Source organism: Arctopsyche grandis, chromosome 1, assembly GCF_051622035.1.
Source record: "Arctopsyche grandis isolate Sample6627 chromosome 1, ASM5162203v2, whole genome shotgun sequence".
Lineage (NCBI taxonomy): Eukaryota > Metazoa > Arthropoda > Insecta > Trichoptera > Hydropsychidae > Arctopsyche > Arctopsyche grandis.
Genome location: NC_135355.1, coordinates 969,662 through 1,258,019, shown reverse-complemented (window position 1 = coordinate 1,258,019; position 288,358 = coordinate 969,662). Strand labels below are relative to the sequence as shown.

The 288,358-nt window shown below is 32.3% G+C and overlaps 2 protein-coding genes across 2 annotated transcripts; both read left to right on the top strand.

The window, feature by feature from the left end:
* The first annotated feature begins 59,548 nt into the window (after positions 1-59,548).
* On the top strand, positions 59,549-225,231 carry LOC143911065 (uncharacterized). The gene is given in 28 exon segments (XM_077429792.1): positions 59,549-59,680; positions 119,702-119,730; positions 191,018-191,173; positions 193,468-193,618; positions 195,761-195,979; positions 205,619-205,867; positions 215,022-215,174; positions 215,257-215,391; positions 217,108-217,181; positions 218,038-218,191; positions 218,268-218,429; positions 218,818-218,917; positions 218,995-219,133; positions 219,203-219,366; positions 219,432-219,511; positions 219,597-219,776; positions 219,852-219,968; positions 220,127-220,625; positions 220,656-220,831; positions 220,880-222,284; positions 222,440-222,539; positions 223,160-223,245; positions 223,324-223,433; positions 223,505-223,890; positions 223,960-224,153; positions 224,235-224,412; positions 224,594-224,858; positions 224,932-225,231. Coding segments are annotated over 28 exon segments (6,093 nt in total).
* Positions 206,389-214,295, top strand: LOC143922415 (uncharacterized). The gene is made up of 2 exons (XM_077445641.1): positions 206,389-207,196; positions 207,323-214,295. Exon 2 carries the CDS (start codon positions 207,759-207,761, stop codon positions 213,018-213,020), a length of 5,262 nt encoding a protein of 1,753 aa, XP_077301767.1. The 5' UTR covers positions 206,389-207,196; positions 207,323-207,758; the 3' UTR covers positions 213,021-214,295.
* Positions 225,232-288,358: the final 63,127 nt, after the last annotated feature.

Genomic DNA, 288,358 nt, shown 5'->3' with positions numbered 1-288,358 from the left:
GGTGTCAAACACAGGTTTGACAGTGATCGATAAGGGTGATTAATATATTTGATGAAATGTAGAAGAAACTTGTCAAAATAATGAGCTCGTAAGAATTAACAAGGACATGTGGATACGCCCATCACAGTTGGAGACTTCCTAGACATGGCGAGCCGTATGATTCGGTGTGTTTACACCTTAAGAGGGTTGTACACCCGAAACCTTAATTTTGTTACAGTTCCTTTCTTCGATATATATATATTGAGTGTATGTATATATTGAGTGAATGCGACAATATATATCAATATATATATTGAGTGAATGCGACAGTTTCGCTTCGACCAGATAAAACGTGTTTTAAATTGACAAAATCGAGGTTTCGTATTCTACTATTTTCTCCCCCAAAACTGGACCAATTTTAAAAAAAAATCATCATCGGTATGAGAAAGATATTTTCTGTGCATCTATCGGCGTATTTTTTTTAAATCGACCGTTAAATAAGCACGCTAGACTCTTTTCGTGGGTGTAAAAAAGAGGCGATTTTATAGATGTTTGGTGGCTCCTAGCTCCTATAAAAAATAATTAATCAAAAAAATAAAACGATAGATGCACCCCAATGGTGGATATCCATAGTATATTAAAAAATAATTTCTCTAGTGCCATAATTGAGGTAGGGAGAAGTATAGTACGTTTGTATGGACAAGGCGCTGCTGTCCAGCCCTCTTAAGACCACTCCATAAGCTAAGGGAACAATTTAAACATCTATTTTATAAAATAAATGTGTATTTAAAAAAGCAATTTAAAAATAAATAAATAACTAAAGAAAATATAATAATTTATTGTTTATTAGAATGAAAATTCAACGTACGTAGTATGTAGATTACCTATGTAATGCCAATGTTTGACGTCACCTTGCGAATCGAAAGGCTGTACGAGATCATTGTTAATTTGTTACTGCGATGGGAAACTGAAATTAACTGACGTGGAAAATGGCCGTCGACTTCGGTTTTATGACCAACCTTAATTGCGGCGTTACCGTTATTTACCGTCCACGCTTTAATTACAGACGGGCCCCGAGAAAACCCCCTCACACCCCCTACCCCCTCGTGCGCCACTGCGTCGACTCTACATATGTATGTATAATATAATATGTAAGGATGTATATATGTAAGTACAATATGAAATGCTCATTTCGTCACAATGATGATTGTCTGATGATCGGTGCTCTCTTTTCATCAAGTGCACAAAAGCGTGCACCCGGATACTAATATGAATATGATAGGCCGTTTTAAAATTAATTCGTATAAGTGACACAGGACATAAACAGCAATACGAAAAATATTCTTATATATGGACGCATTCATATGTTCCGTGAAATGTGTGTGGCGTAGACGAAACACCAGTAGCTGATACGGTCTATTCATATTAATATGTGTAAAATAATATGTGGTTGATTTGCTTCTTCACCCTTATAGTCTTTCTTTTTCTTTTTTACTTTATCTGTATCTTTTTCTTTATTTGTTTCTTTTCTTTTTTTTTAAATCTTGATGTTTTTGTAATTTTACTTTTTTATATCACCATGTGGTGCTCACTGTAAATGGAATATTATATTTTTATTTATGTTTATTATTATTTTTTGTCTCATTGTACAACTTTCTTTTTATATTTTATTCTGTATGTGTGCCTATTTAAATAAAATAAAAAAAAAAAAATAAAAAAAAAAAATATTATACAGCAGTACATGTCACCGTAGCGTATCAAGCAAAATATTTTTTTATCTATTTTTATTTAATCAATCTATGTACAATCGTAATTACAGATCGAGTGTGACAATGCGATGAGTGTACTATACAGATCAAGAAAATGTGGATTACAAACATCGTATACATACAATACGATCAACACATATATGTATGTATATGTATGTACATATATACAACAATACGAATTTTTATACAATAATCATCCACAAACACATCTATGGAGAAAATCGGCGAACCTTGAGATATAACACAATAACTCAAGATTTTGGGAGAGAAATGGCGAGGGAAAGCTAATTTTGTAGGAATCGTTTCAATGAAAACCGGAAAAATTGACAAACTCTGATAGGAAACGACCGACTTGGTCACAAACCAAGGTCTGCCCAGCAGCAACCAGTGTGACTCCAACTTGTAACCACACTGATCATAGCAAGATATGCTAACTTATCCATGCTGCTTGTTGCGCAAAAGGCGTGACGTCATAGTGGCGAGTGCACGTGTACTAACGAAAGTGCGCATGCGCAATATTGACTCGACGACACGTCATGTATACGTTTGTAAGTCGATTTTGATTTCCACGTGGTCAAAACTTGTCTGAAAGTTCGCTGCTGTATAGTATGAATAGAAATAGTCTTTTCCGTGCACTTCTGTTGACGTGCAGTGTTGGATTATATAAATAGAGCTTAAGTGTTTACATTTTTTATTTAATTTTATTGAATGAATTTGAATGTTGTGAAACAATTAATAGGAGATGGTTCGCACGGATCGATTTCACTGGGATTTTCACACTTTCATTTTAATTATTTTAACAAATTTCGTTCTAATGAATCTGGTTGATTGAATTCGTTCATTATTCGGTGCCATTTCGGAATAAAGCGTTCTTGAAGTATGAACGTATGTACATATGTATATCGGATTTATATATAACTAGCTATATTACCCGGCTTCGCTCAGTGTTTGTAATATAAACCGCTTACACATGACTAATCTAATAGTAAACATTTTATTAAATTTATTTGAGTAGTTTTATTTTACATAGAACAGTAATGTGCGGTTGTTGTGCGATATTCATGAACAACCGTCTCGTTCTCCGACGAAAGGGTCTCTTAGACTGTATTAATTGGGGGGGGGGGGGGGGGGTGGTGGCCTCATGTTGAGGGCTTTGAGGGTCAAATTCCTTGAACTTTAAAGTGGGCTTAGTATTTTATATAAATTTATTTGAATACTTTAGAGAGTCAAGGTTTTTGGTTTATTGAATTGAAATTTCATATCTAGAAGTTTAAGCTTAATACCAAGTTAAGTATAAAATTTGGTAAGCATCCGTCAACCGGAAGTGGCAGTTTACTCTTGTTATAAATTTTTTTCGCCTTCTTAAGCATGTGTGCTCTTCACGAAAAAATTCAAGTATAATTCTTGTATCAATGTGATGACAATAAAAAAAAAATCACTAAATTTTATAAACCGGAAGTGAGATTTTTTCCTCTTAGAAAGGTCAAAAATGTTTTCGCCTCGATTATGTCTTCACCCCTGAACGTATTAAGCAGACAATTTATATTTTTATTCTCTATGTACGAACTTAATTCGTAGACCGGAAGTAGTATTTTTTTTAAAACAATATTTCATTATTTTATTTTGACCTTTTAAATTATTTTAATCTTCTTGATATTTTTGTATATAATAAAGACAGTGATTTTAAGTAAAAATAAAAAAAATCATTAAATTTAATGAACCGGAAGTGGGATTTTTTCCTCTTAGAAAGGTCGAAAATGTTGCAGCCACATTTTTGTCCACACCCCTGAACGTATCAAGCTGAAAATTTATTTTAATATAATACACCCGCCCCCCCCAGAAAGTCATTGTTAACTGGTCAAAAATTTTGCCCTCCTGGAAAAAGCTGATATGACGCCCTTGTTGGATATCTTCTGCATTACTTTGGAAATTGAATGAAATGTATTTGCCATATATATTAAGTATAAAGATAGTCGAAAGAAATATGATAAGTGTGAAGAGTTTCTTGGGAACGTCAAAAGTAGAAATATTGCAATTCAAAGCTCCGAAGTAACTTTTAAAACATTGGATATCCACAGGGAACTTTTTGCGGATGAAAAGCGGTGAAAGGCAAAAAATAAAATAAAAATAAAGCGAATGCAAAAAAATGAAAGGGTTCGCGCGCGAACGAAAAAGTTGGCGCGAAAACGCGTGTGCTGAAAGCGCGAGTCGAATTCATAATAAAATCGTTTGTTGGATTTTAAGTACTTTTTTTTGCGGCGAACAGTGGGCTAGGGATTTATAATGAAATTAGGATTGCGGTGGCGCAGTTTAATTTCGGATTTGAAAAATTTGCAATGCGCATTTTTTCCTTGAAGAAGTTTGAAATGCCGCAACGAAAAATTCAATCAATCAGCGATTTGGATTGGAAGTCGTGTTCGGGCAGCGGTAGTAAACCTTTTGTGCGGGGGCGAACCGATAAAAGGACGAGCGCTTTTTATTGTTCAAACACTTGAGCTCATCAGCCCGCCCAATCAATCAAACTGATCGAGAGAGTGGAAAAGCAATTGACAAGGGGAAACTTTTTACTGTACACATTCATTATCGGAAGCAATCTATTATTGCCGGATGCTGATGGGGGTGGGGGTGCAAGGGTGGCAATATCAATTATACAAGCAAAATTATTTCAACGCACAATAAAATTTTAGCAATAGTCCTTGTGAAATTGTTCCAGAGCTGAAGCTACCCGTCTTTGTATGTATGTAAATCAATTTTCAAAACAAATTTGAATCGCAAAGTTTGAATAGAAAAAGGTTCGTTTATGTATGTACATGTATGTTGTGATTATTTTTCAGCTCACTAATTCGAACATTTGAGAAGCTTTAGTTAGTTTCATTAAAAAAATGTAATATGCTATCCATTTATATATAGATATATTTATTTATTTTTTTAAACAGTTAAAAACCCATCTAATTAAATTACGAAAGAGATTAAATTATATAATTTCGATTATTTTATAGAATCCCATTTACATAATTATATAATTTTGAAAGAGACTTTGCATATATGTATGTATGTATGTATGCATGTAACCTTCGTTCGATGGTTCGTAGACGACACATTCGATATATTTATATTCGATAGATATATAAGTCCCTGGGGGCGAAGACGCCGAGGGCGCAGGCGCCGGATTCTGGTATACATATAATTTCGAAAGAGACAGTATCTATGTTTGTTTGTTCGTGATAGTCAATTTAATAAAAAAACAAATGAGTATTCACATAAATTTATATAAAATAAAACTATACAAATAAATTTAATAAAATGTTTACTGTTACATAGATTAGTCATGTTTAAGCGGTTTACGTTACAAATACCGAGCGAAGCCGAGTAAAACCATTAGTAAACAATATAAAACACCGATAGAAAAACTAATTAATTAAATAAATTTTCAATAGATGGCGGTGTATTATTTCTAAATTATTTAGGTCTATTTTCCTAGTGGAAGCATTCGTATCAAACAGTATATATAGAACTTTTTTTCTTTTGTTATTATTCGTATTATATTCGTACGTAGTTTTTTTGGAAGAGGTCTAGCTTACGTACATATGTATGTATGTACATATGTCGAATCGAAATGACTATTTATTGTACGGCGAACGTTATTTCAGACGCACAGACGGAATAGCGAAATTATATATAGGTATATGATGTCATAGTCAGACTCTGGAGCAACTCCGACTCTGATTTCTCTATGTACATACATATATGTATGTTCGTAGTAACAATATATGAAGTTTTGTGATCATTTAATCTCAGAATCAATCACTGATCACGATTTCATGATTTAGAAAAATATGTGTGTGTGTGTAAGTATATGTGGCCGTGTATTTTGGAGATTTTTTGAACACCGTTTTATCGAACTGAAATTTAGTATCGGTTATTAAAATGCTCATCAATAATACCGTAAATTTTTAAATTGACCGGAAATGGTACCTCCCCTTATAACTGTCCTCTTATTTTTTTTAAGTTTTTGGATTCAATTATCTCCCAAACCGCTAACTGAATCAGACTGAAATTTTTTTACATGTAATGGAAATTATAAATTTTATACCCTAATATTTTTTGAATATTTTTACCTGAACCGGAAGTAGTACTTTTACTCTAGTTTTTTTCTCATTTTTCGCATTGTGTATTAAATACATACATTATTGATGTACTTACTTATTTATACCTATTTCATTACCGATAATTCAACAAATTGGGTAACTTGTAAATTTTTAATGATTCTTCAATTCTTTTAATTTTTAATATTCTGAAAATCGGTATTATTTTTATTACTAACAATTTTATTCGTTGGCAAGAAAAATCAATCTTATTAAAATCGTTCAAGTTGGAGTAGAAGTTTTTGGATTAAATTATCTCCCAAATCGGTCAACGGATCATATTGAAATTTTTTTACATGTAATAGAAATTATGTATTTTTACTAACCTTTTCTTATTTTTACTTTGTACGTATCTAAATATTTATTTACTAACGAATTTGAAAAGCTCTTTGTCTTTTTCTAATGTTCAGGTCAAATTGAGAAAGAGGATGATATTTGATAAATAAAATATCAGCCAAAGTCAAATTGATTCATTTTATTAGTTTCATATACAAAAAAAAACAACAGATTGAGGAAAACTGTTGGAGTTGTGTTTTTGTTAAAGACTGTAGAGCCCTGATTTTAATATAAGATATAATACAATTGAATTAATTTCACACAACGTTAACAACCATATATAAAATTTTTATTTTTTAAATAATAGACAACTTCGAGAATTTTATAGAATTTTTATATTGTTTAAGGTTTTATATCGTTTAAGATTAAGATATTAGATTAGGCGAAGATTTTAACTTAATAACTGAGTTGGAATTTATGTAGATCCAGTTTATTTTGTTATCTTATAATAACGAACGAAGCCAAAGTATGATAAAGCGCTTGCATCTCCTCGTTTACATAAATAGTTACTATAGGTATATTATATTTTAATGATGTTTGCTGAAGTCATCCTGCCGTGGAAACTTGTTCCATCTATACTTTTATAGTTTGACATTAATGGTAAACTTGTTTATAGTGTGCATTTGGAATTCGCAATATACATAAATTCATATTTACAGATATTCTTGGCATATGTTTCATAAAAAACCCACATTGATTCCTTTTTCTTCTGAATTTTTTGCGAAGAAAATACATAATCCAAGCAAGTCAAATCCAATGATCGTGGAAACTAATTTAATTTAGAATTGTTTGATAACTTGTATGGAACGTGGTGCCATCTTGTCGAAACCAGAACTGATTTACATAAACTTTTTTCAATTTAAGTCATAAATTATCAAACTATTAGAATAATCCCATGTAAATTAAGCCTTCATAGATGTATGTATGAATGGCATTGTGTTACACATGCAATTACCTATTATTCATTACATAAGGATGTTTATATTATAATTGTTTTACATATTATGTGTATATGTGTTTGTTTTTGTATTTTCTATTGTATGTTCCATTGTGGATCATCACTTTGAGGATCACCAGTGTAACCTGCTCGAAAATTATAATCCCTCATTTTCCGAGGTTTCCCAGTTTGTAATTATTTTTACATTCAGGGTTGGTTTTGTTTTCAGACGGGGATATATTTTACATATATTACGAGTATATGTACGCAGTGAGCGTAAAAAACGACGCTTTATTGTATTTTAAAAGTATCCAAATTCCACACTAAAGAATGGTATTAATAATAATCAAATAACTTGATCGTGATATAATAATCAAATATGATCGGCGTATAATTTTTATTTTTTTTACTACAATGGTCGTTTTTAAATCTATATTTATTCTCATTATAATTTTCGTTTGAAAATGGGGTACAAAGTTGGGAGACTTTGTCTTTGATTTGTGTACGTAATGATAAAATGATTTAATTTACTTCCAGTTCAAAATACTATTATGTATTATAATATATATGGATATATGTATGTATGTATGCATACAGCTTTATTCCAATGTATATAAATCATAATCGATATTTTGTTTTTATTTATTTTATAGCTATAGTCAGATCAATCGTTAGAACTTTCTGCTTATAATTGAGAGGTTCCAAGCTTAAGTCCTTGTATATGTAAGTCAAAAAACTTATAACATTGCCTCCACGTATTCGAATAATAGCTGCAGGCAACATTTGCAACATTCAGTTTGCACAGTTCACATAGTTAACTTTAAATTTAAATTTGGTTGCAGTTTAGTTTAGCTTTAGTGGAAAGTTCTATAGCTTTGTTGACATAAATTGTATGCATTTAATTTAATATGGCATGTCTATATACATGTATATTAAATGTATACACTTACAAACATATATAGTCGACTAGTGTTTTTACCCGGCTTCGCTCAGTATTTTTAATATAAACAGCTTAATCATGGCAAAACTAATGTGACGTACATAAAAACATATGTATGTATATCGAATCGAAACGACTATTATAGTACGGTGAGCGTTATCTCAGATACACAAACAGACACACAGAATGGCGATATTATATATATGTATGATACATTTTCGAAAAACGAAGAAAACGTGATCTGCGATAAATACTACATACATACAGATCAGCCAAAATTACAAGACTTCATATATTGGTCCTTTGTATAGAAAAGTAAAAATCATATTTATTTATTTTATACATATATACCAGGAAGGCCTTACAGGTAACCCCATTGCACCTTCCTGGCCAATTACAAACATTGCAGCATTTATTTTTACAAGCCTCCTTTATGTTTCACTTACAATTCAGGAAAAAATTTGCCTATTATCCGATCGTTTTCATACTTTGCCATATTGCTCATTTTGGTCATTAAATGGATCCTTCGCCATTACTATAGAGATAAAATATCGTTTAAGACGCGTTTGAAGTTTGCAAACTTGAAATCTGGGTGACGTCTATGTAGTCTTTAGTTTTATACATAGATGGCGGTAGTAAAATAAAATTATTGGTATTTTTATTCAAAATAATAATTTATATATCTTAATATTATATACAAAACTAAAAAAGAGGTTTGTTTTTAAAAAACTTTTTTTATAGTTTGTTGCCGAAATTTCCCCGATAGCGAATGACGAGAATAAATAAAGCGGAATTTAGTTTGTTTTCCCGGCGATATTTACAGATTTTCACCGTTTCATTGTTATTATACAAGTCGCTGAATTACGAGACACTGAAAAACTCGTAAATTAACGGGACATCTATGAATTTTACATACATTTTATTGTAAATTAATCAATCTGCAAATTAATCAAGACGCCGTTGCTGTTATATATGTATATGTATACATATATATATATATATATATATATATATATATATATATATATATATATATATATTTATTATTATTTTTTTTAAATATATACCAGGAAGGCCATACAGGTAGCCCCAATGTGCCTTCCTAGCCAATTACAAACATTGCAGCATTTTTTATTTAAGTCACTGAATTACGAGACACTGAAAAACTACTAGCAAATTAGCGAGACATCTATAAATTGTACATTAATCAATCTCAAATAATGGTGACATAGTAGGTAAGAAGGATATTTGGCCAATTTTACCGGGAACCGTTTCAACAATGAAATCAGAGAAAATTGGCAAACTCTGATAGGAAACGATCGACCTGGAGTCAAAAATATCCAGGTCTGACAAGCAGCACTACAGATATACTCTTTTCATTTTTCATTAAAATTCTTTTCAATCGAGGTCAGCTCATGGGATCGAACCCGGCACCTCTCAACGCTAAGCAGAAACATTCATTCAAACAAACATTCTTTCATTATTTGAAAAAGTCAGAAACCCTACGAGACTTTCATTTGTTGGTAAATCTTTAGACGAATTTTAATTCGATAGAATAAATGCAGAAGATTTTGTGTTATTAGGCTTAACAAAATGGCGGACAATTATGATCAAAATGGCGGATTTTAAAGATAGCCCCTGAATTTAATTGATTTTAATTTGTATCTTTTTTTGTACCCCCTCATCTTCTTCCGTGTATAAATGTAATGTATTTTGTATGTATATATTGAGGTTGCGGGTTGTCTGCGTGTGTATAGTCAGCAGAGGACGTGCGCTGTAAACGTCATTACGGCAATACGTGACAAACCTCACCAATCCGCGCGATAGATGGCAGCACACGTGCGCCAAAATCGCACCAATAATATTACGAAACGATAAAATTCCCGCTGCGACCATTCTTATGTACACGACAGCACTTTTCCCTAATTCGCATTTATTTTTAGGAAGCGAGGATTTGGCCACCGATCTCACGAATGTGCGGCTACCGAAACACTATGGGCGAGTTTTTCCATCTGGTCCGTTTTCGATTTTATTTTTGGTTATTTTATTTGAAATCGAAATATGTAATATTTTATATTAATTACACCGAGCAACAAAAATTATATCTGGGCGAAAACTCATCAACCGTTACTAAGTTTGACCCACTAAATTCAAATATGACAATGATTTTTATTGGATTGCTCTCGTTTAACCCTTTCGCGGGCCGTGGGAATACGGTTTCCCAGTGACTTAATTTGCTTCAAAAAGCCGGTGGGTGTACATATGAGAATTTTTAAAAGCAATGAAATTTAGCAGAAATCCCCACCAACACGATGCAATAGATTCCTTCTGTATCGATTGTAACATAATCCTAATTCGTCCGTGTTTATGGTAGGCGGCGCGTGCGAGGGTTTGAAAGCTGAATAAATACCAGTTTTTTCAACGTAAAATCTTATTTTTTAACTATATAAGAATTTTAACGATCGATTTATGTTCCTTGCACTTTGTTTTATTATATGTACTATAAATTATTATTGAACTGTTCCATATTCTTACGATTTTAATTGATGAGAATACATCTTCCCACGGATCTAAGTGAAGAAGTGGATGGAGTGGGAACCCACTTTCTAATAAAGGGTTCGAAGTATAGAATACGTAGATATTGTAGTTTTTATAACACAGAGAAAAGATCAAAATATATTTGTAATGGTTGTGAGGTTCCTTTATGTGTATCACCGTGTTTTAAATTATTTCATAATAAATAATGTTTATTATTAGAATTGTTTTGTTGTTATTTTTTTGCTTGTTTATTTATATGAACAGGAAATGGTGTTCGATGTACCATTTTGTTTTTAAATTTTTTTTTACTTTTCAAAATAATGTTTTTTCGGATATTATTATTTTTTTTTTTAAATTTCATCTTTTGTTTGTTTATTTGCTCTTTTAATTTTAAATATATATGATTTTATCTTAAAATGCATTTTTTTTTAATTATATTTTTGCACCACCCAAAGATCCGTGGGAAGTATACTTTCCACTTTTTTTTTCTATATTTAAAACATATTTATTAATTTTTTTTCCATATTTGCCTTAAATATGTATTTTTTAGTAATACTATCGAAATGAAATTTGTAAAAATCAACTAGAAATAATTCGCCCGCGAAAGGGTTAACATAAAATATAGAGTGAAAAAATAAAAAGTTATAGGCGTTCTAACAATTTAAATCTAACATAGCGAGATGGCGGCGAAAAGGGATATAAAGTGAGAAGAGGCTAAAACGAACAAAATGGACGAACAGTCTGAACGATTAATTCGGATGATAGACGTCAAGAAGAAATATGACGGATTATTTTCAAACGTCTCGATTACGATTATTTTTTACCATCGTAATGGCTGACGTCATTTCCACTTATATTGACGACCAAACCGAGCAAAATGGCAAAGTTTGGAAACGATCGGATAAGAATCCAAACTTTGTCACAGGACCAACTTTACTTGAGGTGTGCGTGCATTTGCACGGCACATTTCAGGTATTATTTCCTAACGCATGCGCGCTTTATGTGTTCATGCGTTGTTGTTTATTTTGTACTTGGTTATGTACATTCAGTGTGGTTTTTTTTATTTATTAGAATAGTGATGTGCGGTCGTTTTTGTGCGATATTCATGAATAAAGCTAGGACCGGAAGCGTGTCGTTTATTGTTCAATTGTTGTAAATGCTTTGTAAAGGTTCGGCAAACCTTTAACAATGCATTTACAACATTTGAACAATAAACGGCCCCCTCAGGGTCCGGGCTTTATTCATGAACAACCGTCTCACTCTCCGACGAAAGGGTCTCTTAGACCAGCGGTTTCCAAACTGGGAGGCGCAGACTATTGCCAGGGGAGGTGCCAAAACTTTTTAATAAAAAAATAATTTTCATACCATAATATCTACAAATAAATAAAACTTCATATCGTAGCTTAACAGTAAAAATTCAATGCATGAATCTTTATTTTTCCTTCATTTTTATATACACATTTAAATAGCAACCTTTCTCGAAGAAAACCAACATGAAGTGGCACATTTGTGGTCGAACGATAATTTTATTGTTAAACTTGCCTATTTGTTTGAAATTTTTGGAAAATTGAGCGGTTTAAATAAATCAATGCAGGGATCACAAAAACATCCACTTGTTCAAAAAGATAAAGGAACAGCTTTCATTAAAAAGTTGAAGTTATGGAAATCAAATTTAACAAAAAAATGAGTTGGATATTTTTTCACTTTCCAAAGATTTCTGGGCCACAGCCAATATTGAAGCAAGTAAAAATCATTTTATTGACCACTTAGATGGTTTAGTGCTGCATTTTTCCAATTATTTCAAAGACCTTGATTTCTCAAAGTTTTTGTGGATACAGAATCCATTTAACTACAATGAAGAAGACGAATTCGAGCTGGCAACCATCGAAAAAGAAAAATTGATAGAATTATCATGCGATAGCTCACTAAAACAAAAGTTTCAAAATGAAACCATAATTAATTTTTGGATGAATCTTAGTGGAGAGTATGAATCTTTGTATTGCAAAGCAATGCAAGTGCTTCTACCGTTTGTAACGTCTTATTTATGCGAAACGGGCTTTTCGGCACTAGCTGCAATGAAAACCAAATATCGAGCCAGGTTAATAGTCGAAAAGACGTTACGAGTGGCACTCTCCATATTGCCCTCAAGATTTGATAAGCTTTGTGCCAATAAACAACAACATCCTTCACATTAAATTTTGATGTAGTTTAATTAGTAATTTAATATAAAAATAAATATACGTGTTCGTATAAATTTATGTTATAGTAAAACCTTTTTATTATTCTGTCTATTGTAGTGTTCAGTATTTTTTTATTATTTAAAACGTGTCTATATTATTATATCTATCAAAATATAAAAGGTATGGAGGCGCGGAAAAAAAAATTTTTTTTAGGGAGGCGTAGTAGCATAAAGTTTGGAAACCGCTGACATAGATTCATTTAAGATTAGGTTGTTAGGGTCGGTATTTTCTTCGCTGCTGACGATATTTTGATAGAAATGCTTCGACATCATTATGAGGCAGCAGGTAAAAACAAAAATTATAATAAACAGTAAACGTTGCTACGATGCAAATAAAAAAAAATAATCGACTACGATTCAAAGGTAGACCGCATACTAAAGTAGCACCGTCTATTAAATATGAAGATTGGCATTTTGTTTAAAACGCTGCCATAAATAATTAGATCTTCGACAGTTATCACTTGTACATGTTGCTCTAAGAAAGCGATATGATTGAAAAGTAGTCAATGGATTGAGTCCGATTTTCATCTCCTATTAAAGTCAACGCGGTTTGAGTTCCGTTCATACAATGCAAGTACTCGCCCGGGTGAGCAGCACACGGTCCAGTAAATCGCATCATTTGAAATTACACGGTCTAGAATTCGATTGAAATTCGAGATATACATATACATACATACATATATAATATTGCATACAATTTCCGAATTATGTAAGTGGGTCGTTGTCACTGTTAATTATAATGATAATACCGATCGCTCGTTATCTCACCTCCCCTTCCTATTGAAAATTCGCGTGGCGGTTAATAATTATAATTGATATCCCCGGTAAATGTATGCGATATTGAAGCCGTTTTATCATTCGTCCGATAAACGATGATTTGTTAGTCGTTATTAACAGACGTGATAGCTATTTGTTGGGCGGAATTTATTGCACGAGCAGTAGGAGAGGCAGGACGACTGCTCGACGCGAATTTATCTCAGGGCGAATAAATCTCGGGGCCGCGGCCCTTTTTGCGTCCCAATGACATTATCGCTTCGCGAGCGTTTTCCTCGCGATTAACTTTTTCTTTTGTACGAGGCGAAAAAAAATTGTCGGTGAAAAAAAACCGCTCGCGTGCGTGTTACTGTAACGTTGGCACATCACCCGTTCGATTTTATGTCGGGTGAGATCTAACAGAACGATATATTATATCTGAAGGTGGCGTGCTGAAAGGTTAAAGTCACGAGACGATCAAGTTGGATGTCTCATTTTATCCTAACCAACAATATAGCTCAGTGGTTAGCGAATAATTCAACTGAGAGGTCATGGGTTCATTCCCTGGGCAGGTGCTACTCGCCAGACCTTGGATATATGTGTCTCCAGGTCAATCTGTCAGAGTTATCAAATTTATCTGATTGAAAATTGGCAACCTATCCCAGTTTCGCGCAAATCCATGGTTCTAACATCTCAAATTTGTTGGTTATTATAAATAAGCTACCCGCCTACATTACTCTATAATTATTAAATTGACTGTCACGAACCAACAAACATATATACTGTCTCTTTCGAAATTATATGTATAATATAAGGTAATTTATAGGCGCACGGGCACGTAACATTAATTGTAATAAAAGTGGCACATTATACACTTAGCAATCCAACCCGTTCGAAATGATGAATGAATGTGTGTGTGTGTGTGTGCCCTAGGGGTTTCGCCCCCCACGCCCCCGACGCCCTGGGGGCTCCGGTGTGATTGGTTCCCCATACTGGTTGATCGTCCGTCACGTACAAAAATATTTAGCGACAGTCGGTTTTTATATATATTTATTATAGAGTGAAAAAATAAAAAGTTATAGGTGTTTAAGCAATTGAAATCTGACATGGCGAAAGTGAAAAAGCAAACGCTGGATAAACGTCAGGCACTTGTTCGTAAGAGAATTTTCAAACGCATCTAATACGATATTTTTTCATCACCATAATGGCGGAGGATACATTTACTTATATTGATGACCAAAATGAGCAATATGGCAAAGTTTGAAAATTATCAGATTAGAGGCACAATTTTTTCCGAATTGTAATCGTTAGTGAAATGTATAAGAGTTATGTAAAAGCTGTATATAATAATAATTTTTTTTTAAAAACATACATCTTTTTCAGAATTGTAATCGTAAGTGAAATGTATAAGAGGTATGTAAAAATGATTGTATTATATTTCTCGCAAAAAAATTGGTGTTATGGAATTTGTCCAAATTCATTTATTTACAGTTAAACAATAATGAAATTACATATACATATACTCTAGGTCGTCACTATATATAAAATATATTATAAAATAATTTCTTAATTATGTAATTCATTGCCGAAAATTTCGGCAATTGTGCTATAGAATCCTCTTTCGTTCGGTTCGTTCGTCGAACGAGTAGATCGAACGCCGATGTCTGAACATTCGCAGAAATTCGAGTTAAGAAGGGGTTAGGTTAGGTTAGGTTTGGCTGAAAATGAATAATAATAATAAAAAATAACCAGACAAATAAATAATTATAAATATCTTAAATAATAACCGGATTTAAACATTGAATGTAATATAAATATCCATGAAAATTATATTGTAAGTCAATTAAAAAGTGATTCGTTAACAAGATTGCATCTTTGGAACGACATCCAAGCATTATTTCATGTATAAGATTTCAGAATATTGAAAACTGATTGAAAGGAGAATTTCATAGCCTCAAGGCATTGTCAACGATATGCTAGTTGTCAACGATATCTTTATGTCAGTATTGCCTTTTAATATAATAATATACGTAAATGTATATACATATTTGTATATTACCGTCGTGGATGTGTAGAGGGGTTGCTGAGATCGGAGTGAAATACGCAGCAAGTAGTGGTAGGGGTAGTTTATTGTTGTTCCGTTGACGATCCAGCTCTGAATGAAGCACGGAACAGATCCGCCGAATATTTATACACAGCGGGTAATCTCAGCACAGAGAGGTCATTGGTCGATGGTTCGCGGGATCTTATTGGCTGTTGTATACATATAGCTTGTTCATACGTCGAGGTCTATTTGGCGCGAACGCGCGATCAGATGATTGGTGATGGTAAACTAGCGGTCTATGATCACCAATTACCTAATCTCTAGGTTACAATACGTTTTATATATTAAAAATATATCATCATCTCCCTTCACATATTATAAAATGTATTTTATTGTTTTCAGAAATGGTAGGTGGTATTAAGGTATAGATTTGCCGGTGCGCTCTGTTTTACCGACTTGCAATTGCTCAAGATTTGTTTTCTCGACTTTTCGACTTGAACTTGTTTCTATATTGTAAATAAAAATATTTTTTAGAGATATATTGTGATCATTCAGAGATTTTTAAGCTATGAACACATCTTTAAAATATTTAAAAACGTTTAAAAATCAATTCTTACATCTTTCAATCTTTTGTTCAATATGTTTATATCATACTAGTGGTGCTACCTGGCTTCGGTCGGTTCCATTTTTCACGATCTCTTCCGTTTTAGCATGAATTTAATAAAAGTAACTTGAAATGGAAATGCAGTCTAGTAGTGAGCATACCGTCAAACCATGAAAACTATCTTCACATATTTTTTTATTAAATTTGAAAAAAAAATATATTATTTAACGACCGACCAATCATAAATGTCCTTAGCCAATACAGCCAATCAGAAACGACTTTGACGACAGCCAATCAGAAACGAATTGCAGACGCCGTTTCTGTTGAAATGGCGAATGATTTTTAAACGAGTCGAGCCGTATGTGTGGTTGGCCAAACTGCTAGGGATAAAAGTGTGTGTGGTATGCATGGGAGAGACCGGATGCGTGTTGTTATGGTCACTTGTTGGACAGGCCGGACGACATGTTATAATAAATAGTTCCGACTGAATCTGCGCTTTTCACTTGGAATCCTTCACATCCAGATCCTATATATGTATATATTTATTATTATTTTTTTTACATACATATATACCAGGAAGGCCATACAGGTAGCCCCAATGTGCCTTCCTAGCCAATTACAAACATTGCAGCATTTTTTATTTAAGTCACTGAATTACGAGACACTGAAAAACTACTAGCAAATTAACGAGACATCTATAAATTGTACATTAATCAATCTCAAATAGTGGTGACATAGTAGGTAGGAAGGATATTTAGTCAATTTTACCGGGAACCGTTTCAACAATGAAAGCAGAGAAAATTTGCAAACTCTGATAGGAAACGATCGACCCGGAGTCACAAATATCCAGGTCTGACCAGCAGCACTACAGATATACTCAGATAAAATTATTTTCAATCGAGGTCAGCTCATGGGATCGAACCCGGCGCCTCTCGACGCTAAGCAGAAGCTATATAGAAGAATATATATATATATATATATATATATATATATATATATATATATATATATATATATATATATATATATATTTTTATTTTTTATTTTATTTTATTTATTTATTTTATTTTACAAATATACCAGGAAGGCTTAACAGGTAAACCCCGAATGCGCCTTCCTGGTCCACATAATTACTACATAGATACATGCAAATCTAAATAATATCTGACATCTATGGTCAGTATACATATATTACAAACATCGTATTAATACGATAAATAACGATGAATAGCTTTCATGTAACAATACGAATTTTATATTCGATAAACAACCACAGAGACATCTATGGTGAGCAATATGGCGAAACCTGAGATATAACAATAACTACAGGTTCGCAACAGAAAATTGGGAAGGAAACGCCAATTTTACAGGAATCGTTTCAATGAAAATCAGAAAAATTGGCAAATTCTGATAAGAAACGATCGACCTAGACAAATCAAGGTCTGGCCAACAGCGAGACTTAGCGGGGAATCGAACTCGTAACATCAAGTACGAAATAATTCAACATTCACCACTAGACCACGCTGCTATATATATATATATATATATATATATATATATATATATATATATATATATATATATATATATATATATATATATATATATATATATATATATATATATATCGTATTTTATTATGTAAAACATTTTCGTATCTGTTTTATATTTATAGAAACTTGACGACGAAATACACCGAAAAAGTTGGGCAAACGAGTTTCAAGAAATGTCAAGTTGGTAGAACGCGGTAGACTTTGCCTAGCGGACAAACAAACAAACATTCATCTTTACATGTACATATGTATAGTGTATTATGTAGATTGCGATACATAATTGTGTTCTGATAGTGCATACTAATGAATTTTCAATCTGGTTAATAGTAATTTCAAATATCGATCATTGCGAAGTTGCGATTATATTTAGTGAATTAGTGGAGGCTTTAGACGACATAGAGGTTTTCCTGGGATCGGTAGACCAAGCGTACGTATATTATTGAATTTGTGAGCAAGCGTAAGTTACGAAGCTTACGCTTCGAAAATCTGTTCAATAAATACACAAACGTGCGCCACTTCGACAGGTGCTCAAAAACCGGATCGGAATAATCCGGATTTCAATATCACCCTGTGAAGATCCGATATGGTGAATAAAGTGAGGATTCCGATTCGAGCTATTTATTGTCGACAGTTTCCCAGGAAAAACCCCCGGATTCGACCGCTAGAACCATCGACAGTTGATTGCTAGGAATTGACTGCAGCACCTACCGTTCGTTTAATGACGTCAAATCAAATCAAGTCAAGCCGTAAATTTTAATGAGCAAAATACACACTGTCATGTTCCAAAACGCAGTTTATGTATTTTTTTAATTATTTGGTTAACAAACCAAGATTTCTTGATTATCATAAAAACGTTACATTTATGTTATTGGTAGATATATTCGCAAACTGCAGATTTAATTATGGAACGATGATGAATTTAAAATGAGATACGTAGAACTTTGTTTCACTAATTAAATTTGGTTCACCCTGTTCTGCTGCTGTGCTGACCGTCACTTGCTGGGTCGATATAAATGACTGCCACTCTCGGAGTCTCGATGGTGATGACCGACTGTCACTTACGGAGTTGATGGTGATGACTACCACTCTCGGAATCTCGATGGGGATGACTGATTAATGTGATCGAATCGTGATCTACATATATAAATGATTTCTTTATCTCTTGGGTTGGGCAAAGTCCGGCATTCCTATATTATCTGAGGGATGGCCTTTACAGGAATTTCAATGGACTTGTTTCTCACGTATATGAATGTGAGAAAGTGAATTCGATTATTGTGGGAACATATGTATACACTTAGAATTGCTGGGGTGTGATTTGAAAAAAAAATAATAATGTGAACTTTTGAAATTGAAGTATAATACCATGTAAGAATGCTCTCGAAGTTTTAGAATTCCAAGGCATACGTCGCATTTACCGCATGCTTGGCACGTTATATTATGTTTAGCTTAAATTTAAACCGGGTAAATTTAGGTCGGTTAAAAACAGTGTTTTTATGTTATATTTTAGAACTATGTACTTCTAGGTTATCTTTGTGTGAAACTTTTTAAACTTTAGCTGTAAAAAATCCATATACGTATGTAATGTAAACGTCGATAAAAAATTGTTATTTTTCATAATATCAATAGATTTTTTATGATTTTGGAAAGTTATAATGATAGACTTCGATTTCTAATGTACACAAAAATAATAATAACGATATATATATATATATATATGTATATATATTATTTTATTACTTTAGCCTGTTTAATGTGTGTTATTTTTATTTGTATTGTGTATTTATTGAAGTTTTTATATTTTATTTTTATTTTATTTTATTTTATTTATTTTATTTCATACCAGGAAGGCATTACAGGTAAACCCCAATGCGCCTTCCTGGCCAAATTACAAACAATACAGCATTTTTTATTATATACATAAGTCGCTAAATTACGAGACACTGACAATCTCGACAATTAACGAGACATCTATGAATTGTACATACATTTTTATTGTAATATTTACATTAATCATACTCAAATAGTGGTGACATAGTGGGTAGGAAGGATTTTTAGCCAATTTTTAATCGGGAATCGTTTCAACAATGAAATCAGAGAAAATTGGCAAACTCTGATAGGAAACGATCAACCAGGAGTCACAAATCCTGGTCTGACCAGCAGCATTACAGATATACTCAGAAAAATTCTTTTTCAATCGAGGTCAGCTCAAGGGATCGAACTCGGCGCCTCTCAGTGTTAAGCAGAAGCTTAACGACCGAGCCACGCTGCTGGCTAATATAAATATAAATATAAATGTTCGAGCGACACACCCCCCCCCTGATAGAAATGAGGGGTGCCAAATCACTTTTTAAATAATAAGTTTTCAGGAGAGACTTTAAATAAATAAGTAATGCATAAATTCACTTTGATATTTTAAAATAAACTATTATTCGTCTGTGAGGTATTATTATCATTAAACTATTGGGATTTATTTGCCGAGTTGCGAAGCCCTTTAAGAATCCCCATACTCTGATTCTACTCTATTACAGTCTAGTTCGTAGTAATATGGAGTATGCCTCAATCATATGGTCTCCCTATTACCAAACTCACATTGAGCACTTAGAAACAATCCAGAAGCGTTTTCTGCGCCATTTATCCTATAAGACTGGTCTTAAAAAACTGTTACCATCTTATAATGACAGACTTTCTTTTTTCCATATTGCAAGTTTGTCTCAGCGTAGAAGGGTTTCTGATTTGTTAATTTTATATAAGATTGCTAATGGTATTCTTGACACGTCTGTTTTAAGCGAGATTAATTTTAACGTTAATGCCCGATTCACCAGATGCACAAATCTTTTTTATCCACCTATTTGTCAAAGCAACACCTCTTTCAATAGTGCAATCGTTCGTATATGCCGTATTTACGATAGCTTAGATGATTGTCCTGACCTCTTTAGAGACTCTTTTAGTATTTTTAGGACAAAGGTGAAGAAAATAATATGTGGTTGATTTGCTTCTTCACCCTTATAGTCTTTCTTTTTCTTTTTTACTTTATCTGTATCTTTTTCTTTATCTGTTTCTTTTCTTTTTTTTAAAATCTTGATGTTTTTGTAATTTTACTTTTTTATATCACCATGTGGTGCTCACTGTAAATGGAATATTATATTTTTATTTATGTTTATTATTATTTTTTGTCTCATTATACAACTTTCTTTTTATATTTTATTCTGTATGTGTGCCTATTTAAATAAAAAAAAAAAATAAAATAAAAAAAAAAAAAATAAATTAATAAATCTAAGATATTGGGAAAATTAAATAAAAGTAACAAAACCTTTTTTAAGTACCACCATTTGTGTCACGATTAAATGCCACAATAATATTGTATGTACCATTTTCATAATAATAATGATCAATTTATATAGCCTTGTCTCTCTCAACTCTCAGATGCTAATCATCTCTTTAGCAATATTAATCCAGTTAAAATGACATTACAAATGAAAAGTGGAAATCCTTGAATTAGTAAGTTGCGACTTCCCTATTCAAGCTTTCAGAAATTTCAAAATTGTTTTAAATGTGCAAGTAAAGGCTGGCACATACACCGCGAATCACGAATAAAATGTATTTGAGCCTATGTGGCACTTACAACGTTATGGTTTGGCACCATTGAAATTTACACATTCACAGCATTAGAAATGAATCTGCATGGAATAATTTAGTAATCATTAGTATAACAATAGAAATTTAGTTTTGTGATATTTGAAAACTATTTTAATATTCGATGACATCGGCCAATTTTTTTCGTGAAGAAAGCGCTTGGGTCGCTATAACTGAAATAATATAATTTATGGCAGGATATCGCGTCAAGCTTTCTCCTCATTTTTCGCAAATAATAACGACAGTTTTCTCAGAATTTGCACATCGTCGTCTCCACTGGTGTACTGTTTACAATTGTTTTTACGACAGTGGCAGATAGCAAAAAACTATAGATAACAAAAAAACCTCTTAAGACTAGCATGTGTACACAAACGAAAGTTGGATTTTGCTACCTAGACATTATCTACTACTTAAAACCAGAAACAAATACATACTTAATTGTTCAGTGATTAAAGCCCGAATATGATCATACAAACGTAAGAATTTTTCTCGCAAAATTTTGAAGTACATATTATTATTATTTTATACATACGTTCTTTCTAATTATTATTTGACCGTAGTAAACCCTGCCATATCAAAAAAACGCCAGTGGAAAGACGATTATGTTGATTACGGATTCACGTTTACAACAGAAAAAGATGGTACACAACGATCTTATGCAATTCTCAATGCATCTTATTTTTCAAGTAGTTTTCAAACTCCAATCTCAAACCATCAAAGTTGTTAGAACATTTCAACAATGTGCATGGTGGTGAAGGTGCAGGTCATAGTCTGAATATCTTGAAGTCAAAGAAGGCTCGATTTGATGCCAGTGGTACAATCACAAAATTATGTGGTGCAACAATTCAAAAGCCTTTTTTAAAAGTGTCCTATCAAGAAGCATATCTATGCTAAGAAAAAAAGCTTGCAATAAAATTTATTTTTCTAAATTAAAGATTCCAAAACTCATTTTTCAAGGGGGTGCGGGAACATATTTTCAGATTCAAAGGGGTGCGGCTCACGGAATAGGTTAAGGACCACTGATATAGTAGGACAGATTTTCACATTCGATTAGTATTACTTTGGGTAAGGTTTTGTTAGATTTATTTATTTACAAATATACCAGGAAGGCTTAACAGGTAACCCCCAAATGCGCCTTCCTGGTCCACATAATTATTACATAGATAAATGTAAATCTAAACAATATCTGACATCTATGGTCAGATATTACAAGCATCGTATTAATACTATAAATAACAATGAATAACTTTCATGTAACAATACGAATTTTTATATTCGATAAACAACCACAGAGACATCTATGGTGAGCAATATGGCGAAACCTAAGATATAACAATAACTAAAGGTTCGCAACAGAAAATTGGGAAGGAAACGCCAATTTTTACAGGAATCGTTTCAATGAAAATCAGAAAAATTGGCAAATTCTGATAAGAAACGATTGACCTTGACAAACCAAGGTCTGGCCAACAGCGAGACTTTAGCGGGAATCGAACTCGTAACATCAAGTACGAAACAATTCAACATTCACCACTAGACCACGCTGTTGGTTGAAATTAAATTCAAGGTTAGATTAAATAAGAAAAAGTTTGTATGTGTATCTAATTTTGTAACGACACAAAATTGTATATGCTCGCCAAAACGAAATGATATCTAATTGGTGGTTAGGTTGCAAGATTACGAAAACGAAAACGTCTTCGTTCGTATCGATAACGGTTGTTAAGGGTGGCATGTAACGAAATCGATACGATTTTTCCGGAAAATGTATACACTCGTACGTATGCTTGTATGTTTAACTTGTCGTTGTCGGAAAAATTGATGGAAAACGAGACGGTTGTCGGGGGGAGGTGGGAAGGGGGGAGGGGGAGGGCGCAATCGAGTGTCACATTTCGGCTGTTGTAATAAAAAGGACACCGTCTGAACGAGGGCTGGTAGTCGTTACTCATCGTAGCCTGTCTGTCTGTCTGTCCGTCCGTCCGTCGGGAAACGGATTCAAATCCGGTGGATGCTTGTGGATTTCCGGTAAAAATGAGATTTTCCCGCCGCTGTATAATTGATAGCCGTCGTACAGTTCGACGTTTCGCAACGCGAGCTGTCACCGCACCTGTCATCACCTGAGCTTTTCATCCGTGAATTTTCCGCTTCGATCTCTCTCGGCTTCCGGTTTTTATTCCTCGGAAAATTTTAATACATATTAAAACTTCGCATTGAAATACAGCCTGCTCCCGAAAGATATACAACGTATTCAATACTAAAGTACGAAAATTTTTTTGCAATGTTTGTATGTAAATAATATTTTGATGGAACATTTTAATGTCTATTCTTATTATACAGCACTGCAGGGCAACAGCGCGGCACACCAGTGCACAGAAAATACTGCTTCTATTCGTAATTCATATTAGCCAGCAGCATGGTTGCGTTGATACTAAGCACCGAGAGGTCACCGGGTCACGCGATTGAAAAGAATTTATTCTGAGTATAATCTTTAATGCTTCTGGTTAGACTTGGATGTTTGTGACTCCAAGTCAATCGTTTCCTATCAGATTTTGCCAATTTATCTGATTTCACTGTTGAGGCTGTTCCTCCATCAAATTGGAAAAAACCATCCTACCCACTATGTCACCATTATTAGAATATTATTTCAAAAATTTATTATCTACATACATATATGTATAATATATCTGACTAATTTTCTTTTATTTTTATTTTTTATTTTATTTAAATAGGCACACATACAGAATAAAATATAAAAAGAAAGTTGTATAATGAGACAAAAAATAATAATAAACATAAATAAAAATATAATATTCCATTTACAGTGAGCACCACATGGTGATATAAAAAAGTAAAATTACAAAAACATCAAGATTTTAAAAAAAAGAAAAGAAACAGATAAAGAAAAAGATTTTATTTGTAGTATTTGTATTGTGCTAATATGACCGGTCACAGTGACGCGCTAGAGTATTCTGTAACGTCACTGTGGCTAATATGTAAATAAATAATATACAGCAGCGCACGTTTCAGTACGCTTAGACTAGTTTGGCCGAGTGCAAGGCAAAATCGGCTTACATATACATACATACGGAGCGCGACGATATGGTGCAATATTGCTTGCGCCGATATGTCGCCGAACCAATATGAAGTTTCACAAATAATATTCATATGCGCATGCGCACTTTCGTAAGTATGCGTCCACATGCTACTATGACGTCACGTATCTCCACAGTGGCCAAAGATAACCAGCTTTGCTTGATACGATACGGTGACATGTACATACTGCTGTATAATATTGTAACATACGCCGCCAATCGGATTAGGCCGAGTAGCATCCCAGAGACTGTGCGACCGTTATAATTGGTTCCGAGGATTATCTCCATGCTTAAGTGCATTCGGCTAACAAAGGAAACTGCCGAATGAACTAAGTGGTCAAGCACGGTATCCCGTTAGATTGGCGTGGGACTGCATATCTGGTACGTGACCATAACAATAGGTAAACAAACTCGTCGTCGAAGATGCAGTGAGCGACCTACCTTTTATAAGAAGGTACTTAGGCCATATGAAGGCATTCTGGACGGAACACTGGCCTTTGACTTTGGCCTTTTACTTGGATCCTCCACCCACCCCTACGCAACATTATGAATAGATCGTGTTGGCTACTGCTGCTAAGTCTACGCCACGGAACTATTACGGAACATATGAATGTTACGTGCAGTACTGTACTGTGCTAGTGTGAATAGATCTTTATGCGTTCCATGTAAATGAAATCCAACATACATATGTATGTACATACAGTTCATATAAAGCTATCAAATAGTGTGATACCATTTTGCTGCGGTCAAAATATTACTCACATGGGTTGGATCTTTTCAGCAGGACCGCCTTACTATTATGTATATATTGTATTATATATCGGCTCGTGTTGCGCAACGTGCAATTTTCCGGATGGGTCCGCAAAGTTCCCGGCGAAACGCGCGGTCACGTGTCAGATTATAACGATCCGGATATTGTGAATTAACGGAATTTCAAGGACGAAAGTGTCCCTATCTTTTTTTCGCCGAGGAAAGTCCGTGATTTATTATTATTCGGGAACTGTTCGTCGGGTATGGAAAAAAATGTATAACTACAGCTGGCGGTCGGAAAATATCTCGCTGTCATCTTTCATCATGTATATATTTTTTATGTATTTGTTTTGAAGGATTCTTTGTCTTGAAAATTTTATCAGGACTATATTAAATATTTTTAAAAATAAATACAATATGGTGATGAAAAAATATGTGACGTTTTTCTCTTTAATCGTAATTGGCTGAAACTTTTTTTATATTATACATAGGTATAACGAGTTTCATAAAATGGGGTCACGGATAATTGAGAACTATGTATGGTGTGATCTGTCAATTTTCAAATATGATAACGAATTTTTAATGCATGCAACGGACGTTTTATTTATAAAGAAAAGTTATTTTTATTATTGTTATTTTTGAAATCTCTCGACATTTTTGTCTTCATCGATTTTCTTATTGATATACAATTTCCTAGAGAGCTATTATTATACTGCTATTTATAAATCTTCATTGGTCGATTCACTTCAATTTATTGTCAAGTTTTCAAACTCGTTTTCTTTATCTGTATTTTTAAAATTGTCGTTAATGAAAAAATTTAGAATTTTGATTTGCTTCAAGTTCATTAGAATTCAATGAATCTCTTTCTACGAACATGCATATATTTGTGAAAATTATCTTCCACATAGAATAAAATATTCTTTTCCACTGGGTCGATTTTGTCGTATCAAGAATGTTAAGTGAAAAATTTCATTAATTTTAAATATCCGTGCCTCCAAATAATCAGTTTATCTTAAAAAAAATTTCGAAAAATTAAGTTTTTTTCATATATCTCTTTTTACAGAATTTTATTACTATTAAAAAAGGTAAATTTGATACATTTTGACTAATTAATGAAATTTAAAAGTCAATATTTCGCTTGAAAGTCCGTATACAAATCGCGCCGCACTCACAACGGCTGTTTGTACTGGAAAGCATTATTTTTAGAAAATCGTCATTTTTTTCACGTTCCTGTCATTATTTTGAAAATAAAAGGCGTTGAGAGATTTTCTTGAGTACAGTACGTTTAATTTGACCACAAAAATATCCAAAAATATTACAAACTTTATGAAATATAAGGAGGTCAAAATGACCCATTTTGATGCAAATTATCATGTTTAAGGAAACTCCTAGATTCGTGGTTTAAATTTAAATTAAATCCGCTAATTGGATATTATCGAGAATATATGTTCTGTACTACTAGTGTTGTGTCCGATGAAATATCATCGCATGAGTGTTGGCATATTAAGTTATTAAATAAAAAAAAATAGATGTGTCGGTTCTGTGTTGGATCCACACGCGGTCAAATTTTTTTCAAATACCTTTTAAATTTATTTAATCTAAAATTTATATTAAATTGTTTAATATGAAAAAAGCTAAAAACAACCTACATGTAAATAGAAAACACAAATGGAAAAAATAATTTATTTAATTATTTATATAATTTTAGCTATCTAGCTAATTTAAAAATACATTCTTAATTACTTAACTCTAAAATTTTATATATAAATTTATATGCACTGTCCTTCACAGAGGTGTCTCTTTGCACCTCGCCAGAATGCATCCACGGTCTTAGCAGACTTGATGCACTCAGGTAGGGCATTATACATGAGCACACCCCTGTGAAAAACACCCCCAGCTGTCTTATTTTTCCTTACTCTACCTACAACTAAATTGTTCTTATTTCTAGTATAATAACTATAGATATATATTTCTTATTGTATAATCCTTAAAATATTTAGGTAATAACTTATGATCTAAATTATGAACAAAAGACAATGTACTAAGATTTATACTACTTCTAACACTCATCCATGCCAATTCATCTAACATACTTCCAATACTTTTTAATCTACCCACATTCAAAATACCTCTCATAGCTTTATTTTTCAATTTCTGTATTTTTCCTAAATCTTGGCCATTAAACATGTTCATTTATTTATATATTATCAAGCTAATTTAAAAATACATCTAAATTACTTAACTTTAAAGTTTATAATTAACTTATATGTACTGTCCCTCATAGAGGTGTCTTTTCGCACCTCGCAAGAATGCATCCATGGTCTTAGCAGACTTGATGCACTCAGGGGTGTGCTCATTATACATGAGCACACCCCTGTGAAAAACACCCCCAAGCTGTCTTATTATTTCTTACTCTACTTACAACTACTTATTTCTAGTATGAAAACTACAATGTTTATCTTTATTCCTTATACAATATAATCATCAAAATACTTAGGCAATAACTTATGATCTAACTTATAAACAAAAGACAATGTACTAATATTTAGACTCTAATACTCATCCATCCCAATTCATCTAACATACTTCCAATACTCTTAAATCTACTCACATTCAAAATACCTCTCATAGCTTTATTCTGTATTTTTTTCCATTTTTTCTAATTAATTAATTAATTAAATAAATTTTCATAAAAATCAATAGATGGCGGTAAATGCTCAGAGACTTAGCGCCGTCTATTTTTTATATACCTAGAGGAAAAATTGGTAGCAAACAGTATATGTATATAGAAGTTTTTTTCTTTTGTTTTTGGAATAGCTGTGACGTACATATGTATGTCGAATCAAACGACTATTATAGTACGGTGATCTCAGATACACGGACAGACACACTGAATAGATATATCATATACATATATGATGTTTTATCTATAGTATGTTGTATTTTTCCCCAATCAGTAGTACGATTACCCATGCTTAGTGTAATAGAACTTGAAAGGCGCCTCATGGGAGTATTGAACTACGTACAAACCTACGTTCATAGGTAAGAGTTGCATTTCTCCGACGAGTAATAATGGAAAAGTTGTGGAAACTTCCCAGTCGATTGTGATCGATCTTGGCGTCTGGTGCTATGTACATACATATGTATTATACGTACATGTATGTATACGAATCGCATTCGAAGTTGGGATTGTCGTGTGACGTCACGCGTCGCATTACTATTTTGTGCGTCGTCGTCTAGGATTCGTTCTGGGATGTGTTTTTCTGTTGTTTACCACCCCGGTCGCGATCGATAAGGGCGGTGGGTCAAGGGTCTCTCTCTCGGAGGAGGCAGTGGGTGGTAGAATCTCCCGCCCATCTCACCAGTCGACCGCCCCTGTCTTATCATTCCGGAGGAGCGGTGTTGAGTTTTTTTTTTTTTTAATAGACCGCTCTCCCGCCGACTCCAAATTGCCAATTTGCCATCTCGCCACGGTTATTTAAACACTTTATCCGTTTATCCGGGTTTGGCGCTGATTACGAAGCGGATGTGGAAGTTTCTCGAGCCGGAGATGCGGCTGTCGGATGTTCCGATGTCGTCTTATTTCAATTTTTAAAGGGTTTTTGTTGATGTATGCGGCCCAAAATCTGGCGACGAAAGCAAGACTGATTTTGCTCGAGATTTAAAACTGTAGTAGAATCTTTTCGTAGTTTGACAAGTTGATTAAATATTTGCTATTATACATATACACAAATTTGCAGTCGATTTTGTGTAAATGAGCAACATAGATAATGAAAAATATGACATGGAAAGTTCTCATATTTATATTCATAAACCGCTAATCTATTTGAAGCAATTTTTTTGTGTAAAATGTTGTTAATTTGAATTTTTACATACCTGCTTTCAAAGCCATGTCGTCAAAAACCAACTGGTTATCGTGATTGCCAACAAACAAATTTCCTTGACTACACAATATTGCTTCATACTTTTGCGTCTATAATGCAAATAACGAATCGTAATTACGAATATTATTATCAAGAGGTTTTTTTCCGTTTTTTTTTCACAGTAATCTTTCCAGACATGCACACAACAAATCCTGAAAGTTCCATCGTATTCACTTCAGTGGTTTAGGAGCCTATTTAAGACAGACAGACAGACGAACATTAAATTCTATATATATAGATAATATGTTTATGTATATAAAATTGAATGTCCGTTTGTTTGTCTTTCTGTCTCGTATAGGCTCCAAAAACACTCAACCGATTACGATGGAACTTTCAGGATTTGTTGTATGCATGTCCGGGAAGCTAAAGGTGAAAAAAAAACCTCTTTTTTAAAATTTAAAATTGTTAATTGTTAAATAATTCACTAGAAATTTGCTATTTAATAATAAATAAATAATGCATTTACGCATCTCCCACATAGCATCCCCGCACCGATTTTACATATATCCGTTGAAATGATAATAAAATTATTCGTTTATATTAATTTAAAAGTTGGGCCATAGTCAATCCTATGTTAAAATTTTAATATGTCTATGAAAAGAAGCACAGTTAATTAAATTATGACAGAGTGAAAGAATTGTAAAATCTTAATTTATTTTATATGAATCGTGAAAATATAGTAAACAACTAGAAAAAATGTAGAGCATTATTTACATAAACGCTCGTAATATATTGTATGTGCATATGATTTCTTTTAATGTTTTATTAATTTCATACTATTACATATGAAAATGTATTTCTGAAAAAAAGTTTGAAATGATTTTGAGAGTATGTACATATATGTGCATACTTATGTATGTATGTATGTATATTTCGCGCTTGTTCTTTAATACAGTTTAATACTTTATTCACAACTAGTATTTGGCGTTGTAATTTAGCTGTGTCATACAGGGTGTCTCTAGCAGGCGGTGCGAACGAAAAGGTTAATAGAAAAAAATCTCAAGATAGACCATTTATCGTGTCATGACCAACTGTATCCCAACAGTTTTAGGTCTCACCGAGAGTCTTCCCCTAAGTCTGTCGATACAAAAAATTCTACAACATATCGATTTACATACACATGCATACATATGTTATATATAACGGGAGGGTTTCTTAAATAAAACACACTATATGAGTGGATATACATAATTAAAAGGTTTATTTTTTAGTTTCACTTCGTTCGTTAGTACGAATAAACTTCCTACATTCTTCCAATGGCTTTAAAACTTGTTTGTTTGACTTTCCGCCCCGCACTCATTTTGTCAGATTTTAATTGCTTAAACGCCTATAACTGTATCATTTTCACACTATGTCTTATGAAATATGTATTATAGGCTCTCATTATCTCTCATATATATTTTTACTTCACTAATATTATATAATGAATGATATAAATATGTTTTTATGAAATTGAAATGGTCGATGCGGTGTTTATTCTTTGGCCAAGACGTTCTCGCCACTTGCTTTACGTCCTCCTTTTCGATCTCATCTATGTTTGTTTTTATCTTTCTGATTTAAACTTTTTGGATTGTTTATGAACTGAGAGCGTCTCTTCCGAACTGCGATATTCTACGAACCTTTTATCATACTAAATTTTTGTCATCCCACAGTCCAAGGTTAGAGCTTCGTTGTTGAAATAGTGAAATAGAAAATAGAAAGTACTTGCGAGATACATATGTACAAAAAATGTTATCCGAAGCAGGCCCAGATATTAGTTTTAGTATTGTGTCATCGATTTCGTTTGACAGTCATCGGCGAATGTATACATAACCTCAAATCTGTAAATCGATCTGTTTCTACCGTTTCTGTTTTAAAAATTAAAGCATTACCAATAACCCATAACTGAATGTGAAAGACAACGATTGAGCTGTTATTGCTTTATTTACGAAAATTTTGATGGTTGCCAAAAAATCAATCAAATATGTATCATGTAAATATATGTATGTACGAATGTAATCAGATGATCAAAGATCGATTTTTCTGTAATCGATTTTTTCTTGTTCGCATTTTTCATGTGCGGTTTTATCAGGTCATGCCGTGGTCACAAGATCTACAGGACTAGGGTTTATATGATGGCAATTTTTCGTTATGAGACTTGTCAAAGTCTGAGTTTTAGCACGTCGCTATTTTTGAAGCCGGTTTTCGTGTTTAATTATTATTATGAGATTACGTTGGACCTTCGTAGGGCCCTTTTGATACACAAATTAGTCGTAATTTGGACTTTGTGTTGCAGTTAAGGCATGAAACTTTCTTAACTACGTTTCGAAACCCGCGTCAAACGTTGAAGTTAACTGCTATTAAATTGTAATTTGTCTTGTCATATTTTGCATTTCATTCATGTTGGCAATTTAACCGTTGCCTATTTATGGCGTCACTATTGACAAATACCGGGCGTTTCTCGGGACTCAGACACGACTAATTATTTCGTAATCGGATTACGTACATATGTACGTACGTATATACATATGTATGTACATTGGGTATATAGGTACCAATTATTCAATCTGCTTTGAATGTTTCCTAAAAATATATAATTTTTTGTGTCTATTTATATACTTATATGTAACCATCAAGTTGAGATGTTTTTTTTTCAATATGATCTCAAAAGAATCAGGTAAGAGTATAATTATTTTTTAAACAAAAGATTATTATCAGAATCAAAATTAAGAGATTTATCTCTTGGTATGTTTTTCATATGGTTATGACAAACGTCATACATATGTAGTCAAATCCTATCTGCCCAAAAATTTGTCGGTGAATGCTCTCTTAAAGGGTATGATTTCTCGTGTGAGCGATTTTTGAGTCTGTAATTGAAAGTATATGAGATGAGAGTAAATCAGAATGAAAAACGTAACTTTTACCATTATTTAAGTGAGGTGTGAAAGGGTGGTATAAAGTTGCGTTTGGATAGCTAGCTGTAATATAATACAAGATTCCGATTTAACTTTTAATGAGCTAATTAATGAATTCTCTATCTTAATCTTATTTCATTGTTAGCTAACCTCCGTATGTCGGTAAAATATCAAAGCGATCTAAAGTGTGGAAATGGTTCAAAATCAGTTCACAAATATTTGACGGGCAGGAATGTCACTGAACTAACAGAGCGAAGCTAATAAAATGTCTGCAAAAAAAAACTCCATTCTCACGTCTCCAATGAAAAAATATTAATATTTTTTTTAAATATCGTGGTATAAATAGTATAAATTAGCGCAATATGCAAGCTGTATACCTTACTGTTCAAATATACAATGCTGTGGAAGATGAGGTAATTATATACATATGTAAGATTTAGTAATTATAGTTTTGTTAATTTTGTTAAGTATGTTAGAGTATAGTTGTTAGTTTAAGTTTGCAATTGTTAATTGTAAAATTGTGAAATAATTCATTAGCAATTTGCTATTTAATAAATAAATAAAACTGGTGGGTGTGCGTGAAAAATGCAGGACCTGTGCATGTCTACGTTTCAAAAGATCAAATATAAATTATATTACATTATACTAGTGGCATGTGTGCACATACTTGTGCACTTTCAGGGTTGGTTTTATTCATTTTATTCAAGATTAGATTGTTAGGGTTGGTATTATTTAAGGGTTAGGGTAGGTTAGGTTAAGTAAGGGTTGGCCCTATTCATTTAAAATTGCATTGTTAGGGTTAAATTTATAGTTAAACGTTGTAAATTCATTGTTTGATACATTTTTCACTGCTTGAATTGGTGAAAATATACATATTTTCACTTGAAATGTGCTTTCACTGTAACATATGTATATGCATATACGTATATGTATAATTGCTTTGACTTTATACCTTCATGTGCTAAAAAATCCTAGACGTCCAATTGAAATGTGTGTTTTAAGTTGAAAATATATACATAAAAAAGTTTTTTAAAAACATACCTCTTCTATAATTTGTGTATAAAATTATTAATTTTAATAAAAATACCAATAATTTACCGCCATCTATGTTTAAAACTAAAAACTGGATAAACGTCAGGCACTTTTCAGAAATTCAAATTTCAAACGCGTCTAAAACAATATTTTTTCTCGATCGTAATGGCGGAGGATACATTTACTTATATTGATGACACAAATGAGCAATATGGCAAAGTATGAAAACAATCGGATAAGAGGCAAATTTTTTCCTGAATTGAAATCGTAAATGAAGCTAAAAGGAGGTATGTAAAAATATAAAACATCAATAGAAAAATTAATTAAATGAATTTTCAATAGATGGCGGTAAGCGCCCAGAGACTAAGCGCCGTCTATTTTCCTAGAGGAAACATTGGTAGCAAACAGTATATATAGAAGTTTTTTCTTTTGTTATTATATTCGTATACGTTTTGTTGGCAGTGATTAGCTGTGACGTACATATGTATATTTATATGTCGAATTTAAATGACTATTATAGTACGGCGAGCGTTATCTTACACAGACACACATAATAGCGATACTATGTAAATATATGATTATAATCAATTTTGTAAATAAATAATCGCTTCTCTAGCGAGCAAAGCTTGGTCTTCTCGATATTAAGTTGAAGGTTTATTCTAAGTTGAAAATTCATTTTTAAATGTCATGAAAAATCGCTACAAACTTATGCTAAATTAAAACAACACTTGATGTATAGGTATCGGTACTTTGTATAATAGCATCCATAATGGAAAAGCGGTTCGACTGATCTTTGTCTAAAACGTTGAACATTATTTAAATTTATACGTTTTTTTGAGGTTTTTCTTTTTTTAAATGTCTGGGCGAATCAACCGAATATTTCACGTACACGTACAAAAGTTGAAAATTTATCGCATACATATATTAACATTATACCTATCTTGCGGTTTCTCGTTTCGCTCAGGAATATATTTAATGGAGTATAAGTAACGCACTCCGTCTGAAAGTTTTTTGAGATATCGACGACTCATTTCATTGACACATTCGTGTGACAACCAGGACTGTGAGGACAAAAAATTAAATGAAAAAGCGTAGATCATAGTCAGAGCATTTAATATGTGTGTTTTGATTCGTTTTAAATATCGTTTCGTTGCTGTTTGAACTAATTGTTCAAATGCTCGGTCGAAAATGTCATGGGATTGTATAGGTAAATAGTACGCAATGTATGGTAATTGAGGGAAAGGTCCTTTCTCATTTGCATTCGGAGTAATTTGTTCACAGGCGATCAAAAAGTTATGCAACCGATGGAAATTTTAGACGTTTAACCTTTCTAATGTGCCGAAAAGTGATTCCACAAAAGTGAACTCTTTTTACAAGCTTTATAATATTATTGGCTTTACTCTGTTAGTTTAGTGATATTTCTATGTTCTTTTGAACCACTATTTATCGTGTCACGACATAAGGTCCAAAGCTATAAGATCCAACGACAAGGGCACCACGAAAGAAGATCCACCCGTTAGAATGCCCACCTGCTAAGTGATCCAGACAATAAAAAGCCCAGATGATAAAACGTCCAACCGAAAATCGTCCACCCTGTTAAAGGTCGGACTTTTTGTGGCTGGACCTTTAACAGGGTGGACGATTTTCGGTTGGACGTTTTATCGTCTGTGCTTTTTATTGTCTGGATCACTTAGCAGGTGGGCATTCTAACGGGTGGATCTTCTTTCGTGGTGCCCTTGTCGTTGGATCTTATAGCATTGGACCTTATGTCGTGGAACCACTATTTATATAGGGTTTTCAGGCGTCCCGATTGATCGGGATTGTCACCAGTTTTAAGTGTCATTTCCCGGTATCCCGAACAAACCTCTGGGGACGTCTAAATGTCCCAGTTTACTACTTTTTAAATTCCCACAGAAGTTTTTAACTCAGAATTAACATAAACTATAAACAAAATGTCGATGTCTGGACCAGGCAGTCTGGTAAACACTGCAGCAATATTCAACAATGAACTATTTGTCTCTGTCTTATACTTTCTGGAGAACTATGTGTAGAAGGGAGACAAACAATGTTTATGAGGCATTAATCAATTTATCTGGAATTGATAATTTTCTCACATTCAGAATGAATGACACGTAAACGCGGAATAGACAACGTCAGAACAGAAAGATTAAAAGATTTCTGTGATTTTGGTAATATTGAATATAAGAATCTACTCTCACATTCAAAAAACTAGGTGAGTATCACTATTACCTGCAATAGGACGCACTTTAAAGCTTTTTGAAGCTTTAAAAGCTATTTTTTTAGCTGAATAAAAATAACTAAAAACGTTATTAGATTTTTTCAGTAATCTTCTCAGTGAAGTCAAAATTTGGTTTCTTAATTGTAATTGTAGCAATTTTCATTTATTAAAAATAGAAGGGAAAAAAATCTATTATAGATATTCTAAATATTATCAATTCAATTGAAAATATATCTATAGAAAAGTGAAAGATCTGATTTCTGATCATGCAAGTAAAACCGAGGGGTGTCCCGGTTTGACTTGCATGAAATCTGACAACCCTAATTTAGATCACTGTGATATTTTACCGACGTATGGCGAATGGTATCCGGACATGTACCCCCTGGACACACACCCCCGGGCAAAAACCCCCTGGACATACTGGACGGGGTTGGAAAAACCCCGTGCAAATAGCCCCCGTCATGGATAAAAATTGTTTAAAAATAGTAATAAATAATTATTAATTACAATTAAAAAGTAATAAATAAGAATAAATTAAGTGTGGTAGAGTGTATTTAAATTCAATTTATATAGAATATTTAATTTCAATTTATTGTTGTAAATAGAATAAATACCAATTTAAAAGACTTTCAGTCACCAGTTAGCGTTTGCGTTCTGTGGTATTGAGAGTAAATTTAATAGAAGTATATAGTGGTTTTACCCGGCTTCGCTCGGTATTTGTAATATAAACCACTTAAACATGATTAATCTAATAGCAAACATTTTATTAAATTTATTTGAATAGTTTTATTTTATATAAATTTATTTGAATATTCATTTTTTTTTATTAAATTGACTTTCACGAACAAACAAATATATACTATACTAAGTCTCTTTCGAAATGATATGTATACCAGAATCCGGCACCAGCACCCCCGGCACCTTCACCCCCGGGGACTTCGAATCCTTTGAATCGAAAAAAATCGAATCGGTGCCAATGAAACGAAAAAAAAAAATCTGTTTCAAGAAAGAAAGTGAAACAGAAAATGTGGTTTTGAAGAATGTGTTGTCTACGAACCATCCAACCAAGGTTACATATATGCAAAGTCTCTGCCGAAATTATATATGAGATTGTTATTATTAATTATTATTAATATAATATTTTAAATGTTTTTAGAGTATCCATGATGGAATTAGTAAAATCGAGAAAAATGAAAAGAAAGAGAGATTGAAATACAATTGATTTTGGAGATTTGTATATTTTAAATTATTATTATTGATTCCTGATTTTTTATTGTTGATTATTGATTATTTATAAAGAATCTGATGTATGTCTTATTGATATCTGTATTTTTCTGGCTGAAATAAATTAGCATTGATACTAACTTTTTATTAAAGATACTGTCAATTTTATAAAATACTAGCTGAACCCGGCATGCATTGCAGTGAAAAACACAGGCAGCGAACACATGACAAACAGTGAGACAGACAGATAGACAAACAGACATTCAATTTTATATATAATATATAGATTTGTATCCTCCACCCAGGGGGGTTATTTGCACGGGGGTTTTTTACATGGGGGTTAATGTGCAGAGGGTTTTTGATCGGGGATATGTGTACGGGGAGTATATGTCCAGGGGGTATCCTAGAACCATGGCGATTGCCTAACATTGAAATAAGCTAATGTCTCTAACATGAACATAGAAGAGATTAATCATTAACGAAAATTACATTGGAATCTTTTGTCAAATCGAAGCGATGACAGTTTGCTATCCAAATTCGGCTTTCTACCGTCTCTTCACAACTCAATAAAACAGTAGAAAAAGTTACCCTTTTCACTCTCATTTATTGAGGCTATTATTAATAAACGAACATGATCAGGGATCGATTATGTACATATACGTGATAAATGGTTAGTATCCAATGTTTTCGGTTGTGTGGTCACGGATTCCATCCGTGGTGTGTGCTGCTGGCCAGATCTTGGATTATCAGAGTTTGCCAATTTATCTGATTTGATTGAAACGTTTACAACAAATTAGCATTGCTGTCCTATCTCTTTCGCAAAAATTCGAGTTATTCAAGCATCTAGAATTTTACTGATTCGAATAAATGCTGCAAAATTTTGTCCATGGATGTCTCTGTGGATGTTAATTGATGTTTGTATTTGCTATGTATAATACTAAAAATACTTTTATACAATGTTTCACCACAGATTTCGTGTTAAATGTGAATATATAATTAATTATTAATCTTTATAGCACACGCAATCTGTTAGACGAGTGTAAATGATTGATTGAATAATAATTAACAAAAAATTATACATACACACACACACACATATGTATATATATATATATATATATATATATATATATATATATATATATATATATATATATATATATATATATATATATATATATATATATATATATATATATATATATATATATATATATATATATATATATATATATATATATATATATATATATATATATATATATATATATATATATATATATATATATATATATATATATATATATATATATATATATAGTGCAAACAGGATCTTTTCTTAGGCAAAAACCAAATGATCGCAATCAGATCAGAGAGTGGAGTAATAATTAGGAATAGAGAAGAAATCATAGACAGAGTTTACACGTTCTATGCAAAACTATACGAGAACGACAACGGCCAATTCCCCGCTCTGGAATCGACACACGGCCAAAGGGTTCCTGCAGTATTGCCTAGCGAAGTAGAGGCCGCGCTAAAAACTGCAAAGAACGGTAAAACCCCAGGGGAAGATAATATTCCCATTGACTTACTAAAATGTGGCGGCCGACCCCTAATTAATATCTTAGCTAGGCTTTTCAGCAAATGCATCCAGAACCAAGCTATACCAGAAGGATGGAATAACGCAACTATCATTTTAATACACAAAAAAGGCGACAAAAGCGATATCAAGAACTACCGACCCATTAGTCTACTTTCAGCGGTCTACAAGCTCTTCACGAAGGTTATTACAGAAAGGCTGAAGAATATCCTCGACGAGAACCAACCTATAGAGCAGGCAGGGTTTAGGGCAAATTTCAGCACAATGGACCACCTCCAAGTAGTTGGCGAACTAATCGAGCGCGCCAACGAATATCAACGGCCATTGTGCCTAGGTTTCGTCGATTATGAGAAAGCCTTCGATACAGTTAGTCATAATGCAGTACTTAACGCTCTAAAAACACAGGCAGTACCGGAACCCTATGTGGGACTGTTAGCTGCAATATATAAGAATGCCACAGCTTCGGTTAAAATTTTTTCAGGTACAGATAGATTTAGCATAGGAAAAGGAGTAAGACAAGGAGATACAATCTCGCCCAAGTTATTCAATGCGGTGCTTGAGGGAGTTTTCAGGAAATTGGATTGGGATACAGCCGGAGTAAGCATCAATGGTCGCTTTTTGAGTCACCTTCGGTTCGCAGACGATATAGTTTTAGTAGCTCTTGATTCAGCTGACCTACTTATCAGACTAACACAGCTGGACAGGGAAAGTAGAAAAGTAGGATTAAAAATTAACGTAGATAAGACTAAACTAATGTTCAATAGTTATTGCATGCCTGATAGCATCCCCTTAGATGATAAACCAGTAGAAGTAGTAAATAATTATTTATATTTAGGTCAAATAATTGACATGTCTGGTAGTAAAAATGAAGAGATAAAGAGACGTATGAAATTAGGGTGGAGTGCATTTGGACGGATGAATGCTGTTTTTAAATCAAAAATGCCACTCTGCCTGAAGAAAAGGATCTTTGATCAATGCGTTTTGCCAGTGATGACGTATGGATGTGAAACTTGGACACTGAACGCCAAGATGCAAAATAAAATCCAATGCACTCAAAGAAGTATGGAACGCTGTATGCTTGGTATAACGAGGAAAGACAGGAAGCGGAACACGTGGGTGAGAAATATGACAAGGGTAGTGGACATAGTGGATAGAGTGAAGAGATTGAAATGGCAATGGGCGGGTCACGTAGCTAGGAGGATGGACGAAAGGTGGACAAAAGAAGTGCTTGAATGGTACCCGAGAGAAGGCAAAAGAGTAAAAGGAAGACCGCAAGGAAGATGGGTGAACGAAATTAGGAAAATGTGCGGAATGAGATGGATGAGTGTTGCGCAAAACAGAGACGAGTGGAAGCGTGTTGGAGAGGCCTTCATCCAGCAGTGGATGGCGAATGGCTGTAAATGATGATGATGATGATATATATATATATATATATATATATATATATATATATATATATATATATATATATATATATATATATATATATATATATATATATATATATATATATATATATATATATATATATATATATATATATATATATATATATATATATCTAAATCAATACCTATTGATAATGTAAATAAAAACATAGCAGTAGTTTATGTACAGTGGTCGTTGAATTACTTACAGTGAATTTTTAAGGACCAGATAATGCGCTTAAACATGGAAATTTTACCTGTATATGTATATGTAAATTTACCTGTATATTGAAAATTCCTAACGAGATGTTTCTTAAATTGATTCCGATTGAGGTAATTCGCGTTTGGCGTTAGTTAAATTTTTGCGATTTTTCTCCTTGCACGATCGAAGGCTTTCCCGGCGTCGACATTTATGCGTCGGAAAAGCTTTTCACTTTGATTTTCGCCTTTTTCACCCACTCATCCCTCACGTAATATTATTTGATTTTGTCGAAAAAGCTATTACAAAGTTTGTCCGTCGATAGGAGCGTTCGGAGGATAAGTTTGTTTATAAATAAAATCAACTCGCGTTAAGGAACGTTCTCGCGTTCGACTGTGCGAGCAAATTTTTTCCTCATGGTTAGGTTATAAGGTTGTAGGTGTCGATTCGTTTACCACCACCACTTGCCTGTCCTCGGCGAAAAGGGGAGGGCCTTTCCACCCACCCCACTGGAGATGAGTTATACTCATCTCCACAAACGAGATACGTATTCGTATTTCTCGATCTGTATGTAATAATAACGTGTGGATACGCACATATATGTATGTATATATGTTTATTACATTATATTTTATATACGGCTGTGTGATATTTTCCATTTTTGGCCATAAATACGGCACTCGCGAAAAGCCCTCTCGCATCCTTTTTATAAATTGCACGTAGTTTTTCACGACGATCCCCCGGCAGCGAGCACTTGTCGTTAACCCTTACGCCGAGAGTACGCAAATAAATACAGTGTGTGTGCTTTGAAAAAACCCTATACCACAACTGACGTTTTTGCCAAGGGTCTCTTCTGTACTGTGAGTGACGTAGCTGAAAATTGGAAGCTGGAATGTTTGACTGTCGACACTTACCGGAACTGTAAACGTTAAGGTTTCAGCTTAGTGCCACGGTGATTTATTCCATATTTGTTTGTTTGTTTAAATAAATAGAATCATACGGTTATATGTAAAGGTTAGAGTTTGTCCTTGGATCTGGAATTTGAATATAAAATAACTTCATAGAGAATCATTTTCTGAAATATGGGATTTGGGAATCTTACATGCACTTTTATGTCCTACTAGTGTTGTGTCCGTTGAAATATCTTTGCATGTTTATGGCATATTAAGTTATTAAATAAGGAAAAATTAAAAGAAATGTGCCTGTTTTGTGTTCGTTCTCGTTCCCGTTCCCGGTCTCGTTCCCGTTCCCGTTCCCGTTGCGGTTCTCGGAACGCATACGTGACAGACAAATAGACAAACAGTAAAACATTGATTTTTATATACATATATAGATATGGCGTGATGTAAGCAATTTCTAACTTGTATTATAGTGATAGACCCGATGAAAATTTAATCGGCTGTATTTTAAGTAAAAACTACTTACCTACCTACATATGTATATATAATATGAAACACCAATAGAAAAATTAATTAATTAAATAAATTTTCAATAGATATACAGTATATATAGAAGTTTTTTCTTGATCTGTTATTATGTATATACGTACGTTTTGTTGGCAGTTTTTTGACGTTTTGAAACGACTATTACACAGTAACACACAGAATAGCGTTATTATACACACACATATATATATATATATATATATATATATATATATATATATATATATATATATATATATATATATATATATATATATATATATATATATATATATATATATATATATATATATATATATATATATATATATATATATATATATATATATATGATATATTATATGTACTACATCTTTGTATATATTTTAAAAATTTTAATATAAATTTATTGGGATTGTGTAAATGAATGTCGGAGGCTTTTATTCAATATTCTTTTCTGTTTGGAAATAATTGATCGGTGCGAACATAATTGACGTGGAACGACCCTTTTATAATTAAAGAAAAACCTTTGAAATATGCCGATGAAATTTAAAGGCTTTCATGAAAGGGCTGGAGGGATTCGCGAGCTTGGATTTGTCTCCGTCTCAAGCTTGGATTTGCGGAATCCATAAATTAATTTTACCACGAACCAAGACGGCGAATAAATTGCGTAGTCGTTGTCGTTAAAATTTCACGTTTGAAATTTTCCTAGACTGAAATTAAAAAAAAAATCATTTTGAAAGCGTATCTCTGATTCGATGTTTTCCTTAATTAAACGAAACAATAATTGAAAGTCACCCGTAAAATACTTCACTTAATATAAGTAGCAGTAAATGAGAAAATAAGTGGAGAAATTATATTCGAGAAATGTATAAATTAAAACGCCGCGAACTTTGCATTGTTTCAAGTGTTTCTACCGGGTAATATATTATTGCAATTAACTGAAAGTTTAATTAATTAAAACTGAAAAGTTACATATACCTACATCGGCTTAGTTTTCGGAACAAACATTAGTACAGCCTCTCACTAATTATTCGAGTCATTCGAAGTGGAAATACTCGCGTTTTTGGGCTTACACCTGCTAATGGCGAATTTAACCCTCCCTTCCTCCCCTTTGAACATTTATGAACGATCTATGTATGTATGTACATATGTTTTAATGCTCTTTTAATCACGTGATGGAATCTTTGTCAAGTGTGTTGTGATATTTTAAAGTGCTTGTTTTTGACTGGATAGCAAATGCTAATTAATTCTTTAGCTACATATTTTGTAAGAAAAATTAGAAAAAAAATTAAAATAAAATAAAATTTGTTGAAAAAGTTCTTTGAAATGTTTTATATTCTACATATATAATATATCAGAGTTGATAAACTTTTTTGAAGTTACGAACTAAATAGGGTTCGCAACTTTTATTATATTTTATTATATAAATTTTCAAATACTCAATATTCTCGTATTATCTGTATGTACATATGTGTACTTTCAGATTGTCGAGATTAAATGGAGATTATATACCCATCGGCAGCACAGTAATACACACTCGTATTTGCCGACCTTTTTCTCCGCCAATTCAATTAGTTATAGGTGTACAGTTTCACAATCTGGAAATGAAAGGGATTTTTTATGGCTTATTTATCATATTTATCCGGAACTCGTCTGGGATAGTGAAGGTTCTCAAAATAAAAAAAGGAATCTTCAAGGAAAACGGGAATTTTTTTCACATACAGGTAGAGAAGCTTTTGGGTCCCGTTTACCCAAATGGTGCCTGGGATACTTAGAGTCCTTTTTCGTTTCATTTATACATATATGTCGTTGTGTGTGTGTGTGTGTGTGCTTTAGGATTGGGGTAATAAGATAACGCAAATATTTCGGAAGTGGAAAAACGTGAGAATTTTACTAACACATTTGTCTGCATGAGAGCTTTTTTTTCGTCTCCTCGCACAGGAAACGCTTCGTTCTTATAATATATAAAGAAGGTGCCTTTAGTCGAACGTTTAATGTTATGTTTTTCAATTGTCGTTTGTCACGATTTGTGTACGGGCACGTTTCAGGCGAGAGTGAACGAACTCTACACAACTGAATCAACTTACATATACATATATGGGCATACATGCATGTTAGGCATGTTGATCGAGACTTCATACTGCTTGTGTACTTATTTGTTGATATATTGTACTATTTACATTTGACTTATAAATCAGTTGAAGGCCAGTGGTTTTGAACTTTTTTTTTAGTCGAGGTAGTCTTGTTTAAAATAAAGGATTTTATGATTGAATAGCTTATAGTTCATGACAATTTATGTACACAGTACACGATATTGATCATCCGAGGTGTTTGTGCTTGTACCAGGATTATGTTCGGGATCCAGAATGATTAAATGAAATGCTTGCTCCTCTCTTTGTCTTCAATTTATTTGTAATTTAAAAGTACACTTTTCTTTGTTGCTCCATAAGGTGAGTGCCGACGACTGTTGTGTGTATGAGTGGGTCTTGAGTGACTACTTTCACGTATCTCTGTTTCCGAACTGCTCAGTGATGCGAGTAGTTCGTCTCGCTTGACCACCTCTACGTGTCTGTCTGACTGAGCGTGAGCATTGCACCTTATAGAGCATTACACTGAATGGAGGGGGAAATAGGTCGTAACAGCCATGAATGTAAGTCTGTCCGCGAGGGATGATGATATTGATTGAACTTCAAGTTAAGTGATTGCTTGATGACTTGTAAGTGATGTTGAAATCAAAACAGAATTACACCCCAATCTAGGCCAAAAAATAATTCCAATTATAATTTCAATGACTGAGGTCGATTTAGATATAAAATAAAGAGTTACAAAGTTAAATAATATTGTAGCGTGACGTGAAGAGGGGTTGAAGATGGAAGTTGAAAATGGAAAAATATAAAAAAAACGATTAAAATTCTAATATTATGTTTGTAATCAATGGGTTGGAATTTTTGACGATGAATTAATCTCTTTCTGTAGAAAATAAAGCAAAATGTTATTTTTTTATATCGATATTTTTTCAGTGGGATTTTTATTACATAAAAAAATACAGGTATAAATAGGTTTTTAAATTTAGATTAATTGATCAATATTCTATTCTCAGAATGTAAATATCTCAGTTGAATTCTTGTTTGTTCCCTATGCAATCCACATTCTTTGATTCGTCCGTCGATTCCAAGCTTTATTATCTATTTACTCGGTGATCCTTCAGGTCTGAGCTAAAATAATCAAAAAGGTAAAGTAACCGTTCAAAAAGCCATCAGGGGCTGTAAAATGTATGAACCATTTAATCTTTAAATTTGTTTCGTCAGTAATTTTAAAAGTAAGCGACGAAATCTCCGTTTTGCGAATTTATTGACTTGGCTTGTAACTATGTAAGTACCTAGATGGTTATAAAAATGAATAATGTCTTGGTTATAAAATATACGACAAGATTTGGGCGAACGCACACAATCTTGCCTTTTTAACGACATTCTGCATAACCTTTCAAAGTTATAGTATTCCTATCAAGTTAATCTCAATTCTAATTTTGGATTTAAAGCCTCCTCAAGTTCGAGGATTATTCGCGTAAGCCGGTCTTTTTAGGAAATTTGAAACCTCAAAGGAAAGGAAAAAAAACACACAAATCCTATTGGATTCACTTAGAATGAATACATAAATTTTGATCCGTATAATTCGTATATTGTATGCATTAAAAGAAACGTGTTATACATATAATTAGCTGGCTATATTATGTATTAAGTAAATTTTATGTATATATTTTTGTCAATTTTTCTCGAAAATTGAACTATTTCTGGACAAAAAAATCAAATGAAATCAAAAAACTATGCAACAAAAATCTTGTTTTTAAGTTACCAGACGAAGACTTATAAATCTTTAAGTGTAACCGTCAATTTTTCGTTAGTTCACTCTATTTGATTATGAGTGTTTAAAAAAATGCGTAATTTTTTTACTTTTGCGGTCTCTAACTCAAAATTTAGCCCTGCCTTATGTAAATATTATAATCACTATTCAGATGAATTCTCTATAGATCGCGATTTTTTATTTCCTTGAAATACTTATAATTAAATATCTAGTGAATTTTAAAAGTTAAAAATATATATTTTCTTCCGTGATATAATAAGTTTATAAGAAATGATTTTCTATTTCAATATATATTTTTATTTTAACGTATTAATGATAAATGATTTAATTCGTTCTTCTTAGTTCCTGATAAACCAACGAATGAACCAACCAGAATCATCATATTTGAATTCAGATTTATATGTAAATCTCCTCTTTGTCGATTTTTTTTGTTGCTCGGTGTTATAAGCACCTTAATATACGTATTTAAATTAAACATATCTTAAAATTTGATTTTCGAAGCATTAATATAAACCCAATAAATTAATCTAATAATATCTTGAATTTTACGATCGGTTATCGAAGACAGAATTTTTAATTAAATGAATAAATAAATCTGGATTTAATATTAATGCGCTGATAGTGAGAAAAGCTCGGTTAATTTGTCACGTAACACCATGTATCATATGTAAGAATTATTGTTAATTATAACATATAACAAGACGATATTAATCTTTTATCAAAATGGTGTTTTGTACACTAGAGAACCATGCTGAGAAAATGTAGCTCCCCTGGGTCTATAACACACTCATTCTTCTCTTATGTTCGCATACGAAATTTATGCTTTTTATGGCTCGGTTGTACATAAGTGTCTGATTCACTTTATCTGACGCTATATTATTTAAAGCTAATTCAATATAAGGTAATGGTCCTAGTCTCCGTCAGGTTAAGGCATATTTATATTCAGTCAAATGTTTCACATTACTATTATGATATGTATTACATAAATAAAAAATAAATCAAAAATAGTTTCTCGAAAGTAATGTAATTGCAAGGCAATTTGACAAGAGGTTTCAGAAAATATTTATGTAATTTTGAAAAAAAGGTTTCGGGAATCTCTTTCGCTAACAGTACTGGGCTAATCAAATAAAGTCAAATCCACTTGAAAACTACGACTTTGAATAAATATTTTTATCTTTCTATATTTTATCTTTTTATCCTACATATTTCTGCTTTAAAATTTATTATGAAATGGGTCTCAAGTTTAGGAAAACTCATTAAGAGGATTAATTCACCTTTGAAACTTTTGAGTCCCGCATACGCACATTTAAGTAAGACTATGCACATATGAAAAAAAAAATCGACCGATTCGTACAAAGAGATGCCAGTCACAAGCTCAAATGTCAAAATGACAGTTGAGCCTGTGGCATTTGGCCATAACAAGCATATCGAATTGTCACCATTATAATATAAACATTTTGACATTCATTATATAACCTACATATTAATGAAGTAAAATATATATATATATATATATATATATATATATATATATATATATATATATATATATATATATATATATATATATATGTATATATATATATATATATATATATATATATATATATATATATATATATATATATATATATATATATATATATATATATATATATATATATATATATGTATATATATATATATATATATATATATATATATATATATATATATTCAGACTAAGCCAAACATTATGTATTTTTGCGTGAGTAGAAGTAGTATACTGCTCTGAATAAATGAAACGAGTAATTCATTGACTTTTTATACAAAAAAAATTTTTTTTATACTTTTTATACTAATTTTTATAATACACTAGATGGGTCCAGACGTGTTATTTTGGTCGGAGATCTTGTCTTCACTAACTGAGGGGTGCGGGGGGTTTAACTACCGGGGAAGTTGGGTTTTTTCCCTACGACGCAGCGGTACCTACATACCTACTAACTAAGAGAAACTGTGCATGCGCCATGTATTATGCATACGCCAAAAGGGAGACAAGTATAACACGTGAGGGCGGATCTAGTGTATTATACATCAATGAAATGTATACGTAATGCAGTGAGATCTATTGGTTGATTAGTCACAAGACTTCATTGGTTGCTGAGCGCAGCGAGCTCATAGGCCGTTGAGCCCCGGTCGCTGATTGGACGAAGAGTGCTAGTCACCTATTGGTCGACGGGTACCGCTAGTCCAGTATTCACATTACTGGATGTCACCTAATTTTAGCTTGTCCGATTTTCGCAAAGGATTTTTTCAGATTTCAAATTGGCAATTTGTCTACGTAATTATATATGGATTAACTTATATAAAACATAAAACATCGTAGAGGTTACATAATATTTGCGACTAATCCGATCGGTGTTGGGCTCGATTATACCGAAGGGCCTCGGGCTACTAAGGCCCGAAGTTTGTCCTGGGTTTTAATAGGCCATTACGCAGGTAGGCACACTCAGTGTGTATTAAACACTCTTCAATACTCCATAATGCCACGCGTTTTAGTTTCACTCTCAATTAACACGTTCGATGGCGTATTCAATCAACAATGAGGCATTTTCGGAATTCATCCCAATGTAAATTCAAATCACAGCTTTTGCATTTGCATTTCGGCAAATATGTATGTTGCGGTTTTCGTGACCCGATAACAGGAAATTAATCAACGGTCAAAAGTCCACAATTGTCCCGTATGTACATACATATATACATACATAAAATTAATTAATACTGTATGCCCGGAGATTTTACCGTGAACGCATAATTGGAATTAGCGGTCCTTTAGAAATGTCCCGTGGCTGCACCAAATTTTCATTCAATGTGATTTAAAATTGAAGCTAATTTGATTTACTTTTTTTGGGAGCGAGGGGTGCTTATTTTAGAATTTTGAAATCAAAATATTCCTCTTTTTACATTCCTCTTCTTACATACCTCTTTTATACTTCACTTATTACAAGGCTTTTTCTTCTTATATGAAAAAAAAAAATTTTTCGCCAGTACTTATACATTGTTTTTGAAATCGTTGAATATTTTTTCCTTGAAATACCATATTATTTTGCAGTCTAAATCAGTAAAAGCTCGATTTATTTTACATATTTATGTAATACAAAATTTTCAACTCGGGAATTTTTAAATTGCTTTATAATAGTAGAGGTAGTTTATTGTTGTTCCGTCGACAAGCCAGCTCCGAATGAATGCATGGTACAAAGCCGCCGAATATTTATACACAGTGTGTACTTTCAGAACAGAAAGGTCATTGGTCGATGGGTCGCGAGTCCTTATTGGCTGTTGTATACAGCTCGTTCATACGTCGAGGCTTAGTGACAGTAAACCAGTGGTCCACGAGCACGAATTACCATAAATACAGATTAAGTTTGTGATGTGCTGTAAAAAATCTTTCAAATTTTTGTTTGGCAGCTGCACCATCATTCATAACGGATCAAATAATATAACAAAAGAATATAATATTATCAACTATTTAATCAGGATCAAAATGAAAGGCCAAAGTTGCTTCACAGCATTTATTGAATGATTCAGGAGGTCCATACGTAACCAGCACTCGCTTCAGAATAATCTGATATATGTAGCTTATCTATGTACCTCATAAAATACAAGTTGCTCACTACAGCTTCCTCAATCCATTTATGTATCTATTGTCTAGGCACGTACAGTTTTAAGTGAGTCTCAAGCTCTCGTTCAGGTTCTGAGAATTCTAGCGGGCACTTACAGAGTCCTGTTAAGCCAATTCGGGAGTCTCCATTGTTCACCCCCGAATCCAACTAGACAGCGGATACTCTCTCTGGTTTTCCTACGTTACAATACTATATGGACATTTATTTATCTTTTATTTTTGGCACTGGTCCGTTCATCAATTGATAGGCTAAACTTTTTCTCTTTAAATTTTAGGCGTTTTCATTTTGCATTAGCTCATCTTTTTTATTTACACAAAATCCCATCACTAATCTCAGGTTATTGTAGGATTACGAGGGAGAAAAAAATCTATGGAACTCATATTATATCGGTTATATTGCAAATTTGATTATTGTTTGATTATAATTCTACTTGTACAGTCTGTAAAGACTTGTCATTATTGTTTACCCAAGAGTTTTTGAAGAAATATTTCACTTTGTTTATTCCTTATTGCCATTTTTAAAAATATTTCCAACAGTCTTTATAACTTGTGCTCATGTTAATGAACAAAGATGTTGAAGTTAAAATTGGAAGAATTAAATTAAATTAATATTTCGTTTTTTTTATCTGCTTAATATGTATGTATATATGTGCAATAAAAACAAAATGTTTTAATTATAAAACTATTTTAATTGTCAAGAAATGGGAAAAATAAAGTAGGCTCCTTTCTTATCTCCTGCACTAGGTGTCTCTTTGCAAGTATTTATTTGGCTTTTTTAAGCAAGTAAATTGGCATCTGTTCCAAAATATGTAAGAGTTGGGTTTGACTGCTAGTTAAAAATAAATAAACTATAATATAATTCCCAATTTCGAAGATACATAGAATGTCTCAAATAACATATGGTGTGTTTGTGTCAACCTTGTATTTAATTGCGTAGAATTTATACGTTTGTGGGGTCGCATTTGGTCTGGTAATGGGTGTGGCGTTTAATTTTCCGCTTAGCATTTTCCAGATCAAAGCGAGCCGAGTCCAAGTTAGGTTATGGTCGGTTGCGAAATTTAAGACGTTTCTCAATTCGACAGGATTAAATTCAATCGCCTCGAGGAGATTGCTACAGTATTTGGGGACGGGAAGGCGAGGAAGTATTTGTGTTAATCGATTGTCGATTAACTCGGAAAATATCCCACGGCGTTGACCGAGACGATGAAAATTTTATTACTGGGTAAATTAAATTGCTTAAATACTCTCGGTCCTGCAAAAAAAATTTAATCCATGTATTCGAAACACGGAACAAAAAGTTTCAAGTAAACAGAATGCCGTATATATTTTATTATATATTAATTGATGGGAATGTAAATCTTTTGAGACTTGCTCTATCAGTTTATGTCAATTTGAAATTACTTCGGTGAAATTAGAATTAAATCTTAGTTAAATCAGATTGGAAAAACTGATATTATCATCTACTGTCAACATTGTATTATTCAAGGCCAATTACACTGAGCAATAAAAAATCACGTTTTTGAGTTATCAGAGCGGAGACTAACCAATCTTTACTAAGTAATTTTTTTTGTTGCTCAGTGTTATAAACATTGAATATATATCAAACATTACTTTCATCGTAGAGATACACAAATTATAATATGCTGTAAATTTAAATTTTGCAAGAAATAGGACAGGATTGCTTTTTTGTTGAAACCGTTTTCAATGAATTGGCAAACTTTGAGAGGAAACGATCGATCTCGGAGTCTCTTATCCATGGTTTGGCCATCAACAAAGCAAGAAATTGAACCCCTGACCATTAGACGATAACCACTAATCTATGTTGCTGGTTAAATGAATGCTGAATGTAGCAAAGAAAATTTATTTTTATGAAAAAGAATCACCAAAAGCGATAATCAAAATTTCCGATTCTTAGAGAAAAAGTGTTGCTCTCAATATTGGAAACTTTCCTATTGTATTTATCTGTCTACTTTTAATTTAAAAATTTGTTCCCCACCTGCTTAAAATATCTACATACTTCACATGTATTTGACAATACGAGAATATATATATGTACATATATGTAGCTTCTCAATGCACAGCCTATAAAAAAAAATAATGTAAGTTTACTCTTCTAAGTGTTTTGGAATACCCTATTAGATTTTTTCCCTTTGAGATAACCGATAAAATTGACTTCGGAAACCTTCTGTCATTCAACCGTAAAATTTGCCCCAGTAACTAAAAAGGGTGTAAGCGGCTATCAATAAGTATGGGTTTAAATAAGGGTTTTTTTTTGAAAAAAAGGTGCCAGAACGCACTTCTTGTTAATACTCAAATACCATTTAAATAAAATTTAAGGTAGCTACTTTTAAGCCACCAAGTGCATACAAAATTGAAAAAATTTGTCATATATTTTATTTTTATTTTAGATATGTCAAATCTAAAGTTAAATAAATAAATATGAATTTCTTATAACTGAAGTAAAATAAAATTGTAAAACATCATATATGTGTATGTATTTGAATGAAATTGTATAGTAATTTCCACAGCTTTCACCAAATTTTCATCTGGAAAATCGTCTCTATTCACAGATCGATGTACTTTAAAGGGTCGAAAAGTGTCAAAGGTTATCCGACGAGTTTGATTGAGATTGAGTTTGAAGGAAAGTGCTTTTAATGGGTAATTTTCGAAAATTTGCGTATACACTTGAAGAAATAGGAATAGAATTCAGAGCATATATTAATCGCAATAGTTAGGATTTGTCTTTTCAAGAATGTATTTGCGAAATCCGCGAATCATTTCAATTTCGTTTAGTTGTAGTCTGATTGACGTGTTTCTAATTTCCATATCTCCAAATGATAACTGATGATCAATATTTGCAGGCCAATATTATCGGTACTCAAGTATAATAGAGTAAAAGCCTATAGTGCAAGCTAAACATCTTTGATTTTCTTGATAAGTAAACCGTATTTTATCATTTTGGATTATTATATACGTAAATATGGATTGTGATAATGTATGTATGCATGAATAGTGTTTCGTTTAATTGCTTTTGAAACATTAAAAATACCGTGAAAAACGTTCTCAGTGAATAAAATAAATAACATTGAGGATAACAATAAAATAAATTTCCATTATGTATGTATCTATGTTTGTTTAAAATAAATGGTGTAATGATCTTGTGCTGAATTAGTACGTCATTAACTTTCGGTTCGTTTTAGGAATGAAGTATCATTTTGCATGTTGAAAATTTTAAATAAATTTATATAAAAATTAATAAAAACATTATTGAAATATAAATGAAAATGCAAAATACAATAATACTCGTCATAGACTTTATAGTTATTTAATGTAGTGTGAAATACTTAAATACATTTTTGGTGCCAATTTTCTCTTTTCGACAGATAATAAAATTCCTTTTGGGTAAATTTTATGTCGAGAGATTCATTTATGACTTTATAATACTGTCTTTGTAAGTATTTTTCCCATATAAATGTCAAACATTTTCCAAAATCAATGCTCTACGTGTATGAATGTATGTCGTTTAATTATTTTTTATGCATTTCGAACGTCATCACTAAAGGCTATGGATAAACTTTCAATTCTAAACAAATTGTTCCAATTATTGTTTATATTTAAATATTGAACTTTCAATGCCGGAAAAGAGAGGCTTAAAATATTAATAAATGGCAAAAAGATTGTCATCTAAATTTTTCGAAACTTTACACGACTTTTATTTTTGACGCTTTTTGGACACAATTTACAAATTTAAGCTTGTTACAGTCTGTATAAAAGTTACATTTAATATTGAAATTCAAAATGCTGAAACTTACGAGGGCTAAGGGTCACTTTCGGTCGACGGAAATTTATGGTAAAACGATAAATTGTAAACTTTTCGGTCGCATAATTTTGCATAAAAATGACATCATATGTTGACAAACAGATTGGTAGTATTATATGTACATATGTATTGTATGTATATGTTGTAGCGGAACTGTAATTGTCAGTGAAATTATAATTTCACTGTCTCAAAAGTGAGTACAGATTCACTACTCAATGACAGTGAGTTTCTAATTTGAATTCGAATTTATTTATTTTATTTATTTATATAATTTTAGCTATTTAGTTAATTTAAAAATATATAAATAAAAATTTGTTCAAATTAAAATTTGAACGTAACGACGATTACATAAAATTGGGTGAATATTTCTAAATTTTATATGAAAAGCTGTGCTAACGATATGAAAATTATCATATTCACGAATTATGATTAAACTCAGTGAAAAAATTTCAGAGGCGGATCATTTAAAATAAAACGTCAATTTATTTTAACCTTTGAAGTACGGAGCGTCGAGATCGAACGAGTGTCCCGAAACGGGGTCGAGAAGAGCCTAGTATTTTTTAATCGAAATACAGCTTTTCTCAATACAAATGGGTTCAATATATATTTTATTTATCATTTAATACATGAACATAAAAAAGTTTTAGTCCTATAGCATTTTTTTGACTATTTTTTGTATTAAAAAATAACGACAAACATCAACACGTCAATGCACATAGGTAAGGCCAACAGGCGACTGCATGACTCAATAGCCACGCGCCAAAAGCGACGAAAACAATAGCTTACAAAAATATAGCTATCTTTTTCTCTCGCATTGATTCACCGATCAACAGGAATATGCAAGCGAACAGTTAAAAACATGACTTATCGCTACCGCCTTTAAATCATACATACTTTGGAACGTACATTAAGTATAAATTAATTTTTTTACGATGTACCCCTTTTCTAAATCATACAAAATCTATTAAAATAAATTTCTTGTAGTTCATTCTAGAAATACAAGAAATATAGGGTGTATACAAGCTTTGAAAACCACATAGTTATTAAGAAAAACGTAAAAATTGGGGCACTTGCATACCCCACTTCGTGAGGGGGGGTTCAGGTTGGTTTGTTAGGGTTAAATTTATAGAGTTAAACGTTGTAAATTCATTGTTCGATACATTTTCACTGCTTGGATTGGTGAAAATATATTTTCACTTGAAATATGCTTTCACTGTAACATATTATATTATGTATATTGGAAATAATGGTAAAAACGTATTTCAAGTGGCGACACTAGATGTGTTAAAAAAATAAATAAATAACAAGAGAAAGTGAAAAAAATATATAAACAGAAACAGACTAACCTAGAGATATACTCCATTTAAAATAGACGGGCATTAGGGGTTTGCGTTTTGTTTTATTGTCGCGCTGCTGACTTTGGCGGATGAAACCCGTGACAATTTATCCCTTTTGTTTTACGTTTTCGTCGCTTTCGGCTTCCGTTCCATTGTTTCCACAAACGTATATATGTACATATGATAGGTATGGGTGTATCAGTGATTCTCAAACGATGCTCTGGTTGTATGAAAACAAAGCCGTGCAATTCCCGAAAGAAATAAAATTCAAATTTATTCCTAGTCAGTTCTACTCGTCGCTACCGTACTGTACCGTACAACTGTATTATGCGTACTGTGCAAAAAACACGTTTCTACGATTTACTATACATTCGAGTTTCGTCTTATTGAAAACAAAAGTCAAAAATAATAACAGCTTTTTGGGTAAATTTAGGTAACTCAGGTTACGCCAGATTTCTCTCCATATATGTCTCGATGGATGATTATTGAATGTAATTCGTATTGTTACATGAAAAATGTTATTGATCGTATTTTGTACGATGTTTGGAATGTCTGACCATATATGTCAGGTGTTGTTTCGATTGACATGTGTATGTCTGTAATAATTATGTATTTACTATATTTATTTATTTATATATATATATATTTTAGCTATCAAGCTAATTTAATGATAACTAAAAATAATTGTATGTGATGTATGTATGTAAGCTTATTGTAAAAAACTAAATGTATGTAAGCTTATTGTAAATCATATTAACAATTAGATACAACATAACTTCTTATTGAATACTTATCTCGCAGATAAAACTCCGTGAAGAGATATACTTTTAGCCGTGAAATGTCAGATCTGACATATTTGGCCAAAAATCAATATTTATTTTATTTATTTTATTGTCACAAATCAATACACACTCGCCATTACAGATTTGCTCCAATGCGACGGGTGTACGTTAATGAAAATACATAAACAATCAGAAATCAGAAATACAGTAATACATAAATATACAATCAGAATATATAGAATATAACAATTAATCAGAAATAATAATCATAGTGACATCTATGGATTTCAGATTACTGTGTATAATTAATACAAATTATACACAGGCAAATTTTTGTGACAACAGGATTAGATTTTTTAATACCAATTTTCAGGAACCGTTTCAGCAATGATCAGATAAAATTGGCAAACTCTGATAGAGAAACGATCGATTTGGAGTCACAAAACCCCCAAATCTAACCAGCAGTGGCGAAGACACGAACCTATGACCTCAGTGATGCTAAATATATACGCTATCACTAAGCCAAACTGCTGGCTTAGTGATACTGCTGCGATATATTACATTATGTAATGTAATATATCGTGTATTACATTACGTGAAGCTAGACGCCAAATTTGAAATTTAAATATATGTACATATGAGAGATAAAACTATAAATATTTAAATATTAGAGATAAAGAGAACCTATAGAGCAAATTTTATAAAATATAGAGTGAATTATAGGCGTTTAAACAATTAAAATCCAAAATGGTCATATCAAGGCGAAAAGGTTGAAGATAGATTACGGTAGCTTACCATACCGTCATAGATAGAGGTAGGATAGTCACAGTGCTATCTATTGTTCGGCAAACCTTTAACAATGCATTTACAACCTTTGAACAATACACGGCCCCCTCAGGCTCCGGTGACTAGTCATAGACGTCACCGTACCCGAGATTCTGGATATTTGATACGCATTGTATACGATATTTTATCTCCAACGTAATGGCAGACGATACATTAACGTATATTGATGACCAAAATGAGCAATATGGCAAAGTATGAAAACGATCGGATAAGAGATAAGAGATATAAAAAATACTCAACTCTAAAATTTATAATTAACTTATATGTACTGTCCCTTATATGTAATATATAATTTGTCGAGTCTTAATCTGTTTAGCACTCTCGCCGCTTTGGAGCAATCTATTAATCGAGTGGGCATGATTAATTGAAATAAAAATAAAAATAGCAATAAAATAAAACTTGACAATTAAACATGTCCAAATATTCATCTATCGCATTAAGGAACCAGATAGCCTTTAAAAGAGAAGAGTTATTGAAAGCAGACGTTTTCGCAAGAATAGGTTGGAAAAGTAAACGATGACGCAAAGCTCTACCGCATTCAGGCGCCCAAGACGAGTGTGCATGATTAATTGAAATAAAATAAATAAATAAATTTTAATGCATGTTATCAAAAAGAGTTAAATCGCATGTCTTGAAGATCAATTGATCTTTCTGTTTCGGGAAATTATGCGATCATTAAACTTTGAGCGCAATACAGCGGTTGTTTGATGACTTGAATGGAATGTAGTGCCATCTGGTTGCAACCAGAGATGATTTACCTCAGTTGAGTTTAATGTTCATACATAATAATCGTAAGTGAAACGTAAAGGAGGTTTTACTTTTGGCCCGTACCCAAGATCAAGTGATCAGTACTAGTAAATCAACGGTCGACGAGCACCAATCACCTAATCTCTAACATGGAATCATCTTTTATAGAAGATTTTTAAACGAAATTTAAAATGTTTTAGACACGGTGGTTGCTTCTTTTAAAATGCTTTCACCACTGGATTAAGAAGATGACTGTCGTATTATACAAAAAAAAGCAGCCTCGATTTTCTACCTCTATACGCCGAGTGGCTTAAAGTTCCTCTTCTAAATCCTCGTTAAAAGTGTCTCAACTTAAGACGTCTTTAAGAGTCTACGCAAAGTTCGTGTGACTTCATTTGCGCGGTTCGTTTTGTTCAAGATGTTCAAAATTTAATTTTATAATAAAATCACCTTAAACAGATGTTACAAATTCAGAGTGTGTCTCGCGAAAGGGTCGAAATTAAGGTCATCCGCACATAAAACAAGTATAGGTCGTTTGTTCCACATGAAATAAACGACGACTGAATTGAGCACACGATAGAATGACGAAATTAATATAAAATGGATCCTTATTAATTAAAATGAAAATGGATGAGTTTGCAATTTATTTGTGTCGTTGAAACTGTGTGTCAGCATTTTGAACAAAAGCTCATAGTTAAAATGTAAAGTTTTATATATGTATGTTTCCCTTCTATTATAACCCTTTGGTTTCCGAAGTATTATATTTTGAAGGTCTCATAAAAATAGCATTAAATATACTCTCCAAGGAAAGGGTAAGCTTTTGATATTTTTTGAAGCTGTAATTTTTTTTAGCGAAGTATAGAGCGAATGGGAAATAAAACGTTTTAGAGAAGTGAGTTGCAGTGGCGACGCCTATCGGTTGTTTTGGAAATTTCGAATATTTTGGGTTTGACCTCTGACTTTTCGATGCGCGTTCGTTATTTGTGTGTCGCTAGCTCGTATTCGCGAAGAAATTTGAAATTTTGATAAGTACATCGACGCTCGTCAGATTTATATGTATGTATATTTATTTATTTATTTAACATACTTGGGGGAGGTGGCAAAGCCGATATACCCAAGGGGTTATTTAAATTAAATGAGAAAAAAGTAAAATACGTTCAAAATAACAATCTATATATATATGTATATATATAAAATAACAATGTTTGTCTCTCTGTCTGTCTGTCTCGAATAGGCTCCTAAATCACTGAACCAATTACGATGGAACTTTCAGGATTTGTTGTATGCATGTCCGAGAAGATTACTGTGAAAAAAAAACAGGAAAAAACCTCTTAATAATAATATTCGTAATTACGATTTTACCGACGCGAAAGTATGAAGTGCCAGTGTGTAGTTAAGGAAATATGTACGTTAGTAACCAACTTGCGCGCACGCATGCCAACCCTTACATTACGTACCACTCATAACAATCCTACATATATATAAAAATCAATGTTTGTCTGTCTGTCACGTATGCGTTCCCATTCTTTATTATAATTTAATTTGATTATTAAGTATTAATTTGAAACTGAAGCATTCACTTATCGAAACGCATCGAGAAATGGGAACGGGAACGGGAATTGCATGCGTTATTGTACGATGGAACAATGGAACTTTCAGGATTTATTGTATGCATATCCGAGAAGCTTACTGTGAAAAAAAATCGGTCAAAAATGGGAACGAAAACGGGAAAAACGGGAATGAGTGGCATGGCAACGCAATAATTTCAAATGTTTTCGCGACATGCGTTGTTAGGATAAAATAAACAAATAATTGAATAATTTCAAATATGTTCGCTGCCTGCGTTTTTCCAACAAACGGGAACGAGAACGGGAACGGGAATGGGAATGAGAACGGGAATGGGAACGGGAACGGGACCTGGAATAGCATGCGTTATTGTGGCATTGCAACGCATGCCAGGTTCAGCTAGTAATAAAATAAAAATAAGAGAGAAAAAAGTAAACAAGAAATAGGAATAAGATATTGGGAAAGAAGAATTATGAAATCCTTTAAGTTTAAGACATAAAATTAGCTTATTCTTAAAAATATTAAGATTTTCAGAAATTACTACGTTATTGGAAAGACTATTCCAAACTCAAACAACTCTGTTTGAAAAGATGGAATCATCAAAGGGGTATGTAAGGGGGTATGTAAGGGGGTATGTAAGGGGGTATGTAAGGGGGTATGTAAGGGGGTATTTAAGGGGGTATGTAAGGGGGTATGTAAGGGGGTATGTAAGGGGGTATGTAAGGGGGTATGTAAGGGGGTATGTAAGGGGGTATGTAAGGGGGTATGTAAGGGGGTATGTATAAAAGGGGGTATGTATAAAAGGGGGTATGTAAAAAGAAAAGGTTGTAGGCATTTAAACAATTAAAATCTGACATAGCGAGAGGGTGGCGAAAAGCAAAAGAAACGATCGAAACAGTGTGGACAAATGCAATACATATGTGGAAAATAGACGTCACCGAGAAAGATGATGAAGTATTTTCAAACGTGTCTGTTACAATTATTTTTCAAAATCATAATGTCGGACTTCATTTCCACATATATTGATGATCAAACCGAGCAAAATGGCAAAGTTTGAAAACGATCGGATAAGAACCCAAATTTTGCCAGACGAAAAAATCAAAAATGAAGTAAGAGGCTGGTAAAAAAAAATCGAAATTGAAGTAAGAAGAGGCTAGTAATAAAAAAAGAGCACTCAAGTGTTCTTGACACGTAAATAAATAGATATGTTTCCATACAAAAATTACGAGTTTTAGCGATCGGTTCCGAAGGTCGCCGATTCCTCGACCCCTTGTTCTTCAGTTAGTTATTGCTTTTATGTGTGAGAGGATCGTTTTAAGAGGAGCCGCCACTGCGTGTGACGTTATATGTGATGTGCTCGGCAGCCAAAGGGTAGATTCATAAGCGTATTGAAAGCCACACGGGATCAATACAAGGATCTGGGTACCGAGCAATATCCTTCAGTGTTCTGACAAGTCTCACAGTCCTAGAAGTTGGCAAGCCGTAGTTATGGCTCAACTTTAAACTTGTTTCAAAGTAACGCTTTGTTCGATATTATTAAACCTGTACTGGAACTCTAGTTGAATATTAACCGTTTAGGTGGCGCACAGCACTCGCTGTTGGACACGTGGTCACGTCTGCAGCCACCGTGTGAAGACATGAAGCAGAAGCCAGACTGGAGATGAAGTTGAGCGTGTCAGCTTACAGGGCGCACGCTTCAGCCCACAAGAAGATTCTGTCGTCCAGTTATCAGCTCAACTATGGCAGCACAGCTCCAGCACCCTCCTCCTGTGCCACTCTACCCCAATTCACGGTAAGAAATCCATTTATATTCGTAGATTTTTTTTATATTAATAAACGGAAACGGTTCCTGTAAAATTGGCTTTTCCTCTCCAATTTTCTATTGCAAACCTTGAGTTATTGTTATATCTCAGGTTTCGCCATATTTCTCTCCATATATGTATATCTGGGTGGATGATTGATTGTGAATTGTCGTTTGTGGATGACAAATTGCCCCAATGCGTCACACGAAATACGTCTCACAAAAAAAAATTATCAATCATTCATCTCAATCAAGTAGACTCATGTTGAATCTCATGAAACTGACCAGTTCATTAACCAGCAGCGTGGTCTAGTGGTGAGTGTTGTATTATTTTGTGCGTAGTGTCACGGGTTCGATTTCCACTAGAGTCTCGTTGTTGGCCAGACCTTGGTTTGTCGAGGTCGATCGTTTCTTATCAGAATTTGCCAATTTTTCTGATTGAAACGGTTTGTGTAAAATTGGCTTTTCCTCTCCATTTTTTTTATTGCAAACTTTGAGCTTTTGTTATATTTCCACCTTGGGGAGCGTAGATTATCGGATATTATTTTAACATATTTATCTGGTAACCTGCGCTCATCATTACTTTCTTAATTTGAATGTGATGTATGAGTGGAATCTTAATCTACTCTCTTCCATTTGGGCCTCGCTTTGATTTTATTTTTTATTCATATTTTGTTTTATTTTATTTTATTTTTTCTTTCTCCTTTGTACATTTTTATATACTATTTCAATTTTGTTCAGTGTCAACAAAGAATGGGATTTATGGATTTTATTTTTGATTTTTACACTTTTGTTATTTTTCGCTCTGAATGATGTATTATTTTCCTTTTGTTACTTTTTTTTTATTTTTTTATTTTACCATGTTTTCTGCTTTTGATTTTTCCTTTATTTACAGTTTACTTGTTTTTATATCTTTTTCAAATGTGGGCCATTGTGGCGCATTAGGTTCTTCCTGTAATGCCACAATGGTCCAAAACTATTAAATAAATAAATAAATAAATAAATCTCAGGTTTCACCAGATTAATCTCCAATTATGTCTGGGTGGATGATTGATTGATTGTCACCAGTCTTAGAAAAAAAAGAAAAGAACAATAACAATTACAAATCATTCATCTCATTCAAATAGAATCATGTTGAATCTCATGAAACTGACCAGTTCATCAACCAGCAGCGTGGTCCAGTGGTGAGTGTTGTTCGATTCCCACTAGAGTCTCGTTGTTGGCCAGACCTTGGTTTGTCGAGGTTGAGTCAAACCTTGAGTTATTGTTATATCTCGGGTTTCGCCAGATTTCTCTCCATAGATGTCTCTGTGGATGATTATTGAATGTAAAAATCGTATTGTTACATGAAAAATGTTATTGATCGTATTGTTTACGATGTTTGTAATGTCTGACCATAGATGTCAGGTGTTTGTTTCGATTTACATTTGAATGTGTGTAATAATTATGTATTTAATATATATGATATATAATTTGTCGAGTCTTAGTCTGTTTAGCACTCTCGCCGCTTTGGAGTAATCTGTTAGGCGAGTGGGCATGATTAATTGAAATAAAAATAAAAATAACAATAAAATAAAACTTGACAATTAAACATGTCCAAATGTTTTTCTATCACATTAAGAGGGCTGGACAGCAGCGCCTTGTCTATACAAACGTACTATACTTCTCCCTTCCTCAATTATGGCACTAGAGAAATTATTTTTTAATATGCTATGGATATCCACCATTGGGGTGCATCTATCGTTTTATTTTTTTGAATTAATTATTTTTTATAGGAGCTAGGAGCCGCCAAACATCTATAAAATCGCCTCATTTTTACACCCACGAAACGAGTCCAGCGTGCTTATTTAAAGGTCGATTTTAAAAAAAATACGCCGATAGATGCACAGAAAGTATCTTTCTCATACCGATGATGAAATTTTTTTAAAAATTGGTTCAGTTTTGGAGGAGGAAATAGAAGAATACGAAACCTCGATTTTGTCAATTTAAAATACGTTTTATCTGGTTGAAGCGCAACTGTCACATTCACTCAATATATATATTGATATATATTGTCGCATTCACTCAATATATACATACACTCAATATATATATCGAAGAAAGGAACGGTAACAAAATTAAGGTTTCGGGTGTACAGCCCTCTTTAGGAACCGGATAGTTTATCTAACACATTAAGGAACTACATATGTTCATACATACGGTGTACTCTCGATTTTCCGGTCAATAATTATAAAGGAGACACAGATAACTGAAAAGCGATGATTGTATGAACTAGTAATTCAGTATTAATTAATTTAGTAATCAATTCTTGTCCTGTAAATTTGCCAGATTTTTCAGATTTTTTTAAAAATTTTCTAATTTACCATCACCAGGGTCGTTTTTAAAAACATAACTCTTCTATAATTTGTATATAAAATTATTATTTTGAATAAAACTACCAATAGTTTTATTTTACTACCGCCATCTGTGTTTAAAAATAGAAATTAAAATTTCAAACGCGTCTTATGGTCCGTACGCACCAAACCAATGACGATTTTGGGCCAACTTTTAAAACCAGTAGCGTACAAAATATCGAAATAAAAATGAAATAAAAAAATTGAAATTAAATATCAAAATTAAGCTAACGAGCGAGATTGAGCTAAAATTAGATCATCGTTGATGTTTTGAATTACAACAATGTTTTGAATTACAACGATATTTTTTTAATTTTTTATTTATTTATTTAACATATTAGCCACAGTGACATTACAGAGTTCTCCAACGCGTCGCTGTGGCCGGTCATTCAGTAATAATAACATGATAACAGTAATAATAACTTATAATAATAACAATATTAACACAACATCATTAAAATCATAAAATCATAAAAAAAAGAAAAAACATAGATAAAGTAATAACAATCATTAATATTTATAATAGGCAAAATCAACCACTGGCATTCCTCAACAACCACTCAACCAGATTAGTATATTTTATATTGAAGAGGTCAATTTCACCAGAAATCCTGTTAAGCAGATATATCGCTCTAGATATAGGAGCCGTTGACAACATATTTGTGCGAGCCACAGGAGGAACAAACAAATCACGATTTCTCAAGTCCCTGAATTTACAAGGTGCATTAAACCTAAATTCCTTTAGAACCTGAGGATTGTGTATTATCCCATTCAACAGCTTAAAAAAGTGTCTTCCCAGTAACATATTCCGACGAGACTCCAATGAGTTGAAACCTAACGCCCCTAATAGGAATGCACTAGGATATAGCCAAGGATAATAACCATACTGTTTCAAATAAAGATATCTGAGAAACCGTTTTTGGATTCTCTCAATCTTCAATGAATGAGTTATATGGGTAGGATTCCATATAATAGAAGAAAATTCTAGAATACTACGTACTAAAGATTCATAAAGAATTTTAAGCACCAACGTACTCTGGAAAGGTTTGCTAACTCTTAGTAAGAATCCCAGCATTTTTGTTGCACGCAAACAAATATTGTCTATGTGTCGTTTAAATTGAAAATTATTCGAGAACAAGACCCCCAAATCACAATATTCATCTACAAACTTTAATTCAACACCACTTAGGCGATATGGATAAATCAAGCGATTTGAAGATCTTGTCACATTGAGAACACAGCATTTTTGAATGCTAAAAAATAATTTATTATCGACAGACCAACTTGACAGCGCATCTAAGTCCAATTGGAGAAGGGCTGCGTCACTATGAGACTTAACTGTCTTAAAAAGCTTAAGGTCATCGGCGAATAAAAGATAGTCTGAATACTTAATTATTTTTGAGATGTCATTAATGTAAATTAAAAAGAATCATGCACAGAGTCGTCAAGCCAGGTTTCCGTTAGTACCAGGATGTCAGCACATTGAATAGCCGAGTTAGAACCTAATTCATCCAGTTTAGATTTAAGGCCTCGTACATTTTGATAGAAAATGCTTATATTATGCATTACAACCAGAGAAATATTATAATTACGAGCGAAAAAAACCTTGTTATTGTTTCTTATAAGTCGTCACGATACACCAATGTGTTTCGCCGTCGATGAAATATTTAACAAAAAAAATGTCGGTGATTTGTCAAAGGGTTTTTTTTTCTTTCGTCGAAATAAAATTAATAATTACACATTATCCGATAAATTTTACCTCTGAGATGGATTTAATTATTTGATTTATTTCGACGAGAGAAACAATTGAAGACATTATCCGATAAAATTTACCTCTGAAATGATTTAATTAATTGATTTATTACGACGAGAGAAACAATTGAAGACAAAAGAATTTCCTTTGATAAAACCGACAACGTCTCGGGTTGAAGAGATCGAAGACGTCACCCATACTTACACATAATATATGATCAGTAGCTGCGCATTACGGGGAAGTAAAAATAATAATTCTTTGATTTTTTTTTCGATCTTAGTGCGCATCTACGTAAGTCAAAGCATCTTCGACAAACAAAAGTCGAGGATTATCTGTATGTGATTGTTGATGATCTAATTTTAGGTCAATCTCGAAAATTTATTTAAATTGGGCATGTTCTGTTTTAACTTTCAATATTTTATTTTAATTTTAATATATTGATTATGATTTTATTTTGATATTTGAATTTAATTTTAATATAATAATAATATTTTTAATTTTGATATTTAATTTCAATTTTTAAATTTAATTTTTATTTCGATATTTTGTACGCTACTGGTTTAATCCTGCTGGTTAAATCGTTGGACCAAATTCGTCGTTGGTTTGGTCCGTACGCAGCATTACACGATATTTTTGCACCATCGTAATGACGGAGGATCCATTTACTTATATTGATGACCAAAATGAGTAATATGGCAAAGTATGAAAACGATCGGATAAGAGGCAATTTTTTTCCCGAATTGTAATCGTAAGTGAAACGTAAAGAAGGTATGTAAAAATCCATTGAAACTTCTTAAAAAGAGTTACTCCATATATTTTATGTTAAGTATTCTGGTACGTTATAATCATCATTGATAGAATAAATCGTTGATTTATTGTTTGATAAAAGTTGTTAACATGCACGGATAATCTTCAGCCGGATAATTGAGAGTAAATTGTATATCATTTTCGAAATGTATGAGTTGGGATCGCTTCAAGTACCAAATGATCGGATTCTATAGAATTTATTCCGCATGGAAAATTTCAAAAAATACGAGTTGAATAAGAACGATTGCGTTACTCGTAATAGCGTCTGCGTTTTCTCATATCTATTATACATTTTTTAAATTAAATTTTCATATAATTTGCAGAGTCTGTGCGCGGAACGAATTATATTAATCGGATGGGAATTCAAATTAGTCTTATTTAACAAGTGTTCCGTTGTCATTCGGAACTCGATATCAAAGCTATCATTTTACGTGAGTCGTGAGTAGAGGAGATAACTTATCGACAATGTCTGCGACAGTTTCGTCCTCTCACTTCATTCGCGACTTTTTCTCCTTGTTGATAAATCGTCCTCAATTTATTGGAGACGGGAGATTTAAACGCGAATCCTTCATTTTGACACGGAGAAAATGCGAACGTTTAATTTATAAAATTTCCCCGCGGATTTCTCGAAAATATTACGCGGCCGTTTTTGTTTACGACCCAAAAGCGATGTTTATTTTCGTTTTCGTGTATAATTAAAGATACATATTCGGCGTTCGTTTGCCACAACGATAATTATTATTTATGAGCTTGTGCTTATCATAATTACGGTTATTTGAGGGGCGAAATTAATTCGCCCATAGTGTGATGTGTTTTGACGTGTTGACGGCTTTTCCCTTTTGAGATTAAGGTGTAACCTATGCCTATCCCATTCAATATTTACTTTCGAAGATTTGGATTAGATCAGCGGTCGGGAATCTTTTTCAATTAAAGGACCAAGTATTTAATTTGAAACCACCACATCAAATGGTACTCTAACTTAAACATATACCGGCTCAGGAATGGTTTGGAGTCCGGGATCGATGAACTCCATGCTAAAAAACCCTGATAACGCCAGGCAAGTTCGCTGTGATTTCAATATAGATCCATATAATGAATTCACCTGTATGGAATAACGCCTCGAATACTAACCTTTCCAAGCTCCAAGTAATACAAAATAAATCCCTTAAAATAATTTATAATACACCCATATATACTAACCTGAAAAAACTGCATGCTATATATAATATTCCGTTTGTTACAGACATTACTAACAAACTAACCAGTAGATTCTATGAAAGAATCACTAATAACCATACTAACACACTTGTGAAGAGTCTCGGTGATTACAACAAAATGTCTATACCCTTCAGGTATAAACACAGATTACCTAAACACAATCTGCTTTAGGTCATCGACTTTAGATAGTCTTTAATTAATATTATGTATTAGATGTATTATGAACATTTATAAGGATTGTAAATAGGTTTTTGAGCTCTTTTTCCTATTATGCTTTAGATTAACATTACAATAATATAATACTGTGATTACTAACCAAATTAAATTAAAATTGTAAAATAGAAAATGATCAGTAGATCAGTAGCTATTAAAATAGATATAAGATGTATTGTGAACATAAATTCGTAATAATAAAAAGCATTTAAAAATCAAAATCAAATATAATGAATTATGTATATATATATACACAATTTATCATGCTTATATGGTTTCGCATGTTCTCAACCACTGGATTAGACAGATTCGATCCGAAAGGTTAACGTACGCTTTCCCTATACAGCTTTTATATATGCATGTAAAGTTCAAGCGTAGGTGTTTGTTTGCTTGGCAAGCTTATTAAGAAAATATTTACAAGACCGGACTGAAATAAGAGTGTGTTATCATTTTAATATTATATGCATAAAATGTGTTTGAAAAAACTTAGCCCTGAGGCGAGGGATTTTTCTATTTTCCAGTTGTTTTTCATTTTTATATACATATATATTAGATGAACTAGCTGAACCCGACATGCGTTGCAATGCCAGAATATGGCATGCAATTCCCACTTCAAATGATGGTTGTAGCTCTACTAATGTCTCTTCAATGCCGTGTCATCATAAACCAACTGGTGACGTGGTTATCAATGATCACATTTCCTTGACTACACAATGGCGCTTCAAACTTTCGCGTCGGTAAAATCTTAATTACAAATATTATTATTAATTATACGAGGTTTTTCTCGTTTTTTTCCCGTTAGTAAGCTTCCCGGACATGCATACAACAAATCTTGAAAGTTCCATTGTAATCGGTTCAGTGGTTTAGGATCCTATATGAGACAGACAAACTGTCATTCAATTTTATACATACATATATATATGGATGTACAGGGAAGAATTTTCATTTGAGAGAAATTATTTCAAAATTTTATTTATTTATTTTTTTAAAAATACATGGTTAGGGCGACAAAGGCGATAGCCCCACGGGGTTTGACTTATGTAATATAAATAACTAGTGTTGTGCTCGTTGATTTCAATGGGTGGCTTTGGAAAGAAATTGATACACGAATTAAAATAAAGTTATATGTATGTTATATATGTACATATATAAATATAGTGTAAGGTAATTTATAGGCGCGCACGCTTATTACATAATGCGCATTTCGCATGCATGTGTGAAATGATGAATGAATGTGTGTGTGTGTGTGTGTGTCTTCGTTGAAATGTGTGAATGAGTGTAGGCTCCCGCGCATCTGACGCTGACCCCACCCGTTCCAAATCGCGTAATATCAGGAGCACAGGAGTATAGAACACACCAGGTTCCCACTCCCACGCGTCTCCTAGACATGATCAAGTGTCACGCCACAACCCTATACAAAACGTATACTCTTGGCATTCTAAAATTAGATTTTTTGAAGTATCCATACCCGTTGACGCGTCCGCCACATACCCGTACACCCACATACATACATCGCGTCCTTTTTTATATACGTATATTATAAAACAAAAATATTCATAACAATAATAAGATAAACTACGAAATAAGAGTAAATACCGAAAGATAAAAAAAATAAAAATATCTGGAACGGTAACATAATAATTAAAAGAAAACAAAAATATAGAAAAGATATTGGAAAAGAAAAATAATAACAAGAATCCTTTAAGATAAGACATCTAGCTTGTTTTTAAAAATATTAAGGATTTCAGAATTTACTACATTGTTGGGAGGATTTCATTCCAAACTTTAACCAACTCTGATTTGTCGTAACTTTTTTCACTTTTCATTAAATTTCGGCTAAAAATAAATAAAAATTTGATCGCACGGTTAATTTAATAAATTTTGAAATATTTGAGTTAATTATTTATTTCCGATAGTCCCACCGATAGTATTGTGTTGTGAACAAAAGCCTTCATAATTGACAAACAAGCTTCAATATATAGTTTATTTGAAGCGAACTCTTTGTGAATGCGTTACTTTAGAAGTCCACGGAAAATCATTAGTGGAATTCTTTTCTAAATGGCAAATAGTAAATTATCACAAAGCAATTATGTATGTACATTTTAAATGAAAGAAAAACCGCACAAAATGATTTAATAATAAATTGTGAAGAAACTTTAAAACAATCACTTTACGTCTCTGAGATCTCTTGAAATGCCTTTTACATTTCTTTCATTTCTGCGACTCAATTATATGTACATTTTCATTGTGTTTTGAATGTTGTTTTTACTTTATTTTTTACGTAATTGTGATAAAAGGATGAAGGACGCAAAAGCTACTTACGAAAATACTGACCAATGTAAAGGCAAGCTTGTTTGTGCAATTATAGCTTTTGAAAATAATTCAACCCACCTGGGTACGAAATCCTCTCTTTCCTGTTTACAATAAAGGGTTGTTTTAAAACGGAAAACTCTAAACGATACAACTTTTCATTGTGAGAAATCGCCCAAAATGTCCGCACGGTTGCTAATTAAATAATTTTAGGCAAAAAACATTCAATATGGAAACCACGTGTTAACAATATAAACTCTAATATTGAAATAGAAGCTTTTACATGTACATTATTTTGTGAAAACAAAGTGACATTTGAAAATGTTGTTTTACTATTTGGTATTTAATGTTTTATATTAAATGTTGTGTAGTTAAGTGTGAATTTATAATCAACGAACCACGAAGTCAAATGCATATTGGCAGATATTTTTACCAAGTGCAAATGATTAATAAATAAATGCAATTTTAATACAAGGGATAAAATTGCATCTTTTGATAACAAAATACAATTTTGGATTTCATCTCGTTGAATCTAATAATTTTGATAGTTTTCCTGCCTTACACGAATGTTTGAATGAATTCAATTTTAAAGTAGATGAAGAAGTTTCCAAAGTATTTTTTAGAACACCAGTAAGAACGATTCCTGGGTTCGGAATCCATTTTCCGTGACAGCCAAACCAGTAGGCTTAAGCGGAAGTAAGTATGAGAATCTAATTAATTTAATTAGTGACTGATTTGAAACAAAAATACAAAGATCAACCTTTAAATGATTTCTGGGTGAGTTTATCAGAAGAGCACCCCAATTTTTCAAAACAAGCTATTATTTTTTTACTTCCGTTTTCTACAACCTATTTATAGGAAGTGGGATTTTTATTATTATGCTACAACGAAGTCAAAATGCAGGGACAAGATCGACGACATACCAGATATTATCTAGAATTCATCTTACCAATATTGTGCCTGATATCAAGAAGATGTGCAATTCAAGGACTTAAATCATCAAAGTCATTAAGTGCTTCGTATATTCATATTTTTATGTTTATATTAGCCAGCAGCATAGCTCGGTCGCTCGGTCAGCAGAGGCGCCGGGTTTGATCCCATGAGCTGAACTCGATTGCAAAGAATTTTTCTGAGTATATCTGTAGTGCTGCTGGTCATACTTGGATATTTGTGACTCCAGGTCGATCGTTTCCTATCCGAGTTTGCCAATTTTCTCTGATTTTATTGTTGAAACGGTTCCCAGTAAAATTGGCTAAAATATCCTTCCTACCTACTATTTCACCACTATTTGAGATTGTTTAATGTACAATAAAATTTATGTACAATTTTTAGATGTCTCGTTAATTTGCAAGTTTTTCAGTGTCTCGTAATTCAGCAACTTGTATAATAAAAAAAAATACTGCAATGTTTGTAATTGGCCAGGAAAACGCATTAAGGTTACCTGTAAGGCCTTCATGGTATATATGTATGTAAAAAATACATAAATAAATAATATTATATTATTTTAAGTATTTTTTTATTTTTAGTTTGTCATTGGGCCTGAAATTATTTGAAATTATATTCCTCTCGGCGGCCCTGGGAATTACCCAACCTAAAACATAAGTATTCCGTTAAAATTTCCGGGTTTGCGAAGGATTCCATTGCAGAAAAAGTTTAGGAAACCCTGGCCTAGAGGAAACATTGGTATTGAACAATATATATATATATATATATATATATATATATATATATATATATATATATACATATATATATAGAAGTTTTTTTTTGTTGTAATTGTATTCGTATATACGTTTTGGCAGTGGTTTAGCTTTGATGTACATACGTATGTCGAATCAAAACGAGTATTAAAGTACAGCGAGCGTTATCTCAGACAGACAGACAGACAGAATAGCGATATTATATACATATACGATACTGTCAGTGATGAAATTAAATATTTTGACAACATCTAGTCCCACCATATCCTATTAGGGGTAAAACATTTCGAAAAAATATGACTTTTTGGCAACAAAAATAAATAAATTTTAAAACCCAAACCGACATTTGTTACTTTATTTTTTATGTATTCGCACATACAATACATAAATATACTCACATAAGCGATGAGTGAAGGTTTGCGATCAATCATTATTGTGTTACGGTCGTCAGTGCTGAGTTTCCGAGTGTCGCTCGACAGCAATGGGGTAGTGGGTGGTTGGGTGGGATTTCTCATCCCACCCACCTCATCCCTTCGCACTCACCCTAACCCAGCGTGGAAATTCTCTGGGGAGGGCCGCGAGCATTGTTCGTGTCAGGACTGCGACAATAGCACCTCCACGTTGTTTTCGAAGATTTATTTCAAGTGTACAGCTTCACTAGAGTCGATAATCACAACCATTTCAACGTAGTGTGGTGGCGCTAGAATCGCCAAGTTTGTTCGGAAAACTTCGGAAAACTCCGGAAAACCGACGCGTTTCCGGTGCCCCTACTGACACCGGATTAAATCTCGATCGTTCGACTTTCAAGAGGATGGAAATAATTTATTAATTATGCATTGGAATTACTTCAGTGTCTCAATTTGCCTCAAAGTTGTTCGGTCTAACACGTACTTACATACATATATCACGCGTTAATTGAGCGTGATGCGAGGCATTGTACTTTGAGTCAATCTTTGTGCTCGGTTTGAGCTACTCGTTTTGTTTGAGTTCTATCAATAAACTATACTATATCTATATATACAATATGTAAATACCTGTTGGCTTCATATTGCTCGAATGTTTGCCTGGCATCATTTTAAATTAACCATTTTAGTCTAGAGGCAGATTTCAACCTAAACCAATAGATAGCTGGAGCAGCGATTCTTATATTTGAGAAAATGTAGGAGAAATTTAAATGAGAAAATAAGATCGTATGATATAAAACACGCCTATTCACAGCTGGCGTCTACCCAGGCATACCGTGCCGTAAGATTATGTGTGTCTTAACACTGCTTCGTAACGTGTTTTCGGTTCGAGATGCTTCGCGATGATGCCTCGAAATATTTTCGGCTGTAAAAATTGCATATTTAATCAGCAACATAGATCAGTAGTCAGCATGTAATGCTTTTGATTGTATGGTCATGGGTTATATACCTGGCTTTGTTGCTGGCCAGACCTTGGGTATGTTACTAAAAGGTCAATCGTTTCCTTTGAGTTTGCTAATTTATCTGAAATTAGCAATCCTGTCTTATTTCTCGCATAATTTGAATTGACAGTATCTCGTTGTATGTTGATATTTAAAAATGCTCCAAAAATGCGTCCGTAGATATCTCTATGTTGATTGTAGTGTTTGATGATCAATCGGCCTTAAATAATACTAAGGTACAATTTTGGCCATAGAGTTTGCACAGAAACAAGGCCGGTTGGGCTTACCTTTTACCTTTCTCAACACTTGACACATGATAACGTCACTTTGCGTCAAAAAACAGCAATTTTTCGTCAAAAACAATTTTTCGTCACTTTGCGTCAAAAACAAAAATTTTTGTTATATTAACCGAATAATTTTAAAACCATATAAAAAAAAAGATTATGTTAAATTATGTTTGTGATAACAAGAGACGCTACGGGCAGATTCTACGAGAGACGAATTTCTAAATTTTATTTATGAAAATAATTTTTCGAACACAATATTCTTTGCAAGAATCTCAATAGTCTAGCATGTTGGGAATTTAACTCCTCTTCTTGTTCTTTCTACGCTGTATATATGTACATATACATATTATATTGGTTGACACTATCGCATCCATTGCGCCTCGATCGGTTTTTGTCATCATTGACCGCAATCAAATTTGTCTGTTTTATTTAATATTATGTCAATTCATATTGAGTACAATTTTAATATGTTAGTTGTTATGTATTGATCAAAACGTTTGGCGTGGTAGTTGAAGAGGAAAAATTGAAAATGTGAAGTGCTTGCGTTTGACACTTTTCTTTGAGAACTTTGCTCAAAGAATTTATGTATATCCTTTCGGGAAATTTATGCAGCTAATTTGAATAAGGGGAAAAATATGCGAGGAAAGATGAAAGGCCGAATTCAATGAGTTATTATACTAACCATACTGTACATTATTCTTGATTAGCCACTCAAAAGTGGTTTAGCAATTTTACGTGTATATAAAGATTTTTTTATAATATATAATTTAACTATTTATTAATTATTTTTGATACTACTGTATATGCAATAAATTTTTCTCTCAATATTTTATTTTATTATGTATTTTTCGACTGTTCGACAAATGACGACTTTTTATTTGGTTCAGAGACGAGATGATAATAACAAAAATTCGTTTATTTTATCGAAGTAAGCCAGTTATCAATAGAATTTTAAACATGTTTTAAACAATTTGAATAATAAACAATTTGAAACATAAACAATTTGAACAATAAACATGTTTCAATATAAAATAGTATTAACAGTGGGAAAAAATCCCAAGTGAAAATACGTACTTTTGACTTTTGATTTAAACTGGACGACTACTTAGACAGATTTGAAAGCTGAAAAGTACTACAAATGAAAGATTAAATACATAAATTACAGTATTCATTTTGAACAGGAAATTGACATATTTTGAGACATCGACCGAACAACACAAGTATAGAAAAATCGTGCGATTTAAAAAACACATATACATATCTCCGAATCTCAAGCCAATCAACATTTTTTATTACCAGATTCGTGTTTACTGGACATAGATCTATAAGAAAAGTCATATCTCGTCTCTGAACCATTTTTCGTCTCGAACAGTGTTATTAATATATATTTTTTACATTTAAACATCTATGATCAAACACAGTACAGAAGCGTAATATAATTCAAATACATATGTTCAACGAATCAACACCCACAGAGACACCTATGGACATTTTTATAGAATTTATTGAAATCAGGGAAAATGCGAGATGCTGAATAGATCGAATTTTGCGAGAGGGATGCCAATTTGTTGGAACCGTTTCCATGAAAATCAGATAAATTGGCAAAATCGAATAGGAAATGATCGACCCGGAGTCACATATCCAAGGTCTGTCCAGCAGCAACCAGTAGAATTGAACCCGTGACCACTTTGTTCGAAACCATTACATACTAACCACTAATCTATGTATATAGCCAGCAGCATAGCTCGGACGTTAAGCTTCTGCTTACCGTCAAGAAGGTGCCGGGTTCTATCCCTGAATGAAAATGAAAATGAGTATGCTGTTGGTCAGACCTGGATTTGTGACTCCAGGTTGATCGTTTCCTATCAGAGTTTGCCAATTTTCTCTGATTTCATTGTTGAAACGGTTCCCGGAAAAAAAATTGGCTAAAAATCCTTCCTACCTACTATGTCACCACTATTTGAAATTTGATGGATGTACAATAAAAATTTATGTACAATTCATAGATGTCTCGTTAATTTGCGAGTTTTTTCAGTGTCTCGCAATTCAACGACTTATAATAAAAAAAATGCTGCATTTGTATTTGTAATTGGCCAGGAAGGCGCATTGGGATTTTCCTGTAAGGCCTTCCTGGTATATATGTAAAAATAAAAAAATATGATATAACAGAAATTTGTATTATAATATTATAGAATATTTTAATCATATAAATGTATAAATGTTACTTTATTACCATTTGTAATGTACTGAATTGAAAACTGTAGATTTGCATAGCGGAAGATCAAACGAGGATTCATCACTATATATATTATAGATATATACATACATTTGTATCTACTTTTCAATGTCTTGTAGATATTATATATGAAGCTGTTTGGATGATAACACGTTTGTCACATTGTAATATTGAAGTTTGCCGCTTTCAAATGTCAAATCGTTATAATATTATATCGCTGCAAACGATCACATTGTCAGATATATTTTTGCATCCAAAACTTCAAATCTACGTATATATGTACACATATTGCACATATAATACATTCTTAGGAGATTTATAAAGTTCCCAAAGTAAGCTAAACACTTAATTTGAGACTATACATATAATATGAGCGTTAGCAATTTTGAATCTTATTTAATAATTTCTAAAGGTGCTGCTATGCAGTTTGAAATTTTATTTTTAACCACAAACATGGATTGAAATACTTGGTTTAACAGTTGTAGAGTTTACAGATTCGGGAATACTATTATAGGTCTATTCATACAATCCAGCACTGAAAGCCAATCCAGCAATTAGTGCAAGTGTACTATCATTAATATGCGTGCACACGCTTCTATGACGTCACGTCACGTCTTGCATATTTCAATAGTGGCCAAATCAACCTGGTTTTGCTCGATACGTTACAGTGACATGTACTGTTGTATAATATGAACAGACAATGCCGGCTAATGCTGCTCAATGTCAATGCCACAAAACTATTACGGAACATATATGCTAACCAGCAGCGTGGACTAGTGGTTACAATCACGGTTTGATTCCCACTAGTAGCCGTGGGCCAGACCTTGGTTTGAGACTCCAAGTCGATCGTTTTCTTCGAGTTTACCAATTTTCCTGATTTTCATTGAAACGGTTCCTTTAAATTGGCATTTTCTTTCCAATCTGTATTGCAAATCTCGAGTTATTCAGCGTTTTGAAGTTCATCAATTTCTATAAAAAAAATGCTGCAAAAATTTCTCTATAGATGTCACTGTGAATGATGTTTGTATTAATTCACATTGTGATTTTTTTTAGATGCTTTTTATTTTTACTAAATTATGTTCACAATACAACTTATATCTATTGAAAAAGATACCGATTTACTGATCAGTTTATTTACAACTCTTAACAATCAATAAAACCTATTTACAATTCTTATAAATGCGCATAATACATCTAATACATAATATGAATTAGAGACTCTCTAAAGTCGACGATTGTGTTTAGGTAATCTGTGTTTATACCTTAAGGGTATAGACATTTTGTTGTAATCACCGAAACTCTTCACAAGTGTGTTAGTATGGTTCTAAGTGATTCTGTCATAGAATCTACTGGTTAGTTTGTTAGTAATGTCTGTAACAAACGAAATATTATTTATGGCATGCAGTTTTTTTCAAGTTAGTATATATGGGTGTGTTATAAATTATTTTTAGGGATTTATTTTATATTATTTGGAGCTTGGAAAGGTTAGTACTCGAGACGTTATTTCATACAGGTGAAGCATAGCATTAATAATGGTAATATGAGTGTGCGATATAATTTTATTTTATTTTGAGTTGATAAAGAACTACGGCGATTAAATATTAGGTATATTGAGGATATACTACGCATCGCCTTGCATTTCGCTGCCTCAATGTGAGGTGCCCATCTCATTCTTTTATCGAACGTTACTCCTAAATATTTTATTACTGACTGCCATTTCAGACTTTCTCCAGAGGGGATTTCCAGATCTGAACTTGGCTTATGCTTTCTAACACTAAAGAATATCGCGTCTAAACTTATCCATATATAATATGCAGATTGTACCAAAAAATACTTTTTGTAAGCTGTGTCAAAGGTAAGGATCAATAGCAATGCATGCTGCTACCTTCAGTTTAAGAAGAAAATTATTATTGAATAATGCAATACACATTGTAATTCAAACTTTTCGACACTGCATGGAAACGTGTTTTAGCTTGTTTGAAGCATATTTTGAAATGAAAAAACACTTAATTCAACTTGAAAGTCTTTTTATTTACATTTTCCGCGAGCTTTTTGAGCGGCCGCCGTACATTAATACAAAAGTGTTAATCTGGTTTAGAGATTTGGCGGTAGAAAGAGGCTCATTTCGGCGACACTGGCTAATGGACAAACTTAGCGTCGTTCAAATTAAGTGGGTCACTAGAAAACTTCAGATTAAATATCCTTCGCACGAGGACGATTTTCGCAATTCTTCTTGCGCCGACTGAAACTTTCTATCGCCTAAAAAAATTTATAAAGGAAAAAAAAGGTCCAGTATCCCCAACCCCCCTGACTGTTTTAAGCGAATCGATGGGGTTGGGGGGGGGGGGAAGGAGGTGGGTCATGCGTGGTGTGAAATTTAAGCAAAAATCGCGACTAGAGAGAGAAATATATCGAAAATGAATCGGTATTGATTGTATTACAATATTCAAACGTCGCAAAAGAAACGTTGTTTTATTTTTTTTATTCCCTCTAACTTTGATCGATCGTTGAATGAAACAAATGTTTAATAATACAATTTAAGACTGTGGCGTTTAATGCTATACAGTACACTCTCGATTATCCGTGCTAATGCTGGGGAGGAAGGGCACGGATAATCCGAATCATCAAATTTTGACTTGGTTTCGAATATCTAATATATGTATAATTTCGAAAGACACTTTGTATTGTTGTTTCGTAAATCCTTGACGTCATCGATTTATTACTTTCAATTTTTTTCGATTCAAAGGATTCAAAGTCACCGGGGGCGCAGGCGTCAGATTCTGGTATACATATAATTTCAAAAGAGACAGTATATATGTTTGTTTGTTCGTGACAGTCAATTTAATAAAAAAATAAATGAGTATTCAAATACATTTATATAAAATAAAACTATTCAAATAAATTTAATAAAATGTTTACTATTAGATTAGTCACGTTTAAGCGGTTTATATAACAAATACCGAGCGAAGCCGGGTAAAACCAGTAGTAATATCATATTTACAACGCAAACTTTTGTTTCGTAAATTTAATACTCATTATTTATTAAGAAAAACGCTCATAGTTAAGCAGATAAGTGGCCGTTAGTAGTTAGTGCTAGTTTTGTACCGTTTTATGACTAATGTAACCACTGGTATCTTCTTCACTTGTAGTGTCACTCTCAGTTCCTTTTGAGAAGCAAAATAAACGATGTTAGCATCACTTAAATCGTGATTTAAGTGATGCTGAACCCGTGACCTTTTAGTTGAAAGTATTATACATTATACAATTGAGCTCTGTTGATGGATATATATTATTAAAAATTGTATATGCCTTCTGCTTCATTTGAAAAGCAAATATTATACCTATACATACATATGTACATATGTAAAAACTGAAATTGATATGGCATATATTATATGTAAATACATAAGATTTGTTTAAAAGTTTATTTTTTTCGTTTCCTGAATTTATATGAATAATAATAATGACGTTTAAGAATATTCTCCGAGTAAAAGTTAGCTTCATGAATTATATATTATATTAATTACACATCAAAAAGTTTGGCAGTAGGAAAAATTTTTCCTCAGGTCGTATTTTCTTTAAATTTTGAAGGTATTTAATTTGATTTTTTTAGGATTTCAGTACTACAAAAGAAATCTTATTTTTATTTACATACATAATGTTTAATCTTATGTAGTGGATACCTCACACTTCAATATGCCAAGAAAAATATTAATTTAAATCGAATAAAATATTAGGAGCTTTGCGATGATAAATCCAATTAAAATTTGAACGTAACGACGATTACACAAAATTGGGTGAATATTTCTAAATTTTATATGGAAAGCTGAGCTAACGATATGAAAATTATCATATTCACGAATTATCATTAAATCTCGGAGGCCAAATTATTTTAACCTTTGAAGGACGGAGCGTCAAGATCGAACGAGTTAGACCCCAGTATTTTTTAATAAAAATACAGCTTTTATTAATACAAATGGGTTCAATATATATCTTATTATTCATTTTATACATCAACATAAAAAAGTTTTAGTCCTAAAGCATGTTTTTGACTATTTTTGTATTAAAAAATAATGACAACCATCGACATGCATACGCACATAGGTAAGGCCAACAGGCGACTACATGACTCAATAGCCACGCGCCAAAAGCGACGAAAACAATAGCTTACGAAAATATAGTCTCTTTCTCTCGCATTGATTCATCGATCAACAAGAATATGCAAGCGAACAGTCAAAAACATGACTTATCGCTACCGCCTTTAAATCATACTTTGGAACTTAGAAATGGATTTTTTACGACGTAACCCTTTTCTAAATCATACAAAATTTATTAAAATAAATTTCTTGTAGTTCATTCTAGAAATACAAGAAATATAAAAAATTGGGGAACTTGCATACCCCACTTCAGTGAGGGAGGGTTAATTCATCGAATATTTAGGCATATATTATTTCAATTACATATGTAAATATGTACGTCTTTTCGAAACTGTGCAAATACTGTTGAGGATCGCTGATCGCGTTTATGAAATATTCATTGGGAGCCCCTGTATATATTGACAATAACGTCTAAAGAAACGGATTCCTTTGGAAAATCCTATGATATATTATGCATATAATATATCATAGAAATGTGTTATTTCTTGAGACGATTGAATTTTCTAAGAAATCAAGAATAATAGACGTAGAAAATCATAAAACGTCAGTGCTACGATATTATGTATATAATATTAATTAAAATTCACGTAATTTTGTTAAAAAAATTAGAATTGATTGATTTGTAATCCATTCTCAAAATATTAATTTAAATCGAATTAATATTCATATATTGACTATACATAAAATTATTTAGGGGTTCTTATTTTTATAATACGCACCGAAAACGCGTTAACACGTTTCTACCCGTTGCGGTTAAGCACCCCCCCACCCCCTCCCTATTCTCCGTTATATAATTTATAACGCCGTATTGGCTTTAGTAAATCCGAACACAATTTATCACACTGTCAAAACAAAAGACCCATTGTTCAATTTTATTTAGAATTTTACGCCAGGACGAGTTGAAACTTAAGCAAAAATAGCAGCGGTTTCGTTCGCATGGCAAGCTATTCGAATTGAAATTAGTGCGAGCATTGAAATTAGATGGTCATTTTTATAGGTTTAATTGAATAAATAAAAGTTAATTATACTACTGATCAAGTTTTAAACCTGCGAGTTTCAAAAAGGCTGGTAGAAAGCTACGTTTGAATAGTTAACTGTCATCGTTTCGATCTGCCACAAGATTCTGATGCAGTTTTGAATGAGTTTGTTTATGATTAAACCCATCTAGCTTCTTATCGGAAATATTTGCTAACTTCAATGTTAGCTAACTAATGAATATCAGTAAAATATCAAAGCGATCTGAACAGTGGAAGTGCATGACAATTAGATCATGATCAATAATTTCACTGAAGCTTATACAATGGATGTAAAACAGCTCAATTTTCAAAAAGACGTTAAACAATGATACATCCAAGGCTATGTGAGTTATTTAATGTTATTGTATATATGCATATATGTACATATGTACATGTGCATATGTAGATATAAATACATATATACCAATAATAAAAAAATCAGAACCTAATATCTATATTTAAGTTATTAATACTTAAATGAGATTCCAGTTAAGTTGTGATTCCAGTTAATGATCCAGATAAGGCATTCGCTAGTTTTTAAATGAGTCTATAAAATATAATTAAGTTCTATTTAAAGTCCATTAAAATCTAATTAATGAGTCCATAAAGGCTATTCATATTATCTAGCACTGCACGGCAAAAGCTCAGCATAGTAGCGCACGGAGAGTATTACTTCTATTCATACTATTCAACAGCGCACGTGTCGGCACGTTCTGACTTGTTGTGACCGAATGCGAGGCAAAATCGGCTTACAAATACTATATTACAGAATGCGACGATACTAATGAATGCCAATATTACTGATGAATGTGTCATATATAGAATGTATCAAATAATTCTGTTTACGTGTAGTTGCTGATCTGTGCTGGGCCAGTATAAACATTCTTTAATGAGTCATTGATTTATTCTATCTACATATATTTAAAATGATGAAATTACTTGAATAAAAATTGTATATTTTTTAATTCGGAAAACATGCTTATGTGAAAAGATGTACATTTATTAAAGAAAGAGTTTCTTTTTAAAATTAAAATACAAGAAATGTGCTACGGGCGATGTAATTATAATTTAATACAAAGAAAATACGTCAAAAGTAATTCTTTTTAAATAATGAATTCCGTTATAATAATATTTAGTTCCTAAAAGAAAAAATAAGGGGAAAAACGACGGGTTATTAATATAGCGAGGCAAATTTAGTAATGATACCTTTGAGTGGAAGCTTTGGATGCATCTGAGTTGATGTGACTATTGAAGTTATCATTAATTAATCCAAAATCCATATTTCAGATTATACTGAATAACTAAAAAATATAAACACAGTGGAAACTAATCAATCATTATTAAGCTTGACTCACTGAATTCGAATATGACAATTATTTTTGTTGGTGTGCTCTTGTTTAATAGATATGAGCGTTTAAAAAAATGCGAAATTTTTACAGATTTTTAATTCAAAATCTAGTCGGATGTTTTTTTTCAATTAATTGCTATTTTTTTGTTTCTTTGAAATGCTTATAATTAATTATCTAGTGATTTCAAAAGTCAAAAATCTGCTTTTTATTTTACATATTTTTTCCGTTATATTATGGATTAATTTCGCAATTTTTTCACTCTACCACGTTAATAAGGATTGAATTTTAATGTAAATATTTTTTTTTATCGCAACGTACTAATTCGAGTTGTATATGAGTTAAAAAAATGTTGCTGTTTAAAACCGCGTGGATGATGCAAGAACGAGATTTAGAATACAGAGCGCATCACTCCATCTCACTCGCTTACGCTCACTTACGAACGATGAGCACCTAGAAAATTTCATTTTGTATTTTGAAATCATTTACCGGTCAAATTAATATGCTCAGATAAAATGAAAAAAACTGAGATTGAAAATCAACCCTTATAAACGTGGTTTATAAGGGTATATGTAGAGTGAAAAAAAAAGTTATAGGCGTTTAAACAATTAAAATCTGACATAGCGAGAGGGTGGATAAATACGGCAACTTTCTAATACACGTCACCGAGAACGATAATGGAGTATTTTCAAACGTGTCTATTACGATTATTTTTCACCATCGTAATGGCGGATTTTATTTCCAAATATATTGATGATCAAACCGAGCAAAATGGCAAAGTTTGAAAACGATCGGATAAGAACCCAAATTTTTTCAGACGAAAAAATCGAAAGCAAGCTAATAAAAGGGTAGTAATAATAAAAGTACCTGACTATTGATTGAAATATTCAATTTTGGCACAGAAATAATAGATTTTGAATTTTAAAGACTGCAAAAACTAAAAATCTGTAAAAATTGCCGATTTTTTAAACGCTCATACATATTTCTAAAACAAACATTATTTTCTGATTTCAACAAAAAACTGATTTTTGTTGCTCTGTGTTTATACATTGCACAAAATTTAAGCGTTATTTTATTTTTTTAATTTAATTTAATTTATTTATATACTAGCCACAGTCACATTACAGAATACTTAGCGCGTCACTGTGACCAGACAATATATAAGGATAAGAATACAAATACTACATATACATATGTATTAGAGGCGCCGGGTTCGATTCCATGAGCTGGCCTCGATTGAAAAATAATTTTTCTGAGTATATCTGTAGTGCTGCTGGTCAGACTTGGATATTTGTGACACCAGGTCGATCGTTTCCTATCAGAGTTTGCCAATTTTCTCTGATTTGATTGTTGAAACGGTTCCCGTTTAAAATTGGCTAAAAATCCTTCCTACCTACTGTGTCACCACATTTGAGTATGATTAATGTACAATAAAATTTATGTACAATTATTCATAGATGTCTTGTTAATTTGCGAGTTTTTCAGTGTCTCGCAATTCAACAACTTGTAATAAAAATGCTGCTTTGTTTGTAATTGGCCAGGAAGGTGCATTGGGGTTTACATGTAAGGCCTTCCTGGTATATACATACATTGTAAAAAATAAATAAATAAGAAAATTAGCGAGACATCTATGTTATAGATAATAATTTTTTCAAGTCATATTCAAATGGTGGTGAGTCACCAATGATGACATAGTGGTTAAGATGGTTTTTGTCAATTTGATGAACAATGAAATCAGATAAAATGGCAAACTCTGATAAGAAACGATCGATTTGGAGTCACAAATACCCAAGTCTGATCAGCAACATTAAATATTATCCTCAGAATAAATTATTTTCAATCGAGTTCAGCTCATGGCATTGAACCCAGCGTACTCTCGGTGTTTAGTATAAACGCACCACCAAGCCACGCTGCTGGCTAATTAAATGAAGTATAACATTGCGCATGCGCCGTTTCTGTCAACTGACAGTTCGTCATGCCGTGCCACTATTTATCAAGTGCACTATGTCACTTGTATAGTATAATGGAGAGAATCGAAACACGAAATGGACGGACGAGAAGTGTTAGTACGATAATATTTGTCATAACTTTATGCGGCAGTTCATATACGTGGTATCTACTTAGCCATGCTGTGCGCTAAATTGGCAAAGTTTATCCGCGTTTTTGCACATAAGCCTCAACGCCAGAAAAGCTTGTTTGCATAAAGAGGCCACGAGTGATTAAATTATACTGTGGATGTGGGTCGGAAAACTCACCCAGTTGTCGCGGCAATCATCGCCGTTGGAGTGTTCTGTTCAGTCTTCCCTCTGTTCCTCACACCCAGTTGTCCTCCTTTGTGAGATCCTCTCATCTCTGCTCCAGGGCCGTACGAGGGTCTTTAGTCCCTCGCATTACAAAGAATTGAACGAGGTCAAAATAATTCCGTTATTATTGCTCGTTTTACATTCGTACGAGGGTCTCTCCCTTGTCCCGCAATATGGCAGTTAGCTCGCGCTTATTAAACTTTTTTTTTTGGTTCAACGTACATAAAGTGCTTTGAGAATACAGCACGCTTTTGATTATCCAGCATAATGACGGGAAGAGATGATTAAAAAATAAGATAACATATCGCGTCCTTAGAGCGCAAAGGTGAAAACTCCACGAGATCTAATTGTTTAGCGTAGTGTTTTATAGAGTTCATGAGCTAGACTGAATATAAACTGTCTTTTCAATCTGCATACATTTATTTTTTATTTTTATTATAATAATAATAACAATAATCTGACCAATGTGACCTGACAAATTGCCCCAAAGTGTCACACTAGTCTTACCAAACAATAAAAAATAGCTTTCGATAAAATAAAGTTTTCTAAAAAAATACCTCTTCTATAATTTGTATATAAAAATATTATTTTGAATAAAAATACCAATAATTTTATTTTACTACCGCCATCTATGTTTAAAACTAAAAACTGGATAAACGTCAGGCAGTTTTCAGAAATTCGAAAAACGATTTTTTCTCCATCGTAATGGCGGAGGATACATTTACTTATATTGATGACCAAAATGAGCAATATGGCAAAGTATGAAAACGATCGGATAAGAGGAATATTTTTTTCCTGAATAGTAATCTTAAGTGAAGTTAAAGGAAGGTATGTAAAAATTACCAATCATTCATCTCATTCACATTATTTCAAATTATCTACCATTTTGCCAGCAATATGGCTTAATGATAGCGTGTATGTTTAGCACCAAGTGATCAGTGGATGCGATCCGCCATACTGCTGGTTAGATTTGGGGGTATTTGTGACTGCAAATCCTATCAGAGTTTGCCAATTTTATCTGATCATTGTTGAAGCGGTTCCTCAAAATTAGCAAAAAATCATCTTTTCCGCTGTCACAAATCTTCTGTATTTATTGTGTGTATAATTTGTAAAAATTATGTACAAAATCTAAATCCATAGATGTCTCAATGGATTAATTTTGTAATTATTTAATAAATTAATTGTAATTTCGTGTTCTTCAGCCTCTGGAAATACAGTGATTTATGTAATAATAAAATGCTGCATTGTTTGTAATGAATTGTCCAGGAAGGCGCATTGGGGTCTTCCTGTAAAGCCTTCCTAATATATATCTATGTAAATCTCATGAAACTGACCAGCTCATCAACATGACAATTGAACAGGTCCAAATGTTCATCTATCACATTAAGGAACCGGAATGCCTTAACAAGAGACCAGTTATTGAAAGCATACGTTTTCGCAGGATTAGGTTTGAAAAGTAAATGATGACGTAAAGCTCTACCACATTCAGGCGCCGAAAATTTAAATTCCAATAAAATTGAAGGGTTGACAATTCTTCCCTTTAAAACTCGAACTAAAATTGGTACATCCGAATTTTTTTTATGTAGTAGATATTTTTGATACGCAATACAATGAGTGTAATTCACTGGCTTTAGGTTGGACCCATATTGAGCTATGTTTCAGAAAACCAGTACACTAATATTGAATTACTGAGAGTCGTTCGTTACCAACAAGCATTAATTATTATTTTTTTAAATATAGGTAGTCGAGGGTATACGTTATCTTATTTTTGAAGTACGTGGTATGCATTATCTCGGTTGGCTGCGAATTTTCCAGTGCCGTATCACACGTATGTACTGTCTAAATCAATATTGAACGCTATTCGCTCTGGTAGACAGTGTAGCAAAAAGATCAAGTAAACACTGGCATGAGATGAAAATAGCAAGCGAGATAGTATTGTGAATATCGATTTGTAGACTGTCAAACAGTGCATTGTAATATGTGTACGCATGTATAATATATGTACATATGCACATATATGAATGAATGCATATACTATGCTCTTAAAGGGGTTCGTATTGTACGCTAATTTGATGGCATTGTTTCATTGATTTGAAAGCTTTTATAACACCTTTTTGATTTCAAATTGTCAGTAGGATTATATTTATGTGCGATAAACCATGATTTTCACCAATTTTATTTAACAAACGACTTGAAAGATTTCGATAAAACGAAAATAAACTACCCAATTCGGACACGGAAAATGACTTTGTGGGAACTCTGACAGCTGTGTGAAGTTGATTTCTACAAACAAATTATATAATAAAAGAAACTAAAAGTTTCGTTTGTGTATAAAATTAAACGCGCAGACTTACAGGTATCAAGAAATTGATGAAAATTTCCCGAATAAGTGCTTTATTTAAATTTTTAATGCACGAAAATTTTGTATGCTAGTGTTAAAATCACATTTAATATCGTTGAATGTGAATAAACAGGATGTGTGCACTTTCAAATGTAGGCAAGTCCACTTTGAGTTCAATGCATGGAATATATGAGGATATTTCTACGCAATTTATTTGATTGAGTGCTTTTTTTTATCCGAAGTAATGTTATTGTAAAAATATTCTTTTGTCAAAATGATCTTCGATGAGTTTCCAAATGAATCCCAAACGCAGATATTAATTTATGTTTCTCAACGTATTTAATGTTTGTACAGATAAATGTGGGTATACTATGTACGCGAATATTTATAAAATAATGAATAGCAATAGTTTGAAAGCGCCAGTCTTATTTTCTTCATTATATTCTGTGTGTATTAAAATGAAATTCTACAGAAACGTTTTACATAAAACGTCCCGTTTGATCATTAGTCAAACGTATAATTTGGGCACACAAATTCAACGTCAGAAGTGGTATTTAAGGAGATTATTTTCATCGTTTAATGCAGACGGTAACAGTTTTGTAAGTGATGTGTAAGTGTTTTGTAATGTGTAAGATGAAAACACAGTGAAATTTATATCACGTATATATATACGAATATGTATGTATGTAGCACACGTGTTAATTTTCCAAGCTCTGTTCGAATGTTTCCCATTGATAGAAGTGAACAATGGATATTCTTGATTGTGAAATGCATTGAATGCATTCAACTGAAAAGATCAAATAAAGCAAAGGACACTTGCATGTGCAATGTCGAACACCGTTCAATTCATTTATAGAGTTGAATACACTTCATCCATTCTGTGATCTTTTATTTCTTTCGCTATATACATAAATATGTATGTAGGTGTGTAAGTACATATATGTATGTACATATGTTTATGAATATTACATGCAACTTAAATAAATGATTATCTTTGTCTAATTCAAATGATTTGTCATTTAAGAAGTTTTTTAATGAATTACTGTCGTTGTAATAAAGAATGAGTGCAAGACATTGTTCAAAAGGTCAAATGAATGATTTTTTAATTAAAAATTAGTAATGTGCGGGTCGTTAAAAAAATTTCCATTATCGACGCTTTTAATTTGAGTCGTCCTCGTATAAAAGCTTGTTTCAAGTTTGAATCCAATTTGAAAACGTTTTAAGTAAAATATTTTCGCATTTTAATTGAGGGGATTTTTTCGTACTTTGGTGGAAATATACGCTCTGTTGGAAAAATAAAGAAAAACAAACGGTAACTCTTTTCAGAAATTTTTAAATATAATAATAAATACAGAGCGGATATATTTAAACTGCAATAAATGTTCTTTCTTTTTAAAAAATGTTATCTTTCAAGTGAATGTTGTAGAAAAGTATTTTCTGAAAATTTTCTCTGCATTGGATTTAATGATATGGGTATGTATTTTTAATAAGATTCTTCTTCATTATAAAATGTTTTCGTTTTTGTAAATTAAAATCGAAATAGACACTTGTAGAAAATAGCACGGCAGAATTGTAAATATGATGAAGGATGAAATTTGGATTGAGTACTTTATTTTAATAATTTATTTTACATCTTAGTTCGATCAGTCTGATAAGCTTGAAGAAGGAAGTTTTTGATTGATGTCTTTTATTCCAGAAAGAAGAATGGAAATTTGTACTTTTGGAGTAATAAGAAGTTTTCAAAATAATACATACACACATGATATATGTTTATGTAAATATAGTGGTTCTGACGTGATTAGAACTTATTTTGAAATTTCAAAAAAAAAATTTTGCTCGTTCGATATTTTTAATAATAATAAAATATTATTTTTAATAGCCTTGATATAACCACATTTAAGATATTATTTAAATGTCAAAGGCAAAATGATAATTTTTTTTTCTATCCAAAATGTTTTAGAAATATGTAAATTGTAAATTTGAAAAAAAATAAACTTTTCCCCCAGCTTCCTTTTAAATTTTTCTTCAGAAGTACCGTTTATTCCTATTCTTTTATGTACTTTTCATGAGTTGGTGGCCACAGTGGTCACATTTGAGAATCAGTGGTTTAGAAGGTGAAAATATTAGAATACGACGGATGAACAAATCAATTACTCTAATGTTATCTACAAAAAGAGGATGCATATAAGAAAGCATGAAAGACCAAATAGAATTTTTAATAAAATCGCACAAAGTAATTTCAAAATTAATTTGAACAAAATTATGACGTAGTAAAAATAAGTGAAAATTTTTGTGTTAATGTTTCTATTATACAATAATAGAAGTGTAAATAAAAGACTTTTTTGATGAGGTGTGGCTAAATTGGTTTCGACCGGAAGTGACAATTTACTCCGCAATTTTTCTCTTTGTTTCCGTGTTTAATCGAACCTTTTCTCGGGAATGTTCAAACCGTATCCGGTTGAAACTTTATACTTATGTATTATGAGAAAGACAAGACAGACAATAGAGAAACTGGAGGACATATTGAAGATCCAGAAACGGGACCATATATATTGAAATCCGAAGTGGAACATTCTATAAAACTAGTAAAGAGTCGGAAAGCTACTGGACCGGATCTGATTCCTGCTGAATTCCTCAAGTTATTGGACGACGATGACATAGAAGATCTCACAAAACTCTTCAATAAAATATATTTATCAGGCGAACTACATACCTAGCGATTGGTTACAATCCATATTTATCCCGTTGCTAAAAAAGAGTAACGCGAGGACGTGTAGCGACTTCAGAATAATTAGCCTAATGAGTCACACATTGAAGATCCTATTAAGGATAATACAGGGCAGAATTTACTCACGGTGTGAAGAGGCGATTAGCAGAGAGCAGTTTGGGTTCAGACAAGGCTTGGGTACCCGAGAGGCCCTTTTCTGTATGAAAACACTACTCCAAAGATGCAGAGAAGTCCGTAAACCTGTGTACATCTGCTTTATAGACTTTTCGATGTAGAACGTGTCGATGATCAATTCACTGGTGAGATTCCTATAGAACGGGGCGTCAGGCAAGGATGCATCCTATCACCTACTCTTTTTAACACCTACACCGAATCCATCTTCCACGATGCTCTCCAAGAGGCAGAGGGCATCAAGGTGGGCGGCGAGACGATCACCAATATAAGATATGCTGATGACACGGTACTAGTCGCTGAAAATTTAGCAGACCTGCAAAGATATCTAGACCGTGTACATCAAGAAAGCAATCGAAGAGGTCTGCGCATAAATCTAAAGAAGACAAAATTTATGATAGTAGATAGAATGCAAACAGACAACGGTGATCTAACGTTGGATGGAGAGGTGATTGAAAGAGTAAAAAGATTCAAATACCTGGGTACCTGGCTGAATGAAGAGATGGACCCAGATGAAGATCTAAAAATCCGCATCGAGATGGTTGGAACAGCATTTGTAAAAATGAAGGCGGCGCTTACAAACAAGCATCTCAATCTTCATACGCGGTTGAGATTCGCGAAGAGCTACATCTGGACAGTATTACTACACGGATGTGAGACGTGGACTCTGAAGACCAAGATGATCAGCCGCATTGAAGCTTTTGAGATGTGGGTCTACAAGCGTATGCTGAAGATTCCGTGGACCAAAAAGATATCAAACGAAGCTGTCCTCGGCATGATGGGGAGAGACAGGGAACTTGTTTCTGTCATCAAGCGGAGAAAGATGGAGTACATCGGACACATGCTACGGGGTCCAAAATACGAATTTCTCCGTTTGATAACCATGGGGAAAATAGAAGGAAAAAAATGGATTGGCAGAAAATAGTTATATTGAATTTGAAACATGCGCATGTGGACTGATATGAGCGCCAAAGAGTTGCTGAAGACCGATGCGGATATCTTCAAATAATCGACGAGGTGGTCGCCAACGTCCGGATGCGGACAAGGCATTAACAAAAAGAAGAAGAATTTGATGTTTAAAGGGTGTTCATTAAACACTTTGATGTTTAATGAATTACGAATATTATTATTAAGAGGTTTTTACCCCTTTTATTTCACAGTAATCTTCCCAGACGTGGATACAACAAATTCTGAAAGTTCCATCCTAATCGGTTCAGTAGTTTAGGAGCCTATTTGAGACAGATAGACAAACATTAAATTTTATATATATAGATATAATACGATATTATATATATGATTATGTACTTAGTACGAGTGAATTCGTTTCGGCCAGTGTTAATTTTCTTTATTTTTTATAAGAATTCCAACAGTGGCAGCGTTTGTAAAAATGTTTTGTTCAATGTTGGTAAACAAGCGGATGTTGAGTCCGTGGTACCGAATTTATTAATTGTAACCAAGTGGCGGAGCAGGTAATCAGCGTTGATAAATGCCTGTCGGCTCAGATTCAACCGGAAGATGGCTACGATTCTAATGTCGCGTCGCCAGAACAAAAGCGAGTGGAAGTTGAACTAAATTAATCGTCCAGCCACCAATTACCGGAGAGTATATTAGATGTAATTCAGCTGAGTGAACCACTCGGATGAGAGTCAGCTTTGGAGTGGCTCCCCTAAAGCCGCCTTGGGCTTTACGAAACTTATAACGGGTGATCCAACGGTTATGTTGAAGTTTTCTGATAGAAAATACACGCTGTATTAAAAAAAAACTAGAATATATACTGTGACTTTACATAAAGCCAAAACGTGACTCGTTGGTTAAGTAGAGAGGTCACGAGTTCAAATCCCATTAAATAAAAATTAATAAAAAAATCAATTAAAAATATGACATTATATGGCAGAATGATTTTCTGTTATTAATCGTATACATATGTAGTTAAGCATAATGTCTTTAATAAAATCTGACATAAAGTTTGAAACAATCGGAATAGTGTGGAAAAGAACCCAAATTTCGTCAGACGAAAAAATCTAAAGTAAAGTGCCTCTTCTATTAATAATAAGAAGAGGTTAGTAAAAAATGGGATGCGGTGCATCCGCTCTAAAATCGCCAGACAAATTGAACGACAGATTAACGGACGGCTGCTTTATATACAATTCTCGTCTTCTCGAATGATAGTTTGCACATCAGATGACGGGCAACCTTTCGATGTGCACAGATGCAATTATTAAAATGGTAATTATTAAAATTGAGTTGGATCTTTCAGGCGAGTTTAATAAGGCAAGATTCGATAAGTTCCGAATCTTGCCTTATTAAACTCGCCAGAAAGATCCAACTCAATTTTAATAATTGCATCTGTGTACATCGAAAGGTTACTCGTCATCTGATGTGCAATCAATCATTCGAGAAAACGAGAATTACGTTTAAAGCTGCCGTTCTGTTAATCTGTCGTTCGTTTGTCTGGCGATTTTAGAGCGGATGCACCAAACCCTAAAAAATGGTACTACGACGTAAACAAAAACACCAAATTTCCAATTATTGACATTATCGCTACTGCAAATTATGCTATAATTGAACATCGAGCGCAATAGAGCTATTGTTGAAATCAGAACTGATTTATATCTATTAAATTCAATTAAGGCCAATAAATTTTAATAATTGGATTGAAGTCAGTTCGAATGACTGTCGTATGAAAGATATTCGTGTTAGTGGTCATTTTTTATATCTCTTATACTATTTTTATAAACCTCCTTTACGTTTTACTTATTATTACAATTTTAGGAGGACTTTTTATCTCTTATCCGATCGTTTTCATACTTTGCCATATTGCTCATTTTGGTCATCAATATACGTTAATGTATCGTCTGCCATTACGTTGGAGATAAAATATCGTATACAATGCGTATCAAATATCCAGAATCTCGGGTACGGTGACGTCTATGACGGTACAGCAAGCAACCATAATCTATCTTCAACCTTTTCGCCTTGATATGGCGATATCAGATTTTATTGTTTCGCCTATAATTCACTCTATATTTTATAAAATTTGCTCTATAGGTTCTCGTTATCTCTAATATTTAAATATTTATAGATTTAACTCTCATATGTATATACAAATTTGGCGTCTAGCTTCATGTAATGTAATACACGATATATATGTATTGATTTTTGGCCAAATATGTCAGATCTGACATTTCACGGCTAAAAGTACATACATATATCTCTTCACGGAGTTTTATCTGCGAGATAAGTATTCAATAAGAAGTTATGTTGTATCTAATTGTTAATATGATTTACAATAAGCTTACATACATTTAGTTTTTTACATTTATCTATTGTTATATTTTTTGTGACTACTTCTACATTATTAAAAACTTTTCTGCTCTCGTTTTTGATGTATGTATTATTAATATATTATATTTTCGATGATTAAAAATTCTTGGTAATGCTACAATAGTCCAAAATTTAATTAAATAAATAAATAATATACATAATATGAGGTTTATTCATGGAAAGCCTCCAACACCACTCGTTATAATATACGTAGCTTAGGGTGTTTCTCTCTATGGTCAGCTATGTATTTGCGGATGCTGCTTATCATCAACACGTGGCCTTACATACGTAAGTTGGGTTGGGAGATCTTGCTAAAAATGGAAGGTGCATATTTATAGATGCTTTGGGTGGACGAGTGGGTGGCTTTTGTCCGAGGAGCTCTTTCAAGTCCAATTAACGGCAAGGCAGTGATGCTTTGTTCACTCGATCTATTTAATTAATGTCAGCTTCTGAAGCTCTCGAACTCGATCTATGTCAAAAATAACTCGATTTAAAATATGCACAAATATGATTTACTGAGAGATTCGTTCAAAATTTTAGCACTGCTTCTTTCTGCTTTATTTGAAAATGTATTGTTTCAATTGATCAAAGATGCTAGTTATATAAATGGTTCATTTCGGTGTGGTGCTACTGTTTAATCATCATCGTTATCATTTTCAGCGAAAGGCTTTCTAACATTTCCATTCATCTAATCCAGAGTTCTCGGAACTTTTAAAACTCTTGATGATTGCAGAAAACCCATAACCGTTATTATTCATCGTAACTTCAATATGGAGTTATTTATATTAGTTGTGAGACATTTGATCCAATTTTACAGAAGAGAACTTCTCATGTACATCTTTCGTCCAGATGAATCTTCCATTGCCATTTCAAAGTCACTTCAATCTGATTTCATTCGATTCTTTTTATCTCTTCTTACTTGATTTTTAGACATTTTGATGACTCTCTAAACATGTATTGTGATAATTTATTCTAATTTTCAGAACTCTGATCTAATTCTAAATAATATTCCTTGTGATCTTCTTATATGTATATAATACCCTGATAACTGTTCCATTGACAATTCGAAGTCACTTCAATCAAATTTCATCGGTTTATTTATCTCTCCTACTTTATATCTGGATATCTTTATTACTTAATACATATACGTTCATAATTTAATTTATAGCATTTCTTGTGTACATATTATTCAAATACTATTTTGAATTATTAATCTGAAATTTGGGTTTATATTTGTAGTAATCACCTTATTTTTTTTGCCTTAAATTTTTTTTGTAAAGCTCGACATATTTTTCCATAGAATTATTTATTTATATTTATATAGCAAACTGCTAATGAATATATCACAAAATAACAACTAAAATTATAACTACAAAATAATACAATTAACAAGAAAAAAACTGTAATTAGTAGCTGAAACATAAAATTATAATGCTAAACATTGCATTTATTAACTTATATAATTACATCATCTTCCACAAAGGTATCCTTCAAGAAAGCACTTCTAATGCTCTCGGGAAGGGCATTATAGATTTGAACACCTCTGTGTAAAACACTTCCTGCAGTTCTTGATTTCTTAACTCTGCCTATGATTAATTTATACCTATTTCTAGTTTTATAATTATGTATGTCTCTATTCCTAACTATGTAATTATTAAAATATTTGGGTAATTGATTCTTATCTAGCTTATATATAAATTTTAAAGTGCTTAATTTAAGACAATTTCTAAAATTATCTATTACTAAAATATACCCAAATTGTCTTGATAGATCTAGAGTCTGGGTTTATTCTTTAATTCATAATCCTCCTCTTACAGATAAATACATATTAGCAATGTAATTGTTAAAAAATAGTTGTAATACGTATAATTTGGAGTCGATATTTTTCCTATTAGGTTTATTTTTTTATGCCTCAGATATCCAGATAAATCGCTTCATAAATTTAATACCAATATAAGGGAACGGTTTGAGTCACTAGTTTATTGATCCCGTGTCCCAATTCAACGGGTTTGTTGGTTTTAGATGAGCTTCGTGCTCCGACCTCAACAAATCTCCGAAAGGCCGAGTTCCCGGAAAGCGTTCAATTGGAAGACGTAAATTTACTTCAAATCTTCCCCCTCATTGGTTTCATGAAGTTTTGTTTCCATCGTCGGCGTGTTCTACACGAAATCGGTGATCGATTCGATTTTGATAACGTCCAATATGTGTAGTAGTACATGTGTCGGAGATAGGACGGGAAAAATTCCCGGGAAATTTGGGGGCTTTTGATTTATGTGTGTATATATGACACACCTAAAGAATCGTTTAGAAATTATATATTGTAACCACTTACATAATTGATATTTAGCAAAAATTTCCTTCGGTGGGATTTAAAATAAAAATAAAAATAGTAGTGTTACGTGACAAGGATAAATTTATGGAAAATGTGCTGTGCTAGAGGTAACAGTGAAGTTTTATATTTTGAGTTTGCTGTTTTGAATTATGAGTTTAATTGTTATGAAGTATTTTTCCAGGGGCATCCCTGAAAGTTTCACGAGTGCTATTATGTATATAATTATATGTATGAATACACGTGTGTTTGCAGGTGTGCAAGTGTGATTATTCAGTTTCCACTTCGTAGCCGGATGTCGCTATTGGAGGCACGTGTCGTGTATCTCGGAAAATGCTTCAGGTTTTTCTTTTTTTTTTTCGCACTGAGAGCAAAACGTAAGCACGTTTATGAACGGAATTTCACGCGAGGACACATCCGTATGAGCTTTTGTTTGTTAGTTCTTTGGCTTATTTGTTTGATGTCCACATATGTATGTATGTATTATATTGTAAATCAATTTTCGGAGTCGCATATACTATTAATCCGATTAGTTCAATCGATGAGGTTGTTAAGGTTAATGGCTTTGTATAGAAACGTATATTAATATTCACCAGCTGGATGTATTCTCCATATCAATAGCTTATACGTATTATATATATAAGCTTTAATAAATTTTAGACGTATTATACATATATAATATTATATTATATATAATACGTATTATATATACGAACTATCAATGGCTGATATTTTGTGATTGTGAGAAAGTTCGATCAAAATATTTTGACAGGTCGATCGTTGGTCACGTATTAAGGTATATTCATACTACAGCAAAACGTACGGGAAATATTGCGCCGTATTTTCGTGGTATGTAATGTATATGTAAGTCGATTTTGGCTTGCAATTTAGCCAAAACTTGGCTGAAAGTAAAAGTATGCAAAGAAACTGTGCTGTGCTGTGCTGTAATTATGAACTGCTGGATGGTTTGAATAGATTTTTAATGGTTTCTAATTTTTATTTATTTAAAAAGGAAATTAACTTGTAGTTTTATTTCACTTTTATATATATTTATGTATAGTATAATATAATAATATATTAATTAACTAAAATGAGGTTTGAAAGGATTTGTTTTTTAATTAATACTAACTATATACAATTTTTTTTTAAATAACAATTTTATTGATTATCACTTCACATTTTTAATGATAGATTTTTTTTTAAAATTAAAACACTAATTATTCTGATTGTATTAAAATGTACATATGTACGTCTTGTGGTCTTGTTGATTTTAATCACATAAAATAATGCATTTTATGGCAAATTTATTATTGGTTTAATACTTTTAATGGATAAACATTGACAGGAAATAAATTTTTTATAAATACATAGGTAAATACTCAATAAAATATTGAATTATTAAATGAAATATTTTAAAATCATGTATTAAAAAATTTTGAAAATTTGCTTTGAAAAATCATTTATTAAAATTATTAATACTTTTATGCACTATTTTATTCAATATAACATTTGATCATTATCGAAAATATTGAATTATTAAAGCCAATTATTTAAAAAAGTAGCTTTGAAAAATCCACATTTATTAAAATTATTTTTAATAATAAATACTTTTGTGCATTATTTTATTCAATATAACATAATATTTGATTATTATCGAAAATGAATACAATAGAAATATCAAGATTATTCAATTAAATTTATAAATCTATATTCATTGCATTAATTTAAAGTAGTATGCAATTACAATTAGATTCAGGAATTGTATTTTTTTCATAGATTTATCTTGATTTCGCATATATTATATTTGAAATAAAAAAAAAATACTCTGAGGCTATAAAATATTTGTGAGTCAACAATATCAATATACTTTAAAATTCAGAACGTAAGTTTATTGTAGGAAGTACGTTTTCTTCGTTCAATATAAAGCTTTACGTCATGTGAAAAGTCTCACAGCTTTTACACGGGAAATTGCATATTTGACATGAATATTCTGTATGAAAAATATTTGGTCTTCAATACGTTTCCAAGGATTTTAAATGTCAATATTGGACATGAAAATAGTTTTTCTTTATGTATGAAATGTACATATGTATATTATATAAACCAAACGTATTCTGTATGGCGTGAATAAATTATAATAATAATATTTAGAACAATAGGAAGTGTATGTATGTATGTAGTCTGTATTCTCGGTAATTCAACATGCATATACATATAATATTATACAAACAAATTCAAATTAAACGGCCGAGAAGGCAGAGGAAAAGTAAGGGTCGTCTGTGTGTGTGTGCTTACATATGGATGGTACAATAATAAAAGCAACTCGACGTCAAAAGTTTGTCAGATAATGAATAGTTGGTGTCATTAATCCCAGGCCTCCTCGCGTAAAGTTAAATGCGAAATAACTTTTCAACTATGTAAATATTTTCCACGTTTATTGTCCTGAAATTAATTCCGGCAAATTTTGTTTTTCGCTTCGATGTAAGTTTTAATCGTTCCCGTCTAAGGATTGAGAATTCATAATAAATTGTCTTTGCGTATTATGTGAATGTTTAATTAACAAATGTCGGAAAGCGAGTTGCCGAAACGAAAATCAATATCAATAACACTGTTCGAAACGAAAAATGGTTCCGAGACGAGATATGCCTTTTCTTATAGATCTATGCCCAGTGAACACGAATCTGGTGATAAAAAAATGTTGATTGGCTCGAGATTCGGAGATACGTGTGTGTTTTTTAAATCGCGTGATTTTTCTATATCTTGGTGTTGTTCGGTCGATATCTCAAAATTTGTCGATTTTCAGTTCAAAATGAATATTGGAATCTATTGTCGGATATTTTATCTTTCATTTGTAGTACTTTTCAGCTTTCAAATCTCTCTAAGTACCTAGTCGTCCAGTTCAAATCAAACGTCAAAAGTACGTAACGGCTTTGCCGCCTCCCCCAAGTATGTTAAATAAATAAATAAATAAATAATATAGAGTGGGGTGGAGACTCTTGGAAGATTAGTTATATACTTAAAAATTAATATATAAATTTAAAAATAAATATTCATCCTCTAAATAAAAACTGCACTAGATTGTAGTAGAGCACAATGTTACAAAGGCGTGTTTTTACATACCTCCTTTACGTTTCACATGGCTTTCGTGTTAGTTGGTCATTTTTATCTCTTATCCGATCGTTTTCATACTTTGCCATATTGCTCATTTTGGTCATCAATACACGTTAATGTATCGTCTGCCATTACGTTGGAGATAAAATATCGTATACAACGCGTTTTAAAAACGGGGCCCGTAAACCTTCCTGACGTTTAATAAGCGTTCGTCCCGTGTCTTCCAACCTGTTCGCCTTGATATGGCCATATAAGATTTTAATTGTTTAAACGCCTATAATTCACTCTATATTTTATAAAATTCGCTCTATAGGTTCTCGTTATCTCTAATATTTAAATATATATAGTTTTAACTCTCATATGTATATATAAATTTCAAATTTGGCGTCTAGCTTCATGTAATGTAATACACGATATATATTGATTTTTGGCCAAATATGTCAAATCTGACATTTCACTGTATATCTCCTCAGTCAGTTTTATCTGCGAGATAAGTATTCAATAAGAAGTTATGTTGTATCTACATAATTGTTAATATGATTTACAATAAGCTTACATACATTTAGTTTTTTACAATAAGCTTAAATACATACATCACATACACTTATTTTTAGTTATCAGCTGATTTAATTTATCCGATGATTGAAAAGTTGATTTCTGTAAATACATAAACTCATTTATTTACAATCATACATTGATAAACTATTCTTAAAGCAAATCATTAAAGCAATCTTAGTATTAATAAACTATTCTTAACTGTAAGGTTCCCGGCATAAATGAGTATACATATTTCCGGCATAAATGAGTATACATATTAGGTTGGGAATTTCTGGTTTGGAAATGTGATGGAAAATGTTCGAAACTTGCTAATGTATGTATGTACATACATATACAATTATTCAATTAAAACCGTATATGAGAAATTATAAAGGCTTTTGGAATTAAGTTTATATAAGATGAGGGTGCAAATAGTAACTTTTACCACTGTTTAATTGAGTTTTAGTAAGCCGGGCTTGGATAATTAGTTGCATCGGTGCGATCTGATACAAGATTCCGATTTAATTTTCAATGAGTTCGTTAATGATTAAACACTCTAGTTTCATGTGTATAAGTTTACATACTTCAATGTTTGCTAATATGCCATTCAAATATCAAAGCGATATAAAGAGTGGAAGTGTTACAAAATCAGATTACGAATTTTTGATGGCAGAAATTAACAAAAATGCTTGTAATAATAAAAAAAACTGTGGCGTAATTCTATATGTACGTAGTTTTTAAGTTAAATTAAAGATAAATAAACGTACGATATTACATATGTATGTATATGTTACAGTATTAGTGTAAAGCTCGAATCAGTATACACTGAATAGTCAAAATCAACCAGTAATAGTATATATTTATACACTAGCTATCCTTACGCAGTAAATGTTTACGAAAGGAATAACAACTTGACAGTATTAACAAGTATATATGTAGTCGGCCTATGACGGATAAAACTAAAAACTGAAAGAATGCAACATTATTAATGTAAAATCGTAGGTAAAATGGATGTATGTAATTGTATAACTCCTACAGTGAATTTGACCTTATTAATTATTGTCTATTTCGTATCAATTCGACAGTAAATTAGTTATTTGACACAACCAGTTATATTCTTGAGCATAAAAGTCATTGGAAGAGCAACGTCAAACTTTGGTCAGCTGTCAAACCACTCAGATTTCATTAATTGGCAGATTTACTAGCAGCAAGTGTATACTTTGTATAGTTAAAGTATCTGCGGAATATAATAAAAACCAAAGCTAGTGTACGCACTTACTAGTCAGTGTATACTGATTAAAAATTTGACGCTCTTCCTGTGTTAGTATACCAAAATTTGGTGGACTTGTAGATATACTTTCATATTATTATATTAGTAGCTTCACCTGTATGGAATAACGCCTCGAATATTAATCTTTCCAAGCTCCAAATAATACAAAATAAATTCCTAAAAATAATTTATAACACACCCATATATACTAACTTGAAAAAAAACTGAATGCCATATATAATATTGAGTTAGTTGCAGATATTACTAACAAACTAACCAGTAGATTCTATGACAGAATCACTCATAACCATACTAACACACTTGTGAAGAGTCTCGGTGATTACAACAAAATATCTATACCCTTCAGGTATAAACACAGATTACCTAAACACAATCTGCTTTAGGTCATCAACTTTAGAGAGTTTTTAATTAATATTATGTATTAGATATATTATGAGCATTTATAAGAATTGTAAATAGGTTTTTGAGCTCTTTTTCCTATTATGCTGTACATCAACATTATAATAATATAATACTATGATTACTAACAAAATTAAAATGAAATTGTAGAATAGAAAATGATCAGTAGATCAGTAGTTATTAAAATAAATATAAGATGGATTGTGAACATAAGTTGGTAATAATAAAAAGCATTTAAAAATCAAAAATATTAGTTGAAAATTTACAAACGCAGTAAATGAAGCGAAATATTGAAAGTTTTGAGAAAAGCTTAAACGATTTTAAAACAACCCTTATTTCTTTGATCGCAGAAATAAATCCTAACCACACATTTTAAGTCGCAGATAGCATTTTACATTACTCACGTTATCAGGATGGCTATTTCACGCTAAGATTTAATCTTGAAATCGTTACTTTCGAAAGACATCTCTATGTAGATCCAGCCACGCTGGATATTCTTTTCTGTTGAAATATATCAAGAGAAGCTACTCGACGCGGTGCGGAAAATATGCATGTATATATGTACATATTTTTCACAAATCGAAAATTTCAAATATATATGTACATGCTATTGAGATTTATTTTTGTATCTTTCTATGGCTGTGCCAAAGAAAGAGAATGTACTTACATATATTCTCGTTGAGCGCGTCGAAGTAAGTAGATTTCAATTTATGTCAGCACGCTTCTGTTGGCCGGCGATATGCGAAATGGTTGCTATGGATGTACAAACAGACGAGTAGATGAAACTCAACGACCCTAGTGTATAAATTAAATAGGTAACGTTCGCTTTCGAGACGTTCTGAAAGCCTTTTTAACCGTGAGACGATTGTTTTATGGAGGTAGGTTAATGCAATTCCAAGGTTAGCTACGTAAGTCTTTAATGCATTTCATTACAGATGCATTTTCAACGATATAAACCACTTCTATGTATAACAAATATAAATACCTCTTATATAACACTAGCTGAATCCGGCGTGCGTTGCAATGCCAGAATAAGGCATGCGATTCCCGTTTCAAGTGATGGTTGGAGGTCAACTCGTGTCTCTTCAAAGCCGTGTCATCATAAACCAACTGGTAACCAACGAACACATTTCCTTATCTACACAATGGCGCTTCAAACTTTCGCGTCGGTGAAATCGTAATTAAGAATATTATTATTAAGAGGTTTTTTCCCGGTTTTATTTTTCACGGTATGCTTCCCGAAAATGCATACAACAAATCTTGGAAGTTCCATCAAAAGGATGTAAACCAGCTTTTTAACAAGATGGCCCCACATCCTATACAAGTCGTCAAACAATCGCTTCATTGCGCTCGAAGTTCAATGATCGATAGTCAATATTATGTGATTCAATTCTTCTGGATCTAATAATACTAAAAACAACGTAATAAAATTGACTTTCATATAACAAATTTTGAGCTACAAATTATAGTGTCTGAACAACTACAATATGTACATATGTAAAGCCAGAGTGAAATTTGGATTTTGATCGATGGATCTAAGGAAAAATTATCATCGTATCAAGGAAATGTTAAATAAAAAGATCATTAATTTTAAACAATGTCCTGTGCATCCGACCAATCGATTTATCTCGACGAAGATTTCAAAAAATAACGTTTTTCATATTTTTTTCTTATGTTAGAATAGTTTCGATTTGTAAAATATTAAAAAAGCAAAATAAACAGTTTACGGAAATTTATTTTAGTTTAAATGAGTCATTTATGAATTGTTTTGACTGATTAATGAGAATTCAAGGATTTCTTTTCGCCCAGTCCCCATACGTTTGTATGAGGGAAAGTATTCTTTTTTCAGAATATCGTATTATTTCCATGTTGCCGTAGTTATTTTGACAATTAAAGTCATTTAAAGCTTTCTTGAGTATATATTTTCGGTTTAAATACAAAAAATTTACGAACTTTCAGAAATATAATGAGGCAAAAATAACCTATTTTGATGCAAAATGTCATGAATTATATCAAAACAGGTCACTTGGTCTCCTTACATTTCATAATTTTTTTCGACATTTTTTGTATTCAGACTGAAAGTATATACATACTCAAGGAAGCTCTCAACAACTTTTCGTTTCAAAATAATTACTGGAACATGAAAAAAATTACGATTTTCTGAAAAAAAACGCCTCCTCCATACAAACAACTATTTTGGAGGGCAGTGCGCTTTGTATTGGGATTTTCAGGCGAAACGGCGACTTAATTCTAGTTAATTAGCCAAAAATAATCATAAATGACTTATTTAAACTGATATAGATTAATGTAAAAAGTTTATTTTTTAAAGAAATAGTTCAAAAATCAAAAGTATTCTGGAAAAAAACCTACTTTTTCGAAAGTTTCGTCGAGGTGAATAAATTTTTTTGGGGCACCTTTGAGTTTTCCATCAATTCCATCGAAGAAAATCCAAAATTCACGTATTTCGCTCCAGCCTAATGTTATTTTTAAATGCTTTTTATTATTACTAAATTATGTTTACAAAACATCTTATATCTATTTTAATAGCTATTGATCTACTGATCATTTTCTATTTTATAATTTTAATTTAATTTGGTTAGTAATCATAGTATTATATTATTATAATGTTAATGTACAGCATAATAGAAAAGAGAGCTCAAAATTCTGTTTACAATTCTTATAAATGCTCATAATACATCTAATACGTAATATTAATTAAAGACAATCTCGAGTCGATGACCTAAAGCAGATTGTGTGCCAGCCTAATGTAAATATTTATGTATGCATGCAGAATAGTCAATATATTAGATCTTAATCATTAGAAAAACACATATTAATTATTACGACATTCAACTATTTTACAGTAAATTCCAAGATAGTACAAAACTGTATCTTTGTATGTATGTACATAATTGTAAGGTATAATATGTAGGTGGTATAAATTTCGAGAATTCAAAGCACATAAAGGAGAGTATGCTATTTGTCGTCAACGTGTATCTGAACATCTAAATATGTTCGTACGTACATATATTTGATAAGTAAAACATAATCGTGTTTATATTGTGAATTTTCCCGTCGTCGCGTCGGTGAAAATGGGAACGTTCGTTTCTTGGTTGAAAGCAATTTAGCATCGATATCGCATAAATATCGTATTTTCCGCGATGATATTCAGGTCGCCAGCTTAGGATGCTGCGTGTCGGAATTTCCCCATTTTCATTTTTTCACTTTACGGAAAACGCGGTGCCGTACAAGTTAACGGATTCCGGACGTGCGTCGCTCGCGACTCCAATTTAATTAATTTGTTTAAAGCACCAGAGAATGACACACCTGCTTTGCTTGTGTCGAATCTTATGTTATAAGTAAATTATTTTATTTTTTGCATAGATATATATATATATATATATATATATATATATATATATATATATATATATATATATATATATATATATAAAAGGAAGGCTTAACAGGAAGACCCCAATGTGCCTTCCTGGACAATTAATTACAAATAATGCAGGATTTTTTATTATTACATAAATCAATGCATTTCCAGAAGCTGAAGAATAAGAAATAACAAATTAATTATTTAATTCATTACATAATTAATCCATTGAGACATCTATGTAATTAGATTTTGTATATAATTTTTACAGATTATACATACAATAAATACAGAAGATTTGTGACAAGAGGAAAGATGATTTTTTGCCAATTTTATGGAACCGTTTCAACAATGATCAGATATAAATCAGCTGATAACTAAAAATAAAACTATCACTGTTTGATCTGTGTACATATGTATATTAAGCTTGTATTGGTTAGAAAGTTTGTTTTGGAAGAATAAACAAAGAAATTTGAGGTTATGAGTTGCTGCCGGAAATATGTATACTCATTTATGCCGGGAACCTTACAGCTTAGAATAGTTTATTAATACTAAGATTGTTTTAATGATTTGCTTTAAGAATAGTTTATCAATGTATGAATGTCCATAAATGAGTTTATGTATTTACAGAAATGAACTTTTCAATCATCAGATAAATTAAATCAGCTGATAACTAAAAGTAATTGTATGTGACGTATGTATGTAAGCTTATTGTAAAAAACTAAATGTATGTAAGCTTATTGTAAATCATATTAACAATTAGATACAATAATACGCGGTACGTCTCTATAACAAGCACGGAATATAATCAGGGTCATCACATATTCACTACAAAAATTAAAGTTTTTTTTATATAGATTTATTTACAATTTGAGTATATGGTGGTGTTGACGGATTATTTTTATCCACTTTTTTGTATTTGTCTGTCCTTGGGAACTCTTAAATTAACGTATAATGTATGTATACTTTCAACAAAAAAATGTATAATAAATAAGCTTATTGAAAAAAACTAAATGTATGTAAGTTTATTGTAAATCATATTAACAATAAGATACAAGATAACTTCTTATTGAATACTTATCTCGCAGATAAAACTCCGTGAAGAGATATACTTTTAGCCGTGAAATGTCAGATTTGACATATTTGGCCAAAAATCAATATATGTCGTGAATTACATTACATGAAGCTAGACGCCAAATTTGAAATTTATATATACATATGAGAGTTAAAACTATAAATATTTAAATATTAGAGATAACGAGAACCTATAGAGCAAATTTTATAAAATATAGAGTGAATTATAGGCGTTTAAACAATTAAAATCTGATAATGCCGTGTTATGGCGAACAGTTTACGCCTTGTTAAACAACGCTTGTTAAACGTCAGGAAGATTTACTTTCTCCGTTTTAAAAACGCGTTGTATACGATATTTTATCTCCAACGTAATGACAGACGATACATTGACGTATATTGATGACCAAAATGAGCAATATGGCAAAGTATGAAAACGATCGGATAAGAGATAAGAGATATAAAAATTACCACTAACACGAAAACCATGTGAAATGCAAAGGAGGTATGTAATAAAAATGGGTAAGCTCTGATAAGAAACGATAAATTTGGAGTCACAGATACCCCCAAATCTAACCAGCAGTATGGCGGATCGAACCCACTGATCACTTGGTGCTAAACATACACGCTACCATTAAGCCAAACTACTGGTAAATATACTATATGTATATATGTATATGTATTTGCTGAAGTCTATAAAGGTCTATTCATGCTATCCAAATATTATAGAAAACGATCGATCTGGAGTCACAAACTAAATTCTGGCCAGAAGCTACCAGTGGGAATGGAACCGTGAACACCTTTATATGCTCGAATACATTATATGCTAACCACGCTGCTGTTTATGAATATTTTATTTTAACATAGATATTTTCCAGAAAGGCTTGACAGGTAGACCCTAATGAGCCTTCCTAGATAATTAATTACAAACGTTGTAACATTTTTATTACATAAATCCAGAGACATGTTATAATAATAGAAGTGGCTTTAGGCGTTATATTATTGTCAAGTGACGATTGTCCACAGACATTCCTAAATAATTTTAGCATCAGTCGTATTTTCGTATAAAATATTTACGTATGTTCGATAAAAACTTCTCTGGGCGAGGGCAATGGGCAAGTGCATCGTTAAAAATTGCACAATGCATTCAAAAACACACACTAAACAACATGGGATACATTTTTATAAGTAAATTGATCATGGCGATGATCAATTTACTTACAGTGTCATGGCGATCGCCTGCATTCTACATAAAATTTCAGGGGTGGCGGCACCAGAGAAATGTAAAAATTATTTTTAAATAAATGTAAAAACATTTCTCTTGGTGGCGCCGAATACTCAACTATATCAATAACCAATTATTTAAGTTTATAATATAAGCATCGTTCAATTTTTATTATACATATTTTTGTTGAAAGTATACATATGTACATACATTACACGTTAATTTAAGAATTCCCAAGGACAGAAAAATACAAAAAAATCCACCAACTGAGAAAAGAAACGGATTGGCCACCAACACCACCACATATTCAAATTATAAATAAATCTACATCATCTGTAAACTGTAAAAACAGCAATTATACCTCAATCTCATGCTTGTATAGCTTTTATATTGTATATTTCTATATTCGTATATGTATGTATATACATATGTATGTACATATGCATACCTAATGTTTCTGTCTATTTGAAATTCAAGTATTGCGATTATGATTGTTATAGGCTTTGGTTTTAGTTTAAATTATAGTGTTTACAAAAGGATAAACATAATTTCGACTTCGTTGGAATGTCGGGAGTTATGACCCAACATCCTTGTTTATATTCAAATTCAAAGCAAACACATCCATCTGAAATGGAAAACAGCAATCGTCTGCAACTACAGTCTATTACGAATCGAAGTAAATAAGGATACGACTTGCAACCTCTACCATAAATGAGGATATTGCAATACGTACATATGTATATATATATAGAAAGATATTTACATATGTAAAATTACATAAAATTGTTAGTAAAATCGACATTGGAAAAATTCATTTATGGCGTTAAATTCCCTTCCTGGTATAACGTATGTACATATGTATATATGTGTGTGTGTGTAAGCATAATGCAATATTTATTGATTTATTTCTACAATATGTGTACCTTACTTGATTGTGGGCGAGTGAGATGCAAGATGGTTGCCACGCCCAAATAAATTTGATACGATTAATGAGATAATTTAGTACACAATTTATTCAAAAGCCATCGCATCACTCAATTAATCATAAAATAATTAAACATTGTCGTGAGGGCGATCGAGACAATTACCAAATGTGTTTTTCTTTTTGTCATTAGTCAATTTGCATTTTCATCATGATGGAGTTGGTGACATGATTAAACGATAAAAGGGGGCTAGTCATCCTCCCCCCCTCCTCAGTCCGGTAACGGGCCGTTAACGCTTTAACGGGCCCAGTGAAGTTAACGGCTCGCCGTTACTCTTTTATTATTCAACGTCGTCGAAATATTTTTTTCTCATCTCAAGATAAACGGACGAGTGATCCCCAGAAAGGGCATTTTTTTCCGCAGAATGCGGTAAGTTTTTTTTTTTGATCGACAACTTCGTAACACGTGAATGGGGTAAATAAATCGAGCGACCTGCAAATTGATATAATTGGATGTAGTCGAATTGTATAGGTATAAACAGAGAAATGTTATAATAATAGAAGTGCCTTTACGAATTAAATTATGTCAATAATACGCGGTACGTCTCCATAACAAGCACGGAATATAATAAGGGTCATCACATATTCACTACAAAAATTAAAGTTTTATTTTGATATAGATTTATTTACAATTTGAGTATATGGTGGTGTTGACGGATTATTTTTATCCACTTTTTTGTATTTGTCTGTCCTTGGGAACTCTTAAATTAACGTATAATGTATGTATACTTTCAACAAAAATATGTATAATAAATAAGCTTATTGTAAAAAACTAAATGTATGTAAGTTTATTGTAAATCATATTAACAATTTGATACAAGATAACTTATTATTGAATACTTATCTCGCAGATAAAACCCAGTGAAGAGATATACTTTTAGCCGTGAAATGTCAAATCTGACATATTTGGCCAAAAATCAATATATATCGTGTATTACCCTACAAGAAGCTACACGCCAAATTTGAAATTTATATAAACATATGAGAGTTAAAACTATAAATATTTATATATTAGAGATAACGAGAACCTATAGAGCAAATTTTATAAAATATAGAGTGAATTATTGGCGTTTAAACAAGTAAAATCTGATATGGCCATATCACGGCGAAAAGGTTGAAGATAAATTATAGTAGCTTGCCGTCACCGTCATAGACGTCACCGTACACGAAATTGTATGATTGTCCATAAATGAGTTTATGTATTTACAGAAATGAACTTTTCAATCATCGAATAAATTAAATCAGCTGCTAACTAAAAATAATTGTATGTGATGTATGTATGTAAGCTTATTGTAAAAAACTAAATGTATGTAAGTTTATTGTAAATCATATTAACAATTAGATACAAGATAACTTATTATTGAATACTTATCTCGCAGATAAAACCCAGTGAAGAGATATACTTTTAGCCGTGAAATGTAAAATCTGACATATTTGGCCAAAAATCAATATATATCGTGTATTACTCTACAAGAAGCTACACGCCAAATTTGAAATTTATATAAACATATGAGAGTTAAAACTATAAATATTTATATATTAGAGATAACGAGAACCAATAGAGCAAATTTCATAAAATATAGGCGTTTAAACAATTAAAATCTGATAATGCCGTGTCATGGCGAACAGTTTACGCCTTGTTAAACAACGCTTGTTAAACGTCAGGAAGATTTACTTTCTCCGTTTTAAAAACGCGTTGTATACGATATTTTATCTCCAACGTAATGGCAGACGATACATTAACGTGTATTGATGACCAAAATGAGCAATATGGCAAATTATGAAAACGATCGGATAAGAGATAAAAATGACGACTGACACGAAAGCCATGTGAATCGTAAAGGAGGTATGTATGTAAAAATGAACGATGCTTTTATTATAAACTTAAATAATTGGTTATTAATATAGTTGAGTATTCGGCGCCACCAAGAGAAATGTTTTTATATTTATTTAAAAATATTTTTTACATTTCTCTGGTGCCACCCCTGAAATTTTATGTAGAATGCGTGCGATCGCCATGACACTTTTAAAAACTGTCAAACTACGATGTTAATTGAATAATATGTTACTTAAATGATCAATTCACTTATAGAAATGTATCCCATGTTGTTTATTGTGTGTTTTTGAATGCATTGTGCAATTTTTAACGATGCACTTGCCCATCTTACGAGTAATATAAACAAACAGAAAAGTTTTTATCGGATATATAATACGTCGAGTACCAAGCATCAAATACGACTGACGCCAAAATTATATGAAAAGGTATGTAGACATTCCTCACTTGACAACAATATGACACCTAAAGCCACTTCTATTATTATAAAATTTATTTGGGTATAAAGAACAATGAAAGGCTGTGGTCTTTACATGTAGAAATTCCGAAATGAAAAGCTTACTTCCGGATGGGTGTTACTGTATTGAATGAGTTTTCAATAGATTATAAAATTGACTGTTGCCGATTAGTGACATCCTGGAAAACCTTATGTAATTGAATTTTCCAATGTGAAGGCGTACAGGATATGTACAGGATATTATCAGGTCCAGTTCGTAAGCCAGTGTGCTGGATGAGAACACATGTCGTTATCAGATCAGTGCAATGTCGGATAGTGGGATCGTTATTTGTATTGCAACGTATACGTTTGTATATACATATGTACATATATATAAATTACGTTTTACACTCAGCTGTATCCATCCAATCGGGTAATAATGGCGTTTTATTCTGTGTCGACGTTGATTTATTTAAAGTCCTTCCGGCATATGTACTTTTCAGTTCGATTCTTAACGCCCGTATTCACGTGCAATTATCTGAGGGGATTTGTACTGATGTAATCTCAAATATAGGTAAGAGCGGATAATTTGAATTGGTGAAAAATAAAGAGTGAAAAAAGAAAAAGTTATAGGCGTTTAAACAATTGAAATCTGACATGGCGAAAAGTAAGAAAGGTCTAAACAAACGCTGGATAAACGTCAGGCACTTATGGTAGGAGAATTTTCAAACGCGTTTATTTAAATGATATTTTTTCACCATTGTAATGGCGGAGGATACATTTACTTATATTGATGACCAAAGTACGCAATATGGCAAAGTATGAAAACGATCGGATAAGAGGCAAAATTTTTTCAGAATTGTAATCGTAAGTGAATCGTATAAGAAGTATATAAAAAAAGTCAGAAACCCTACGAGACTTTCATTTATTGGTAAATCTTTAGACGAATTTTAATTAGATAGAATAAACACAGAAGATTTTGTTTTATTAGGCTTAACAAAATGGCGGACAATTATGATTAAAATGGCGGATTTTAAAGATAGCCCTTAAATTTAATTAATTTAAATTTGTATCTTTTTTTGTGCCCCCTCATCTTCTTCCGTGTATAAATAAATTCATACTACAAAAGTGAAACTTGGGGAAATGCATCGTTAAAAGTTGCACAATGTACACTTAAACACAACTTTTATTATTATTACTAGCCTCTTCTTACTTCGCTTGCGATTTTTACGCCTGATTTCGCAATTACGAAATTTCGATTCTTATCTGATCGTTTTCAAACTTTGCCATTTTGCTTGGTTTGGTCATCAATATACATATGTGGGAATCAAGTTATAAAATTTTAACAATAGACGGCTCTTATACAGGTTGGAACTTCCAAGACATCTATGCGTGTCTCGCGCGCTGAGGGCATGTTCGCTAGGACATGTATAGTAGTCGTACGTGGTGGAAAGGTTAATGGGACTAAAACTATTTCAGATACATTTTATCTCACCGGTGTTTATACATAGTTTCTTCAGAGTGAAACTGATATATCTAACTGAAGTCTGCAGTCGAACCTAGAAAATGTTGTGGTCATTTATAGTATTGATTACCTTTTCTAAACTTTAACCAAAAATTTCAAAGATTTGTTTTAACCTTTATATTAATGTTGCGTTTTTTTAGATATAATTATTATCATAACATTTGTTTGCATCAGACAATACAGAGTTTGTGAGGCAATTCTCTGGGGTGTAGAGTAGTAAGGGAGCAACTTTTTGTGGCATGTTCAGCAGCATAAATTCAATTCATATATAAACCAGCCATATCATATAAAAACCATATATGTAAGTATTTCGCCAGCATCATGGCTCGGTGGATGCGTTGATACTAAGCACCAAGTGGTCGCTGGGCTCGATCCCGTGAACTGACCTCGATTGAAAATAATTTATCCCATTATGAAAGCATTTTAAGTAATGAACAATATATTAATTCTTAAAAAGCAACTATATTAATTAAAAAAAAAACTAATTTTTTTCACGCTTCTCCTTTAAAAGCTCCCAAATCACAAAAGCTCACGAGTAAAAAGCTCAAAATTTTGAAAGCTCGCTTTTTTGCACCTGTTTTTTGCTATCATACTCGTAAAAGCTCCTTGATTAAAATGCTAACTAATTTAAAATCTTTCAGTTTCATGATTTCAAAGTTTACCATAGTTAAAAGTTCAAAATTTAGATAGCTTTTTTTTTCTCGTAAAAGCACGCTTTTTTACATACCTCCTTTACGTTTCACATGGCTTTCGTGTCAGTGGTCATTTTTATCTCTTATCCGATCGTTTTCATACTTTGCCATATTGCTCATTTTGGTCACCAATATACGTTAATGTATCGTCTGCCATTACGTTGGAGATAAAATATCGTATACAATGCGTAACAAATATCCAGAATCTCGGATACGGTGACGTTTATGACGGTACGTAAGGCTACCATAATCTATCTTCAACATTTTCGTCTTGATATGCTATTTCAGATTTTAATTGTTTAAACGCCTATAATTCACTCTATATTTTATAAAATTTGCTCTATAGGTTCTCGTTATCTCTAATATTTAAATATTTATAGTTTTAACTCTCATATGTATATATAAATTTCAAATTTGGCGTGTAGCTTCTTGTAGGGTAATACACGATATATATTGATTTATGGCCAAATGTGTCAAATCTGACATTTCACGGCTTAAAGTATATCTCTTCACGGAGTTTTATCTGCGAGATAAGTATTCAATAAGAAGTTATGTTGTATCTAATTGTTAATATGATTTACAATAAGCTTACATACATTTAGTTTTTTACAATAAGCTTACATACATACATACATCACATACAATTATTTTTAGTTACAAGCTGATTTAATTTATCTGATGATTGAAAAGTTCATTTCTGTAAATACATAAGCTCATTTATGGACAATCACTCATTGATAATCTATTCTTAAAGCAAATCATTAAAGCACTCTTATTCTAAACTGCATAAATGAGTATACTTACATATGTATCTCCGGCTGCAACTCATAACCTCAAATTTAATTGTCTAATCCTCCAAAACAAACTTTCTAACCAATACAAGTTATATACATATGTACACAGATCAAACAGTGATAGTTTTATTTTTAGTTATTAACTCTTCTACTCGTAAAAGCGCCGAGATTAAAAAACTCACAATTAGAGTATAATCTTTAATGCTGCTGGTCAGACTTAGATATTTGTGATTTGTGAGTTGGGAAGGTAATTTTATCACAATCGTTTTTCAGGTTAATTTCATAAAATATAAAAAATAACTCGTTTATGGGTAGGCTATTTGTATGGACGTATGTAAATATAAAATGTTCTGTCGGTTGTTTTCGCAAAAAACGAATTACTTTCTGTTCAGTGTAGTCGGTAAGAAAAACATAATTGAATTTCGAGAGAGTGCACGTATTTGTGAGGCTGCGTTCCCCATTTAGGAATGAATTGCATTTGAAGTTGCATAGGAAGCCCTCGTTGTGCATCTGCAGTGGCTCAGATACACAGATGCACCCGTTGTGCTTTTCGAAAAAGGAATACGTTGCGTTCTCATACAACTTGGTATTTGCATTTTAAACTTTGCAAATATCATTTGAGCACTCTTTTCACATATTCACATATGTGATCACTGGTTCTGTGAAATTTTTCCCTTCCGCTCTGGGACCATACATAGTTTGAGAACCCCCTACTGTAGTCTTTTATTAAATCGGATGCTGTTCAAATCTACTCAGTTATACATTTCGGTGACCACTGTCGATTTATTACACAATCGCTATTCAATCTGCATAAATAACACGCTCGCCGGGACGGGTCCAGTTCAATTTTAAACGCAACCGTTAGACCGTCTTTAATAATTCATTGCGACGATTGTGATTTATGTATTGGGGGTTTAATTGGATTACAAAAATCAAATTTAGTTGGATCTTTTAGCCGGAACAGATTTAGATAGCTCACTCGATATTTTTCGTATTAAATCTTGCACACTTATATATATATTTTTTAAGTTTGTCATACATATTTATTCATGTATGCAAACAGCAGCGTGGACTAGTGGGTAGCATTTTATGCTTTCGAGCGGAGTGGTCACGGTTCGATTCCCACTAGTAGTTCTTGGTTTGTGACTCCAGCTCAATCGTTTACTTTCAGAATTTTCCAATTTTTCTGATTTTCATTAAAACCGTTTCTGTAAATTGGCATTTTCTTTCCAATCCCTCTTGTAAATTTCAAGTTATTCAGCGTTTTGAAGTTCGCCAAATTTCTATAATACAATTTCTCCATAGATGTCTTTGGATGATGTATTGTATGAATTCGCATTGTATTTGATTTTTAAATGCTTTTTATTATTACTAAATTATGTTCACAATATATCTTATATCTATTTTAATAGCTACTAATCTACTGATCATTTTCTATTTTACAATTTTAATTTAATTTAGTTAATAACCATAGTATTCTATTATTCTAATGTTAAAGTACAGCATAATAGGAAAAAGAGCTCAAAAACCTATTTACAATTCTTATTTGCTCATAATACATCTAAGACATAATATGAATTAAAGACTCTTTAAAGTCGACGATCTAAAGCAGATTGTGTTTAGGTAATCTGTGTGTTATATCTAAAGGGTATAGACATTTTGTTGTAATCACTGAAACTCTTCACAAGTGTGTTGGTATTGTTATTAGTGATTCTGCCATATAGAATCGATTGGTTAATTTGTTTGCAATGTCTGTAACTAACGGAATATTATTTATGGCATGCAGTTTTTTCAAGTTAGTATATATGGGTGTGTTATAACTTATTTTTAGGGATTTATTTTGTATTATTTGGAGCTTGGAAAGGTTAGTATTCGAAACGTTAATCCATACAGGTGAAGCATATGTTAATAATGGTAATATGAGCGCGCGATTTAATTTAATTTTATTTTGAATTGATAAGGAACTATAAAAAGCTTGTATTGTTTATATTGTATCTTGTAATGAACGGTTAGCGCGTGTTTATACTGCTCTCGCTGTGGGAGAACAGGTGGCGTAAAGCGTCGTCCTTCCAGGGTCGCGTTATAGGGAAACGTGAACTAACGTTGGGATAATGTTTAAATAGTCGGGGAGAATCCTGACTGCTGGCTCGTCTCGTCGATAACAGCTTCCTCGTGGTCGGGACAGCTGGCTCTCCGGTCCTCTGGTCGGTCCTCTCACGGCTAACGCTTCTCCAGAAACTGTGTGAGGAATACAGGGGACGTTGTGCTGGAACCCAGGGAGAGAGTGATGATCCACTCAACCTCACGGCGGTTCTTCAGCAAGATGGCGGACTTCTGAGCTCCGTTCGCGATGGGAATGGACGCGAGGGGAGGTCGCGGGGAAGGTCCTTCCCTAGTGGTGGTCGGGATGCAAGAGATCCACTCTCGAGGCGATCGTGTGCTTTTACCGCGCGTTTCTCCTGTGTTGCCACTCGAAATAAAAGCTAGTGTGGCCCGATGGGACAGCGGGGAGAACGTCACGTTACAATCTATATTTGTATACTCGTCGTTTTAGAGCGATCTGTAAAGGTGAGTGTGCATGTTCGATTGAAATAAAATAAATATGTATTATATTTCGGTTCTGAGTTTGGATTATTTTGTTTAAATTTGTTAAAGGAATAAAAACGAAGGTGATGTTCTTTTGAAAAAAAAAAACTAAAATTATGTTATGAACCAATTCCAACCAATTTTTTATTTTATTCAACCAATTTCCAACCAATTGAACTTTCAACCAATATTTTATTTTATTTCAGGTAAAGTCATTTTTTGTACATAAGTATGAACTGTAACGTAGATATAAGGTGATTGTGCTCATGTACCACCAGATTAACGGTTCTGTCGAATTTTATATCCCCCAATTTTGATTTAACATCACATAAATTAGACTGTGTGTGGGCTGGATGCAAGGACGTGCTTTAATAATTTGGATGCAAGATGCAAGTCACGTCCAAGTTAATACAATAGCCATGTAATAAGTTAGTACGTGTGATAAGTTTGATAAAACACTATGGTCGATAAAACAGTTTTCATTCTCTCCTCTATGTGTTTTTGGATTTTCGTGCTTAAGCTGGGGGTGAATATTTTGTATATTTATATAAAAAAAATAAATCCGTGTTCGCTACCGCAACAAAGGACGAAGAAATTCATAAATGTATATATATATATATATATATATATATATATATATATATATATATATATATGTATGTATATAAACGGGTAAAATGTATACATAATAGGTGTTTTTGAAAAAAAGTCTCGTATTTGCGAAACCGTAGAAAATTTCGAGTTAAAAGTTTTCAAAGAAAAATATCGAAATAATGAGTTTACATTGTTAATTTACGCGGCCTACGAATATAAACAAATTATATAAAAGGGAAATGTTGGGAAAACTCGCGCGCCCGGTCCTGGAAAATTAAGAAATTCCGCGTGTACAAATTGATGTCTGGCAGAGATTAGTTTCTCGAGAAACATTAACGAGTTTGAGAGTTGCTTAATCAAGGAAAAGTGAGAAATTCGATTCAGTTACACAAAACCGCAGATTTCGAATTTCCCGCCGAATGACCGGCCGCATTCGATGGCTTTTCGCACTCTCGGAATCGGTTCAAAATCCCCACACAGACCGAATTAAAGTTCACAATTATCGGAAAACAAATGTTTGCGCTCTCGCAACTGCCCAATTATTGCGTTATAATTTTGCGGAGAGAAACAGCGGAGTGTTTCGGCTTGAAAACACTTGTTTCGTTTAATAGACCGTTGTATATTTGCCGTTTGGCAAACTAGCAAATTTAATTTTCATTTATATGCTAGTACGATGACCTCGCCTTCGTATATCTGTTCGAAAGTTAATATTGAACTTTGAATGTAATGAAGCGATTGTTTAATGACTTGTATGGGATGTGGGATGTGGCGTCTTGTTGAAACTAGAGCTGATTTACATTCAGCTGGGGGCCTAACCCAACCTTTAGGTTATAAAAATGATCGAAAAAGATATATGATCACATTGATGTCAATTACAGCTCGTAACCGGTTATATTATAAAACAGGATACGACAAATTAACTATGAACATTGCGATTACCAAAAAATTTGGTTGATGAAAATTGCACACATGTGCAATTTTAAAAATTATCATCTTTTTTATATTGAAAATATATAATACTAGTGTTGTACCTAAATATATAATACTAGTGTTGTAAATAAAAAAAATGTGTCATGTATTCGATCACCGCGTGGTCGATTTTTTGCAAATACCTTTTAGATATATTTAATTTAATATTTATATTTCATTGTTTAATATGAAAAAAAATATAGTAAAAACTACCTACCTATGTACCTACCTACGTATAAACAATATAAAACACCGATGGAAAAAATAGTTAATTTAATAAATTTTCAATGGTGGTAAGTTCTCTGCCAAGAGGATACATTGGTAGAAAATGGTATATATGTATGTATACATATACACAATATATATGTATATATATATTTTTTTTTTCTTTTGTTATTTTATTCGTATATATGTATGTATGTACGTTTTGGCAGTGACTGAGATACGGCGAGCGTTATCTCAGACACACATACAGACAGAATAGCGATATTATATACGTATATATATATATATATATATATATATATATATATATATATATATATATATATATATATATATTTATATGATATCATTTGATGGTTGTACCGTCTGCTCGCATATTTTATTTATTTATTTTTATTCTAAACAGACCATTGTGGCATAACAGCAATTCCTAAAGCGCCACAATGGTCAAAAAATATAACACAAAAAAACAAAATAACAACTAAACATAAATTAATACATAACGAAAATAAAATACTCATCAATTATACATAAAAAAATACATTTGAACGTAAACATAAATACATCCATACATAAACATAAAAAATAGCATTTAATAATAACAGATAAAGTAAAAATATCAAATAAAAAATATAGCATAAGGAATGCCTTGCACCTACAGCCAGTTCCAATAAATTTGTAAGAAACAACTACAAATACAAAACATCCCTGTAGGCCCAAATGGAAGAGAGTTAATCAAAATTTCACTCATAAATCACAATCAATCATGAAAACAATGATGAGCACAGACTACCAGATAAATGGGTTAGAGTAATTTCCGACAATTTACGCTCACTAAGGTGGAAAATAACACATTCAGTCTCGGCAGCAACGATTTCATTAAGAAGTCGAATAGCTCTTGGAATAGGAGCCATTCGAAAAAGGACTGTGCGAATTTCACGAATTTCACAGTCACGAACAAAATAGTCACGAATTTCGTCGAGACGAAAAATACCGAAATCGAAATGTTTTGCAGCGATTCGTAGCGAAGCGAGTGTTGTTGTATAGGGGTGAATTCAGGATCCAAATGAAAGGCCAAAGTCGCTTCACAGCATTTATTGAATGATTCAGGAGGTCCACACGTAGCCAGCGCTCGCTCCAGAATAATGTGATATAGCACATGTAACAGTTGGGCTGAAAAGTTCGTAGGCTAGCATAGAAAAAATCTTTTTTTTGTTAGAATTTGATTTTATTATTCAATATAGTTGCCTTCGAGGGCGATACAACGATTATAGCGGTCATACAATTTTTCGATACCATTTTTATAGTACGATTTGTCTTTAGCCTCAAAATAGGCTTCAGTTGCGGCGATTACCTCTTCATCGGCGCAAAATTTCTGTCCAGCGAGCATCCTCTTGAGGTCTGAGAACAGGAAAAAGTCGCTGGGGGCCAGATCTTGAGAATACGGTGGATGCAGAAGCAATTCGAAGCCCAATTCATTGCAATTTTGCCATCGTTTTCATTGATTTGTGACACGGTGCATTGTCTTGATGAAACAGCACTTTCTTCTTCTTCAAATGGGCGTTTTCCCGCGATTTCGTCCTTCAAACGCTCCAATAACGCTACGTAATAGTCGCTGTTTATGGTTTTTCCCTTTTTAAGATAGTCGATGAATATTATACCATGCGCATCCCAAAATATTGATGCCATAACCTTGCCAGCCGACTTTTGCGTCTTTCCACGCTTTGGAGTCACTTCATCACGTGCAGTCCACTCGGCTGACTGTCGATTGGACTCCGGTGTGAATTGATGGAGCCATGTTTCATCCATTGTCACATATCGACGCAAAAATTCGGGTTTATTACAATTGAACAGCTCCAAACACTGCTCAGAATCATCAATTCGTTGTTGTTTTTGGTCGATTGTGAGCTCGCGCGGCACCCACTTTGAACCGAGCTTTCGCATACCCAAATATTCATTCACGATATGTCCAACAGGTTCCTTTGATATCTTTAGGGTCTCAGCTATCTCAATCAATTTCACTTTACGGTTATCCAAAATTATTTTGAGGACTTTTTTGATGTTTTCGTCGGTTTTCCACTGCGTGCATCGTCCTCGGTTCTCATTTCGCCTCGTTTAAACATAGCAAACCACTTCTCAACGGTTGATTTTCCTGGTGCAAGGTCCGAATAATGTTTATCAAGCCAAACCTTGCCTTCAATAGTATTTTTTTTCGCCGAAAAACAATGCTTTATTAACACACGAAATTCCTTTTTATCCATTTTTTCAAACTAATAAAAGTTGCTTCACTCAAAATGCTATAACTCACAAACTAATAGTACGACAGCTGTCAAATTTATACACGTGTCTTTTTAAGGTTAGGGCTAACTAAAAATCATATGGATTTAATACTAGTAGCGCTATCTATGTGTCAGTCTACGAACTTTTCAGCCCACCTAATACCTCCTTGTAAAGTTGCTAACCACAGCTTCCCCGATCCATTTATTTATCTATTGTCTAGGCACGTACAGTTTTAAGTGAGTCTGACTCTCTCGCCCGGGCTCTGAGAATTCTAGTGGGTACTTACTGAGTCCCGTTATGCCAATCCGGGGGTCTCCATTGTTCACGGATACTCTCTCTCGTGTTCCCACGTTACAGTATGAATAGAAGTAGTCTTTTCCGTGCACTGCTTTGCCGGGCTGCTGCCTTGCAGTTGTGGGTAGTATGAATTGACCTTTGCAGGTATATATGTATTCATATAATGTAGTATATAATATTATGTGTGTGGAATAGTTATTCTGAAAGTTGCGGTCGCGGGTTCAGTGTGGAGGATTGTGGGATTTCCCAATGGGAACTTGTGGACCATTCGGTCGGTCGCGACGGGGAATCGTGTCGTCAACTATTTGCAATTAAAATTTGTTAATTTCCGAATGTGATTAAATTCGTGAGGAGGGTTTCAAAGGGGCCACATGGTAAGATACGTCCCCTGTCAAGAGGTGATCGATAGTGGTTCACTTTTACATTTATAATGTATCAATTTCATATCTAACGCATGAACCATGTACATATGTACTGTCACGTTTCAATGAAAGATTAAATAATTTTCCTTTTTTTAAACTACTTCGTCAACTAACCAAGATTTCTTTATTATTATTAAAGCGTTATATCTATCTTATTGGTAGAATTTAATTATGGAACGGAGAATTTAAATGAGATACGTAGTACTGTTTTACTTTAACTTTGCTTCACTATTTAACTTTGTTTTGCTGCTGATGTGTTGACTGCTACTCTCGGAGTCTCGATGGTATCAACTACCACTCTCGGAGTCTTGATGGTGATGACTTACTTAAATTCTAACAGTAATGAGTTTATATACTCTTCTTTAAAACAATGAAGCATCGAAGACACGTGTTGTACAATTTTGGTTAGTCAGTGTTTAAGGTGTGCTATAAATTAATGGTGTTACTTAATAAATTAGGTGTGCCACAAATCAATGGTGCTACTTGTTAAATTAGATGTGCCACAAATCAATGGTGCTACTTATTTAATTAGGTGTACCACAAATTTATGGTGATACTTATTAAATTAGATGTGCTACTAATTAAATAAGGTGTGCCACAAATCAATCCCTACTACTTAGGGACTACTACATTGATAAGCGAGGTACATAACAGTACATATGTACTCGTATATATAAATTAATTTCGAAAAAGTTCTCGAAAATTTGCTTGGCTTACCTGTAGGATGATTAAAACTTAGTTTATACGTTGGTTGAAATTAAATTGGATGAGTTGGCAATTTATCTGGATTTATCGTTAGTTTCATTTATGAGAAAAGAGCACGTGTGTTTTATCAAAATGACGTTGTTGCATTTTAATTTTTTTATTCACCTCTCGGGAATATATTCTATTCTTTTAAACGAGATAATATTTATGTATTCTGGATACATATATTTGGCTATTTTTTGTCAAAAAAGATTTTGCCAAAACTTTTCGTTTCCATGATTTTTTGCTTAAAATTTCTAATGGAAAAATTACGTTTCAGAACACCATAAAGAGTGAACATATCGCATCATTAGAGCGCAATGGTGATACAAATTATGGATTTGGTCAAATTGAGCTCTCAATGCAATTTTGTTCATGTTTTTATAGAATTCAAAGCAGCGTCCTATTCTTTTCGGCAATAAATGTATAAAATGAAAACTTTGGCTTTGATTTGAAATGAGCTATTTTCTAAAACCACCTATTGGTTCAATGGAAAATAAAGACTAAAGGGATTTATGTAATTGGATGATGTTTTTTTGATTTATTGCAATGTTTAAAGGTCTATTCATACTGATACAGTACACACCGGGAACTGCACGTCAGCAGCAGTTCGAAAAGTATTCTTTGGAACATTCTATATATATATATATATATTATTTTTTTTTTTGATTTTTAAATGCTTTTTATTATTACTAAATTATATTCACAATACATACATCTTATATATATATATATATATATATATATATATATATATATATATATATATATATATATATATATTTTTTTTTTTTTTTAATAGCTACTGATCTACTGATGATTTTCTATTTTAAAATTTTAGTTTCATTTAGTTAGAAACCATAGTATTATATTATTCTAATGTTAATGTACAGCATTATAGGAAAAATAGCTCAAAAACCTATTTACAATTCTTATAAATGCTCATAATACATCTAATACATAATACGAATTAAAGACTATCTAAAGTCGACGATCTAAAGCAGATTGTGTTTAGATAATCTGTGTTTATACCTGAAGGGTATAGACATTTTGTTGTAATCATCGAGACTCTTCACAAGTGTGTTAGTATTGTTATTAGTGATTCTGTCATAGAATCTACTGGTTAGTTTGTTAGTAATGTCTGTATCTAACGGAATATTATTTATGGCATGCAGTTTTTTCAAATTAGTATATGTACATATATGGGTGTGTTATAAATTATTTTTAGGGAGTACATTCTATATGGACACATTCATATGTTCCGTAATGTGTACGTGACAGTAACGAAAATGTGCAGGGGCATAATAGGATACGACAACTTATGAAAACTTGTCTGAACCTGCTCCTGCTGTATAGTATTGTTGCGTAGGGGTGGGTGGAAGATCCAAGTAAAAGGCCAACAGTCGTTTCACAGCATTTATTGATGATTAAGGAGATACACGCACTGGCAGTGCTCGGTCCAGAATGACATGATATCGCCTACGTACCGCCTTATAAAGGGTAGATCTCTCAGGACGCCTAATCTGTTTACCTGTTGTATAGTCACGTATTCGGATATGTATTTTCACGACATTGGGTCTCCCCGTACCGATTCTGAGAAATAACTAATAACGGTCATTGTTTAGCCTAAATGCACTTAGAGTCCAGATATAATCTTTGGAAGTAAGTGCATGCACTTAGTTAATCCGATAACAGAAGTAAGTGCAATTCGCTCAATCCGCGGCGTACGTAACAGTATATTATTAGAAGTTGTCTTTTCAGTGCACTGCTGTGCTGAGCTGTTGTCTAGTAGTGCTGGTCAGTATGAATACACCTTAAAACGCCACCCTGGACAATTAGGTCTTATGGACTTACCACCGTTGTAAGTGTGCGGTAGTTATTATGGTACTTGACCAGTTTTATTGTTGAGTGAAAAATATGTGAGGGGCCCTTTCCTATTTTCTGTACGTGCAGAAATGAGGACGAGCAAATGATTCTCGCGAGCAGTTGTGACTAATGACGCATTATTACGGTGGGTGGGTGGGTAGGAGAACCAACACTGTCTATCCTCCCAATGGTCTCTCTTTCCATTCTCACCCTTATTTCAGGGACAATAGCGCACTCGGAACTGCACCTCGTCTCCGAGGAAGGGTGGGCTGGCTCTTTCCACTATCTCAAAGTTTTTTCCTTCATTATCATGCGCCGTTTGTAATGACGACGCTGACACTGCTACCTCCCCGCGGGACTCGTCTTTTGATTCTTTGTTCCTCAAAAACTTGGTTTTTAACTCGGGAAAGAGACTCATTGTACGATTTCTACGAATCGCTAGTGGCGCTAATTTAAGCACCACTGAGAGTTTCTCTCTTTTTTATACAAAAGCGACATTATTAGCATGCGAAACAGAAGGGATTGCACTCTTTCAACGGGTGCTTTTGTTTTCTCGTCGATCTTCTGGGTGACGAATAATACAATTATCTGCGGTTCCATCGCATTTACGAAGCGTTCAAAGTTTTCGTATTTTTGGGGAAAACAATTTACTTTTCACCCGGCGCTACTGCGAGGCCGCTCGGTCGATCAAGTTGAACCCTTCGTCAGATGTGTCTCATTCCAATTTTCCCTCTAGAAGGTTCTACTGTCACCGTTGAGACACTTAAACCTCGTTTCTTTTAAAGAGAGTGGCCTTAAAAATAATTGGAAAGAAAATTGAAAATTTTCGTAATTTTCGCCGACTCGTTGATGCATCGATTTTAAATTTGATCTAATTTCGTCGAATTATTTCACTTCATCAATGTGAGGGCTTCAGAGCTAGTATTTATTCCGTTCACGTGCTTTTTTCACCTGAAGGCTTTACTTTCTGGAGAACAACCGGCAGTAATCGATTTTTTTTGCTGGCTGGAGCTTTGCTACGGGCTAATTTTAAAAGAAGGCTTAGTAAAGCAACGGCTCCAGTTTTCACCAGATTCAGGAAAATTTCACCGGATGATAAAAACTATTTTTATAAACCTCCTTTATGTTTTACTTATTATTACAATTTTAGGAGGACTTTTTATCTCTTATCTGATCGTTTTCATATTTTGCCATATTGATCATTTTGGTCATCAATATACGTAAATATATCGTCTGCCATGACGATGGTGCAAAAATATCGTATAAGATGCGTTTTAAAACGCTTCCACGAAAATGTGTTTGACTTTTATCCAGCGTTTGTTTAGACTATTCTCACTTTTTGCCATGTCAGATTTCAATTGTTTAAGCGCCTATAACTTTTTCTTTTTTCACTCTATATTTTATAAAATTTGCTTTATAGGTTCTCGTTATCTCTAATATATAAATATTTATTGTTTTAACTCTCATATGTATATATATATATGTAAATTTTAAATTTGGCGTATAGCTTCATGTAATGGCATATATCGATTTACGGCCAAATGTGTCAGATCTGACATTTCACAGCTAGATCTACATCTCTTCACTGAGAGTTATCTGAGAGATAAGTATTCAATAAGAAGTTATATTGTTTCTAATTGTTTTGACGTTTAACCCATAACCTCAAATTTCAGTTGTTTCTTCCTCCAAAACAAACTTTCTAACCAATACAGGCTTAATATATGTACATATGTACAGTTATCGGCTGATTTAAAAGTTCTACTCCGGTTATATAACTAGTAAACTAAAAATTGTAAAATAAAAACCGTGGTAAAAAGAACTTTTTTAAATACAAACCTCCTTTTAGTTTCGTAATAATATTAAGATATATAATTATAGAATAAAAAAAACTCAGGTAAAAAAAACTGTAGTAAAAAAATCAATGTATTTATTAAAAAGGACAGTTTTCTTACAATCTGATTACATTAATTCGTAATAATGATAACTAGACAGACTTGGAATAAGCATCTACATGCTCGGTAAACGAATTTTTTTTGTCTCGATTGTCCAAATGCAAACGAGAGATGCTTTAAGTCTACGTTTATATTATAATATGATGAGAATGTGTGTGGATTGTAATTTCCACCGTTGCTATTATGTATTAGGGGTGATTAAGGTCATGCTAATTATAATAGTAATAATGACGTGTCGGAGAGGGTGGTTTTGCGGTTGTGGCAAACGTCCGCGGAAAAGCGTCACATTGCGAGACGTCTATTCATTATATTACGTCGCATTTCCCCAAACCGTATCTCTCTCTCTCGTCGACGAAACGGAGACATCTCTTTTATAAAGTGCTTGTTATACGAGATAACTAACCGCCATAACAGTGATGACCGACTGCCAACTTAGACTTTGCTAATGAAGTTTTATTCTCGTGTAATATTTCCCCTCTTTCACGTCGTCAGATTCGCCCCTCTGGAAAAACACAATACCTTCACTGGTTTTCCTTTGCTACCGGCGAGTGTTTGCTTCCATTTATTCTCGGAGAAAATTAGCGTTATTAAATCGTTGTAAAGTCCCCGAGACGCAAAACATGCCAATGGAAAAGTACGGGTTTTTTAAAAGGCTTTATTATTTAAAAATATTTGAAAATGTTCAACTTTAGAAACAATAGCATTAATTAGTGCTCTGGTTCTAAGCTCTTTTGGGGCCATGGAACACTTTTAATGATATAAGATATTTAGATATTCTATCTCCTTTTATTATAAATAAATAATATTTAATTAATATATCGACTATAGAAATAAATTAAAAAAACATTTCAAAGTATACGTCAATGTTGCCAATTAATTTAAATTCGTATTTCGAACAAAGTGACTAGGGATTACAGAACCAAAAGTACTGATGCCAGTATTATCGGTATTTGATTGAAAATAAGCCTTTAGTAATACTGGTATTAAAAAAAGAAATACCGATTGTTCATTTTATTTGTCGAAAACGATATCTCCATGGCTAAAAACTACGAAAACAATGATGTGTATATACGTATTTTTCATACGCGATATTGAGCGAGTTATTATTTTATAAATTGTTTTCGATCTCTCTTTATTTTATAACGCCACACGTCTGTAAAATTGTTTTAATTTTTACTGTTTTCCGATACAAATCGTTAAATACAATGTTCGGCAACATTTTCGGTATCGCGGCCCCTTACAATGTGTCTCAAGTTTGTAAACCTCTCCATACATTGAAATTGTTATACACATGTACATTGAAAATGGGATAAAATATATTTTTTGGTACATTTTTCAGTATGTATACGATGATGACACGACAGGGATTATTTTTCTAATTAGTGTATAATTTGTATTTCAACAACTAATTCCCAAGCTGATGGTTACTCTTAGTTTGCATCTCCAGTGAGCAATGATTGGGTATCTGATAAGCTTAAGTCGGAATTGAAAGAAAAAAATCTAAAAAACAGTAGTTTCTACGAAACTCAATAATCCTTTATACCTGGGACGTACCTACTTCACAGTTTTGTATCCGAATATCCTGTATTTGAATGTTTGCGTTTGGCATATTTTTCAGTGAATATGTTGAAACATGCAAACGGTGCTCGGGATATCGGAAACAATGTTTTTTTTACTAACAATTAATTAATTCGTATGTTCTTTTTATATTTCGATAATACCGATATTATTTCAATCCCTAACAGTTAAATTTGGAAGATTCGAGCAATTGATTAGCAGATATCGATTTTTTGAGAAAATTCAACCAGATTTTTTAAAATTTATTTATAGATTATCAAATCAGCCCAAGTTTTTCGAACAAACTTTATTACATACCTCCTTTACGTTTCACATGGCTTTCGTGTCAGTGGTCATTTTTATCATCAATACACGTTAATGTATCGTCTGCCATTACGTTGGAGATAAAATATCGTATACAACGCGTTTTAAACACGCGGAAAGTAAATCTCCCTGACGTTTAATAAGCGTTCGTCGCGTATCTTCCAACCTGTTCGCCTTGATATGGCGATATAAGATTTTAATTGTTTAAACGCCTATAATTCACTCTATATTTTATGAAATTTGCTCTATTGGTTCTCGTTATCTCTAATATATAAATATTTATAGTTTTAACTCTCATATGTATATATAAATTTCAAATTTGGCGTGTAGCTTCTTGTAGGGTAATACACGATATATATTGATTTATGGCCAAAGATGTCAAATCTGACATTTCACGGCTAAAAGTATATCTCTTCACGGAGTTTTATCTGCGAGATAAGTATTCAATAAGAAGTTATGTTGTATCTAATTGTTAATATGATTTACAATAAGCTTACATACATTTAGTTTTTTACAATAAGCTTACATACATACAATTAGTTCAACAGCTACCCATAACCTCAAATTGCATTGTTTATTTCTCCAAAACAAACTTTCTAACCAATAAAAGCTACACATGTATGTACACAGATCAAACAGTGATAGTCTTATTTTTAGTTATCAGCTGATTTAATTTATCTGATGATTGAAAAGTTCATTTCTGTAAATACATAAACTCATTTATGGACAATCATACATTGATAAACTATTCTTAACTGTATGGATTACATTGCAATTTCATTGTTAATATGATTACAACTTCAATTTTATCATTAAAGCAATCTTATTTTCATTATGCTTTCTTATGGGAAAAAAACAAATACTCGTAACTCATAAATGAACTCCTTCAAATCTTGATCTCATATAAAGAGCTTCTCAACTATTAGTAAAGCTTCTCAATTTTTGGTTAAAGCAGAGAACATTACAAGTATTATTAGTTCATATATTTATAGTCTAAGGGAAGATTTGAAGCACATTTGTAGAGCGGCAGTATTCCCCGAAATATCGACTAAGAACCACTGAATAGTCAATTGCTTGTTAATTACATACTTATTGTAATATTAAATTGACAAACTAGTATATGCTTATAGCAGGTTATATCAATTGAATTCAGTTGAGATAAAATACATTCGAAGAATTCAATAGAGTTTCGGAAATGAATATTTTTTTATTAAATTCGAAGTGAAATTTCATACACAACTTGATTTAATATTATGTAATCTTCTTCGCGAGCGATCGCACTACCGACTTGACATTTATAAACGATCTTATTTTGAATTCAAATACACTCTGGTAATGTATTTTACGTACGATTTACCGCGTTTGAATATTAAATTAAATAGCCAAAATAAATCACACAACAATGTGTAACGAAGGTCGTAAAATCTAAATTCTGATGGTTTCTAAAATAAACAGATGCTTTGAAAATACATAGATCAGATATTGTTTATCTACTTCGAGCACAGGCTAGTTGTGGTACACAAAATACATCTTCATAATTAATTTTGAACCACAATGTGCATGTTTCAATTTTGTTCGTGAAAATGCAGTTTGATTTTAGCCGACGTTTTGCGGAAATTCCTCGTGAAATTGATGTTATTGTACATGATTGTTGGATAATTAAATTACTAAAATTATTTCCAGTTATAATTTTGATAAGCTTACAAATATATACATAGGTATAATATGTACAAAATCTACAGCTTTATACTTCGTAATTCCAATTCTGATATGCTATTTCAGGATGCTCTACCTTGGATCGCAGACGATTTGAGAAGGAGCATTTTACATTATATAAATAAAATTAATTTAATGGAGTAAAATGCAGTAATTATTTTACAATTTACGGGTTTTATAAGGGGACCGAAAGGAATAATTGATCTCTATTAATAGAATGGTAAATTTCTCTCGTTGTGATAATTTGATTTTGACCAAAATAGAATCGTCTTGTTTATTTACGTAAGATTTTAAATCAATTATTTATTTTTAGTGTTAAAAATTTAGTATGAATACGTGATTGTACGGATAATTTGTTTGGTTAGGATATTTTCGGTGATAGTAAATTTTCACGTGTTCAAACGTTCCAAAAACTTAATTCTCATGGAAAATCCATCACTGTAAGTGTTCCTCACAAATGCGAATTTTATGAGTGCTTGCGGGAAAGTTACTCTACGACTATAATGTAGACAGAGTCCACGAACGGCCCTGAAGTCAAATTCCCTTTATGGGGATGGGAAACCACGTAACCCTAAATGACATTATCTCGAATAAATCAAGGGTACAGATGCGGCACGCTTCTTACAAACACAAAAAAAGGTCAGTAGGCGAAGCTTTAAATTTAATTCATATAAAAATATTAGTAAATTGAGATACTTTTCGGTAAATAAAACGTTAAGTCAACTAATCAGAACGATGGATTAATAACACTGTTCGACAAATGACGATTTTTTTTTTTGGTTCAGAGACGAGCTATGACTTTTCTTATAGATCTATGCCCAGTAAACATGAATCTGGTAATAAAAAATGTTGATTGGCTCGAGATTCGGAGATATATGTGTTTTTTAAATCACGCGACTTTTCTATATCTTGGTGTTGTTTGGTCGATGTCTCAAAATATGTCAATTTCCTGTTCAAAATGAATATTGTAATCTATAGTCAGGTATTTTATCTTTCATTTGTAGTACTTTTTAGCTTTCAAAGCTCTCTAAGTAGTCGTCCAGTTCAAATCAAAAGTCAAAAGTACGTATTTTCACTTGAGATTTTTTCCCACTGTTAATACTATTTTATATTGAGTATTTTCTATTGAAACATGTTTATTGGGATAGTATTCCGGCCACACTATTTTTTGTTTTCGTTAAAAAGGATTAATTGGAAGTGTGCTGAATTTTAAATCGGTAAAATTGCGAGCTAAAAGCTCATTCCAGTATTTATTCGTATTTACACGAATCTGAATTTAATTAATAGGGATAATATATTGAATTGACTTTATATGAGAATTAAATAAAATTCCACTTAGAAAAATATTTCGACTTTTCTTGATGATAACAAACACTCTATTGAAATGGTTTACCTCGATAAAATAAACGAATTTTTGTTAATAGTCAAATAATATTTAAAACTTTAAGCAGAGAAAAGACATATTCAAGGAAGATAGTGACAAAAGGTTAGGAACATTGTGCAAGTTTAGGAAAAATATTTCCTTAAATGGAATAAATTATCAATTCAAATCGATTCTATTAAATTTTCCAGCAACTTTTCGAACGCCCTTCCCTTCGTACGTGTCGACCTGTCGGAAAATATGAATGAATCGTTTTGAGTTTTTAATTAAATTTTCTGCATTGTAGTTGGAGTTAAATTTATAGCATGGTTTCATTGGCGTTTTCGCAAAATTATCTTTTTCAATAAGCTTCTACTTCTAGTCGTTATTTTATATGAATAAGCTAGCTCTTCTGTTGCAAATTCAATATGCTCATGAACGATGTGCGCATTTGCGGAAAAATATCCGAAATTTATTTTGTGAGTACGTTTGATACATTCAATCAAACGTTTATTTCTTGTGGCTTTGTTGTGTGTATCCTGTTAAATTTGCATTTCCATGGTTCGATGGTAAACAAATAGGAATCGGAGTGGAGACAAAAGGAATCCTTTGAGTGTTCAATAATTTATTTATGACGAAGAGATAAAAGAATTAATTTGCATAACAAATTTATCGACTATAAGTGAGTTTCGTTATGATTAATCTATTCTTCTCAATCTCGAGACGCATTGATTAGAGTTTCTCATTTGAATTTTGATGAAAATTCATCAATTCGTCGCGAGTCGTTTTTCCGAATAGGGAAAACAACAAATTGTTTATTGTTTAGTTCCGAGATTTGCGTAAAATTAGATGTAAAAAGTAAAACGAACTCGTCCGAAAGGATCTTAGCGTCGTGTCGGTGTATTTGTTTACGAAAACTTATTCGTTCCATTGACGGCGACGGATATTGGGAAAAGTCCCAGTTTTCTCAGCGAATTTTCCGTGCGATATATAAAATATTCAGAACATTTAAGTGGAAATTTGTGTTAAACGTTTTGCAAAATAAGTTTTTTTTTTCATTTAAACGCACTAGACTATGGCAACTTATTTTTACTTCACTCTCACAAAACTGTAAAAATTAAGCTCGAATTCCTTCAAGTTGAAAACATGATGTTATTATAAAATAATATGTACTCGTAAATTTTAAATCAAAATGTAATATTTTGGATTTATATTTTTGATTAAGTAATTTTCTCAGAAAAGCTCAAGAATTCAGGGCTAAAATGTTAATTTAACATCTTGTGACAAAACATCATATTTTTTATGACACTCTTTCAGGCTTTCTCCATTCAGTACCAGTGTGGAAAGCCTCTCCAACTCCATCTCTCTATTGCTATTATCACTTTTATCCCTATTATATTTTTCCAGCGTCTTCAGAATTCGGAGAAGAAAAATGTAAATGATTTTGATTGAAATTTATTATGCAATTTCAATCAGTGACAAAAATTGGAATCATTTTAAAAAAAGATTCTTTCGTGTATATTAATTAGTTTTAAAAGAAATGAGGGCCGAAATTTTCAATATAGTTTTTGTGCATTATGGCTAGATCTATATAATATTCACCAATACATAATATTATCATATCATCATCAGCCATTCGCCATCCACTGCTGAATGAAGGCCTCTCCAACACGTCTTTTTTTTGCGCAAATTTCATCCACCATTTTCCTTATTTCGTCTACCCATCTTCGCAGCGGTCTTCCTTTTACTCTTTTGCATTCTCTCGGGTACTATTCAAGCACTTATTTTGTCAAGTTTCACATCCATACGTCAGCACTGCTAAAACATATTGATCGAAGGTCTTTTTTTCGGGAATTATCATATGTATATATATATATTTTTTTTATTCTAAAATTCTCTTGCTGTTACTTCTAAAATTACTCCAAAAACGTATTTTTTAGAATATGAACATAATTCGAATTTTTGTAAATGCATTTTTAATTCGCAAATTAAAATTCATTGTTGACTTCTATACATATATAATATTTTATTTTAAGAACGGTGCGAGTTCAATAGAATCCGACTTCTCCCCACGATTCTGAAAAGGGAATATTTCCAGAGAAAAATAGAGAGCGCCAAAGCAAAATATGTAAATCAAAAGCGACCTTCAGCACCGTGTGATGCAAATTATTATTATAAAAAGAAAATTGGCGCTGAAGGCAATCACAAAATTTATTTTTCTCACATTTTCCACGCAAAGCGACGAAACAATCGCCGCGAAAGACAGACGTCGATATTAAAAATAATTATTTGGCGTAGGAAATCTCGATGAACGTAATATTAGATATTTTTCCACGTACATAAATATCGGGGTAGATTTATAGCCCCCGATGTGACACATTCGGATTTATTTCATTCGGGGAAAAAGTCTCAGGCTTTATGAGCGCAACATTAACTTTTAACGTATTGCCGTCGTCGTCTTCTCGAGTCAAATAATTAGAGTTTTTACAGCAGTCGACGAGATAAATAGTGAGCTATAATCGTTTGTTACTGGTCACATAATGCGCGACAACGGACAATCATTCGTTAAAGTGTTATTATTATCATATATTATTATATAAAGTTGTGCTCTCTCTTTGGTTTACTGTGCGCGTGTCGGTCGCCATGGTGATGCGCGTGCGGAGTGCGGCTGGGCGCTTCCTGTTTTGCCGACCGGTCGGCGCCAACGTGGCGCACGCGCCCTTTTACCTTATGCCCTGTCTACACGTTATAAATTCAAATCGTGAGAATAAGTTCAAGTTCTCAAGGTGTTAAAAAGTTTTACCTGTCGCGATTTTCGAAAATTCCAAAAATCTTTCCTTTTAAATCAAAATTATGAAAAATTTCCGCTTGAGTATTTTCATGTGCATAGATTTCATGTTCAATTTTGCAAATAAAAGCAGCAAACGACTATATCCATAGCGTACGACTGATCCCCTCGCTACTAGTGACTCATTTCATACACGCACAAAAAAATATGATTTTAAAAATCAAATTTTCTTAACGGTAGTCGACTGCTATAGTAAAAATAGAGAAACACACTTGATATCTTGCGGTAAATTCGTGGAGTCGGTCTAAATCGGATGTGAAACGAAATGCTTTAGCATAGTGGTGCTTGTCAGCTATTTTAAAATGTTTGACAACTTTCATCTGGCCTCTGACGTGTTGACACGTATGTATCCCGGGAAGAGGTGAGGAGAGTCAGGGTACGTGGATGGGGATGATACAAAAATAACCCATTGAATGTTTTCAACGCCGGGTTAAACCGTAACATAATATAATGTTCCAAATAAGGTAATTCTATATTGAAAAATGTTGAATTACATAGGGAAAAAGCACACTTGCAAGGCATCGCTCGGGCATATTTTATAAATTTCCAATACTTTATAAATTGCTCATTTATGTATATACTTCATACACTCATACACAAGTATGTATGTAATATATGTATTATACTTCTCATTCTCTTATCTGTCGTTTATTTCTTTTTCTTTTCCATTATCGGAGAGTACTTTTCCCAAGACGTTTCGCTACACGTTGGATGTTTGTTGTAGTGGAGTATCAAAGCCTAAAAGTCGATTGGCCAAAAAAGGTTTTTATACATTGAGCAAACTACACCAACACTGTTGAAATGTTGATTCCAAATGTTTAACCGATAGACGATAACTCAAACTAAATGTCAAATAGAATTATAACACTATTAGTTTATTTTTCAATTCAAGCCTTAAATCCGTGATGCATTGTGTTAACTTGGGCATGGTTTGCATCCTGCATCCTGTACGTACACACACCAGTAAGGCACAAAGCTTGCATGCTGCTAAAGTAAGACTATGTATGACTATATATATATATATATATATATATATATATATATATATATATATATATATATATATATATATATATATATATATATATATATATATGTGTATTAAGACTATATATGAGTATACGAGCAAAATATCAAAATGCCACGAGTTACACACATAATTTAAAGCACTCCAAATAAGATTTAGAAAGGTCAATACCCATTCCATTACAAATTTTAAGCTAGAAATACATACATAGGGAAAATGATGAGTTTCGGAAAAATCGTTTTTTTTTTAGTTTTCGAAAATTCTTCATATTATTTATATTAAAATTTTTATATTTCTGTATCCGCATTGTTTCAAATCATTCTTACGATTTGATTATAATAAATACTAATTGTGTAAGAAGTTTAATAACACTGAGCAACAAAAAATCACGTTTTTGAGTTACCAGAGCGCAGACCAATCAATCTTTACTAAGTTTGACTCACTGAATTCAAATATGATAATGATTTTTGTTGGTTTCCTCTGGTTAACGAGATTTGAGTGTTTAAAAAAATGCGCAATTTTTACAGTTTTTTGGCTTTTGCGGTCTTTAAGTCAAAATCTAGTATTGGTGTGTTCAAAATGAGAATTGGAATCAATAGTCAGATGTTTTTACTTATGATTGTGATAATTCATTGCTTTACAATACTTATAATTTTAAAAGTCAAAAATACATATATTTTTTTTTACACATTTTTTTATGCTTTTATGCGCTTAGCTGGCCAGTTTTTTTTTATTTCACAACGTTTATAAGGATTGGTTTTCTATCTAAATATTTTCTATCTCAATTGGTAATTGCGTTAGAAAAGCTTTCGTTGGTGCCCGAGTGTATATTATAAGTATTTTTAAGTAATGAAATATCATATTCAATAGGAAAAACATTTGACTTTTGATTCCAATACTCATTTTGAACACAGCACTACTAGATTTTGAGTTAAAGACCGCAAAACCCAAAAAAATGCAATTTTTTAAAATTTTTTAAATCACTCATAAACGAGAGCGAACCAACAAAAATCATTTTCATATTCGAATTCAGTGGGTCAAACTTAGTAAAGATTGATTAGTCTATACTCTGTTCATTTTTTTTGTTGCTCAGTGTAATTTTTGTACTTATTCATCACTGTTATTATACGCAATCCAATCGGTATAATTGAGAAAAATCCTTGTACGTCCCACAACAAAAAGTACATACAATGCAAATACCCGAACCCAATGTAAAATCCATGATTTAATTTCACCGTGGATTTCATCCCTGATTAGAGTCTCCTATCTAGTCAAATTTCCTCAAACCATTTCTGCAACACATCCATACATACATACATTCTGTACATAATACGGGATGGACGTTCAAATAGTTACTGAAAATTTTAATTAATCGCAAAATAAATTTCAGAAAGTTTATACTCGGATCTAAGTAATTATTTATTTAAAAGTTTAGAATATTGTGGCTTTATAGATAATCATACTGTGTCACGTTGATCAAAATAGAAATTTAAAGAAACTATACAAATAGACAATATAAAAATAAAAAATAGGGTTGAAGGTTCAAGTAGATGAGAGACATATATGTATGATTAGCATGTATTGCTTTAAATTGTGTGGTCACTGATGCCATCCCTGGCTTTGTTGCTGGCTAGACCTTGGATAAGTGACTCCAAGGTCGATCGTTTCCTATCAGAATTTGAAACGGTTCTAACAAATTGGCAAACCTATATTCCTATTCAATATCTCAATCAGAAAGTGCTGCAAAAATTTGTACATAGATGTCTCTGTGGCTGTTAATCGTTTGAGCGTAGATGTCATTTTTAACAAATGGGTTTAAATAATAATGTATATAAAAACGGACGCGATGTATGTATTCCAAAACGCAGTTTATGTATATATTTTTTAACCAAGATTTCTTTATTATTATAAAAACGTTACATTTATGTTATTGGTAGATAGTATGTATATTCGAAAACTGCAGATTTAATTATGGAACGATGATGAATTTAAAATGAGATACGTAGAACTTTGTTTCACTAATTAACTTTGGTTAACTTTTTTCTGCTACTTTGGTTACTTGCGTGGTCGATGTTAATGACTACCACTCTCGGAGTCTCGATGGTGATTACTAACTTAAATTCAAACAGTAATGAGTTTATATACTCTTCTTTAAGACAATGAAGTGTTGAGGACACGTGTACAATTTTGGTTATATATATTTATAGTACCATCTCGGTCGTTAAGCTTCTGCTTAGCGTTGAGAGGCGCCGGGTTCGATCCCTGGGTCCGGACTTCGAAAGAAAATAATTTTTTCAGAGTATGCTTTTGGTCAGACCTGGATTTAAGACTCCAGGTTGATCGTTTCCTATCAGAGTTGAATAAAAATACCAATAATTTTATTTTACTACCGCCATCTATGTTAAAAAATATAAACACACGGTGGATAAACGTCAATGACTATCTCGCCGGGCAGATTTTAAGCGCGTCTAACACGATATTTTTGCACCATCGTAATGGCGGAGGATCCATTTACTTATATTGATGACCAAAATGAGCAATATGGCAAAGTATGAAAACGATCGGATAAGAGGAAAACTTTTTCCTAAATTGTAATCGTAAGTGAAACGTAAAGGATGTATGTAAAAATAGTAACGGTGTTATCGCTCTTGGTATATATAGAAGCCATCCAATAAAATCTGTACGGGAAGCGGGAAATATATCAATGTAGGATCTCTACTTCGCAAAAAGTTATTTAAAATATGAATACAATAATTTTATAGAATACAATAACTTTTTGAACGCCCTACGTGTACGTGTACGTTTATAATTTATTATTTTAATGCGAATATCGCATTCGTACGTAGTTTGTGCATACACATGCCGTATTGCGATTATCTTCCGTATTTAAATTATGGCTTCGTAAGTGAATCCGTTTCAGTTGGCCGTGTATACTGTCACGGTTAAATTATGTATTCGAAATTGCGGCTTTCGGTTATTTCAGGGTACGAGTTGACGAACAAAAACGGGGGGGCGAATCTTCGGAACAACTTGTAACTTAGCGCAAATGTTGATTTATACAAATTGAATCTCTTCAATCATGTAACGCGATTACAAAACGAAGATATGTATGTATGTATCTACGCGCACTATTGTCGCATAGTTTCGCACAAAAGGTACAATTTCTCGATTCGAAAACTGTAATTTATATAATGTAATACAATGCGAAGAAGGCCGAGTGTTTGTGGGCATGTTGTGAACTTGAGAAATAAAAAAAACTTTTCAAGAAAGGTTAAACTTTGAAATCCCTCAGGCATGCACCTCGGGGAGTGCCTCTTCTAAATTTTATTTCCGTTGTTTGAATTTGTGCTTTATTTTTTCTCGACATGTATGAGTATTATTTAGACAGTGAAACGGAATGTTTATGTGGGTTTGGACAGTTTTACGAGGTTTAAATACATTTCTAACTGTTTTGGCAGTCCGTTTCCAAAAAGTTTACCCCTCATATTACATACATATGTACATAGGTTTGTAATAGCCGATTGATGATCGCTGGTTCTGTACATAAATGCCGATAGAGGTTGATTTCTGATTTTTATCTGGTTTAAACTTTAAGGTAGTCTCATATGTTACTCCAGATTCAGATCCACCCCCAATTGTACCTTTCCATATCTTGTTGGTAACTTTTTATTAAACTGGATCGATTCAACTGTTGATCTTGGGGTTGCATTCCAGAGTGACCTAAATTTCTCTGTTCATATCGACTCTGTGTGTTGCTCTGCCACACGAATGCTTGGGTTTGTCTTTCGTAATTCTCGACACTACCATAATCCCGTTGTTTTGAGATTGCTGTACAATGCTCTAGTTAGGAGTATCTTGGAATACACCTCTATGATCTGGAATCCTAACACTAAGGCTCTATCTGTGAAGCTTGAACTTGTCCAAAGACGATTTCTCAAACTGCTTTATAAGGAGCAATATGGGATTTACCCATACTTATTTCCTCCAAAATTCGTCATGGGTATGGTCGGTTACACTTCTCTTGACCACAGGAGGAGTGTTGCCCTCATCAAGTTCTTGTTTTCCATATTTAGAGGCTGTATCTCCTGTCCGTCTATCCTGGCTGAGTTGGGCCTTCATCCTTCATGATATGGACCCGCCATCGTCCCTTTTTTCATACTCCTTTGGCTAGAACTGTGGCTTTTAGTTATGCTCCCATTCCTCGCGGCCTCCGTTTCTTAAATTCACTGGATTTCGCCATTGACATTTGTCACGTCTCTCTTCATTCTCTGCACCACTTCCTAAGTTATGGAAGTCGCGACCATTTAGAAAGGTTGAGTTAGTGTTTTTAATTATGATTTTATTATGATTTCATGTTCTATATAGTTATCTTTTCTTTATTTAATTTGTATATTTGTATATATAATTTGTTTATTTAACTTGTATTTTTTCCTTTTGTACTTCTTAATCTTTTTAGCACATTCGTCGCTTTGGAGCAATCTGTTAGACGAGTGTGCTTGATTAATTGATTTTGTAAAAAAATAAATAAATAAATAAAATATATATAATGTCTCGTTTTTCATTCTGAAGGCAATTTGAAAAGTAGCCCTTCAATATCGGTACATGTTCTGGTAAAAAGAAGAGAACTGTTTTATTTTTTTAATATTTTAAATTTCATTGTTGAAACGGTCCCTCCATCAAATTGGCAAAAATTATCCTACCCGCTATGTCACAAATATCCGAATTTTATTTATGCACAATAAGTAAAAATCAATGTTCAAGTATAAATCCATAGATGTCTCCATGAATAAATTCAATAATTAGTTGTTAATTTCGTGTTCTTCAGCTTCAATTTATGTAATAAAAATGCTGCATTTTTTAAAATTAATTATCTAGTAAGGCACATTGGGGTCTACCTGTTAGGCCTTTTTGATATATGTATATATCTATGTGAAAATAAAATAAAATAAAATATATATAAAAAAATCGACCTGGAAATGGTTCTAAAAGATAACGTGAATAATATATTTAACCAATAATTAATTTAAGAGCTTTATATAGGTTGACGAAGATTGATTTACATATAAATTTTACCGTATTATTATAAAATCACTGCTCATTTTGTCATACTATTAATATACATATGTACAATGTACACACATATGATGCATTTATGCACTTTAAATATGGCAATTTAAAGCGAACATCAAAAACGAATAAATATGAAATGCTTTTGTCGGCACTATGTAAAGTTCATGATAAAGGTTTGAATAAATAATACACAAAGTGATAATGTATGAACAGTTTGGCCTGTTTTTATTTGGTCAGTACTCATTGGCTTACTTTGATCGTTACCTAAAGGGTCAATAAAATACTGAAACCAAAGAGCAGTTAAATTACATCACCATTTACGTATGTTATAGCTAAAGTAGATGTACAATATATGCATTTAATTGATTTTTGCATTTAATGGTTAGTGTGTGTGTTATATTCATTACCATTTCTATAGGCATACTGATCATTTTGTTTATTGCCGTTTTTTATACGGCATTTAGTATGAAAACTATTATCGGTACCGAGCATTCTCTTTTTTATATATACATATGTTTGCGGTATTAATATTACTTACATTGTAGTATTTAATTTAGTGCAGTGTTTTTATTTATTTTTATTTTATATTATTCAATAAATCAAAGTGCACTCGTCATTACATATCACTCCAATGCGACGTGTTTACTATACTATATATTTTAATACATAATCATTACATAATTCGAAACCATACATGAAATATATGACCAGACATTTTTATTTTTTACATACAGACATATATACGAATTAATTTTAACAATTAATTAAGTACAGAATCAATCCATTGAGACGTCTATGGATTTTAGATTTTGTGCACAATTATTACAATTTATACACAGAATAAATACAGATGATTATTGAGACATCTATAGATTTAGATTTTGTGCATAATTTTTACAAATTATACACAATAATACATACATATGTACGCTTTTTGTGTCAACAGGAAAGGATTTATTTGTCAATTTGAGGAACCGTTTCAACAATGATCACATAAAATTGCCAAACTCTGATAGAGAAACGATCGATTTGGAGTCACAAAACCCCCAAATCTAACCAGCAGTTTTATGTAATTATTTTTTTAAGCATCGCCTTGTCTATGTAAAGCACTGCGGAAATTTTCAACCAAACAGTTTTAGCATGATGTATTGGTCAATAATGCAGATTTGCACAGTGCCTGTACACTTTATGCATTTTTATGACCTTTATGTTGCGATTTATAATCCTGAAAGAGGCACATAAATCGCGAAGAATAGTTTCACGCGTATATTTGTATGACGCGTGCTCGTACATCACATGTTATACTTTATTCGTCTCGTGTGACCGGAAACTTTATATATTATCATAAACGAGTTTGCTTCCGAAACTCTATACATTTTCCGCAGATTTTTCACGTTTGGCGCGGCGGAAAATTGCCGTTTGACAAGTCAAACGCGTATAAAATTAATACGAGTTCAATTTGAAATATGCGTATTTGATTTGCTTTCCAGTGCGAAAGCCTTTTGTTTTCAGCCTGTTTTCATTTGTTTTTCCCTCGTCTAAATCGGAGAGGCATTTCACGTCTATAAGCTTCTATCGTTCCTGAATAAATCATACATTTAAATGAGACGTAACTTCTCCGGGACCACACTCAGAGATCGAACGTTCAGTCAAGTGTTTGCACTGTTTAGAGTTTGCTCAGAAGTTGTGTCTTTTATATTCGTATTTATATATGTACGAAATTGGTATACGAGGAGCGTTTAAAAAGTTACTTAATAAGCTTATTGTAAAAAACTAAATGTATGTAAGCTTATTAAAAATCATATTAACAATTAGATACAACATAACTTCTTATTGAATACTTATCTCGCAGATAAAACCGACTGAGGAGATAAACAGTGAAATGTCAGATTTGACATATTTGGCCAAAAATCAATATATATCGTGTATTACATTACATGAAGCTAGACGCCAAATTTGAAATTTATATATACATATGAGAGTTAAAACTATAAATATTTAAATATTAGAGATGACGAGAACCTATAGAGCAAATTTTATAAAATATAGAGTGAATTATAGGCGTTTAAATAATTAAAATCTGAAATAGCATATCAAGGCGAAAAGGTTGAAGATCTACTGATCATTTTCTATTTTACAATTTTAATTTAATTTGCTTAGTAATCACAGTATTATATTATTCTAATGTTAATCTAATAGGAAAAAGAGCTCAAAAACCTATTTACAATCCTTATAAATGTTCATAATACATCTAATACATAACATTAATTAAAGACTCTCTAAAGTCGATGACCTAAAGCAGATTGTGTTTAGGTAATCTGTGTTTATACCTGAAGGGTATAGACATTTTGTTGTAATCACTGAGACTCTTCACAAGTGTGTTAGTATGGTTATTAGTGATAGAATATACTGGTTAGTTTGTTAGTAATGTCTGTAACAAACGGAATATTATATATGGCATGCAGTTTTTTCAGGTTAGTATATATGGGTGTATTATAAATTATTTTAAGGGATTTATTTTGTATTACTTGGAGCTTGGAAAGGTTAGTATTCGAGGCGTTATTCCATACAGGTGAAGCATAGGTTAATAATGGTAATATGAGCGCGCGATATAATTTTATTTTATTTAGCGTTGATAAAGAACTATGGCGATTAAATATTGGATATATTGAGGATATACCCCGCATCGCCTTGCATTTCGCTGCCTCAATGTGAGGATAAGAGATAAAAATGACCACTGACGCGAAAGCCATGTGAAACGTAAAGGAGGTATGTAAAAAGGTTTAATGTATTCCTTGATGAATAGTTCCTGCTATGAATGGCGCTTGATGATGAACAGTACGCAAATTCAATACTAATAACACTGAGCAACAAAAAACCACGTTATTACTTATTTATTTATCTACAATTTCGCCATAGTGATATTAGAGATTAGCTCCATGTCGTCACTATGGCTAATTTATTACAAGATATTGAAAACTCATAATTAACGAGACATCTAAATACATAATTATCAAATACATACACATGTAAATCGAAGCAATACCTGACATCTATGGTCAGATATTATATGTATAAACATCGTATAAATACGATTAATAACATTTTTCATGTAACAATACGATTTTTTACATTCGATAAACAACTACAGAGATATCTATGGTCAGAAATCTGGCAAAACCTGACATATAACAATAACTCAAGGTTTGCAACATAAAATTGGGAAGGAAAAGTTAATTTTACAGGAACTGTTTCAATGAAAATCAGAAAAATTGCCAAATTCTGATAAGAAATGATCGACAAACCGAGGTCTGGCCAATAACGAGACCATTAGTGGGAATCGAGCCCGTGACATCAAGCACGAAAGAATTCAATACTCATCAGTAGACCACCTGCTGGTTAATGTAAAGGCAGCGAAAATAATCAATATTACTAAATTTTACCCACTCAATTCAAATATGCTAAAGATTTTTGTTGACTTCTCCCTTTTATAGGATATAAGGGTTAAAAAAAGAGCACGTTGTATACAAATTTTTGTCATTTTCATACATAAACTCAAAATTTAGTATTACTGTTTCAAAAATGAGTATTAAAATCAATATTCGGATATTTTTTCTATTGATTGTGATTTTTTTTTATTTAAAATACTTACAATTAATTATCTAGCGAGTTTTAAAAGTCAACAATCTATTTATTTTAACACTTTTTTTTTTCGAGTTGTCATGCATTTATTGGACGAGTTCTATTTTTCTCTACGTTAACAAAGGTTGGTTATTAATCTCAATATATATTTTTATTTCATCTGATCGTAATAATTCGAGCGATAAATGAGTTTAAATAATAAAATGAAATGTTCTATCTTTCGTAAGTGAACGTGAGCGAGTGAGACGAAGTGATGCGCTCTACATTTTGTTATCTTGTTCTTGTCATATAATATATGTAGATAAGTTTTAAGCAAACGTATTTTTAAATCAATTTAAAATAATTTACAGCTCGAATTAGTGCAATAAGATAATTAAAAACAAACATTGAGATAAAAAATCAATCCTTCAAATCAAACGTGGTTAAGTGAAAAATTATCGAAATAAGCTCACAATTACGGAAAAAAGTAGACTTTTAAAATTTGCTAGATAATTAATTAAAAGTATTTTAAAGAATTAAAAGATCACAATCAATAGAAAAAACACGTGACTATTAATTCCAACACTCATTTTAGGCACAGAAATTTTTTTGAGTTAAAGTCTGCAAAAGCCAAAAATCTGTAAAATTACCCATTTTTAAACGCTTATATTTTATTTTATTTTTTACATATTTTTTCCACAATTATTTTACTGAATACTCGTCACTGTGACCAAAAATATAAATATAATGCAAATACCATATACAAGAATATAGACATACATACATATAAGCTTAATACAAATACTATATTAAGATGTAAGAATTACATCTTAATAATAGTATTTGTTAAATACTATAATACTATACTACATATATAATAAATACTATACTTAAATACTATATTAAGATGTAAGAACTACATCTCAATATAGTATTTGTTTATTAATAATTACATATAAATACTATACGAATTAGCAAGATTATAAATTTAGCATTGTGTTTATGAATGATTATCAATTTCTTGGAACTTTTTGAATATCCTGCGAACATTTTTATATACCTATACATACATACATACGTTTTTATTGTGCGTACAAAGAGTAGAATTGTGTCGGAAATATTAATTTAGAATTCTCGAACAAATACTAAAGGCTGAGACGAGCAGATGCTGGAACTTAAAATGCTCGTTTCGTTCGCTGAAATTGAAAAAAAAACCGACTCGAATGGAGTTAGTTTAACTGCCTTCGGTTTGAATTAATAGCAGTTCGAGCTAATTAATAATATAGGTCAAAATTGGAAGAGAAAAGATGCCATCTTTTCATCAATATTAATATTCAATGTCGTAACGTTTGTATGTACATTGTTGTCTTTTGAATATTTTATCATAGAATATCATCTGATTTAGACGGTATTAAGCGAGTGTTATAAAATACACAGATAATATATAAAAAAAAATAATAATACATATAAGAAAAATGATTTTATTTTCAAATATACTTGATCTTTTATATACTTTTTTAAAAACTTTTTATTTTTCATATATGTATTATACTATATCCGCAATTTATCTTAAGTCTATTATTAATTTATATAATACCTACTGATCCAGTTATCATTATCTATTTTATTCATTATTTATCTAAATATACACATGTACATATTTACTATATACTCTAAGAGAGTTATTTCAAAGAAGGTTTGATATTTATTAATTTCTGTCACCTGAAGAATGTCTATTATTGTTTTAAAGATTTGAAAAAAAAAATATTTATGAAGCTAAAATACCAATGCTAATGTTTTATTTAGAAAAAGAAAATTTTGCATAGTTTTTCACTTAAAAATTATTTTTTTAATTTATATATAAATTTTCGTTTCTTAAATCCGAAATAAATACCATATTTTATAAAGGTTTTTAAATATTATATTTTAATATTACCGATGGATTTATATACAGTTGACGTTTTAATATTACCATTTTACATGTTTGTTTTTCTATGTGCCAAATTTTCCATTTCCACAATATTGCAAATGATAAATCCGTCAAAATTGATAATCACAATTTAATTTCTGGAAAATTTCCCCTATTTATTTTATAATTGATTGCTTAAAAAAGAAGCCCAGGAGCTAAAGCTTTAATGTATTAAATAAAACATTTATTTTCGTTTCCGTGGAAAAAGTGCGAAGGATTAAGTCATGACGGCAAATGGAACAGTTATTTAACCGATTTATATTTATTTTATTAATAAAATGCATTTTGAATCGAAAATAATATTATTTGGTTCAGAATTTCGACTGGGGTAAAAAATTTATTTCGCCACATGTGCACCAGAAAATGACCCCTCGAAATCGGTTTTATTTAATTACAGACAATTTCGTTTTCCTTTCAGTAAATGATCTCTCACTGAGTTATCTCTCAGTCTTTGTACACTTTTTTTTCGTATACATAATTGAGTTTCAGATCGAGAAAATAAACAAAACAACAACAAAAAAACACTCATCATTAGAACGATTATATGTAAGCTGCTTTATATGAATATAAAATATTAATTTGTAAACACTGAGTACGCACTCGTTTGATATGCGTGAGGGATTTTGAATATGATTTTATTAATATTGCGAATATTCAGTTAGATAGTCAATATAATGATAGATAAGATAAGTAAAAGTCAAGTGGCGTGACTATTATACATAAATCAGTCGACTCTATACTGTTCTGGTGTATATACATTTGCCGTATTTCATACTTTGCCGAATCTGTTGTCGATGTTGGGATTGACGTGGGTAATTTCAATTATAAATTTAACCTTTCCATGTGAATTCTATAAATAAATATAGAACTCCATATATAAATCTATATGTAATATTTCAATCGTATCAATATCATAGCGAAAATAAAAAAATTAAGCTCCTTTGGGGTGCTTTTATTATTGTAAACGTATCTCAGAGGGGATAATCTTTTATGTATAAACAATTAAGCCGATTATATATTATTGATGATTTCAAAAAGAGAACAAAACACAAAAGAAGAAAGGAAACTCTCCCTATTCGTAAAAAATCATACGTGTCAAACATTTCAAAACAAAATTGATATTATTCTAAAAGCACTCTTCCGTTTACAGTTTCATATTATCCATTTTGAAAACTTTATCCTGGATAGTTTCAGGTTCGTATATTGACGAGAAGTGATATATTTCATTTTAAAATTGAGTTTGATATTTAAACGCTTTTTATTATTACGAAATTGTGTTCACAATACATCTTATATCTCTTTTAATAGCTACTGATCTACTGATCATTTTCTGTTTTACAATTTTATTTAATTTGGTTAGTAATCATAGTATTATATTATTCTAATGTTAATGTACAGCATAATAGGAAAAAGAGATCAAAAATCTATTTACAATTCTTATAAATGCTCGTAATAACATCTAATACATAATATTAATTAAAGACTCTGAATACATAATATTAATTAAAGACATCTAAAGTCGATGACCTAAAGCGGATTGTGTTTAGGTAATCTAAAATTGAGTTTACATTTACTGTATTGTAACATTTTTTATTTAAAAAGTAAATATGTAAAAGGAGATTTCACGCCATATCATTGCTTACCATCAATTTTCACGAAAGAATTTATCTTTTTGCAACATAGTACTTATTTGAACTATCTTTTCAAACATGTTTACGTATGTATTATGACACAAAAATATTGATGGGTTAAAAATGCATATGAAAAATACACACACACAGTGTTTATTGGTTTAATTCAGTAAAAACGCGTTATAACGAACTTCTAGTAATACATATTATGTATCTGAGGTAATACTTTTAGGAAATCACTCTGAAAATAGTTCATTATTCCAGAAATATCGTTATACGTAGATGATTTTGTTTGTATATGTGATACATATTAGATATAGTGTTTGTTGATATGTTTTAGCTCCATGTCCATTAAATAGATTTTGATGAAATTACTGAGGCAGTAGGCTTTGTGGGTATTATGACCCAGTATCGAATTCATAGGAGTTGCGCCTATATGTGTATACGGTTTAGTTTCACTTTGAGCTATTTTTTACACATTTTCCCAAATTCAGAATATAGTCTACGTGTATATCATATAATAAAATACGTTGGAGGCACTGCGACAGAATTCTACTGCAAGAGGGATGCTGTTTATTGGGTCAAGGGTGCAATCTGATTAGCCTTCGAGCCTCAAAAGCTCGTTAAATTTGGATAATTTAAATTTTGTAATTAAACTTTAATATGTATGTATATATATATATAATTTTAAAGCATATATTTAATTTTTATATGGGTAAATAAATTGATTTTGAAACTGGAATGGAATAACGTAGAATTCGTCCGTTAAAAACGTCATACAAGAGGTGATAATTTTAGATTTGTGAACATTTTCAATGTGGACTGTTCGTTTTTGTAAAATACGTTGAGATTTATACGCAGATCGAATCTATTGTCGCGAAATCGTACAATGTGTTACCCATCGAGAACCGAACGGTAGAAAAATCCATTGAAAAGATTCAACATTCGGACGGTCGTTCGATCTATTCAAATAGATAAAAATTCCATTGCGATTCGGTGGATTCGTTTCGATTCTGCGAGTCATTTTATATTATAATATTATCATAAAAAATATTAAATATGTTTTTGAATGAATTTTGCGTTAATCTTTATAGTGATATAGTTTTAATAATAAAAAAAACGGAAATATAATGAAGTTCAAAACCAAAGTGGACCGGGGAAAAGTGGAAGTCATGCTTTTATCCACTTACCTTTGAAAAGATGAAAAAATTGGGCAAATTTACCTAGTCATTCAAAAGGATGCCGACTATTGTTCCAAAGACATAATTATGTCTCTATATAAGAAATGCTTTTAGAAAAAAACTTATATTTCAAAAAAAATTGTTTGCGTATTTCTTTCCAAAGAAATACAAAATCTTACACAATAAAAGCCTATTAGTGAAGTAAAAATATTTATTATATGAGATTTATATAATGAGAGCCTATAGTGCAAATTTTATAAGATGAATTTTTATAAGACTTTATAAGCTGAACCTGGCATGCGTTGCAATGCCATAATAACTCATGTAATACCCGTTCCCGTTCCCGTTCTCGTTCCCGGTTCTCGGACATGTGTTTGACCCGGCTTGAACAACTTGAACATCGTTCATAAACAAATATTGACCCTCTCTCCGTTTTCAACCTCAAGTTAATTTCAGTATCACTGTCTCAGTTCTCGCGTGCCTCTAAAATTAATAAATATACCCACCCTAACAACCTAATCTTAAATGAATAGGGCCAACTCTAACTTAACCTAACCTACCCTAACTCTTAAATAAATAAGCGTTGGCTGCTAAGATCTTAGATGGGCGACGCGCCATCATCCAACTGTCAAAAATTATAATTTACTAGTGTTGTAAGCCCGTTGATTTCAACGGGTGGTTTCGAAAAGGAATTGAAACACGAATAAAAAACAAGTTATATGTAGTATAATGTATAATGTAAGGTAATTTATAGGCGAACGCAATATTAATCGTAATAAAAGGGGCACATTAGAAATCCAACCCGTTTGAAATGATGAATGAATGTGCGTGTGTGTGTGTGTGCCCTGAGGGCTTCGCCCCCCGCGCCCCCGACGACTTCAGCGGCTTAAGGGCTTCGTCTCCAGGGCCTCCGTCGCCCTGAGGACTTCGCCTCCCACGCCCCCCGACGCCCAGAGCGCCTCCCGCGCTCCGGGGTCTTCGCCTCCACGCCCCCGTCTGAGACGTCTGGCGCGGCCAACGATCCCAGTGCAAATGTGAATGCTCTCGTCACCCCCCCCTTCCATACTTCCCCACTACCACGCTTCTTGGCGTTCCGATTACTCGGCTGTGATTGGTTCCCCATACTGTTTGATCGTCTGAAACATACAAACATATTTAGCGAAAGTCGGTGTTTTGTATATTATATCCGATTTTACTTATCATTTATATTATTTAGCAGGTCACTTATTTAATAAATTACTGAACGTTAATCTTAATTTTTACATACCTCCTTTGCATTTCACATGGCTTTCGTGTTAGTAGTCATTTTTTATATCTCTTATCTCTTATCTGATCGTTTTCATACTTTGCCATATTGCTCATTTTGGTCATCAATATACGTTAATGTATCGTCTGCCATTACGTTGGAGATAAAATGTCGTATACAACGCGTTTTAAAAACGGGGCCCGTAGACCTTCTTGACGTTTAACAAGCGTTCGTCCCGTGTCTTGCAACCTGTTCGCCTTGATATGGCCATATCAGATTTTAATTGTTTAAACGCCTATAATTCACTCTATATTTTATAAAATTTGCTCTATAGGCTCTCGTTATCTCTAATATTTAAATATTTATAGTTTTAACTCTCATATGTATATATAAATTTCAAATTTGGCGTCTAGCTTCATGTAATGTAATACACGATATATATATTGATTTTTGGCCAAATATGTCAGATCTGACATTTCACTGCTAAAAGTATATCTCCTCAGTGAGTTTTATCTGCGAGATAAGGATTCAATAAGAAGTTATGTTGTATATAATTGTTAATATGATTTACAATAAGCTTACATACATTTAGTTTTTTACAATAAGCTTAAATACATACATCACATACAATTAGTTTTAGTTATCAGCTGATTTAATTTATTAACTGATCATTTTAGTTAAAAAGCGTTTCGTTTCACATACGGTCCGTAAAAAAAAGTTAAAATGTATCTATTATAGGGTTATGTATATATTTTTGGTGGATATAATTAGCGGGTAACCATTTATGTGGAGTGAATCGCAGTTAATCTTGTTTCCGTTGACCCATCTGCCGGTTAACGGTTTTGTTCTTTTTTATCTGAAAGCCGGATCATCCGTGGTTCGCTTCGTCAGCTCGCCTCACCCCTAGCACACTTACTTATTCGTTTCTTGGCCAACAACGACATAATGGTGTAACTAAGGCTTCCCTCCTCTCTCGCTTATTTTTTCGCTGTTAAATGGAAATTTTCAAGAACTAACGAACGTCATGTAATATGAGCGTGCTCCTCGTTTGTAACGAGTGTACATTGTAGGTATGATCGAGGTACAAATAATGATCTCGTTTTGATGTCATACTACGTGCATAACTATGTAATATATCTATACCTACATGAAGGTGCATATTAGCAACAGTCGCAATATTAAAATTTATCTGAATTTTTTTATTCGCTTGGCATATGATGGAAAATAATGTTATTACTAACCGTTTCACATGGTTTTCGTGTAAGCGGTAATTTTTTATATCCCTTATCTCTTATCCGATCGTTTTCATACTTTGCCATATTGCTCATTTTGGTCATCAATATAAGTTAAGGTATCATCCGCAATTATGATGGTGAAAAAATATCGCATTAGACACGTTTGAAAATACTGCATCGTATTACACGGTGACGTTTATCTGTCACATTCATCATTCAAATCGGTAGTTTCATTACTTTTCACCCTGCCATCTCGCTGTCAAATTTTAATTAAACGCCTATAACTTTTTCTTTTTTCACTGTATATTTTATAAAATTTGCTTTATAGATTCTCGTTATCTCTAATATATAAATATTTATAGTTTTGTGGAGGCTTGCTGAGCCAACGGTTTTAGGTGTTGCCACACCGGCCTTTATGCAGGGTGGCAACACTGTTCAGTGAATCTGACAGAATGATTTAAATTTAAACCATAACCTCAAATCAAAACAAACTTTCTAACCAATACAGGCTTAATATATGTACACAGATCAAACAGTGATAGTTTTATTTTTAGTTATTAGTTATCAGCTGATTTAAAAGTTCTACTCCGGTTATATAACTAGTAAACTAAAAATTTTAAAATAAAAACCCTGGTAAAAAAAACTTTTTTAAATACTAATTTTATATAATACTAGTTGAACCCAGGATGCGTTGCAATACCACAATAACGCATGCAAATCCCGTTCCCGTTTCAAGTGATGGTTGGAGCTCTACTAACATTTCTTCAAAGCCATGTCGTCATAAACCAACTGGTAACGTGATTACCACATTCCCTTGTCTACACAATGGCGCTTCAAACTTTCGCGTCAGTAAAATCGTAATTACAAATATAATTATTCAGAGGTTATTTTTCTTCACAGTAAGCTTCCCGGACATGCATACAACAAATCTTGAAAATTCCATTGTAATCGGTTGAGTGGCTTAGGAGCCTATACGAGACAGACAGCCAGACAGACCGACATCCAAACAGACAAACAGACATATATTTTCACCTAATAAACGATATCTATCTTATCTAGCTCACTGTGTTATTCAATTGAATGAAAGATTCAATTTGACGTGTATACTAAGAAAATCCAGTCAATTTCAATATCTGAGCTTTTTTAAATATAATCGATAAATTCCTTGGGAAAAAGTCAAACTTTAAACCATAGAAATATATGTATGTCTATATATTGTTTAATGTGTTTATCGAAATTGTGGTTTCAGATATTGAAATGACATCTGCATATTTATGAATGGATGTTTGAAATTCAATATTTTAAATAGTTTTTCTTGTATGAAGTTTGGAAGATTTAAAATTTAAAAAATCATACTAAAACTATAAATGTCTGTGTATTTTAGGGATTTTTTGAACACCGTTAGACCTATCCAACTGAAACATGGTATCGGTTACTGAAATTCTTATCGACACGACGTATTTTTTTTCAAATTTTTAAGTCGACCGGAAATTTTTTTCAAAATTTTAAGTCGACCAAAAAGACCCCATATATAGAAGTGTCATCTTTTTTTTTAATTTTTGAATTCAATTATCTCCCAAACCGCTAAAATGAATCGGATTGAAATTTTTTTTTGTAACCCGGGTTCGCTCGGTATTATTGTAATATAAACTAGTTAAACATGACATATCTAATTGTAAAAATTTTATTAAATTTATGTAAATAGTTTTATTTTATGTAAATTTATTTGAATACACATTTGTTTTTTTTATTAAATTGACTATCATGAACAAACAAACATATATAGTAAGTCTCTTATAAAAAATTATATATACGCCCCCTAGGGCTTCGCCCTTGGCGTCTACGCTTACTAGGTGGCTTCGCCCTTGGCGTCTGCGCTTACTAGGCGGCTTTGCCCTTGACTTCGGTGCCCCTTAGGGGGGGAGCCCAAGGCTTTCGCCCTCGGCGCCCCCTAGAGCTTCGCCCTCGGCGCCTACACTCCCGGGAACTTCAAATTCTTTGAATCGGAAAAAATAAATTATTTGTTCGATGACGTCACGGATTTCTACGAACGCAGGATACATACATACATACAGTCTCTTTCGAAATTATATATTAGATATAAAATTTGTTGAACACCGGTCAACCGAAAGTGGCAGTGTACTTGTTCGATTTTTCTTCGACTATTTTTTTCGACCTCTTAAACATGTGTGCTCTTCACGAGAAAATTCTAGTATAATCCTTGTATTAATATGATGAAAATAAAAAAAAATCATTATATTTTTTTAACCGGAAAAGGGATTTTATAAAAGTAAAAAATGTTGTGACCACACACACGGTTTTTCCCACACTACTGAACCTATCAAACTGAAAATTTATATTTGTATTATTTATGTACTAACTTTGAGTTAATAAGGTTTTTACATTTACTTTCCGAAAAATACTCGGAAAAATACAAAGAGAGTTTTCAGAAAATTCGAACGTTGGTAATGAGTTAATATAGGGAAAACTTACATCGGTTCTCGTCAGATTTAAAAGGAATTTTCATCATGTAAACAAGGTTTTTGAGATGAAAAGAATTGCTAATATCGTTGCGAAACGCTCCTTTTGAAAAAAATCATAATAAAAAATACACCTAGGGGTGGTTCGAGGCTGTTATGCAATAGTAAGGGGTGCACTCGAAGTGAGCTGCCACCACCACCTGGTGAAGCCGATAAATCGTCACCAGTCTATCGTCGGCCGCTATCCGGCACTCACATATCAGTCGTGCACGTGTTCTCTACCCACCGTCATACATATATACCCATATTATATGGGTTATGTACGTGGATAATGTGCCTCGTGTTGTGCTAAGCCAATTTGAAGTTCGCTTAGTAGGCGACGCGAACGCTCCATTTTCCGGTGCCCGGTTTTCAGTCGGATATCGCGAATCGAATATGGTTGACTTTTCAAATTCAAAATAATCAAGTGATGTGTAGTTTTGTGTGAGTTTTGATTTCGTGTTAATGATTTAATGAAGTCGCTCGTTTCAAAATTTACATTCAAGTTTTTCAAATTGAATTGTATGTTGGTTTTACAATAAGTACGAGCTATTTTGTAGATCTTTTATAGCCTATTTTCACTTTATTTATTAAATCATATCTGTCAAAATTGACTAGATTGACTTATATTATTGTCATTTATAACTCATTTATGCTTCTTAAAAAATGTTAGCGTATCTTAATCTCACGCTAATACTAAGCATAATAATTGAAGCATGAAATGGTATGTAATTATTATATTAGAAGAGAGGAAGTGGTATTTCCTCTCATATGTACCGAAACCATAAATCGCTGAATGGATTTAGCATAAGGAATAGTGTTTTTCGCAAAAAATGTTTTGTATATATTAATTTCTTAAGTACTTTCAAATGAAGTTTCGTAATCTACATTTTTCAATGATTTTGATGAAATTGGAATCTTAAATATATGTATATATCGGTAAAGGTTTATAAACTGGAAGTTGCATTGTACACTTGTTCGGATTTTCTTTTAAAAAACTTTATGGCCTTTCAAATGTTTCCTGTATTTTCAATAACATAATAAAAAATAAAATCCTTTTATTAATTTCATATTATATTAAGAAAAAAACAAATTGACAATTAAGATGTAGAATTTCTTCATTAAATAGATATTAAACGTGCAAGATTTTGGTTAAAATATTACAACCAGAAATGGTAGTTTTTGAGTAAGTAAGTTTTTTTTCAAAATTGAGTGTTAATTTAACACTATGAAATTTTTATGAATGAACTTTTACTTGTTGGAAAACCAAAACAAAAATAATTGTTATAAAAATAAAATTGTCATATAATGAACTTACACACATATGTATGTATTTATATCAACGATAGATAGACTATTTTAGCGGTCTATTTGAAGTTTTCTTTTATATCATGTGAAAATAGAGTTTACATATGAACATATGTGTGTAAGCCATTCTCGTTTTTCATATCCGAAAGGGCCGAGCGGAAAATTCATTATTTATATGACTTGACAAAAAATAACATACTAAAAAAGCAGTAATCTTCTTTGAAACGAGCGCATTTTTAAACACATCAAACGATTGAAAATTTAATTGAAGTGCTAAATCGAACTCGGGTGCATTTTACAGATAATGCAATTGTGCAGTTTGAAAATGTGGTGCGAAGTGAAAATTCGATAGTGATTTGTCCTGAAGATGAATCCTGAAGAAATACCGCTGATTCGAATCGAGGTAATAATAACAAGTGATGTTGTGTACGAATATTGGATAGAGCGGAAAATGTGACGGCTCAGTGGGAAAACAAGAGGCGATTTCATGTTTTTCGGGAAAAGCTCTGGAGCTTTTAAATTATTCATAGCCTTCCGACCAGAAATAGTGAACGGAATCTCCCGTTTGCCATTATATTTATTATCTTGTCCATAAACTGACCGTTTCACTTATGTTCAAAGTGCTATCGTCGTTGACATGTTGTGAGCTTTTATATTTGCGGATTATGTGAAATGCTTATTATTATTTATATACAAATAAAAAGGTTCTGCTTCCACTTTTATATGAATTTCGAAACGATTCTACAAGTGTAGATAATACACGTATTAATAAAAAAAAAAATATTTTTTGCCAGAAACGAGTATAAAATATAATTCAAAAAAACTTTATTCATTAAGAGATCATTGACTTTGTTTACAATTAAGTCTCTCGTAGAAACTGTAAACTTGTGTAGAGAAATTTAATCAGCATTTGATCCAATTTATAATGAATACCTTATTTAACTTAAAAGTGGTTTTTCAAAAAGGTTAGGGTAAAAGCAACCTATTCTATTTCAGTTATGTGATATTTTTATTTTATTTTTACAAAGATATATACCAGAAAGACTTAAAAGGTAAACCCCAATGCACAATTACTTACAAACATATCAGAATTTTTATTACATAAATCGCTGTATTTTGAGAGGCTATAAAATACGAAATTAAAAATTAATTAATTAATGATTTAATCCACAGAGACATCTACGGATTTAGACTTTTTTTTACATATTGTACATAAATCAAATTCAGATATTTATGACAACGGGTAGGATGATTTTCACCAATTTGATAGAGGAACCGTTTCAAGAATGAAATCCGATAAATTGGCAAAAGTGCATATATTGTACATCCACTTTAACTATAACATACATAAATGGTGATGTAAGTTAACTGCTATTTGGTTTCAGTATTTTTTTGACCCTTAAGGTAACGATCAAAGTAAGCTAATGATTACTGATCAAATAAAAACAGGCCAAACTATTCATACATTATCACTTTGTGTATTCATATATATGCAAACCTTTACATAATGCCGACGAAAGCATATCATATTACGTTTTTTTATGTATAAAAAAAATTATAAATCATTGAGTATTCATATTTTTACTGTGTAATTTAATCCTTCGTACATATCCTTCGTATCTGGAATGTTTTGCGATGTGTACGAGAAAGCTGTGCCTCTGTGTATATTTTAATATTATGCGTTGTTCGTATTCTCTTTGTGACGATGTAAAGTCTGAGATGAATTTCCGCAACGGCGTTTAATGTTAATGAAACGGAACATTTGTTGTTTGTAAAATTTTAAGCTTTCACGCTTTGCTTTTGCCGTGTTTAATCCTTTGCCGATGAAAAACGTCACGCGTGGATTTATAAAAATTGTTTCCATGGCAATATTTACTTTTCACGCAAGCGGGGGAAAATTGGCACGGAAAAATTTGCGGCGTGGAAATTATATCGTGTGCGATTCCCATTGATTCGAATTGGATTTCAAAATAGTTTGAAAACGTTCATTTTCAATTTATTTCAATTGTATGCCCAGTTATCGCTTACCAATAATTGTTTGATAGACATGTGCATGCCGTGTCACAATGTAAAAGTAACGCGAGAACAAATCCGGGTTTGGTTTCATGAAATGTGACAAATCATTTTATTTTTAACAAGGCTCTTATATATATATATATATATATATATATATATATATATATATATTTTTTTTTTTTTTCACTTTGCTCATCGGTCTGACAACATATTGTTGCGTAGGGGTGGGTGGAGGATCCAAGTAAATGGCCAAAGTCGCTTCACAGCATTTATTGGGTGATTAAGGAGATCCACGCACTGCCAGTGCTCCATCCAGAATGCCTTGGTATGGCCTAAGTACCTGTTTATAAAGGGCAGGTCGTTCAGTGCATCTTCATCGACACGTTTGTTTACCTATAATATAGTCACGTACCAGATATGCAGTCCTACGGTCTCGCGCTGTCAGTTTTGAGAACTCTAGCAAAGTAAAGGGACCCTGTAAAGGGTCAGTATAAATAACTTAATAACCGTGGTCGTATGTACATATATGTATACAATTTTACCCGTATTGAAATGTCAAGAAAAAAAGTGAGTCAATCATGCATTGATCGCGGAAAAGAAATACTCAAATTCATTATACGTAATTTAGTGAACAATCTTCCAATCAAACTAAGATATGAAATTAATAACAAAAACATAAAAATTAAACTTAAAACATATTATTTCACATCATTCAGATAAAATTCATTGAAGATATGATGGCCTCTTGTTGATGAATTTATTTAATTGAATTTTAAAACGGCTTAAGAAATACGGAAAAATGATAGAGACGTCTTGTATTTTTTCCTTTATTTATTTATGGGTGAATGTCAAAGAAGTGCAATCGAACATAATTAAATTGGTCTGTTGAAATTGAACGAACCAATTAATTTGTAATGAAAACTTCAATTGACGAAAATTTATTTAAATAATTCATTTTTTGATTCGTATCTAGCATTAATTATGTATGTATATATTAAACGATTTATTTTTGTTCTATCTTTGATTGGATTCTATTGAAGCAGTTAAATTCATTCAGCTGCTGAGATAGAAAACTACCTCAACAATTTTTAATGTAAAAGAAAAACTGTTAAAAAAGAGAAAATAAATCACAAAAAAGCTATATACGTTTCAGCAATAGTTCAAAAACAATCTAATGAATTTAAATACATACATATTATTGCAAACAAAATTTATATAACATTCAAACCTTATCATTCCAATTTCATTTTCGATTCCGTACGCCTTCTTTTAATATATAATTGTGGGAAATCTTATATTGAATATCATAAATAAATATGATGAATATTTTTCATTGAGATGAAAAGGCTTTCTACACATTGTTGTGATTTATATATGTAATACGTACATATGTATATAAGGTACATATAATGCATGAATTATATAGATATAATATGTAGGCGTAAATTAATTGGGTATTCACCAAGTATTCGGTGTAAAATGAAATTAAAACAAATCAGATTGAGAAGAGCCATTGTCAAACTTAATTTTTCCGAATATGTAATTCCTATACTTAATTTACGAACGGTGTTCATTAATTTGTTCAGAAAATTTAATTTAAGCTACTCTACCCAGAAATGGCAGCTTGATTTTGCCACATTCTGTTTAATTTCACTCCAAAGAACTTTCATTGAAATATTTTGAATAGATAAAATTAAATACGAACGCTCTCATCGATATGACGACAGGCAAAATCATATCGCACTAATTAATTACCGGGTATTTTTAATTAAGTAAGCTACAATAATTCATCACTTTCATTTGAAATTAATGAATACTATTTCGCAACTTGAAATCACTGACAGCTGACTGAATAAACTACGTATTTGAAATTAATTTCAGAAAACGTTGAGATTATAAAACGGTTTGAGGGTTATGTTAGAATATAATAAGTATTATTATATATTATTATAAAGACGGTAATCTCTCTCTCTCTCTCTCTCTCTCTCTCTCTCTCTCTCTCTCTCTCTCTCTCTCTCTCTCTCTCTCTGTGTGTGTGTGTGTGTGTGTTTGTGTGTGTCCTAACGCTAGCCGAACATAATGATGAATTGATAAAAAGCGTAAACTTTGTATAAATTCTCATTCGGAGTCGAACCGGCGAACCCTCATACGAACATAAATATCCTCTTATAGGTATACCTGAGTTCAGAGACTTAGGCGTGGAACCACCGTGGAATATTTAATTAGTCCTTTTTTTTTAAACATCAATTGAAATATTTCGTTATCACCATATAAAAATACGTAATTGTAATAATTTTATTTAGCGAGATTTTGAACCATTTTCCCCGGAGAAATTCGTATTTTGGACCCCGTATCATGAGTCCGAGGTACTCCATCTTTCTCCGCTTGATGACAGAAACAAGTTCCCTGCCTCTCCCCATCATGCCGAGGACAGCTTCGTTTGATATCTTTTTGGTCCACGGAATCTTCAGCATACGCCTGAAGACCCATATCTCGAAAGCTTCGATGCGGCTGATCATCTTGGTCTTCAGAGTCCACGTCTCACATCCGTGTAGTAATACTGTCCAGACGTAGTTCTTCACGAATCTCAACCGCGTATGAAGATTGAGATGCTTGTTTGTAAGCGCCGCCTTCATTTTTTTACAAATGCTGTTCTAGCCATCTCGATCCGGATTCTTAGATCTTCATCTGGGTCCATCTCTTCATTCAGCCAGGTACCCAGGTATTTGAATCTTTTTACTCTTTCTATCACCTCTCCATCCAAGGTTAGATTCCCGGTGTCTGTTTGCATTCTATGTACAATCATAAATGTTGTCTTCTTTAGATTTATACGCAGACCTCTTTGATTGCTTTCTTGATGTACACGGTCTAGAGATCTTGGCAGGTCTGCTAAATTTTCAGCGACTAGTGCCGTGTCATCAGCATATCTTATATTGGTGATCGTCTCGCCGCCCACCTTGATGCCCTCCGCCTCTTGGAGAGCATCGTGGAAGATGGATTCGGTGTAGGTGTTAAAAAGAGTAGGTGATAGGATGCATCCTTGCCTGACGCCCCGTTCTATAGGAATCTCACCAGTGAATTGATCATCGACACGTACTACATCGACTATAAAGCAGATGTACACAGGTTTACGGACTTCTCTGCATCTTTGGAGTAGTGTTTTCATACAGAAAAGGGCCTCTCGGGTACCCAAGCCTTGTCTGAACCCAAACTGCTCTCTGCTAATCGCCTCTTCACACCGTGAGTAAATTCTGCCCAGTATTATCCTTAGTAGGATCTTCAATGTGTGACTCATTAGGCTAATTATTCTGAAGTCGCTACACGTCCTCGCGTTACCCTTTTTTGGCAACGGGATAAATTTGGATTATAACCTATCGCTAGGTAGTTCGCCTGATAAATATATTTTATTGAAGAGTTTTGTGAGATCTTCTATGTCATCGTCGTCCAATAACTTGAGGAATTCAGCAGGAATCAGATCCGGTCCAGTAGCTTTCCGACTCTTTACTAGTTTTATAGAATGTTCCACTTCGGATTTCAATATATATGGTCCCGTTTCTGGATCTTCAATATGTCCTCCAGTTTCTCTATTGTCTGTCTTGTCTTTCTCATAATACATACGTATAAAGTTTGAACCGGATACGGTTTGAACCTTCCCGAGAAAAGGTTCGATTAAACACGGAAAACAAAGAGAAAAATTGCGGAGTAAATTGTCACTTCCAGTCGAAACCAATTTAGCCACGCATCGTCAAAAAAGTCTTTTTATTTACACTTCTATTATTGTATAATAGAAACATCAACACAAAAATTTTCACTTATTTTTACTACGTCATAATTTTATTCAAATTAATTTTGAAATTACTTTGTGTGGTTTTATTAAAAATTCTATTTGGTCTTTCATGCTTTTTACATTACCTCCTTTACGTGTCACATGAGATGCTTGTTTGTAAGCGCCGCCGTCAAGAAAAAGATAACACGACCAAATATTTACGTTAATCTCTTGACCAAAACCATTTTCACGAATGTGTTCATTTAAGAGTAAGTACATTCATATAATTTTATTTAGGAAGGTTTTTAACTTTTTGTTATATTAAATTATTTAAAATATAATTAATTTATTATTAATATTAAATTAATTATATTTTAACGATATTTGAAAAAAAAGTGGATAGTGCATCCAACACAACCTGTTTCTTTATATCTATACATATAAAACACTAATGTTTGGGTTGTGTATGTATGTATGTATGTATGTGCCGGTGCGTGTTTGGGTGGTCATTGGTTGGGTCCGTCGTAAGTTGGGTGGGAAAAACACGTTCAATTTTTTTTTTTTTTGGGAAGGGGGCGCAGCCAGATGGGGCCCCGCCGTGGGCACAGCCCCCATGGGGCCTTGCTGAAGGGGGCATAGCCCCCATAGGCCCTCGCCGAGGGGGCGCAGTCCCCATGGGGCCCCTGTCGGGGTCACCGCTCTTTATAAAATAAATAAATTTATTGTTATATATATTTTTTTTAAAAAAATTTTTTTTATTTTTTTTAATTTTTTTTTATTTATTTTTTTAAAATTTTTTTTATTTTTTTTTTATTTTTTTTATACACCCTGGGCAAAGCCGGGTAATAAAGCTAGTATAACATAAAACTTTATTTTAATTCGTGTATCAAATCCCTTCCGAAACCACCCGTTGAAATCTACGGGCCCAAAACTAGTCTTATAAATAAACATCGGAAATTAAATTTTACGTATGTAAGCGTGGAATTAGTACTACAATGTTTTTTTGTTTTTTGATTTTTTACTCGGCAAAATATTTTAACATAACCATTGAATTACCCGTTATTTAAAAAAGTCACAAAATTGAATAGGAATTAATTTAACGTGGCTTTTTATAGATCGAGGGATTTAATTTGAACAGTTCAGTCTTGTTAAGATGTACATATGTATATATTATTCAGCAACAATACAGCCAGAGGTGGATAGCACTCCCGAAACGAAACCAACAATGGGGCTTGGGTTGTTACCTTGGGTTGTTAAGTCGAAGTTTGAAATTTCACGGGTGGGGTTGGGAAGATGTCGGTTGATTAAGCTTTTACACAAGGATTAGATTATTTTGAGGTTAAGTGAATGGAATATATCAAATTGAGCATTCACGAAGACTGGATTCTGTAGGCTCGTCACGTAAAGCAAAGGCACTCGTAGTGAACGTATATACATACATATATGAATATAGTAGAATATAGTATACCTATATATGTAGGTATGTATGTATATGCAACGCCATTTTAACTTTTTAATACCACGAAAGTTTTACGGAACTCGGAGCAATCTTTAAAAGTATCCAAGAGGAGCTTTGCTGACCGGAAGTGGAGGTTTTAATGTAATTTTTGTACCCTCTTGTGGCGTGTATGGAGATGACCTTTTTAGTGTTTAATTTTCATATTGATTAATTCACAAGAATAGTCTACTTATGATTTTTCTGAGTGGAATTTTATTTAATTTTCATATAAAGACAATTTAGTATATTATTCCTATTAATTCAATTCAGATTCGTGTAAATACGAGTAAATAATAGTACGAGGTTTTAGCTCGAAATTTAACCGATTTAAAATTCAGCACACTTCCAATTAACACTTTTAAACGAAAACAAAAAATAGTATGGCCAGAAAACTATCCCAATAAACATGTTTCAATAGAAAGTAATCAATATAAAATATTATTAACAGTGGGAAAAAATTCCAAATGAAAATACGTACTTTTGAATTTTGATTTGAACCGGACGACTACTTAGAGAGATTTGAAATCTAAAAAGCACTACAAAAGAAATATAAAATACCCGACTATAGATTTCAATAATTATTTTGAACAGGAAATTGACAGATTTTGAGACATCGACGCAACAACACCAAGATCTAGAAAAATCGCGCGCTTTAAAAACACATATATCTCCGAATCTCGAGCCAATCAACATTTTTTATTACTCGTAACATTATTATTATTCGTGCTTACTGGGCATAGATCTATAAGAAAAGTCATATCTCGTCTCTGAACCATTTTTCGTGTCGAACAGTGTAATTGACATGTATGTACATATGTATTTACTGAATTTCACTAAATTGAACCATCGATGTCTCTGTATCAAATGTATAATATTTGTATCAAATTTACAATGTTTCTGGCCAGGAAGGCGCATTGTAGTTTCCTGTTAGGGTTTCCTGGTATAAATTAAAAGATAAAAAATAGTATTTTGTATCTACATACATATTTAGTGTTGCTCATTGATATGTTGGTGTGTGTGTGTGTGTGTATTTTGAAGATAGTTTGAACAACGCTAATCCAATCAAACAGAAACTGTGTATCAATTTCCGATATGTTTATTTTGTTCATAGTAAATAATTATAGATGACGACTTTTTTGATTAAAATATCATGTGAAAATTGAAATGTTTCGCAAAATAAATATTTTATTTTTGATTGAAAATAATATCCTTCGGGTTGACGTTCGTTTCGTTCCGATTCGACGGATAGTTATTTTTTTACGTGGTATAAATATAAAAACCTGATACCCACCTGATTTTACACTTGTAAATATAAGAGACACGTGTACACAGCGAGTGTTTATTTTCCTGTCGTATTTGATTATCATTTCCATTTATTTTCCACATCGAGATCATCCCAAGTACGGAGACCGAGACTCGCATTAAATATTGGCACGGACGTGTTTTATTCACAATATCAAGATAATTTGTGTCGTCACTTTGGGTAAGTGCTCAAGCTCGTTACCTTCGGTGAATTATATATGACTTTATTTTCTTTCAGGTCAGCTCTGACGAAATAAGCCGAGACAATTCTCTGTCGTTGTGCGTTATTTTTCATTATTTTTCCAGTGCTTTAACAATCACAATATATAATAATAAACATACAAGAGCCTAGTGTTGTTAGTTTGTTCGCGAAACGACTTTAAAGCACACGATTGTCTCAGTTTTCCTTTTACTTAAAACACGATTCGAACGAGGACGCGTTCAACTTTTCATCCCCTCAATTATAATTATATCACTTAAGGGCTTAAAACCGTGGGCTTAAATCTCCATGGGATACGTTGCTAGAAATTTTCAATTTAATTGAATGTTTGTTTGAACGAATAAATAGATTTATTATGTAAATGTTTCAATTCGTGTTTCATGAAATTTCATATACTGGGAAATATCAAAAAAACCTTTCAATTAATTTCAACATAAAATAACAATGGAACTGATAAATTCATTAAACACTGACGGCTTATATTATATATGTAGTTAACACAGGTAGATACAGACTGTTTTTAAAAATTCCAAATACTAAAAATGATAGGCTGACAAACTACATAGTAGATTATAACGAACCGCTTCTATGTATATAGTGAAGCATTTAAGCAAACCAAAGTGAATTATTATATTATCTATATTCAAAATTATACAATTGGATATCGAATGACCGTTGTCATAGTCGAGAAGGATTTCCATTGTGGTATTCTAATCTTTGGCGATTGTTCGGATAAACCTTTCGTCTAAGAACCACAATGCGAGATTTATCTACCGTGAATAGGGGTTGTATTTTATACGTCGTTGTAATTTTTCCCGCATCGGATTGAATTTTTGATTGATTACATTATAATAAGGCCGATATCTTATTTCGTATCGTATATAAATTTGCGGACGATATATCAACGTCGGTCGATATAATTAACACAGTAAAATATCATTGATAAAGTATATTGGTATACTTAAAAAAAACCAATATACATGTAAATTACGAATCCCGTTATAAATATAATACTCGGATGAGAGGAAAATATCCCTCGTGGCAAAATTATGAGCGATCCCTTTTTATATTTTAAATATTTTGTACGCGATCAATATTTTTCAATACTCATTTCATTGATTTTGCCAAAATTAAATACAATTTTTATATATTTTAATACCGCTAAGCAAATCCACAGTTTTTAATTTATTACACATATTGCTTACATAGCATCGTATTAAACTTAGACTTCAAAATTTCCATTTTTTATATTTATCCCATCAAATTTCACCGATCTGAATAATGCTAATTTGTAAACCAATAATTATAAAGAGGAATTTTTGATTGTTTATCCGCCCTGAAAATCTACAATATTCAATTTAAGCCGGCAAAATTTGGTATAAATGCCTGTTTACTAAGAAAATATGGCTAATTTACATAAATTTATATAGGTACTATAATATACATAAATGTATATATCTAATATACATAAACGTATATATTTATAATAAATTACATATACATTTATGTAGAGCCGTATTTAAATCTTATGAAAAACATTAATAAATCTTAATTCGAAAAAAAAATCATATTCAATTATTTGAATTAAATAAGATCAATGGTTAAGGGAATATATTATGTAATATATAATTTTGATTTTGATTTTTAAATTCTTTTTAGTATTAAGAAATTATGTTCAAAATATATCTTATATATATTTTAATAGCTACTAATCTACTGATCATTTTCTATTTTACAATTTAATTTAATTTGGTTAGCAATCATAGTATTATATTATTCTAATGTTAATTTACAGCATAATAGGAAAAAGAGTTCTAAACTCTATTAATATATAATTTCGAAAGTGATAATTATTTAAGTGCCAATATTCCCAAACATCTCGATCGGTAAAAATATGTTTAAAAATAAATATACTGATAAAGAGATTGTGGTAATAGAGCATTTGCCTAAGTCTGATAATAAATCGCTAAAATCTGATCTGCGCACTTTTTAATTGTTAAATGATCGAAACATTTTTTTTTTTTTATTTCTCAATACAAATAAAATACTGCTCAATGTAACATTTTTAATGTATTTAATGCGCAAATGATTTGTTTTAGAAAGCAAAGCTATTTTTTTTAAAGCAAGCTTAAATCTTAATCTTTTCTTGCATGTTTTGCTTGCTTTTTCTGCCAATTTTGAGTCGATTTTAAATGTTTAAAATGATATTATTTGTTACGAATAAATTTTAGCTATGAAATTAAAGATTAAGCCCATGCAGAATATTTCAAATAAAAAATTGAATCATAACCAATATGCACAAACGCAAAATTTTGATAATCTTTGAAGGAAATATACCTATACTTATAATATTTAAAGGAAATATACGTATACTTAAAATAAGTTATATGTATGTATATAACCTAGGCCACTGTCATAATAACCAATTAATATGATGATTAAATTATATACTTAGTTTTCTATACTAAAAGGTGCATTGAACAGTGTTATCTACTCGCAATCCTTTGATAAATTCATTTTGAATCTCATTACTTTGCCAATAACATGCCATTAAAATTGAAATTCATAACGTGTGTATATATTATAAAATAAATTCATTTCACAGTTCAAAATCACATAAATCAATATGCTAATGCATACATGTGCTCTTTTATATATTGTATAAAAAAAGAAACAGTCACACAAGAAAGTCTATCGGCAAAAAAGAAATTGAATATTTTCTTGCCGGGATGTTTTTCCATGCCTCTCCTTTTTATACCTTTTTTCATCTTTTTTGCGAGCCCGTTTATAACTACTTGAAGTTTTTCAATTTATATCATTCGAAGGAATTTCACGTACGAAAGTGTGTTGAATGTTTTATTCAAATCGTATTGTTTTTATATAAAAAAATATTAACGATTATTTTAAAAGAGCGGCGATTATTTTGAATTGGCACAATATTTTTGTGAATAATTCATTTTTGAATACACACTTGAAAGGCACAGTTTATGTGTTGCAAATTCAAAACCGGGAATTGTATTTCTTTAGGGTTTCCCTGAAGATTATTTTAACCTTGTAATGTAATGTGTGACTTTTTGCCTTTTGAAATTTTTTGTACATTTATTAAATCTTACGAGTTGATACTCGGTTTTATTTGAAGCATTCTGATATACATATATTGTGGCAATTAAAGTGTTTTAATCTTGGGTACATAATATACTAACCACTAGACTAGTGGTTAGAGTATTATGCTTTCGATCGGAGTGGTCACGGTTCGATTCCCACTAGTAGCTGTTGACCAGAACCTGGTTTGTGACTCCAGGTCGATTTTTTCCGTTCAGAGTTTGCCAATTTTTCTGATTTTCCTTGAAACGATTCCTGTAAATTGGCATCTCCTTTTCAATCTCTCTTGCAAATCTCAAATTATTCAGCATCTTGAGGTTCGCTTATTTTTATAGTAAAATTCTGCGAAAATTTCTCCATATATGTCACTGTGGAGCGATTAACAAAGGCGTGTGTAAATGTTCGATTGAAAATAGAATTAAATTAAAAAAGTTGATTCATACATATGCTATTATTCACTTATTGAATGGGTCAGTAAAAATTTCATTTCCATTCTAAAAAGATAAGTGTTCTCGGTTTCAAAAAATCATAATGATTTTTTGAAACCGAGTGTGTATATTTAAATAAAACTTAATTTCTAAAACTACGAAGTGACTTTCCTAGTAATAGATATTAATCAAAGTATTTACTGTTAAATGTGACACCAATCAATTATTATAATTATAAATATATTTAATAAACTATTATAATGATGATCGAATAAAATATTGCGGTGGCGACAGAACCAGTCATCGAAAATTATGAATATGGGAAATCACGCACACGTTCTTTCATGACCTATTTTAGCATTATAATTACTCACAATTTATTTAATTTTTTGATCATTTATTTAATGCACATTTAAATACAGACTGAAAGTAAGCTAAGGCCAACCTAAAAATAAATCTTGGCATGCTCCAGCCATATGAGAGTTAACCTTTGAAGGACGGAGCGTCGAGATTGAACGAGTGTCCCAAACCGGGGTCGAGTAAGACCCCAGTATTTTTTAATCAAAATACAGCTTTTCTCAATAAAAATGGGTTTAATATATATATATATATATATCTTATTAATCATTTTATACATCAACATAAATTTTTAGTCCTATAGCATGTTTTTGACTATTTTTGTGTTAAAAAATAACGACAAGCATCAAAATGCAAACGCACATAGGTAAGGCCAACAGGCGACAGCATGACTCAATAGCCACGCGACAAAAAACAATAGCTTACTTAAATATAGCTGTCTCTTTCCCTCGCATTGATTCATCGATAAACAAGAATATACAAGCGAACAGTCAAAAACATGACTTATCGCTACCGCCTTTATATCATACTTTGGAACGTAGAAATGTATAAATGTATTTTTTTACCATGTACCCCTTTTCTAAATCATACGAAATCTATTAAAATAAATTTATTGTAGTTCATTCTAGGAATACAAGAAATATAGGGTGTATAGCATTGAAAACCAAACAAATTTAAAATAAAAATAAAAACGCTCACAGGTAAGGCCAACAGGCGACTGCATGACTCAATAGCCACGCGCCAAAAGCGACGAAAACAATAGCTTACGAAAATATAGCTGTCTCTTTCTCTCGCATTGATTCATTGATCAACAAGAATATACAAGCGAACAGTCAAAAACATGACTTATCGCTACCGCCTTTATATCATACTTTGGAACGTAGAAATGTATAAATGTATTTTTTTACCATGTACCCCTTTTCTAAATCAAACGAAATCTATTAAAATAAATTTATTGTAGTTCATTCTAGGAATACAAGAAACATAGGGTGTATAGCATTGAAAACCAAAAAAATTTAAAATAAAAATAAAAACGCACATAGGTAAGGCCAACAGGCGACTGCATGACTCAATAGCCACGCGCCAAAAGCGACGAAAACAATAGCTTACGAAAATATAGCTGTCTCTTTCTCTCGCATTGATTCATCGATCAACAAGAATATGCAAGCGAACAGTCAAAAACTTATCGCTAACGCCTTTAAATCATATTTTGGAACGTAGAAATGTATAAATGTATTTTTTTACGATGCACTCCTTTTCTAAATCATACAAAATCTATTAAAATAAATTTCTTGTAGTTCTTTCTCGGAATACAAGAAGTATAGGGTGTATATGTAGCTTTGAAAACCACATGGTTATTACGAAAAACGGAAAAATTGGGGCACTTGCATACCTCACTTCGGTGAAGGAGGGTTAAGGTATTTTCCCATTCGGAAAAAAGCCGGAGGCGCGGAAAATTTACGAACGTCTTTTTCCCGTGAATTTTAAAAAGAAATTTCTCACTAGTTTCTCGAAGCGGGGGGTGGTGAGGAGGGGGGGGGGGGAAGTCAGGCCAGATCTTGGTCCGTATAATGGACCAATTTGTCTCGGTAAAATGGCGCAATCAAGATTTCTGATAGGTTATTTGAGCACGTGCTCCCGAACACTGACTACAAGCGTAATTTGTAGCTGTCGTAAAGATCAAACAAGATACGCGGCCAAACCTACTGTCGGAAAAATACAATTTTCTCCGACTCGCAGAGGCCTCTGGTCGTCCGTCGAAAGAATTTCCACACAAATAACAAAATTACACGTGTGATAATGAACAAGTTCTGAGAACTTGCTCCTGCTTTTTCGAACCGAGAATTCTTTCAACTTGACTATACTATTGGCAGATAGGAAAAAAAATGGAAGTTAAAAACTGTTGCAATGGCTATCGTTTGCACGTGCTTTGTCTCGTAGTTGGGTACAAACAAGGTACAAGGCACGATTTACAAACTCCATCTACTCTATCTCTTGCAATAATATTATCTCACGTACACCAGATTATTATATTGAAGACAAACAGCTAAAGAAGAAAACACTATAGATTTTTTTTTTAAAACAAGTTTATAACATAAAACATAAAATATCTGACTGTAGTTAATTCCGTTGCTAGTCCGATGTGAATTTACGGATTTAAATTTAAAATCAACAAATTTGATATACGTATGTATGTATTTGCTCATTTTATTACAAACCTCTGTTATTATTATTATTTTTTATTACAATCAATGTACACTCGTCATTACAGATCGCTCCAATGCGACGAGTGTACGAGAACGGTCAGACAACAACGTATACAGTACGTTCAATAAACATCGAATACAATAATTAATCAAGTACAGAAATAATAATTTATTAATTATTTTTAGATTTTGTGGACAATTATTATTACAATTTTTATACACACAATAAACACGAAATTATAGATACATCTATAGATTTCAGATTTATGTGCATGATTTCTACAAATTATACACAAAGATTTTTGTGACAACAGGAAATGATCTATTACCAATTTTCAGGAATCGTTTCAACAATGATCAGATAAAATCGGCAAAATCTGATAGAGAAACGATCGATTTGGAGTCACAAAACCCCCAAATCTAACCAGCAGTTTGGCGAGTCGAACCATCGATCGCAGTGGTGCTAAATATATACGCTACCATTAAGCCAAACTGCTGGCTAATTATGTTTCACTTACGATTATAATTCAGAAAAAAATTTGCCTCTTATCCGATCGCTTTCATACTTCGCCATATTGCTCATTTTGGTCATTAATATATGTATGTAAGTAAATGGATCCTCCGCCATTACGATGGTGCAAAAATATCGTGTTATAGGTTATAGGTTCTCATTATCTCTCTTATTTTAGCTGAGGCTGTAGACTAAAAGTTTTTTTGAGGAAAGTTATATTTTATAACTTCCTTCTGTCGTAAGATCTCTATTTAGTTATGAATAGTCAGCCAGTGGTATTGCTTTGTGGTTGCGTTAATGCTAACCACTGAGAGGTTGGCAGGTTCGATCCCGTGGGTTGGCGATTGAAAATAAATATTCCAAGTATTATTTACAGTGCTGCTGGTAAGACTTGGATATTTCTGGCTCCAAGTCGATCGTTTCCTATCAAAGTTTGCCAATTTATCTGATTTCACATGTATGTATATATAATATATATATAGCCAGCAGTATGGCTTAATAATAAAATGTATGTTTAGCACCAAGTGATCCACCAATACACAATTTCGATCCACTATACTGCTGGTTAGATTTGGGGGTATTTGTGACTCCAAAACGATCATTTATTGTCAGAGTTTTCCAATTTTATCTGATCATTGTTGAAAAAGTTCCTCAAAATTGCCAAAAAGTCATTTTTCCTGTTATCAAAAATCTTCTGTATTTATTGTGTGTATAATTTGTAAAAATTATGTACAAATCTAAATCCATAGATGTCTCAATGGATTCATTATTTAATTAATTGTCATTTCGTGTTCTTCAGCTTCTCGAAATACAGTAATTTATGTTATAATAAAATGCTGCATTGTTTGTAATTAATTGTCTAGGAAGACGCATTGGGGTCTTCCTGTCAAGCCTTCCTGGTATATATCTATGTAAAATATAAAATAAAATATCAAATACGGATACTCAACCTGATAGAGTAAAATTTTTCTTGTCAAAGAATGCCCATCTTTGAATACAGTCATAAAAAAATTAGATTGTTCCTAGGGTTTCCTCAAAAACAGTTTTAACAAAACCACTTATTCCATATCAGATCGATACCCAGCAATCTCTCATATGAAGGATTAATGTAAATGTGGATATACATAAGTATGTACATATATAAACGTAATATTTGCCAAAAGCCGGATAAATATTATATATTTTCCCACGGTTTCATTAAAAAAACATGTATTGTTTTGATGTTCTTCCGTTTTAATAATATGTGAAAATAAGTTTCGGCAAACTTTTATATAAGTTGCGTATTTGAATGGTGAATATTTCAAATATATTTAAAACAATGTTTGGTGCTTTTTATTATTACATATATTTTTATGATATTTTTACAGGCACTGCCTAAAATAACAAGGCATTTCTGGGTAGTTTTCGAGGTCTGCATTTGAGGGATTCTATATTTGAAATATCCAGCGTTGCTTGGACGCTTTTTTTTTCATTTTATGGAAAACTGTCAAGTTCTTCCAAAATCCGACAATGATAATATGAGATTCCGTTAATAAATTATCAATCGTCTATTGACCATCGCCTAGTTGTCCGTCGTCCAATTGTCGTTACCCAGTTGTCGTCACCCAGTTGTCGTCACCCAGTTGTCGTCACCTAGTTGACCATGTTTTCTTAGAGATACTGAATTTGATATCCCAAAGTTGAAAATTGTAGCTTTGTATAGTGGACTATCAATTAAACGAGCTAAACTCATGTTTATATACATATCTAGGTATTTACATACATATGTACATACATACAATTTAATATATTTATCGTTTTTACTTCAAATCTAGGCAATTGATTTGTCGAATCTATGCCAATGACTTGTCGAATTTTCCCTATTTTTGCCCTAAAACATTTAATGGAATGAGTATAGACCATGAGAAAACTTACTTTAATGATAAAATTTTTAATTTAACTGCCAAGTATAAAAATGAAACTTTGCAGCTTGCTCGCGCACACGCAATTAAGATATGTTGCAAAGAAAAATCACCCTCTCCTTAACCTTTGAAGGAAGGAGCTTCGAGATAGAACGAGTGTTCCAAACCGGGGTCGAGTAAGACCCCAGTATTTTTTAATCAAAATACAGCTTTGCTCAATACAAATGGGTTCAATATATATCTTATTAATCATTTAATACATCAAAATAAAAAAGTTTTAGTCCTATAGCATCTTTTTGACTATTTTTGTATTAAAAAATAACGACAACCATCGAAATGCAAACACACATAGGTAAGGCCAACAGACGACTGCATGACTCAATAGCCACGCGACAAAAACAATAGCTTACGAAAATATAGCTGTCTCTTTCTCTCGCATTGATTCATCGATCAACAAGAATATGCAAGCGAACAGTCAAAAATGTAACACTTATTGCTACCGTCTTTAAATCATACTTTGGAACGTTGAAATGTATAAATGTATTTTTTTACGATGTACCCCTTTTCTAAATCACACAAAATCTATTAAAATAAATTTATTGTAGTTCATTCTAGGAATACAAGAAATATAGGGTGTATAGTTTTGAAAACCAAAAAAAATAAAAATAAAAATAAAAACCATATAGTTATTACAAAAAATGTAAAAATTGGGGCACTTGCATACCCCACTTCGGTGAGGGGGAGGTTAACAACCAAAGTTCGGTTTTTCCGATGTGATATATATAAATATATAGGAGGCTTTTTAAAATGTAATCTGTGTGTTTATTATGCAATGAAAAGGTTTTTTAGATAACGTATTCATAATTGGGCTATTTTTTTCAGATAAAGATCTTATTTTCTGAACACTATCATACAGTCAGTACAGTATCGTATGTACATATAGTGTATAGTATACTATATAAAGTCGTGATTATCATATCAATCATTATTAATCCTCGATACGCGGAATATATTCGGTAATTTGAAACGGGTGTACGCATTAATATCGTACATATGTATATATAATTTTAAAATTCAAACTTATTAAAATGTACATAGTAAGCATTCAAATTATGTATATCGCCCGAGACAAAAGTTTTCGAGCGTTATAGATCCTCGCGAAAATATTTGCGTTGTATAAAATATTTTTGAATCCTTCGGAGCCAGAAAGTAGGGCGAAAACATTCGTGATTTATATCCTGTTTAGAGAAAGTTCCCCATCAAAGTTGTTCCGCGTCTCAATCTTTTATTTATTCTTTCGCATGTGTGAAACGTTCTCGATTTCACTTTCAACGGTGAAATATTGAGATTAGGTTAGATTTCATACATTATATGTGTATACACACCTACGTATCTATATTTGTATATATTTTGTATACATTTCGATGACATAAATCGCAAAGCGTCGCTGCTTTTATATTACATTCGAATATGTACATTGTACTCTTGCGTATATTATATAATTCAATTTTAATGTATTCAGTATTACTACGCCTAATAACTAGTAGCTTTCATTAGAGTCAGTGAAACCTTAGAAAGGTTTCAACTACACTGTTCCGTTTTGTATTCAATGAACATTATCTATTATATTAAAATATTAACTGTTACGAATGTTTGAGAGATAGAATTACATTTTCCGTCGCAAATAATATTATCAAATTTTTCAGACGAGTGAAATTAGTCTTACATTCAAAATTATTCCCATTCAAATCTCAAAGACGGTATCAAGTGACTTTCCAAGCACTTCTAAAAATATCTGCGTCAAACAAAAAAAAATCGACAAATTTTCAACAACGTAAAAATGAACAGTGCTTTACTTTAGTATACAAAGATTTTTTTTTTCAAAATAAATTTGTAAGATTTTTATTTGATCGTGTATAAAAATCCACAGACAAAAATTAAAATATAATCAGGCGATATGTATTTTGAAAATGGACACTTAGTACTACGCAATAGTCACTTTTTTGAAGAAAATATCATTCAGATGAAATTTATTGCACATAATTTACGGGACCTTTTTAGAAATTTCTTTATTTATTCAAAAATACTTTGGAAAAATCCACAAATACTATTTTAAGCCACTCGATTAAGAAATAAGGGATCTCTTATTATATCGTTCGATGAAGTGTAAGAGAACGACCCTTCGGAATTTTAAACATTAAGATGTTTTCAAAGTGAATGTTCATCTTACCTCAAACCATCTAAAAGATTTGTATGTTATATAAAATAAACAATCGAGCGGAAATATGTACAATGAATTTTAGAGATTATGCAAAGTTCCATGCTCATTTTGAAAACATTGCCCGATTTATCAGCGTACTATATCTTTCTAAAGGGCTATGTCAGCGAGGAAGTGTATGAACTTGACCTTTAAGGGTAACATCCGAGTGGAAGTTGAGCTAGTTTTAAAGATTATGCTAAATTAAGTCATGAACAATGTGCTGAATTCTCTAAGGTGTGGCAAAATTTTATACTACGTACGTATATATTATACATCGTACGGTTTTATTTATGTAGTAATTCTGTAATATGTGGTAGTTTTAAAAATAGTAAATTCTTTTCGCCCCACTCTGTATAGCTGGTTTTTCAGTGTATTGTTCAGTATGATATATTTTACGGTATACATACTACATGTACATTATATCGTTACCGCTGATTTTCCCGTCAATTTTGACGGAAGCAATCAATGCGTGAAAATTTTCCGTCGATCAGAGGCTTATCGGGCACGTTTTCACTCATCCCATAGTCGAATCCGCACGACTCGTTTCCAAAATTCACTTCTAGATCCTAGGGAATGTCATTTCGAACACTTTCTTTAACCTTCGATCGTTTGAAAATATATGTATGTATTTGTGAATTATTTTAAAATTGATTGATTAAAAGGCTGATTTTTTAAATTTTCGGATAAAAAAAAATCTGGTACGCCTATAATTCACATAGTTACTACTATGGATATTTTAAAGGCTTTGTAAATTTTCCATTGATGACAATTTTTCGGATATTCTACTTGCGTCATATTCATTAGAACTCAATAAATCTCCGAAAATTTTCCGCGATAGAATGTTATTATTATTATCTTAACTTATGGATTGTTATTAGCTTAACTTTGAATCAAGACTGAGTTACTCCATATATAGTCATTATTTTACTAAGTAACTCCACGATAGTCATTATTTTCATTAAAAAAGATTAAGAAAACTTGCGAACGATGATAAAACTCCTTGAATTATGGCTTGAATTTAAAAGTGCTAAAAATTTAAGCATAAGGCAGTTCCTTTTCAAAAAAATAAAAACTAAAAACTGTTTGCTACCAATGTGTCCTTTAGGCAATTGAACGAATTTGATGTATGTAAATCAGTTCTGATTTTATGAGTACATCTCATGCAAATCATCAAATAATCGCTTCATTACACACCAAAAGTTAATTGATATTTTTAAATTGGTCTCTAAAGTAGTGCGATTTGGCTCATTTGGATTGTTAGCTTGAAATATAGCATTCAAACTATCATTAATCCACTTTGAATGTTGTTGTAATGCACGTACTATTTTATTATACAAGAAACTTTAAGATGCAATAAATATTGTTTATATGTACACCAATTATAAATAATTAATATATAAATTAAATCGCTATTCTATGTGTGAGTGTATGTGTGTAACGAAAGAAAAAAAACTTCTATATATATTGTTTAGTACCAATGTATCCTCTAGGAAAGTCTCTGAGCGTTCATCCGCCATCTATTGGAAATTTATTTAATTGATTCATTTTTCTATTGGTGTTTTATAATAGTAGTAGGTAGTTTTTAGCATTTTTTATATATAAAATAAAATATATTTAAAAGGTATTTGAAAAAAATTCGACCGCGTGCTGACGGAACACAGGACCGACACATTTATATTATTTTTATTTATTTTATTAACTTAATATGCCAACACCTATGCGATGATATTTCATAGTCCCTTATCGCCATCTATTGAAAATGTATTTAATTAATTTTTCTATTGGTGTTTTATATTGTTTATATGTAGGTAGATAGGTAGTTTTTACCATTATTTTTCATATTAAATAATTTAATATATTAAAAAGGAATTTGAAAAAAATTCAACGGCGTGCGGATTGAACACAGGACCAACACATTCCTTTTTTTTACATTTCACATGGCTTTCGTGTTAGTGGTTTTTATATATCTTATCTCTTATCCGATCGTTTTCATACTTTGCCATATTGCTCATTTTAGTCATCAATATACGTTAATATATCGTCTGCCATTACATTGGAGATAAAATATCGTATACAACGCGTTTTAAAAACGGGGCCCGTAGACCTTCTTGACGTTTAACAATCGTTCGTCCCGTGTCTTTCAACCTGTTCGCCTTGATATGGCCATATCAGATTTTAATTGTTTAAACGCCTATAATTCACTCTATATTTTATAAAATTTGCTCTATAGGCTCTCGTTATCTCTAATATTTAAATATTTATAGTTTTAACTCTCATATGTATATATAAATTTCAAATTTGGCGTCTAGCTTCATGTAATGTAATACACGATATATATTGATTTTTGGCCAAATATGTCAGATCTGACATTTCACTGCTAAAAGTATATCTCCTCAGTGAGTTTTATCTGCAAGATACGTATTCAATAAGAAGTTATGTTGTATCTAATTGTTAATATGATTTACAATAAGCTTACATACATTTAATTTTTTACAATAAGCTTAATTTTAATTAATAACTTAAAATGTCAACACATTTTATTAGTGTTGTACGCGATGATATTGGATTCATTGGGTACAACACTAGTAATTATTATAATGACACTCTTTTTTTATTAGTATTGTTAATTTGGAAATGAAACCAAGAAGCTTAAGTTCTAGTATTTGAAGTAATTTTAATTAAAATTTTGTAGAAAGTACTTTTAATTGAATTTAAATGAAAATCGATTAGTATATATTTTTGATATATAGTATATAAATTTTAAAAAAACATCAAACAACAAAACCGTTCATTTGTTTTTTCAATTCAATGAAACGAAATTAGTCAGTTAAAAATTGAGACAGATGTATAACGTGACAGACGAAGCGTGATTTTTTTCAAAAGCGAATGAAAATCACACGCCGATGTGGAAATTGTTGAAAGCGAAGTTTTCCGCGTCGCGGAAATTGCGGTTACGTAACAGCGAGGCGGAAAAGCGCCATCGGGATATATTGATTTAAAACACAATAAAAAAATATATTTATGTACAATACATTAAAATTGCGGTTGAAAGCATCCTGCGGATACTTCTACGGTGCATCTCGATTGCTTTTTAACTTTATACAAACACAAAGACAGTGGATACGCACATTTTCCGAACGGAACAGCCGTTCCTGGTAGTCGCCATAAAAGTTCATGGTGACAATTGTGTAGTGTCGAAGCCATAAAACAGTATTGCGGATCATATACATTCGTATGATCCGGGAGTTGTGTCTTGAAATTGAAGCTCTTCCCCGTCACGTCAACGAAACCCAATTTTGTACATAATAAAACGGTTTTTATCGTTTTTGCCCGGAGATTGTTACGCCGGCTTTCGTTTATTAAATTGATTTCAAAAGACACTAGACTTTATGTACATAGGGATGTTTTATAAAACTGGAGGGGTGTGGAGTCTGTAAAAAACCACGACTTTGATTTTTGTCTGTGATTGCGATTTTAAAATTATAAAATGTCATATTGGGAGGTGCACTCTGGTAAGCTTAACTAAATTGATCAGTTAAAAATTAAGATTAATGATCAGTAATTTATTAAATACGTGATCAGTTAAATAATATAAATAATTAGTAAATATTCATTTTTTTATGTAATTAATTAAATAAGTGATCAGATAAAAAATATAAATGATATATAAAACCAAATAAATTATAAATTTTGACAGTTGGATGATAGCGCGTCGCCCATCTTAGATCTTAGCAGCCAGCACTTATTTATTTAAGGGTCAGGTTAGGTTGGGTTAAGTTATGGTTGGCCCTATTCATTTAAGATTGGGTTGTTAGGGTCGGTATTTATTAATTTAACAGACACTGAAATGAACCTAGAGCGAGGTGGTTGAAAATGGAGAGGGGGTCAATATTTGTTTATGAACGATGTTCAAGTTGTTAAAGCCGGGTCAAACACATATCCGAGAAAAGGTCAGTCCAAGGGAAAAAAAATCAGGAAGTTAGTAGCGTCAGTAAGTGAAAGAAAGCCAGTTGAAAAACGAATTCGAAGTACAGGAGAAAAGCGAGAAATCAAAACACCAGTGAACGTCAGATTTTATCAACGCGTGGTTCGGCTTAAACAAAGAAACACTTCATCTGTCTTAATGCGTAAAACTGATCGTTTCATTTAATAATTGATCATTTATTTTAAAATCTTATCATTTCGTTTTATATACTGATCATTTTGGTGTAATTACTGCTCATGTTATTTAAATACTTATCATTCTATTTAATAACTGATCTCACACCAACTGATCAATGCAAACTGATCGTTTATTATATTCTCTGATTAATCCATTATTTTCACCTACCAAATGTTTTTTTTTACTAATCAAAATGTGAATTTTTTACTGATCGGTTAAATAAAGGCCCATCTGGTATAGGTGTGATATAAATCAGAAGTATGTCTGTATCACAGAACAATAAAACAACTTCTACCCCTTGGTAGTCTCTTCGGACTACCAAGGGGTTTGTAGAAGGGCACATGCCTCACTTTTGAGACCATTCTCAAGATGAGACCAGCCTCCCTACGTCGTCAAGTATTTTTATTGTCAAATTGTCTTGCTGCCGTGTATTTTAATTTTCCCTCATCCCTGTAATTTCCTTGAATGGAGCTACTCCACCGACCGCCATAAATAATAATAATAAATTAATTAATTAATTTATTATTATTATTATATCATTTTTATTATTTATTATTATTTTTTACTGATTGGTTAAATAGAGGCCGTAAACTTATTTAAGCCTACTCATGTAAATAAATATAATACAAAATATCTAAAATAAATAGTCAGAATTTAGATGCGGTGCATCCGCTCTAAAATCGCCAGACAAATTAAACGACAGATTAACGGACGGCTGCTTTAAATGCAATTCTCGTCTTCTCGAATGATAGATTGCACATCAGATGGTGGGTAACCTTTCGATTTGCTCAAATGCAATTATTAAAATGGTAATTATTAAAATTCAGTTGGATCTTTCAGGCGAGTTTAATAAGGCAAGATTCGATAAGTTCCGAATCTTGCCTTATTAAACTCGCCAGAAAGATCCAACTCAATTTTAATAATTGCATCTGTGCACATCGAAAGGTTACTCGTCATCTGATGTGCAATCTATCATTCGAGAAAACGAGAATTACGTTTAAAGCTGCCGTTCGTTTTTCTGGCGATTTTAGATCGGATGCACCAAACCCTCAGAATTTGTATCTGAAAAAGCAGTTGTGTAAGAAAGTTTTCCTCTTCTTATTATACATACAAGCGATTCACGAGTAAGTGATACAATTTACATTTTCATCGCGATCTTTCGTAAGAATGTACAGTCGGAACACTGACATAAAGTGAGTATTAATTTTGCCAAATTGCATTGTTTACAGAATTCATTATGTGAATTTGGAAATCAACGTGTACATACATACATACATGTGTACGTATGTACATACATATGAATCCATGTTATTATATTATTTCCGAGGGGGAAAAGTAAAAGCTTCATTTACATACATATGTATATAACCAACTCGATGAATAGCGAATCGCAGTGTTTTGCGAGTGGAAAATTTGTTGTAAATTTCCCGGAAATTCACGTCTATCATAATCAATTCAATGTGATAGTATGTTCATACACAATGTACGTACACACATATATAATATGTGATATGTCAAATGTTTTACGATCAGTTTATACGTTATACGACTCATTCTGTAATGTGTCAAATGTCAGTGTGACTGTATAGAATGTATGATTCGGATTTTTCAAGCATATTTTCAAGGAAGTATTACGGCATTAAAACTACACAATCAACATAGATATAGAAAATCTGCTTACGAATAAAAGTCTGTATCTAATATAGATACCTCTCGAAATATCTCCACAAACCCCTCAAAGACTCAACAAACCACCGGTCAAGAGTCTTTGATACATAAAGTATATCAATACAAACGTTGCGGCTATTTTTATATGAGAAAAACAAGGTTCTACCGTAGATATTTCATATATGTACGTATGAATCGTGTCACACACAGACGAGTTTTCCAAAATCTCCCTCATATAAATCCAACGCCTATTGACAGAATATATCTACACACATTCTATTGTATGAGCATATTGTTTTGTGAATCGATAATAAATACAAGGCACTCCTCGGACCCGCCCCTATTTGTCGAATACTCTTGTGTACTTATTTCTGGACAGCTTTTGAAAATATTCAATGGGAAATCTTCGAGCTTTTAAGAACATAATCGCTTTTGTTGTGCACGCATTATAAAACTCGTGGGAGGGAAACATAAGAGTGCTACACGTGTATCTGATTTCTCATGTTCGAGGATTCGAATGTACGTAATATCTTTAAGTATACGAATATAGGATGGTACGAAATTTACTACACGTTGAAATATATCCTTGTATTGGATATTTTGGGTTAAATTTTCATATAAAATATGAAATAGTGAATGGTTTCAATGATGAATACGAAAGCTGCGCCACCCTGTACAGATATATTTTTTGCCACATTGACACGAGGTGTCTCGATATTGGGAACTACTTTTCTTCCATTTTTTTTAACTCGCTGTTGGGTTTTTGGTCGGATAACTGATTTAAAAGCTAAGCCGGAGCGTGGGTGCGAATTTCCCATTTCGAGAGTGAGCGAATCCGCCATTGTCCGCGATATTGGATTTCATCGGAATATGACCCGTGAAATGCGTAATCATCAATCTTGCCGATTCGAGAGTGAGAGAGACAAATCCAATGCTAGATATGGATATAAGAATACAATTCAAATACGCGTTGGAGTTGGCTAAATGTAAGCTGGAAGGATGACCAAACGAAAGGTTCGAAATTTTATCGATGTATCATATCACATGTTTAGCTATTTGGTAAAAGAAATTTATAAGCAACAATTGGTCAGTGGCTTTTAATAAAATTTATTGATAATAGTGAACTATTTTATATATATTTATGTCCAGTTAAAATCGAACCGATATAAGAGCGCGACGTCAAAATTGCGCGAGACATAAGGTATTTCACAATAGAAAAATTTAAAGCAACTTAAAATGAATCAAATACACATTAACGCTAAGATCTCACATTCAAGATCGGCAACATCTCATCCAAGTTGGCTCACTCTGTATAATAGGTGTTAAATCTTAATAAATCGTGAGTTAAGAATTTGTTAATTAAACTGCATTATTGTTTTAGTTTTTAAATTCTACATTTAACTGCGCACTTTTAAAGTATTAAATGATCGAAACATTTTTTTTATTTCATACTACAAATAAACTATTGCTGAATGTAACATTGAAACATATTAATTTAATGAGCAGTTTCTTTTATTTTAATGCGCAAATGATTCGTTTAAAGGAGCAAAGTTATGTTTTTTTAATGCACCGTTAAATCGTGCCCTTTTGATTCTAATAAAAAGTGATACTTTTTATTTTATTTTATTAACTGCAAATACATGATATAACAGAACATCTAATATATTATTTCGAAAGAGACTTTGTGTGTATATTTGTTTGGTTCGTAAAATCCATGACGTTCAATTTAATAAAACAAATGAATATGCAATGAATTTAAATAAAATCAAACTATTTAAATAAATTTAAAAAAATGTTTACTATTACATTGGCCATGTTTAAGCGGTTTATATTACAAATAACGAGCAAAGCTGGGTAAAAACACTAGTATATAATATAAATATGCATATGTGAAATAATTGTAATAGTAAGTGCAACGTAAAGGAGGTTTGTAAAAATTGTATACAATTATATCAAATTCAGACAAAATATTCTTTAAAAATACAAAAGCTTCTTGAATGTATTATTTATGTTTAAAAATTCATTAAGAATATTCTTAATTTGATTTTTATTAGTTTTCCCAAAGTTGAAATACATTTTATTGAAAATTTTAAACCAGATATAGAGGGCGTGGGGGGAGGTCAACTTTTCGAGAAAAATATTGATAAATATATGTACATATATTTATTTATTTATTTTTTACAATTCCACCATAGTGACATTACAGATTAGTTTCAGGTCGTCACTATGGCTAATTTATTACAAAACATCGAAAACTCATAATTAACGAGACATCTAAATACATAATTATTACATACATACACATGTAAATCGAAACAATATCTGACATCTATGGTCAGATATTACAAACATCGTATAAATACGAATAATAACAATACGAATTTTTACATTGGATAAACAACCATAGAGACATCTATGGTGAGAAATCTGGCAAAACCTGAGATATAACAATAACTCAAGGTTTGTAAGAGAAAATTGGGAAGGAAAAGCCAATTTTACATGAACCGTATCAATGAAAATCAGAAAAATTGGCAAATTCTGATAAGAAACGATCGACCTCGACAAACCAAGGTCTGGCCAACAACGAGATTTTTAGTGGGAATCGAACCCGTGACATCAAGCACTAAGAACTCAATGCTCACAACTAGACCACGCTGCTGGTTAAATATATGTACATACTATAAAAGTTAAGCCCGTTTAATACAATAATATAAGCTTAATGTAAATTATTTCTTTATCTACATACGTAAGTATTACTAGATAAAATATTCTAATCGAAAGAAAATTCAACCTCGAGATTTTGACTGTTTTGTCCTCAATATCGATACGGTGAATAATAAATTTTATTTTCTATTTGATACGATAAAGAAATAATTTAAATCGAAATAAATTTGTTTCAATTTGTCAATCATTCATTTATTAATTAATATACTTCAAAATAAAAGAGATGTCTTAAAATTTGTATCAAATACAAAAAGAATATACTGGGTACGTTGGCGAATATTTTGTTCGAATTAGTTTTATTTGTTTTTTTTTTGTATTTTTAAAATTGATTTGGTTAGCTAAGAGTATAAGTTTGAGATATAGTTTATCACAAATACTATAAATTATGTATGTCTTATATTATATTGTCTTCGCATTGATTTATTATAGTCTGTTTCGCAACTAAGGTTGTGTTGAGAAATCGAATGATTGAATTTACAGATTACGTCCATCAAAAATATATTACACAACTACACACAATATCTATTATATGTTTGTATGTAATATATATTGTAATTTTAGTGGGGAAACTAATGATATGTAATATTATATATAAGATAATATTCCTAATAATGCATATCAAAGAATTTTAATTTCTGTGGCACTTTATATGCCTTTAATTGTGATATCCACGTTGATTCTTTCTCATCAGATCTTCATCTGATTTAATTGTCAGAATTGGCTTACATCTATGTATATTGTTTGATTTGTATATGGTACAAACTATGTTCGCATTTGGGACAGCCTATATAATGACACTATTAATTAAATTAAATTGATGAAAACAAGCCCGTGCAAATTTAAAAAACTGGTGGATCACAATTATATTTATACTAGAGCAATCCCCGTTGAAATTTCAACAGGTGATTTCGGAAACACGTTGATACACGATTTAAAATAAAGTTACAATATGAATAGAAATAATTAATCGGAATCAGAGCTGAAACAAAAATCGAAAAGCGGTTATGCGAGATGGCATGTAATTCACCTCACAGAGTACTGCGGTCGGACTACATGCCATCTCGCTTGCACCAACGCTATCCGCGATACAAATGGGTACACAACGAAAGCAATTACAGCTGGAGTTACGTTTAGATAAAAAATATTGAGATAGAAAACCAATTTTTATAAACGTGGTGAAATAAAAATCTGGCCAAATAAACGCAAAATAGCACGGAGAAAAAATCCGTTAAAAAAATATATTTTTGACTTTAAAAATTTGGTAGACAATTAATTATAAGTATTTTAAAGCAATGAAATATCACAATCAATAGGAAAAACATCTGAATATGGATTCCAATACTCACTTTATAAACAGCAATACTAGATTTTGAGTTTAAGACCGCAAAAGCCAAAAAAAAACTGAAAAATTGTGCATTTTTTTAAACGCTCATATCTCGTAAACGATCACTAACCAACAAAAATCATTATCATATTCGAATTCAGTGGGTCAAATTTAGTAAAGATTGGTTAGTATCCGCTCTGGTATTTTTTTTTTTTTTGTTGCTCAGTGTACATAATTAATTGAATACATTTTGAATAGGTGGCACTAAATGCTCGGAGACTTATTTCCCTAGAGGAAACATTGGTAATAAACAGTATATATAGAAGTTTTTTCTTGATCCGTTATTATGTTTGTACGTTTTGTTGTCAGTGTTTTAACTGTGACGTAAATACATATGTCGAATAGAAACGACTATTATAAGTACGACGAGCGTTATCTTACGAAAGAAACACACAATAACGCTATTATAGGTACATATATGTATGTACATGATAGTAATAATTATATAATCTGTAGGTTCTTACTAAGGCTTCCAATCCCGGGATCCCGGTGTTTTCTGGCACCGTGAATCCCGGTGCTGACACTAGTCTGAATACCGAGATTACGGTGCTGGCAGAAGTTTTTTTAAAAATATTATTTTTACAAAAATAATATAGAAAAAACATAAAACAACATTATATAATGAACAATGGTGGGATGAGCAATGACAGTCATAGTCCATTTGCTTGCCACCCGTTTCGACGCCGGCTTGCCGTTTCCACGAGATGGTATGAACGGCCTGTATTTTGTCGCAGATATTGTGCTCAACCGCAATCCTATTTGAAGTATATTTCAACTGATTCGAACTCAGAATCGACCACTGGTCACGTTTTCGTGATCTAGAAAAAATACGTGTTTTTCTGTGTTTCAGTGTGTTTATTGTAAGTCAGTGTTTTTTGGGAATTTTTTGAACACTGTTCGTCCTATCAAACTGAAACTTACCACTCATCAAATCGGACTGAAGTAGAACTTCAGACTGTGTAAGTTTTCCTACATTTGTGTTCAATTTGTATTGAAAATGCTCATAGCCGGTATGTGTGAACGTGTATGTACATATGTACATATGTTCGATTATCGATTTTGTTTTTTATACTTCTTATATTACTCAAATACATAGATAAAGTCGTAGGTTGGTCACATCCGAATTTTTTAGATAAAGTAAATGTAATTAGAGTTTTTTTTATATTATTTCAACTATTTGTAAAAAAACAAATCAATGAATCAAAGTCTTTTTTACTTTATTTTATTACATTTACGGATGTGTTTTATTTAATCTAAGAAACTTATGGATGCGAACCGAAAATTTAAAGAATGTAGCCAAACTCTCAAAATTAGTACGCCAATATGGGAATATTTTTTGCGTGAAACATCGGGAGAGTTTGCAAAATGCAATTGAACGTTTTTGAAATATGAAAACATGCAATTGAACTTATTTTTCTTATACATTTGAAATCCAGGTGCTAGCACCGGGATCCCGGAATCGGAAATTCCCAGCACCGCAATCCCGGTGCTGAAGTAACCTTCCGGGATTGGAAGCACTAGTTATTATTGTAGTGTTGAGTTTTCGGTTCGGTATAGATATTTTTGAATATATTTAAAAAATAATATATGTATGTATAAAATGTATAAAAATAATATAAGTGGGAAAATAAATGTGGGAGTGATCCATGATTTCCCCATACATAAACGTGGGACGCTATCGTGACTTAAATCGCTCCAGGGACGGGCTTATTTTTTTAAGTCGTCCCGTCACTATTTTCGTTTTCGGTCTCCAGATTGAAGATCTCCGGAAGGCCGGGGGACCGCAAAGCCTAAGTCCGATTGTGGTCCAAGACGTCCTGACACAAATCTGGGATAACAAAGGTGGACAAAAAGCGGTCTCCACCATTGTTTGAAATGCTTTATCTTCATTTGGAGCTCTCCATCTGGCTGTACGATTGCGGTGACGTGGGATTTTTCGCCGCCAAAATTACAAATATGGTCCTTGTTCCTTGAATCTCAAAAACAAATAGCACATTCTCAATTCGCACGGGCAAACAGTGATTTATTGCGAATTTTCGCCCAGGACGAAACGCACGTGCCAAATATCAGGACTAAACGCGCGTTGAATTTTTCCTATTATACCTACATACATATTCTCATGTTCAAAACACAGTTTATATATATTTTTAAATTACTTGGTTACCAAACCAATTATTATTTATTAAAAAATCAGAAAACAGACAACAAGATGTAGAAGTGCATAAAAATAAAGAGTAAATATAACATTATTGGGAAATTTTGTGGAAAAATGACTAACATGAATGGAATATGTTTATTCGTAGTAATAATTTACCATAAATTCAAAGTTAAAAAAACGCAAATAAATTTTTTTTAAAAACATACCTCTTCTATAATTTGTATATAAAATTATTATTTTGAATAAAAATACCAATAAATTTATATTACTACCACCATCTATGTTTAAAACTAAAAACTGGATAAACGTCATTCACTTTTCAGAAATTCAAATTTCAAACGCGTCTTACACGATATTTTTGCATCATCGTAATGGCGGAGGATCCATTTACTTATATTGATGACCAAAATGAGCAATATGGCAAAATATGAAAACGATCGGATAAGAGACTTTTTTTTTCGGATAAGAGAAAATTTTTTACTGAATTGTAATCGTAATTAAAATGTAAAGGAGGTATGTAAAAATCAGCTGATAACTAAAAATAAAACTATCACTGTTTAATCTGTGTACATATATGAAGCTTGTATTGGTTAGAATGTTTATTTTGGAGAAATAAACAATGAAATTTGAGGTTATGGGTAGCTGTTGTATGTGATGTATGTATGTAAGCTTATTATAAATCATATTAAAAATTAGATACAACATAACTTCTTATTGAATAATTATCTCGCAGATAAAACTCAATGAAGAGATATACTTTTAGCAGTGAAATGTCAGATCTGACATATTTGGCCAAAAATCAATATATGTATATCGTGTATTACCTTACAAGAAGCTACACGCCAAATTTGAAATTTATATATACATATGAGAGTTAAAACTATAAATATTTATATATTAGAGATAACGAGAACCTATAGAGCAAATTTTATAAAATATAGAGTGAATTATAGGCGTTTAAACAATTAAAATCTGATATGGCCATATCACGGCGAAAAGGTTGAAGATAGATTATGGTAGCTTGCAAGACGTCACGGTAACTAAAATTGTGGATATTTGATACGCATTGTATACGATATTTTATCTCCAACGTAATGGCAGACGATACACTAACGTATACTGATAACCAAAATGAGCAATATTGCAAAGTATGAAAACGATCGGATAAGAGATAAGAGATATAAAAATGACCCCTTACACGAAAACCATGTGAACTGTATAAGAGGTAAGTAAAAATAGCATCCCAGTCCAATTACAGATCTTTACAAATTACATAAAATGGTGCAGAGGTAAAGAAATGAAAAAGAAAATAATAGAAACTAAAAAATGACTAAATAGAACATTGCATAACAAAACTTAAAATATTGGAAAAAGGTTTTATAATACATAGAAGAAGAAATACATCAATCGGTCAAGATTCTCCTAATGGTAGTCCTGAATTGATGTAAGGAAATACCGAACAGATCAACCTCATTCAGCTCCCCGTTAAACATACGATAAATACGCTGTAATAATAATATTTTAGGGAATTGGTTTTGATAGGATTAAGTGAAAAGAGTGCAACGTGTCTAGAATACCTAAATGGAATCCTGAAATCAACTTTACTCAGTAAATCAGAACAATCAAGGAAACCATTTAGGAGCTTAAACAAGAATGTAGTATCAGAGGGTCGTCGCCTGACAGAAATATTGTTGAAAGATAGGATTTTTAAAATATTGGGAACAGTAGTATGAGTGTAGGTAGGAAAAAAGTAGCGTAAGGATTTAATAAATTTAAGTTGGACCTTTTCAATACAATTAATATGGGATAAATAAAAATGTGACCAGACAATTGAGCCAAATTCATGGTGAGACCTTACAAAGGAAAGGAAATATTATCATAAAAACGTTATATGTATAGATATATTCGAAAACTGCAGGGAATGATGATGCATTTAAAATGAGATACGTAGAACTTTGTTTCACTAATTAACTTTTTAACTTTGTTCTGCTGCTGATGTGTTGACCGTCACTTCCGGGTCAATATTAATGACTGACTGTCATTTGCAGAGTCGTTGGTGATGACTGACTAATGTGATCGAATCGTGATCTATACAAGTGATTTCTTATCTTTTGGGTTGGGCAAAGTCCGGCATTCCTGTCTTATCGGAATATCACATTACAGGAATTTTAATGGACTTGTTACTCACGATTATTGTGGAAACTACATTGATAAGCGATACAAAAAGGCAAATTCCGGCATTCCTGGGTTGGGCAAAGTTCGGCACTCCTGTCTTATCTGACTATCCTTTTACAGGAATTTGAATGGACTTGTTACTCATGTATGAATGTGAGAAAATGAATTCGATTATTATGGGAACTACATTGATAAGCGAGGTACATAACAATATGTATATAATAGGTACGAGGTTTCATAACATAATAAACATCAACATTAAATAAAACTCTCCTCTTCTTTAGTCGGAGTTTGCACTCAAGTGCAAAACAGACGAACTAATTACATATTTAGCATATTCTGATATGCTAAGTACAAGCTTACGCTTCGTGTGATGACGTACCTCTACTTTACAATTCAAAAAAACCTTGTGTGTTGTTCGGTTCTAGGACACAAACCTCCTGGATACATACCCTCCAGATACATACCCCCGTTCAAAAATCCCCTAGACATTAGCCCCCGTGCAAAAAAAAACCTGAAAAATACGGGGAGGGGGGGTTAATATCCAGAGGGATTTTGACCGGGGGTATATGTCCAAGAAGCACATGTTCTGATATCATGTTGTTCATATGTGTACATCTAGCCAGCAGTATGGCTTAATGGTAGCGTGTATTTTTAGCACCAAGTGATCAGTGGGTTCGATCCGCCATACTGGTGGTTAGATTTGGGGGTATTTGTGACTCAAAATCGATCGTTTCTTATCAGAGTTTGACAATTTTATCTGATCATTGTTGAAATGGTTCCTTAAAATTGGCAAAAAATCATCTTTCCTATTGTCACAAATCTTCTGTATTTATTGTGTGTATAATTTGTAAAAATTATGTACAATACAAAAATCCATGATGTCTCAATGGATTAATTCTGAAATTAATCAATTAATTGTTATTTCGTGTTCTTCAGCTTCTGGAAACACAGTGATTTATGTAATAATAAAATGATGCATTGTATGTAATTAATTGTCCAGGAAGGCGCATTGGGGTCTTCCTGTCAAGCTTTCCTGGTATATATTTGTGTAAAAATATAAATAAAATATAACCAGCAGCGTGAACATATTTGGCATATTATACTTTTGAGCAGAGTGGTCAAGGTTCGTTTTTGGCCAGTCCTTGCTTTGTGACTCCAGGTCGATCGTTTCCTTCAGTGTTTGCAGATTTTTCTGATTTTCATTGAAACTGTTCCGTTAAATTGTTATTTTCTTTGCAATCTCTCATGCAAATTTTAAGTTATTCAGCAATTGATTCAGCAATGTCTATAAAAACAACGTCTCCATAGATGTCACTGTGTATGATGATTGTATGAATTCGCATTGTATAAAAATGCTTGTTTTAATTGAATTGTATCTGTATCAAGATGATTTGTTCCGGCTAGAGGCTTATTGCAGCATAAATAAGTTGGAAATTAATGTAGCAGAATGCTCCTGCATAACCTTCACCAGAAAACTATGTCCAGTTGACTTTCCTCATTCAATCAACGGACATAGACTCACAAGGGTATCGGAAATTAGGGATTTGGGAGTCTTTTTAAACTCTGATCTATCCTTTAGTAAACATATTGACAATGTTGTAGCTCGTGCGTCGAAGGCCCTCGGGTTCGTCATCCGGTCCTCCAAATGCTTTACTTCTATTAAATCATACAAAATACTTTATTGTGCATACGTAAGAAGTATTGTTGAGTTTGCATCCCAAGTTTGGAACCCAGAGTACTCTGGTGCAAGAGACAGATTGGAGCGCATTCAGAAGAGATTCTTGAGGTACATCAGTAGCCGTTTTGGATTATCCTATACTTCCTATGAAGATGCTTGTAGGTGTCAGCATCTACTTCCACTTGTCAAAAGAAGGGAGATAGCTGACATCTCAACAATTTTGAACATCCTTAACGGCTCGATCGACTGTCCTCAATTATTGAGCAGACTATCATTGCGTGTGCCAAATAGAATGACTAGATGTAATGAGCTCCTTTACATACCTAATACTTTTTCTAATTATGGAAGAAGCTCATTCATCTGGCGTGCAAGCTCCACCGTCAATACACTAATTTTAACAATTTCTATGTTTGACTTATTTACTATTAATGCTATACAAGCTAGATTGATTATTGCAAATTTGTTTTTCGATGATTAATTTTATTGAAAATTTACGATTGTGATTATGAATTTTTATTTTGATGTATTTATTTTGTCTTTTTGTTTTTTGTTATATATTATATTATTTTTATTATTTCATAATTTTTATCATATTATTATTCTTATTATTTTGATATTTTTATTATACTGTTATTTCTATTTTTTTTCTTTTTGTTTTCTCTAACTATCTTACTCTATTATCATTTTTGTTTCTTATTTTAAATGTTTGAGCTTTTCTTTTTTTTACCTATATGTGAAAATTATTAATGGTTTACTTAACATAATTATGTTTTTTTACTATCAATCTATGTAACTTAATAAACTGTAAATTTTCCAAATAAATAAATAAATTAGTACACTCGTCACTTTGGAGCGATCTGTAAAAGCGAGTGTACATGTTTGATTAAAATTAAAAAAAATGTAAGTACTTGAAATGCTAATTAAAACGGCGAATTAAAATTAAAACTGAAAATGTCGGCAAATACAATTATTAATACTATTTTTATAATTTACATAATTATGGTGATCATTTCTGCGAATATTGTGTTAAAATATATAAAAATGAAAATCAAAAAGGTATTTTATATGTATGTATGTTAAAACCTTTAAATTATATATCGGTACTATACTACACTACTTTTTCTTGATTTATGGTAACGGTCCACCAGCAAACTTTTTGCTAATTAGTTCGATACAATTATGTGCCCCAAGCACGTTTCTAGTGTACTTTTGGGATTAATCCAACCTTGCCTACTATCCTTCTTTATCGATCTGATAGAGTTTCAAATTATTTTGTTGACAGAATTGGTCGTGATTGAGATGTTATTATACGTGCTTCTTAGCTTTTTCGTAGAGAATGAAAACGACCATTGAGTTATGTTTTTAGTAAATAGATTTTTTCGTACAATTACGTGTTAAATACTGCTATTAAAATAAAAAGAACATCGAATACTAACACTAAGAAAAAATGTGCAAAATAAATAACGATCACTATACCAGTAATTACACTGTTCGACGAATGACGACTTTTTTTTGGTTCAGAGACGAAATATTACTTTTATTATAGATATTCGTTTCGTTTCGTTATCTATTCGTTTATTTTATCGAGGTAAGCCAGTTATCAATAGAATTTTTGATATTAATCCACAAGTGGAATTTTATTTAATTCTCATATAAAGACAATTTAATATATTATCCCTATTAATTCAATTCAGATTCATGTAAATACGGGTAAATACTAGTACAAGCTTTTAGTTCGAAATTTTACCGATTTAAAATTCAGCACCCTTCTAATTAACTCTTTTAAACGAAAACAAAAAATAGTGTGGCCAGGACACTATTCCAATAAATATGTTTCAATAGAAAATACTCAATATAAAATAGTATTAACAGTGGGAAAAAATTCCAAGTGAAAATACGTATTTTTGACTTTTGATTTGAACTGGACTACTACTTAGAGAGATTTGAAAGCTTAAAAATACTAAAAATAAAAGATAAAATACTCGACTATAGATACCAATATTCATTATGAACAGGAAATTGATAGATTTTGAGACATCGATTGAACAACACCAAGATATAGAAAAATCGCGCGATTTCAAAAACACATATGTACATATATCTCCGAATCTCGAGCCAATCAACATTTTTTTATTACCAAATTCGTGTTTAATGGGAATAGATCTATAATAAAAGTCATATCTCGTCTCTGTACCATTTTTCCTGTTGAACAGTGTTATTAGAATAAATTGAGCTTTTCAACAGATTTTTGTCAATTTTCGTCCTATAAAATACTATAATCAACGTATTCGTTGTATTATATTATCGTACCGTTATATATTTTTCGCTTAGATGAAAATATAAGTATTCTCGTTTATTATGTTGCCCTGCTCAAGGATATCGAAGGCTCAAGATTGGCTTAATTAACAGCCCTTGGGTACAGCCGGTGTCTTCTCATCTTTCTTGTACATTTTATCACTCTTTACGTCTATTCAAACTTGCTTCGTTACGCAAACATTTCGTCGAAGGGAACATACTCGTACTTGCCCTTTGCCTTATAACTACTTACGTGGCTATTATTTTATTCATCGGTGCATCCAAGTCAAATTTTATATATTATCGACTTGGAACAATATCGCAAAAGCTGACTCCCATGAGAAATCAGCACTGCAGCACCATTTTACATTCGGATTTCAATATAATGTCACAAAAATGCTCTTTCGTAAACGGTGCAAGCCTTGTTGCCTTGTTCAATTTTAAACATGTTTTATGACATTTGATATATATGTCATTTGACATATCCATATATACATACATACATATGTATTTATGTACATATGAAGTATTTTTTATTGAATTGAATGTTGATGGCTATAAGCATTTGAATCATCAATCTTTGTTCTACATTCGTTCAAAAAGGTTAAGACACTATATATATGTACGCTGAGAAAAAGTATGACTTTTAATATGTTTGTATTAAACTCGTATATAAATGTGTTGTAATATATTTGGAGGAGTAAGGCTCAAAATCGTTCAGTGAGGGCTTCATGTTAAATAGGGTACGATTTAACGGAGCATTTAGAAAAATAACTCTGCTCTCTAGAACGAATCATTTGCGCATTAAATAAATATGTATATATCTACTAAATAAAAATGTTATATTGAGCTACATAATATGTATGTATATCTAATTTGTAGTATGAAGTTAATGCGCATTTAATTCATTTCAGGTTACTTTATATTTTTCTGTTGTAAAAATAACTAATCAAATGCCCGCATTTGATATTAAAATGCTGACTTTATCAAAACAACATATTTGTAGTTTTTAAAATGATCAAGTTTTTATTTTATTTTTTATTTATTTATTACTTTTTATTTTTTTTTTAGTGTACAAATATGATCAAAGAAACATAATTTTTTTATGGATTCTTTTAATCTAATCATAATTTGTTGCTATTGCTGTTTTTCTTTAATATATTAGAAGATATTTTTAAATTGTACATTTATATTTTTAAATGATATAATATATTTTTTAATTCACACAAACTTTACGAAATGCATACGGTAAATGCGCATTTAAATATCCTTTTGTAATTTGTACACATTTAAATTTTTATTAAATTAAAAAAATGCGAATGTTTACTCAAGTTCGCTCAGTGTTTTATTGCGAATTTTATTATTCAGTTCCGTGTTTACAGAATTTCTCAAAGAGAAATCAGCAAGGATGTTATTTATACAACGTTTGAAATTATCAAGACGTTGTTGATAAAAAAAAATTCATATAATTTTCAACCAAATCTACTTAGTTTAAGTGTATTATTCGAGCGAATTTGCTATAAACTTAAAGTGCTTTTATTAAATTAAGAGATAATTAATTGTATCTTGAAATTAACGAGACGTTGAACGTTTATTAGAAAACAATAACGGAAGAAAATTAATTTCGCAGGTAGACGAACCGGAAAGAAGGATCCAATATAATAAAAACGACGATAATGGAGGTGATCAAGGAAGTTCAGAAGAGCCAGGAACAGGATCATTGGTACAGTCGTTGGCTACCTCAAGGGACGACGACGATGACTCCAGTAACAATGCTAGTTCTGACGGCAAAAGTTCGGGACAAAGGTATACTTTTCATCATCAATGTCATTTATGAACGTTTTGATACTATTATTTTATTTATCGTGACGGCCCGAACATACAGTAGCGAAAAAATCGCTTTATATTGTAAAATTTTATGACAAAGAAATGTTATAATAATAGAAGTGACTTTAGGCGTAATATTATTGTCAAGTGAGGAATGTCCACAAACATTTCGAAATCATTTTGGCATCAGTCGTATTTAATGCTTGTTGCTCGACGTACATATTTCTGATAAAAACTTCTCTGTTTGTTTATATTACTCGCAAAATGGGCAAGTGCATCGTTAAAATATGCACAATGCATTCAAAAACACACAATAAACAACATGGGATACATTTTAATAAGTAAATTGATCATTTAAGTAACATACTATTCAATTAACATCGTAGTTTGACAGTTTTTAAAAGATTCATGGCGATCGCCCGCATTCTACATAAAATTTCAGGGGTGGCACCAGAGAAATGTAAAAATTATTTTTAAATAAATGTAAAAACATTTTTCTTGGCAGCGCCGAATACTCAATTATATTAATAACCAATTATTTAAGTTTAATTAATATTAAAATCGTACATGTTATGTATATGAATATACATATTTTTGTTGAGACATTACACGTTAATTTAAGAGTTCCCAAGGACAGACAAATAAAAAAAAGTGGATAAAAATAATCCACTAACAGATAATAGAAATGGATTGGCCACCAACGCCCAACACCACCATATACCCAAATTGTAAATAAATCTATATCAAAATAAAACTTTAATTTCTGTATTGTGCGCGTTGTAGTTATGGAGACGTACCGCGTATTATCGACACTATTTATTTATTCGAAAAAGGCACTTATATTACATATTATAACATTTCTCTGTTTTATGTCAATTATTTACTAACATAGAAATATTATTTAAATGTAACAGAAGCTTACAGAATATTTGAAGTTTTGAATGTCAATTAATTTTGTTTTTGAAAGGCATTTAAAATTGTTGGGATTACGTTGATCGATACTGTATATATATTATATGCATAATACATATAAATCATTGTGGAATTTTGTTAAATTTGAAAGCACTCGGCGACGTGGTGTCTCAGTGAATTATAAACGTTTTCGTTCTATGACTTAAATGGTGTGAGTGGATAAGGGAGGCGTGTTTCAATTTAACCTGAAATTTCAGGAAGAGTATTAAAAAGGGGATTTGTAACACGAAAGCGAATAGAAAATCTCTTCTGAAAGAAAAGCTGTTATCCAAAGACGAAGATGGAAATTTGAACGGGAAAAATTACGGCACTGAGGAAAACCTCGACGAAGAGGCCGCCGCCGCAGAGGACGAGGCCGGAAAATTGTCTGGTAGTCAAAACTGGAAAAACATCAAGGCCGTTATGGCCTATTATTATTCGTTAAGGAAAATCAAAAGGTTCAGATCATGACCACATCTCTTTCAGGTTGCTCGCTGTGTTTCTTGCTTTTCTTTTCTTTTTTTTTTCACATACATAAATACATACATGTATTTTAGGAATCGTGTGATCGATCGCTGTTTCTTAACTAATCCTTCTTTAGATAGTTTCACATGGATGCTGAGTTTTGGTGTTGGTGATTTCTTTAACTCTTCCGATATTGCTGTTTGTACAATATCGTACATCATTTATATTTGTACGAAATTGTGTTCACTTTACTTTTCTACTTTGTTTTTGAGTGTTAGTTTGATATGATATGAATCATCTTCGAGTAAACATTGTCATGAAACTGTGATGATAATATTACACACATATTTACATCAATTTAAATATTCATCTTTGCAGTATAAATTGACTTTATAGTCGTAGATTTTTCTTCGGATTTTGCGTAGTGTATTTAAAATGAATATAGTTTTTTTTCTGCTGTCGTTAATGCATTTCGGAATATAGTGACGATACTGACATATTTTCTTGATAAGTGTTAGAATTTCATTGTTGTATAGAATTTTCTAGACTTTCTCCTGTGGTTGAAGTTTCGAGGCATGACATTTAATATTACATACATATGTATGTATAAATTAAATGAATAAAATATATTTTCAAGCACGATATTTGAAATTTTTATCTATTTTTGTTTTGTATTTTCATTATTCTAGCTCTCTTTTTATTGTATATCTAATTGAAGTTGTTTCGATAAACATTTAAGGTATCGTTTGTGTGATTTCTGGTGTGAAAATTAACCACTTTCACTTGTAGACATATATATTACAAATGTATCGATTGATTGAATATATTATGATGCGAATTATTTGTGTGTGATTTAGAACTAAATCAAATCAGAGGTGGATGAAATTGCGAACAACTGTCCAGCTGAGCTCAGCCATTTCCACAATACAAAAGAAACCGCCCCTGAAGAGGGAGGATTCTTTTCTGAAAAGGTTTTCCACCAGGCAGATACCAGAGACCCAGGAAACTGTGAGTTTAGCTTTTTATCGATAAAATTACGTATACTTTATTTCATATATCAAATTTGATACAAATAAGGGGTGATCTAACGGTTACTCTGCGAGTTTTTTTATATGATTGAACATTTAAATTTCACTTATGACAGCTAAACTTGTAAACAATATCATTCATATGCAATCATTCGAAATTTTTGAAAACAAAAATTGATCAATGACATTTTAAATCTTTGAGTTGTCGAAGTGTTTGTAAATTATCGGAGTACAATTTAAGTTCAAATAACCCCAATTAATAGATTCAAAATATTTAAATCTTTCAGAAATCATGCGATTATTAATCTTCGAGCACAATAAAGCGTTTATTCTTTTTATTTTAGAAAAATTTACATCTTTGTTGTTGGATTTCCCGATCTATTATTATTATTTGAGCACATGTTCTGATTAATTAGGTATTTTGTGCTGATGCCACGCTATTATTACTCATCTTGTTCCTATTATTATTTTATTTTCACTTGCACGTTGATCTGACAGCCATCATATTGAATTTGTATTCCCTTTTCGGTCTCTGGGAAACTCCTCGCTAGATTTTATCGCGTTTTCATAAAAATCTGCTCTTGACACGGCCAAGTAATCCGATAACCCATTTAAACGTCCTCCTCTCTTCCTCTTTACTTCGTATACTTAATCATTTTTTTTTTTGATAACATTTACAACGTTTTTTTAATCCAGTTGCTACCGCGATTTTAATTTTCCGACGGCAAAGCAACTTTTCATGTTGTGATGAAAAACGAGCTTTAAGGGGTTTTGTATTCGATCGAATTTCAACAGGTCATTTGTACCACAAACAAACATGTGAATGTACCTCGTATAATCGAGAAAATGTTTATATATTTTAGTAATTTAATATACTACGTCTAAGATCGTACAAAATTGAAAGAAAACAAGGCGAATCAAATGTAAGAAACATGTTTTCATAATATAAATTGAAACTTCATTCAATTATAATTTTCCCGATACCAAATAAATTCGTTTGAGCGAAATTTTCGAATGCAAATTTACATCAAAAGTTAATTTAATACGTCAAAGATTGAGTGAAGAGTATTATGTGAAAAATTTTAAACGGTTTTTAAAAGCTCCTTTAATATGCATTATCTTCTGTGATGTCAAACATTCTCCCCTTAATTATGCAAAAATTGCTTCACGTCCTAACAGGATTAAAAATTATCCAAAGAGGCTTTGCTACCAGGCTTTAGATTTAAATTTAAATTAAATTCTTCATAAATAAAAAAAAATGTACGAAATTTAATAAACATGCATTAATATACACTTAGAAAAGTGCAGTCTTGATAAATTAAGGCTTAAAGACAAGTTTATAATGGACTATGAAATATCACATGGGCATGTTAATTTATTAAATAAATAAAAAAAAATAAATGTGTCGGTCCTGTGTTCGATCCGCACGCGGTCGAATTTTAAATATATTTTATTTAATATTTAAATTTAATTTTTTAATATGAAAAAAATGCTAAAAACTACCTACATATAAACAATATAAAACACCAATAGAAAAATTAATTAATTAAAAATATTATCAATAGCTCAGTGACTTGCTTAGAGGATACATTGGTAGCAAACAATATATATACAATATATAAGTTTTTTTCTTTCGTTACACAGATACACACACACACACACACATAATGCTAAAATTTTTAGCAATTATTTGTGTTTTATCATCGTTCGCTAGTTTTCTTAATCTTTTTTAATGAAAATAATGACCATATATGTCAGTAACTCAGTCTCGATTAAAATTTAAGCTAACAATAATCCATAAGTTAAGATAATAATAATAACATTCTATCGCGGAAAATTTTCACGATTTATCGAGTATTTGAACGAAGTGATAACAAAGCCAATTATGTAATACGCACATAAAGTTGGATGTACATAGGTCAAATTATCAAAAGATTTCATATTTAATTTCTAAATGTGTAAAAATTTAAAATGATTTATGACCGGTTTTAAAAGGCTATATTTAATTAAAAAAAATAATTAAAATTTATGAAATTTTTCAGGTGAATTTAAAAATTGAAAAATAATGATAAAAAGGTGTTGAATGTGTGTTTGCCTATGCTTAAGATTGATTAATGTTCAGGTTGAAGACACCGGGTCGGAGGGCGGAGGCACAGGTGGGGGCCCGGGGGGCACGGGGGCTCCAGGGGTGTCCCGAAGGAGACGCCGAGCAGTCCGACCCCCCCGCTCGGTCGTCAACCCTGACGAGAACTTCTTCTTCTACTGGCTGTGGCTATTGACCGGCTGTGTTTTGTACAATCTCTGGACACTCATTGTACGCCAGAGCTTTCCAGAACTTCAGGTATGCCTATACATACATATCTTAATATTATTTTACCATTCATTTTAATCGGCCTGTCGGAGACGTGGTAAAAATACGCAAAATTTCAACTGTGGTGCATTTTAGAGGTCGTGGGTTCAAGTCCCGGCCAAAATACGCTGTTGGCGAGATCTTGTGATCTTGATTAAAATTTTCCGAATTTTCTAGTTAAATTGTTGTGACTAGAAATTGTGAAAAAAAATACCCTATTTTCAAATACTGATATTATCCAAATAAAAAAAAAAATAACGATACCGGTATTACCGGTACTTTCGGTATTCGTTTTAAATTAATTAATATTTATTTAAAAAAAAAACATTGCTTTCGATATCCTGAGCACCGCTTGTATTTTTTGAAAAATACACTAAACACAAACATTCAAATACAAGATATTTGGGTACAAATTTGTAAAGTAGGTACGTCCCACGTATAAAGGATTATGATGTTTTGTAGAAACTTGTGTTTTTTTTTAAATGATTTTTAGATTCACTGGATATACAAACGAGGAGTCAACCATCAGCTGGGGAATTATGTAGTTGTTGTTGAAAAAATAAATAATGTATTTTTTTCCATACACTAATTAGAAAAATATTCCCTGTCGTGTCACCATTGTATATGTACATATATATCGTACTGAAAATGTACCATACAATATTATGTATACTATCACATTTTCAATGTATGTACGTAATTTAAAAAATCAATATATATTTTCGTATTTAGATTAAAATTGAAAAGGTTTGAAAACTTGAGACACAGGGGGGTAAGGGGGCTGAGATTGAACAATTGAGACTGAACAATTTTACAGACGTGTCACGTTATAAAATAAATTGAGATCGAAAACCATTTATAAAATAATAGCTCGCTCAATATCGCGTTTACAAATTATATACGCATCAGTCGCTATCGTAAGTTTTAGCCATGGAAATAAAAAATCGATGCTATCGGTATTTCTATTTTTTATACCGGTATTACCAAAGGCTTACTTTCGGTTAAATACCGATACTACCGGTATCGGTACTTTCGGTATTGAAATCCCTAGTTGTGGCGATTCAGTAAATCGGTATCCTCCCTCTCAGCTTCTCGAAAATTCCAGCTTCTCGAATTTATTGAATTTCAAAAAAATAATGCTACCTAAGTATGTACATAATACATTTTTCGCAAATTTTCTGCGTATGAATTATATTTTATGTAATTATATAAAATGAAAAAAAAACAATCTAACCACATGTGTCGCCTTGGGGTAGTTCGTGTCATGGCACATATGATGTGTGTATGTAATAAAAATAAAAATAAAATAAAAAAATATATGACGTCTTATGTAACAGGTTTCATATGAAAATATAATAATTCAAATCGACAAAATTTAAATAAAAATCATCCAATTTTTCGCAACGTTGTTTAGTTTCCAGAAACTTGAATTACTTATATGTTCATATATGTATGTATATTGCTACCTGTGTACGCGGAAAAGTTTGCTTGTTTGCACACAGTTTCGCGTGGAAATATGAAACCGTCGTAAATTTTAATGCGCTTAAATTTTGCAAAGTCTTTTAGTAGAGTCAATAGAAAATCCGGCAGATGTACATATATTTTGTAAATATTTTGCAAATGTCTGTGTTTACAAAGCTGGCTGTGTAAATGATAAATACAAATCAAAATAAATTCAAGTATTTCTGCATACTTAATGGAGCCGCTGAATTTGATGTACTTTAGTGTGAAAAAAAACTTCGATCAACCCTGGGCAATAGAGGAACGTTATTATATATCCATGTTACACGAACTATGTAACTATTATAGCGTAGGCATAGATAAAAGTAAGCGGTTAATTGCATTCGGAGATTATACGCCGCCTAAAGTGCATTCGGAAGTGGACAATGGAGACCCTCGGATTAGGCCGAGAGGCATCCCCGGTAGTTCTCAGAATCCAGACGAAAGCGTGAGACTGCGTGCCCAAGACCGTGAGACCATACGTGACTAAACAATAGGTAAACAGACGGGTCGAGGACGCTACAGTTAGCAACCTGTCCTTTAAAAGGAAGTACACTTGGCATGGGGGAGCATTCTGAAAGGAGCACTGGCTGTGTGTGGACCTCCTTAATCACCCAATAAATGCTGTTAAGCGACTTTGGCCTTTCGTTTACATCCTCCACCCACCCTTATGCAACAGTATTAAGTTTGCAAAGTTTCAACAGCCACCTTCGCAACTAGGAGGGTTCCAATCTATAGGTAGGGTTGATTGAATCTTCTCCCCTAAGCTGGAAACTTTCGGTCTGATCAGTAAAACCATTCTTGAGTAAGATTTGAGTGAGGATAAAGGTCCCCTTTTCCTATATCAAACGTTGTCCTTAGTATTAGCGAAGCATCCTTATAAGTAGAGATAGGACCGGAAACGTTTTGGGAAACTTTCGGACTGATCATTAAAATCATTTTTGAGCAAGATTTGAGTGAGGAGAAAGTTCCCCTTTTCCTACATCAAATGTTGTCCTTAGTATAAGCGAAGCATCCTTATAAGTAGATATAGGACCGGAAACGTTTTGGGAAACGTTCGGACTGATCAGTAAAATCATTCTTGAGTAAGATTTGAGTGAGGAAAAAGGTCGCCTTTTCCTAAATCAAACGTTGTCCTTAGTATTAGCGAAGCATCCTTATAAGTAGAGATAGGACCGGAAGCGTTTTGGGAAACTTTTGAACTGATCATTAAAATCATTCTTGAGTAAGATTTGAGTGAGGAGAAAGGTCCCCTTTTCCTACATCAAATGTTGTCCTTAGTATTAGCGAAGCATCTTTATAAGTAGAGATAAGACCGGAAGCGTTTTGGAAAACTTTCGAACTGATCAGTAAAATCATTCTTGAGTAAGATTTGAGTGAGGAAAAAGGTCGCCTTTTCCTAAATCAAACGTTGTCCTTAGTATTAGCGAAGCATCCTTATAAGTAGAGATAGGACCGGAAGCGTTTTGGGAAACTTTTGAACTGATCATTTAAATCATTCTTGAGTAAGATTTGAGTGAGGAGAAAGGTCCCCTTTTCCTACATCAAATGTTGTCCTTAGTATTAGCGAAGCATCTTTATAAGTAGAGATAAGACCGGAAGCGTTTTGGAAAACTTTCGAACTGATCAGTAAAATCATTCTTGAGTAAGATTTGAGTGAGGAGAAAAGTCCCCTTTTCCTACATTAAACGTTGTTCTTAGTATTAGCGAAGCATCTTTATAAGTAGAGATAGGACCGGAAACGTTTTGGGAAACTTTTGAACTGATCATTAAAACCATTCTTGAGTAAGATTTGAGTGAGGAGAAAGGTCCCCTTTTCCTAAATTAAACGTTGTTCATAGTATTAGCGAAGCAGCCTTATAAGTAGAGATAGAACTGGAAACGTTTTGGGAAACTTTCGGACTGATCAGTAAAATCATTATTGAGCAAGGTTTGAGTGAGGAGAAAGGTCGCCTTTTTCTACATTAAACGTTGTTCTTAGTATTAGCGAAGCATCCTTATAAGTAGAGATAGGACCGGAAGCGTTTTAGGAAACTTTCGGACTGATCAGTAAAATCATTCTTGAGTAAGGTTTGAGTGAGGAGAAAAGTCCCCTTTTCCTACATTAAACGTTGTTCTTAGTATTAGCGAAGCATCCTTATAAATAGAGATAGGACCGGAAGCGTTTTGGGAAACTTTTAAACTGATCATTAAAATCATTCTTGAGTAATATTTGAGTGAGGAAAAAGGTCGCCTTTTCCTACATCAAACGTTGTTCTTAGTATAAGCGAAGCATCCTTATAAGTAGAGATAGGACCGGAAACGTTTTGGAAAACTTTCGGACTGATCAGTAAAACCATTCTTGAGTAAGATTTGAGTGAGGAGAAAGGTCCCCTTTTCCTACATTAAACGTTGTTCTTAGTATTAGCGAAGCATCCTTATAAGTAGATATAGGACCGGAAACGTTTTGGAAAACTTTCGGACTGATCAGTAAAACCATTCTTGAGTAAGATTTGAGTGAGGAGAAAGGTCCCCTTTTCCTACATTAAACGTTGTCCTTAGTATTAGCGAAGCATCCTTATAAGTAGAGATAGGACCGGAAGCGTTTTGGGAAACTTTTGAACTGATCATTTAAATCATTCTTGAGTAAGATTTGAGTGAGGAGAAAGGTCCCCTTTTCCTACATCAAATGTTGTCCTTAGTATTAGCGAAGCATCTTTATAAGTAGAGATAAGACCGGAAGCGTTTTGGAAAACTTTCGAACTGATCAGTAAAATCATTCTTGAGTAAGATTTGAGTGAGGAGAAAAGTCCCCTTTTCCTACATTAAACGTTGTTCTTAGTATTAGCGAAGCATCTTTATAAGTAGAGATAGGACCGGAAACGTTTTGGGAAACTTTTGAACTGATCATTAAAACCATTCTTGAGTAAGATTTGAGTGAGGAGAAAGGTCCCCTTTTCCTAAATTAAACGTTGTTCATAGTATTAGCGAAGCAGCCTTATAAGTAGAGATAGAACTGGAAACGTTTTGGGAAACTTTCGGACTGATCAGTAAAATCATTATTGAGCAAGGTTTGAGTGAGGAGAAAGGTCGCCTTTTTCTACATTAAACGTTGTTCTTAGTATTAGCGAAGCATCCTTATAAGTAGAGATAGGACCGGAAGCGTTTTAGGAAACTTTCGGACTGATCAGTAAAATCATTCTTGAGTAAGGTTTGAGTGAGGAGAAAAGTCCCCTTTTCCTACATTAAACGTTGTTCTTAGTATTAGCGAAGCATCCTTATAAATAGAGATAGGACCGGAAGCGTTTTGGGAAACTTTTAAACTGATCATTAAAATCATTCTTGAGTAATATTTGAGTGAGGAAAAAGGTCGCCTTTTCCTACATCAAACGTTGTTCTTAGTATAAGCGAAGCATCCTTATAAGTAGAGATAGGACCGGAAGCGTTTTGGGAAACTTTTGAACTGATCATTAAAATCATTCTTGAGTAAGGTTTGAGTGAGGAGAAAGGTCCCCTTTTCCTACATTAAACGTTGTTCTTAGTATTAGCGAAGCATCCTTATAAGTAGATATAGGACCGGAAACGTTTTGGAAAACTTTCGGACTGATCAGTAAAACCATTCTTGAGTAAGATTTGAGTGAGGAGAAAGGTCCCCTTTTCCTACATTAAACGTTGTTCTTAGTATTAGCGAAGCATCCTTATAAGTAGATATAGGACCGGAAACGTTTTGGAAAACTTTCGGACTGATCAGTAAAACCATTCTTGAGTAAGATTTGAGTGAGGAGAAAGGTCCCCTTTTCCTACATTAAACGTTGTTCTTAGTATTAGCGAAGCATCCTTATAAGTAGATATAGGACCGGAAACGTTTTGGAAAACTTTCGGACTGATCAGTAAAACCATTCTTGAGTAAGATTTGAGTGAGGAGAAAGGTCCCCTTTTCCTACATTAAACGTTGTTCTTAGTATTAGCGAAGCATCCTTATAAGTAGATATAGGACCGGAAACGTTTTGGAAAACTTTCGGACTGATCAGTAAAACCATTCTTGAGTAAGATTTGAGTGAGGAGAAAGGTCCCCTTTTCCTACATTAAACGTTGTTCTTAGTATTAGCGAAGCATCCTTATAAGTAGATATAGGACCGGAAACGTTTTGGAAAACTTTCGGACTGATCAGTAAAACCATTCTTGAGTAAGATTTGAGTGAGGAGAAAGGTCCCCTTTTCCTACATTAAACGTTGTTCTTAGTATTAGCGAAGCATCCTTATAAGTAGATATAGGACCGGAAACGTTTTGGAAAACTTTCGGACTGATCAGTAAAACCATTCTTGAGTAAGATTTGAGTGAGGAGAAAGGTCCCCTTTTCCTATATCAAATGTTGTCCTTAGTATTAGCGAAGCATCTTTATAAGTAGAGGTAAGACCGGAAGCGTTTTGGGTCTATTTTCCAGGAAACGGGGTAAACTACAGAGCTAGAGAGCATAAAAAAAGCACGACGAACAATGAACAATGAATGGTGCAAAGTTGGTCCGCTCTTTACTTATAAGAAAAATATGAAGAAGGATGTCTCTCACAATGGAAAAAGATCAGTTCGTTATTGTAATGCTGCCCGTTATATTGTTTTAAAACGAAATAGCTTGTACTATTTCTCCAATACTATTCCGGATATTCATACTGCATGCATTTCGAGACTTCTATATCAGGCTGGAGGTGATTAACCCAATTGTGCCGATAGTTTAAACGTTTGTTTGTTTGATCGAATTCCGAAAACAACGCGTAACTCGTTTTCCGGCTGGAGCTTAATTGGCAAAGCGGCTTTTCCGAGGCGATAATTCAAATCGCGCACCTGTATTGCCTTTAGAATAAATTTTCCGAAGCTGCCACCTGCTTAAAACGAAGTAATGAACATTCCAAGGCGTCTTCGCCTTCTCCTTCGCCAGGGGACTCTTAAGGAAATGAGGTGTTGCCTTACACAAGAGGAGACGGGAATTCCTAAGGGAAACACCTCTATAAGTAGCACAAACGACACTCAAACTTTCACCATGCCTCTTGTAATTGATCGATCAATTACCAACCGACCCACACGGTCAAAATTAAAAGCATTTTTCTTATTTTCAACGCAAAAGCCTGATGTATGTATATTTATATATATGTATATACCACCAGTGGCGTAGACTAGTAGTAGTCTGCTAGTTACCTGCTTGAATCGGCCAAGGGTTACTTTACTAATTTGTTTTTGACATAATGACGAACACCAGAACGGATCTTTCCCTAAATTTTATAATGCCATAAGTAGGTAAAATCCGTTACTTGAAAATAGTTATACCATTTTGCTTAGTGTTCAAAAAACCCCAAGAGTATAAAGGCCTAAAAAAAGAATGCTTTTATAATTTTGCTGAAAATATACATATTATTTGCGGGGCCCCCGGGCTCCTTTTGAAAGCCGGGCCCAGGTTATTTGCATACCCTTCCCCCCCTATCGTAGGCCCTGGTTAGCATATTATGCTTTCGAGCAGAGTGTTCACGGTTCGGTTCCCACTAGTAGCTGTTGGCCATACCTTGGTTTGTGACTCCAGGTCGATCGTTTCCTATCAGAGTTTGCCAATTTTTCTGATTTTTATTGAAAAATTTCATGTGAATTGGCATCTCCTTTCAGATCTCTCTTGCAAATCTCAAGTTATTCAGCGCTTGAGGTTAGACAATTTTTAAAAACTGCTGCAAAAATTTCTCCATAGATGTCACTGTGGATGATGTTTGTATGAATTCGCATTGTATAAAGTGCTTGTATTGTTTGTATTATTGTATTGTATATGTATTAGTACACTCATCGATTTGGAACGATCTGTACAGCGAGTGTTCATATTCGATTGAAATAAAAAAAAATATATATATGTATATATACATATAAAAAAATAAAGTAATAACATACGTCGATGGATTAGGCTCTATTTTTCCAGTAATTCTCTACATATATCTCATACAGTTGTAATTAAATAAAACAATATTTGTAAGCCACTTTGGCTAGAATATTAAATAAATAAAAAATTATAAAGATTTTCACCGCCGCACAGTGTGGTCAAATCTGCATAGACATTCACGATTTTAATATTTTCAGAAATAATATTAAAATAGCATCATTTTATATTGTTTCATACTTTTATGTACCTACTGTTAATAAAATTTTATTTAAATTAATGTAAATTTAAATGTGATTTTTGTCCTATGTATGTAGGTACGATAAATGATAGCTACGAAAAATGTAGTGTTAAATATTAAAATACATATATTTTCAACCAATAGACAGGTAGTACGTATAATAACGACATGCAAAATTGAACGAATATCCCGACCGATAAAATTTGTTCGCGAATTGCGAGAAAATTGAGGGAATTTTCAGAAAGGTCCCAAAAGCCCTAAGGTTGATCTCATATCTTAAACGCTCGAGAAAACCTTAATTTAACAGCTGCTTTCAAATTTTTAAACGATACTTTTTATACGTTTAATTAAAAACTGAGAGTGTTCAGTGCTTAAAAATGTAATTTTAAAATATTTTGTAAAAAAAGTCAAACCACTTACATACATATATATTTACATACGCTATGAAGATACTGTAAGGTTTCAATGGGGATTTGACGAGTTTGTTATTTTAGTATGTTTGTATGAATTTGTGATGTAAACGTGTTCTAGACTGTTCAGAATATTGTACACGTTTCGTCGATAAACTTGAGCGTCTATATAATAAAGAGGAATTGATCGGCGTTTCCCGGATGAATGAAAGTTGAAAGCAAAAAATAGTAATAGTAGGTACAATTAGATAGTACATATGTACATACATACATATGTATGTATGTATATAAATTTTTTAAAGTAGGCAAACAAATAAATATTAATCGTTATATAGTAGAAGATTAGATTAAATGGAACAAATAAAGCTAAAATTTGAATACATATAAATATTATATTTTTGCAACAATTGGCTATGTAATGCTTATAGCTAGTGCTGTATAATTCTACCGAAGTTTTTTCCGATAATACATAAATAAAAACGTCGGTTTCTTATACAGGGCACAAAAGGAAACGTTCCGAATGGGCTTTTTTTGCATTGGGTATTCTGTCCGCGCTCGTACCTATGAATTTTCAGCTCTTTCAGGCTTTTTATTTATTTTTTCTTCGCGCAGAGACGTTCGTCTATTTATTTGACCCATTTTGGTCGTTGCCAATCGATGTTCGCCCATTAGTTTGAATTTTACGGCCGTTTCGGTATGCATATAATACTTTGGTAAACGTCAACCGAGTATATCGCCGATCTATCCGACGGGTGGTTAGTTATCGGGAATAAAGCTGGTAAAGTATCAATTTTATATATTGTATCTGGAATGAACGATTTCAAATCCGATAAGGTAATAATTCTGTTGTTAAATTATATTGAATGTCAATGAAGAGATATTGCGAACGTTTATAAAGAATATCCTGGCTCAGGTGTACCACAGTACGTGTTGCGAATTTAGGTCTTCTTTTAGCTTTTGATATATTGGCATCTAAATCTAAATGCTTCACATCTACATGAAATATTATATAAGAAATAAATAAATATTGTATACATATATGTATACCTAGGTAAATATATATGTATAGATTTTTTTTTACCGTAATTTTTTTAATTTTATTTGTAAAATATGTATTTGCACCAAATGAAAATTCAAATTAATATACATATGTAAGCGAATAGTGAAGGTATTTTAATGTTTATCCAGCCAACTGAAAATATTGTATATGATGTATTTAAAACAAATAACTTATATTTTAATTTAATTTATTCATGTATGAAAATACGTATTATATATATGTAAACATTACAATTATTTTTAATTATTTGAACATTTCTAAGTATTAAATAAACATTTCAAAATCAATAGTATGAATAAGACAATTAAATTTTAATTAAAGCGAAATCGAACCCAACGACACAATAAAAGCTTAAAGGTAATTGAAATTGTACTTATTTTAAGACTATCGCTACGGATATTGATCCGAAAACGACCATTACGATGGGACACATTTGACTTTATATGTATATATAAATATTGATTTTAATTAGATTTAATGAAAATAATATATTTTTTTCTAATTAATATGTCCTTATAATCATTTCAACCAGGCATTGGCATCGACTGTTTGGTTTTCCTGCGACTGTTTCACGGACTTGGTGTTTGCGGCTGACCTGGTGGTTCAATTGAGGACCGGCTATCTGGAGCAGGGCTTGATGGTTTATGACTCCAGGAAACTGGCAGGACACTATCTGAATTCCAGAGCTTTTCTCATGGACTTAGTAGCTCTGACCCCGCTCGATTTGCTCCAGTTGCGTTTTGGCACAAATCCAATGCTGAGGTTTCCCAGATTCATGAAAGTGAGTTTCCTCAACTGTATAATATAATATGTACGTACAGGGAGAGTCAATTAAACGATTGATATCTTGAAAGAAAATCATTTTAATTGAGATATTCACAAAGCAAATTGTGGTTTTGCCCGGCTTCGCTCAGTACTTATAATATAAACCGCTTAAACATTTAATAGTAAACAAAATTTATTTGAATCCAAAAAAAAAAAACGTCAGCCAAACAGAATTAGGAGTCGGGAATCGGAATTGAATAAGGAATTAGGAGTCGTAACTGAAATCAGAATTGGAAATTGGAACTGAAATCGGAATCCAGAACCGGAACTGAAACAGGTATCCGGAACCGGAACTGATAAAAGCATTCGGAACCGGAACTGAAAAAATAATTCGGAACTGCAACTGAAATCGTAATTGGAAATTGTTCCGACTTTTGTAATGACGTGTGGCAAACAGTCTTATTAACTGATTGTCGATTGGCATTATTGACGAATTGGCATTAGTGTCGGCCCAAGCGGAAATACGCGACGGTCGACAGAGTCACCGAGTAGACGGCGTACGGACAGCTTGTGTTCCGTACGCTCCGCTGGCCCACCACGTGCAAATTTTACATTTCAATAAACTACATCAAACCATTATCGAAGTCTTTTCCATGATGGTCACTTCGAACCGGACACCAGTAACCTAGGCCACAACACCAAACGGACAAACCAATAGGAAAAAACGTGGTCGAGAAAAAATGGATGTCAATTAAGAAATCGGTATCGTTCCTTTGTTACTATCCATACCTTTCCAATACTAATAACATGTTTGCTTCTATTTCAGCAATATATTAATTGATGTACAGAGGTACATGACCGCGTGATTGACGCAGAAAATATATAAATAAAAACATAACCTACAAAGACGCATGGGACACAGAGGTAATCCAAAATTATCGGAACGATCACATAAACATCGTAAAGGATATTCAAGTAAGTGAATGTATTCAATCTCAGGCAATCTGTTCAAAAGGCAATCATGTGGGTAGGTCAGTTTTAAAATATGTTTTAAAGTATAACAATTAATTAACGCGATTGTATAAAATAATATCGCGCTACGAAGGAATGTTTCATCGGTCGCATCGAATTTCGTATTAAAAGTGTAAAATCAGATGTAGTGTAAAATTAGCAAAGCACGTGGAGAATTATACTTGTAGCCCCAAAGTGGATTAAATCAAGTACATACCGGTATATTCATATCGGTAGATCTTTGTTTCTTAATGTGTGTAGAAACACCCTCCCCCCCCCCCCTTCCACGATAAATGTGGAATTATACTTGTAGCCCCAAAGTGGCTTAAACCAAGTACATACCGGTATATTCATAGCGGTAGATCTTTGTTTCTTAATGTGTGTAGAAACACCCTCCCCCCCCCCCCTTCCACGATAAATGTGGAATTATACTTGTAGCCCCAAAGTGGCTTAAACCAAGTACATACCGGTATATTCATATCGGTAGATCTTTGTTTCTTAATGTGTGTAGAAACACCCTCCCCCCCCCCCCCTTCCACGATAAATGTGGAATTACACTTGTAGCCCCAAAGTGGATTAAATCAAGTACATACCGGCATATTCATACATCGGTAGATCTCTTTGTTTCATAATGTGTGATGAAACAGTGGTGATTTAAAATAAATCACAAGACTTGTAGCCCCAAAGTGGTTTAAATCAAGCACCCACCAATTTAGGGTTGTTATTTCTTCCAAAATATGTTGGATAGATTCTGGTGATAATAGTTAAAGTAGAATATTAAGATTCACGGTGAATCATTGAATATTATTACCTTATCTCTACGAATAGTTCAATTGACAGCTATAGTAGAGAATAACTGTATTTATGAGACGAAATAGTGCAACTTTCTGAAACAAATGTCAAGTGCTGAAAACGAGGAAATAGAAGCTTCGACTTCCCAGTCGCATAAAGGTCGAAATCCAACTAGGGACGTAGAACCTATTAGAGACAGGTCAAGCTCTAGAATACATCAGACTCGAAGTCAGACTCAATCGATAAAAACATTAGCGAAAGAAAATAAAGTAGAAGTTACAATGACGTCAATAGAATTAAGGTATTCGGGCGCGTTTAAAAGACTACAGGAGAAAATAGACAGAATCTCCGAAATAAATGAAGGACAGTATCAATTTATTGAAAAAGCATACGACTATCTCCAAAAACTCCATTATGAGTATTTAGACAACATCACAGATATAGAGCAGGCGGATCAAATAGACGAAGAGTTCTACATAATCACAATGACAATTCAAAATCTTAAAGCAGCATTAGAGAGACAATCCATTCAAGATTGTAAACTAAAGGTAGAGCAAGCAACAATTAAATTTGCTAGAGATAAGTTACCGACGTTAACCATTCCCACATTTCAGGGAGATCCATCTGAATGGCAATCGTTTCAACAAGCTTTTAAGAATATAATAGGAAACAAAACGGAATATTCGAATGTCACGAAATTGCAATATTTGCATCAATCTTTAATCGGTCCCGCTTTGGCAGCTGTATCAGGTTTAGATATTAGCTCAGACAATTACGAAATAGCTTGGAGTATTTTAGACAAGCAATATAATTTACCAAGACTTAATCTCAAAACTAGGATTAACTCACTTTGTGACTTAAAATTAATCACAAGAGAATCACATATCGAATTGAGAAATCTATTGAATCAGGTAACAGTGTGTATTAAAAACATTGAATCGTTGGGTTACGCGAGAGAAATTTTAGATCCATGGGTAACATGTTTAGTTCTAAGGAAATTACCATTTAGTTTATTAAAGGACTGGGAAACATCTCTGGTTGACAGAGAAATGCCACCGTACGAGAAGTTAGAAACGTTTCTGCAGAATAGATGTAACGTATTACAATCTACTGCATCGGTAATTACGGTGAAAGAATTCCCTCATAACCGTCAACGAATCAGGAGAACTCATGTCGCGAATAAAAACCCATCAAGTAAGGTAAACGCATGTGCATTTTGTCGGAATAATCATTTCATAGGCAAATGTGATAAATTCAAAGCAAAATCCAGTATGGAAAGAAATGAATTCGTTAAATCTAATAACATGTGTTTTAAATGTTTAAATTCATCGCATAAGATAACAAATTGCAAGTCTAACTATAATTGCTTAAGGTGCAAACAAAACCATCATACTTTGTTGCATCAGGACGATACATTTAGTTCAAATAATACGGGAAGGAAGTCAATTAATGCTCATTCTACTTATTTCTCTCAAAGGGAGATAATTTTACCCACGGTACAAGTAGACATTATAACGTCCAATGGAACGGTCGTTAAGGGTCGCACATTATTAGATTCCGGCTCACAAGTCAACTATGTTACCACATCTTTCGCTAAGAAGAATAACTTCAAATTAGAGAAAATCTCTCAAAAAATTGTAGGTATCGCTAATCAAGAAAGTAGCATTCGTCACATCACCAAGGTGACCATAAGGTCTTCAACCACTAATTACTCAACCAAAGTGTTGTGTTTGGTATTACCAGAAATTACTGGCGAAATTCCAACTGTGAAACTGGATCAACAGTTAATTTCAATACCAGCGGGAATCAAGTTATCAGATCCCCTTTGGAATAAACCGACGCCAATCGATTTATTGCTCGGCGCCGAGATTTGCGTTCATGCTATGAAAGCAGGAACCATCCAGTTAGGAAAAGGTATGCCTATCTTAAAGGATACCGAATTCGGATGGACAATAGTTGGTCCATATCCCGAAGTAAATAATGCTCCAGGGAAGAGCCACATAGGCTTAAGTCAATTAGACAGTCACATTCAAAACTTTTGGATGATCGACCAGGTTCCTATGGTAAAACATCAATCTCTTGAGGAGAAAAGATGTGAGGAACATTTCCAAGCACACACATCACGAGATAAAAACGGTAGATTTTGTGTAGCTTTACCATATAAAAATTCCCCGGTAGTATTAGGAAGTTCATTGCACATTGCGGAGAAAAGACACAAAACTTTGGAAAGACGTTTTTTAGCCAATAATAATTTAAAAATGGAATACAATAAAGTTTTAGAAGAGTACATAAATTTAGGACATATGTCAGAGTGTGAACCTCCGGAGGCACATGAGGTTCATTGTTATTTACCTCATCACGTCGTGGTTAAGGAGTCTAGCCTTACCACTAAATATCGTGTAGTTTTTGATGCGTCCGCAAAGACAACGTCTAATATCTCACTAAATAATATTTTGATGGTGGGACCTAGTGTCCAATCAGATTTGTTAAGTTTACTACTCAACTTTCGACTCCATAAATACGTGATTACTGCGGATATTAAGCAGATGTACCGACAGATTCAAATAGCAGAGAAAAATAAAAATGTACAACGAATCATTTGGCGAACAGATCCCCAGAGTAAATTCAAGCATTACAAGCTTAATACAGTAACATTCGGAACTGCTTCAGCCCCATTTTTAGCTACTAGATGTCTAAATCAGTTAGCAGAGGAGAATAGAAACAAATATCCCATCGCTAGTAAAGTGATCGAACGTGATTTTTATGTTGATGATTTGCTCACGGGAACTAATACTATTGAAGCTGGTAAATTATTAAAGGTTCAACTGGAAACCATATTATTATCAGCCGGTATGCCCTTAAGCAAATGGACATCGAACAACTCCGATATAATCACGGATGTTAAAGCTGACGATTGTTCAGATTTTAACTTCTCTAACGAATCACACAAAACTTTAGGTTTATTTTGGAAACCGCGGGAAGACGTTTTTGTATTTAAGGTTCAAACCGAAGTCGAGACTGAAAATATAACAAAAAGAAACTTTTTATCAGTAATTAGTCAGATCTTCGACCCATTAGGACTATTATCTCCATTGTTAATTAATTATAAGATATTAATGCAATCTGTCTGGCAACAAACCATTGGTTGGGATGAATTCATTCCTCAGACAATCTTCAAAAAATGGAAAGATTGTCAATTATCCAATACAGTCATGAAACTTTATAAAATTCCTAGATTGATAATACTAAATAATGCCATTAATATACAGGCACACGGATTTTGTGACGCATCCGAGAAAGCTTATGGTGCTTGTATTTATGTAAAATGTACTGATCAATTGGGAAATTCCAAATGTCATCTTGTGTGTTCTCGTTCGAGAGTCGCTCCGCTCAGTTTTGTAACTATTCCGCGTTTAGAGCTGTGCTCCGCTATGTTATTATCAAAGTTAATGAAGTCAACAATAGACCAATTAACAATTCATATTAATGAAAAATATTATTGGACGGATTCAACCGTCGCATTGCATTGGATTAGAGGAGAGTCATGTAAATGGACCACCTTCGTTGCCAATCGAGTGGCCGAAATCCAATCAATATCTCAACCCATTGAGTGGTACCATGTCTCCTCTACAGACAATCCAGCAGATTTAATTTCTCGAGGGACTCAACCATCAGAATTAAATCATAATTCGTTATGGTGGGACGGCCCTAGTTGGTTGAAATTAGACGAATCACGATGGCCTCGAAGACCTCCTGAGATCACAATAGATCTTCCAGAGAGAAGGGTAGTCACTAACGCTACCCTTGTGAGGGAAAATAATTGGATAGATAAATATTCTCATCTTCCAAGACTCCTTCGAGTTTTATCATATGTTCGTCGGCCACTAAGGAATAAACAATTAAACGTTAAAGAAAATAACGAACCGTCCGCTTTAGAATTAAAAGATGCTTTAAATAATTTGATAAGGTTATCGCAAATGGAATCATTTCCATTGGAATATCGTTTGCTGAGCAAGGGACATCCAATTCCCAGTAGCAGTAAATTAGCTAAATTGTCCCCTCTATTCCACGAGAATTTAATTTGTGTTGGAAGTAGACTTCCTCTGGGAACAACTCTATCAACGTCACCCATTATCTTGTCAAATAAGCATAAACTTACACACATGATTGTCCGAGATGCGCACTTGAAATATATTCACTTGGGTACTCAAGCCTTACTGTCGTTATTGCGGCAGACCTATTGGCCATTGGCCGGACATAATACTGTCAAAGGAGTGGTGCGTTCATGTGTCATTTGTTTCAGAAATAAACCACTGTCACACAATAGATTAATGGGATTACTCCCGCTTGAACGTACCACTGCGAATTTTCCTTTCAGTCATGTGGGGATAGATTTCGCAGGACCTTTTCCTGTGAAGAGTGGTTGCAATAAGAATTCTAAGATAATTAAGGGTTACGTTTGTGTCTTTGTGTGTTTTTCCAGTAAGGCAGTTCACTTGGAACTTGTCGGAGACTTAACGAGTTCAAATTTCTTAAATTGTTTAAGAAGATTCGTAGCCAGACGTGGCAGGCCCAATACGATATATTCCGACAATGCTACTAATTTTGTCGGTGCAAGTCGTGAACTCGTTAATTTAGTAAAATTAATTTACGAACGTCCTCATGAGGAGAAGCTACTACGGTATGTAGCCTCCGAAGGAATTCGTTGGAAGTTTAACCCGCCAAGGGCGCCTCACATGGGAGGGCTGTGGGAAGCAGCGGTTAAATCCATGAAGATTCATTTAAACAAGGTGTTAAAGGCCACCACCTTAAATTTCGAATCATTTTGTACGGTATTGACTCAAATAGAAGCTTGCATGAATTCCCGTCCTCTTAGTCCCTTGTCTTCGGATCCACTAGACCTTTTACCCCTCACACCTGGACATTTCTTAATTGGCAGATCCTTACTCGCTCTTCCAATGGAGGTTAAATATAACACTAATGTCCATGCCAATCTGCTTCAGATACAATTGACCACAGCAGCATTTTGGAAACGTTGGTCGGCGGAATATTTACATTCTTTGCAGTTACGACACAAATGGAAGAAGGACTCGAGCAACAATCTGAGTGTGGGTCAAATGGTCCTGTTAAAGGAGGAACACATGCTGCCAACCCGATGGGTCTTGGGTCGAGTCACTAAATTGTATCCCGGACCAGATGGCAGAGTTCGAGTCGTCGACGTCTTTACTGCCAGCGGAGAGTTTCGTCGGTCCAGTCATCTAGTGGCGCCATTGCCGATTCTACCACAAGGACCACTTGACAGGAAGGAAGATCAGCAAGAGGGAGGAGAAACAGCAGCTTCAATTCCGTCAACTTCGGTAGCTTAGTTTAACCCGAAGACACTACCCCCAACTCATATTACTTATTAGATGTAATCATGAGTTTAAATCATTCAATGTTAATAGTAGTACTCCGTAATTCACTTTAATTGTGTTGTGTGTATAATTTAAGCTATTTTCATTTTAACATTCGGCAGTATATATCTCCGAATTTAATCTAATCATTTTGTCTTTATAATATAAGACTTGTCTCATGTCATCACTCGGAAGGATTATATCCGAGTTTAAAATAAACTGTTCAAATTTGACAGTTAAAATTAGATTCATGATTTGTTAATGTTAGTCTCCAAGCCACACTTAATGGAGCATCTTAAATTATTTCATGTCTACTTAATTATAACCTGCCGGGAGTCATCCGCAGGTCTTATGTTTCTTGTTATGAAAACATAAGTTAACTCTTACTGTTTATAGTATTTATGTGAATCATAGAATAAGTAAATATTATAATACTGAACATTTCGATGTTTAACGTAGAGACATCTATAATCATAGTTCGCCTTCATTTCCTGCTTGTAGGAATGAATGAATGACTTTCCAATTTACTTTTAATTTAGCAATGTTTGTGCTACTTGTTGATGAAATCAAGTTAACTTAGGAGCATTACACTCACTAATCAAGTTTAGTTGATCGGTAATAGCTGATCTGTCTTGACAACTGTAACAGTGTCAACATTGTATTGTCTAAGTTAACATCAAGATGAGGAATGCTTAAGTTTTAAACCATATACAGTCCACTCTCTCTTCTTTAAAGTAAACTTATCTTGTAATGCTTATTCACAGCTTCAAAGGAGATTTCAAAAATTTTAATGTAAATAGAAACAACATTCACCAGAGGTATACCTATAAGTTGAAATATTACTGAACCAATAAATTGATTTTATCCTCACACTGGATGAGGCAAAGGTTTCATTATTCACCCTCTATTTAATTATTTTAAGAGCTATGATTTATTGTAAACGACTCGTCAGTAATGCTGTAACTCTGTAGAATAACTGTATTGTTCAACAGTTTTCCTATGTGGGACTATGTTCCGACTTTTGTAATGACGTGTGGCAAACAGTCTTATTAACTGATTGTCGATTGGCATTATTGACGAATTGGCATTAGTGTCGGCCCAAGCGGAAATACGCGACGGTCGACAGAGTCAGCGAGCAGACGGCGTTCGGACAACTTGTGTTCCGTACGCTCCGCTGAACCACCACGTGCAAATTTTACATTTCAATAAACTACATCAAACCATTATCGAAGTCTTTTCCAGAAATCATAACTCTAAATCGCAATCCGAAATTGGAATTGAAATCGGAACCGGAAATCAGAACTGAAATCGAAAACGGAATCAAATTCAATATCGATATCGTCGTAATAGAAAATTAAATTTTTTCAATGACGTCACGGATTCTACGAACCAAACCTTACATAGTTACATACAAAGTCTCTTTCGAAACTACATATTAAATATAGAATAGCAATATGCCACAAAGTAAAATGAGATTTATCAGACATCAATCAATCACTTTTGGGGTATAGTCTATCAATCTTTTTCTCAGTCTACGGGCGAAGTCACATAGGGAAGAACGGCACGTCGTGTGCTTGGCTCCCCGCTGCCTGTGGAGCTTCTCCTACATCTCTTCAAATATGGGATACACCGTTATCGATCACTGTCAAGCAAGGATAAAATTTTACCGAAAACACTCCAGGGGATGATTTTGGGACGGTGTGTGCTGGGCGTGCCATGAATATGTGCAAAGCATGCCACATTTTTTTCGCATGTTTAAAAGTATCTAAAAGAACCACGTGCCGCGTTCCTTCCTATGTGACTTCACCCTATCAGTCTATAATCTATTCATAATGTCATACTATGTATTAAAGTGTGCTTAATGAATAGTTGCTTTTCGATTTTAGTGTTACTTTCAATATACAAATCGTCTCATTGTTTTTGCTTCATCCTGTATATGTTTTTGTATATTGAAGAATTGTTTATTTTTTTTAGGTATACAGAGCTATCAACTGTTATTATATAGTCGAATCTAGAACGGTATATCCCAATTTTTGGCGCGTGATTAATCTCATACATATCCTATTGATTTTGGCGCATTGGTTTGGTTGTTTCTATTTTTTGCTATCAGAAGCCGAAGGATTTCAAGTTCGTGTTGATCATTAAATTATTATGTTGTGTCATATGTGTAACATATTGTAACATATAATAAATTATGAATACATTTCAGGGTGATTGGGTTTATCCTCACAGACCTGGAGACTATGCTACTTTGACGAGAAAATACTTGGGATCTTTATACTGGTCCACACTCACCCTCACGACTATAGGCGACCTTCCAACTCCTGAAACTAATGCCGAGTAAGTTTAATTGAAAATGTATTGCTTGTGATACATCTGTGTCATATAAGACGGAGAAAGTAATTATGAAACTTGTGCGTCTCAAATATGTTATATAACAAGTTGTGAATGGATTTTTGTTGTTTATATTAAAATTATTCATTAGATTTTAAAGTTGAGAATTTTTTTGATGTAGGTAAACAGTCTGTTCTTCTTAATTGAAAAAAATGATAAAAAACATCGTATAATATATATAAATGATAAAATTAGCGGATAACTTGTGTAGACTTGTGGAGAATCATAATATAATAATAAGTATAAACTTGATGATTTACGAGAGGCTTAATTTTACAGAGTTTGCGAGAAATCTTCGAATCTTTTATGCGTTCCGGTTAATAAAATCCACATTAGATTTATGGGACAAAAAATACATTTCGACATGTAATATTACATTATGTTATAATCAAAAGCAATAATTTTACCACCCCTAAAATTGCAAAAGAGCCAACTTAACGTGGTTCATAAATATTAAAATTATATGTGCTATTACTTTTAGTAAACTTCAAATTCAGTGATTGGAAACGAAATGTAATGATTATAATATAGGTATATTATATAATATGTATTTTAGAGAGGAAAAATTAAGGGTATTAGTCGTGTTTCGTTTTATTTTGTAATAATAAAAATTCTAAAAAATAACAAATACATTTAGTGAAATTATAAAGACAATTAAACTGTAACTATTTTTACTAACCTCTTTTTATTCAACAATTTAAATGGTTAGTAACTTTTATAGACATTTAAAAATATCAGTGTATTACATAAATAATCATTCAAATTGCCTGGAATTGTTCGGGTGGGTGAAATTTGAAATACAAGAAGAAAATTTCAAAATTTAGTATATTATAGGCTTAAAAAAAATTAGTATATTATAGGTTTTTCATTCAAAGTTGACCCTTTTTCATTTCAAATTAAACCTTTTTCATTCAAATTCAACCTTTTTCATTTCAAATTGACATTGAAAGGGATCAATTTCAAATAAAAAGGATCAATTTGGAATGAAAAGCCTGTATCATGGAGATAATATACTAAGTTTGGTGATTCTGAATTGAAAACAAGATTTTCATGGGGGATAAATAAACAGACATATGTATATATTTAAATCCATATATAGTAAATAGTAAGTAAATCGGTTATTAACAGTCATACAAAGTTACTGACCAATTAAATACATTAAATATCAATGAACTATATACATACTTGTATATGGAAATATTTATCTTTTTTTTTACCAATTTAACAATCAATGGAATAAATACCCAACAATTTAATATTATAAAAACGTGTTAAAACAATCAATTAAAAAACATAAATGCATTAAGATGTAATTTAAATACATTTTAATTATTTCAACACAAGCCCGACCGTTTCGATGTTTAAAATTTAATAAATAAAATTTTTACTCATCTGTGTATATGATATAAATTATAAAATAATAATAATTCGTTTTATGAATAATAATAAAGTAAAAAATAAATATTGTTTTAAATCAAGACATCTTATAAAACATGGCTTTAAGCAATTGAACGTGTGACGTCACACTCGGAGTAAAAACTGTATTTTTTTTCTATCGATTGCAAGTTATACCATGTTTGTCCATATCGATATATGTATGTGAAGATGTATTAAATGAGCAAAGGTATTAAACACGCGTACCGTGCCCTATTTTAGGGCCTCACAGTCAGCGGATGGTCCCAAATCTCTGCCGAGGCGAGGCCTCAAGTCCCGTCTGCTGCAGTTCAGGTCCAATGGCGGGTACGTCACCAAATGTCATCATCATTACACCCGTTACTATCTTTGGATAACGTCCATGCTAACGTGGCAACATCCTCAAACTGTAAAGAGCATATTTGTGTATGTATATTGTATGCGGGATAGTGCCACGTTTGTACGTTACCGGCTAACTTTTTAAGTTGAACTTTTTCTCCTCCTTTTCCCTTCACATAACTAATATACTAAAGCCCTATATAGCGTGCGCGTTCATTTTTCATGAAAGGCATTCTTTCGTATATACTTTCTTCCCTTTCTTTATATACATACATCTTTGTACTGTTTTTTTTTTTACTTTATTTGAATATAAATGGCTGTTAGCAAGTTTGTACCGCCGCGGCAGAAATTTGGAGGCTGTTCGCTGACTTTTATACAAGACTTTGGATGTGTATATTTTGTCACATATTTTGATTTACATCATTTTTCGTCTTATTCTTATTACAAAAATATAAAATAAACAAAAACACACACAAATGTATTGTATATACTTTTATAAAATATATTGTGCTTTTTTTTACAATTAAATTAATAATATATTTAGTGACTATTCATTAACAATTTGATTAGGTAAGATGAAATAAACATAATAAACTTATATGTATTATAAAAAAATCCAAAGTAAAGTTTTCGAACAGCCATCAAAATTTTTAGCCATTTACTGTTGAAGTTCTCTTTCCCTTGCTAATTAACAAACGTTTGTAAATATACCTACATATTATATATATTATATTATTTTTGAATTTATATAAATCGTTCACTGTTCGAAAACTTCTTATTCGAGATAGTATTGCTATTTTTATTTAATAAATACTCAACAATATTCGTTTGTGTTCATTTGAAGGTACATATTTACAATAGTGAGCTATTTGATTGGAGTGTTTATCTTTGCCACCATAGTGGGTCAAGTTGGAAATGTGATCACAAACAGAAACGCTAATCGATTAGAGTTTGAAAGACTTTTGGATGGTGCAAAAACTTACATGAGACATCACAAAGTGAGTGTTATTGAATTAATGAAAGTATTCCTGTATTAGAACTAGAATTTGATTTGATTTCATTCATATTTTCTAGGTGCCAGGTGGTATGAAACGTAGAGTACTACGATGGTACGATTATTCGTGGTCCAGAGGAAGGATTCAAGGTGGTGGTGACATCAATACAGCTTTGGGTCTATTGCCGGATAAATTAAAAACTGAACTTGCTCTACATGTAAACTTAAGTGTTTTAAAAAAGGTATAAAAACTGTCGAATGAGTGTAAAATTATACTAAAAGCAGCATTTTCAATATATTTTTATATTATAATGAATCAATTCATGAAAAAAGTTAGCTAATCAGTAACCAAATGCGTATTTACATTGTATATGTGCTATTTTGTAGTTCCCAATTAAGTGCATTTGGATTTTAAAGAATTAAACATGTCCATAAATATATTTGAATATAATATTTATACATTAAATTAAATTAATATTGATAATTTGGTTTATTAACTTATGTAAATATATAGATTTCATTAAAAATGTCTTGGGTTTTTTAATCAAACCATATAGCCGACTTATATAGATATACATTTACGATGTGCGAATTTATTTGACCGTTCTTTATACAACGTTAAAAATGTAGGTCACAATATTTCAAGAATGCCAGCCGGAATTTCTTCACGATTTAGTGCTCAAAATGAAAGCGTACATTTTCACTCCGGGCGATTCTATATGCAGAAAGGGTACACTTTTAAAAATATAAATATTTTTCTCATTATATGCTTGTTTTTTGATTAAAAATTGTGAAATTATATATTAGGAGAGGTCGCACGAGAAATGTTTATCATTGCTGATGGTATATTGGAAGTAATATCTGAAACGGGGAGAGTTTTAACGACGATGAAAGCCGGAGATTTTTTTGGTGAAATTGGAATACTTAATTTGGATGGATTGAATAAGTAATATTATTATATTTTAATATTCGTTCTTTATAAATGGGTGATATATTAATAAATGTATATTTTAAGACGTACTGCCGACGTTCGATCTGTTGGTTATTCGGAACTCTTTTCCCTGTCACGTGAAGATGTTTTGGCAGCAATGAAAGATTATCCAGAAGCACAAGAAATACTTCAAACTTTAGGTAGAAAACGCTTACAGGAAGCCAGAAACTGTTCGAGAAAAGCAAAAGGTTTGTTGGTATTGCATAATACAAAAATATGTTACATTCAATATTTAATATGGCTGAATTGACAGGTGAAAGTATTGATAATAAATTAGATGGTGATAATAGTGGACCAAAAAAAATTGTACATAGACTACGCAGTGATGTAAAGGTAGACTTGTAATGAAATATTATCCAATATTCTATTTGTTGCACCCGAGAACTCATTGAACGATCAATTCTGTAATATGTTTCAGGGATTAAGAAATGCACTTAGAAGTAGATCTCGTCCAACTCGGAGATCAATAAATGGTGATACTTTAGAAATGAGAGCATTAGCAAGTGCCGCAGCTGACGGATCAGTTGGAAATATCTGCTCGAAAGGAGTGCTGCGGAGAATGCCCCGAGTGGAGAGCGATGAAAATCATCATGCAGAAGTATTATTTTATACAATAATTCACAGACATGCCAAGTGAAACATTTGAATGTACTTATTTGTTGTCTTTTTTCAGGATGAAGCAAGTGGGAGTGCCGAACCAAGTTCGGTAGCTAAAGATGAGAAGGTAATATCTCCTTTGGGAGCTGGTCTCCCATTGTTAGCACGGCTTAAACTACTCAAGGAGAGACAAGTATGATAATATTTATGTAATTTATGATGAAAACATTACTTAAATAGTATTTGAAGTTGTTATTTCTTGTGAAGTTGTTTTGCACCTATGTACATATGTTGAACTTGTATCAGGAATGTATTTAGAGAATTTTTAATAAAAGGCATCATACTTTTCAGGAACGTGAAGAAAAGGAAGCTTCACGACATCATGGAATTAGTGCTTTTCAAGTCTCACCAGCGCCATGTCAATCCGCACCAGCTGTGTTAACACACAGTGACCCAGAAGTTATTGGAGCTGGTTTACCATTGCTTCAAAGACTGTTATTACTAAAAGCTAAGGAGGATAGGGAAAAAATTCTATTGGGACCTTCGACCAGTGGTATAGAAAAAATAATGCTCAGTAGCAACCCTCCGTCCAGTACAGACACAATAAGTCCTAGTTCGTTGAAGAGTCCCTTAAGTCCAACGGTGAAAACTTTGAGTCCAGTCCAGAAAGGCTCAGGTTCCAACTCGTCCGGAAAGTCACTGAGTCCAACGAGGAAGCCTTCAAGAAAAAATTCTTCAGGGTCTAGTGATTCTTCGTTGAAGCCGAAAGTGAGTTTCAAAGATAAAATAATGAAAGTTCAAAGTGATGGAACTTCAATTTCGCAACCATTAAGCCAGGATAAGACTGATTGTGACAAAATGCCCAGGACAAGCGACAAAGTTCCTTTAATATTAAAAAGTGAAAGAGTGACGAACGAATCGAATCAAATACAAACTATATCAATACCTGCAAGTGTTGTTAATAAGATTAAATCACCGGTGAAAGCGGTGGGTACTACTTTTAGGGACAAATTAAAATTGCTTCAAGGACTCCCACCGAGCCAAAAAGAGACTCCTGTGCCAAACGTTGTGCCAAAAAGAGATGAAATTCCTAGTGTTAAAAAGTTAGACACTAAATCGAGCCAATCTAATGAGACTAAATGTAACTTAGGCCCAACAAAGGATGACGTCATAGACCAGGCCTCAAAGAAACCCTGGTCGATGCTCAAAAAAGCGGCAATTTTGAGTGATTCCTCAAGTCGGCAATCTAGTATTAATTCGGAAAAAATTGTACCGCCTTCTTGTGTTACGGAAAGTGCCAAAACTGATACGAGTGCCAAAAATACAGCTTTATCTAAGTTAGAATTAGGGAAGACTTCGCCATCACCCGTTACGTCCTACGATACAATAACGCCATCCCTTAGTTGTAACATTAGCAATAGTGATAACTTAGGTTTAGAAAATAAGGTCGAAATGTATGATTTTATAAAAAGTCAAACAGCATCGACTTCCTATGCCACCAAAGATAGCGTCGCAATATCACAAGAGTCAATTACCAAAAATAGCACTGATATCGAAACCGAAACCATCAATGGAGACGAACCTTCTCACAAGAAGGAAGAAATATCGAAACCATTGTCGGCCAAAAAGAATAAGAACTACGTTTCAGTGGAAGACTTATCACCAGAATATGGTATACTGCCGTTTGTCAAAAAATTAAAAATACTGAACGAAAGACAAAAGCTCGCCCAACTTGAAAATGAAGTGAAACAAAAGAGACGTTCGAGCTTTGACTATGGAGAAAATTGTGCAGAAGTTGATGTATTGATCAGATGCCATTCAGAAGGAAGCTCTTCATTTAAACGACCGTATAATTACACCAGCAGAAATACAACTCTGTCTAGTCAATCGACAAGTGACTCCCAAACGCTACTGAGCCCAGAATCTAACGAGACTGCGGAACGACGAAATCTCAAGTCGATCCTGAAAAAACTTTCAGAAGACGTTCAAGAATCGCCCGTATTAGGCTCGAGAGATTTCAAGAGGTTGATAAGAGCACCCACCCTCGAAGGCTATGCAGCAAGACATTCAAAGTTTTCTAAAAGTGTCACATTCAATCGTGACACTCTGACATCACCCCCGAGCAGTGCTACGGAGCAAAAAACGCTATTTCCAATCTCCAATCCTTACCAGAGACTAAGAAGTGCACAGTCGGAAGATTCTCAAGAACGAGTTGAACCTGACGATAATTGGATCTCTAGCGATGATAGAGATTTCACTCCGAGTTTTGTTGAAATCAATGGAAGTAGTGATTTGTTGAATACTGAAAGGTCTCCGATTCTGAGCGATATATTGGTTGAGAAAGCTGGTCTTGAAAGCTTGGGAGGTGTTGAATCGTCTTTGGATCCTAAATATACTTACACGCGTCCAGTTCTGGAAACACTTCATCCTGAAGAGATAAGAGTACCACCGGAAAAACCGAAGTTGAGGATAATATCTGCTATGAATAATCAAAGGAAACTTTTTAGAGGTGTGAATTTGTATTGAATATTGTAATTTAAAATAATTTATAACTTGTACATAGAGTTGAAATTTAATCGGCTCAACTTGTTTGAATTGTTCATTGTTATAAAGGTTTGATCTAAGCCAGATTAATAGTATAATTGTGATAAATTTGATTTTTAGGATCGTTGGAAGAACAGGAATACTTTGGAGAAGTTTTAATGGGAATTAAGCATGTGATTCAAGGTCATCTTCATGAAGTTCAAGGAAAGTTTCAAGATAGGTATACTACATATATGCACATATGTATAACCGATGTACTACAATGTATATTATTCAAGTGGGATTTATATGTTATTCAAATCAAGAAGAGAGCACGTATAAATGATTAACACATTCAGCCCGGCGCATGATTTCATACATTTGCCCGTGTGGCGACAGTCACGCGTATTGGCACCCAATTACGCGTGACAGCATTAAATCACTTTATATAATGAGTTGTCCCTAAATCTTTAGAGCTTTATAGGAATTTTAGTGCTCAATGAAGTGGAACCGTAAAATTATAGTCTGCTATAGTACTATCCGCGTGGCCACCGGTGGTACACGCCGGGTTGAACGTGCTAATTGGCATGCTTGGGTTGAGTGTATTTTTAAATTGATATGATGTGACCAAACGACAGCTCGTTTTGGCGAATTGAGAAAAAAATATGGTTTAAAACGCTAAGCTAGTCTCATTGCACCTTACAGGTGTGTCCCATCAAGAATTTAATCCCAGATACATATATAATTTTATATTCAAAATACATAAATGTTAAAAATCATGCTTAGAAACTAGGCTTAAGCTATTTTAAAAATGCAAAAATAAATAACAGTAAAATAAAAAAGTTTGTAAAAATGAATTAGGTTCAATAATTTGGAGATGGAAGTGAAAAAGAGAGACGAAATAATATCCCAACTGCAAAACAGAATACAAGAATTGGAAAGGGTTGGTTTTTATCCAACTAATTATTTAGAGATGAATGCAAATTTCAATTTACAACAACGACAGAGAGCCAATTCAATCGAAGGAGATGATAAAACTATATCAGAAGACTTGCTGTCGCGTGAAGTCGACACCGTTTCGGGTTTGACAGCCAGTTCCGGAAGTGATGAAATATCTTTAGATCAAGGATTTATGGTATGTGTTTTTTTTTCTATTTGTCTATTAAACAATATCAATGTAATTTTGATGTAATAAATACTTTGCAGAGAGGCGATTCTCTGGATACTGTGTTCACAACATCTCCACCGAATATGGCAATACTAATCGAAGAAGATAACGTTTTCATGCCCGTTACAGAAGTATTGCCTCAAAATAATGCTTATATACAGCCTCAACAATCTGCAGAAGCTGAGATTGACGAAGCAACATTTGAAAGTTTAAGACAGACACGGTTAGATTTTGAGAGTCAACAGCCGAAGGTGCAAGAAACAGCATTTAGAGAGAAGATTGTTTCAATTTCGAAAAAGAGCGATTTGAAGAGAAGTCATCCAGATTTGACGTATTCAAGACACAAGGCAGCCAAATTAAAAGAAAGGAGGTCTTGGGAAGAAAGTAGTGATCAAGAGAATATGGAACTTCAAGCACTTTCAAGGTTTTTTAATCTTATCTGTTTAGATGGATGTTACATTATGTAAGTGGTAAAATATGATATGAATTTCAGATCTATCTCTCCAAAAATTATGGACTCAGAGCAGCAATCATTCTTGAGTCCCAAATTGAAAATCAACCATCAAAAGTTAAAAAGGGCATCTCATCCATTTCATGTATTCGGCTCACATTTGGATCCAACTAAGAGTAAAATAAAGAAAACGTCTTCAATGGACACTGGCATTCATCATACAGGAATGAAAGGAGGTACTGTTGATTCATTTCGTACAGTTTTTTATGGATATTTAAATATAATGTGTATTAAATAGACGTTATTACTTTTTGAAGAACCATCAACATCGGAGCAAGAGCATAGGAAATTTAGTTTAGGATCATTCTTTGGTTATCATAAAGGAAGACATGCTTCACCTGCTATGTCCTTGGCGACAGCTAAGAGACGATTCCGTCAACAAGATAGTGTAGTTCTTGATATGGGAACTGAATACGCATCAAGCGACGGAAACAAGTATTATTGATATTATTGTAAATATGAAATACCTTATGGTGTTAAAATGAAAATAGCTATAAAAATACAAACCGATTGAGAATAATAATAGTCATTAAATGCTTTTGTTATATAGTACAGTTTACTGTTATATATGTATGTATAATTATGTCATTGAAATTTATTTATTTTAACAATTCAGTTCATCAGCAAGTAACAGTAGTGGAGATTCTGATTACATTCCAAAACCGCCTACCTTTGAACAATTTCACGTTAGGAGAGATTCAGCCAGTAGTATTTTGAGTTCAAAAGGAAAAAGCACATCCAGCAGTGTTAGTGGCGGAGATTGGGAAGTTCAAATGTTGGCTCAAGAGTTGGATAGAAGAGAAAGAGATGAGGCACGTAGAATTCGAGGATCTCAAAGTCGAAGAACGGGAGAACCTTCTGTATTAAATAGTCTAGAAGAGGTAATGCTATTATTCAATATTGAAAAAGATCAAATTTCATATGTGAATTTATCTATTTTTTATTTTTTTATAGGAGTCGGACACTCCAGTGACACCTCAACATCAAGGTATAGATTTCGCAGAAGTTGAAGATCTTCCACATCATACCGAGTCCATCACACATTACTCTCCTCATCGGTTGCAAAAGACGGGGTCATTTTCTGAATCTTCGACGTCGACGGCAGATTGGCTACAGCGACGGTCACGTGGTTTGATCTTGAGGGCATCTAGTTTGGAACATCCTGAACCGTCGAGATCACCCCCAGGTTCACTTCTTCCTGGACGCCTTGATTCGTTTAAATCTTCGAGCACCGACGGGCACAAAAGACTCTGATGCTATATTTCCAAATTAAATTTTAAGCTCATACATACATTGTTATGCTAATTGGAATTAATCAATTTTGTCTGGAATCCGTTAAATATAGTATACGAAATATCTTGTTTCGAAATTAAGATTTTGATCTAAAAATATATTTGAAAAAGTTTGTGATACATGTCTTAGACACTCGGAGAAGAATTGTCACAATGTTTTGGCACATGTATTATAATTTCTTAGGTATTTTAACAATGTGGTGCTTTTATTTTTTGCTCGGTAGATCATCGTTGTCTCTGACATTTTATATGTTTGCAAATGAATAGTTATTAAAAAGTGTGATAGAGCCATACGTCCAAGTAATACTTAGCACGTGTAAAAGAATGATAGTAACGGAACTATTGTGAATCAAGTACGCTCATCTAACTTCATCGTGTTATAGAGAATCGATTTATAAAAAAATTTTGAGAAAGTCTAGAATGTCAAAAAAATAGTACACATGAATCACACACTAAAAAATAAATCATAATCAAAATAAAATTATGATTTTTCCTAAATACCAATTTAAGTATAATATATCAATCATAATAAATGTATTCCTAAAATTTTGACATGGTTGAAAATTCGATGAAGTCATGGTTGAATTATTAATTTTTTTTTTATGTTTGTCTATGAAAAATATTTAAAAAAATTCTACATACCTAAATAATTCCTAACTTTGAACAAAAAAAAAAATATATCAGGAAATAATAATGAATGCACTCATAAAATGTTATTGTATACATATGTACATACATATACATATACTATACTTACATACTACATACATATATTATTATATATTTTTATAAAAATAAAAAATTTATAAAAGTTACAAGGCATTTCAAAATTATCTCGATCATTTTGATAAAACATCGAAATGAAATTATTTAATTAAATTCTATTTTCTATCGACAATTAAATCCGTTTATTTTTTTTGGTAGTTCTTAATCTAAAGCTAAACTGTTGATTGTTTTTAGCATTATTTATCTTCTATCTATATGTATATTTTTAGAAATCATATATATTTTATGAAAAGTTTAATTAAATGAATTTATAATCTTGTTATTTTATTTTTTTCAGGGTATACTATGTACTCATACTTATTATAAGTAAATTTCAATATAAAATTAAATTAAAACTCAAAATAAATTCCCATCCATACAGTAAAAAAAAAAATGGTTTTTGAATACTTTATTAATAAATATGTAAAATGTTAATTGATATACATATGTATGTACACACATAAATACATACATATATTAAAATTTGTTCTTTGTTAAATAGTTTTAAATAATGTTCCAATTATTTGTTGTTTAAGTTATTCAAATCACAATTGAAATGCATAATAATTCACACAGATTTAAATAATTTAAAGATGTCATATTGTGTTGAATTTATTACTTATTAAAAAAATGCATATTCAATAATTTTTTTAATGTTATTTTGAAAGTGCATTTCATACTATACATATTTTAAATGTATGTATGCAGATAATGTAACAATAGCACAATTGGCGTTATTATCTTATGGATAGAATATGAAAAGAAAAAAAAATTACGGTAGTAGAAATATCAAATTTATTATTATGTATACATATACAATTGTATGTATCTTTAGAGAAGTAAAGAAAAATTATATAAAATGTGATAAATTATATTTTAGAAATTAATTAATAATATGGTAACTTATTTACGAAGGAAAATCGAAAGCTAGATATTTTAATTAAATACATAAATATAGTAGTATGAGGAATACATATATGTAAATAACTTATGAATTTGTATAAAAATTCGCATAAGTACTCTAAACCACATGCATGGTAAAAGAAAACAACATACATATTGTTGATTTATTACATTAATCTAATGACACTCATAATATATCAGTCGGCGTAAAATATGTAATAACAAAATACAGAAAATTTATTTAAAAAAATTGATAATCAGTGTATTTATTATTTCTTATATTACAATCATTATAATTTATTATTGAAAATATTTGTTAGTTTAAATCACACTCATAATTTACATATAATGAAGTATATGTATGTCAAGTATGGGAGCGCACACAGATACACATACTAACATACATACATACATACACACACACAAATATATTTATTTATATATACATATATAAATGTTACGTAAGAATAGCGATGATTAATTGAAACAATTATAGTAAATATACATATACATACCACGGACACAAAATGTAATCTTAATAAGATTATAACATATATAATGTATATAACATAGCATACTTAAGTAGAAGTGAAAATGAATATATTATACATTTTTATTCCTCTCATTTACCACGTGGCCACTTTTATAATGATTTTTATGGTTACAACTTCATTCTTTAAAACAGTGATTCCCAACCGGTGAATATATATGTAGATAGTGACGTCGAAAGATATGTACAAATCAAAACATTGCGACTTTTCATTGTTCCACTTTCCAAACGTAGCATGGGATGGCTTTCAATTGGATTTAATAGACATTTTCAATTATGGCTATCGTATAAAACATTAAACATTCATTATTATATTGTTTAAGTTAATTTAAAAAAAAAACTTTTTAAATGATTTGCAACCAAATGATTACACTTTCCTTATGTGAGGAGTTGAATTTATAAAAAATGGCATGCTAAAAGAAATAACAAGGATTGGGAGTCATTGGTTTAAAGCAAAAACGAAATTTAATACATAAATATGCTGTACGACACACTAGTGACAAATATTCAATTTTTTTGTTGATTTTTCAAGTTGAATTTTGTCAATATTATAAGTAAATCTATTGTAAGTGTGTCCTAAGTAATATATTGTATCATTATTTACATTTTTATTGTGTTAAAATATTAATATAAGCGACAGTGTCAAAGTTAGGTTTTTGAATTTACTCACAATTGATTTATATTTTGCTAAATCCTCCAAAGATGTCATACCTATTTTATTTCAATTATTACCCAGTTGTATTGTATAAGCAGAGAGAAATGTTACAGTAAAATTTATATATATATATATATATATATATATATATATATATATATATATATATATATATATATATATATATATATAATAATATATATAAATGAAAATGTGACATCGTTGTAATTATTGTAATTGAAAAGAATTTTCGAATAAACATCAAAAATAAATACTGACCAAATTAAACACAACTTGTTTCATATACCTACATATTATTAATACAGATTGTATATTAAAAACCGATAACAACGAAGTTCTATAAATATGAACATTAACATTACATTGTTTGTAATAAAAATCTTAAAGAACATATATTAAATTAAATTATGCAGACTTTGATACGGCTACATATGTACATAGAACATTCGGAATACAAGTTTTATTAAGTAATCTATCACGTTTTGCGGCTTGAAACTTTGTACGAATTCAATATTGGATTTCTCCTTTTTAATAATACAACTTATATAACACGCTTTAGGTGTGTTATTAATTGAAAAGTTAGTTGTTGGATGTGAACGAATCACATCTCAGAGACGCAGTTTGTTTTAATGCCGCATTTAATAAACTTTTAATCCCCAACTCGCCCCTAAGCTTCTAATCTTCCATCAGCTACAGCTTCCTTGGGATTCAGAGACACAATCGTGGTCTTACCTTCTTAATAATGTTAAATTAAATGTAAACGTCGAATAAAATACATTATAATGCCAACTATGTATGTAGAATTTGTATAAATATTATACATCCATTCATATGTATGTATTTAGATACAAGATTTGTTTAAATAACAATGAATTATATGAGATATATTTCTAAAATAACTATATGGATGGATGGTGGTTCGATTCAAAAGACGATTTAATTTTTTTTAAAAGATTTTGAATTGTTTGAGCAATTTACAGACTGTATATTTACTGCAAGTATTATGAATACATACGAAAATTCGAACTCGAGATTTTGACTGATTATAACTCGTAGTAACAATAGATGGAAGTTTTGTAATCATGCGAAAATTTTGACTGATTCGAACTCAGAATCGATTACTGATCACGTTTTCATGATCTAGAAAAAAATGTGTGTGTGTGTCTGTGTATTTTGGGGAACACCGTTAGTCCTATTGAACTGAAACTTAGTATCGGTTACTGAAATTCTTATCGATACGACGTAAATTTTTTTCAAATTTTTAAGTTGACCGGAAATGGTAGCTCCCCTTATAGGTGTCCCTTTTTTTAAGTTTTTGAATTCAATTATCTCCCAAACCGCTAACTGAATCGAACTGAAATCTTTTCACCTGTAATAGACATATAAATTTTATAACCTAATATTTTTTTAAATATTTTTATCTGAACCGGAAGTAGTACTTTTACTCTGGTTTTTTATTCTTTACTTTTAGAAATATATAAAAAAGAAAATATTTATTTCTTTGGATGATGTTAATATTTGACTGATAAAGTCTTAAATAAAAAAAAAGGAATAAATCTGTTGGTTCTGTGTTCGCCCCACACGCGGTAAATTTTTTTTCAAATACCTTTTAAATATATTTAATTTAATATTTATATTTAATTGTTTAATATGAAAAAAAAGGGTTTGCTACAAATCGCTGCAAACGACGCGGTTGTATGCATACATGCAGCGAAATTCGCGACTGTTTTAATTTAAGCATGTACGAAAGACGACATAATCATTGGGTTGCACAGATGACATTTCGATATGCATTGATGATTGGCAATTAGTAAAATTAAGTTGGATCTTTCTGGCAAGTTTAAAAAGGCAAAAGTATGAAATGAACATGCAGCCGCGTCATTTGCAGCGATTTGTAGCACAGCGGAATAAAATATAGAGTGAAAAAGAAAAAGCTATAGGCGTTTAAGCAAAAAAAATCTGATAAATCTAGAGGACGGAATGCATATCTAGTACGTGACTAAGCAATGGGGAAGTAACCGGACGTCGAAGATGCCCTGAGCGACCTATCCTTTATAAGGAGGTACTTAGACCATATCAAGACATTCTGGACCGAGCACTTCCAGTGCGTGTATCTCCTGAATCACCAATAAATGCTATGACACGACTTTGGCCTTTTACTTGGATCCTCCACCCACCCCTACGCAACAATACCTTTACTTATATTGATGACCAAAATGAGCAATATGGCAAAGTATGAAAACGATTGAATAAGAGGCAAATTTTTCCTTAATAGTAATCGTAAGTGGAAGTAAAAAAAGAGGTATGTAAAATAAACTACCGACCTACCTGCATATATAAAAAATATAAAACACCATTAGAAAAATTAATTAATTAATTAAATACATTTTAAATAGATGGCGTTAAATGCTCGGAGACTAGGGGTTCCAAAAAACCGCCCGAAATAAAAAGCCGGTTGGCCGGCTTTCACCGGTTTTAGAAAAATACGATTTTTTTAAGTTTAAAATTTTTATATCGAAAAAAAAAAATGTAAATATGTATATATTTGCATAATTTATATCTATTTTAATACAAAAAAAAATGTTTTTTATAAATTAAATTAAGTTATAAACATTATGAACTTTCATAAGATCATTACTAGTCACCGGAGCCTGAGGGGGCCGTGTATTGTTCAAAGGTTGTAAATGCATTGTTAAAGGTTTGCCGAACAATGGATAGCACTGTGACATCCTACCTCTAATCATTACTTTATGTTATTATTACAAATATTACAAATAATAAAATTTGTATTATATGTACATATATCACAGTCGTAAAATGGCAGATCCTAAATACGCACATATAATTAAATGATTTAAATAAGCTAGATATGTATTATAGATAAAGAGATTTCAAAGTTGTTTTTACGCATCCGTTTTAGCTTAAAAAATCCAAAAGCAACCGTTGAAAATTTCAGAAACAAATTCATTTGAAACGGCAAATACAGCGAGCGTTATCTCAGATACACAAACAGACACATAGAATAGCGATATTATATATATGATTAATTTATTTTATCATTCATTTGTATTATCTATGTATGTATATGTCACAGTGAAAATATATTTCAAGTGAAAATATACATACATATGTTCACTGACGTTTCAGTGAAATCATAACCAGTTACATTTTCAGGGTTGGTTTTATTCATTTAAGATTAGATTGTTAGGGTTGGTATTATTTAAGGGTTAGGATAGGTCAGCTTAAGTAAGGGCTGGTCCTATTCATTTAAGATTAGGTTGTAAGGGTTCAATTTATAGAGTTAAATGTTGTAAATTCATTGTCTGATACATTTTCACTGCTTAAATTGGTGAAAAAATATTTTTACTAGTGAAAATATATTTTACTAGTGAAAATATATTTTCATTTGAAATATGCTTTCACTGTAACATATGTATATATATTATTTATATGGACGATGGGGGTTGTATTATTCTCCTTATCGTCTGGCATAAAAAGTTTCTTAACCGTACATTCTATGTTTATGTGAATTTAAAAAAAGCTGATATATAATAGAATATAGGTTTCAACCGTTGAAAGAGTATTTTTTTATGGTTTTTGAAATTTGCGCTCCATTAACTGATTAAGTCGAATTTTATTTTGCTTTTGACGATCGCCCAAAGCCGGAAGAGGGTTCGAATGGTGACTTTACAACACGAAAATAATTTTTCACTTAATAAAGTTTACTCTGTGCTACGGGTAATGGAAATGAAAAACAAAGAAAAAAATATATAAAGTGGATTAAGGTGGAGGCGAACTCGTCTCCGAAGGGAGAGCGATATAAAAATTCAAATTTAAGAGTCTACTTCAATTATCGGTACACGAAAAATAATTATACATATACATAATGGTTTATTTGTATGTAATTCAGATCAGTTTTGATTGGTTCTATTGTATTTATGTTATTGGCAGTATAATATTTGTGTAATATTGTTTGTGGCATGCTTGTTACCCGAACAAAAGGTGACCGCATCGAAATTTGCTCCAGTAAATTTCGTGGAATTCCGGTCAACTAATTTCCTTTATCCCCTTCGTAGCACTTCGATACGCAATTTCATTATAAATATATAATCGATACCTAAATAAGCAAATCCGGGGTCACTTGTACATTAACGACCCCGGATACTGCAAACATGAACCCAATAATTCTATGGAAAAACTTCCACTTTGGCCCTATATATTCATATCAAAACGTATATATAACGCTAATGCGGAAAACAGCTATATAATATACGTATATTTATATCAGATTATTAAAAAATATATAAAAAATAGATTATTATAATATATGCAGCAGTTGTAGGGCTTCCAAGCTGGTTTAAACCGAAACCGAAAAGCCGGCTTTTTGACCATTTTTCAAAAAACAGAAAACCGGCTTTTTGGCTCGATCAACGGGCTTTTTAAGGTTTTATTTAATAATGTTTTTTTCCTCAAAATTAACAATTATGGATTACAAATTTCTATGAAAGATTAAAATAAATGTGTATATCTAAACTCTCTTAGGCGTATATTTCTTTGAATAACAAAAAAATGCTTAGCGGTTTCTTTGAGATTTAGTAATGGAAGAAGACCAGGTGATAAACCAATAAAATATTATTGAAAGTATGAAGTTTCAATGATCTACCCAACTTCAGGTATAGAAAAAATTTTTATCGCAAAACCTTATTTATACTTGACAACAACAAAAAAGTAGTCGTAAACGCAAATGCTTTACGCATGGGAATTTCTGGAATATAATTGATTTTTCTTCGAAGGAATTGGAAGTCCTTTAAATATTGAGGCCACACATACCTACTTTTATTATGGTTTTAAAATGTTTGTGATATGCCGTTTTTAATGAATTTGTTTCCGAAATTTGCAAGGTTTGTTAAGATTTTGGATTTTTAAGCTAAAACAGATGCGTAAAAACAACTTTACGAAATATTTCTAAGTTGAACGCACTTCGGAGCGAATCTTTTTTTTGCTTTTTAAATGCTTTTTATTATTACTAAATTATGTTCACAATACATTTTATATCTATTTTAATAGCTACCGATCTACTGATCATTTTCTATTTTACAATTTAATTTAATTTGGTTAGTAATCATAGTATTATATTATTCTAATGTTAATCTACAGCATAATAGGAAAAAGAGGTCAAAAACCTACCAGAGCGAATCTGGGTAGTTCTTTATCTATTCACGATTCCATAATTATATTTTTTTAATAATATATTCTTGATAGTAGCTTATTTAATTCATTTAATTATTTGTGCGTATTTAGAATCTGCCATTTTACGGCTGTGATATACATATAGTAATACAAATTGTATTATTTGTAATGATAATATATCGTAATGATCTAATGAAAGTTCATAATGTTTATAACTCAATTTAATTTTTAAAAAAAACTATGTATTTTTTTTGCATAATATTATATATATTTACATTTTTTTTTCGATGTAAAAATTTTAAGCTTTAAAAATAATCTTAATTTTCTGAAACCGGTAAAAGACGGCCAACCGGCTTTTTATTTATAAAAAAAACCGAAATCCGACTTTTTCTTTCGGGCGGTTTTTTGGAACCCCTACAGTAGTTGTAAGATTTAATGGTTACATTGCAAGTTTTTCTTATAATGGTGAAATATGGTATACATATGTATATACATGTAATGTATGTCAATAAATTACAAACAGTGAAAGACTAAATTCCAACTGAAAATACACGAAATTCATCCACTTTTATTGCGAAAAGTTCATATCTATGTAATTTCATAAATTATAACATATCTATGTAATTTCATAAATTATAACATATCTATGTAATTTCATAAATTATAACATATCTATGTAATTACATAAATTAGCGCTAGTGAAATTTTTTCAAAAATAATTTATACGCCTACTAATTAATATGTACATATTACACACACACACACTGTAAATAATGAATTAGAACATATTAGAAGTTTCTTAGCAGTCCATATTAAGTGACGTAGTGGTCCCAAAACGAGCTAGAGAAAACTTTGTGAATTATGTATTGTTGTATACGAAAGCCTATATTTCATCGACATGCATGTACATACGTACATAGATATGTAGGTACATAATATAATATATATACGGTTTGATAAAAAAATACAGTGAATTTAAAATGGAATTGAATTAATAGGGATAATATATTAAATTGTCTATATATGAGAATTATGTAGATAAAATTCTACTTAATCATATTTCAATTGTTTTTGTGGATTAATAACAAAAATTCGTTTATTTTATCGAGGTAAGCCAGTTATTAATAGAATTTAGTAAGTCGAAATATGATTTTTGTAAGTGGAATTTTATTTAATTCTCATATGAAGACAGTTTAATATATTATCCCTATTTATTGAATTCGTGTAAATACGAGTAAATACTACATAGTATGAGCTTTTAGCTCGCAATTTTACTGATTTAAAATTCAGCACACTTCCAATTAACCTTTTTAAACGAAAACAAAAAATAGTGTGGCCAGAACACTATCCCAATAAACATCTTTCAATAGAAAATACTCAATATAAAATAGTATTAACGCGGGAAAAAATCCTAAGTGAAAATACGTACTTTTGACTTTTGATTTGAACTCGACAACTACTTAGAGAGATTTAAAAGCTTAAAAGTACTAAAAATGAAAGATAAAATACTCGACTATTGATTCCAATATTCATTTTGAACAGGAAATTGACAGATTTTGAGACATCGACCGAAAAACACCAAAAGAGATAGAAAAATCGCGTGATATAAGAAACACATACATATATCTCCGAATCTCGAGCCAATCAACATTTTTTATTACCAGATTCGTGTTCACTGGGCATAGATCTATAGGAAAAGTCATATCTCGTCTCTGAACCAAAAAAAAAGTCGTCATTTATCGAACAGTGAAATCAAATACTTAAAAAAATAAGCAGATTTTAGCTAATATGTACTACATTAGCAAAAAGTGCGGAGTTGTGCGCCTTAGTGGCCAGAAACATTGTACATTTAATACAAATATTATTAGTATTATACAAAGTACATAAATACATATCAATTCATATCCACATAGAAGACATCTATGGTCAAATTTGTAAACTTGCAGCATTTTAAACAATTTAGCGAAATTCAGTAAATACATATATATTTATTTATTTATCTATACAGGTAAAAATCCATTTAAGTAAATTACACAATAAAAACAGATAATGAAAACTTATAATATAAAATTAACAATAAAAGAAAATCAGAAAACATGGTACAAATTAAGGAAACACAATATTCTGAATGGATTCTATAAACCGACCAAAAGTAACATTAAATATGTCAATGTCCGTCTGATCAGCTAAATGGTTAAAAATCCCCATGGCTGTATACATATATAGGAGTATTTAAAAGAATGTTGGTTTTCGCTGTAATTGGCGAAAACAGAACGCGTTTACGTATTCTAAAATAATTTTCTGGTGCATACAAAGGAATTCGCCAAGAATTGGTGGATTATAAATATTTCCACCTCGAAAACTCGAAATTTTGCGAAAAATGGATAAGGTTGCCAATTTGTTGGAACCATTTCAATGTAAATCAAATAAATTCGCATCCAATCCAATAGGAAACGATCGACCTGGAGTCACAAATCCAAGGTCTGGCCAGCAGAAACCAGCGAGATTTTAACCCGGGACCACATTGACGTTCAAAGCATTATATGCTAACTACTGGTTCTAATGATTTTACGAATCCACTGGAGGGTTTCCATCTTGGGGGAGAAGTTTCAATTGACCTTATATTGAAACCTTCAGTAATGAAGGTGGTTTTGTTAGAGGGTGTAGAAAAATTATATGTTAAAACATTGTCTTCAAAGGCACGATATATGTAACTAGGATCATTCATCAAGGACTGTTCATCAAAGAAAAACGGTAATTATCCCTAAAAATAATTTATAATACACCCATATATACTAACTTGATAAAACTGCATGCCATATATAATATTCCGTTTGTCACAGACATTATGTACTAACAAACTAACCAGTAGATTCTATGACAGAATCACTAATAACCATACTAACACACTTGTGAAGAGTCTGGGTGATTACAACAAAATGTCTATATCCTTCAGGTATAACACACATATTACCTAAACACAATATGCTTTAGGTCATCGACTTTAGAGAGTCTTTAATTAATATTATGTATCAGATGTATTATGAGCATTTATAAGAATTGTAAATAGGTTTTTGAGCTCTTTTTCTTATTATGCTGTACACTAACATTATAATAATATAATACTATGATTATTTACCAAATTAAATTGAAATTGTAAAATAGAAAATGATCAGTAGATCAGTAGCTATTAAAATAGATATGAGATGTATTGTGAACATAATTTCGTAATAATAAAAAAACATTTAATAATCAAAAAACGGTAATTGATGTATAAATCGTCCTTTAATGTTGAATGAAGATTTTTATTATATTTTTATTCGGTGTATTTTTTGATCACTCCTCGTATACCGATGTACGCTCACCACTTAGTTTTCCCGGATGCAAAAAGTTTTCCCACTAAAGAAAACGTGCGAATTGAAGTTTATTGCCGTTTCGTCGTCTCACGGAAAATTGTACACCTGTAAAAGTATTTACGGGCAGACAGTACGTGTTGTGTATTTTTATTATTATTAATTTTCGAGTTGAAAATTAATTTAATATCCTTTTAGCGAAAGCTTTTATTGCACGATGGGAGTGGCCGAGCACAATGAAGGCTCTCCGGGTCGAGGAAATGCTCCTTTTCCCCCTTCGTTCATACTTTCACTAAAAGGTTACAAGTTTTTTCTTTATGATTGTATCTTGTACCGTGGAAGCTGAGCCCCGTTCGGGTGTTTTGTACACTTCTTATTATTTTGCATGCCTCCCGGGACACATTTCAAAAACTCTCCTACGCGGGAAAAGAAGTGTACGACGACATTTTCTTTTTTTTTTATTTTATGTCCCTTCCGCAAAGTGTTTTAAACCATCATCATTTGCTCTACAAGCGTCTTTCCGCATTATCACACTTCTTTTTCTGCCTAAATGGAAACGGAACATTTCGTTTCATTGTGTTTTATTTCAGTCTATTGCGTTGTAGAATTAGTATTGTTCGTAATGGCGAGTAAAATGCGACCAGGTGAAGGTTATGATGTTCTTTTGCATTCAGTTTATTTAGTCTTTTATATATGTTAGGATTATAAAGTGATTATCTTACTGTTCTACTTAATAGTAGAAATAGTAGGTACTAAAATACAACATATATGCTTGGTTTAAAGTATTGGTTTTGGTTGGTTTTTCCAGACGATAGGGAGAATAGTATAAATCCACAGCTTCCGTATAAACAATACATGATTAATACAAATGAAAATATAAATATAATAATAATACATTTTTAATCCAGACACAAAAAAATATTTACAAAATAACAGCCAATTAGAATAATTTGTATATAAAATTATTATTTTGAATAAAAACACCAATTATTTTTTTTTACTATCGCCATCTATGTTTAAAACTAACAAACAAACGTCAACCGTAAACGTCAAATAGAATGTCGGCGGGCAAATTATAAACGCGTCTTACACGATATATTTGCACCATCGTAATGGCGGAGGCTCCATTTACTTATATTGATGACCAAAATGAGCAATATGGCAAAGTATGAAAACGATCGGATAAGAGATAAAAATTACCACTAACACGAAAGCCATGTGAAACGTAAAGGAGGTATGTAAAAATATAAAAATCATTTCACACCATGAAATAAGAGATGAAACTTAAAAAAAAGTGAGACAAAGAACTCTAGCATGCATTAGAAATCGACATTTGAACATAAATAATTTTAACAAAATATATATATTTTTTTGACATTAGAAGTTAAAAAAAAAGTCGCTTGTGACCTTTGTTCGTTGCACTTTCTCAATTTGGTTTTTATACCCTAATTCTGATAATTGGCAAAACATCTGCATGAGTGCTATCTTAAAAGAAACAGAAATAATCAGGCATATTTTTAAAAAGGTCTTACCGCTTAAAAAATTTTTTTATAATTTTTTTAAATACAAAAATATCAGTTTTTTGAAAACCTACTTTTCCTACTTGACAAATTTTTGAAAACTTATTGTGCCTTTCATATTTTTTTCTTGGTGTATTTGTTGGTTGTATTTGACACAGATGGTTGTATTTGTTTTTATTTGTTTGATTAAATATTAGAAAAACAAAACAAATAATAATTTACTAACATACATATCACTTTTAACTTGGGCAGTATTAGCAATTCACTGTGAGATTTTGGTGTTTTTACTAAAAATCTTTAAAAATAAACAAAACCGTAAGACTTTAGACTGAGGTATGTATGGCTCAAAATGTTCTTAATGGTATGGGTTATCAATCCTTTAAGGCTTCACACTTAGCTTCATAATACCCTGTACAGTAATAATATCTTCTGATATTTACACTCACATTATTTAATAATTTAGTTTTATAAACCCAAGTTTTATAAACTGCTCGCAAGAATGTGAAGCATTTTAAAAGTGTGTATGCATATAAAATACATATAAGAATATTTTGATTAACTTGCTGATGTGATATTAAAAATTCATCTTGAAAAATTTCATCCTGATATATGTAAATATCGCTTTATTACGTGAGAGTCGAAAAAATGCGTCTAGAATTTTGAATAAAAAGATAAAATTTGTTCTTTATACATAGAGGCAAATTTTATACTGCATGTATTTATATATGAAGTATCTTTTTTTTGTTCAAAATTTATTTTCTGAATCATTAAAATGTATCAAAAATAATGATTTGATATATACATAAGTACCTTCAGCAAATTGTCTACATATCTTCAGTTTGAAAATGAATAGGGTATGTATGACATTTTAAATTTTACTTCATTGGATATATAAAGGATATTGTTAATTTTGAATATTTATAGTAGACTCAGTAGAAATGATTAAAAATTGATTACTTTGTATTTAACCAGCAACATAGATCAGTGGTTATCACGTAATGCATTAGATTTTACGGTCATGGGTTCTATTCCTGGCTTTGTTGTTGGCCATGCGACTCCAAGGTTTATGCGACTCTAATTGGACTGTCACCAAGTGATCAGTGGGTTCGAACCGCCATACTGCTGGTTAGATTTGGGGGTATGTGTGACTCCAAATCGATCGTTTCTTATCAGGGTTTGCCAATTTTATCTGATCATTGTTGAAACGGTTCCTCAAAATTGGCAGAAATCATCTTTTCTGTTGTCACAAATTTTCTGTATTTATTGTGTGTATAATTTGTAAAAATTATGTACAAAATCTAAATCCATAGATGTCTCAATGGATTAATTAATTAATTTTTATTTCGTGTTATTCAGCTTATGGTAGTACAGTGATTTATATAATAATAAAATGCTGCATTGTTAATAATTAAGGTTGTGGCTATTTGCAGGTACTATATCTGCGACAGACGCAAAGCCTTCTGCGCATGCGCTTGAACTGTCACTGTCAGCGTGTTTACTGTTGAAATATTGTTTTAAACCTTGTAAAATTTATTCGAACTCGTAAAGTGATGCAGAGTAAAAAAATATAATTCAAATTAGTTAATATTATTAATTGTTAGAGAATTATTATCATATACAACGTATAATACCTACATACAAATACAACCTGCGAACTAGCTAAATGATATAAATCTATTATAATAACGTGCGAAATTTATTTGCCTCATGTATAATGAACGATTGATTAAAATACATTAAATTTAAGAAATTATAATCGGATTATAAGTTCACGCGCATGCGCAGAAGGCTTTGCGCCTGTCGCAGATATAGTACCTGCAAATAGCCAATAATTTGCAGACATAGTACCTGCAAATAGCCAATAATTCGCAGATATATAATTAACCTATAATTAATTGTCCTGTCAAGTCTTTCTGGTATATATGTACATATATAACATATCTATGTAAAAAATAATGAAATGAAAATAATGTACACGATATAACTACATATATAGTATGTATTATCTTAGTAAGATATGAAAAAATGCTGTTTAAATATCATAAAGCTATTTTACTTAATGAAAATTCTCAAAATTCAATCTTTTCACCTACGAACGGGTTTCAGCCCTCTGCGCGAGAACGCGTCATCCGCGAAATATCCAATTGTGAAGCTTTCGCCTTAACACATTTAGTGTCGGAGCTTTTTGTCAGCGCCATAAAAACAGGTGAGCGTATTTTTTTGACGGGCAATTCCAGGTGTAGTATCGTCGTTCGCGTTTATTTGTCGACTTGTCGTTCGTTTTCGAATATTCGCGGCCGCATATACGTAAATCTTTCGTGCCCATAACGAGAAGAGCGGCCGAAAGGAAAAATAATAATAAAAAAAAGAGGACGTGGATATTTTCCTTTTGTTTCGAGAGTAAACGAGTGAGCGAAGGCCCTCTTTGACGGCATAACTTTAATACTTATCCCCGGGAATATTTTACAATAATTTTCCATGTTTTGTTGCGCGCATCCGTACAGCGACGCGGCGTTTGTTCCTTTTTCTCGAACGATTCAAAGAATATAAAAAAAAAATAACACTCGTACTTTCCCCCCCGACGAGAAATATATTTATATAATATTTCCGTTCATTTTATTCGTACGTAGCCAAGTGTTTGAAGTTTTGCAGGGATTCCTCCCTCATGCCAAATTATTACGCTCAAATGTGCTCTCAAAACCGACGTGTATTTTTATCGATAATAAACAGATTTTGAAAACATAATAATGTGTATATACATATATATATATATATATATATATATATATATATATATATATATATATATATATATACATATATATATATGTGTGTGTGTATATGTATATATGTATATATATATATATATATATATATATATATATATATATATATATATATATATATATATATATATATATATATATATATATATATATGTATATATATATTTACATAAACGACCGCAATCAAAAATAAAGTAATAATGGTTGAAAAAATGTAATATATGTAAGACAAATAGGAGTCGACCCTTATGAGTAATTTGACGGCGTGCAAAATTTCATAAATCTTTTTTGTACGATATAAAAGCAAACTCATAAAATTTAATGAAAGTAAACAGTACTACATATGTACATGTGTTGTTTTCCGGGACGTCATTTGGGGGGGAGGGGGAATTGATTTTTTCATAGAAACAATGATTTTTTTTTGAAGCTCTCAACCAAGCCTTACAAATTATATATAAGATGTTACTTTTCGGTAGCATAATGGCCAGTAAAATAATCGCTACAATAAGCTACTATAAGATTTCGATGCAAGTATATTTTGTTTTTTGAAGATATGCCTTCGGTGAAATTCTTAGAAATTTTTCAACCTATGGAGCGAATTGATAGAAGGTCCGCCTTACTTTATTTTGTCTTAGAAACAGATATGTAACGTATATTTTTCCGAAAATTCGTGTTTATTGTTTGTTTTCAAGAAACGTTTTAAATTAACATTTTACTGAATCGCTTCAATCCGAACTGTTTTTATTTATCGTTTTTTTTTTGCGGACGTTCAATCTCTCACAAAACAACGAAAGAGAGGGCTTAATCTTCATGTGTGACAAGTTTGGTCCAAAAAAAATTTTTCTTATTAAATAAAATTGCGTTCTGACCAAAACCTTATCAACTTATCAACAAAAGTACATAAAGAATACAAATATAAATTTTCAACTTGATACGTAAAGGAGTATGGAAAATACCGTGTGGTCACAACATTTTTGACTTTTGATAGTTTTTTAGTGATACAGTTTGATTGAAGATTTGAAGATTTTGGTAAAAAATTTTCGTTTGAGGCGCTTTTTTGTCTTTTTGGATATTAAAAAGTATGAATTTGAATGTTACAATTTGAAATTTTTTTAAAAATGAAAAAAACACGTGTTGTATATGAAAATAATAGAAAAATGAAATATTTTAAAAATATCCTTATTTTGTCTAAAATAATTAATTTTTATTTTTTTGTATTTTTGTTTTTCCAATTTCTTTCTTTAATAATTTTATTAAAAATAAGTTTATTTATTTTTCTTATTCCATAACGCAATAATGTGTATGTAAGGTATATTTTCCATTTTTATTTTGATATAAAAAAGATTTTTTTGAAAAAAAATTCAATTTGACCAATTTTTGCCTGCCCCCCCAAGAAAAAGCTGAAATGACGTCCCTTGTTGCTTTTGTTTTGTTTTAATTTAATACTTTTATATTTAACGACAATATTGTGAATTTTTGAACGTCTTTCTTTAAAAACAATGCTTGTTTACTTTATGTTTTATTTTGGAATACTTTTGATTATAAGGTTTAAAGAAGATAAAGAAGACAGGAATATATAAAAAAAAAACCACAAAATCGTAGTCACTTACTTACAAAATATTTATGTATATGTGTCCAATTCAAATAATTGAATTAATAAGGGATATCAATGAGGAACTATCACTATATTAATAAGAATAATTCGATACATTATTTGATACTTAATTAAAAAAAAATTGTAGAATTGTTAAACATTCCGTTGTTGCATAGGGGTGGGTTCAGGATCCAAATGTAAGGCCAAATTCGCTTCATACCATTTATTATTAAATTATGATTAATGCGGATAGTATTCTTTAGTACATTATATATGGACGCGCATGAATGCGTAAATGCGCATGCGCGAATGGAGTATGAATACGTCCATATAATGTACCAAAGAATACTATCCGCACTTGCACAACACCTGCAGGATACGGGTCGTGCTTGATAGGTATGAACAGACCTTAAGAAGGTTCACATAGAACGACCACTCAGCAAGTAGTGTTCGGACATGCAGTAGTCCAAGCAGACCAATACAAGTAATTTCTTAAAAACTTGGAATTCCTTACAAACCCGGAACTCTCCACTTTATATTGGTCCGGAATTCTATTAAATTATTATATTGCAGATGGGATGCAGAGAGACACGACTGTGTCCCTTCAAGGTCTGGTGACAAGAGAGCGTATCTTCTATCGCTGCTCCGGAAGCTACGTCCGGGGAGTGGGGGTAGCAGGATGCCAACCTAGCCATTGGCATTGATGCCAACTGAAGTGGCGATGAGGAAGACGGTAATTGGACTATTCGTCACATTGGGGTGGTCACAGAGACAATTTTTGCCATGAAAATCGCGAATACACAATATTTGGCACTCAAGTTCTCGTTTATATGATAGTTATCGTTAGTATGATGGACTTTTCGGCTGCCAGATGTTCCGTTATAGAGATTTTAGTGACTTTGTGACGAGTAATTTGTGACTAGTAATCACCGAACCGAGGAAGACGTAGCATTATAGTTTTAGTATTGTGTTATCAATTTCGGTTGACAGTCATCGGCAAATAATACATAACCTCAAATTTGTTAAATCATATTAACATGCTGTGTTGACACAGAAATTAGTTTTAGTATTAAGTTAATTGAAATTTTTTTGATATCTAAATTTATTTGTTTTTTGACAAAGTTCTTTTAATGATACCACCCTCGTAGGTTTTAAGTATTTTGTGTATTTAAATAAATAAAATAGCTCACCAAAGGCAAATGTGCATCGAAATGTCAGAGGTCAAGTGCAATTTATCGAACATTCAAATTAGGTTTCGCCACCCTAACTTACTAGATTAAAGCGTTTCGTTTCGTATTCCATCTAGACATACTCTTCTATTGTAATGAAACGAAATAAAATGCTTTGATTAGAAATATCTTTGGGGTGAGGTGAGTGTCCCAGGATTTTTCAATCAAAACTCTCATTCCAATGTGAGGGTACGCGCGCACGTGTGCAATTTTGGCCTGTTTCGCACGAAAGTTTCCAATTGGTAAACAACACGGAAACAATAACACAAAGGTTGCCCAGTAATTAAAACGGCACTTGGGCCCTTTCGTTGCAGTCGTCCCATGAATAAAAACAACGTTTTCAGATGCAAAACTTGGCCTTTTTGGCGCCTCGACGGACAATTTTGACGGCCGTCACGTCAAAAGACGACAAATTACATTTGGAAGTACCTACGGAAATACTAATTTAGTCGAAAACAAGCCTTCGTTCCACATCCGACGGAAAATTGATCTTGGACTCGCTCATTTATATTGCGTTTTTCCGCCGGATGTCGCCACATTTCGAAAACAATAACATTTATATATGCAAATCGAAAGACGTTTTTGTCTATTTTTCGCTCATTTTATTTGATTGCTTTTTATTATTCTTAAGGTACATATTTATATCATATATTATTGGTATCTAGTTCAGTGAATTCATACATACATATATTTAGCCAGCAGCATAGCTCGGTCGTTAAGCTTCTGCTTAGCGTCGAGAGGCGCTGGGATCGATCCCATGAGCTGACCTCGATTATATAGATTATATCTGCAGTGATGCTGGTCAGACCTGGATATTTGTGACTCCAGGTCGATCGTTTTCTATCAGAGTTTGCCAATTTTCTCTGAAACGGTTCCCGGTAAAATTGGCTAAATATCCTTCCTACCTACTATGTCAACACTATTTGAGATTGATTACTGTACAATAAAATTTATGTACAATTCATAGATATCTTGTCAATTTGCGAGTTTTTCAGTGTATCGTAATTCAGCGACTTGTATAATTAAAAAAATGCTGCAATGTTTGTAATTGGCAAGGAAGGCGCACTGGGGTTACCTGTAAGGCCATCCTTGTATATACATATGTAAAAAATAAATAAATAAATATTGTCATGTTCCAAAACGCAGGTTATATATATTTTAAATCACTTGGTTAACAAAACAAGATTTCTTTATTATCATAAAAACGTTACATTTATATTATTAGTAGATATATTCAAAAAGTACAGATTTAATTATGTAACGATGATGAATTTAAAATGAGATACGTAGAACTTTGTTTCACTATCTAACTTTGGTTCACTTTATTCTGCTGCTGTTCCCACAATAATAAATTTCACTTTCTCATAATCATATACGTGAGTAAAAAGTCCATTAAAATTCCTGTAAAGGGATAGTCAGATAAGACAGGAGTGCCGCACTTTGCCCAACACAGGAATGCCGGACTTTGCCCAACCCAAAAGATAAAAATCATTTATATAGATTACGATTTGATCATATAAGTTAAATAGTATTCACCATCAAGACTCAGAGAGTGGTAGTCATTAATATCGACCCCGCAAGTGACGGTCAGCACAGCAGCAGAACAAAGTCATCATCGTTCCATAATTAAATCTGCAGTTTTCGAATATATCTACCAATAACATAAACGTAGCGTTTTTATGATAATAAATAAATCTTGGTTTGTTAACCAAGTAATTTTAAAATATATATATAAACTGCGTTTTGGAACATGACAATATGTATACATTTTATTACAGTAAAAACATATATGTAGATTGTACATTGTACGAGTGTTTAGAAGTGAAGTAAATATTGTGCACTGAGGCAATGTTGGATTTTTGACTTAACAAATAGACAAATGGTTCGAGGGTTCCCTGTGGGTAAGTCAGTCGGTGTCACTTGGCCGTAATGCCGTGGATGACAATAGAGTTAGTTGCCTTTGGCGCTTCTTGCGGTTTGCATACGTTGTGAGAATTCGCATAAATCCACATGCGATTATGTAAAGCACTCGTATATCCTTTGTACACTCTCCGTCCGTCTCTTTAGACGTTTGCTACAAGGTAACAATTAAAATTTACAATCTATCTGTGTAATAGTCGTCTATCGTTCCAACTATAGAAAATGTCCACTGTAAAACATTCAAATGTTCATTCATTTATTTATTTTAGTTTCAGACTACTTCGTTACACCGTTTTCTACTGAGAGATTAATGGTTTGTAATGTGAACCTCGCGTATCTCCCAACATTTTCATATTCTAATTTAATTCTATAGTATAATAACAAAACTATAAAATATTTGCAACAAGATATTTGAGATAAGACAGGAATGTCAGACAATGGTCATAACAAGTCGATAATAATTGACTATATAAACCGCACTTCGATGCGACAGTTAGTCAGAACATCAGACCCCGTCAGTATAATCAGAACATCAGACCTGGTTAATCAATGCCGTAAATAATACACAGTTCTAACGTAGAAATAACTTTTGAGACCCAAAGTTATCGTTCCAATATGAAAGTACCGTTTGAATACATGTACTAGTAATAATTAAAAGTCTTTTAAAATATAATATAAGGATATAGTGTTAAAGGAATCTTTTTCATTAAGAACATATTAATAAAATAAAATATTAATTGCGATTATATTAGTTGGCTAAATCAGTGCTACTCGAACGCTGGTTTATCAACTCAAAATAAAATAAAATTATATCGCGCGCTCATATTACCATTATTAACCTAGCTTCACCTGTATGGAATAATGCCTCCAACACTAACCTTTCCAAGCTTCAAATAGTACAAAATAATTTATAACACACCCATATATACTAACTTGAAAAAACTGTATGCCATAAATAATATTCCGTTAGTTACAGACATTAATAACAAACTAACCAGTAGATTCTATGACAGAATCACTAATAACCATAATAACACACTTGAGAAGAGTCTCGGTGATTACAACAAAATGTCTATACCCTTCAGGTATACATAAACACAGATTATCTAAACACAATCTGCTTTAGATCGTTGACTTTAGAGAGTCTTTAATTAATATTATGTATTACATGCATTATGAGCATTTATAAGAATTGTAAATAGGTTTTTGAACTATTTTTCCTATTATGCTATATATTAGCATTAGAATAATATAATATTACGATTACTATCAAAATTAAAATTGTAAAATAGAAAATGATCAGTAGATCAGTAGCTATAAAAATACATGTAAGATGTATTGTGAACATAATTTAATAATAATTAAAAGCATTTAAAAATCAAAATCAATTATTTTTTTACAATAGCAGACAATACAGAAAGGTTGAAACGAAAACTAATATCATGGCAGATTCGTGTTTCAAAAGATTTCTGTAACATGTTTCACAATTTAGCTGATATTATTCACGAAAGAGGATAGGAGCTTAATATGACATGACGTATTTGCGAGATGTAATCAGTTGTCATTTGACAAATTTATCAACGCGATTCGATTTCTATTTCCCACTAGAAGACGATCTCCGAAAGGGAAAATGATGGATATGAAATCCATTTTTGCCATGGAATGATATATCAGTTAATTTGGAAGATAAACTAATTGAGCTGACTAAAAATCAAGAGCTAAAATAGTGTTTTAAAACCACAACTTCCCTTACGGCCTTTTGGATCAAATCGAAAGCAGAATTCCCAGATCTTTATGAACTTGCACTGAAAACTCTTTTAGCATTTGCATTTACTTACCTATGCGAGACTGGTTTCTCAATCACTAATTTCGTAACAGTGAACAGAACATCGTAACAGTGTGGACATTCATGGAATTTTCTACGATAAAACAACGACAGGATAAGTCATCTACTAACAAACAAGCTCAGACGTCTCAGTAGTTTTTTATTTATTTTTCATCTTTGTCTAAGTATATACATACATATATACATAATGTACTTCTTTGAATTCAATAAAATATATTTTACTACTTATAGTTTATTTTATTTTTATTTGTTAAGTTAAGTTAAGTTTTAAAAATATGATGCTGGTCCGTAAGAATTACTGAAAAATAAATGTTGGTCCGCCAACTGAAAAAGTTTGGGTAGCACAAGGCTAAATCATCATGATCCTAATTAATTTCTTAAAAAACACAAACAACCTCTACAACGTCAAAGTATATATATTTAAAAATTAATTGCTGAGAAAAGTTGAGAAAAAAATCGTTAAAGGACTTTAAGTCTATTCAAATCCCCGCTTCGGTCTAAGTTCGGGTACCATGAAATAGTATACCAAATTTGACGGTTCTACATTGAAAACTGAAGATTTGCATAGTGGGAAAATACATTCGCCCAGCGTTGCCCAGGATTCATAGGCCTTTGATCTTGGACTCCAAACCTTTCCGATGGTAGTAGAGTCTATAGGTATAGAGCAACATGAGACATCATACCAAATTTGGTAGTTTTGAATTAAAAACTATAGATTTATTTAACAGACAAAAAAACAAAGAAATATTGTATGTGTCTTAATATATGTAGCAGATATATTTTAATTAAAATATATAATACGTATGTGTATGTACATGAAACTAAAAATTTCGTGGATTTTCCATATTAAATTTATAGACAATATTTTTAAATAAAAAAAATTGTACTTGACTTTTAAGAAAGTGTATACATATGCAAATTTTTTCCGTCATCAACTCAACCGGTAATCTCTATATCTAATGAAAAACCAAAAATCATATTAAAAAAATCTACTATAGCATTTTGAACCTATCAATTTTCAAAATTTAAAGATCCAGCAGAATTTAACGAACAGATATTATATGATATAATATGCGTAGCCTCTAATCACCTCAGCCTTTAAATTATCGATTCGACGACGGATGAGCTTTGAGCTTTTCCTATAAGCCCACACACACACACAAGACACATACTATCTACCCAAGAAATACACACATCTATGTACATACATATAACCTGAGATGTGGTTTAGTTCGGTTATTGAAGATCAGGTCTGCGGACGGGGTCCCTAATCCACTGTTTATTCCCGTAATCTTTGGGGAACGGAACCGACACACACTCAAAAACTAAACTCCAATTTATGTATCCGTTTAATACACTTGCACCACTTTTCATAGGTGTACCTAGCCACTATACTAGTACTTACCCAATGCCAGGGGTTTTTAACCGGTGGTAAGAGCCACTGAAATATTATGAATTTATGACCGGAAATGAGGAAGAGAGTATAGACCAGATTTTTTTCAATTTTTTGTTGTATAGAAAATTACAACATACGAGTTTCACCGAAATCGGTTAACGGGTAAAACTAGATTATTTTAACATTTCTGAAAACCGGTGAAATTATAACCTCATTACAGACAGCTATGACAAATAGCTATAATTACCCGCATCGATAATATAAACTTTTAAATCCATTGAAATGCTACAATACTGTTTTTTATTTAATTTCAGTTAACCAGTTAACCGGCTATAATCACCAAAAATAAAATTTTCCGGTTAATTGTAAATCACAATGGAGTTGATAGTCGTAATTCTTTGTCAACCTTTTCTTATGTAAAGTGGTTTGAAGATCCTGATGTAACCAAAAATGTATTTATTGATTTAAGGACAAACAACAAATTTTAGGGTCCTCTCACAGAAGCTTAACCTCGTCTGTTTTAATTTTGATTGAAAAAACCAGGGCTGTGGAGTCGGAGCATTTCACGCGGAGTTGGAGTCGGAGTCGTGAAAAATCAATTGATTTCAACTCCTTCTTATTATTATTTTTAATTTATAGTATTACGGTATGCGTCAACTAGAGTCCCTTATTTTATTGAAGTAAATCGACTGATAAATTGAATTTTATAATTTCTTTATAAAAATCTTGAATTTAAATTAAATTATAAAGAAAATCGTTGAAATGCATATACTTTGATGTGTTCTGGCCAAAACCAATGTTTCCTCCGTCTCATACTTTTTTTTATTAAATTGATTTGTTTGTTATGAATGTATTAACTTTTTCTTTATACCTATTCTATTACCAATAAAATGTCAGATTTAATGTCAATTTCTAGTGATTTTTTAAATTCCTTTAATTTTTTATATTTTGAAAATCACGATTAATTTTATTACTAACAATTTTATACGTTGGCAAGAAAAATCCATCTTAATAAAACCGTTCAAATTGGAGTCGGAGTTGAAAGTCAAATCACAAAAAAGCCGGAGTTGGAGTTGGTAAATTTTGATCCAACTTCGCAGCCCTGGAAAAAACTTAAAATAAAAAGAACCGGTTAACTTTATTTCTATGTAGTTGATTTTCTTTGGAATTTACTATTATGTCAAGAAGATCGAGTTTTTCTCGGAAAAGACGTGATTTGCAACATATTTTTTGGTATAGGTGGTGAAGAAAAACTGGACTGTGCTATTGTTTTGACACGTTCGGGCAGTTTTTACAAGTCTGGACTTGCCTCCACTTATACGAACGTTACAAAATGTTGCTAAATAACGAGATCCCGATTTTAATCTATAATTAATTTGTACGTCTTGTTTGGGTAGAATCCAGCTGTGATAGGCAAATCTTCATGTCATGTTAATTATTTCGATCCTATTATTTCGACAAGTCTCTCACCAAGATTACTGTCAAGCAAGGATAAATACTACCATACAATTTCAACAACATAGGTCGAATGTGTCGTTTTGAAAGGACTCTCCCATGCATGCGTGTCATAAACGTCACATTTTTTCTATATGTTTAAAACTATCTAACCACGTGCCACATTCACCGCTGTTTGATTTCGCCCTTACTTAGTACGCGAGCAGAAGCAGAATTCAGAATATTTCAATAATTCAGATTTCACTCCTTAAATCTAAATGGAGTTTTGAATCAGAGGATGTTGAAATTTTCCCTAAAATATTTAGTCTCGATAGTTGTGGAGAAAAAAATGATGCAAACGCGTGGCGAATCCACGCAAGCACTGAATCGGCAGAATATGATCGGTTGTAAAACACTTGCCAGTCCTATGAACCCAACGTACTACCCTCCCTAAAGAAGTTTTACTTGAAATGGTTAAGAGTCCCTGTCATCTGAGCTGCGGTGCGGCGACACATAGTACGGGTCAGATAAGCCGGTAGCTACATAGATGCAAACGGTGAATAGTTAGATTTAATCAAATCTCTCGGTGTGGGGTAGAAGAGGGTGTACTCCTCTCAGCATTCCTCTTTGGGTGTTCATATGCCCTCAGTGTTGCCATTCTCTCTGCAAAACACTCCAGTAATGAAGACTAAACTACTGAGCGATAAAACATACCGAACGCAGAACATGCCACTCGCTTTTAACCTAATCGTGACCAACGAACCCTGCGTTGACACACTTGGCGTGTTCGCTTCACGAAATTCGACATTTTGTGTACTCAAGAAAACAATTTCAGTTGATTGTATGCTATGGAATATCGAGATAGTATGCTTCTTTAATTTGAGTACAAACATCTTCAAATAAATTCATTTTTGATTGAAATATTTGGGTCTCATTTTAGTCATATCACTTTTTATTCGAGTTGCACCGATGGTTACATACTAGGGCTTCCAAGCCGACTTAAACCGAAACCGAAAAGTCAGATTTTTGACCATTTTTCAAAAAACCGGAAAACCAGCCTTTTTGGCTCGATCAACCGGGTTTTCTTTAATAAATGTATTTTTCCTCATAACTAACAATTAAAAATTTCAAATTTCTATGAAAGATCTAAATAAATGTGTGTATCTAAACTCTCTTAGGTAATAGGCGTATATTTCTTTGAACAAAAAAAAAAGGTACAGCACTTAGTGGTTTCTTTGAGATTTAGTAGACCAGGTCATAGACCAAGAAAATATTATTGAAAGTAGTTTCAATGACATACACAAGTTCAGGTATAAAAGTATAGAAAACATTATTATCGCAAACCTTGTACTTGACAACAGAAAAAGTAGTCGTAAACTCAAATGCTTTATGGAAAAATGCATGGGAATTTCCGGAATATAATTGAAAGCCCTTTAAACTTTGAGGCCACGTACCAACATTTTATTATGGTTTTAAATTTTTTGTGATATGCCGTTTCTAATGAATTTGTTTACGAAATTCGCAACGGCTTGACAAGCTTTTGGATTTTTAAGCTAAAACAGATACGTAAAAATAACTTTGAAATATGGAAATATTTCAAAGTTGAGCGCACCTCAGAGCGAATCTCAGCAGTGTTCTTAATATCTACTCACGATCCCACAATTATAGTTTTTCTGTGAGGTAACACGTCATTTTTTTAATAATATATTCTTGATAGTTTAAATCATTTAATTATTTGTGCGTATTTAGGATCTGCCATTTTACGGCTGTGATATATAATACAAATTGTATTATTTGTAATATTTGTAATAATAAAATATAATAATAATCTTATGAAAGTTCATAAATCATTTTAAAAAACTATTTTTTTGCATAATATTATATGTTTACATTTTTTTTTCGATATACAAATTTTAAACATAAAAATCTTAATTTTCTGAAACCGGTGAAAGCCGGCCAACCGGATATTTATTTGTAAAAAAAACAAAAACCGGCTTTTTCTTTGGGGCGGTTTTTTGGAACCCATACATACATATTTCACCTTCAACCTTTTGCTTATCGTGTTCGTATTACGTTAAAAATTGATGTATCGATTTATAAAGACCCCTCCACACACACAGCGTACACATATAAATTGAATCTCAGGTTATTTTTTAGGTTTGAAATGAAGTGTGGATGCTTTCTCGGGGGTTGAATACGTCCTCCAAGCTCGTGGAAATTGTTTGTAAGATTAAACTTAGAAGTGTGTCGTGCTCCTCATAAAAGCAGGATTAAGAAAAGGTCACACCAGCATATATTGTGTCTCCGAAGGCATACATACGTATAATGGATATAATAATATATATACGAGACGTTTTCATTAAGGAGGGTTTTCACCGAGGAGGGTTTCCCTTCATCGTAATACAATAATACCCCACCTTTGAATTATTGCATCCACTCGTGTACACGTAATTAACACCATGCAAGGTGTATTTTACGTACTTAAGAAAAACATGTATTATACAATATATGTATATACATATATATATATATACATAAGTAAATATTATATATGAAAACTAAAAAGCAAACATATACTTACGCCGTAGTTAAAGCATGGTAGTGTAAGCATTTTTTAATTTGTCTATTATAAGACAAATTGAAATTTTTTAAAATGTTCTATATTAAGAGGGCTGTACACCCGAAACCCTAATTTTGTTACCGTTCCTTTCTTCGATATATATATTGAGTGAATGCGACAATATATATCAATATATATATTGAGTGAATGCGACAGTTGCGCTTCGACCAGATAAAACGTATTTTAAATTGACAAAATCGAGGTTTCGTATTCTACTATTTTCTCCTCCAAAACTGGACTAATTTTTAAAAAAAATTCATCATCGGTATGAGAAAGATACTTTCTGTGCATCTATCGGCGTATTTTTTTTTAAATCGACCGTTAAATAAGCACGCTGGGCTCGTTTCGTGGGTGTAAAAAAGAAGCGATTTTATAGATGTTTGGTGGCTCCTAGCTCATATAAAAAATAATTAATCAAAAAAATAAAACGATAAATGCACCCCAATGGTGGATATCCATAGCATATTAAAATATAATTTCTCTAGTGCCATAATTGAGGAAGGGAGAAGTATAGTACGTTTGTATGGACAAGGCGCTGCTGTCCAGCCCTCTTAATGACTTTCATGTTATAAAAGATAAAATTTGAAAATACATATGGATTGATATATTTATATTACAAATAAATGAGAGTGAAAAAAGTTACGTTCAACACTGTTAAATTGAGCTGTGAAGGTGCTGTAGAAAGCTGCGTTTGGATAGCTAGCTTTCATTGCTTCGATCTGTCACAAGATTTCGATTTTTATTTTAATGAGTTCTTTAATGATTTAGCTCTTATAGCTTCCCTTCAGAGACACTGGCTTACTCCAATGCTAACTAACCTTCGTATGTCGGTAAAATATCGAAGCGATCTAGGGTGGAAATGGTTCAAATTCAAAATCAGAACTAACGAGTGAATCTACATAATCGCTGATGAATGGCAATATTATCGCGGATGAATCTTAATATACTTTTATTTAATAAATTTAATGATTATTTGTGTATATTTTAATTATTTGTGTATGTATGTATGTACATATATACAGTGGCGGCTCGTCCATACGCACTACGGTACTGCAGCACCCCCAAGGAAATTGAGAAAAATTTAATATTATTATATACATAAATTTATGTATATTATATGAAAATATTGTAGGATATTAATATAAAATGATTATAATTATGTATAATGAGGTGGCTCATGCCGAACAGTTGGTATTATGCACTGTATGTATTAATGTTAAGGTTGGTACTACCGAACCTTGTCCGGGCGACAGTAGTAGGCGTCGCGCCTTGACGCGCCGGTTGCGTACGCGCATCGATTACCTATTGTTCTAAATAAACGTATAAGATTGAATTGAGATCGCTTTTACTTGTCTCTCTCTCCTGCAATCCTCCCTACTACCCAGCGGACTTCCTATAATATCAATATTATTTTAGCGTGTATTAAGCTCGCCCACACACCGATACATCCAATAATGATCATACATCGTGGTACTAATATCAGAAAGTGAGGCATCATTTATGATTTTGTGCAGTACAGGTTTCGATGGAATATGCCGAGTGGGTGAAGGAGGGGCGCGGGGGCAGCTAGAAGCTTGGTCCGCACTGCACTCCCAACAGTACACATTTCTTTTTGCGTTCGTGTGCGCGCCGTGCGCTCGACACGCTCCTGACTTTTCTTAATTTCTTCAGCACCTTTTGTCTTTTCTTCTACACCTCTTACACTTTCTACGTTTCTACACTTCCTTCTACACGTCACTTTAAGTATTTAAGATCTAGTAATATCGATGCATTTTCAATTAAAGAAAACTTAAAAAGTTAAAAACTACCTCTGAGCCAGAACGGTGTTTTTCATCAATAAATAGAATAAAGACATACATATATAACACAATGGTTCAAGAAAGATTGACGGCTTTGTCTATGCTATCAATTGAAAAAAAATGATTATGAACAGTGAAAAATTTAACGAAAAGGTGATAGGCCTTTTTTCAAGGAAAAAAGACAAAAGAATCATTTTTTAATGAAATAAAATACATATAATGTTTCATTTTGATAATTTTGTTGTTAATAGTAAAATATAATCCAAATAAACATTTTTTTTATTTTTAATCAACCGCAGCACCCCCAGATATCTTATCCACGAGCCGCCACTGCATATATATATATATATATATATATATATATATATATATATATATATATATATATATTTTTGTTTAAAGTTTAATCGATATATATTAAATGTCAATATTTGAAACTGATCGTTTATTTTATTATCAGATTCATGTCCTATCTTATATTATTAAACACAATTTTTTTTTATTAGGTTAAATTTTTCATATCCTTTCTCTCTCAGACAGACTCTCTTTTCAAGATTGCTAATCGTATCCTTAGCAAAACAAACATACATCATATATACATATAGTAAGTCTCTTATATAAATATATATATGTACGCCCTCGGCGTCTGTGCTCCCGACGTCTGCGCCCCCTAGGGCTCCACCCCCAACGTCTGCGCCCCCTAGGGCTTCGCCCTCGTCGCCTACGCCCCCGGGAACTTTGAATCGGAAAAAATCGAATTATTTGTTCGATGACGTCACGGATTTACGACCCAAAGAACGAAGGTTAGATACAAAGTCTCTTTCCAAATTATATATTAAATGTGTGCCAATTTAAATTAAAAAAATACATAAACGCAACCACCGAACTATACTGCTGGTTTTCGATGTTTGCAATTGGCCAAGAAGGTGCATTGGGGCTTACCTTTTAGGCCTTCTTGATATATACATATCTTGGCGTTAAAAGTGGTAACAAAAATCGCGTGTAATCCTTTGGATGTGCCAGCTTTGTATTTTCTAAACGTCTACACCCCCCACCTTCCATAGGCACATGCATATAGATACATTCGAATGGGAATGAATCGATTCGGTAAGTCGTTATGGTTGAAATTCGTCGAATTTCACGCCACTATCGATCCGAAGTGGGTCGCTTTTAATCTTCCGAGTCGACCCGCACGTGCAAAACGGCCAATTATCACTCACAAGCACAAAATGGCAAGCGACGTAATAATACCGCGGGTATTAATTGTAATTAGGTACGATTGTGGAGGCCACCCACCCCTCCCACCCAATCCTCCCACTCGTAGGGAGTTTCGTACGACCACAACGATATCGGTCGGCTCCTTTGATACCTTCGGATTTATCGGATCGAAACACAAAGGTGTGCAAACAAAACGCTAGGCACTCGACACGAGTTTGTCGACAAGTCCACTGTTTCTCCTACAACAGGACTACTCAAATTGGTACAGATCAAAGAGCATGTGGATTCGATTCTACACGTATGTAAGTGTTGCTATTCGAATATATCGCGTTGGAATACCTTTATGATGAAGAACTTTTTTACGGACGGTTATTGATAATAGTTGCCTTGATCAATATGGCAGTGTTACGAAACGTTGCATAAATAAAGAATTGCAGACGAACGGTTTGAATAAAAAATAATGATTTATTAATATATTCAGTACAAGAACTGATTACGGACTAACATAAATTCTAACAACAATGCGTTTATATACTCTTTTTTAAATCAATGAAGTGTTGAAGACACGTGTCCTACAATTTTAGTTAGTCAGTGCTTAAGGTGTGCCACAAATCAATGGTGCTACTTACACTGTTCGACACAAAAAATGGTTCAGAGACGAGATATGACTTTTCTAATAGATCTATCCCCATTAAACACGAATCTGGTAATAAAAAATGTTGATTGGCTCGCACAAGATTCGGAGATATACATATGTTTTTTTTAAATCGCGCGATTTTTCTATATCTTGGTGTTGTTCGGTGGATGTCTCAAAATTTGTCAATTTCCTGTTCAAAATGAATATTGAAATCTATAGTCGGGTATTTTATCTTTCATTTGTAGTACTTTTAAGCTTTCAAATCTCTGTAAGTAGCCGTCCAGTTTAAATCAAAAGTCAAAAGTACGTATTTTCAATTGGGATTTTTTCCCACTGTTAATACTATTTTATATTGAGTATTTTCTATTGAAACATGTTTATTGGGATAGTGTTTTAGCAACAATATTTTTTGTTTTCGTTTAAAAAGTTTAATTATTAGTGTGCTGAACCGATTTAAAATTCAGCACACAGCATTTTGAACAGGAAATTGACAGACTTTGAAACATCGACCGAAGAACACCAAGATATAGAAAAATCGCAAAACACATATCTCCGAATCTTGAGCCAATCATCATTTTTTATTACCAGATTCGTGTTCACTGGGCATATATGTATCTATAAGAAAAGTCATATCTCGTCTCTGAACCAAAAAAAAGTCGTCATTTGTCGAACAGTGTTATTAAATTGGTGTGCCACAAATCAATGGTGTATCTTATCCCTACTAGTTAGTCGTTATAATTGTTAACAATGATTACACGTCATATGACAATGAATGAGTCATATATGATGGTGCCATACTAGTGACGAATTGGTGATATCTTAATACAATGGTAGAGGGTTGTCTCTAGCCCTTCACTCATGCAAATAAAGTAGGACGAAGGGGTATGTATTTACTTCATCGTTCCATACCCTTTCTTTCTCCACTTTATCTGTAGTGTGTAGTGTATGAACGCGTACTCTTACATGCCAACAAGAAACTCACAAGTTTCACTTATACTGTGTGTCTGATTTTTAAAATTTTCTTTGCGCACATTACATTTAATAGTTTTTATGGGGCTTTCCGGGGAATATTTAATTAATATTATATATTAGCTGTATTATGAGCATTTATAATAATTGTGAATAGTTTTTTGAGCTCTTTTTCCTATTATGATGTACATTAACATTAGAATAATATAATACTATGATTACTAGCAAAATTAAATTAAAACTGTAACACAGAAAATAATCAGTAGATCAGAAGCTATAATAAAAATTACCACTAACACGGAAACCATGTGAAATGCAAAGGAGGTATGTAAAAATAGACGTAAGATGTATTGTGAACATAATTTAGTAATAATAACAAAAATATTTTATAAAAAAAGTTTTTTAAAAACAAACTTGCTTTTTAGTTTTGTATATAATTAAGATATATAAATTATAACTTTGAATAAAAATACTGTTGCGTAGGGGTGGGTGGAGGATCCAAGTAAAAGGCCAACAGTCGTTTCACAGCATTTATTGATGATTAAGGAGATACACGCACTGGCAGTGCTCAGTCCAGAATCACCTGATATCGCCTACGTACCGCCTTATAAAGGGTAGATCTCTCAGGACGTCTAATCTGTTTACCTGTTGTATAGTCACGTATTCGGATGTATTTGCACGACATTGGGTCTCCCCGTACCGATTCTGAGAAAGGACTAATAACGGTCATTGTTTAGCCTAAATGCACTTAGAGTCCAGATATAATCCTGGAAGTAAGTGCAAGCACTTAGTTAATCCGATAACAGATATCCGTTGGTCTAAGTGCAAGCACTAAGTTAATCCGTTGAAAGATAGCCCTTGAACGGTCACATAGCCTCTGGGATTCTATTCGCTTGATCCGCGGCGTACGTAACAATACCAATAATTTAATTTTACTACCGCCATCTATGTATAAAACTAAAGACTACATTGACGTCACCCAGATTTCAAATTTGCAAACTTCAAACGCGTCTTTAATCTCTATCGTGATAGTGGAGGATCCATTTATGTACTTATATTGATGACCAAAATGAGCAATATGGCAAAGTATGAAAACGATCGGATAATAGGCAAATTTTTTCCTGAATTGTAATCGTAAGTGAAACGTAAAGGACGTTTGTAAAAAGCATTTACAAATCAAAATCAGATTGTATTTCGAGTAATTTACATTACAAAACTTGTATTTCGAGCTACATATGTGCCATTAGAGGCATTGATTTTCGTGCAAATCATTTCCGAAAAATTTAACAATACAACGCTTCGTAACTCTGACGTCACTGTGAAAGCAATTTACTGTACCGTTCGTGAAGAAGTTTAACTTAAAAAATAATGACTGCCTGAATAAAATGTCTGCCAATGAAATAGCCAGTCAACTACATGAGATAGTTGGAAAAGCACTGTTCATCCTTCAGGGGTTTCCCGTTTCCGGTTTCTGTCCGGTCGTGAGGCGACTTCGGTACTTGGCCGGGTACCTTTTCACGGTGCGGCTCGTTAGTTGCCGGGTTTCGGTTAATTGTTTTCAGGTTTCTGACGATTTTAGACGCGTGCTGAATTTTCCGTGTAATTTTATACGACGCGTGTGTGTATTCAAAGGGCCAGCGATCACTGCGAAAATTCCGTCAAATATTCTCTATGATCGCACTAAGGCTTTGTATGCTTATGAGAACATCAGAAAGGTAAAAAGCTTCAAGCGCTCCATAATTGGTGCGGGGAGCACTTATATATGTAGATATTACTACAAAGTCAAGAACATGCATTGCATGTAAACGATACATACATATGTATTCACCATGTTCATAATTTCAATTTTTCATTTTTAATACATGCTTCAAACTGAAGGGCACTGGAGGACTTGAAAATATGAAGCAATTATTTAATATAAAAAAATTATAGAAACTGCAGTACTGCAGCACCAAAGCTGATTTCAAATTTCATTTATTTTTTTATTAAATTTATTTAAGATTATAAACGTCTTTGACCAATCCAACTAATTATAAACGAACTACAGACGCCGTTTCGTTTTTATATATAAGATATACCAGGAAGGCCTAACAGTTGAGCCGCAATGCGTCTTCCTGGACAATTAGAAACGTCGATAAACAATTTATAAATTATTTTTTACGTAGCATCACATAGACATCTATGTATGTATGTATAAATTTTTTGTATTCAAAATCAGCGAATTTGAGATGCTGTTAACTTGAATTTTGGGAGAAATAAACAGCGTTGCCAATTTGTTAGAACCATTTCAATAAAATCTGAGAAACGATCGACTTGGAGTCACAAATATCCAAGTCTGACCATCAGCATTAAAGATTAGCACGGGATCGAATCGGGTAACCTCTCGGTGCTAAACATTAACGCAACCACCGAGCCTTACTGCTGGCTATATGAGACTCTTTAAGGCCTATTCATATTACTCAGCACTGCAATGTAACATCAAGGCACAGCAGTGCACGGAAAAGACTACTTCTATTCATACTAAACAGCAACACACGTTCAAAAAAAAATTTTGTTCCAGTACAAGTTACAATCAGCTAACATAACATTACACAGCGCAATAAAACTTTCGTTCTCAATATTGTCACAAAATGTCGTTTCCGAAAATATTCATATGCGCATGCGCAATTTCGTTAGTATGCGTGCACTTACTATTATGACGTCATGTCATGCAAGAATATTTCCACATGTACCAAATAAAACCGGTTTTATTGGAACATGTACTGCTGTATAATATGAATAGATTTTGTCGGCTGCTACTGTTACATACATTTTTTATTCTTTATTCTTTTTTCATTTGTTTGTCTCTATGCACCATTTTATGTAATTTGTAAAAATCTATATTTGGACTCGGATTTTATTTTATTACATTTATTTTTTTATTTTTATGCATTTCTACATATGTTGTCTGTTGATTTTTCAATAAATAAATAAATAAAAAATATACGCTACGTATTATTCAAATGAATATGTCTATATATAGGTAGAATCAATCATCCAGGTAATGTGTACGCATATTGTGAGTATTGTGAATAAAACATTAACAAGGGTGCACGTTTCCAAGATTTGTTTTCTTGTAAAATTACTGTTTCAATTTCAATCACCAATCTTTCAAAGAAAATGGCGTATTCGCTTTTCGCAGTTGACGCATTAATAATGCGCATTTATTCGCATTCACGTTCGCGTACAATACAATGGTGTCTCGAAACGTAATTGATAACGTTTCAAGAAAGCTCCAGAAGAATAGGGGTTGTTTCTTGTGTTGATTTTGCCGACGACAGCACAATAACCCTTGCTCGGTAATGACTCACCAACCCTTAATTCTCCAAGCTCCAAATATAGATTCCATTATATTTTCGCGAAAAAACTAGGAAATTGCGTGCACTCATAGGGGTGCGCTCGAATAGTTTTCCACGGGTTTCCTTGTTATTTGTGCGGTGTATAATATTCAAATGTAGTAAACACGTGCGACAAAAGATATGACGCGTAGCAAAAAAGTTTTATTTGAAATAAATCGAATCAGATTTTTTTTCGCTCGCCGCCAGAAAAGACCTTCGTCATATTTTTTTTCTTGTTTAGCAAGGACACTCCAATATTGAAAAATAGATATGAAGCGTGGGAAGTTTTCCCTTTGTTATTTCGGATTTAAATAAGAAAATTTATATGCAAGCCAATTCGCTAGAGACAGCCAAATATTGTCCATGACATTTTCTTTCCTACTATTTATTTATTTATTAATGTAAGATATACATACATAGCTTAATAGCTATTATTTACAATCATACAATAAAAATATATCAATAAACAAACATGCATATATCTACATACATATGTATGTACATAAATATATAAATACATACATGCAAACAAGAAATAAAAATAACTATTTACACATTCATACAGAGGTGTTGTGTTACAGCTACCAGAAATTTATCAATATTACTAAAATCACATATTATGTATATATACAGATTTTTATAACAACACCTCCATAAAATATGTTTTTCCTACTTTTATTTAATTTCAAATTCTGTACGGTTAATTTGTTGATACCCTTTGTGCTACACTTATATAAATCTAAACTTCTTATCAAATATCTATCAAATATCTAAGTAACATTCTCTTATCTAATTTATAGATTATAAATAAAAACCAACATATATATGTATATACTTTCAGAGTATAACGAGCATTCATCCAATATAATTTCTTTAGCATTATACCCATTTACATCTAAGATTTAATTTGCCAGTTAAAGATCTATCTTCTATTGGCAAATTCATCAAGTACAGAATAAATCTACAATACATAAAATGTGGTCGGACATAATATGTATATATTATGATTTTGGTATTTTTTACAGAATTTTCCTTAATCTACAAAGTTCTCATATTTTGGTAGGTACTTTTCTAATAAAATGTAGATATAAATTTACCATGTAATTTAAAATCTTACCTGTTATTTAATATAATAGCCAAGTATTAAATGTTATTGACTACTTCTACAACTACGTCATCCAACTTCACTTCATCCACACCACTGTTATTGTTTATCCATATCATCTAATATATAATTTCCAAAGAGACTTTGTATGTAACTATGTATGTATGTATGTACATATGTATGTAACTATTGATGGTTCGTAAATCCATGACGTCATCGAACAATTGAATATTCAAATAAATTTAAATAAAATAAAACTATTCAAATAATTTTAATAAAATGTCAAATCAAATAAATGTAATAAAATGTCAAATCAAATAAATTTAATAAAACTATAAGATTAGTTTATATTACAAATACCGAGCGAAGCCTTGTAAAAATTAGATATTTCTTACAAAATTAAATAAATGGCATACAGAATATTTTTAGACACATTTTCTTCAAGTGGCAGTTCGCCCTGTTATTTAAATAGTGTTGTTGTAGGGGTTCCAAAAAACCGCCCGAAAGAAAAAGCCGGTTTTCGATTTTTTTTACAAATAAAAAGCCGGTTGAGCTGCTTTCACAGGTTACAGAAAATTAAGTTTTTTTTCAGTTTTAAATTTTTATAAAAAAATTGTAAATATACATATTATATTATGCAAAAAAATAATTGCTTATAAATTAAATTAAGTTATAAACATTATGAACTTTCAAAAATAAATAAATATATGTACATATGTACATATATCAAAGCCGTAAAATAGTAGATCCTGAATACGTACAAATAATTAAATGATTTAAATAATCTATCAAGAATATATTAAAAAATAATATTTTACCTCGTATAAAGCTGTGATCGTGGATTTGTGAATAAAAACACTACTGAGATGAATTTATGTCCGAAAACGTAATGAACTATGAAATATTTCCATATTTCAAAATTTATTTTCCACAACTGCTATAGCTTAAAACAGCAACGAATTCTTAACAACTCACGATAATGTTTTCTACACTTTTATAAGTGAACACACAAATACCACAAATAATGGTAAACCCAATTTGCTGAAATTATGAAAGGTCTTGTGTAGGTTATTGAAACTACTATCAATAATATTTTATCGGTTTAAGATCTGATCTTCATTCATTACTAGATCTCAAAGTCAACGCTAAGTGCTGTACCTTTTTTTGTTGTTTAAAAAAATATACGCCTATTACCGAAGAAACTTTGGATATACACATTTATTTTGATCTTTCATAGAAATTTGAAATTTATAATTGTTCGTTTTCAGGACAGAAACATGAATTAAAGAAAACCTTAAAAAGCCGGATTTTCGGTTTCGGCTTAAACCGGCTTGGAAGCCCCAGTGTTGTTGAGTCATTGATTTATCGACATTGAAATTATAATAAAAAGCAAATGGTGGGGTGAAAAGTGATTCTTTATCGTTTTAGAATTGATCATGATATATTATGTATGTATGTATTATAAAGGTATAATACATACTTAGTTGGGTTTGACTGCTTATTATCGCATATGATTGTAATAAAATTAAATGTTTTTTGAAGTGTATTCGGCCTCACTCTATAAAATTTAACGTCAGCCATTAAAATGCGTACGTAAATACGTTCGCATTGAAGAATTTTTTAATGTACCTTAATTATATAGGTCTAATTGGCTCTCTTAACCCTCTCCGGGTTGAAATACTGCGGTATGGGGGTGAGGGGTAACAGTCGAAATGCTTTGCAAGATTACACGAATTACGTCGAGCATTACAAGAGTTTTTCCCTCGACCCGCACATAATGAAATAAAAATAATATCCGGCATCACTCATGTGGACACTTTTGCCGAATTTTCCAAGGAAATTGTAACCGGGAGAATTTTCCTCGGGCTATAAGAGCGAAAGTGTGGGTTTTTTTTTTTTTTTTGGAAAGCAAGTATACAATATTTTATACGACTAAGTAACAAAAAATCAAAGAGGTCTTTGCGTTTCGCCATTACGCGAGTAATTTATCACAAAATGTTGAATATTTACGGCGCAACAAAGACACTGAAAATTTTACCGAAAGATGTTTTTTTGGTTGGAAATTTTTACGCTTTTTTTTAGCTTCAGCAACGGAACCTTGAAATTATTCTTTCAATTATACGATTTTTTTTTGTATTTATACTTATAATCATTCAATTTTTTTTCAATTCAAGCGTGTAGGGACATTAACATATTATACATACATATGTATGTATTTATGTTTAAGAAAAACAACGGATTTTTACTAGCCTCTTCTTACTTCACTTACAATTTCTTTGTCAGAAAAAAATTGGGTTCTTTTCCACCCTCTTTCGATCGTTTTCAAATTTTGCCACTTTGCTCGGATTGGTCATCAATATACATATGTGGAAATTAAGTCCGCCATTTCCATGGTGAAAAAATCGTAATAGACACGTTTGAAAATACTGCATCATCTTTCTCGGTGACATCTATCGTCCACATAGTATATTTCTTTTAACAATATTTTGTTGAACTATCCTTAAAATTCACATGTATAATTGTATTGGTAATTGGATTATTGGTCACATTGCGGTGGTCACAAAGACAATTTTTGCTATGAAAATCGCAAATACGCAATATTTGGCAATCAAGTTCTCGTTAGTATGATGGACTTTTCGGCTGCCAGATATTCCGTTATAGAGATTTTAATGACTTTTGGACGAGCGCTTTGTGACCAATAATCACCGAACCGTATACACGAGGTCATGAACGGTAGAAGTGAAATTTTTGAGTTGAGTCTTTTGTCAAAAACTGATGGTATACGTCAACCGAAGGTTTTTATTAGGTTCACTTCGTCAATCGGTCTGACAAACTGCCTACATTCTTCCGATCACTTTAAAACTTTGCCATTTTGCGAGGTTTTAATTGCTTCCGCTAATTTCATGGAGAAATATTTATTTATTTTATTCATTTATTTAATATACTTGGGGGAGGCGGCAAAGCCGATAACCCAAGGGGTTTGATCAAACATATTTTAACAAATTATACATACATATATGCAAATAAAATGAGAAAAATTAAATGACATTAAAAAAACAATATTAGAAAAAAAAATAAGAGTGCAAATAAAATATAAACAAAAAAAACCAGAAATACGATTATGGGAAAGAAGAATTACAGAAATCATTTAGTTTTAAAAAAAGTATCAAGCTTATTCTTAAAAATATTAACGTTATAAGAGGTTACTATATCATTGGGAAGACTATTCCAAACTGAAACCACTCTGTTTGAAAAGAACAAATCTCTGATCAATTTATTAGATTTTTTTTTGAGTCTAAGCGAGTGACCTCTGAGGGGAGTGCTTACGTTGAATGTGATAAGATTAGACATATGAAAATAATAGTGATTATTAAGTATTTTATAGACTTCGATTAAGTCACCTCTAGTCCTTTTCGTCTCCAATGTAGTGAGATTCATTATTTTCAATCTTTCGTTATAAGAAAGTGATTTGAGTTCAAAAGGAATCTTTGTAATTCTCCTTTGAACCCTTTCAATACATGTAATATCCTTTTTAAAATGAGGATTCTACATGTTTTACATGTATATTTTTGATAAAATAGTTAAATTTAGAAAATTGAATACACGTTTTATAACATACAAAAATGAGTAACTTTTGTTGAGAATATGATTAATATGAGAGGACCATTTTAGGTCGCAAGTGGTGATGATACCTACTTAGGTCTAATTGCTGTTGGACGCAATTGAGGAAAAGGTTGTTTATTTTGTAGGAAAGATTTGGGTTATTTTTTCATAGGTGAAGTACAGAGCATTTCTTAACATTTAAATATAATCGTAATAAACAAACCAAAAATTTTGGAGACGGTAACAGCCACTAGCCTTTAGTCTATACGTTTGACTTTCCACCCCTCACTCATTTTGTCAGATTTTATTTGTTTTCCCACCTATAAAATTTTCACACTATATCTTATAAAATTTGCATGATGGGCATTATTTCTCATATATATTTTTACTTCACTAATAGGTTATTTTAAATTGTTTTTACCAAATCTATGATATTCGAGTTACATATGCATATGTATGTATATTAAAAAAAAGTCTCACTGTGATGGAATGAATGAAAAATACTAAACGATTTCTAAATTATATAAAAATTTCATATATAGTAGAAATTTTTCTGTAAAATATATTTCAGATTTTTCGAAAGCCCTGTATTTATTTCATTTAAACGAAATCATTTACCGTTTGGTGTGACATTGGTAATCAACGTCAAGCGCACTCCACCTGCATTTGACACTTATGGGTAAAGTGGTGCCACTCTTTTGGGACACACTGTTCGTAAAATTTGAAATTGAAAACATTTCCCGTTTATTTCCGATAAATAAATTGATGAGTGTGCGAAACGAGAGTGGGACCTCTGGGACGCTTTTTCCCACAAACTATACTTTATGTCACTTTTCATTAGTCGCCAGCTTAAACTAACGTCCGAAGGGGTTGTAACCCTTTTGTGATTTCAACCAGCTACATGAGCAATTCTTTATTTGAATCATTTCACAGTTATAAAAAAGAGAGTCCATTTTTCAACGATTTATAGAAAAATATTATTGCAATTTATAAAGATCGGAAATAATATGAGCCGTTATATAATATTTGAAAATGGCAAAAGTCCAACTTTCAGTTCCAAAAACACTATTTCTGTTTGACTTTATTCACAAATTGTTATCACGTATTTTAATTCGATTTTTCCACAATCTTGGAAAAGTAGAATAAACGTATTACAAACCACTTTTTTAATATTGTTAATTATGACATTTGACATTTTTAAATATAACGGCTCATATATAAATTATTAACAAACCAAATTGGATATATTTGATTTGTAAGTTATGTTATTGTTGCGTAGGGGTGGGTTTATGAATCTGCATACATGATAGGTCAAACTCGCTTCACAGCATTAATTCTACGGTCCAAACGGAAAAGCTGCTCGCTTAAAATTTTCCGGTCCACCGCGTGTTCCTCTTTTTAAAGGAAGGTAGCCGAGTGTTCAGACTTGCAGAAGTCCGAACAAGCCTAGCGTTCTCCAAAACTGTTATTTTCCCTTAAATCCGTATTGCCTACTAACTAGAAATACAAACTCCAAAAGCGTTATTCCCCACACACTCAGAATTCTCCACTTTATGTAAATTGGTACGGAATTTTCACGTTACAATATTTGTCGAAAGCAGTCCTGTTTTTAATTATACGTTATAGATACATTTTATTACTTTATCTTTGTTTTTTGATTGTGGCTAAATTCTCTTGTGACAATATAACGATACAAAAAATTTCAAAATGTGAATAATAATAAGAATACTTAAATACCTTTTAATATGTTTGCTTTATCTACAAGTAGTCTTTTTAAGTATTATGTAAATAAATACTGAGCTAGAGACTTTTTAAAATTTTCGAATAGCGTTGGTCCAAAATCAGAACCCTGTGGGACACCACTAGTTGAAGTGAAAAAAAATTACTTGAAAGATCCGATTTTGATATTCAATTACATAAATAATCTTTAAATAGATGACCTGTACTCAATTATAATAAATCCTATATCATATTATTTATAGTAAAATTTCAATATCAATTATATCAAAGACTTATCTGATAATAGATAATATCTGTATAAATAGAACAAGCTTTAATATTTTTGGTCGATACATTAGAAATATATATTTTTTATAATAATAAATAGGACAACGTATACTTTCTAGATGAAAAGTCATGATGATGACAGTTATTTATAAACATACATATATTTATTAATGACGGGAATGAATAAAGTTGAAACTTAGCTTTTAAATGGTTTTATATTTTGTAAGCTTTTGTGTAATGGTAAATTTCTCACAGATATTTGTTGCGAAATGCTTAATTTATTAAGTATGTAGTAGACATATAAATATAAAGTAATTTTCTTGACTAAAATGATTTAAGTCTTATAAGCCTTTACTTACATTTACATGGAATGTACTCAGTAGTGTGCATAACTTGGTAGTTTGTGACACATTTATAGAGATACACCTACTAATTGTTTTTCTTTTGAAATGTTCATCTTTCTCCCATCGATCATTATCGGCACACGGTGTAATATTGGCTTTGGAAATATGTCGTATATATCAGCCATGTTATCAAGTTGTTAGCGACATGTCGTCGTATTGGTGGAGCAAGTGATTAATCACTGTGATCGCTATCGGATCACTTCACACGACTCGCCCATAAATTATCATTTTAGGTGCCCAAAACGAACGGTGCATTGTCGTATGTGTGTGTTCAGTAGGACAAAGGTGGATTGTAGATGTTAGAGAGTGGTGATATATTATATTTACTTATCTATATAGAACATGCTGGATCTGAGAATTGCTACATCATCGTGTGAACATGTGAATTCCCATGGGAATAGCATTTTACTAGTGGATATCCTTTTTGGAACGCCGATGCAATGCTTTGGGGCAGACGACTTTTTTTAAAATACGAAGATACGTGATAGCGTAAACTGGAGAGCTTACTAAGAGTTATACTAGGAAGCTTTTATTGAAACTATTTTAACATGATATATTTTCATCTTTGATTACTAATTATCGTTTAGTTTATATATAGTTGTAGTATTCAAATAAAGTGATCTCACAAACATGCATATGTATATTTGGCCATATCAATAGTCCTTCCATCTCTATTATATGTATATGATCTTCTTCTCGTTATAACGTATTCAAGAGACGATTTCTAACATCCTCACGTGTCACAATCAGTATTCAGTAACTTGTTCGAAGTCATGGTATCCGGTAAAATTTTTAAAAGCAATTCGCTGAAATCAATTCACCGAATTTTATTCTACTTGGCTGTTCAAAAAACGGATTTCCCGAATCGTTGTTTTTCGAATTATACGTTGTCCGAATGCATATTGTAGGCCAAGTTTCAATTTGGTGGTAATATCTAATATGTGATTTCGAAACAGACTTTGTAACTATGTATGTAAGGCTTATTTTATTTTTATTTTATTTAAATAGGCACACATACAGAATAAAATATAAAAAGAAAATTGTAAAATGAGACAAAAAATAATAATAAACATAAATATAAATATAATATTCCATTTACAGTGAGCACCACACGGTGATATAAAAAAGTAAAATTACAAAAACAACAAGATTTTAAAAAATTTGTTGGGAACATCGAAAACCAATGAAAGTCGTTGAATATTATTGATTTCGATTAAAATCTACCTATACATATAAAAATGAATGTCTGTCTGGCTGTGTGTCTTGAATAGGCTCCTAAACCACTGAACCGATTACGATGGAACTTTCAGGATTTGTTGTATGCATCTCCGGGAAGATTACTGTGAAAAAAACCTCTTAATAATAATATTCGTAATTACGATTTTACCGACGCGAAAATTTGAAGCGCCATTATGTAGTCAAGGAAATGTGTTTGTTGGTAAACACGTTACCAGTTGGTTTAAAGAGACTTTCGGCTTTGAAGAGACGTTATTTGAGCTCCAATAATCATTTGAAACGGGAACGGGAATTTTATGCCTTATTGTGGCATTGCAACGCATGCCGGGTTCAGCTAGTAAATTTTAATAAAAAAACAAATGTATGTTTACTAATACATTAGCCATGTTTAAGCGGTTTATATTACCAATACCGAGCGAAGCCGGGTAAAACCACTAGTGTTTAATAATACAAATTCACTGTAACGTCATTTTACGACACTACATATATGAATAGATTACTTATTTCCCGCCATATGATGAAATATTATATATTGCATAGCAACCATTCACCTACATTTTTTAAATATCATGAAAAAATTACCAGTGATTGAATCTTGTTCTAGATCAGTCAAAATCTTATGATCACAAAATTTTCACATGATCACAAAACTCCATCTATTGATACATAGCCAGCAGTATGGCATAATGGTAGCGTGTTTGTTTAGCACCAAGTAATCAGTGGGTTCTATCCGCTTCTATCAGCAGTAGCTGGTTAGCCCACTTCTAACCCACTTCTATCAGTAATAGTGGGTTCTATTAGCAGTATCTGGTAAGATTTTGGGATATTTGTGACTCCAAATCGATCGTTTCTTATCAGAGTTTGCCAATTTTATCTGATCATTATTGAAACGGTTCCTCAAAATTCGCAAAAAATCATCTTTCCTGTTGTCACCAATCTTTTGTATTTATTGTGTGTATAATTTGTAAAAATTATGTACATAATGTAAATCCATAGATGTCTCAATGGATTAATTCTGTAATTAATTAATAATTAATTGTTATTTCGTGTTCTTCAGCTTCTGGAAATACAATGATTTATGTAATAATAAAATGCTGCATTGTTTGTAATTAATTGTCCAGGAAGGCGCATTGGGGTCTTCTTGTCAAGCCTTTCTGGTATATCTATGTAAAAATAAAATAAAAATTAATAAAATGTAACACGATCAAAAACGATAGTATTTTTATATTAACTTTAAATATGTTCTAAATAAACTGGAAATTATCAATGCAGAATTCCACTTATCCGTCAACGTAATAATTTACATTGTAACAATTTGTCATTCGGGAATGCCGTCGTTCGAGAAATGTGTCATTCGAATTGTTAGACCGATTGATTTCGATGAATTCATCTAGAATCCGAAATCATACTTGCTTAAATGTATTTTTGTATACTTATAATAATGCAAAAATACAATGTATTTCAAGAATGTGATAATTGAGTAGTTAATTAAGAGCAATTTGCCTAGAACTGTGAAAATCTGTTCAACTAGGTGTATTTTATATTATTTTAATAAATCTAAAAGCATCTGAATTGTATGGTCGAAAAATTTTGTGCATTTGAGAAAAATACTAAATTTTTAGTCTACAAGAGATAATGTTGATGTCCAGTATTTGAAACTTTGGACTTTGTGTTTGTATAAAATGAATACATAAAGAGTCGTTAGAGAGGCCGAGATTAATTACGCGGATGGTGAAAGCAGTTAAGGAGACTAGTTTGAAATTATCAAAGGGCTGTTTTAAACGTTTTGTAGAAGTTTTTAACGAACCTTATCACACTCGCCTTTGTGTAAATGCTAGATGAGTTATCTGCGCCTTTGCAGTCTCACAAAGAAACCTGGGGCTCTGGCAATTTTTTCGCGTTGAGGCAAAGTTGCGTGAAAAAAGCGGGACATATCGCGATGGCGCCTAAGCGGGGAAAAGCGCCTCGTTATCTCGCGCCAGCCGCAAACAAAAATACACCGGGGGAAAATCCGAACGGGATCGGAAAAGCGTTTCGAATTGTTATGCGGAAAATTCGAAGCAAAAATTTTTCAATTCACACAAACCGATCGGTGTGAATATTTATTTCGGTTCAAACTCCCGATTGGTAGCGATTGGTCGCATTCTGAAAAAATCATATACATATATAAAATAGCGCTATTCTACATATGTGTGTGTTTGTCTGCAATAACGCTCGCCGTACTATAATTTATGTATACATATGTACGTCACAGCTAAAACAAAACGAGTATTCAAATAAATTTATATAAAATGTTTACTATTAGATTAGTCATGTTTAAGCGGTTTATATTACAAATACCGAGCGAAGCCGGGTAATACAGTTAGTTCTAAATAACTATAAGATTTCGCCAACAGCTTAATTGGCCGGGATCTGAATCCACGACCTCTCCTCTGGTATGCAATAGCTCTATCAGTAGGGTTGCCATACGTCCCGTATATATGGGGCATGTCCCGCATTTCACTACTCGGTCCCGTATTACAACTTGTCCCATATTTGTCCCGTTTTCTCCCTAAACTCTGCGTGAGAGACTCGGCGCGGCAAGGATCTGTACCACCAAAAGCCCTTAAAGATTTTTTTGATGATCCAATGAGTGAAGCTTATTTTTGCTTCTTGCATTCACAGCTCAATACATTTGAATCTCAAATTAAAAAAAATAGAAAAATCAAACATCACAGTCCTGGAATTAAAGTCTTTATTAGAAGAGACAAAACGACATATGATCGAGAGAAAAAAATCCAATTTTATTGGAATGACGACAAAAAAAAATCTTGAATCTCTTAAAGCTTGATTCTGGAATCAGTGCCAAAGTGGAAACTTTCGAAAAACTCTCAAGCAAGTTCCTGAATGGGGGGAAATAGAACGAACCGTTGAATATTTGCAAGTAAGGAATATCGATGTTGAAAACAATGAGCTACTTTTCAACCAGCTCGTATATTTAAAAGATTATTTAAATAAAAATAACACCAACGAAAACTGGGAGACAACGCTGAAATTGAATTTGGAAGAGAAATGGCTGAAGTTTTTTAGAGATACAAAGCATATTGAACAGAAGTCATGTTTAATAAAACTATGTGAGTATATACATATGTATTTGCCATTCCAGCCCACAATGCCAATGTGGAGAGAATATTTTCCCTGATGTCAACACAATGGTCGGATGAAAGAAATAAGCTGGCAATTGAGACAGTTGAGGCAATTTTGGTTTGCCAGTATAATTTTAAAATAAATCAGCTGATAACTAAAAATAAAACTATCACTGTTTGATCTGTGTACATGTGTAGCTTGTATTGGTTAGAAAGTTTGTTTTGGAGAAATAAACAATGCAATTTGAGGTTATGGGTAGCTGTTGAACTAATTGTATGTATGTAAGCTTATTGTAAAAAACTAAATGTATGTAAGCTTATTGTAAATCATATTAATAGTTAGATACAACATAACTTCTTATTGAATACTTATCTCGCAGATAAAAATCCGTGAAGAGATATACTTTTAGCCGTGAAATGTCAGATTTGACATCTTTGGCCATAAATCAATATATATCGTGTATTACCCTACAAGAAACTACACGCCAAATTTGAAATTTATATATACATATGAGAGTTAAAACTATAAATATTTATATATTAGAGATAACGAGAACCAATAGAGCAAATTTCATAAAATATAGAGTGAATTATAGGCGTTTAAACAATTAAAATCTTATATCGCCATATCAAGGCGAACAGGTTGGAAGATACGGGACGAACGCTTATTAAACGTCAAGAAGATTTACTTTCCGCGTGTTTAAAACGCGTTATACGATATTTTATCTCCAACGTAATGGCAGACGATACATTAACGTGTATTGATGACCAAAATGAGCAATATGGCAAAGTATGAAAACGATCGGATAAGAGATAAAAATGACCACTGACACGAAAGCCATGTGAAACGTAAAGGAGGTAAGTAATGACTCGTGCCCAACTTTATCATCATGTAAAAGAGGAAAACGATTTAATTAAAAAAGTTAAGTCATCGTTAAAATACGATTGGGCTAAAAAAGACAAATTTTTTAAAATAAACTATTACCTACCTACTTTTCCATGTTTTATTTATGTAGCACTTAAATGTCCCGTATCAATGCTTGACAATTATGGCAACTCTGTGGCTGCAGCCGACATTTGGCTACAGCTGTACATGGTTAATCAAAGTTTCGATGTTTTTGAAATGAAAAAATAAATAGTGAAAATTTATAAATAGTGAAAATCTTATATTTTTACATACTTGATTTTAAACATTACAAGATTAATTTTTCCAATTACCAATTTTTTAAAAATATTTTTCTTCATTCATTGCTTACAGGTGTGTCACAATTTAAAAACGAATCTGCTTCATCGGATAATTCGATATTCAGATCGCGCAACAAATAAATATTCATCCGATGAAAATTTCAGATATCGCGAGCACGTTCGCGAGCGCGCGGTGATGATTTTTCCGTTGATGCGATTTTCGCAATCATCACTCCCTCGCATCGGAAGACGATCTGCAGTGAAATTCAATCGGAAAACCGCCCCACGTCTTACCGACTCCCCCACCTACCCATTCCCACTTTCACGACCCCTCGAGGGAGATTTGATTGGTCGAACGGTGAAAAATTTCTTACCCTCTCCTCCCCGAGCAATCTTCGGCGTATAACCGGCAAGGAAATGACAGGTAAAATTAGATTTCGAATAGCGGTGGCGGAGACGTTTCCGAACGAAAATTCTCCAACGGTGACTTGTATATGGATTTTCACCATTTTCACTTTGATCAAATGCAATTGATCGCACGCACTATTGCTATTTCGTAGAAATAATGTGCAGTTTTGAGAATTTCGATAGCTCCAATATACGTGCATGACTTAAAATCCAGATTCGGGATCTGGAATTCAAAACCCGCCGGATCCGGGTATTTTGATTTTTTGATTTTAAAATGCTTTTTATTATTACGAAATTATATTCACAATACATCTTATATCTATTTTAATAGCTACTGATCTACTGATCATTTTCTATTTTACAATTTTAATTTATTTTTGTTAATAATCATAGTATTATATTATTCTAATATTAATATACATACAGCATAATAGGAAAAAGAGCTCAAAAACCTATTTACAATTCTTATAAATGGTCATATAACATCTAATACATAATATTAATTAAATAATATCTAAAGTTGACGATCTAAAGCAGACTGTGTTTTAGGTAATCTGTGTTTATACCTGAAGGACATAGACATTTTGTTGTAATCACCGAGACTCTTCACAAGTGTGTTAGTATGGTTATTAGTGATTCTGTCATAGAATCTACTGGTTAGTTTGTTAGTAATGTCTGTAACAAACGGAATATTATATATGGCATGCAGTTTTTTCAAGTTAGTATATATGGGTGTATTATTAATTATTTTTAGGGATTTATTTTGTATTACTTAAAATGATTTTTAGTTGGTACATTGAAAATATCCAAATATGTTATTTATAGATCCTGCGTGTACATGATTCATATATGGCCTTATTTGTTCGAGAAATTGATTTTACGACTTGTGAGTTCTGATAAAATTGCGAACAATGGAACGGGTTTTGCAAATACTGAAAATAAATACCGAAAACAATACCGCGTATTGAAATTAGAATTTCACCCATATACAGTGTACATATTTTTAGAATTTTGCCTTAATGTTCTAATATATTTTATTGTGATTTAAGAGATCATTAATTGCTATAAGTTATCTAATGAGTTGAAATTTTTCATTCATTTAATAAAATTAGTTATATTGATAATTTAAATAAATTTAAATTTCTTTAATCTATTAATTTTAAATATTAATATCGTTTCAAAATTATCATCAACATCATCATACCTGATTTCGTTAACGGTTAGAACTATATTTTAATTATTTCTTTGTAATTCTCAGTTTTATAAAAAATCTTTATAGTTATATACAGAATATAAGTATAGTTTTCATTATATATTTCGGATAAATATATAATGAAAACTATATATACAAAATTCTATAATAATAATGATAGTAATAAAGAGATAAAAAATTACATATTTGCTAAATGTGTTGATAATATTAGTATACCTCTGCTATACATAATTGTTTTAAGAATATTAATATTGACCTGTATTTATTTGTTAATTAATTCTAACTTCAGTAAACAAATAGCCTGATTAAAATATGTTATTTATTTTTATAACATACAATATTTCATTTTGTTTTACTTTCGATATTTCACATTACTTAAAATACATAAAATGCATATATGTATCTACATAGTTATTGAAAAATATTTTAATTAATCGAATAATCTATTTTTTAAATAAATCCAGAATTGTATAATGATAATTTTTTGATTCTGATTTTGGGTCCGGATCTGTCGGGTTTTGAAAACCCGGGTTTTTAGAAACCCTACATATGTATATACATAATTTCGTTTAAACATTTCAGGTCCCTTAAAATGTATTATTTTATGAAATATTTACTATCGTAAGAGGGAGGGGGTTGGTACTTTTTAAAAACACTCGTAGACAAATATTAATGATTATAATGTTAGAAAAAAAATATCCCTTTTATTTTATATGTCCATAAAAAAACAAGGGCCGCAGTCAAAAACTTTTTCGAATTTCCTTAAATAGAAATGCATGAATGTTAATTAGAGACGCTGTTTATTTTTATTTTATGTTTGGTTAAACAAAGTAACTCAAATATCTTAAAGTTGTATAAAACATTTTATCCCTAAAATCCTTAAATGACCATTTATAAAAGCAACTTGTCAAAGGTATGTTATGCGATGTAAAAGTAAAAAGCAAGTTTAATATAAAAAAAATAGTATAATAATCTATCAGATAATCTGGAAAAGAAAAATATTGATGATTCTTAGTTTACATAATACTTTTCTGTAAACTAATATTTCTTTTGAGAATTCAACTACATAGATGTATATGTACAAACATAATATATATATATATCACATTCATGCTAAGGGGGCTTGGATTAGTGAAAGTATTAAAGTTTGTGGCCCGGTCGTAAAATTAAAGTGAAAATTTGTTATTCATTGTAATTAAACAACAAGCTTGCCAGGTGTTTTAATGAGTTTTTAGGAAAGTGGGACAGGAATGCTAGGAAGAATATTTATATTTTATTTTTTGTAAGACTACGAAAGCTAACTTTGATGTAAAAATAAGTATCGTAAATTGATGAACAATTTTCTTACATAGATAAGTACACCAATAGTAATTTGCATTGAAGTGTATAAACTTTTATATAAAATTAAATATTATTAATTCATTAAATCAGCATTATAAAGCTTCGTTTTAAAATGTTATCATCTAATTATATTCTAGGGAGTCAACGGTAAAAATTGCAGTTTAAAAAACGATAATGAAGTAATATGCATAGAGAGGAAGAGAGACGGCAAAAGATAACGTTTAAAATGAAATCCAAGAAAGAAGACCCAGATCGTTTATTTCCTTAACATTCAAAGAGCTAAAAGGATAAGAATTTATATTCAAATAGTCGTTAATAAGCAGTACGTTTTTGCTGCGGCTAATCACCATAATGCGGTCGTTAAATAAAGTTAACCCTTCGAGGAGAAGAGAGGCCTCTTTTCCCTTCGGGAAAGATTGGAAACAAGGCCGAAATAAATGATGTGTTTTTTTTTATTTGATCGTTTTTTTATTCCACTTTTTTCCGAGCAGAGTTTTTAATGAAAAACAAAGCTTTTAATGCGTGTTTAAAATAAAAAAGTCCCTACCCGAAGCAATAAAGCAAGTTAAAAGTCGGGTCGCGTGCTTTTCGTAAATTTTCGAAACGATTAAACCGACTGCACGTCTTGTACGGTTTGGAAAATCGCATAAATGAAATTTATATTTCATTTCGTTCAAAACCGCAAAATGTTATTCTTTGCCGGGAGAATACAATATCTGAGACAAAAAATCGATTTAACCAAACATATACATATTACAATTTACATATACATATGTAATGTATGGTAATGGTATAAAAAAGACAATTTTAACAGTCGCGTTATGTAGGGCTCCTAACCGTTACAGATTGATCGGAATTGTTCCGGAATGTATGAATTTTCCTATCGAGAATTCCGGTTGGATTCATATGGCAATAAAAATCCTCCATTATTTATTAAAAATTATATACTGTTATTCAATTTTTGTATGCGGTGCTTTATCTTGTTATTCTTTTTGTTTCTTATTTGCAGGATCGACGTCGATTCGTTAAGTTTGAGAGTCTTTTCTTGTGAGTATGTTGCCACTTCTGGGATTCCCCAAGGATCAAATCTTAGCCCTTTATTATTCCTATTATTATTATTTATCATTTATGTTTTACAAAAGCATGATATCTTGTTGCCAATTAGGGCTAGAATAAATTTGCTCATGAACTCCCCCCTCTCGAGAGCTGTTCGACTCCTTAACTTACTTGCACATTCCTTGGATGTCTTCAATGCCAGTCATGTTGAGTTGGTCGAGCACATACTACTTACATAGCACGATTAAATAATCATTATTATTTATTTGGTTTTTACTATACATATTTCTTACATGCTATATACCTATATATATTTTTTTTTCTTTTTGTTATTCTTGTTTTATATGTATATTTGTATTATAACCATAGTGACGCATTGGGGCTACATGTCAAGTAACTGAAGTATTGATTTTTTTTTAAATAAAGTAAAATAAAATATCAGATTTATAAGTAATATTAGAGGAAACAACAATAGTGGGTCATTTGGATTTTAGCCCTAAAGCATTACAGAGTATTTTTGTGCCCTTGATTTTGCTAACGTTTACCAATAATTAAAAACAAATTAAAATTATTGTCTGTATATATAATACATGTATTAAAGTATGTGTTTTTTTCTTGCTGTTATATTTTTGACCATTGTGACACATTAGGGATTTCTATAATGCCACAATGGTCCAAAGTTAAATAAATATATAAAAACAATTATCATTAGTGTATAATTTTACGCTTGTATTTCTTTTAAAATACTTATTTATTAATATTTTTTAGATAAAAAATAAATAACATCAAAAAGCACATAAGCATTAAGAAAATACCTCTAAGAAATGATCGTTACTAAATTTTTGGGTAAAATGGTTTATGAATGGAAAATGCTGTTATTTCTTTCCATTGAAATTAACAATGTTATTACGTAGTATTTTAGTGATTGAAATAATGGAACAGAATGAAATTGTATAAGTGTAAAATACGAAAATTAGCTGTCATTTACGATTCATCAACTCTAACGAACTTTTACTTTGTTTCGTTTCTAATGAATAAATCTCTCAGGTTGTCTAATAGATTGAATTAAATGTAATATTATCAGTAAAGAAATCATATTTTGCTTAATAAATACGTCGGAGAACGTATTTTATATACATACATATATATTATATGTAATGGAATCCAAACGTTGTTTTGATTGAATTTATTCTCGAGTGAAATGATTGTTTCCGGGAGTGAATTTTCCCCTTTCGAAGAAGCAATTTTATAGTGTTGCTAAGACAAGAAACACACTTATCGTTTTAATGGAACATTTTCTTATCTATGTCTTGTTTCCGGACACAAAGAACGTTGGAGTTAGTACAGTTTTCACAGCTACTTTCTTCAACCGAGCGAAAATCGGTTGAGATTAATATATTTACGTGAATTCCTTTATCGGGTGACTTATTTCGATTTCCCTTCTATGTAATGAAAATGACCGAATCATCCGAAAGTATTTGTTTTCAAACATCGTCGAAGCGAGTGTTCATTTTTGGTTTTTCGCGAAACCACCAACCTTCCAATTTATCGAATGTAAACAATTTCCTTTTTTTTCTGGGATCACAGTTTCCTTTCACGCGGCCCGTAAAAGCCTTTTTTCGAGGACTTTCATCACCAAACAATGCTTTCTGCTTGTGACGACGTCAATCGAATCACAAGGGAGTCCTCAAGTACGTTCACTCGGATCTACTTGCCTTGTTCAGTGGCGATATTGTAACTAGGATATTTGGCAATCTTTTAACGACAGTATTTTAAAATTAATTTGTGCAAATGCACTTTGGGCGAAGGTTGGGAGAGTGAGGAGTTGAAAAAAATGTGCCGTTATGTTCCTTTTATGCATTATTCATGCCCTCGCCACGCAATACCCTTGTACTGCTTTTTATTTATGGCCGGCACACTCTTGCCAGAGTCTATCTCCAGAAATTCTTATATCAAAGGAAGGCAAAATAAAAATAAAAAAAGAGATTCTAAGCGCTCATTCCGACTCATACGTAGACGATGTACTCGGATTTCTATGCTGGAAATGCGCAGAATCTCCGTTGAGAAATTAAAAATTTGTTTTTCAAGAGAAACGTGACTTAAATGAGAAATAAAAAGTTTAAACTGCCAGTCGCCGTTGAACATATAATATTACTTATTTTCGCGTTCAAAATGAGCTTATGCAATAGTGCACAAATGTATGTATTGTCGTGTTCCAAAACGCAGTTTATATATTTTTTTAATTACTTGGTTAACAAACCAAGATTTATTATCGTAAAAACGTTACATTTATGCTATTGGTAGATATATTCGGAAACTGCAGATTTAATAATGGAACGATGATGAATTTAAAATGAGATACGTAGAACTTTGTTTCACAATTAATTTTGGTTCACTTTGTTCTGCTGCTGTGCTGATCGTCACTTGCGGGGTCGATATCAATGATTACTACTCTCAGATTCTCGATGGTGATGACTGAATTATGTGATCGAATCGTGATCTATATAAATGATTTTTATTTTTTGGGTTGGGCAAAGTCCGGTATTCTTGGGTTGGGCAAAGTCAAGAACTCCTGTCTTATCTGACTGTCCCTTTTTAATGCACTTGTTACTCACGTATATGAATTTGAGAAAGTGAATTTGATTATTGTGGGATTAACCGAGGTACATAACAATAGGTACCTACATATGTACATATGATATTATGAACGAAAAAATTGCCGCAAAGAATGGTCACTCCATTGTTTATTGTTGTTCAAGATTGTACGTCAACAATTTAGCCCCGTCTTACAAGTCGCTGGAAATGGTATAAATTTAAATTATGAAAATATCAACGTAAAAAGGAAAAGAGGAAATAGTTATAGGCGTTTAAACAATTAAAATCTGACAAAGCGCGAGGGTGGCAGAGAGGCAGAAAAATACGGCAACTTACCATTTGACGTCAAGAAGATCGAAATTGTAGTATTTTTTAAACGTATCTATTACGATTATTTTTCACCATCGTACTGGCGGATTTGATTTACATATATATTGATGATCAAACCGAGCAAAATGGCTTAAAATGAGTTTAAAAACGATCGAAAGAGTGTAGGATATCAAACCTAAAATGTTGTCAGATGAAAGAGCCAAGTGAAGTATAGAAGAGGCTTGTAAAAATACAATGAATCGGTTTATATGTATGTACTTCGTATGGATTTTTTTGAACATCATTATTATATGCACGTGAATATACGTATACATATCATATAATATGTAGGCAGGATATTGGAGCAGAGGTTGTTTCCTGATTTAAATTTCCAATATAAACATACATATGCTAATACGTTTCACATATTAAATTATTTTCTAGAAAGACATATTATTTGAATTACACACGAGTATATATATTTTTATTTTTATTATATTTTTACATATTTAAATACCAGGAAGGCCTAGCAGGTAAACCCCAGTGCGCCTTTCTAGACAATTAATTACAAATATTGCAGCATTTTTTATTACATAAATCGCTGAAATGAACAATGAATTAAATAATGAATTAATCCAAAGACACATCCATAGATTTAGATTTGTATATAAATTTTTACATTTTGTACATAAATTCAATTCAGATATTTCTGACATAGCGGGTAAAATGGTTTTTGCCAATTTCATGGAAGAACCGTTTCAACAATGAAATAAAACTAATTGGCAAACTCTTTTAGGAAACGATCGACTTGGAGTCACAAATATCCAAGTCGGATCAGCAGCATTAAAGATTAGCCCGGGATATATATACATATATATATATATATATATATATATATATATATATATATATATATATATATATATATATATATATATATATATATATATATATATATATATATATAAAATTTAATGTATGTTTGACTGTCAGTCTGTCTCGTATAGGTTCCTAAACCACTCAACCGATTACGATGGAACTTTCAGGATTTGTTGTATGCATGTCCGGGAAGATGACTGAAAAAAAGCGGAAAAAAACCTCTTAATAATAATATTCGTTATTACGATTTTACCGACGCGAAAGTATGAAGCGACATTGTGTAGTCAAGGAAATGTGTTTGTTGGTAACTACGTTACCAGTTGGTTTATGACTTTAGGGCGTTGAAAGGACGTTACTCCACGGTGTTCAGCTCCAACCATCAAACGGCAATTGGAATGGGAACGGGAACGGGAACGGGAATGGGAATGGGAACGGGAACGGGAACGGGAACGAGAACGGCAAAGGGAACGGGAACGAGAACGGGAATTGTATGCCTTATTCTGGCATTGCAACGGGCTCAACTAGTTTTATAAATAAATGACTGTTATATAGATTGATGTTGTTATATAAATAACATGTTTCTAATTTGAATTAATTCTGTTCAGAACTAAAACCATAGTTTTATTCATAATTCCATAACGCTTTTTCTAAATGTTAATATAAAAAAAATGAAAAGTCTCCAACCATTTGTGTGGCGGGTCTCAAATTTAACAGAGCGCAAAGTAAATGAAAATTCACGGATATATTGTATGTACAAAAAATAATAAAAAAAGAAATATAAAAATGAACGAAACGAGTGAAAGCCGAGCGGGGAATTTGAACATTTTAAATTCACAAAAAAAGAAAAAAAATGCGGAAAATGTAAAGAGACGGCCGGTTAGTTCAATGGAAAGGTTGAGTTTATTATGATTATGCAGCGGAAAGCGATGAGATGGTCGAGTTTAATTAACCGTACCTGGTCAGGAGGCAGGTGTTTTCAACATCGGATCGCAAACATTCCGCTGAACGGAGCTGAGGGCCAGATTCTGGGAAGGTAAGTCTTTGGTGCTATTCCACGTGCGCCATTACTTAGCTCTAAAAAAAAGAGATAAAAAAAATAAATTCAAAATATACCTGCTAGACAGTATTTTAGCGTAGATTTATTTTTAAGAAATATTTTAATCAGGCTAAAATTCCAGGTATGAATTTTGTCGATAAATTAAAGAAGCAATTCTTATATACATATGTACATATGTATGTATGTACAAAAATACATGTATGTAGATGTTTTTAAATCAAGTTTAGCCTCTTCTTACTTCGCTTTCGATTTTTACGTCTGATTTCGTCTGACGAAATTTGGGTTCTTATCCGATCGTTTTCAAAATTTGCCATTTTGCTCGGTTTGGTCATCAATATATGTGGAAATCAAGTCCGCCATTACGATGGTGAAAAATAATCGTAATAGACACGTTTGAAAATACTCAATTATCTTTCTCGGTGACGTATATTGTCCACATTGCCGGATTTATCCACACTATTCCAATCGTTTTTTCCCTTTTCACCACCCTCTATTGCAGATTTTTATTGTCTAAACGCCTACAACATTTTATAAAATTTGCATTATAGGTTATCATTATCTCTCAAATATATATTTTTAGTTATATCTCTCATATACATACATATATATTGATGATTGGCGTATATAACCTCTAAATATTGTCTTATAGCCAATTGTGTCAAATTTGACATTTGATGGTTGACGTCTCTTTGAATGGGGGTGAGTTTCAAGTTGTAAATAAATACTGTGTGGTCTGTACCGATTGATATATGTCACTAAAACTATTTCAGATACATCTTATCTCACCGGTGTGTATATGTAGTTTCTTCAGAGTGAAACTGATATATCTGATATATATAAATGGAAGCGTAGATTATCGGATGTTATTTTAACATATTTATCTGGTAACCTGCGCTCATCATTACTTTCTTAATTTGAATGTGATGAATGAGTGGAATCTTAATCTACTCTCTTCCATTTGGGCCTCGCGGTGATTTTATTTTTTATTCATATTTTGTTGATTTATTTTACTTTTTTTTTCTCCTTTGTACATTTTATGTACTATTTTATTTGTATTATTATTTTCCTTTTGTTACTTTTTATTATTTTTTTATTCTGCTTTCTAATTTTTTTGTTTTTTTTTTACTTGTATTATCTTTGTTAAATGTAGGCCATTGTGGCGCATTAGGTTCTTCCTGTAATGCCACAATGGTCCAAAACTATTAATAAATAAATAATTATTATATCTAACTGAAGTCTGAAGTCTAACCTAGAAAATGTTGTAGTCGTTCATAGTATTGATTAACTTTTCTAAACTTTAACCAAACTTCAAAGATTGTTGTTACCTTTATATTAATGTTGTGTTTTTTGTTCAACGAAACGAAAATGATATTATGTTCTAATTATAACTGTCGTAAATAAAAATTTCAGATGAAATAATAATATGTGTTCAAAAATACCCATTCGATCACTTATTACACGGTTCGGTGGAAAAATAATTCATTATTGAAATGTATACTTTCAAAATAATCGAATTTCCATTGTTTAAAATTGTGGATATCAAATAATAAAAATTAATATCCATTTTCCAGACATTCATTCGAATAAAAATACAATAGAAAATAACTTCGCAATAAATCTCTCTCGGAAGTCTTACACAATTGAACGGCACATATGTATGTATATACCCATTTAAATTGTGTTATGCGAACTTCTGGGTTACGCAGAAGACGCACTATGTATATGTAAATAAGTTCCACGATCATATATCATATTAATGTATAATAAATTTTGTTTTTTACTTACGAATTGAAACCCATATATTTGCGTTTAGTTTGGAGTTGTTCAAAGACACACTTGAAATACGATTGTGTTATCAGACACTTGTGTACATAGAACCACAAAAACTATGTTGCTTTAGTATTGAACCATAACTAAACCATAATATATGTACATATGTTTGTTGGAACATCATTTACATATTGTTTTCTCTTTTATAATTAATTGTAAACAATTTGATATTTCATTCGTGCTTTAAAAACCTCAAATTTAGAATATTTAGAATATTTGTGCGAGTCTGTATTTTGTTGATATTTTGAACACCGTTTGTCCTATCGAACTGAAACTTAGTATTGGTTACTGAAATTCTTATCGACACGAGTTAAATTTAATTCAAATTTTTAAGTTGACCGGAAATGGTACCTCCCCTTATAGGTATCCTCATTTTTTTAAGTTTTAGAATTCAATTATCACTCAAACCGCTAACCAAATCACATTGAATTTTTTTACATGTAATAGAAATTATAAATTTTATACGCTTATATTTTTTGAATATTTTTATTTCAACCGGAACTAGTATTTTTTCTCCAGAGAATCGAGGTTTTTTATGTTTTTCTCAAAAACTTTCTAGTTTATTGAACAGAAATTTCATATCTAAAAGTTTATGCTTTATACCAAGCTACGTATGTGTAAAATTTGGTAAGCATCTGTTAACCGAAAGTGGCAGTTTTTTTCACTATTTTTTCAACCCCTTAAACACGTGTGCTCTTCACAAAAAAAAATCAAGTATAATTCTTTTATCAATGTGATGAAAATAAAAAAAAATCACTAAATTTAACTTGAAGTGGGATTTTTTCTTCTTATACATAAAAGTCAAAAATGTTGTGATCACACCCTTGAACGTATCAAGCTGAAAATTTATATTTCTTTGTATTCTATACGTACTAAATTAGAGCTGATAAGGTTTTGATCAGAATTCGTAAGCCGGAAGTAGTATTTTTTTTAGAACAATATTTCATTATTTTATTTTGACCTTATTATTAAATTATTTTTGTTTTCTTGATATTCAATGTGTATAATAATTATTAAAGGCCGGATAACCAAGGTGCCGTCTTGAAAAAAACGGACCCAGGGGATGCTGTGTATTGTTCATTGCATTGTTAAAGGTTCGCCGAACGATTTTTTTTTGGCTTTGTAAATAGAGCTAAACCACCCCGATTCCTGGAAAAAGCACGGTGTATATCAGGTGTCTAATAATAATTATAGTGATTTTAAGTAATAAAAAAATTTCGACCAAATTTCAACAGCCGGAACTAGAATTTTTGTCTTGTGTAAGTTCCCCTACATTTTTGCTCAATTTGTATTGAAAATGCTCTCATAACCGGTATGTGTGAACGTGTATGTATGTTTAACTATCGAATTTTGTTTTGTGACCTTATTATATTCCTCAAATACATAGATAAAGTCAAGGGTTGGTTACATCCGATTTTTTTTATATAAGGGGAGGGACAATTTTTTTGTAGAGTGTCCTGGAAGATATAAACATAATAAACTAGGTAAACATTGCCAAGGGGCACATAAAATAAAAACGTGTGCGAGCCGCTGGTCTAAATGAATCCGCCACTCTCTGTATGCATTTGACACGACGCAAATTTTTCATACCTATACAAAGTGCAGCACCGAACCGCTGGAGTGACAGCGACCGTTTGCATTCCGCAAATGCATTCAGGCATTTAAACAGCTGCACCGAAACGTACATAGACAAGTAGGTGTGTACGTATGCATACATATGTATAAGAGGAGAGTGCCATTAGGTATACGGAACACTTTTGTCCCGTTCGAAACCGCACTTTTAATTAAAGTTTTGACGACGAGAAGACGCCATCTTAGTCCGACGCTGGATGCCAGCTCACTAATTTGGACATAAATTAAGTTAGGGGTGAGACACGTCCTCCGACCACGACTACATGCCACATCTCCCCATCTCCCCAACCCCAGTCACTTTTGTCGCCGACTAATGGCGAGGAAATGAATTATTTCGTCGGTTGGCCTCAACGCGACATCATGCCGAATGGTGAGCCCGAATGGGCAAAGTGGCGTTTGGTCACCACGCAGATTGATGATGATGGATCGCGGTGACCAACGGTGACACTGATGCTGGCTTCCTCACCCTTGTAAGCCCCAAAATAGACATATTAAAAAATAAATCTAGACCGGGGTTGATCCCCGACTAGAGGCCACCCCTTCAATGGGGAAACTGACGTAATAACGAATAGTCAATTTGAGGGGTGCAATTCAGTTCTAACATTAGGGTACGATCGAATTTAACGGAATTATTATCAAAATTGAAATATGTATGTATATATGAATGTAGCCGCTTTAATTTGATATATTATATACCTATATATACTGTTATGTACCTCGCTTATCAATGTAGGTCCCATAATAATAAAATTCAATTTCTCACGTTCATATGCGCGAGTAACAAGTGTATTAAAATTCCTGTAAAGGAATAGTTAGATAAGACAGGAGTGCCTGACTTTGATCAATAAAATCCGAAATATAAAAATCATTCATATAAGGTATTCATTACCATCGAGACTCCGAGAGTGGTAGTCATCACTATCAAAACTCCGAGAGTTGTAGTCATCACCATCGAGACTCCAAGAGTGGTAGTTATCACCATCGAGACTCCGAGAGTGCTAGTCATCACCATCAAGACTCCAAGAGTGGTAGTCATTAATATCGACCCCGCAAGTGATGGTCAGCACAGCAGCAGAACCAAGTGAACCAAAGTTAATTAGTGAAACAAAGTTCTACGTATCTCATTTTAAATTCATCATCGTTCCATAATTAAATCTGTAGTTTTCGAATATATCTACCAATAACATAAATGTAACGTTTTTATGATAATAAAGAAATCTTGGTTTGTTAAGTAATTTAAAAAATATATAAACTGCGTTTCGGAACATGACAATACATATGTATGTATGTATGTAGGATTCTGATTTCGAGCCCAGAGTGAACCCGGCGCATCGAGACATATTTTTAGGCTTGTATCTGGTCCATAGTATAGAAGCATGTACCAAAGGACATATGTACATAATTGCCTCTTAACCTCTACACTTGGAGTGGTAAAACCGTCTTGCCAGCATATTTGCCCTTACACAAATAGCTCTTATTTGTCTTTTGATGTCACGGTTATCAAAGAGATCCTCCGTCAGCAGGTGTCCCATGTACTTGATTTCCTTAACGGTTTCAAGATGACGTCCATCTAAAATAATGTTGGGGATCAAATGAGGACCTCGACCGTATCGGAAAATCAATACCATGGATTTACACGTATTATACCGCATATTATGTTCTGCAGCATAACGCGAGCAAACTTCCAGGAGGCAATTCAGAGCTGACGGAGAAGGTGCCAAGATCACCATGTCATCCGCATAGCTGATGTGTATTTTGTGATGACGCGTATTCTGGGCATTTTGCTATTAATGCTAAAATTCGGAATAGATGCTAATAGAAGCTACATTCGTAAAATATGCGAATAGATGCTAAAATAACAAACAAAAGTGAAATTTGCATAAAATTTATAAAATTAATAGACAATTTAGAAGGGTTTTCCTATCCCTTTGCCCATTTATTATGTGAAGAAATTGAGGCGATAAAACAGAGCTTGCAGTTTTGGATAGACGGTGTTTTTCCTGTTGAAACAAAGCAACTGCTTTTTTCTACTACTGAAAACAAAAGAAGAGAGTTGGAGCTGTGTATCCAAAAGGCTGCTCAAAAAAGCGTCTTAAAACTAGACTCGCACTCAAGACTAAATGAGACAAATCTATTCCTCCGAACATCGAGTAAACTATTCAATCCATCTGTGGCAGGTACAAAATCTAATATTAATGTTAAAGAAACAGTTTTGTTTTTTAGAAACCTGCCATCGTTTAATGTATTAACAGGGTTACACGACAATTGGTGCAAGTCCAAAATGTTCAACGACAAAATGTACCCGAAAATTAGTGCACTGAC

What these genes read in the sequence shown, in the direction of transcription:
- LOC143922415 (XM_077445641.1), top strand. Translation starts at nt 207,759, where the DNA reads ATGTCAAGTGCTGAAAACGAGGAAATAGAAGCTTCGACTTCCCAGTCG.